The following is a 288,358-nucleotide window of genomic DNA, read 5'->3' on the forward strand; positions in this document are numbered from 1 at the left end:
AAATGTTTGTTCAGGTTTTTCTGTAAGATATTGTGGGAAAACCCAAATGAACTTTTTGGCCAACCCAGTACATACAACAGGTACTCTATATAGAGTACACATACATACATACACACACACACACATATATAGTATCTGTTGTATCTTCAGTGAGGGCAAATAGCTGACTCTAGAGAAACAAACATGGATCATCATCTTCAATCTTTATATGGTGCTGTGGAACCTAAACTGTTTCGGACTTCAGAATAGCATAAGATCAAAAAAGTAAGGGGCTTCCCTGGTGGTGCAGTGGTTAAGAATCCACCTGCCAATGGAGGGGACACGGGTTCGAGCCCTTGTCTGGGAAGATCCCACATGCTGTGGAGCACCTAAGCCCGTGCACCACAACTACTGAGCCTGTGCTGTAGAGCCTGTGCTCCGCAACAAGAGAAACCACCGCAATGAGAAGCTCCACAATGAAGAGTAGCCCCCACTCGCCACAACTAGAGAAAGCCCGCGCGCAGCAATGAGCACCCAACACAGCCAAAAATAAATAAAAAATAAATGTATTTTTTTAAAAAATGACATGAAAGGAATACCAGTCCTACAACTCCTGGAGTCTCCTCTCAAGTTACTGTGGCTCTTGGACTGTAAATTCAGACTCAAGATTCTTCAAAACTCCCATCATCTCACCAATCAACTCCCCGAACTCCCTGTAACAGCATTAATTTTCCTTCCTCTAAAGACACCTCTTAATACATACCTATTTGTAAAATCTAGTTATCTTTCTAGCTTTGTACCAGAGGAAATAGTACTTCAGATCTATCTGTCCTGGGTTAGTGTAACTGCATTCCTAAGAATATAAGAAAAATAAAGTTAAAGGAAGCCCGAAATCTCACCAAAAGGAAACCTGAGTTTTACATGAATCTTGAACCAATTTCCTAGAGGCCTCCTGTACCCTACCTAGATGACAGAGTGTGTCTCTGTATTTGGAAAGAAGATCTCCCAGGTAGCTGTGGGGCTCCACAAGGAATGGTTGTAAACTGCCCTTCCCTTTGCAGTTACCCCGTGCTGCCAGTCTTGTAATGGATATCATGGCATCCTAACAGGAAACATTCCGCTCTTTGTTCTGGTGTCTGTTGTACCAAGGTCTCTGGTGGCTCTGATAAGTCCTTGACTCTCCAAAATCACAAGTCAATAAAAGGTATTCAAAATCAAGCTCAACAATGGATAGGGATAGGCTGGGATAAGCTAGGGATAGCTTTTGATGTTAGAGGATAAATTTGAGGATGGAAGCATTGATGTTTATACATTTCTGCTTTTGTGACTTTTGAGTTCAGAATAGTTTTATGACACTTGAGCCGCAGGTTCTTGGCAATTTTGTTTAATTTTTGTCCTGGCTCACATTCAGATGAGTGTCACCTTTATTATTACTTCCTCTGGGAACCTTCCCTCATCTTTCTAGACCATGTTAAGGACTTCCAGTGATGGGCTTTATTACATCCTGAAATTTCTTCATCATAAAACTTATCAGTTCTTCATGCATTTGCTTCTTTGCTTCTCTCATGGAAAAATAAGCTCTATGAGGAAAGGATCCATAACTATGCTTTTGAGTAACTTGAAGTTAAAATTTTTAGAACATTGCCTGGCACATAATAAGTTACACAATAAGTATTGACTTTTATTATTGTTAGGGGTGATTTAAAAGTTGTATTCTGAATACCAGATTCTAATATTCTTGAAGCCAAAGTGATGCCTTACTTGTGTTTGGATACACTGCTGTACCTAGTTTAGTGTCTTGCACATAGTAGGCACTAAATACATAGTTGTTGAATGAATTTGTTGATTACCAAAGCTGAACTCCATATTGTAAATTATAAGAAGAGAAGGAAGTTACATTGGGACTCAGTTGTCCTATATCTGGCAGTGATCCAACATGACAATGTTAATAATTATTGCCAGTATAATCCTATTACATTAATGGTGTGCATTTTATCTCAACAAGCTCCTGGACCAGTTTTGTTAGATATCTACGAATCAAATTTAGGGCCAATGGTAAGGAAAACTTGCCCATTAAGCAGGCACTTAACACATTTTTGACCAGAGACTTATTATGGCCGTAGGCGTTAGTTTCTGCAAAAATTCCCCGGTCAATTTAACAATACTTCTCTGCACTGATCAGTACCACTCACAAGTCACAGTGTCACAGGATGCGTTTGGTGTAGACAACCAAAAGCCTGTTGAACAGAAGAAATACTTGAAGCAATCTCCAGAAAATGCTGCTTGTTAAAGACTATAACATCTTGAATCATGCTGAGAACTGGTCAGAGATGAGATGAATCATTTTGAGAAAATTCTACAGCTTAAGGAGCCAAGGGACTCCTTCTGTTGGTAACCCAGCAATTAGGAGCCCAACCAACACAAGACTCTTTTGTGTTCCACATGAAAAAGACAAATATGCTTATCATATTTGGATGCCCATTATTGTGAAAATTAATACAGGAATGATACTGCGGCCTGAAAGATAAACACATCTGCAGTGTTATTAAGAGAAGTGGCATCACCCAATTTCATGGATTAACTAAGTTACTGCTATTGCCACTTTTTACATTTGAAGTATTTGAAATACCTTTACATCTATATCCCTGATGTATGAAGAACTTAGCAAGTATGATAGAAGGCATAAGACAGCCCAAGTTATTCAACAATCTTAGGTTTAACTAAACAGTTTTTGATAGACAGGAAAAAATAGCATGCTACTTATAATGAATAAATTATAAATACATAAATAAAAATAAACAGCTAAGAAGACCAAATTACTTCTTTTTATTACTAACACAATTCATGCCTCCAGCTTCTTCATTGATTGGCCTGTACGTGTGTTCAGTTGTAACTTTTTTTCTGAACACAGTTCCATTATGTATATTAGAGTTGGCAGTTTGTCGTTTCAAAGTTATTTTAGCAAAATGTTATAATTTTCATGAGGTTTTCTCAACCTCATGAAGTAGTGTGGGGTCTGTCAGACTTTTCTTGGCTGAGGCTTAAAACCATTTTACATTCTGATGCAGCATACTCAGGAATATATAATTATATCTTTGTGAAATACATGTCTTAAAAGCAATATTTTATCTTGTTGAAATGTGCTGTGATCTCTTCTATTTTATCTCGTATGAAAGATGGAATAGGTGAGAATCATTAAAATGTATTTAATTACACACTAATGGGTTGCGATATGCAATTTAGAAAAAAGAAACACGTAGATCAATGATGCTTTAGAGCAGTGGTGAGTCCTGTGGGACTAAAGCCATAGGGGCTATATGAGTGGATGGGGGCTCAGAGTTTCTGTCATGGTCAGAAACGGGAGAGAGAATGTGTGTTCTTGGAGTGGATGGATTCCAGGTTCTCACTCCCACTTTTGCTACATTTTGCTCTATATACAGGTCTTCCATAGAAAATTTCATTTAAGGAAACATGTCATTGGGTAAAAAGTTTGACAACTGTCTCTGCACATAATCATTTCCTTAACTTATAGGTCAAATCCTGTTATGACAAAAACGACTACTTCTGAAATCACTATATAAACTAAAAACTTTCTTATATGACGTTCTGTGTATTTCAAGCAATACTTTAGGCACAAAGTTGCAGTAAAACTAAAGTATTTGTTCGGGTCCTTATATTTTCTTAGAATGCAGTTTTTCTTACATCTTTTAAAACTGGCATCAGAAGTTGGGAATTTATATTACGGGCTTGTGTTAATTTGGTTAGATAATTTACACGAATTTTAACCCCTTTGCTCAGAATTCAGTGCTAAGTTTTGAGGGATTGCTGTTTTTGTTTCTGGTAGGTGAAGACATTCTCTTCTTTAAGGGTCAAGATAGTTTATTTATTGCTTTACTCTTCGTGCCTGTTTAGATAAAGACCATTTCATTTCAGTCAAAAGAAAAAATAGAATATTTCTTTAGATTTTATCAGTCTGTCAGGAATGGGAACAGATTATTCTCAGAAAGGTAAGTGGTATTTCAAGCACAAAGGTGACATTCCCTAGTTTTAAACTAATTAAGAAGAATTAAAAATGGTTATTAGAACTTCCTAAAATCACATTTGTGTAAGATGGGGACACAAACCCAGTTTATAAAAATGACTCAAGATTGGGATGTGCATTGTGGAGGGGGAGAGAGGAATAGGAAGCAAAAGAAGGGAGAGAACTTGTGTTTATTGAATATTTGCTATGTGTGAAACATTAAGCTAAGTCTATTACACATATTCCTCCTTTTAATCCTCACAACAATCCATTGAGTAGACGTAATGATTCCCAATTTACTGATAAGAACCTGAAGGTTAAATAACATTTACAAGGTCAAGCAGTGATGGAGCTGGGGTTTGAAACTCGGTTTGTTAGATTTTGAATCCCTGCTCTTTCCCGGTGTTCCTTTGGCTCCCAAGACTGGTCTGTTTTGGCATGGTTCCTGTAAATTGCCCTTCTCACTCCTGCCCAAGCACCTGGTTCTCACTGATCAGGTCTGAATCCCCAGCCACATTCCATCCTGTTCTCCATCTCCTGAGTCCTCTAAAAGCCAACCCCTTTGCGGCTCCTCCTCCCATTTGGGGGCCCATCTCACCCTTCCGACGCAGCACTCTTTGCTCCACTTGTTCCTTGGCTTCCACTTGACCCCAGGTTAGCTTTAACTTTTAACTACGCAACATTAGGCTACCTTAGGTTAATAAGCCCCTTGGTTTAAAGCAATACCAGGGCCCCACTTTTCTTTCTTGCAAGAAAGGCACATCTCCTCAGCGTAGTATGTATTCCAAAAGTATAAGATTAACACGTATACAGACACTTTGCCTCACAGTAACTCAGGCTTTGGAGAGAAAGCCTTTAAGTTCAGGATCTGAGGGTCTATTTACATGAGAATTAGAGGAGCTGGAGAATTGAGAGGCCCAAAGGAGTAAACTATTGGAGGTCAGCAACTGGCTCCCAGATGAAGCCCTTGGAGGCAAGCAGAGCCAAGAGTCAACCCTTTCCCCAGCACAAACAGGTCATCAGATAAGGAAGAGGGTCACTCAGAGGGGAAGGCAGTTGAGGGTCATAAGCTTGAAGTAGAAAAGCAGTAGTGGTTGGGGACGAGAAGTGACCAGGTGCATGGAGGGCATAAAACTCAGAATGTTTTCTAGCCAAAGGCTGAACAAAAAGGCTGGAATTATGAGTAAGTCAAGCATGAAGCAGTGCCATCTGGTTTTGTAGAAGATGAACAGTAGAGAGACGTAGTTTTTTATTGTTTGTTTCTTTTTTGTTTTTGTTTTTGTGTGTGTGTGACATACCAACAGAATGTAGTGCTGTTGAGAAAAAGGGGATTTCTCCTTACTGTTAAGCCTGAGTAGTAGAAAACAATCAAGAGCTTTTTCTCAGGTGACTTATAGATCCTTAGGAATAGAGGTTTCTTGCACGTGAGATCCCATTGACAATCTGGAGAACTCTGGTGTAGAATTCACCAAAGACCCTCCTCTTTCGTAGGTCAGAGATGGACGTGGGAGAAGGATTGAATTTCCCCAGACAACACTAGACAGGCTTGAGGAACACTTTTTAAGTTTCTTTCCTTTTCCCCATGGTAAACCAGGCACCATGTGTCACACTTTTTTCATATCCTCCAGCTCCTGGCTCTGTACCTGGAACATAAACAGTGCTCCATTAATGCTCTTTAGGTGAATGAATGGGTTTGGCATCAAACGGGATGATATATGTAGAAGTACTGAAGAGGGTGGAAGGTGAAAAGAGTGGGTTTGTAGCTGGATTGTGTGGTTTCAAATCCATACAACCCAATTTACTAATTGTGTGACTTGGGGCAAGTCACTTAAGCTTTCTGTGCCTCAGTTTTTTGCCATCGATAAAGCAGAAATGATAGTATTACTATCTCTTAAGGATGTTGTGGGTCTTAAATAAGCATAAAGTATTTAGAACTGTGCCTGGTCCATAGTAAGAGTTCAGTAACTTAGCAACTTAGAAATTATAAACCATACCAGGTTTTTATTGTTTTTTAAATGACCAAGATTGGATAAAAGGCTAATGCAATGCAGTAAACCCATGGAATTCAAGTGTATAATATTTTAAGTTTGTTTATTCTCAGCCCTAATGGTTGTAACTTGGAGTAATTTGTAATTTTACTTATGCATGAATTTAAATTGTCAATACTGTTAGACTTGTATGCAAGATGAATCTTATCTCTGAAGAGTGTGCCCCAAAATATTGCACCTGACACTTCCTGTAATCACATATTCATTATCTATTTTCTTAATAAGCACTATGAGCACAAGGTCTATGCCTGTCTTATTTTCAGAGCCTAACACAATAATAAATATTGCTAACAAATATGGTACACTTACCATGTGCTAGCTACTAGGCTAAAAGCTGACATAACTTGCGTCAATTAATATCTCATTCAATACAACACTTTGAAATTGGCACAATCATTGTAATAGATTATTCAAATAGATTATTATTCATAAACATTCACCCTCCTACTGCCACTCCCCTACCTCTTGATTCTGGTTTCTGCCACCTGACTTGCTTGGGCCAATGGGACATAAGCAGATGTAGTGCAAGCCAAGGTGTAAGAAGTACATGCATGGATGGGCTTGCTTTCTTGCATCTCTGCCATCATCATGAAAAACACTGCCTGGGCTAGCCACTGGTTCCAGGAAAAGGATGAGAAACATGTGGAGCAGAGCTAAGCCCTTAGCCAAAACCAGTCAAGATCAGCCCACCACCAGCCAAATTCCAGACTCATGAGGAAGCCCGTCCAAAATCAGCAGAGCTTCCCAGCTCCTTCTAGGCACTGCTTCATCTGTATCCTACAGATATTAATAAGATGTATTTTTATTTTCATTTAATTGAAAATATTTTAAAATTTCACTTGAGACTTCTTTGACTGAAGTGTTGTTTAGAAGTGTGTTGTTTTTTTTTTTTTATTAAATTTTTTATTTTTTTTTTAATGCTATTCTTGTCTGCTTACATTATTTTTTTTTATTTATGTATGTATGTATGGCTGTGTTGGGTCTTCGTTTCTGTGCGAGGGCTTTCTCTAGTTGTGGCAAGCGGGGGCCACTCTTCATCGCGGTGCGCGGGCCTCTCACCATTGCGGCCTCTCGCTGCCGAGCACAGGCTCCAGACGCGCAGGCTCAGTAATTGTGGCTCACGGGCCGAGTTGCTCCGCGGCATGTGGGATCTTCCCAGACCAGGGCTCGAACCCGCGTTCCCTGCATTGGCAGGCAGATTCTCAACCACTGCGCCACCAGGGAAGCCCTAGAAGTGTGTTGTTTTATTACAAAATATTTGGGGATTTTTCCAGCTATTTTTCTGTTGTTGATTTCAAGTTTAATTCCACTGTGCTCTGAAATCAGACTTTCTATGATTTCTATTCTTTTAAATTTGTTGAGGCTTAAAATGTGGTCTATCTTGGTGAATGTTCCATGGGAGCTTCAGAATAATGTGTTTTCTGCCGTCACTGGATGGAGTATTCTATAAATGTCAATTAGGGCATGTTGATTTATAGCGCACTTCAGTTCAACTATATTTTTACTTATTTCCTGCCTTCTTGATCTATTAACTACAGAAGGAGAGGAGTTGAAGTCTCCAACTGTAATAATGGGTTTGTCTATTTCTCCTTTCACTTCTATCAGTTTTACCTCACTTTTTTTTTTTTTTTTTTTTTTAATGCTCTGTTACTAGGCACATACACATTTAGGACTGTCGTGTCTTCTTGGAGAATTTAACCCTATTCATTATGTAATGCCCCTCCTTATCCTTGGTAATTGTCCTTATTCAGAAGTATGTTCTTTTGGAAATCAAACAGCTCCTCCAGTTTTCTTTTCATTAGCATTAGCATGGTATGCCTTTCTCCATCCTTTTACTTCTAACTTTCTGAGTATTTGTATTTAAAGTGGGTTTCTTATGGGCATCATATAGTTGGGTCTTCTTATCTATGCCCTCTGACAATCTCTCTTTTAACTGCTATATTTAGAACAATTCTCATTTAAAGTGGTGTTTTTCATATAATTGGATTAATACCTACCGTATTTGTAACTGTTTCCTATTCATTGCATTTGTTCTTTGTTTCCATTTTTGGCTTCAACTATTTTTCTGCCTTCTCTGGTTTTAATTGATTGTTTTATATGATTTCCTTTCACCTCCCCTTTTAGTGTATCAATTATAATACTTTTTTAAAAGTTTTAATGCTTGCTCTAGAGTTTGAAGTACACATTTTAAACTAATCTAAAGCCATCTTCAAATAACATAATACTGCTTCATATGTAGGGCAAGTATCCTATAACAGGGTATTTCCAATTTTTTCCTCCCATCCCTTATCACATTTACAGTCATTTATTTCATTTATCCACATGTTACAATCATCCAATGCATTGCTATTACTGTTATTAATTTAAACAGCTATCTTTTAGGTCAGTTAACAAGAAAAATATTTTATTATTCCTTCAGTGCTTTTTCTCTTCTGTATGTAGACCCATGTTTTTGATTTATACTGTTTTCCTTCTTCTTGAAGAACTGCTTTTAACATTCTTTACAGGGCAAGTCTGCTGGCAATGACTTCTCTCAGTTTTTGTTTTTCTGAGAAGCCTTTATTTCTCTTTTATTTTTGAAGGATAATATTGCTTGATATAGAATTCTAGGTGGTCGTTTTTTCTTCCATCACTTTAATTATGTCACTCCATTCTATTATTTGCATGGTTTTGGATGTGAAGTTTACTATAATTCTTACCCTTTTTCTTCTACAAGAACATGCTTCTCCAGCTTCTTTCAAATTTTTCCCTTTGTCTTTGGTTTTCTGCAGTTTGAATGTAATTTGCCTAGTTGTAGATTTTTTGTTATTTATCCTGCTTAATATTCTCTGGCCTCCCAGAATCTGTGCTTTGGTGTCTATAATTAATTTCAGAAAATTCTCAGCCACTATCACTTCAAATATTTCTTCCATCCTATCCTCTTTCTTTTCCTTCTGGTATTCCAACTGTGTGTGTGTGTGTGTTACACCTTTAAAAATTTTTCCACATTCTCGGGTACATTGTTCTACTTTTGTAATCATTTTTCTCATTACATTTCAGTTTTGAAAAGTTTCAGTTGATTTATCTTCAAGTCCAGTGATTCATTCTTCAGCTGTGTCCCCTCTATTGTTGAGCCCGTCAAAAGCATTCTTCCCTTGTGTTACAGTATTATGATCTTTAGTATTCCCTTTGCTTCTTTCTTAGAATTTCCATCTCTATGTTTATATTACCCATCTGTTAAAAAAAAAAAATTCAACCAAGTAAATTTGAAGCTCTAATTGGCTTTAACCAATGATTCATGAACTGGGCAGCAACCCATCTAATAAATTAGAAGGGCACTCCAAGGAGTTGTACAAAAGGGAGGCTTTCAAAGACGGAAAGATGGTGGCCCAAGGAAGCTATTAGTAAAAGAAAAGAAAGGATTATTTCAGGCCAGGTCATTTCTTTTGGGGGGAGTGTGAGGGTCAATCATGCGAATTACCTCTTCTTCCTTTGGGGAATGGAGAGGACTCTCCTCTCTCAGGTGACAGACTACCTCATTGGTGCTGATCAGAAAATTCTAGATTGGCCAATTAAGATTACATTCCTGGGGAAGGTCAAAACTGCAATTAAGTCAAGTGTTAAATCTAAGTTTGGTATCATGGGCTTTAGCACACCTGACATTTTGTGCCTGTGGTTTTCTCTTTAACACATCTGTTCTTGTGTGTTGTCTACTTTTCCTATTAGTGTCCTAAATATATTAATCATAGTTATTTTTAATTCTTTATCTGATAATTCCAACATCTGTGTCCTATCTGAGTTCTGTCACTTGATATGTCTGTGTTTTTTCTTGCCTTTTAACATGTCTTGTGATTTTTGGTTGAAAACTGGACATGATGTATCAGGTAACAGAAACTGAGATAAATAGGCTTTTAGTGTGAGGTTTTATGTTAATCTGACTATGAGTTGGGCTGTATTCAATGTTTGCTGCAGTTGTAGGTGTGAGAGGCTTAAAATTCCTCTAGAGTCCTTGTTTTCAGTCTTCCCTCATTACTTAGGGCTTCTCTAAGTACTCCTCCTCAAAGAGTCTGTACATCTTACAGCTCTTTCAGCTAAAATCTACTCTTATTATACCAGACCCCCATGTCATGGTGATTAGGTGTGGGAAGGGAAGTGTTCTATAATCTTATGATTAAATCTGCCTTTTAATCAGTCTGTGTTCCAGGGATGTGAGCTTCGAAAGTGTGCCTTAGCTTGTTTTTGACTCCCTTATATGAACTAAGAAGAATAGAAGGGGCTGGAGTTGGATAAATGCCCTTCTCCTAGATGGGATAAGGCTCTGGTAAAGTATTTCCTATGGAGAATAGGCTTCTGTTATGGAGAATGCTCTGTGCATAGTTTATAGGGTTATGCTTCCCCTCCTCCTGCCTGAGCCAGGAGGTTCTTTTTCTTGGCTCTTCACCACGAGAAACTAATGGATTCCTGGAGATAAAACCCATTAAAGTATGGGGGACTCCCTAAGACGACAACCCCCAGGGGTTTCTTACTTCCATACTACTCCACATTCAGCCTCTAACAATTCATCAAAATTACCAGTTTATAGCTCTAGCGACTTCTGCATTAGATAAGCAGGTTTCAGCAGTGACTCTCTGAATTCATCTGTCCTCTAGATTTTTGGGTGACAGTTTGTCCTGTAACCTCAGTTCTCTGATAGGTACAAGGAAATCTGTTGATTTTCAGTTTGTCAGCTTTTTTTTTATTCTAAGTATGGGAGTGATATCTTCTAAGTTCTTTGCATGTCAGAACTGGAACTGGATAGCCATCAAATCATTTTGTTACATTTTGTTACCTAGTCCAAGGTCTCTCTGCTCTCCTTACAACAGGCCAGTAAATAGGAGAGGAGGTGTTGAGGCAAGGAACATGACTTTATTCGGAAAGCCAGCAGACCGAGAAGATGGCAGACTAGTGTCTCAAAATAACCGTCTTATCAGGGTCTGGAGCCAGTTTTTTTTATAGAATCAGAGAGGGAAGTAAAGTAATAAGGGCCATGGTTCTTGCAAAACATTTCCTGGAATGGCCAGCCTCTGGGAGGGGATGTGTTAATATCTTCTTTCTTGCAGCCATTCACAGGTGGGTAGGGTCCCCTGAGGCAGGCCATTATGTATGGTTATAATAACAAAAGCAATGAAAAGCAAAGGCTAAAGTCTAAGAAACAGATCCAACATGGAGTCAAAATTGGCTCTTCCCTGTTATAATTTTTTAAGTAGGAAAGATGTCAGTCAGAAATTACATTCTTACTTCGAATAGATTAACCTCATTCTTAACAGCATTTCTCAAATAAGATCAACATATGTATTTTCCAATTTGTAAAAAAAAGTCCATAAAAATTATCATGAGATGAAACAACTTTGCCATTGAAAAGCAGAGGTTTAGTCAACCTCTGTCTGTGAACTCATTTTCCCCTTGGAGTTTCTCTCATACCCAATACAGAACCTATGAATTTATTTGGCTTATAGAATTGTATGATAACATCAGAGACCTGATAAAGACAGTATCTAGCAAAGAGGTGCCTGTGAATCTACTGTTTGTAACTGGAAACAAAGACAACATTGGATACACAAAAGAACCTATGTGATAACTATTATTAGTATATTCATTTAAGAATGAGTAATAATTATGGCATAGATATGGTCATAGAAATGTACTGGTAAAAATATAGGTAAGACTCATTAGATTTCTTTTGTTTGTCTATTTGGGAAACTTGGAGGTATTTAAATTTATCCCATTATTCCTGTTGATCTCCTTGTTGAATATGCAGTCGTCCAGGTACTTAAGATCGCCCGGGTAAGCCCTAGGAGATCTAGCCCAATTTAGAGCCATTCCCATTTGAAATGAAAACATGGATTAGTGTTGGTGATTAGTCTGTTCATGTAAGTTACCAAATGGACTCCAGGAGTTTACATGAACTTGTGATTTGGTGGCAGGATTGCCCTGGGAACCCAGGGTGAAACATGAGAACAGACTCAGATCAGTGTCTATGCTGGAATCTCTGGGCTGAGCAGACAACTGAGAACAGCCACAGGAATGGGGTGTGTTGGGTAGAAAGAAAATCTTTCAGTTTTGAGTGGTGGTCAACAGACTTTCTCTCCTTTAGCTGAGACAGTGAAGCCGAATTCAGCCTCTGTACCCCGACACTGAATTAAATCTCAGAGACAGAGTTTTGGGTGAAGTAGAAAAGAATAGCTTTATTGCTTTGCCAGGCAAAGGGGGCCACAGTGGGCTAATGCCCTCAGAACTGTGTGTCCCAACCTGGAGGGGGTAGTGAGCAGTTTTACAGTGATGGTTCAAAGACGGTGTGATCAGCTCGTGGACATTCTTCTGATTGGTTGGTGGTGAGGTAAGCGGGAGTCAACATCATCAACCTTCTGGTTCCAACCCGCTGGGTTCCATTAATTTCTCCCACCTGCTGGGGGTTTCAGCATCTGCAAAACAGCTCAAAGACATTGTTGTGTATATGCCTTGAGGGGGAACCAGGACCCTGCCCTAAGGCTGCACTATTGTTTCTCTTGACTGTTCCTCCCTTGTCTCTGAATCCCCTCTGTTGCCAAACTAGCAACTGTTTGAACCTTCCCCTTGGAACTCAAGGAAGGTCCTGGAGGCTGAATGAAGCCTATTTCCTGTAATCAAGAAATGGGAGATACAGAAAGGTTTTTGTGCCCAGGAACCACATGGGTCCTGCGTGGTATCAACAGGACAAATCAGAATGTTCTTAAAGGATTAGAGGCTTCCAAGAGGTACTCTGGCAATTAAGACTAGCGACTGGAATGGACCACAAGGGATTGGTGTAGAGTCTTGTCCTTGAAGCTTTTAAGGGGGGGCAGCAGAGGTGGAGGGCAGACTGCTATCTATGTTTTAAGTGCAATTTTGTCCAAAGACAGGAGAATGGACTAAGTAACTCCATGGGGTAGTGACTCTGTTAATGATGATTTTCACTATTTTTAAACTTCATTCTTGAATCCCAGCTCCTACACTTATTAGCTTGAAGTGGTTTAGCAAGCTTGAATCACAGTTTTATCTGTTTTATCTGAGTATATCTTGACCAGAGTGACCTGGTACGATTTATATCAGAGAATGGTTTGCCTATGTTCTCTTCTAGCAGTTTTATGGTGTCATATGTTTAAGTCTTTAAGCCTTTTTGAGTTTATTTTTGTGTATGATGTAGGGGTGTGTTCTAAAGTCATTGGTTTACATGTGGCTGTCCAACTTTCCCAACACCACTTATAAATTATGACCAGAAAAAATGAGAAACGAGAAAGAGAAAGCATGGCACGTTTAGAACACTTACAAGAAAAATATTTCCACTGAGCAGATACAAACCATGATAGTACATTGCCATAAACTTGCATGGCTCAGAGTATTAATCAAAGTTCTCTTAGATATCATTGAAGATCTCAGGGCCTTGTGATGAGACAGTAGAATGACCAGAGGCACACATTGTCAGATCTCAAGAAAAATGTAGAAGAAAAGTAAAATTTTGTATAAATAAACACCTTTTTGAAATAGCAAAAGAAGACATTAGACATTGTTTAACACACAAGAGGGGACATAGAGGACAGAAGTGAGAAAAGCAAGTAAAATAATAGATATAAACAAAAGTAAAATATTTACTGTAGCCAAAAATAGTAGTTTTTTTAGGTTTTAGACTGATTATAAAAAATGGGGAGACTATGGTGTTTTGGATTAACCTTTCCACTGAGAATACCTAGAAAAGATGGAGCAAAGTAAAAGAAAGCGTTGATCTGAAGGCATCAGATAGGTAGCAGTAGGTATTGAGGGGTCCACATCTGGGCGAGAATGTGGTGAGCCCCACAATTTGGACTTTGGATGATTCTCAACAAAGAAAGTAGTGGATGACGGGCAGAAAAACTGAGCAGGGCTATTGACAGACTTACAAGGATGGGGACAAAAGTTAGAGTTTAAATCCTATCAAAAAGAGGGTCCTTCATGGAAAGCAAACTTACCAAAGGAGATAGCAGGGGTGGGGGGAGAGATAAATTAGGAGTTTGGGATTAACGGATACATTCTACTATATATAACAACAAGGACCTACGGTATAGCACAGGGAACTATATTCAATATCTCGTGATAACCTATGATGGAAAAGAATCTGAAAAATAAATCATATATATATATATATATATATATATATATATATATATATATATATATATATATGTATAACTGAATCATTGTGCTGTATACCTGAAACTAACACAACATTGTAAATGAACTATACTGCAATTTTTTAAAAAAGGGCAAAAAAAACCTTGCTGGCAAATAAAACATTATACAAGAATGTCATTCATTACCCTATGTTGAAGCAAACCAAAATGTAGGATGATGCTAAGCTTCAAATAAAGTGTAAGCTTTGATATCAAGGGCATAGTAGAAATGAAAATGTAATGGCTGGACAGTGAACAAAGTTTACATAGTTATTTTAACAAAAGGAGGGTCCTTGTTACCACATACTTAGGCTTTCATTTGGGACTTGAAGAGTTACATCCTAATAGTAAGAAAGAAGTAGACATACAGAGAGGTTGGATAGTTTGCCCAAAGTCATGTAGTCCCTAACAGCAGAGCTGATCTGAACCTGGCTAGTCTGGCTTAAGGGTTCATGCTTTTTATCGTCACAGTTCAGTATTCAGCCTCCATGATACTGACACCCAAATCCAACAAAGCACAAATAAAAACTTTAAAACAATTTCACATATTAATTTTGACATCATAATAATCTTGAAAAAAAAAAAGAGAAAATAAAATTCAGCAGCAAATTAAAAAAATAGAAAAAATAAGAGCAGGTGTGATTCATACCAACAGTGTAAAGAGGACTTACCATGAAGAAAATTATTAATTTAATTCAACATATTAAGAGAACAAGGGCAAATCATAACAATTTCCATAGATGATGAAATTCTTTTGATAAAATTCAATATCCATTCCTGACTTTAAAAATACTTTTACTAAAATATAGATAATAGGATTTATTTTTATTATACATGGATGGAGTCAAGAGTCCATATCATGTTAATGGAAAACACTAGATATATTCATAATAAAGCTGGGAATGAGATAAATTATTATTAACTAGGATAATTGTCAACATTAGATGAGAGAGAGAAAGAAGGGGCAAAAATATTTGAAGAGTAGGAGGTAAATTATCATTCTTAATAGAAGAAATGATTTTATATCTTTAAAACACAAGGGAATTACCTTATAAACTATTACAATCAAATAGATATTTCAGTAAGATGGCTGAAATATTTATATACAAAAATTGACAGCCTTCCTATATAGAATTAACCACCAGTTAGAATTTAAAGTAGAAGTTGATCCATCTTACCTTAGTACCAGAATGAATTTTAATAGCTATGAATAAATTTAACAAGAAATGTACAAGAGTTCTATGAGCAAAATATTAAAATGCTATTGTGAGAGATAAAAGAAGACGAATAAATACCCTAACCTTGGACAGAAACACTGAACATCATGATAATGTAAATTCTCTCTAAAGTAAGGGTATGTACTTATTATAATAATAACAAAATAACAGCATGTCAATTTTTGAAATAGACTAGGTAAATTGAAGAAACAAAACAGAGTCCAAACACAGCGAGCAATATGGGAGTAGTATATCATATTAAGGTAGTATTGCAGATCAGTGTGTAAGAACAGGTATTATTCAATAAATATTGTTGAAAAATTGTAATAGACATTTAAAAAATAAACAACTTTATTTGCTTACTCTTTACACTAAAACAAGTTTTAGATGGATCAAGCATGTACATTTTAAAATGAAGCTATAAAAGTATAAAAGTATTATGGAAAAAGAAACCATAAAATAAAAAGATGGATGTATTCAACTACATGAAATGTTGTAAGCATCAAAAAGCAGCATAAATAATTCAAAAGACAATATTTACAAAACATCTCTAAAGCAAAGAGCATTCTTTTCCTTATATAAATGGTGCCTTATATCTAACTAATGGCATGGGCCCTTGGGTTGATAAAGAAATGGAAATATTAACATTTTAAATACAGAAAAGAGATGTGTCTTTGAAACAGCAACCCCATGTTTAGGAACCAGCAGTCCCATTTCTAAAAACTTACCCTTATAGATATGTTTTCATATCTGCAACCTGATGTACATGTAACAGGATACTCCTGACAGTCCTGTTCGTTGTAATAAGAGACTGGAAGCAATGTAAATCTACCAAGTAAAGACCAATCAATTAATATGGTGCATGGAGCAAGGCAATACTATGCAAGTCTGAAATAAATGATGAAGCCTGGCTGCACTTGCATTAAAAAAACCTACAAAAATATAACATTAGGTAAAAAACAAAAGCTAGTGTATATAGTATGGTAAAGTTTTGGGGCAAACAAGCTTATAAATGATTATATTAGTTTATGTATAGAATATCTCTGAAGTGGTACAAAATAATTGTTACCTCTGAAAACTGTAAGTGGTGGTTGAGAAACAATAATGGAAAAAATAATTACTAGTCTCTGAATTTTTTTTAAATTCTCTATATTGTGTTTATATAAAACATATTAAAAGTTGTTTTTTCAAAAGCTTAATCTGGAGAAATAAGCAAGAATAGCCAATACAATTTTGAAAAATCAGCTTAATAATAAGGTTCTAACTTTACCTGATCTTTAAGCATATTATATAGCTACAATTATTAAATATATGTGTTATACTGGTGCTAGAAGAGGAAAAGAGATCAATGAAATAGAACTGTAGCTTGGAAATATAAATAAATATTAATTAAGTATATGTATATAATATATATAACTTTTGTATTATATACAATAACTTGATAAATGATGAAAGACTCATCACAAATTAGAAAAAGAACAACTAAGATTTTCAGCATTCTGTACAAAGAATCTCTAAAAATAAAAAGTTACTTCTTGTGTGAATGAGAAACTTTCTCAAGTGAAAACAACTTTAATGTAGAGAAGATCTTTAGATATGAAAATATCACTTTTCAAGTTCCGTATTTCAATGAGAAATATAGACAAAATAAAAATGGAAAACAACTTGGAATAAACGTTTGCAACCCAAATGATAAACGGTTAGTATTTGAACTTTTTTACATTTTCTATATGTCAATAAGAAACTGAAACAGCCTAATAAAAAAAAAATGGGTTATGAAGATGAATCGGAATTTCACAAAAGTAGAATTACAAATGATCAGTAAACATATAAAAATATTCAGTCTTACTCATAATGAAAAAAGCTAATTTTGTTCCAGCCTGAGATGGCAATTTCACTTCTTTTTTTCCAGTCTATAATCTTGCAATATAGATAATGAAGAAACAATTCCCATGAACGTTTCGATTTTATGACCAATATTTTTCGTGGTAAATTAGCTAGTTATTACGCCCAGTGCATGCCTTGATGTGAATCACTCCCTCTGAACCCATTTCCTCTCTGAACAGCTTGGGCTCAGGGCTGCTCTCAAGCAGTGAATTTATGTCACATATCAGCAATTTAGGGTAGGCAGGGAAAGGAACCTGGGCACATCCATGGTCACATAATCTGAGGAGGAAATTACTCAGATGGCTCAGGGTTTGCCTGCCCCAGTCCGGTTCCTGGTTTGGAATTGTTTATCTCTTCTTAGATATTGATTTTGGTTACCCAGCACATCACATATATAGCCTGGTATACCTCAGATTTAACCTTTCATACAACCTCTGACTGTAATGTCTTTCACAACTTTTTACCACTTGAGTAGACATAATGAGATTCTTACTTGCAAAACCACCACACCAGTTTTTGTGGGATTCTGTTTTTCCTGTGTGTTTTCTTTTATTACTTGTAACCTTTACCTCTCTGTCAGGGAAATTGGCTGATTATTTTAATGTATTCTTTACTTTACGGTAAAGTTCTCCTGTAATGGGGACTGAAATACTTTGAGTCTGCAGGATAAGTGTCTGAAGAGAGACAGAGCCCAGGGGTCCAAGTGAACTTGGCTACAACACTTACTAATTGTCCATTGTAGACAAATTACTTCACTTCTCTGGACCTCTAAGACCTCATCTTGTAAAATGGGGTAATAACTCATACTATTATTGTAAGAATTAAATGATTAATATATGTAAATCATTTAGAACAGAACCTAGCACAGATTGAATGCTCAATAAATATTATATGTTGTAATTTCGTGCAATATGCATTTTAGCAAGCATGTTCTACATCAAGTCTTTTTTTCCTACAGTTGCAATTGTACTCTATGAATGTCTTTCAGCAATAAGCTCACAACATGTCTGTCTCCAGGTATGAATGACTAAAATAATATACCACAAAATCTAACTTTAGATATGTTTTTCTATTTTTCAAAATTATTGATAAGTAGCAGTAAGAATATTGATTAAATATGAATTGTACCTGCATTCATAATAACACTAAGAAAAAGTACCTTTTTAATGTTTGAAAAAATATATATATATATAAATTCTTCTTAATTTTAATTTTTTTAGAGATTTATTATTATTTATTTATTTTATTTATTTTTGGCTGAGTCAGGTCTTAGTTGCGGCACGCGGGATCTTTGTTGAGACGCACAGGCTTCTCTCTAGTTGTGGCGTGCAGGTTTTTTCTCTTTAGTTCTGGTGCACAGGCTCCAGGGTGCATGGGCTCTGTAGTTTGCGGCACGTGGGCTCTAGTTAAGGCATGAGAGCTCAGTAGTTGTGGTGCACAGGCTTAGTTGCCCCACAGCATGTGGGATCTTAGTTCCCTGACCAGGGATCGAACCCGTGTCCTTTGCATTGTAAGGCAGATTCTTTACCACCAGGGAAGTCCCCTTAATTTTAATTAAAAATAATTTTAGCTTCATCTGACTCAGATACTCAACTACCTGAAATCTTTTCTGAAACAAGGTGCAATTTAAATAAATTATTAAAAACAAACTCTAGATTTCTTCAAGAAATAACAACCCTGTGATACTTTCTGATATTAAAAAGTAGCCCCTGATGATTTGTTTCAAGTTTTCCTTATAAAAATTTGAAAATTGTCTCCGTCAGAACTACGTTACTTATGCTATACTTGTAAAAGGGAAACAAATACGGTGCACTTGCTTTGAAGCCCTTGTTCATTCATTCCTTCATTTGCAAGTATTTATTGAGGTCCTACTATTTGTACCAGGCACTGTTCTAGGTGTTGAGAAGAATCAGTGAAAAAAATAGACAAAGAACAATACCCTCTGAATTTACAGTCTTGCAAAGGGAAAGATAAACAATAGACATCATAAACAATTAAATTGTATAGTATGTTTGAGTGTTATAAACACTATGGAAAAAGAAAAAATATGATACAGGGTAAGGGTGATAGAGGGTGAAGACATGGGTTGAATTTTACGAATTTGAAGTGTGTTTTTGCATAACTTCCTCTGGACGAAGTGGATGGCCTGATACTTTCATTCAATTTAAGAGCAAAAGTTTTAAGAGACAGGTAACTATAATTGGACATTCCTAGGTGATTATTCTCCATTTTGCAATATTCTCCTTACAACTGTTACTTAATTATGTTAATATATTTCTATTTTATTTAAAGATAATCTGCATTTTACTAGGCCTCAACATATTTTGGGCTATAGGGACAAGATTATCTCCTGTCTTTTGCTCCTTCTGCCTTGCCACCTGAAGTTTTCCTTTCCCATTTTTCCTACTTCTGTTTTCATTCTTTCTTCCTTCCTTTCTTTCTCCCTTCCCTCTTCCCTTCCTCCCTACAATTTTTTAAAATAAATCTTAAAAATTTATTTTTTTTCCATTTTTTTAAACATCTTTATTAGAGTATAATTGCTTTACAATGGTGTGTCAGTTTCTGCTTTATAAAAAAGTGAATCAGTTATACATATACATATGTCACCATATCTCTTCCCTCTTGCATCTCCCTCCCTCCCACCCTCCCTATCCCACCCCTGTAGGTGGTCACACAGCACCGAGCTGATCTCCCTGTGCTATGTGGCTGCCTCCCACTAGCTATCTATTTTACGTTTGGTAGCGTATATATGTCCATGCCACTCTCTCACTTCGTCCCAGCTTACCTTTCCCCCTCCACATATCCTCAAGTCCATTCTTTAGTAGGTCTGCATCTTTATTCCCATCTTGCCGCTAGGTTCTTCTGACCATTTTCTTTTTTTTTTTTTTTTTTTTTTTTTAGATTCCATATATATGTGTTAGCACACGGTATTTGTTTTTCTCTTTCTGACTTACTTCACTGTGTATGACAGCCTCTAACTCCGTCCACCTCACTACAAATAACTCAGTTTCGTTCCTTTTTATGGCTGAGTGATATTCCATTGTATATATGTGCCACATCTTCTATATCCATTCATCTGTTGATGGACACTTAGGTTGCTTCCGTGTCCTGGCTATTGTAAATAGAGCTGCAATGAAGATTTTGGTACATGACTCTTTTTGAATTATGGTTTTCTCAGGGTATATGCCCAGTAGTGGGATTGCGGGTCATATGGTAGTTCTATTTTTAGTTTTTTAAGGAACCTCCATACTGTTCTCCATAGTGGCTGTATCAACTTACATTCCCCCCAACAGTGCAAGAGTGTTCCCTTTTCTCCACACCCTCTCCAGCATTTATTCTGTGTAGATTTTTTGATGATGGCCATTTTGAACGGTGTGAGATGATATCTCTGTAGTTTTGATTTGCATTTCTCTAATGATTAATGATGTTGAGCATTCTTTAATGAGTTTGTTGGCAATCTGTATATCTTCTTTGGAGAAATGTCTATTTAGGTCTTCTGCCCATTTTTGGATTGGGTTGTTTGTTTTTTTGATATTGAGCTGCATGAGTTGCTTGTATGTTTTGGAGATTAATCCTTTGTCAGCTGCTTCATTTGCAAATACTTTCTCCCATTCTGAGGGTTGTCTTTTCGTCTTGTTTATGGTTTCCTTTGCTGTGCAAAAGCTTTTACGTTTCATTAGGTCCCATTTGTTTATTTTTATTTTTATTTCCATTTCTCTAGGAGGTGGGTCAAAAGGATATTGCTGTGATTTATGTCATAGAGTGTTCTGCCTATGTTTTCCTCTAAGAGTTTGATGGTGTCTGGCCTTACATTTAGGTCTTTAATCCATTTTGAGTTTATTTTTGTGTATGGTGTTAGGGAGTGTTCTAATTTCATTCTTTTACATGTAGCTGTCCAGTTTTCCCAGCACCACTTATTGAAGAGGCTGTCTTTTCTCCACTGTTTATTCTTACCTCCTTTATCAAAGATAAGGTGACCATATGTGCGTGGGTTTATCTCTGGGCTTTCTATCCTGTTCCATTGATCTATATTTCTGTTTTTGTGCCAGTACCCTACTGTCTTGATTACTGTAGCTTTGTAATATAGTCTGAAGTCAGGGAGCCTGATTCCTCCAGCTCCATTTTTCTATCTCAAGATTGCTTTGGCTATTTGGGGCCTTTTGTGTTTCCGTACAAACTGTGAAATTTTTTGTTCCAGTTCTGTGAAAAATGCCAGTGGTAGTTTGATAGGGATTGCATTGAATCTGTAGATTGCTTTGGGTAGTATAGTCATTTTCACAATGTTTATTCTTCCAATCCAACAACATGGTATATCTCTCCATCTATTTGAATCATCTTTAATTTAGTTCATCAATGTCTTATAATTTTCCGCATACAGGTCTTTTGTCTCCTTAGGTAGGTTTATTCCTAGATATTTTATTCTTTTGGTTGCAGTGGTAAATGGGAGTGTTTTCTTAATTTCACTTTCAGGTTTTTCATCATTAGTGTATAGGAATGCAAGAGATTTCTGTGCATTAATTTTGTATCCTGCTACTTTACCAAATTCATTGATTAGCTCTAGCAGTTTTCTGGTAGCATCTTTAGGATTCTCTATGTATAGTATCATGTCATCTGCAAACAGTGACAACTTTACTTCTTCTTTTCTGATTTGGATTCCTTTTATTTCTTTTTCTTCTCTGATTGCTGTGGCCAAAACTTCCAAAACTATGTTAGATAATAGTGGTGAGAGTGGGCAACCTTGTCTTTTTCCTGATCTTAGTGGAAATGGTTTCAGTTTTTCACCATTGAGGATGATGTTGGCTGTGGGTTTGTCATATACGGCCTTTATTATGTTGAGGAAAGTTCTCTCTATGCCTACTTTCTGGAGGGTTTTTATCATAAATGGGTGTTGAATTTTGTCAAAAGCTTTCTCTGTATCTATTGAGATGATCCTATGGTTTTTCTCCTTCAGTTTGTTAATATGGTGTATCACATTGATTGATTTGCATATATTGAAGAATCCTTGCGTTCCTGGGATAAACCCCACTTGATCATAATGTATGATTCTTTTAATATGCTGTCGGATTCTGTTTCCTAGTATTTTGTTGAGGATTTTTGCATCTATGTTCATCAGTGATATTGGCTTGTAGTTTTCTTGCTTTGTGACATCTTTGGTTTTGGTATCAGAGTGATGGTGGCCTCGTAGAATGAGTTTGGGAGTGTTCCTCCCTCTGCTATATTTTGGAAGAGTTTGAGAAGGATAGGTGTTAGCTCTTCTCTAAATGTTTGATAGAATTCGCCTGTGAAGCCATCTGGTCCTGGGCTTTTTTTATTGGAAGACTTTTAATCATAGTTTCAATTTCAGTGCTTGTGATTGGTCTTTTCATATTTTGTATTTCTTCCTGGTTCAGTCTCAGAAGGTTTGCATTTCTAAGAATGTGTCCATTTCTTCCAGGTTGTCCATTTTATTGGCATAGGGTTGCTTGTAGTAATCTCTCATGATCCTTTGTATTTCTGCAGTGTAAGTTGTTACTTCTCCTTTTTCATTTCTAATTCTATTGACTTGAGTCTTCTCCCTTTTTTTCTTGGTAAGTCAGACTAATGGTTTATCAATTTTTTTTGTCTTCTCAAAGAACCAACTTTTAGTTTTATTTATCTTTGCTATCGTTTCCTTCATTTCTTTTTCATTTATTTCTGATCTGATCTTTATGATTTCTTGCCTTCTGCTAACTTTGGGGTTTTTTTGTTCTTTCTCTGATTGCTTTAGGTGTAAGGTTAGGTTCTTTATTTGAGATGTTTCTTTTTACTTAAGGTAGGATTGTATTGGTATAAACTTCCCTCTTAGAACTGCTTTTGCTTCATCCCATAGGTTTTGGGTTGTTGTGTTTTCATTGTAATTTTTTTCTAGGTATTTTTTCATTTCCTCTTTGATTTCTTCAGTGATCTCTGGGTTATTAATTAGTGTGTTGTTTAGCCTCCATGTGTTTGTATTTATTACAGATTTTTTCCTGTAATTGATATCTAGTCTCATAGCGTTGTGGTCGGAAAAGATACTTGATATGATTTCAATTTTCTTAAATTTATGAAGGCTTGATTTGTGACCCAAGATATGATCTATCCTGGAGAATGTTCCATGAGCACTGGAGAAGAAAGTGTATTCTGTTGTTTTTGGATGGAATATCCTATGAATATCAATTAAGTCCATCTTGTTTAATGTATCATTTAAAGCTTGTGTTTCCTTTTTTATTTTCATTTTGGATAATCTGTCCCTTGGTGAAAGTGGGGTTTTAAAATTCCCCTACTATGATTGTGTTACTGTCGATTTCCCTTTTTATGGCTGTTAGTATTTGCCTTATGTATTGAGGTGCTGCTATGTTGGGTGCATAAATATTTACAGTTGTTATATCTTCTTCTTGGATTGATCCCTTGATCATTATGTAGTGTCTTTCTTTGTCTCTTGTAATAGTCTTTGTTTTAAAGTCTATTTGTCTGATATGAGAATTGCTACTCCAGCTTTCTTTTGATTTCCATTTGCATGGAATATCTTTTTCCATTTCCTCACTTTCAGTCTGCATGTGAACCTAGGTCTAAAGTGGGTCTCTTGTAGACAGCATATATATGGATCTTGTGTTTGTATCCATTCAGCCAGTCTCTTTTGGTTGGACCATTTAATCCATTTACATTTAAGGTAATTATGGATATGTATGTTCCTATTACCATTTTCTGAATTGTTTTGGGTTTATTATTGTAGGTCTTTTCCTTCTCTTGTGTTTTCTACCTAGAGAAGTTCCTTTAGCATTTGTTGTAAAGCTGGTTTGGTGGTGCTGAATTCTCTTAGCTTTTGCTTGTCTGTAAAGCTTTTTTTTTTTAAATTAATTAATTTATTTATGGCTGTGTTGGGTCTTCGTTTCTGTGCGAGGGCTTTCTCTCTAGTTGTGGCAAGTGGGGGCCACTCTTCATCGCGGTGCGCGGGCCTCTCATTATCGCGGCCTCTCCTGCTGCGGAGCACAGGCTCCAGGCGCGCAGGCTCAGCAATTGTGGCTCACGGACCCAGTTTCTCCGTGGCATGTGGGATCCTCCCAGATCAGGGCTCAAACCCATGTCCCCCGCATTAGCAGGCAGATTCCCAACCACTGCGCCACCACGGAAGCCCCTGTAAAGCTTTTAATTTCTCTGTGAAATCTGAGTGAGATCCTTGCTGGGTAGAATAATCTTGGTTGTAGGTTTTTCTTTTTCATCACTTTAAATATGTCCTGCCACTCCCTTCTGGCTTGCAGAGTTTCTGCTGAAAGATCAGCTGTTAACCTTATGGGGATTCCCTTATGTGTTACTTGTTGTTTTTCCCTTGCTGCTTTTAATATTTGTTCTTTGTATTTAATTTTTGATAGTTTGATTAATATGTGTCTTGGCGTGTTTCTCCTTGGATTTATCCTGTATGGGATTCTCTGTGCTTCCTGGACTTGATTAACTATTTCCTTTCCCACATTAGGGAAGTTTTCAACTATAATCTCTTCAAATATTTTCTCAGTCCATTTCTTTTTCTCTTCTTCTGCTGGGACCCCTATAATTTGAATGTTGGTGCATTTATTGTTGTCCCAGAAGTCTCTGAGACTGTCCTCTATTCTTTTCATTCTTTTTTCTTTATTCTGCTCTGCAGTAGCTATTTCCACTATTTTATCTTCCAGGTCACTTATCCGTTCTTCTGCCTCAGTTATTCTGCTATTGATCCCTTCTAGAGCATTTTTAATTTGATTTATTGTGTTGTTCATAATTGTTTGTTTGCTCTTTAGTTCTTCTAGGTCCTTGTGAAACGTTTTTTGAATTTTCTCCATTCTATTTCCAAGATTTTGTTTCATCTTTATTATCAATATTCTGAATTCTTTTTCAGGTAGACTGCCTATTTCCTCTTCATTTGTTTGGTCTGGTGGATTTTTGCCTTGCTCCTTCATCTGCTGTGTATTTCTCGGTCTTCTCATTTTGCTTAACTTACTGTGTTTGGGGTCTCCTTTTTGCAGGCTGCAGGTTTGTAGTTCCCATTGTTTTGGTGTCTGTCCCCAGTGGCTAAGGTTGGTTCAGTGGGTTGTGTAGGCTTCCTGGTGGAGGGGACTGGTGCCTGTGTTCTGGTGGATGAGGCTGGATCTTGTCTTTCTCGTGGGCATGTCCACATCTGGTGGTGTGTTTTGGGGTGTCTGTGGCCTTATTATGATTTTAGGCAACCTCTGTGCTAATGGGTGGGGTTGTGTTCCTGTCTTGCTAGTTGTTTGGCATAGGGTGTCCTGCACTGTAGCTTGTTGGTCATTCAGTGGAGCTGGGTCTTGGCATTGAGATGGAAATCTCTGAGAGATTTTTGCCATTTGATATCACGTGGAGCTGGGAGGTCTCTTGTGGACCAGTGTCCTGAACTTGGCTCTCCCACCTCAGTGGCACAGCCCTGATGCCTGGCTGGAGCACCAAGAGCCTGTCCTCCACATGGCTCAGAATAAAAGGGAGAAAAAAAAGAAAGAAAGAAAGAAGACAAAATAAAATAAAATAAAGTAAAATAAAATAAAATAACGTTATTAAAATAAAAAGTAATTATTGAGAAAAAAACGTTTTTTAAATAATAATAAAAAAAACAGCAGACAGATAGAACCCTAGGACACATGGTAAAAGCAAAGCTATGCTGACAAAATCACACACAGAAACATACACATGCACACTCACAAAAAGAAAAAAGGGAAAAAATATATATACCGTTGCTCCCAAAATCCACCTCCTCAATTTGGGATGATTCATTGTCTGTTCAGGTATTCCACAGATGTAGGGTACATCAAGTTGACTGTGGAGATTTAATCCGCTGCTCCTGAGGCTGCTGGGAGAAATTTCCCTTTCTCTTCTTTGCACAGCTCCCAGGGTTCAGCTTTGGATCTGGACCTGCCTCTGCGTGTAGGTCGCCTGAGGGCGTCTGTTCTTCGCTCAGACAGGACAGGGTTAAAGGAGCAGCTAATTGGGGGTCTCTGGCTCACTCAGGCCGGGGGGAGGGAGGGGTACAAATGGGGGACGAGCCTGTGGCAGCAGAGGCCGGTGTGACGTTGCACCAGCCAGAGGTGCGCCGTGTGTTCTTCTGGGGAAGTTGTCCCCGGATCACGGGACCCTGGCAGTGGCGGGCTGCACAGGCTCCCGGGTGGGGAGGTGTGGATAGTGACCTGTGCTCGCACACAGGCTTCTTGGTGGCGGCAGCAGCAGCCTTAGCATCCCATGCCCTTCGCTGGGGTCCGTGCTGGTAGCCGCGGCTCGCACCTGTCTCTGGAGCTCCTTTAAGTGGCGCTCTGAATCCCCTCTCCTCGCGCACCAGGAAACAAAGAGGCAAGAAAAAGTATTTTCCCTCTTCGGCAGCTCCAGACTTTTTCCCGGACTCCCTCTCGGCTAGCTGTGGCACACTAGCCCCTTCAGGCTGTGTTCATGCCACCAACCCCAGTCCTCTCCCTGGGATCCGACCTCCGAAGCCAGAGCCTCAGCTCCCAGCCCCCGCCCGCCCCGGCGGGTGAGCAGACAAGCCTCTCGGGCTGGTGAGTGCTGCTCGGCACCGATCCTCTGTGCGGGAATCTCTCTGCTTTGCTCCCCGCACCCTTGTTGCTGTGCTCTCCTCCGTGGCTCCGAAGCTCCCCCCCTCCTCCACCAGCAGTCTCCGCCTGCGAAGGGGCTTCCTAGTGTGTGGAAACCTTTCCTCTTTCACAGCTCCCTCCCATTGGTGCAGGTCCCATCCCTATTCTTTCTCTCTGATTTTTCTTTTTTCTTTTACCCTATCCAGGTACGTGGGGAGTTTCTTGCCTTTTGGGAGGTCTGAGGTCTTCTGCCAGCATTCAGTAGGTGTGCTGTAGGAGTTGTTCCACATGTAGATGTATTTCTGATGTATTTGTGAGGAGGAAGGTGATCTCCATGTCTTATTCTTCCACCATCTTGTAGCTCCTCAATCTTAAAAGTTTAGAATAGTCAAAGATTTATGTACTACATATTTATATACCCACCGTTTGGAATTGCACATTTTTTTTAATTTTTGAATTTTATTTATTTTTTTATACAGTAGGTTCTCATTAGTCATCAATTTTATACACATCAGTGTATACATGTCAATCCCAATCGCCCAATTCATCACACCACCATCCCCACCCCACCGCGGCTTTCCTCCCTTGGTGTCCATACATGTGTTCTCTACGTCTGTGTCGCAACTTCTGCCCTGCAAACCGGTTCACCTGTAACATTTTTCTAGGTTCCACATACATGGGTTACTATACGATATTTGTTCTTCTCTTTCTGACTTACTTCACTCTGTATGACAGTCTCTAGATGCATCCACGTCTCAACAAATGACCCATTTTCATTCCTTTTTATGGCTGAGTAGTATTCTATTGTATATATGTAACACAACTTCTTTATCCATTCGTCTATCGATGGGCATTTAGGTTGCTTCCATGACCTGGCTATTGTAAATAGTACTACAATGAACATTGCGGTGCATGTGTCTTTTTGAATTATGGTTTTCTTTGGGTATATGCCCAGTAGTGGGATTGCTGGATCATATGGTAATTCTATTTTTTGTTTTTTAAGGACCCTCCATACTGTTCTCCATAGTGGCTGTATCAATTTACATTCCCACCAACATTGCAAGAGGTTCCCCTTTTCTCCACACCCTCTCCAGCATTTGTTGTGTGTAGACTTTCTGATGATGCCCATTCTAACTGGTGTGAGGTGATACCTCATTGTAGTTTTGATTTGCATTTCTTTAATAATTAGAGATGTTGAGCAGCTTTTCATGTGCTTCTTGGCCATCTGTATGTCTTCTTTGGAGAAATGTCTATTTAGGTCTTCTGCCCATTTTTGGATTGGGTTGTTTGTTTCTTTAATATTGAGCTACATGAGCTGTTAATATATTTTGGAGATTAATCCTTTGCCCATTGATTCGTTTGCAAATATTTTCTCTCATTCTGAGGGTTGTCTTTTCATCTTGTTTATGGTTTCCTTTGCTGTGCAGAAGCTTTGAAGTTTCATTAGGTCCCATTTGTTTATTTTTGTTTTCATTTCCATTATTCTAGGAGGTGGATCAAAAAAGATCTTGCTGTGATTTATGTCAAAGAGTGTTCTTCGTATGTTTTCCTCTAAGAGTTTTATAGTGTCCGGTCTTACAATTAGATCTCGAATCCATTTTGAGTTTATTTTTGTGTATGGTGTTACGGAGTGTTCTAATTTCATTCTTTTACATATAGCTGTCCAGTTTTCCCAGCACCACTTATTGAAGAGACTGTCTTTTCTCCATTGTATATCCTTGCCTCCTTTGTCATAGATTAGTTGACCATAGGTGCGTGGGTTTATCTCTGGGCTTTCTATCTTGTTCCATTGATCTATGTTTCTGTTTTCGTGCCAGTACATATTGTCTTGATTACTGTAGCTTTGTAGTATAGTCTGAAGTCACAGAGTGTGATTCCTCCAGCTCCTTTTTTTTCCCTCAAGACTGCTTAGTATATTCGGGGTCTTTTGTGACTCCATACAAATTTTAAGATTTTTTGTTCTAGTTCGATAAAAAATGCCATTGGTAATTTGATAGGGATTGTATTGAATCTGTAGATGGCTTTGGGTAGTATAGTCATTTTCACAATATTGATTCTTCCAATCCAAGAACATGGTATATCTCTCCATCTGTTGGTATCATCTTTAATTTCTTTCATCAGTGTTTTATAGTTTTCTGCATACAGGTTTTTTGTCTCCCTAGGTAGTTTTATTCCTAGGTATTTTATTCTTTTTGTTGCAGTGGTAAATGGGGGTGTTTCCTTAATTTCTTTTTCAGATTTTTCATCATTAGTGTATAGGAATGCAAGAGATTTCTGTGCATTAATTTTGTATCCTGCCACTTTGCCAAATTCATTGATTAGCTCTTGTAATTTTCTGGTGGCATTTGTAGGATTCTCTATGTATAATATCGTGTCATCTGCAAACAGTGACAGTTTTACTTCTTCTTTTCCAGTTTGTATTCCTTTTATTTCTTTTTCTTCCCTGATTGCCGGGGCTAGGACCTCCAGAACTATGTTGAATAATAGTGGTGAGAGTGGACATCCTTGTCTTATTCCTGATCTTAGAGGAAATGCTTTCAGTTTTTCACCATTGAGAATGATGTTTGCTGTGGGTTTGTCGTATATGGCCTGTATCATATTGAGGTAGGTTCCCTCTATGCCCACTTACTGGAGAGTTTTTATCATAAATTGGTGTTGAATTTTGTCAAAAGCTTTTTCTGCATCTATTGAGATGATCATATGGTTTTTATTCTTCAATTTGTTAATATGGTGTATCACATTGATTTGCATATATTGAAGAATCCTTGCATCCCTGGGATTAATCCCACTTGATCATGGTGTATGATCCTTTTAATTTGTTGTTGGATTCTGTTTGCTAGTATTTTGTTTAGGATCTTTGAATCTATATTCATCAGTGATATTGGTCTGTAATTTTCTTTTTTTGTAGTATCTTTGTCTGGTTTTGGTATCATGGTGATGGTGGCCTCATAGAATGAGTTTGGGAGTGTTCCTTTCTTTGCAACTTTTTGGAAGAGTTTGAGAAGGATGGCTGTTAGCTCTTCTGTAAATGTTTGATAGAATTCACCTGTGATGCCATCTGGTCCTGGACTTTTGTTTGTTGGAAGATTTTTAATCACAGTTTCAATTTCATTACTTGTGATTGGTCTTTTCATATTTTCTATTTCTTCCTGGTTCACTCTTGGAAGGTTATACCTTTCTAAGAATTTGTCCATTTCTTCCAGGTTGTCCATTTTATTGGCATAGGGTTGCTTTTAGTAGTGTCTTAAGATGCTTTGTATTTCTGCGGTGTCTGTTGTAACTTCTCCTTTTTGATTTGTAATTTTATTGGTTTGAGTCCTCTCCCTCTTTTTCTTGATGAGTCTGGCTAATGGTTTACCAATTTTGTTTATCTTCTCAAAGAATCAGCTTTTAGTTTTATTGATCTTTGCTATAGTTTTCTTTGTTTGTAGTTCAGTTATTTCTGCTCTGATCTTTATGATTTCTTTCCTTCTGCTAACTTTGGGTTTTGTTTGCTCTTCTTTCTCTAGTTCCTTTAGCTGTAAGGTTAGATTGTTTATTTGAGATTTTTCTTGTTTCTTGAGGTAGGCTTGTATAGCTGTAAACTTCCCTCTTAGGACTGCTTTTGCTGCATCCCTTAGGTTTTGGATCGTCGTGCTTTCATTGTCATTTGTCTCTAGGTATTTTTTTATTTCCTCTTTGATTTTTTCAGTGATCTCTTGGTTATTTAGTAACGTATTGTTTAGCCTCCATGTGTTTGTGGTTTTTATAGTTTTTTCCCCATAATTCATTTCTAATCTCATAGCATTGTGGTCAGAAAAGATGCTTGATATGATTTCAATTTTCTTAAATTTACTGAGGCTTGATTTGTGACCCAAGATGTGATCTATCCTGGAGAATGTTCCGTGTGCACTTGAGAAGAAAGTGTAATCTACTGGTTTTGGATTGAATGTCCTATAAATATCAATAAAATCTATCTGGTCTATTGTGTCATTTACAGCTTCTGTTTCCTTATTTATTTTATTTTGTATGATGTGTCCATTGGTGTAAGTGAGGTTTTAAAGTCCCCCACTATTATTGTGTTACTGTTGATTTTCTCTTTTAGAGCTGTTAGCAGGTGCCTTACGTATTGAGGTGCTCCTATGTTGGGTGCATATATATTTATAATTGTCATATCTTCTTCTTGGGTTGATCCTTTGATTATTATGTAGTGTCCTTCCTTGTCTGCTGTACCATTCTTTATTTGAAAGTCTATTTTATCTTATATGAGTATTGCTACTCCAGCTTTCTTTTGATTTCCATTTGCATGGAATATCTTTTTCCATCCCCTCACTTTCAGTCTGTATGTGTCCCTAGGTCTGAAGTGGGTCTCTTGCAGTCAACATATATGGGTCTTGTTTTTGTATCCATTCAGCAAGTCTGTGTCTTTTGGTTGGAGCATTTAATCCATTCACGTTTAAGGTAATTATTGATATGTATGTTTCTATGACCATTTTCTTAATTGTTTTGGGTGTGTTTTTGTAGGTCCTTTTCTTCTCTTGTGTTTCCCACTTAGAGAAGTTCCTTTAGCATTTGTTGTAGAGCTGGTTTGGTGGTGCTGAATTCTCTTAGCTTTTGCTTGTCTGTAAAGCTTTTGATTTCTCCATCGAATGTGAATGAGATCCTTGCCGGGTAGAGTAATATTGGTTGTAGGTTCTTCCCTTTCATCACTTTAAGTATATCACGCCACTCCCTTCTGACTTGTAGAGTTTCTGCTGAGAAATCAGCTGTTAACCTTATGGGAGTTCCCTTGTATTTTGTTTGTCATTTTTCCCTTGCTGCTTTTAATAAATTTTTTTTGTCTTTAATTTTTGCCTATTTGATTACTATGTGTCTTGGTGTGTTTCTTCTTGGGTTTATCCTGTATGGGACTCTCTGTGCTTCCTTGACTTGGATGCCTATTTCCTTTCGCATGTTAGGGAAGTTTTCGACTATAACCTCTTCAAATATTTTCTTGGGTCCTTTCTCTCTCTCTTCTCCTTCTGGGACCCCTATAATCCGAATGTTGTTGCATTTAATGTTGTCCCAGAGGTCTCTTAGGCTGTCTTCATTTCTTTTCATTCTTTTTTCTTTATTCTGTTCCACAGCAGTGAATTCCACCATTCTGTCTTCTAGGTCACTTAGGTGTTCTTCTGCCTCAGTTATTCTGTTATTGATTCCTTCTAGTGTAGTTTTCATTTCAGTTATTGTATTGTTTATCTCTGTTTGTTCTTTAATTCCTCTAGGTCTTTGTCAAACATTTCTTGCATCTTCTCCATCTTTGCCTCCATTCTTTTTCCGAGGTCCTGGATCATCTTCACTATTGTTATTCTGAATTCTTTTTCTGGAAGGTTGCCTATCTCCACTTCATTTAGTTGTTTTTCTGGGGTTTTATCTTGTTCCTTCATCTGGTACATAGCCCTCTGTCTTTTCATCTTGTCTATCTTTCTGTGAATGTGGTTTTTGTTCCACAGGCTGCAGGATTGTAGTTCTTGCTTCTGCTGTCTGCCCTCTTGTCTGGAGTTGCACATTTTTAATATTTGCTACCAACTCTTCTTACTAAAATAAATAAGATATGATAGATAAAAATAGCTGACCTTGTATAGTATTTCTTTTGTGTTAGTTGCTGTTCAGTGTGCTTTCTGTATATTAACTCAGAATTTCCTATGTTAACTAATATATGAACTCATCTGTTAACTAATCCTCAGAAGAATCCTATGAGTTAGCTTTTAATATTACTGCTATTTTACAGATGTAGAAACTGAAGTGTAGAGAGATTAAGTAGCCTGCCTAAGGTTACATAGCTGGTTAGCTAAGAAACCCAGGCTGCCTGGCACTGGGGTTCATGCTCTTACCCCCAAAGCCATATGCTTTGTGTCATTGTCAGTTTTGCTGTTAATTTCTCATTCATTGCTTTTTAATCAAAGAACATTTGTATAATTTCCCTTTTAAGATTCTCATTGAGGAGTCCTGTTGTGGTGGACTCTTATAAACTTTCCTCATGCGTTTGAAGAGAATGTCTGTACCTTCTTTATGGGATAGTGTGTGTGCATATCTTTTACATTGAATTTATTAATTGTGCTATTCAACTCTTCTTATTCATATTAAGCTTTCATTTGCTTATACAAGCAGTTCTTTAGAGACATTTAAAATTATCCACCTATGATCATATATTTGTCCATTTCTCCTAGTAATTCTGCCAACTTTTGTTTTATAGTTTTCAGGTTATTATGTAGATACCTGTGCAGGATTGTTACAGCTTTAAATGCATCATTATTTGTATCTATATCTCAATTCAAGCTTTTTGCCTTAAATTCTGTTCCAATTAATATTTTATGTCAGCTCTCTTTTCATGATCATTTGATATCTAGGCTTCTGTCATTTGGTTTTATGTGTATCTTTTGTAAATAACTGAATGCCTGCATTTCATTTTTTATCCCAGTTTCAAAATCTCCAACTGTTTACAATTATTATAATTCATAATATATTCCACCTTATCATTACTATCTCCGTTTTTCTATTTAATAGGATTTTTTCCATCTTTTACTTTTCCCTTTGTGACTTTTATTGGTGAAAGTTTTCTCTGGTATATTTTTATTTATTCTCCTATTTTAAGAGTAATACATAGTGTTCATCCTTAAGCTATAAATATTTAATATTATTAATGGTTTACCATATTCTTTTCCACTCATTTTTTTTGGATAGTATAATGATTCCATATATACCCATATATATATGATTCCATATATACCCATCATTCAGCTATGAAAATTACCACCATTATCAACATTTTGCCAGTACTGTTTTATCCATCCCCCCTGCTATTTGCACTGAATTGTTTTATTTTTTTCCTTTTTTTTTGAATTTCATTTTATTTTTTCCACTCATTCTTAATTTTTATAATTTTATAACATAGTCTCTTTTTAGTCAATATCCTTGTTTGAACAGACGAGGACCTTAGTACAGTTTAACTTCTTTCTAAATTCCTTCTCCAATATCCTTGTTGTGCTCTAGTGTTTAAGTTTTACATCATTTTCTAACTGTTCTCCCAGGTTAATTGTAACCAGAACTCAAAATTTATCTCTGTTTACCAAATCATATCTCTGATTTTCTTGCTCATCATTGCTACTTGCCTGACATTTTTTCCTCTGCGATCTTTTTTCATCTTGTTAAAACATATTCATTGGCAGTTCTTTCAGTGATAATTTAGAGATTGGAAACTCTTAGTCTTTTGCAGAAATAAAAAATTCTAAGCCCAATTTCTTTAATTTAGATTTTCCTAAAAAGAATGGTCATAGGTTTTAAGCCTTTATTGAGTTTAATTAGAAATTTTGAGAATGAGAAGATAGTTACCATGGTCTTTGGAATGGTAGATCTCTGATCAAATCATAGATCACAGAAATAACAGGTTAGCAAATTTTAACTGGTGAGTTACTACAAAATTGCATTAAATTTTTTAGTTTTTTAATCTTATCATCATAAAGTTGAGTATCTTTAAGTTTGTTTGCTAAAGACAAAGAAACTTGGCAGCTTGACTTGTAACCTAGAGACCAAACATGTTTGTTTTAAAAAACTGTATTTGTTAAAATATTTGCTTCATCAAACTGTTCACCTGAAGTTGTAAACTATGTTTGTAATAGGAAAAAAATGTGAAATGAAACCATTATGTAGGATTTCACTGAATTTTTGTAATCTCAATTATATATCAGTGGTTTGAGTACTTCTGTTGGAAAGTATTAATATCCTTTTTGGCTGAATGTCTTTATTTTGTTTTGCTCTTAAATGGGGGTAGAATTCTATAGTAACATTAACTTTACCTAAATATTTTGAAAATTATTTGTTTGTATAATAATAATCTTTTTTTGCTGAGAGGAAATATGCCATCATTCTAACTGATTTTTTTAGAAGATATATCTTTTTTTCTTGACAAATCTTAAACGTTTTTAATCCTTCATGTTCTTCAGTGTCATTGTGATTTATTTAGGTGTAGACTTCTTTTCACTCTCTTTCTCAAGACTAAGTATATATCTTCAATTTGAAGATTCATGTCTTACTTCAGTTCCAAAAGTTCTTAGTTATTATTTCTTGAATATTTCCTCTAACCTATTCTTTCCTTCTGGAACTCATATTAGACTTATTTTGGAAGTCTTCATGCCTTACATCTCTTTATTTCTCTGAGCTACATTCTAGATGATTTCTTCAGATCTTCCTTTCATTTCTCTAATTCTCTCTTTGTTGTGCCTAAGCTACTGTTTAATCTATCTAGAGGATTTATTTTATCCTAAAGCCTGTCTATTTTCCAATTCACTGCTCTTATTTTGTGATTCCTTCTCTTATCACTTTGAACATTTTAAGTGTTAAAAAGTGTTTTAGATCACATTTCCTCTAATTACTTAGGTGTCAATTCCACATTTCTTGCGTCTGTGGACTCTCTCCTATCTGAAATTCTTTATTTGTTTTATAATTTTTGTTTATGAGACCATCTTCAGTGGGAAATATGTTCTCTGGAAAGCTATCACATGCCATTGGTTATGGAGACCTCTCTATAAGGTGTTATGATGAACTCTGCTTATGTGCAATGAGGGCCATAGGTTCTGAATCTTTCTTTTGTCTTACACTCAATTTGCCAGCTTGAGATGCTTATGCAATATGAATAATGTGATTTCAGGCCCCTACATTTTTGCTTGGTATATCTTCAAGCTCTGCTTTCTTGAAGTTGATTCTGTTTCTATTCACAGCCTGGGGTGGGTATTTTTCCATCTACTGAGATCTTGACTATCTGGTGGAGATTTTCTAGTCCTTGTGCATAAATAGAGTAGAGCTTTCCTAGTTCAGGGCTGTAAACATGTCCCCATGAGATCTTAACATCCTAAGCCCTAAGACATACATCTATTACACATCCAACCACCTATCCCTTTCTTCTCATTATAGCTTCACCTTCTGCTCTGTTACTCTGAGATCGCTCTTTTTGATAGCTGGTGAGATCCATTTCTTTCTTCTGAGTTTAGTCATGCAGTAGCAATTTGTGACACAAAAATCATTTTCCAAGTTAAATTGTACACATTAAATGATGCAATTATGATGACATCAGAAACCATAGGAAAAGAACTTTGCAAAGCTGTTTTGAACCCCAATGATGGCATCTGATTCTGCTGCTGTGCTAAGCAAATCTATAGTACCTAGTTTTTCTGTGACAGAGTTGTGTTAGTGGTAAGTGAACATTCTCACTGACGTGATATAATTGAAGTTCCACCTGTCTCACTTTGAAATTCAAAGTTTTCAAAGTATTTCAAAATAGAACTGATAGTTGAATAGTCATCTGTACTATTGAAAATATAGCTTGGATAGCATGATAGGCAATGAAAGGCAAATTACAGAAATAACTGTGTTGAAAAGGTACTAATGCAGCATGAATGAAAGTGTAGAACATTCCTAGTGCCAACACAACAGGATTTGGCATCAATTGACATGTCAAAACATTTTAGACCTATACTGAAACGGACTTTTTTTCCCTCATTTATTCTGGTGAGAATGACTCTAATCACATTTTTACTTTTGCCTGACAGTTTCACATTAACAAGAATTAACATATGAAAAACTTTACATGGATGACAGATAAGAAAAGCCATGACACATGATTTAGCAGCAATTAGATTTGTGTTTCCTGTTTTATTCATGCTGCTGCTCAACAAGCTAGAACAAATGTACTCACATAATTTTGAAGCCAAAAAAAATCTTGTGGCTAAATTCTACATCAACATCTCTATCCATGTACTCTAAATAAGAGGTTTTAAAAGCAATCTGTTTGAATATCTCTGGTGCTGAATATTTCAGGGTTTTTTTCCCATCTTTTAAAAACATAAAGAAAAAAACAAAAACAAAAAAAACAGCAGAGTTAGGAGCAATATTCTCCTTGCAAAGAAAATTATTGTATTGCTTACTTTATATCTCTGCCAACAAAGATCTCCAGTGGTGTGTTTCTATGACTTTGGGATTGGAGGAGGTGTATATTACTATTTAAAATATCAATTCCTATGCACTGACTCCTGGAATTCTGATTCTCTTGACCTGTATTGGAGTCCAGTAATCTGCATTTTAATAACACCCCCTCCACATGATTCCTATGCATACTAAAATTTGAGAACCATTGATACAGAGGCTAAATTAAGAGCACGGTAGTAAATACACCAAGAAAGGTATTCAGAGTAATGGATTTCTGTGGAAGTTGGTCATTTTCTTTGATTACTGCCAGGCCATGCTAATTTATAGAAGAACTACTGATACTAACAACTCTGTAAACAGTTCATCCAAGCTACATATAGCAAAGGCAAGTGGAATTGAAAATATATCATCCTGCGGTTTGGAATTCATACACTAGATCTGCTGGATTAAATTAAGAAAAGACCAAGAAGAGTTTTCAAAAAGAAATGGCACCAGAGAAGTGATTAAAATGTGAACAAATATAAAGAAGAATTTTCAACCCATAACGATTTCGATAATGGAGCAACTCTAATATATCTGATGGGAATAGCTTACAATTTTCTGATGGATTAGGTAAGAAATACACAAACTACTAGAATTTGTAATTCAAGTAAACTGATCACTAGAATATCATTGGTAGAAATAAACCATAAAATAAATGGCTAAAATTACACAAAATCAAATTTATTATTCATGGCAGCATTTATATTAGTTGGTTGAGCAGTCTTAAAAATATAACTTGTTAAGTAAGCCAACTTTTCAACTTTATGTTATTAAGATAAACCATGGACTCATTTTCACTTTTTAATTGAAAAAAATCAATGTTGCAATATTATTACTTTTTAGTATCTTTTTTTTTTAAATACGTGCAGTTATTTATTTATTTATTTATTTATTTATTTATTTATTTATTTTATTTTTGGCTGTGTTGGGTCTTCGTTTCTGTGCGAGGGCTTTCTCCAGTTGCAGCAAGCGGGGGCCACTCTTCATCGTGGTGCACGGGCCTCTCACTATCGCGGCCTCTCTTGTTGCAGAGCACAGGCTCCAGACGCGCAGGCTCAGTAGTTGTGGCTCACGGGCCCAGTTGCTCCGCAGCACGTGGGATCCTCCCAGACCAGGGCTCGAACCCACGTCCCCTGCATTGGCAGGCAGACTCTCAACCACTGCGCCACCAGGGAAGCCCTATTACTTTTTAATAATTATTTTTCATATAGAAAACAGTTATCCAGTTCTCGGTTTGAAGCTTGATGAGCACCTATGCTTCTCTGTACTACCATATCAGTAAAACAAGTTTTTAAAGTCTTCTTATTTTTTTACTTCTTAATTACTTGTTATTTTATCACATATTTGTCTAAAACAAAACATTTCAGACTACTGTAATTTTTATTTTGTTTTCTTTTAATAAATGTTAACATTTGTGCCAACCCATATGACAGACTGAGAAAATCATGAAGCAAATTTTTGAGGTAAGGAGAACCCAAATATAGTGCACAGTAGCTCTGATGTGGGCTATGCCCATCAGAAATTTTGTGTCATAAATTTTACACATATAGGTAAACATTGCACTTTAAAAAAATCAGTACCAAGGATACCAAAAACTCTTTAAAATGTCTTCAGTCGTTTTATCGTAAAGCAGTTCACAAATTTATGTTGTCACAAACATTGTCCATAAACTCAATAAAAACAGAATATTCAACAACAAAATTCTCTGCTTTCATCCAATTTTAAGGTTAAACAAAATTGAGTTGCGTTCAATCTTTCAATCATTTGTTTAATATTAAAATGTAACTTGTTTTATAAAGACACCTACTTCAGCTTGGCTTCAGCTTTTGGTTGCATGAACAATTCAGGGCTTCATAAAATATTCTCTAGTTATATCCAGTTTACCCTCTAAGATGATTCTAAAATTGACTTTGAAGGAAACTTTGAACAATTTTAATTTGGTCCTGTGATTGGGTTCTCCATTCTACCTACTTAAGACATCTCTCTTTGAAGTTGCAAAATAGACTGATGATTTTCTTTCAAATGTGTAAGATAGTTTTTAAATATACTTTAACACTGATGATTTCACGCTTTATATCTTGGGGGTTTCTCACCAATGAAACACCACTATTTTGGATCACTTGCAGCTTCACAACAATAAACTGATCTTTAATTAAGCATCTAATTATCTCTGAAAATTTGTAGATCTGCTGCTCCTGTTTGCCACTACTGGTCCATTATGTGTGGTTGAGAGCCTGCTCTCAGCTGCTTTGCTTTCAAGTTCAGTTCAGGCGACCTAAAGGACAATTACTTTATTTCAACACGCTTCATGATTTTAGGTTGTTCTGAATTTATCTCACCATGAACATTTTCTCTATAAGCATATGAGTAAGATTTCTTATTTTAAGTAAATGAAGAACAATGTTTTAAAAAATGGAATTTTCAGTTATTTGTGTTATTTGGGAACTTATTACAGAACAATGGAGCTGTGTATATAGAATAGGAGAAAACATTTGGTATAGCTCAACTCTGGCAGACAGTGAAACTGATTTATGGAAGCCAGTGGTTTATGTAATCAAAAGATTTAAATTGCCACAAATTTATGAAGTTATAAACTAATTTTTCAGAAAAGCTCTCTGTGCAGGACTCCTGAATACATCTAGGAAACACACTTTCCAGCATAGCCATATGGGTTACTGGCTGTAATGTTAAAATCCAGATCCTCCCAAGCTTTAAAAAAAAGTGTCATATTTTTCTGTCGCTCTCTGCATGTGCAAATTTTTGTCTTTGAACTTTCATTTCTTAAAGAATGAGTTGTACTGTATGGAAAAGTGAGACAACATAATGTCTTATAAAAACTCTAAAGGAGAAAAAATTCAGAACTTTCTACTTTAATCTTGGAGTAAATTTCATAGTTTAGGAAGATGGTCAATAATGCTTAAGCTAACAATGACATGTATTGATTAGCTTTATTTTAAAAAGTCTAGGGACAGAGTTGGAACTCCAAACATGACTCAAATCAGGGCCTCAAAAACTCAACAGGAGTTAGAATCTCTTCCATGCTTCTCATTTCTTCTCTCTGTTGTAATTTCATTCTCAGGCAGGCTATTGTCTTGTGGTGGCATTGATGACCCTTAGAAAAATCTAAGATTTCATTCTGCTAATTTAGCAATGCAATCTGAAAAAGAGAACTTTTCCTCCCAGACAATTCCCGTAAAAATCCCAGGGCTGATTTTTATTGGTCTGGATTAGATAGCATGCCTGCCTCTCAGTTAATAGCTAGTATTGGATGATGGAATGCTCTGATTGCCCCTGGGGTTAGAGGTGAGGTAAGTACACCTAAACCAGGCACGATGAAGGTGAAGGAGGATGATATTCCAAAGCAAAATTGAGGTGCTGTTTTCAGAAGGGGCATGGATGATGGCAAGGCAAACAGATGAATTGTTACTGCATTTTACTACGTACCATATATTTCCCTAGCCATGCAAACACAAACCGTCTGAAGGATAAATCAATTTTGATCAAGTGTGAGAAGCACCTGAACGTGTGCTCACTCAGAGAAGGCTGCTTAGTCCCTCAAGCAAATGGACTTCAATCTATCCAAGGCACCAATCTGTAGACACATGTTTTTATCCAGTCCACCTAGACAGGCCTGAACCCTGATGGTAACATGTGTTAGGCTCAAGCTGGGGACCCTAGTATATACCAAGTTTGACTCATCTTTCTTATTGACTTTCTTTTGCTTGATGGGCCCTTTTTTTCTATTAAATGCTTTGTTAATTCCTAAGTAAGTTCTTGCTGCTCAAAGGTCTGCAGTTTGGCATAATTTATTGCCTAATACAGACTGCTGAAGGAAGCCAAACTTTTTTTCTGCTGTGCCACTTAAAGACTCTTGACCCTCAGAGAGTAAAAATAAGAGGAGGGGAATAAATCATAATGAATGAAAGAAGAATTGGGACTCTTCACATTAAGACGGTAAGTCGATACTATTTGGAAGAAATCCATCTTAGAGTGATTATGATTTTAGGAAGGAAAATATAATCATGAGGTTTTCTGTCCATTTATAGTTTGATAAAGAAAAGAACAAACACGATGATAACAAGTCTGTCTGAGAGAACTCGAAAGTCCAGTATCGTGGGTCCTTGGAAATATGTCCTTGACACCCCTGTTAAAATTTAGACTGAGAAATAAGGGTCATCATAACCCCCAGCCCTCAAGGTCTTGAGTGTCTAATATAATCAGAATACTTCAAGTGCCTAATAATAATAATTAAGGTTTAGGTTGAGATACAAGGGTTATGATCATTTCAAGACAAGTCAGTTTTATTTGAATGCTTGTTTTGAAAATGTGCATTTATTCCAACATAAAGGAACAGTTTGAGCATAATAGGAGTTCTGTGTTTGCTTACACATGATTTCACTTGAGAGAAGCACTAGATGAATGCACAAAGCTGTTGAGCTGAGCTTAGTAGACTACACCAAACACACACACATGCCCAAATCGCAAGTGTATGCCAGCTACCTTGGTTCAGGTTGGTGTTAAGAGCATCTGCTGTTACAACTTTCTATCCAGTTTCTATAATCCTTCCCCTATCATTTCACAAGCAAACTTCAGGTATTTTTTGAGATAAAGTACCCTACATACTGAACTATTTACATATTTTATTATTTCTTTGTGTATTTTTAATCATTTAAAATGTACAATAAGGCTATGCTACTGTTTTTATTGTTTCTTTTTTATTGAAGTATAATTAACTTAGAATATTATATTGGCTTCAGGTGTGCAACACAGTGATTTGATATTTTTGTACATTATGAAATGATCACTGTGATAAGTCTACTTACCATTTGTCACCATAAAAAGTAATTACAATATGATTAACTATATTCCCTATGCACATTACATCCCTGTGACATTTATTTTGTAACTGGAGGTTTGTACCTCTTAGTTCCCTTCCCCCCACAATGCCCATTCCCCCACCCGCCTCCCCTCTGGCAACCACTCATTTGTTCTCTGTATCTATGAGTCTGTTTCTGTTTTGTTATGTTTGTTGATTTGTTTTGTTTTTAAGATTCCACATAAAAGTGAAATCATATGATATTTGTCTTTCTCTATCTGACTTATTTCACTTAGCATAATACCCTCTAGGTCCATTCATGTTGTCACAGATGGCAAAATTTCATTCTTATTTATGGCTGAGTAATATTCCATTGTATATATATATACCACATCTTCTTTATCCATTCATCTATCCATGATCACTTAGGTTACTTCCATATCTTGGCTCTTGTACATAATGCTGCAGTGAACGTCAGAATTCATATATGATTTCCAATTAGTGTTTTCATTTTCTTTGGATAAATACCCAGAAGTGGAATTTCTGGATCCTATTGTAGTTCTACTGTAAAATTTTGAGGAACCTCTCTACTGTTTTCAATAGTGGCTGCACCAATTTACATTCCCACCAACAGTGCACAAGGGTACGCTTTTCTCCACTTCCTCACCAACACTTGTTATTTGTTTTCTTTTTGATGGTAGCTATTCTGACAGGTGTGAGGTGATATCTCATTGTGGTTTTGATTTGCTTTTCCCTGAAGATTAATGATGTTGAGCATCTTTTCATGTGCCTGTTTGGCCATCTGTGTGTCTTCTTTGGAAAAATGCCTATTTAGGTCCTCTGCCCATTTTTAATCTAATTCTTTTTTTTTTTTGCTATTGAGTTGTATGTATTCTTTATATATGTTGGATATCAACCCCTTATCAGACATATCATTTACAAGTATCTTCTCCCATTCAGTAGATTACCTTTTTGTTTTGTTAATGGTTTCCTTCCCTGTGCAAAAACCTTTTAGTTTGATGTAGTCCCATTTGTTTATTTTTTCTTTTGTTGCTTTGCCTGAAGAGACAGATCCCCCCCCCAAAAAAAATACTGCCAAGATTGATGTCAAAGAGTATGCTGCCTATATTTTCTTCTAGGAGTTTTATGATTTTAGGTCTTACATTAAAGCATTTAATCCATTTTTAGTTTATTTTTGTTTATGGTGTAAGAAAAATCATTTCATTCTTTTTCAGGTAATGGTCTAGTTTTCTCAACACCATTTATTGAAGAGACTGTCTTTTCCCCATAGTGTACTCTTGCCTCCTTTGTCATAGATTAACTGACCACATAAATGTAGGTTTATTTCTGGGTGCTCTATTTTGTTCCATTGATCTATGTGTCTGTTTTTGTGCCAGTACTATACTATTTTGATCACTATAGCTTTGTAGTATAGTTTGAAACTAGAGAATGTGATGCTTCAAGTCTTGTTCTTTCTCAAGAACACTTTGGCTATTTGGGGTCTTTTGTGGTTCATACAAATTTTAGGATTATTTGTTCTAGTTCTGTGAAAAATGCCATGGGTATTTTTTTTTTTTTTTTTTTTTTTTTGGCTGTGTTGGGTCTTCGTTTCTGTGCGAGGGCTTTCTCTAGTTGCGGCAAGTGGGGGCCACTCTTCATTGCGGTGCGCTGGCCTCTCACTATCGCAGCCTCTCTTATTGCGAAGCACAGGCTCCAGACGCGCAGGCTCAGTAGTTGTGGCTCACGGGCCTAGTTGCTCCATGGCATGTGGGATCTTCCCAGACCAGGGCTCGAACCCGTGTCCCCTGCATTGGCAGGCAGATTCTCAACCACTGCGCCACCAGGGAAGCCCGCCATGGGTATTTTGATAGGGATTGCATTGAATCTGTAAATTGCTTTGGGTAGTATGGACATTTTAACAATAATTCTTCCAACCAATGAGCAAAAAATATCTTTCCATTTGTTTGTATCTTATTCAATTTTTTTTCATTAGTGTCTTATAGTTTTCAGAGTACAAGTCTTTCAACTCCTTGGTTAAATTTCTTCCTAGGTATGTTGTTCTCCTTGAGGCAATTGTAAGTAGGATTGTTTTCCTAATTTCTCTTTCTGATAATTTGTTATTAGTGTATAGAAATACAACAGATTTCTTCATATTAATTTTGTATCCTACAACTTTAATGAATTCATTTATTAGTTCTAATTGTTTTTTGGTGAAGTTTTTAGGTTTTTCTATATAGAATATCATGCCATCTGCAAATAGTGACAGTTTTACTTCTTTCCTTCCATTTCAGATGGATTTATTTCTTTTTCTTGTCTGATTATTATGGCTAGGACATCCAGTACCACGTGAATAAAAGTGGTGAGAGTGGGCATTCTTGTCTTGTTCCTGATCTCAGAGGAAAAGTTTTCAGCATTTCACCGTTGAGTATGATGTTAGTTGTGGGCTTGTCATATACAGTCTTTATTATGTTTAGTTGTGTTCCCTCTATACCAACTTTGTTGAGAGTTTTTATCACATCTGATGTTGACTTTCATCAAATGTTTTTTCTGCATCTATGGACATGATCATATGATTTTTATCCTTTGTTTTGTTAATGTGGTGTTTCACAATAACTGATATAGATATTGAATCATCCTTGCATCCCTGGAATAAATTCCACTTGATCATGGTGTATGATCCTTTTTATATATTGTTGAATTTGGTTTGCTGATATTTTGTTGAGGGTTTTTGCATCTATATTCACCAGGGATATTGGCCTGTAATTTTTCTTTTGAATTTTATTTATTTATTTTTTATACAGCAGGTTCTTATTAGTTATCTATTTTATATATATTAATGTATATATGTCAATCCCAATCTCCCAGTTCATCCCACCACCACCACCCCGCCAGCCTGTAATGTTCTTTCTTTCTCTTTTTCTTTCTTTCTTTCTTTCTTCCTTTCTTTCTGTCTTTCCTTCTTTCTTTCTTTCTTCCTTCCTTTCTTTCTTTTTCTTTTTCTTTCTTTCTTTCTTTCTTTCTTTCTTTCTTTCTTTCTGTCTTTCTTTCTTTCTTCCTTCCTTCCTTCTTTCCTTCCTTCCTTCCTTCCTTTCCTTCCTTCCTTCCTTTCTTCCTCTTTCTTTCTTTCTTTCTTTCTTTTTTGTGTGTCTTTGTCTGATTTTTGTATCAGGGTAATTCTGGCCTCATAGATTGAGTTTGAAAGCACTCCCTCCTCTACAATTTTTTGGAATAGTTGTAGAAGGGTTGTATTAACTCTTCTTTAAATGTTTGGTAGAATTTTCCTGTGAATCTATCTGATCCTAGACTTTTGTTGGGAGGTTTTGATTACTGATTCAGTATCATTACTACTAATCGTCTGTTCATATTTTCTATTTCTTCCTGATTTAATCTTTGAAAACTGTATGTTTCTAGGAATTTATTCATTTCTTCTAGCCTGTCCAATTTGTTGCTGTATAGTTGTTTGTAGTAGTCTCTTGTGATTGTTTATATTTTTGTGGTATAAGTTGTAACTTTTCTTTCATTTTTGATTTTATTTGTTTGGGCTCTTTTTTTTTCTTGATGAGTCTGGCTAAAGGTTTACCAATTTTGTTTATCTTTTCAAAAAACCAGCCCTTAATTTCATTGATCTTTTCTATTGTTTTTTTTGTCTATTTCTATTATTTTCACTTTGATCTTTATTATTCCATTCCTTATGCTAACTTTGGGCTTTGCTTGTTCTTCATTTTCTAGTTCCTTTAGGTGTAAAGTTAGATGCTTGTTTGAAATTTTTCTTGTTTCTTGAGTAAACCTGTATTGCTCTGATATTGCCTCTTATAATTGCTTTTGCTGCATCCTGTAGATTTTGCAAAGTTGTATTTCCATTTTCATTTGTCTCAAAGTAGTTTTTAAATTTCTTATTTGGTTTCTTTGTTGACCCATTGGTTGTTTAGTAACATGTGGTTTAATCTCCATGTGTTTGTTCCAGTTTTTTCTTGTAATTGATTTCTAGTTTCATAATGTTTTGATTGGAAAAGAAGCTTGATATGATATTAATCTTCTTAAATTTATTGAGATTTGTTTTGTGGCCTAACATGTGATCTATCCTGGAGAATGTTCCATGTGCACTTGAAAAGAAAGTGTATTCTGCAGTTTGGGGATGCAGTGTTCTGTATGCATCTGTTAATCTCGTCTGCTGTAATGTGTCATTTAAGGCCAATGTTTCCTCATAGATTTTTTTTGTCTGGTTGATCTATCCTTTGATGTAAGTGGGGGCGTTAAAGTCCTTACTATCATTGTGTTACTGTTGATTTTTCCTTTATATCTGTTAATATTTGCTTTATATATTTACGTGCTCCTATGTTGGATGCATAATTATTTACAAATGTTACATCCTCTTCTTGGATTGATCCCTTTATGATTATGTAATGCCCTTCTTTGTCTTTTGCTGCAGCTTTTTTTTTTTAAACTTTATTTTATCATATATGAGATTGCTGCCCCCAGCTCTCTTTTTGTTTTAATTTGCATGGAATATCTTTTTTTCATCCCTTAACTTTAAGTCTGTGTGTGTTTAGATCTTGTAGGCAGCATATAGGTAGGTCTTGTTTTTTTATACATTCAGCCACTTTAAGTTTTTTGATTGGAGAATTTAGTACATTTATATTTAAAGTGATCATTAATAGGTATGTTCTTATTGCCATTTTGTTAATTGCTTTCTGACTGTTTTATAGCTTTTCTCTATTCCTTCTTCTTCTTTTTGTCTCTTCCCTTGTGGCTTGATGATTTTCTTTAGTGTTTCTTTTTTTTAATGCGTCACTGACAAAGTTTTTGAATATTATACCCTTAGCCTTAGTTATCCCATAAGACTTGTGATTTTTATTGCTTAAATTTGCAGTGTGATAACTTTTTTAGGAAGGCGTATGTCATGTTATAAAAAAGAAAACTGATTGTATTAAGTATCGATAAGAATTTCAACAGGATTTTCAAATGTTTAATAATTGTAAGTAAAATTTATTGAATGAGTACTGTGTTCTAAATATTTTACATACTTAGCCATCAAATTTAACTTAATCCTAAAATGACCATATGGGTTAGGTGTAATTATTATCCCCATTTTATAAGGGAGGCAACTGAGATTTAGAGGGGTTAAATATTTTATGCTCCATCACATAGCTAACAAACAGTTGGGACTCAAAACCCAGCCCTCCGAGATTTCAGATCCTGCTTTAGACAACATTAACCAAGTGACAGCCATGGTCAAAGTACTGTGCTAAGTGAAGTAGGCCTCAGAACTGGACAGCCTTGTGGTAAAATCCAGGTTCCACCACCTACTAGCTGCATATCACTGAACAAGTTACTTAAACTTTCTAAGTTTCACTTTCCTGATCTGAAAAATGGAAGACAATCATAAAATAGCTAATATTCATTGAACACTCACTATTACCCTCCAAACAACTCTAGCAGATAAATATTATCCTTTTTCTACAAATGACAAAACTCAGGCTTAGGAAAGTTAAGAAACTTGGTCAAGGCAGCACAGCTGGTAGGGGATGGAGCTGGGATTTAAGCCACAGACATTTCAGCTCCAAAGACTGGTATTTTTAACTGCTGTTCATCACAGTTCCCAATAAAACCTTCCTCCAGGCTGTCTTTGAGGACTGAAAGAGATGCTGTATAGAAATAACTTAGCACTGTGCCCAGTCTATGGTATGAACTTAATGAATGAAGTCTATTATTATTATTATTATTGTTATTACCACCACTGGAACTTAGCCAAGAACAAAAATCATTATAACACAAGGCAGGATGTAAGCACTATTTGAGAGGTTAAAGAAAATAATAATCAAGGAGTTCAAAGGAAAGGAGAGGTGATATTTGTAAATAACATAATCCTTCAAGGAGAAGGCAGGATTTGAAAAAAATTGCATAGGATCTTGGCAGACAGAGATGGAGGAGGGTAATACATGTGGAGGGAAAAGCAGAGACCCTAACACAGAGATAGGAATTGTGAGGTCTGTTCAGAGAGCAGAGGGCAGCTGGCGGCTGCAGCTGATGGTCTGAGTAGGGAGCCCTTGGAGGGTAGATGAGAAAGAGAGACCACCAGAGCCTCCCTGTGGAAGGCCTCACACTACTGGGAGGGGAGCCTTTGTTAAACATGGTGTGCAATGGGGAGTCAGTTTTGTTTTTGAGCAGGGAGTTAACATAAGCAGGATTGAACACTGAGAAAACAAATCTGACAAAGATTGTAGCAGAGAGTGACTGAGGGCATGGGCAGGGCAGAGAGTCTGAGTCATTGGATGCTGCCCCTGCCAGCTTCCAGGTGAGTGTGGGTTCTCCTAAAGAATCTGAGATTCTTTTATGGCTTGAGTGGTTTGCTGTACAACAAGGCCCTCTGCCGGTACTCTGATGACTAGACTCAGAGGAATTTAGATGAGGCAGGATCTTAGAATTAATCCAATCAAAGAACCATGGAGGCAGACTTTAAGGCCTATAGGAACCCTGAATGGGAAGCACAGTGACAGAAGCAGTCTGGGTGTCAAGGGAGCACTCCTTCTGATCAAAGCTATGTAAGAATACAGGGTCAGAGCTCTGTATCTCCTATTTTTCTAGGATATCCCCTATATCTCCTATTTTTCTAGAATCTAGAAAAGCTGGGTTTTTATACTAAAACATCTTGATTTCTAAATATGGGCTTGATTTAAAACAAACATCATGAAAGCCAAAGGAAATATGCCTGTGGACTGGATCTGCCTTTTAGGCTGCACATTTTCAACATACGACTTTCGACCAGGAAGGGAGTGTGGAGGTCATCTCTAGAGTATAACTTCTTCACTTAACAGACAAGGATAGCCTGTCCAAAGGGCCCCAGCAAAGTTAGATAATCATACAGCCAGATTAGATCACAGTCCTTGAAGTGTCCATCCATTGCAGATTTTTTTTAATGTTGCTTCCAGTTTTTGCCCCAAGCTGGACCACTACCATTGACTTTTTCTCTAAGGTATATTTGGCACTAGGGTAGGATTGAGAGTGATGTGTTGGAAGGAGGTTGATGAGATTTTCCTATAGATGTGAACACCACTCACTCCTCATCTCATTACCAAACTGAACCAAGAGTGTCCCAGTTAGGATAACACTGGTGCCAGCAAACCCTTGTCCACAAACAGGGATCAAGTGTTCCCAAATGACCACCTCATTCTCTATGTCCTGAGGATAAACCAGGGTTCATTTACAGTCTAAAGTCTCTCCCCAGACTGTACATTCAACTGTCAACAGGCACTTGAAGCTTGTTCTGGCCCCACCCTAAGGAAGATATGCATATTTTAATAATCTGCAGATGACAGAAGGGAATTTTTGTGGTTGATCCATGACAAAGGTCATTATTTTATATATTTTAAAGAAAAGAACTTTTTTTAATTTGTATGCAAGTCTCTTGGGTATATCTCCAAGCTCATCAAGAAACCAACTCCCAACACTAATATTTCTCATAAAATATTGGGAAGCATTATCATCTAGGGTTTAGATGAGGGACTTTGGCATTAGATCTATCTGGTTCATGTCTAGGCTCCGCCACTTAAAGGCTATGTGACCTTGAAAAAGTGAATTGCCTTCTCTAAGCCTCAATTACATATAGGTATAGATTAATTAAAACAAAGCTAACAATGCTTTTCAAATATTATAAGTGCTTATAAATGATACTGTATTACACTATTACTTCAACTTGCTTTGTGAAGGGACTTAATATTGAATCAATATTTTTGTGCAATTTAAAAAATCTATATATGCCATTTTTTTCCAGAAAGATGGGAAGCCTAATTAACATTCTTTTAACACTGCTAGTTTGATACCTGCTTGGCTATGGTCTTAACGGAATTTCAATCTAAGTGACTTTTGCTCCAATATTATCTGAGACATAAAAATTACAAAGAAAGGCCATGAAGTATAGAGATAAGACCCGATTAAACAATTCAGTTCTTGTTACCATATCATCGCATTCCTAATCTTTAGGAGATGCTTCTCAGGAAGCTGTGGGTATTGTCCAAATCTATAACAGCCCTCATGTTTAGCTTTGGCAGAGGAGTGAAATGTCCAGATGGGACACATTTATTCATGTGGGTATTCTCAAGGAGTCTAGCCTTTGAATTCTTAGAATATTAACTACTTAAGCCCTTGTACTCTGAGTTGTGCATTCATTGAACATCTCACAGAAATTTGGAGCTGAATTTGGAAGATATGCTTCTGAATATGCTACTGACTAGAGCTGTGCCAAAAGGTTGGACAGAAATGTGGACTCATGCAGATCAGCAGTGCCAGGTTCACAAATTAAATTTCAACACTTCCAGCTCATCTTGGCAACTACTAATATCCTGATGTCATGCAGTCATGATGTAAGCCAGAAAGAGTGGTATTTTGCAACAGAGAGATTCTGGTAACCCTTCCCATGAGTATGAGTTGTAGGATATCAATATTTATATCATACCACAGAATGTGTTACAGTTTGTAAGACAGAGAAGTTAAGTGGTTTACTTATGTCCTCTGTGGCGAATCATCCTAAGTTCAACATCAAAAGGTTAAATTACTCATGTTTGCCTTGTTATTTCCTTCAGACATTTTTTTTTTCAATTACATATAATGAATAGAAATCTTCTTGACGTCACCGAAATAGATGTTTCAAAATTAAGGGTTGTATTGTGCCAGGAAACACTAAAAGATGGACTGTGTTATGATTTCATCTACTTTCCAACATTATAAAAACATAATTATACAGAAAAGTAATTTGGAGAAAGAAGATACAATAACAAGCAGTTATAATTCCCTTTTTGTAAATTTACTCACTCAAGCGTGACTGAAGTTATAGTGTTTGCTCCCACCGCCATTATGCTCCAAAAGGCTAACTAATGACTCACTCATGAATATTGATGACCTAAGAATGTGTTCTCAAGAACTGAAGGGCAGACACAGGAAGGAGACAAAATGGGGAATAAAAGAAATTGATGAACCCCTTGGACCGTTTGATTTAGTCAAAGATGCCAGAAACATGTTCTCATTTCTTTCCTAAATGACCCACCTCACCTAATAGCTGAAAATGTAGTTCTGATGCCAGGGCTTCACTGGTAGGCTTTTTTCAGGGTCTTATTGCATATAGGAAAAAATAGAAAATGAAAAATTTGCAGAACATCTTATACTTACGCATTTTCCTACTTAAGGCCTGCTTACATATGTAAATATTGCCATAGGAATGCCAGGGATTCCTTCCCGGAAAATGAACTCTAGGAGTTTATCACAAGATTCTTTTGTATGATGGACCATAAACAGATGGCTTCTCATGAGCTACACTCTAAATTTCCATATACATAGGGACTTCCCTGGTGGCGCAGTGGTTAAGAATTTGCCTGCCAATGCAGGGGATGCTGGTTCGAGCCCTGGCCCGGGAAGATCCCACATGCCGTGGATCAACTAAACCCCTGAGCCACAACTACTGAGCCTACGCTCTAGAGCCCACGAGCCACAACTACTGAGCCCACATGCCACAACTACTGAAGCCCGCACGCCTAGACCCTGTGCTCCGCAACAAGAGAAGCCACTGCAATGAGAAGCCCGTGCACCGCAATGAAGAGTAGCCCCCACTCGCCACAACTGGAGAAAGCCCATGGGCAGCAACGAAGATCCAACGCAGCCAAAAATAAATAAATAAATAAATTTATAAAAATAAATAGATAAATAAATAAATTTCCATATATGTAGTCTCACTGGGTGGATTTTATAATGTTAATATATACTCTTCCACAGGTGAAAAAAATTGAATTTCTATTGGTTTTATGTTTTGGTTTACTTTTTGGTTTGGCATTCTGGGAATTTTAATTTGTTGATTAATATCAATTCAATTATGTTTACATTTTAGAAATATTTATAGACAGCGAATATTTATAACTTTTTAGGTTATCACCTCCCCAGACTCTACCCTTACTTCCTCTTCTTTTCATTGGGAGGCAGTCCTTAATTAAGCTTTAGTGTTTCTTCCTGGACCCTACCCAGCTTTTTAACACCTTTTTGAAATGCTCAGGAAAAGCCTAGCTTTCTAGGTGCGGTCACTGGAGTCACTGGGAGGAACCTTCATCTCCCCACTCCTTGGTATGATGTAACCTCTGCATACTTTGTGAGGTCATGCAGAAAGTGCTGACCTGCAATTCATCTGCATTAAATTCCTTCTGAAGGAAAAACAAAGCAAGTGAAATGCCTTCTATTCAAAGGAAAGCAGAATGTAGTTTTGTTTAGAAGTGAATGAAAAGTCACAACTTAATATAAGAGAAAGGCTTGCTACTGGGCTACCACTGTAAGAATATTCATGTTTGATCTTTTTTTAACCCATCTCATGATCAAAATTATTTTGCTTATCTACACCACAATAGAAAAAAGTCCACAGTCTTAGATTGAATCTAAAAGAAAAATGGTAGATATAATAACTTTTAATTTCATGTTTTACTTCCTTTAAAAACAAATTCTTAAATTATTATTTTACAAACCAAATAATAAAATATACACCTAAGATGATATCCAGTGGGGTGAGAGGTGAGGTCGGGGACAGAGATGGAGTTGAGAGGTGGAAAATTTTCTCTCTTCTGTCACAATCAAATTTTAGAGCTAGAAGGACCTTGTAGAAACTGATCAAAGCCCAAAGAAATTAAGGGACCTGAACAAGACTATTCAAATTAGGTGGAAGAAATATGATTAGAGAGGAAGGACCCTAATTCTCAAATAGTTATTTCTACCAATATTCCGTTTTCTCTCCCTCTGTGCAAATATTCTCTCCGGTATCCAGAAATGGTAAAGAAAATTTCCACCCACTGTTGGCTGGTGGAAAATTCCTATGTCATGTTCTTCAGTTTCTATTTCAGAGCCAATTGTAGAATTTTATTTGTTAGTAGAATTTTAGAATTTCAGTCCAAGTAGATAATCGCCAGGTAATTCCACTAACAATAGGAGAAAGTGATGAACATAAGCATTCGGGGACCAGTGAGTCCAACACAAAATTTTATAATCCGTGCAGAAACAAAAACGTTTTGCCTCCTCAGGGCTCAGTATCCAGATAGCTTTCAGTCATCAGAAACTCTTTAGCTTATTCCATATTTCACAGTGTTGTCACAAGTTGGGTATGATTATGTTTGCCTCGGACATTCCATTTCTTTTCTCTAGCTTAGACTTCAGTCATAAGTTTGGTTCACTGGAGGTGCCATGATAGTAATCTCATCTGAATAGCACATTCTTTTAGACACCATGAAAGCATCATGTTTGGGATTTGGTCCGTAGAGCAGTGATCCAGAATCCTGGTAGCAAACAAGCATAGTGAAGAATCCAAGCTTGGCATTGCTTTGGCTGGCTGCAAGGTTGATAATTATTCCCATGAAAATTCACATCTGACATAGTCAGAAGCATAAAACTCAGTCTCTCTGCAGTGAGAACAATAATCACACAGCAGCAACAAACCCAGAGTAGAACTGTGAACTTGACTTCTGTCACTGTACCTTGTTCCCTTGGCTCCCATGGCACTTTAAAAATAGCAAAGTCTAAGGACCAATGTTGAAATTTATTCTCTTGTTTCATCATGATCCCAACTTTCTAGTCAGCTTAGGAAGTTTTGTTGTTTCACTTGAAAATTTCAGTTTTGGGCCCACTGATTTTCACCAATGACTCATGAAAATTTCTTCCAAAGGCCTCATAGTGGTCTTCCTCCGGAACAGACGTTGTAAGGTGATTTCAGTTTTAGACACCTAAAACAGAGTATTGGTTTTCATATGAATTTGACTGCTGTTTGTATAGCTTTTTGAGGATTATATAAATGCTCTGGTGTAGCAATTGCTCTTGGTATCCCACCCATATCCTCTTTACCCACTGGTATACCCATCCCCCAGCAGTTGTGGGTGTTAATAGGGCTCATAGCACCATCCTTCTCTAGAAGATTGTCCTCAGCCAAGAGAGGACTTTGCCTGAAGATTCCTAGGAGATTCCAAGCCCCTGCCCCTTACGCTGCCAGGAGCACTCTGACACCCATGCCTGGTGACGCTGGGTACTACAACCAAGATCCCTCACCTTCTTGGGATGGGTCAGCGATGCCAGTCATGTTCTAGGTCTCCCTTTGGAATCAGGTTGAGGATAGACTTCAGCTAAACTACATCTTTGCTTACCTTCTTCCTCTGTTCTAGCTTTCCTACTTCATTACAGATTTCACCTTTGAGCATTCTCGCGACCAGTCATCACTCAGTCAGGAATCTCTATCTCAGGTTCAGCTTCTAGGGAACCTGATCCCAGACAGCTGTCTTGTTAATATTAAAAGGTCTTACTTCCTTTTTTATTTCCTTTCTTAGTCTCTTAGGCAACTGATATAACAGATTTTATATCAATTGAGCCACAATTGATATAACAGATTTTATTCTAAGATGCAATTATTAAGCAAACAATTTTTTTTAATGTTGTACAGTAATTTTTGGTCATTTTAAAAGTGACAACTTAGTTAATAGAGTACAGCAAGGGAAACGTATTTATACCTTTTCTTTAATGTATATCACATTATTTCTTGACTTTTCCCTATACATGGATTAAAGGAAAAATTACCAGTGTGGAAAAGCCAGAAATAATGATTAATAATTAATGCATGAGTAATTTATACTTAGTGGATCAAATTTATCTTGTTTAGCTTTTAGCAGTAGACAGTATCTCCCGAATATACCCTCAACTAATGTCTGGGAAGAAAATGGCCCACATTTATCACACATTTTCATTCATTTAATACTCATATTTTGATTTGTCCATTCAACAAATGTCTACTGAGCGTCTATGGTGTGCCAGACATGATATTTGACACTTCATATAATTGTGCACAAAACACATTAATCTTTACCCTTGTGGGCCGACTGTCCTACACATTTATAACTTTGATGTAGCAGACAGAGTTGGGGATGAAGGGAAACTGTAAATTGGAACTATCCTATTGCAACTGTGGGTAAATTTTTACCTCTTGTCTGGGTTTATGAGAAAAGACATCAAAACAAGTATGCAGGAACTTGCCAGATTTACAGCCATATTTTCACTAAAAAATTATATATGTCAGTGCCTGGTACATTGTAGGGGCTTAGTGAAAATTTGTCAAATGAATGAGTATCTAGTGACTTCATAATTTGTTTTTTTTCATACCTCTTTCTTAGGTAGCAGTAAAAAATAACAAGAAAAGCACTTAATAATAATCCAACGCCAATCCCAATTGCAATGTATTTTTCATAAGAATCCACAGCATATGAAGTTAAGGTCAAGTGCTCACACCTTTCTCCAGTATAACCAGTAAAACACCTTTAAAAAAAGAAAAGAATGTATAATTTTTAAAACTCATTATGATAGAAACACAAATGACAAATTTCAAAGAATGAAAAAAATTTAATAAAAAGTGATTTAAATTAAAGAGGCCAATACCAAATGAAAGCCAATCTATTAAATGTATTGAAGAAGCCATGTATTTTACAATAATCATTTGATTAAGACCCCATATTAATGCAACTTCCCTTATTGGTAGGAGGGAAAGGTAGGACCCTTGCATGAGTTGATCTAGAAAATTGTTAACCTACTCTTTCATAGGAGGATGCTGAGCAAATCAATGATCATAAAAATGGTATCTCAGTTGATCTAGAACTTTATATTCCTGAAGTGTTTTTGCCATAGTCTGTTTCATTTTATCCTATAATCTATCCGTAAAAACTTGGAAACATCTTTGCATGTTGTTAAAAGTTGATTTGGATTCAGTAGTTTTGAAGTACGGTGTGAGCTTCTTCATTTTCAACAAGCTCCCAGGTTATACAGATGCTGCTAATCTAGGAACCATATTTTTGAGTAATGAGAACTAGGTAGGTTAGAAAAAGACTCCTTAGATATTCAAATACAAAGAGAATTGGTGAATCACATTCAGATCATGTACCTTTTTTACTAGATAAGATGGAGGCGTGTGGAAATGTTGTGAAACACCATGTGAAAGGAGGCATACATTCTCCTTCTCCCATCTCTAGGGCTTGGGAAGTTCTTTGCAATTACCTGCAGATGGCTTTCTCCAGCTCATGGTGGAATGCACAAACACCATTGATGCAGTAACTATTGTGGTCCTCCAGGCAAGGATGTGAGAGCCTCAACGCTATGGGTCCTTCTGTGTAGCCTGCTAGAAAAAGGAGATACAGTATTAACAGATGAGGTGGGTCACACTTCCACGGTAGATTTGTAACACATATACAAAAAGACCTTTAATTTTAAGAATATTCTTTGAGTGCTCTGTCATTTGAACTATTGATTGATTCCTTTGACAGGTTATATTTACAAAGGTTGGGTTAATATCATCTAAGACATATTAATGAATTAGGGGCTGGAGGTGGATTGATGATCATTCCATTCTTTGGAAACTATGTAATAAGATAGAGATACAAGTTTGCCAAAAGGTGGCAGCATTGATTCTAGTCTTAGCATGCTGTCCTGAGCAAGGCTTCCCAAATATATGCCTGGATACAAATGAAATAATACAATTTTTTTCATTCTCCCCTTTACACCTGAGAAGTAGCACTCAGGAAGATTTGGATTTATGGTTGGGAGATAATGAACTTGATTTCTTTTCATTCCCCAGAGAAGAGTGAGATGAGAATCCCCCCTTCTTCTTATGCAGACTACCTTAAGTAGCTAATGGAAAAGGGATTGTTTTCCCTAACTGATTTCAGAAGAGGTATTGTTATGACCTATAGGTGAAGCCAGAAACAACTTATGGCTCAGGCTTAACATAGCTAAGACAATACCTTCAGATGTTAATTAGAAAATTTACTCAGTTAAGAGGCATTATGATATTGTGGGAAAAGCTATGGAGTTGGAATTAGAAAACCTGGGTTCTGATTTCTAGCTTTAACACTATGCAAATGACCACACTTGGCGAAACCTTTGTGGTCAAGTGTCCAGAAGCCTCTTTATTGGAAACTTCCCTTTGGGAAGCTGTACTGTGGCAAAATACATAGATTTCAGGATGCTCATCCTTCATTCCTTGATGTACTAAAGACATATACCTATACTATCCTTGAGGTTTATGCAGTGGGAATGACAAAACAGCATAAATGAGTCCTTTTTAGTATACTTTAATTACTGATTCTTAAATTCTTCACAAGAAGAATTAGTGGCATTTTATTTTTGTCACTGTTATGAATAAACATGTCTCCTCAACCTTAGTTATCATGTTATATTATATTCACCTTGCTAAGTAGATTAAGAGAATCATACTTATTTGTTTTCAGGAGAAAAAGATCTAAAAAGGCATACTTATTTATATTGAAAATACTAAATCTTTAGGTACTAAGTCACCAACAAGATACTGTTATAGAACTTCATTTTGGTTGAGAACACACAACATTACCTTAAAATTCATATTCATTTTGTTAAATGTGGTATAGTAAATCTAATTTCTCATCTTAATAATAAATAATAAATTCTAAGGCAGTGGGAATTTCTCATTATAAACTGTGCTAGGTTCTTCCTACTTCAAGATTAAATAAGTTCAATTAACCAAGCCTGAACCAGGACTTACTAGAAAATGTGAGAATTGAGAGAAGACATTTACAAAGAAAGAATATACTAGAGACTCATCTTTCCTCTAAGGAGAAGAATATTAGTTATAACTTCATGAAACTTTCCTGAGATACTGGATTCAGATTTTTAAGTTAAATGAAAAGCAGGGAACTAAAATTCACCCATCAAGAAAGCAAAGAAAAACTACTGAAGTGATATATTCAATCCCTTTTGTCCATAATTATTACCTGTAACTTGGAGAATTTGACTTGCAGTTCACTATTAGGGAAGAAAACAGGTGGTGATGGGCACACTGTTATGTCACTGAGAGGAAACTGAACTTCTTTAATTCTCTACAGTATTCTCTCTCAACAAAGATGTTTTCTCTTTGTTTAAAGGCTCAAAAGACATGAAGAATTTGGCTAAAAGTTATTCTAAAAGCCACACTAATTTTAATTTGCAAATTGATATATATTCAAAAACTCAAATGAGCAAACTATTTTAAGCAAATTTTTTAAATTTAAAATTATTGGTGAAATGAAGAATACTTAACTGTTACTATCTTTCATATTCAGAAACAAAATATTTAACTTGATCTTCTTTTACTTGCCTGCCTCTGAGAGCAAGATATGGTGTTTCTTTGGTCCTAAGTCACGAAGCCCATCTTCACATCAGGGGGTGGCATGTGATTTGTGTGAGAATCACAACCACCTGATACACAGGTCTTGGCAGGTAACAAGTTTCCCAAGTTCACCTCTAAGAGTTCAAAGAGTTTGGAAAAATGCTGATGCTCAACAGTGGCCAGAAGCTATTTTAATAACAATAATAAAATATATCATCACCATCAACAACAAAAATTGGATACAAGTGGTTGGGAGGTATAGCATATACGAAAGCAACAATAAAAGCCCCCAAAGACAAGAAAAAAGATCTTTCCAAAGATGGGGGAAAGTGGATTAAGGCTTCATCTGGTAGCCATAAATTTATTTGGCTGCAAAGCTCACAATCACAGATCAAAATATAAAGTCACTCATCAAGAATGCCAAAATAGGGACAAACTGCTTCTAGAAGCACATGGGTTATTGGGAACCCAGCAGGAATCAAGCAGAAAGTGTGGCATGTTTCACATCCAGGGCAGTAACTGAAAACAACTTTTTCTCATTTGCTTCACTTCCTCCTTTTAAAAAGACAATTCTCTGCTGACACATTTACCTGTCACTTCCATTTAACAGCATCCTGATAAAAGATTGTCTAATAATAAAATATATATTTAAAAATTTCCAGTGTTGCTTTTATCACAATCCAAATTTCTCTCAAACATTAAAAAAAAAAGTCACTTGAAATACAAAAGTGTGAAGAAAATACCTTCTGTTTTGTTAACGGTCCAGTTACTTTGCTGGGTTGTGACTGGGGGTGTTACAGTCCCGGCTGCGTCTTCAGTCAATGCTGTCACAGCTGTGTGAAAGGGGGTGGGGGGGGAGGGAAGGCATCTTTAGCAGGTGACCCTCCTTCTACATACAAGCAACAGATCAAAAGTTATTCTATCTAGTCCCACATCTGTTCTATTTTTAATTCATTTACATTTGAAATCCATGACCTGACAAGGGCAGTTTCCTGATAGTTTCTCATGCATATCAATTCCACTCACTACATTATAGTTAGAGAAAGTAGAAACACATTAATTATTAAGAGGAAAGAAATACATTTTATAAACTCATTCAGTCACAAGGATGCTATCATATCATATGTATCAACTACTCTTCAATTGTATAGAACAAACAACATAAAGATCTCAGAAAAAGAGGTGTCAAAATATGTTAAAAGAGGAACATACATTACATAAGAAACTAAATTAATTCACAAATTCCTTGCTTGGATCTTTGTCATGAAGAATAACTGCTAAAAGCCAACTCCTCACTAATTCACATAAATCCTATTCACATTTTACAATGACACAAAATTAACACAACAAAAAGAAATGACATACCATTGAATAAGAAATAGACTGATATTGAAACTCCGAAAGCCATTTCCTGCACTTGTTAACAGTATCTTGCTCTTATCCTCCTACAATGACGGGTGGAAGGTTTTTATTGAGCTCTCGGAGGCTTTCTTGCATTTATATTTCATGAAGCGTCATCTGGCAGTTCTTACCAATCAAAAAAATATGTCTTTCTGGCAGCAGCTTGAAGCCTTGAGGCGTTCGTATACTTGTTTAGGATACCTGTGTTATCTAGCAGTGTGAATCAAATTTTCTTTTGAAACACTGGTTTCCTGTTACCTGTAGGCATAATAGTGTCTGTAAACATACTTAAAACAACAAAAAAGAATCTGAATTCAGGAAAAGCCCCCTTGGTGTGAACAGAATTATCCCAGCTCCAGAGTCGATAGTGACCTATAAAAGATTCCAAGAAAGGGGAGTTTTGATATTTCCAAACTAGGAAACATCTTAACCTGTTCATAAAAGAAATATCTCTGAAGCTGCAGTCAGTTACACTACTTTTCAGTACAGATTGGGTTCCACTGCAAATCAAGATATTTTGTAATTTATGGGCAGGAGAGAACAATTAAATGTGTGTAAAAATAAAGATTTAATATTCCATTTTGGTTTTTGCTACTTAGTTTTACTATTTCAATTTCTGTAAAAATAATTGTTTTTAAGAGCATAAGATGTACATTTATGTCATTCTGCCATTTATTTTTCTGAGTAAATGGAATAGGCTACCGAGTTTTAGGAACTACAGTTCTTAAGTATGTGCTCCAATGATTAGGCTCTAGTAAAGCACTAAAATAATGATGATGATGATGATGATAATAATAGTAATAATAATAATAATGTCATCTCCATTAAGGTAAAATTAAAATATTTAAAATATTTATGTTTGGTACATCTAATGAATAGAAATCTTTTAGTTTAATACAACATTCAAATTTTTCTTACTATTAATCTACTTATGATTATTAGACTACCACTTTTAAGGCCCAAATATGTAATTATTGCTATTACTTTTTGTGACTATAGGAACTTCCATAAATTTTTCACTTGCCCCAAATTATTATAAATAATTTATAAATATGTTTTGCTGAGGTATTTCACCTTTCTACCAGGAATTTCAGTTGCTCATATTTTCTGTACCTTAAAAACCTGTTTAAGTCAAGATAGGTTGTCATTTGCATTACGTCCACCCAGCAAATTCAGTTTACCGGAAAGGATCCCTTTCACTATTCAAATATGAATTTGGCTTTAGAAATCACACAAGAATGAGCTTGTTGAACTCATTATACCTTGGGCAATCGCTTGCCACAGAGTCATCCTTTTAAAGTTAAAAGAGTATACTTGGCTTGCTTTAAATGTGCCTACAGTTCATATTCCTACTTTCGTGGAGTTTTAAAAAACTGTTTATTATTAAGACAAGTTCTGGATACAGTTTTTCCCAAGCAAATCATATTTGAATTATAAGTCAAATAATCATCTCTGTATCACTGGTAAGAATTTAAGGAAAAAATCATTTACAAAGGATTAAATAAACCACAACCAATTGCAGTTTCAGGAGGAAGATGCTAGGTCTAATGTTAAATATATTTATTTCTGAGACTGGGACATAGTACCACAACCATCTTTATAGTAACTGTTAACTGGCACTTGACAGTGCTTTGCATTTTGCAGAAGGTTTTCACACATATCTCAATTCTGTCTTCAGTAATCCCGGCCCCAACAAATCCAGTGCCTAATATATAGTGTAGAGTATACTCAATCAATCTGTCTTGAGTGAATAAAGAAATAAACAACAGGCCTTATTCTTATTCCCATATGACAAAGAATGAAGACTCAAAAGAATTAAGTGACTTGCCAAAGGACACACCCTAGAGTCAGGACTTGAGCCCATGTTCAGATTCCAGATCATACGCCCTCTCCAGTTCCCCAGCTGTGTCCTCTGGTAGGAGTCAGTATACTGACCTTAGAGAAATTCAGATTGTCTCCTAAGATCAAGATTTAAGTAAATTACCTTACCATAAGAATCTAAACAAATGAATTATGGCTTTTACACATGTTTGGGCTGAGAGAAGTGGACCACTGTCTCTCTAGATGTTTCTCCACTCTGGTGAATTAAGCCATATAATATAGAAACTCATCTACCACTTGAGCTTAAGAAAATAGCTCCAAGTCATCCCATATGTTTCTTTTCCTCTGGGACTCATCATGATGGATCCCACTTACACTCTCTATAGGAAAATCTCCTATCTTCACATCTTCAATCCTCTCATCAGGGAGTCCTTCCGCAATCCTGAAGAATGGGAGAGGTGGGTACTGTAACGTGGCCTCACGGATATTTGTATTCATTCTTGATACATGTTAGAGTGAGAAAGAAGGCTAAGAGCTGCAGCACCCCACTATCATTTTTCCCTCTGACCATTTTTTGTCTTTTTAGTTTATTCATCTCTCTCTAGTCATAAGCATCTCTGGAAGTGTCTTCTCTTCTCTTCCCTTCCCTTGCCATTAAGTTTATTTTTTCCTTCCCTTCTCCTACTTTCCCTTTCTTTCCCCTCCTTTCCTTTCTTCATCTCTCTTTTCCTTCCTTCTTTATTCTTTCTTTCTTTTTTTTTTAACTTATTTATTTAATTAACTTATTTTATTTTTGGCTGCATTGGGTCTTTGTTGCTATGCACAGGCTTTCTCTAGTTTCAGCGAGCGGGGGCTACTCTTCCTTGTGCACAGGCTTCTCATTGCGGTGGCTTCTCTTGTTACGGAGCATGGGCTCTAGGGCACGTGGGCTTCAGTAGTTGTGGCTCATGGGCTCTAGAGTGCAGGCTCAGTAGTTGTGACGCACAGGGTTAGCTGCTCTGCCGCACGTGGGATCTTCCCGGACCAGGGCTTGAACCCGTGTCCCCTGCATTGGCAGGCGGATTCTTAACCACTGCGCCACCAGGGAAGTCCCCTTTTTCTTTCTTGCTCTTTCACTAACAGCCAAAATTTGTTGCTGGACATTGGCAGGAAATGGTCATCAGCCCATTGCTTATCTCTCTCTAAACTTATTCTGTAATTCTCAGGAATTCAGTTGCCATTCATCCATTCATAAACCATTTTATGCCTGTAACATGTAATGTTTGTAAGACAAATAGAAAAATCCTGCATGGACTCTGACCTCAAAGAACTAGAGGGGGCTAAGGAAAGTACATACATAACTACAGTGCTGGGTAGAGACAGATGACTGCCATGAATGTGTACATAAATGTGTATAAGAGTTCAGCGGTGGGACTTGGTCAAACTCTCACAGCATTTCTCATGGATGAGTTTCGTTTGAAGTGAATCTCAATTAGCAAATAGAATTTAGACATATAGTGATAAGAGAAATAATTCTAGGTGGCAGGGGAGGTGGGCACTGAGGGGAGGTAGAGTGATAGAATGAAAAGAGAGTGGGTTCTGGCTCACGTCATCCTAACAGACCTTTCTTTGAATTCCAGTTCTACCTTTGCTATCCATTTGGCCTTTGCTGAGACTTTTTAATAACCTCAAGCATTGATTTCCTCATATATCAAATGTGGATTGTCAGTAACAACAATAACAAAAAAGTAAAGCATTTAGCACATGATAGGTGCTCAATTAAAGACAGCTGTTACTATCAAACAAGTGTAGAAAGATGCAGGGTGTGTATAGTGGTCAATCAAGGTTAGGAATTTAGTGGTTAACACATGTTGATGCATCTTAAGTTTTCATCACTAGCCATGAATTATTCTCATACCAGACTGATACTATGTCAGGACTTTTATTTATATATTATGTCATCACCTCAAACTCAACATGTCAAACTGAACATATTATCTCTTCTCCAAAATAAGCTCCTCTTTACAACTTCCTCATGATAATCAGTGATAACGTCTTCTAGGCTTTAACTACAACTCTCATCACTGACTAAATAGAGTCTAAATTCTGATTTATCCAGGCTTTCTCTAATCTATTTCTGCTGTTATCCAGCTGTATTTCCACCACTCTGCAACACACTTTTCATTTCAGTCTGACTGTAGCCCTTGCTTTCATATATATATGCTAAGCTCATTCTCACCTCCATGTCCTCATGTTATTGTTCAATCCTCATTAATTCTTCAGGGTCCTTTTTACAGATACGTGTAGGAGAAGAGAACTTACTTCTCCAAACCTCCTCCACAAGACAATCATATGTCTTTTATAGACCCCAAATATGCACAAGTAAAGTCATGATACCAATGAACCAACTTTTTTTCCTTTATGTGTTGACAAAGGCTTCCTTCTTGACCAAACTTTAGACTCCTCCTAGTCCTTTTCTCAACTAGGCATCAACTTAGCCTGTTGAGCCCAGTTTTAGCAAAGAAATCTGCTAACTTAGTTTATGGAGAATCCCCCTGCCCTGCTCCTTGCACCCTTGTCCCTGCCATATCTGATCAAGTTCCCTATCTCCCACCCTTGATATCTGGCCTAACTTTAACAAGAATCCTGGTAAGCTAGTTTAACAAGAATCCCTCTAGCCTTGTTATCTAATCAAGTTCCTCTTAGTAATTTTCCATCTACTGATCCCCTCACTCTCTTCATTGCCTATAAATCCATTGCTGTCGCAGCTATATTTGGAGTTTTCAATCTCTTCTATTGTGATAGTCTCGACCCCATTGCAATAGTCCTGAATAAAGTTGTCCTTATATTTTTAACAAATGTTAGAATAATTTTTCCTTTATAGTGGTTTAATTGGTCTCTGGAAAGGCTCACTCCTGAATTTTAGCCTCACCAAAGGGGAAAAATATTTCTAAAAAATAACTCCTGCATTTGGGGTGGGGGAGGAGGAAGCTCAAAATTACAGACTTCACCTTTTCCATGTAAATGTATTTTGGGTCATTATGTTTGTTTTGGGAACTTGGGGCACTTAAATATTAAAAAGAGGGTCTTTCTGAAATGTTAGCTTGGGAGCTTTGAACTTAAACTTTTATCAGGGTTATTAGACAAAGATTGGTCTGGAATGGGCTATAGAACCTTTTCTTTCATGTTTGAGGAACTTGTACATTTCCCCAGCATGCTCTGAAGAAATAGATAACAAAAATATGAACAAAGAAACTTATAGATAGCTTAAAGAAAAAGAAGACAGGTATTCCTTTCCAAATTGGTTTTATTATACAGTTGAAATATTAATTATAAACATCTAGTCTATTTTCACACAAATGATCAAGAGTATACACTAATAAAGACATGCATTGGGTAAGAATCATTACTGGTACATAAACAGACTGGGATTTGGGCCTGAAAGCAATACAATTATATGCCCAGGGTAGTCTCAAAATAGCCTTCAACCGACAGTCACATGTTTTTTCTAATTTAAATTGTGTTAGAAACATGGCATCTACTTTGAGAACCAAATGCTATAAGAGAAGAGGGAAGAACTGTGAGTAACAAAGCAGTAGATTTTTAGTCATATCCTAAGGCTTAGCTTGGGCACGTTGTGTGATATTTTTCTATTAGATTTCTAGATTTGTGAACAAACATAACTTCTATTCTTTAATGAAGTCCTCATTCATACTATATTGTATTTTCCTGATATTTGTGGGAAAATACAACCTTAGTTTTGTTCTGTATATTTGTTTGGTTTTGGAGTTTCCATTATTCTTCAAGGAAGGTATTGTCCAAATATTTTTCTAGAAGAACAAAGAAATTACATGTAAACCTAACACATTCTTATTGCATTTTTACTTGGCAATTAGTAATTCACCACTTGAAATAATCAGTACCTTTCCAAGTAGCACTGCATTTTTTGCCTTCCTTGCATGTTTTTCTTTCCTTGAATGGAGCATCATTTCTCATTAGTATGCCTCGTAGGATGCATTTGGGAAGTATATGAGATCAAAAGTTTATTTTTAATATTTTATCTTTCCTTTAGCAAATAAACTCTTTTTCATCATATGATATAGTACGTAAAATATATAAAAATTGGGCATGATTATGGCAAAACCTAAATTACATTTTACAAGGGAGCTTATTTGTCTGACAAAATGTTTGTTGAAAACACACTATTTGTGATATTTGTGTCAAAAATATATGCACTTATTATGAGCCCTGTATTAGTTTTAACATTATGAACAAATATTAGTCACAAAATAAACAATTGTTACCAAAGTTTTCATTGCAGTTGTTTTGTTTTTTTTTTCCTAAAACTCAATATCCACTCAAAATATTCAGTAATTATTAGCAGGAAATGCATAAGATTGTGTGAATCATCTGATCCACAGTGATTCCATCTGTGAAAAAATAAATACAATGTAGAAATAGCTTTGTAGTAAAATATAAAGGTTTTTGCCTTTTGTCAAATAGATACGTAGCATGACTTCAGTTTGCTTTATTCTTTCATGTGATCTAGTAAATGATTTTTTTAGCTGCCAGAAGGGTGTTCTTGAGAAGCATTGCCACTGTCATGGGTCCCACGCCTCCTGGAACTGGAGTGATAAAGCTAGCCTTCTTCTTAACAGCTGATGGAGGAAACAGAAAGGATTCTTTATTTTTTATTTTTTCTGAGAATTTCATATTTTTAAACATACTGAACTGTTAAAACTGAAGCATTTTAAAAATTTAAGAGTTTATTTGAGCAAAAATGGAGTCTAATCGGGCAGTGCCAAACCTGAAGTATAGCTAGGAAAGCTTCCACCAACAGGAGAGACTTACAGAGAAAAGGTGGAAGCAAAGCAAGGAAATCATTGATTGGTTATAGCTTTAAGCCTAGTTGGCTGTTTGTGATTGGTTGTCCTTGGGTTTTGATTTTGTAACCTTGAGGCAAAATCTACAAGCCTAGATTTTGGTTTGCTTACATAGGCAGCCAGGGCATTAGAGCCATCTCAGTCTAATGGCTCCCTTGTTTAATTAACAGAATACAGTGGATTTTTCTGCATTACACATATAACCCTAACATCCTCAAATCATTTTTAGAATGAAGTAGACTATAACACACACACACACACACACACACACACACACACACACACTTCTGTGTATGATATCTAATGTGTATAGAAAGAACACAATGAGGCCAACACTGTAGGATGAATCTCTACGCAGCTCAGTTAGTTTTACATAATGAAAATCTATAACCCATGATTGTTCCAACTACATGTAATTCCAGTTAACTACTTCTAAAATACATGATATTGGTCACAAAGGGGATACAGGGTACAGATAGTCCAGCACACATCATCCGTTAAATTAGAATAGTCCTGTTATAAAAACAGCATCACGTATATGTGGATAATACATTCCAGTGCAAGTCTAATAAAAATCATTAAACACATTAAAATTAACTGAGCAAATACACATAGTCCTGTTCTAAGGTATGAATGAAGACTTTTTATTCAGTGAATATACTCAAAGAAAATGGCAGAGAATTTTCATCAAGTTTTATTTAAGAATGTTCTCACACCCACAATATTACAGGTGAATGGTTTCATGAATTGACCTACTGGTTTAGTGTTTCACCATGTGAATAAGAACAATGAACTTTTCCCAGATAACTCTTTTAGTACAAAGTTAGCATAGACAATACTTCTTTAATGCATACTCTGACCTTATCAATCACATGCTAGTTAGATGTATTGCCTTTACAAGTTTGCTCGTTTATTCTTCTACATAAACGAAATCAGTAGATGTTTCCTAAATCTTAATTAAGCATTACTTTTGTACAATTTATATTGCCTTCTTGAAATATGGTTTGTAAAATTTATATTTACCTTATTTTAAGTGTATTAGTATAATGCAATATTTTTTAATAATAGGAAAAGCAAAGGAATAATATTCTTTTACTTGAAGAAAAGTCCAGATAAGCTTGAAGGCATCACACACACACAAAATCCAGCTAGTGTATATCACGAATCTTCTCATGGCATATAACAAAGAAAAGATAAGAATGCTGTGATTTAGAAGGTAATATTTTAGTTTTCCAAAACGTGTCTCTATACATGAAGCATGTCCTTTTCCAGCCATACTTCTATCCAATGTACTCTATGCTGTAGAAACACTAGGCTAGGTCAACAGCTATTTTCATAAATAGCTACAAATTATCATTCCTTTTCTTCCTTTGCTCTCGTTATTCCTACCACCTGGAATACGCTGCTACCTTACCCAAATAAGAAATTCCTTATTATTCTTTAAAAGCCAATAAAATGTTACCTGTCCATCATTTTTCTCAAAAATTCACCCCTCCAGCATTGAATTAAAAGCGCCATTATCTATGTTTCCAGTCACTTTGTACCAAACTCTGTTATGGAATTTACCACACTGTGCTGTTCCTTTCATTAGACACCGGCACCAAGAAGGCAGAAACTAAGTCTCGTGGTGATTATTGTTGTCATTTTTAATCTGAGAACTTCTCCATACACAGGTGAGGCATTCAGTAAATTATGATAATGTGAACTAAATAGCCCTTGAAATTTAAAATCTAAAATCAATTTGCAAGAATGTGTCAGTGCTTTTGACTAGATACAAACAACATCAAAACAATTTAGTTCAAGTTAATTTACTGAAATTCTCAAACTACATATTTTGCATGATGGTGACAAACTGCATTTTTCATTTTCCAATAAGCTGACTTGATGGCATGAACAATGCCTTCCAGAACCTTTTCTATAGGATTAGAGAAGTAATGCCTTTAAAAATTTCAGCAGATCTCTAGAAGAAATGTACTATACTACTATTATTTACACTGATAGTATGTAAAATCATATATTTGTAGAGCACTAACTTTGAAATATTAATAGATAAAAATAGAATACTACTGAATAATATGGCAAATTAAGAATCAAGTACAAACTAAATCTTCAATGGAAAATAAAATGGTTTATTTCACAATCAAAAGTTAGATAAAATTGGGAATCCATTCTGGGTATACAATAATTTTTTATATAATTTGGCTTTCAACTTTGAAAAATGAAGTGGCTTGGAATTATGTATATATGGAAAAATAGTAATAACCACAGCCACTATCAGTTGACTACTTACTACTTGCCAAGAACTTTATACACATCATTTTAATAATTAATATTAATTATTATTTCATTTTAATAGCTGAAGAAAGTGTGGCTCACTGAAGTTAAAGTGACTTACCATTTTCTAATATGGTAGAGACATTATTCACAGCTAGGTTTGAATCATTCTATGATTCCATAATTCTATCTCATCCCAATGCAACTGTATTACCATGACCTGAACAAGTTGAAAAGCCCCAAGAAGGGCTCATGTGCCCCAAATTAACTCAGTTTTCTCAAAGGGTTAAGAGGATATTTTGAAAAAAGAAACAAAGGGGGGGAAAGTTCTAATATAGTAATTTTCCTACAATTTTACTGTGAGTACTCTTAGTTCATCATCTTTGACTTATATCCAGCACTTCAAATTTCAGCTGGCTTAGCAGTTTGAGTTGCTTTCTTTCTTGGGTGAGATTCAGATCAGATAAACCACTGATCTGGTATTATACCCTCCTCTTTCAAATTATGTTTTTCACAAAATGCTTACTATTGCATTCTTTTGCTCAAAAAGTGAGGTTTGAGGTGGAGGAATAGGGAATGAGAATAAGCTGTTGCATGAAATAATACCTGCCCGAAATTTGTAGCTCTGTGTCTGTAGTTTTGCACACTTTACTGTGGAAACTAACACACATTTATCCTGTCCTGTCTATCACTTCATAGAATTAGACTATGTGATAGGTAATGGGTCTTTACCTGACCTGGGCGAGGACTTCTCTGGACATTCATAAGCATTTAGTTGCATCAACAGAGCCCTGTAAATTACTCACTAGGCAGAAGTTTATTACATCACTGTGAACACACCTGGTTATACAAATACTTGTTTCAAATATTTTTATCTTTGAAATAAACTGGGCAGATGTGAAGATGAAGTTTGTACACAGTCATGAGAGGCAGACTGTGATGAATCTGATTTAAAAAATATAAGATCTCTATTCCGTTTAATTTGATTTTCATTAGGTTCTACATCTGAGAAAGAAATGTTAAATTTTTCTGCTGCTGGCTAGTGTTAATGTATTCTTTGTCTATTTACATAAGGACCAAGATATGGAAGTGACTTCTCAAGAGAGATAAGAAATTATCATTGGCCCATACCAACGGGTACAGATGCCAATGCTTAAAAGAAATTCTCTAGTCTAATGATTTTGCATAACTATTTCAAGGCTGTCCTAAGCGACATGTTTATGAAGTACCAGAAGTGGCATATGAGCTAAACTCAGTCATGTGAGAAAGAGTTAAATTCAATTCATGTTTGATGCTCTGAAGAGCATCTTCCCCAATCATGTCCGAGAGATAGTTAAGTTAACAAGCATTACATCACCAGAATAACTTCTCATTGGCTGGTCTTTCCCGAGGGCAGACAAGGGTTTGCACCTGTTTGTAGAAGATGATGCTATTAAAGATTAAACCTATTATGTGTGAGGAAAAAGTATACTACATGCTCCATTGAAAACAATTACAGAAGAATTTTTAGGTAATAGTTTCATTCAAAAACTTATTTACTGTGAGGGAGTATGTGCGGGTTTTAAGGAAAATACTAACAATTCTGTACATATGAGAATCAGGTATTAGATCTTGATTGATATCAATGCTTTCAAGAGAGGCTCATGAACAGGTATCTCAAAACCAGAGTTAGATTAAATTTCATAAAGTCAACATGATTTTAGAGTTACTGAAACTGACAATGGAGGCAAGTAGAATAATCACGAAATCCTACTGTTACCTGTGTGGAACTTACTCTAGGGAATGAGATTTAGATGGAAATGACTTGATAATGTTTAAAGCAGTTACCTGAAAATAAGAATATTTTGAGGAAAGGTGACAATTATGATAATTTATCTGAATGACCTCTCTGTAAATTCTTGACCCTGCAAAGTATATTCTATAGATTTCCTTAAAAATAATGCTCTACCAGCCAGATTTAGACATTAGAGAGTGTATGTTCAGTTGTATAGAAAGGAAAGAAATTACCATTTAAAATCAGTCATTTTGGACACAAGATTTGCCTTTGTACATACTGTTTTCTTTGACATATACTTCCTGCACTTCTCCATCTGATGAATACTTATTCTTCCTTTTCAGATCTGGCTAAATGTCACTTTCTTAGTGGTACTTGTTAACTCCCCAGGCTGCGTTAACTGTTCATTCATTGATCCATGAATCTTAGTAGAGTGATTTTCAGTTTGTAGTCATAGAGTATGTTGGAATCTCCTGAGAACTGTAGTCAAACTAGATATGCCCCCTCCCACCACATGATTCCAGTACACATCACTGAGAATCACTGCTGAAATGAGAGATGTTTCTAACTGGTGGGGGTAGGGGGGAGTATTATACATATAAACAGTGTAGAGTAGATTTAAAACAAGGTTAAAATTCATTGCCTCAGTGAAGGCTACTTCACATGGTGGCCTCAGGTTTCCCAGTCAGGTCCCAGGCAAACCCCAGTGTGCAATACTTGAATGCCCCATTGGTCAAAGCAAGTCACATGGTCAAGCTCAAATTTAAAGGCCTGGAATAGGAAGAATGGCAAAGTCACATTGCCAAGAGGATGTGCTTATGAGGACAGAAGATAGTATAGTCATTTTTTATAATCTACTATAATCGTCTCTTGGATTTCAGTCTCTACCTTATTAGCCATATAACCTACTGCCAGATTTATTCTTTAAAACACAGATTAGATCATTTCAGCTTATAAACATTTGATGAATCTTGACTGTCTCTAGGATGAAATATAAATTCTTTGTCATGGCAATTAGGATCTTTTATGATATGGCCCTACATCCATGTTTGCATTATTTCCTAACCCTGGCATATTCTCCTAACCTCATTATTCACTGTTCACACACATGCTAAAAACTGCCCCGGATAAATTTACAGCAAAAGTTTCATGAGAAAGACAGCCACAGTCACTGCCCCTTGGAACTTACAGTCTAGTTGGGGGCTATATATTACAAATATAATTACCTAAGTAGTAACTGAGCTAAGGCTATGAAATATCCTACAAACAAAATGCTTACTGCACTGTGAACATGCTGGGAGGACCTAACTGAGCCTGAGCACATGTGGTGTATCTCTGCCCAGTCCAGAAATCAGAGGATGAACCAAACTTTTCCACGTGAAATGGAGAGGTGAGTAGACAGTGTTCTTGGTCAGGGAACAGTGTTTGTGATGAGGTGGAAATAACCTTTCCCCAAGGCAGAAAATGGCGTGAACTCCTGGAAACACTGCAAGAAGGCCAGCAGGGCTGACATGCACAAGTGAAGAGTGCAGAAGATGACGTGAAAGAGTCTAGCTCATGTAGGGCCCAGCAGACAATGCTAAAAATCTGGGGCATTAGCCTAAGAGCAATGGTTAAAGTATTTTTATTTTTATTTATTGAAGTATAGTTGATTTACAATGTTGTATTAACTACTGCTATACAGCAATACAAAAGTGATTCAGTTATACATATATACATACTTTTAAAAAATATATTCTTTTCTATTATGGTTTATCATAGGATATTGAATATCGTTCTCTGTGCTTTCCAGTAGGACCTTGTTGTTTATAAAATTTGGAAAAAAAATATTCTGAGGCAGGATAAGTCAAATGGGGAAACTACCTGTTCTGTGTACATTTTTCTAATGAGATCAGTTTATCATCTGGGGCAGAGAAGGGAGAACACAAAAGTATCAATAGCAACATGAAGTGAGATGTGCTAAGATGGGAACAAATTCTGGTTCCTGTGGGAGCACCCCAAATCAAATGGGGGTCAGAGAAATATTTGTAAAGTGGCAGAAAATCTTCAAGATTTTATGGATGTCTGAGGGGGTAAGAAAGAAGGAGAGAATGCAATGCAAACATCGGGAATAATAAAAGCAAAGGAACTTTGGACTTGACAATGAAGCTGATGAAATGGAGGAGCTCAGAGAAGTTCATTATGACCGAAGCACATGGTGGAAACAAGAGAGTAGAAAGAGATGAGGCTGGGAAGGTGGTCAGGGGCTGCATGACCCCGAAGTGAGGGGTCAGGAAACTTAGATTGGGTGATGGCAGCTGTAGTTACTGTGTTCTGGGTGAATGAGCTTTTAAAAAAATATCTTTTGTGAATGAACCTAGGCATTTATATATTTAAGAATAACCAGTTTTGCAAGATGAGAAATTGGAGAGAAAAATGTATGCTACTAAATAATTTTGAGAAGAAAATTTAAAGGAGAAATTCATGTTGTATTTTCATAAAGTTTCAGGTTCTTGAATGCTATTAAATTATCATTCAAGAAATCCTTTTTCAGCCTGGAATATATATCTAATCTGCTGTGCTCCCTTTTCTCCACTATAGAGACATCTACTTTTTATCATGTTATTGGCTTCAGATTTCTAAAGGGAAGAATTAACACAGGTTTTGCTTGACGTAATTTCCAACATTTCTTACTTGAAGTCAACCATCTTTCAATGTCATGATAAGAAGAATAGGTATGGAGCAGAAGATATTCATGTTTAAAATTTGAGGTGATGAGAGGGATGATGAAAGAAACTAGGTGTTCAGTTTATGTGTGTGCCTCAAAAAAATCCAGGGGTGACACAAGGTGTGGAAATATTACTAATGAAGGATACTTATAACAACATAAGGGACATTAAAATGCCTTTTAACAATTAAGGTAGGAATAAAGGAAGAAGTATGTGATCATTAACCTTTTGGCACCAGCAACCCATGCTTCACCACAGGGTGTCTCTGGCTTGCATGTTCTGTGTCATTATTTCCTCTGGAAAATTTACGTTCCCATGTTCCCAGGGCCTGAGCTTAATAACTCTCATCTAAAATACTTTGTTAGGAAGACTCACTAATTCTTAGGCAGATAGTGAATTTCTGCTACAGTACATGATATACTAGTCCAAAGTTCCCAAATAATGGAATCTCCATATGTACCTAAACAGAATTTAATTTTGCTAATACAGTTTGGAAATTGTATATTCTGGCAAAGTCAAAGAATATATTTGTGCTTTATAAATCTATTTTTGGGTGGAAGAGGAGGAATTGATATCTCAAGTTCCTGTAGCATTGTTTTATTTCCCTTTATATTTTGTCCAATTCTCTGTCTCTTTCAACGAAGTACTCTATAGCCCATGTCAGATTTCCAACAATGCTACAACTAATTTTTAAAACCAACCCCCTTCTCCAAAAGGAAAAAGGGATGATTCCTTATCTGTGGCAATGAGCAGCAGAAGAAAAACTCCTCATTCCTTTCATGTGAATTTCAGCCTCCTCCTATACATGTGCAATTGCCTAAATTAAATGCTTGGAGATTTCCCCTTGCTTCTAAATGCAGTCCATTTAGGCATGACGTCTCAAATATATCCACTGTAATGAAGGGGAGACACGCTTCAGGAAAATGAAGTGCATGAATAACAACCAGAAAAACCTGACTGGCATAAGACTGGAGAAATAGTATGACTCAGGAGATAGTATGGAAAACACTGTACTTTCTCATATGGTTGATTAAAAAAATGGCACTTGAGAGCATGATGAGCCAGACAGAGTAAAGGGCTCCTTGAGAAGTGAATGGCTCGCCACTGAATTCTTGCAAGGCAGCAAGGAATCAGGTGCCCCAGAGACAATTTACTATGCTTTCTCTTGCATTTACCTAGCTGCCTGATTCCTGGGGTTTCTACAAGGTTTTTTTTAATATATATATTAAGATATTCATTATCATGGCACCCAGTGGGGTATTAATGGGACAGACAGGATTAATGCCCTACTGGGGACAAGAATATGAGACTCTGGTCACATTTCTATAAGTTGTACTTACAAAGACTTCCTTCACCTGTTTACTGTATTACCTGAATGGGTAAGATGGCTAAGCCTTTTCGTTCTTTTTTTTTTTTTTTTGCTTTAGTTACTTTTCTCCTTATGTTAAATCAAATCTACGTATATCCAGCTACTGTATCATAGATATGAATATCTAAAACTGCCACTCATACAACTCGGAAGGCTTTCAATGGAGCCAAATAGCAAATCAATCACCCAATGAAATTTTGAAATTGTTTTCTACAAACTCTGTCTATGACCCACCAGAGGAACCTCCTTTCTGACCATGAATGGTATCAGCCATCATTGCCAGTTTCTATTTTGGTGGGCAGGAGTAGGGAATCACTGCTAGGATATTTCTAGTACTCTATCAACATGACTAAAAATATCTTCCTTTCATGACTTCCTTTACAAAAAATTATCATTTACTCCTGTCATTCTCCCCAGTCCTTTTACTTTCCTACCCAATCCTTTTCCTCAAGCTTCTGAACATTCGTACAATAGATTGGCAAATCTGTAAACTAGATAGGGTGTTTGGAGTCTTCTCAAAATCTCTTGGCGGGGTCTTGATCCCAGTAGTCTGTCATAATCAACCCAAGACACTAGGAGATAAAATTTCCCTTCCATAGATATTTTTATTTTTAAAAGGTCCTGAGAAACAACTACAAAAAACAAACAAACAAACAAAAAAAACCTCTCATCCTTCAGTATAAAAGAAGAAAGATTTGCAGAGGCATCAGGCACTTCTCCTGTTCTGGTAGACGGCCTTTTTGTGCTTCAACTTCCACTCTGCTCTATAAAGATAGATCATTCAATGTCAAATACGTTCTACTAAAAAGAATGTCTCTAAAGGTTGACCTGATTTCGAAGACCTAGACTTCACAGTAAGCATCTTGTCCATGTTGTAAGTAACAAGGTGGCAATTGGCTCACTGGTAGGGATTTCATAGTGACCATCAGTGGTTCTGCCTGCTTTCTGAAATGACATATGTAGCACTATGACCACAGTATTAGTAACAGTCTCTCTAACCGAGGCTTTTACCAATTTCTATCAGCTTTTTAAAAAATGACTGGAAGAGATCACCTCTGGGCTACAGTGTTAGATCTTCTTTTATACTAAAGCTGAACTTTTGAGCTACCTTGTAATCATTTACCACAAAGAGCTGATATTTTGAGTTGGACTGATCAACCATGTTGTTTTTGACTGAATATCTGTATTCCTCAAAATTCATATGTTGAAATCCTACCCTCCAGTGTGATGGTATTAGGAGGCGGGGCCTTTGGGAGATGATTAGGGGTCATGAGGGTTCCAACCTCATGAATGGAATTAATACTCTTTAAAAAAAAAAGACCCCAGAGAACTCTCGCTTTTTGTGCCATGTGAAGATACAATGAGAAATTAGCTGTCTGTAACTCAGAAGGGTTCTCACCAGAACCTGACTATGACGGCACTCTGATCTTGGACTTCCAGTGTCCAGAAGTGTAAGAAGTAAATGCTTGTTGGTTATGCCACCCAGTCTATGGTAATTTGTTATAGCAACCCAAACTGACTAAGACACATATCATCAAATTAAAATGATTAACACGGAAGCTGAGTTGGTAGAGAGCCAGTCTAATTCTGGTTCTTTACAATGTCATCACGGATTAATAGTTCTCTAAAAGTGATATCATTCCAAAATAGTCTTATTTCCGTAGAAACTGGTAACGTGCTCTTACTTTCCCATCTTGTAGAACAGTGGTCCCCCGGTCCCCAATCTTTTTGGTTTTGTGGAAGACAACTTTTCCAGGGACGAGGTGGTGGTGGGGGCAGGGGCGGGGGGAGGGGGAGATGGTTCAGGTGGTAATGTGAGCCATGGGGAGCGGCAGATGAAGCTTCGCTCCCCCGCCCACCGCTTACCTCCTGGTTCTGAACAGGCCGGAGGACTGCTAGCAGTCCACAGCCCAGGGGTTGGGACCCCTGTTGTAGAACACACATTTGGAATAAGTAGTACCAAAACCACTTCCAAAAGAAGCTTACTTTGACATATAATCTAGAGAATATAAGTTCCGTGAGAGCAGGGACTTTGTCTGTCTGTGCATGGCCATATCCCTAGTACCCGGAAGGTGTGTTGAGTGAGAAATATGTGCTGAGCAAATCAATGTATGACTCAGTGGATGTATCACTACTGAATCTGGGTTTCTGTAGATTAATAATGTGTTGGATGCCATCTTGAGTGGGAGATTTTGTTCCCATTAGGGCAACTATAAGGAATGGCTTCTGTAATGTAAGAGTGACACAAGAGATTTATAAGTATCGAGGATGATCATACAAATGACCAGTGATATGACTAAGAAGGCTGAGACCTGGTATGGGATGGAGAGACAAAAGAAATGTAGGACAAGAAGCTTACGTTACAGAAGCATACAATTTAGTAGGGAACAACTAAATAAAAGTGCAAGGTAGTATAGGATTAAGAGCAAAAAGAATAGAGGCAGACTGAGATCTACTACAGGAGTTTGGAGAAGATGGGGATAATCATGAGCGCTTTAAAGTTATTCATATGACTGTTGGGTGAAAACATACCTGATCAGAAGAGAGCTGAGGCCAGAAAAGTAATGAGGAGCTGGCTGGTAATTGAAATGTGAAGTTACATATTTCCGGATTAGTACTCCAGTGAAGGGGTCCCCAGTCCCTGGGCTGCAGACCAGTCTGTGGCCTGGTAGGAACCAGGCTGCACAGCAGGAGGTGAGTGGTGGGCGAGTGAGCGAAGCTTCATCTGCCGCTCCCCATCACTCCCCATTGCTCGAGTTACCGCCTGAACCATCTTCCTCCCTTGTCCATGGAAAAACTGTCTTCCACGAAACTGGAACTGGTCCCTGGTGCCAAAAAAGTTGGGGACTGCTGCTCTAGTGGGAATGGAGAGAAAGGCTGAACAATGTGCATGTACACAAACACAAACATACACTGTTTTCTGCCAGGTGTTATGCTCAGCAAGTCACATACATTAGCTCAGGTGAGGTGATTATTTCATTTAATCTTCATAACAACTCTATAAGATAGGTATTATTTATCTCAGTTTTTCAGATGATAAAATCAAGTCTCAGAGAGGTGAAGTGATTTGCCAAGATCATAATTGTTTTAAGCAACAGAGCTAGAATTCAAACCTAAATCACCCTAACTCCAAATCATAATCTTTTATGAAAGGTTGTACATAATATAAAACAGCATGGAGTAAAAGGTAACTCTCAGGTTTTGAATGTACAGTACTATGCATAAATAAGACATCTGCAAGCAACTGTAGTAAAAGAAGAGAAAATACAGACGAAAAGCTGCTTTAAAAGCACTCTGGGAGTTTTATACTAGTTTCCTTTATAGTAGTTTCTCAGAAGAATGGTACCTTCTATGTAATTCTAGACACTCTTCTGTTCTCATATTTTGACTATTGGGTTGGAATTTTGAGGAATAATTCTGACCAGATGGAGTCCCAAATTATAGGGTTCTTTTTGCTCTAGGAGAGATTTGTCCAGTGGAGATTCTTTTGAAGAAATCATGGTAAAGCTACAGCTATTTGGGGCCAAATCACGATTATTTAGAATATCATACTTTCCTCATTCAACAATGTTGGACCTATTATTGAGTACATAAGGCCTTTTGTAATTTTTCCTCCTTGCCTTTGATCTGCTGTTCCCTTCACATGGAAAGAGCCCCTTTTTCCTCTCCCATTTTCTGCCCTATATAGACATAAATAGATGAAATTCATTGATCCTTTCAGACTCATCTCAAAAGGATTCTAGAACAGGTACCTTCACTCTTGCCTATTTGAAAACTCTTAGAGTCATAAATAATTCTCCTCTTCCTTTTATATCTAATCATTTAGCCAACCATTCTAACTCTCCTTTTAAACTTTATCTACCATCTAACTACCTCTTAATACTTTCACCCATTACCACCCTGGGCCACACCCCATCTTGGATAATTTCTTACCTGGATAATTACAGTGGGCTCTTAACAGGCACCCAATTTATATCCTCAACTCTCTAAGGTCTATTTGCCATTCAGAAAACCAGGGTTATCCTGTGAAAATGCAAAAATATCATGTCTTTGGCCCAAATCCTCCAATGGCTTTCCATTGCACTTAGAGTAAAATTCAAATTCCTTTCCATGGTCTGTAAGGCCAGTCACGATGTGGCACCCCTACTGCTACCTCGTTGAGTTTACAGCCGAGCATTCTTCCCCCTGTTTGTTCTGTCCCAGTTACAGCGGCCTTCTTCAGCTTATCCATACCAGCAGCCACGCTGCACCTCAGGGTTTCTACACGTGCTGTTCCATGTGTCTGGACTGTTCCTCCCCCATATATCCACATGGCTCTCTCCCTCACTTTGTTCAGGTCAGCAGTTAGCTTTCTCTGACCACCCTTTCTAAGCAACCTCACTCCATAAATCTGTAGCCCCCCTTTTCTTGTTTTATTTTTGTAACATTAAATACTGCCTAATATAGCATATGTATGTATTTATTTATTATCTGTCTTCTCCAACCAGAATGTAAGCTACTTTTGGGGAAGGACTTGGCCTATTTCTGTCACTGTTGCATCCCAAGTGCCTATGACAATGCCAGAAACATAGCGTCTCCCACCCCCTCCTGCATCCCATCCCGCAGTTCCTCTCTGGCCTCCAGGAATTCCTGAGAGGACCCCGAGCAGCCCCTCCTCTTCCCACTGTCCTCCTCAGCATTTTTTAGAAAGGGTTATTGTGAGGGGCCAGAGAACCCCTAGGCTTCTACTGTGCAGGGAATTGTGGGCCAGAGAGAAATCACTGCCAGGGGTGGGCTCAGCTGTTGTCTCCCCTCCAAGGCTGGACGTGTCTCGTTCCTGGGGCAGTTTAAGAAACGAGTGGGTTATAGGCCTGGAGTGGCTGGACAGACCAGCTCAAGGTTTGGCCTTCTCTTTCTTCTTACTTTCCCAGGGTGGCTGGGCTAGATGCCCCCTTTTCCCTCCCTCTCTAGGACCAACCACTCCTCATCCACAAATCCCTCCCTGAGTTCAAGCACAGACTCCATCATGAAAACTGTTTTCCTCGGTAGCTTAGTGAGCTGGTGCTGGTCCCGCCTCCCTGTGAAGCTAACCCAGCTGCAGGAGGGCACTCGGCCCCACTGCCTTCCCAGACTGTCCACAGGAGGGTGCCCAGCAGGGCAGCACACAGGGCCCCAAAGGAGGATCCGAAGGGCAAGCAGGGCACTGAGGAGCAGAAACCCAGGTGTGAGTCCCGGTCCCCATCCCTGCCCGCAGTGTCTCAGGCCGATCCTAACATCCTGCATGCTGTGTTCTTTTTTTAAAAAATGTATTGAGATATAATTGACATTGTGTAAGTTTAATGTGTACAAACCTGTTAATTTGACACATTTATATATTGCAATATGATTACCACTGTAAGTTTAGTTAACAGCTTTATCACGTCACAGAATAATAATTTCTTTTTTGTGGTGAGAACAACTGGTCTTTTAGCAAGTTTGAAGTGTATAATATAGTATTGTTGACTATATCATTATGCTGTGCATTAGATCTTCAGAACTTATTTATCTTCTAGTTGCAAGTTTGTATCCTTTAACATCTCCCCAGTTCTCCCACCCAGCCCCTAGTAACCACCATCCAACTCTGTTTCTATGAGTTCAGCTTTTTTAGATTCCACATATAAGTGAGAGCATAGAGTATTTTTCTTTCTCGGTCTGGCTTATCTCACTAAGCATAATGCCTTCAAGATCTATCCATGTTGTTGCAAATGGCAGGATTTCCTTCTTTCTCATGGTTATATAATATTCCATTGTATATATATCACATCTTCTTTATCCATTCATCTATTAAGGGACACAGGTTATTTCCATATCTTTTGTGAATAAAACTGCAATAAACATGACATATATTTTTGAAATCCTATTTTCATTTCCTTTGGATATATACCAGAAGTGGGATTGCTCATAAAATCAACATACAGAAATCAGTTACGTTCCCATACACTAACAATGAAATATCTTAAAATGAAATAATGAAACTATCCTGCTCACAATAGCTTCATAAAACAATAAAATACTTAGGAATAAACTTAACCAAGGAAATGAAAGACCTGTACAATGAAAACTGCAAGACTTTGAGGAAAGAAATTGAAGAAGACACAAATAAACAGAAAGATATTCCATGTTCATGGGTTGGAGGAGTTAATATTTTTTAATTGTCCATACTACCCAAAGCCATTTATATATTTGGTTCAATCTCTACCAAAATTTCAATGGCATTTTTCACAGAAATAGAAAAAAAAAATCCTAAAATTTGTATGAAAACACAGAAGACCGTGAATAGCTAAAGCAGTGCTGAGAACAAAGATGGGGGCATCACACTCCCTGACTTCTCACTATATTACAAAGCTACAGTAATGAAAGCAGTACCATACCGGCATAAAAATAGACACACAGACCAATGGAAGAGAATTGAGAACTCGGAAATAAGCCCCACATACAGGGTCAACTAATATTTGACAAGGGAGACAAGAATACTCAATGGGAAAAGGATAGTGTCTTTAACAAACAATGCTAGGAAAACGGGATAACCACATGAAGAAAAATGAAATTGGGGCCCTTTCTCACAGCACTCACAAAAATTAACTTGAAATGGATTAAAGTCTATGTAAGACCTGATACCATAAAACTCCCAGAAGAAAACATAGGGAAGAAGCTCCTTAACATTGGTCTTAGCAACAATTTTTTGGATATGACACCAAAGCACAAGCAACAAAAGTAAAAATCAACAAGTGGGACAACATTAAACTAAAAACCTCCAGTACAGAAAAAGTAACAACAAAATGAAAAGGCAACTTACAGAATAGGAGAAAATATTTGCAAACCACATATTGGATACGGGATTAATAACCAAAATATATAAAGAACCCATACAACTCAATAGCAAAAGAAACCCCAAACAACCCAATTAAAACAATGGGCCAAGGAACTGAATGGATATTTTCCCAAAGACAACATACAAGTGGCCAATGGTACATGAAATATTGCTGAACATCACTAATTATCAGTGAAATGCAAATCAAAACCACAGTGAGATACCACCTCACACTTGTTAGAATGGCTACTATCAAAAAGACAAGAAATAAGTTTTAGCAAAGGTGTGTAGAAAAGGGAACACGTGCACTGTTAGTGAGAATGTAAATTGGTACAACCACTGTTGAAAACAGGATGGATTTCCTCAAAAAATTAAAAATAGATCCAGCAATCCCACTTCTGGGTGTATATGCACAGGCTGTGTTCTAACAGCAGGTATCTCACCTTGCCTGGCTGGGCATATGCAAAAAATCTTAACGCTTGAACCAGGAGAAACATGGGTCTTTGGGACCCTATGCAGCCCTGGGCCCCAGGAACAGTAGCCAAGAGCTTTCTCATAGGCTTGTCCCCAGTTCCTACAAGTATGACCCAGGCCTTCTCGACTCGGGCTGCCTTAAAGTACCATTGCCCCCACGACTGGGGTCTCTGTAGGCTGTGCCCAGGCCTGACCCTTGGTCTTCAGAAGAGCCTCGTGGCAATGGCAATAGCTCCATCTCCCGAGGCCGGGGGCCCTGAGTCTGAGTCAGACCCCTACACTGTGGCCCCCTGCCCACCTCTTGGCTAACATGGCCCAATTCAGCCTTGGCAAACCTACTCTCTGTTGCTATCCCATTTATCTGGTGTCCCAGCTTTACCCTTAACCTGGCCTGGAACACTCTGGGAGCCCTTTCTCAGTTTGTGTGCCACTGTGAGACCAGCAGGGGCAGAGGGAAGCTTGTGGACCTGAGCCAGCTGGCTTTCCTCCCAGCATACCACCCTGAAGCCCTCCTGCTCTCCTGCCACATCTCACTTTGTAGGTTTCTCTTTCTCACCAGTCAAAATAAGTGGTAAGTCATGGGCCTTTCCTTCTCAGGACATGTTGCAGATGGTCCCTGGGCCAAGGAGTGTCTCCTGACCTGCTCCCTTTGTTATTTTTCCAACTTCTGGACATATTGCATGACATACACTTCAATAAAAAGTATAGCCTAGTGAATTAGAAGGGCTACTGAAAACATCAGTAATAATCAAGAGCCTGAAAATAAGGTCAGTAAAGGTGGAGTTATGAAAAATGGAAGCCCCAAAAGGTCTTGATATAATTTTTGACATTGCATGAAGTAGTCAAAAAGTGTCTAGTCTCTACCAATGATTGAATAATAAAAATGAATGTAGTTAGAACCAGATAGTTTGATGAGGCTATAAAGACTATGCAAATTCTATTGGAAATCTACATATCCTTTACCTACAGAGAGATCAGAGTTAATACTGTAACAACTGAGTCAAGACATAACTTCCCTGACACTAGGCATCCACTAACCCCCTAGGGAAAAACAAAGCAGCTCATGCTTTGAAACTGACTAAAAAGCAAGCAGACAATGATGAGATTGTCCCTGAGGTTTTCATAACAGAATGAATTTAGGACAGACTGAATGGTATGTGGATGCTGGATGAAGAAATCTCTTTTTTTTTCCCAAGTAAGAGGTTGGTCTTCAAGTTCTTATATACAGAATGGATTGCTATTCACCCAAGTATGGTGCCCATCTAGAGACTATAAATTCCACATCTTTTTTACTCCCACATAGGAGCAGCCATGTGACTATGTTCAGGTCAGTAGGATGCTACCAGAAATGATACATGCATCTTCCAGTTCAATTTTCTCAAAAGTGAAGTCACTTGCCTTCATCTCTCTTTCACCTCCATGGAAGGAACCATGGATGAGGAGGCAATTCAACTGTGTAGATAACAATGCTCAAGTGGAATAGCGTTACAGGCTGAATTGTGTCCTCCCCAAAATTCATACGTTGAAGTCAACCTCAGTACCTCAGAATGTCGCTGTATTTGGAGAGAGGGTCTTTCAAGAGGTAATTAAGTTAAAACAAGGCCATTGGTGTAGGCCTTCATCCAATATGACTGGTGTCCTTATAGGAAAGGAAATTTGGACACAGGTATGTACAGAAGGAAGATGATGTGAAGATACAGGGAGAAGACGACCACCTATAAGCCAAGGAGAGAGGCATTAGAAGAAATAACCCTGGCCACACCTTGATTTCTGACTTCTAGCCTCCAGAATTATGTGAAATAAATTTCTGTTGTTTAAGCCACCCAGTCTGTGGTACTTAGTTACGGCAGTTCTGTCAAACTAATATAAAAGGTAAGATGGATGAAACCAGTATCCCTGAATGAAGCAGAGCTGATTGTCTGCCTAACTCTGGACTTTTATGGGAGTGAACTAAACTATTCTGTTGAATTCATGTATTTTGGTGTCCCTTTGCTATAGCAGCTTAACCTATACTCTAGTATAATACTTAGAGGGGGGAAAAAAGGGAAACAAGCATTTAAGAACAGAGAAGGAGCGAGGCAAACCATGATATAGTCACTGAACATAACCATGAACTAGGACCTCAGCATGGAAAATGACTGATAAAAATTTAAGTGCATAAGTCATATATTTCTCAAAGTATGTAAAATATGCATATACAAAATGTCTAGAAGCAACTGTAGTTTAAAAAAAAAACTATTGGTTGTGTTAGAGGATTCAACACATAAAATGTGGCTTCTTTATTTTGATAATTTAAATCAGTTCCATTAACAATATATGTACCTTTAGACTTACCTCTATAATTTCTATTTACTATCCTATAAGTTTAAGTCAGCAAAGAGAATCATGTTTAGACATTAACCCCACCTATTCTGATTCTGAGAAAAGTGCTACACACTGTTCCTCCTTCCTATCTCTTTGCTTTCTTCTCACCAGTTCTTCCCAGCATTGTCTTACTCCCTGCTTTCTTACAGACCAGTAAGTGGAGCAGAGCGGTCAGGGATGGAAGAATTGAAGACAAGGAGGAGAGATGGGAGGAAATACAGAGCAGACACTTCAGTTCCTTTCATTCCACCTCAATCCCTGCAGAATTCATCACAAAACTGAAGCAAAGCTATTGAAGCTTCCAAAAATTATAGACACATCTGTGTGTTATCTACGAGGTGTAAATGAGGCATATGAATGTTCACCAATGTGAACAAGCTTAGCTGAAGTAACAGCATAGGAAGTCATTAATTAGATTGTTCAGCTGACCAAATCCATTCAGTGAATGGCTGTTACAAAAGCATCGTAATTATGAGCTTCTGAGTCCTGGCCCATAGACTGTTTCCCAGCTCATTATTCAGAAGAAGCAGTTTATAACTCATACCATATCATCTCTTATTTCTGTTTCATGAGAATACAGCCTTCTTTGTTAGGAATGTATGAATTTCCTTTCAAAGCTACCAATAGAAAATGATTAAAAGAAATTCCAAGTGAAAGTGGGTATGCCTCATTGTTTTGTTTTGTTTTAAATCTATATTAGCAAATGTAAGGTTTTCATAAGATTATTTATTTTATGATTGTTTGTAATGAAAAACAATTTTTCGACATACACAGTAATTTTATCACTGATGTTTTAAAATACCATTTCTTCTTGTAATGTCTTAAATTGAAGGGGGGGGGCATGTTCAAGTAATTGAAAGGTAGCAGTAAGCACCTGTCAGATGCTGGAAACAATGATGAGCTATCTTGAGTTCCATAACTGAGGATCAATAGAAAACAAAATAGCACTTTAGTAATAGCTTTAAGGCTTTATTAATTCCTCAAAGCACCCAGAGGGGAATGGTGTTGCACAGAGGCCTAACTTGGATCTATTTTGAGCAAAAGCACCAGTGTGGATTTCCTAGAAAAGGTGCTAAGCAAACAATGCCTCCAACACTGCATAACCTCCATGGGCAGTAATACTGAGAAATTGTAATCAAACACAATTGCATAATCATGTAGTAGAGGTGATTATGACAGTGGATATGAATTTGAACTATATGACCACTAATTTCATGAATTTTATTGAACATAGAGATAAATGCAGGAAGGGCTCACTTTTTACAGTAATGTAAGATCATAAAAATGACTATGCAAGCTGAAACAGTGCAAAGTAATCTTAATAATCAATGGGGGGAAATTACATTTGCTCAACGACCTTTAAAAATTTTTTGTCAAAACACTAAAAACTCTCTTACTGTGATTTATAAATGTACAGAGAATTGAAAATAATAGTAAAACTAGTATTTATTTATTATACCGTAATTTAAACATTAGAAACATTGAGAATCAAAGTGTTTTCTTTATTTGTAAAAATCTTATTGAAGAGTAGTTTGAATACTGCTTTTCTTCCCCTGGTCGTATACCTTATAACACAAAGCTAGTATCTCTTTTATGACTTGATGACTTGTCAGATTCCTTTCTAAGTTTGGATCCACTTCCAACATTTTGTCTTTGCCCTTTCTTATGTCATGAACTATCTCTGAGAGTTCCTTTAATGTAGAGTTTTATGCCAGTGTCACTTCCCCTGGGACACTGTCATCCTTTCAGTAACAACCACTTTCCTCATTTATGTCGATAAGTTCGCCTTCACTAAGTTCGTCTGGCTGTATATCTAGAGTCTCAAATGGCAAACAGTGGCACTGTCAACAACCCATGGTCAGCTATTTCAAATTTCACTTTCAGCATTATCACTTTTCATTTCTTTGCTGGCAATTCTCTCTTTGCATGATGTATTTTTGCAAAATGTTACGCGGTTTATCACTGAGAAACAAAGAGTCAACAGGACGACACACTTTGCTGTCTGAACTGAGTAACAGATGTGCCATGACCCGTCGCCCACAGACTTTGAAAGAAGCGGTATGATTGGTCACAGATCACGATGCACATTTGTTACTGACATCACGATCTGTGCCCCGAACAGCTAGCAGATAAGTTTGCACTGGATGCAATTACTAACTGAAATTCAAATCACTCTACTGGGGGACTGGCGTTACTTAGCTAATCCGTGGTAATTGAAATTTGTGTATATCAGAACCATGCGAAGTGAGGACTGTTGTACACCAATACTGTTGTTTAGGCACTTTAAAACCTGCTATTATACCTAAGGTGGGCGGCGGATAAAAGAAATAACTCAACATCCTAAAAGGAAAGTATTAACCAAGTGAAATATAGGATAGTCGAGATAATGAAGGGTAAAAATGATAAGTGCCTGCAAACCCACGGTGCCCCCCATGCTATGTCCTCTCAGGCAAGATGCCCAGGCTTTGTGTGCCTCCGTAAAATGCAGCATAATAACTGTCAACTGAAAAAAAATAAACAACGTGAGAGTTGGGAGTTAAGTTTTATTTGGTGCAAAATGAGGACTATAGCCCGGGAGACAGAATTTCAGAAAGCTCTGAGAAACTGATCTAAAGAGGTAGGAGGGAAGGTCAGTGATTCTGGTGAAGGGGGAGTACATGCAATCAAGTACATAGTTTTTGCAGAAGGTTGCTGCTAGTCTCGTGAAGGTTACTGCTAGTCACGAGGAACAGGCATCACCATGAAGGATTTTAGTGCTTCTCTAGATACGAGGAGATGCAAGAATTGGGCTCATAAAATCTTCTCCTGAAAATCTCTATCTGAAGACCTGTTTTGCCAGTTTTTCCCAGAGCCCAGAGTGCCTCCTTCCTGACCTCCACCCTGAACTCCTCTCAGGGGGTGTTGAAGGTCAGCAGCTGCAGCAGCTCTTGATTCAATCCTTGTAGAGGCAGATGGCAAGTGCCAATTTGTAGTTGGCATAACAATACCTACCTTATAGGGGTATCATAATAACTGAATCAAAATTAAACAATATCTACTTATAGGGTTATCATATGTAAAAGCCTGAGAACAATACCTAGCACACTGTAAGCACTACACAAACACTGGCTATGAGAGCACGAAATAAGAGCAGGAAACCCTAGTAGATGAAGGAAGATGTGGTCTAGAGGGAATTATATCTAAACCAAAACAGAAAACCTGACCTTAAAGTCAAAAGGAAATATTTAAGGTGTTTTTATATTTCCTTTTGTCAAGAACTATAGTAAGGGTGATGCAATCTTCATGTTGTATTTGATATAAAATATCACTCTTCTTAGAGAGAAGCCTGATTTAAAATTGAAGCTAAAATATCTAATAGTGAAGAAGAATACAAGTAGGCATCTATATTTTCTTAGAAATAAAATAGATTAAATGACTCCTGGTTTTATAATCATTGAATTTGTAAAATAATTTGCAGTTATTTACATATTTCCAATAGTGCCCAAGTGAGGTCGTGGATGAAATTTTTCTTTAAAAATCATTCCCATCAAAGTAATCTACTTGAAATAGGCCATGTTGTTTCCTTTACTAGTGAGCTAAAGACTTCTGCAAGGACAATTTACTTCAGCACTGGATTTTACCTGTGTCTGTTTTATCTATCTTGGCTATGGTTATAGTGAAACTTTCACTGATACTCACAAAGCAGCCACACTCCCTGTGGCAATTTACAGCCAAACACTACCTGTAAGTTTTGCTTCAGAACCCACGTGAAAGCTCCTCCCTCTCAGCTGCAGGATCATCCCTCACCTCAAGTTAAGTCCTGATCAACAAACTGAAGAGCAGCATGTCAAAACCTATCACTTGCGTGCTCCTCTGGGTGGCTGAGTCATGGCCTCACCGACAAGGCTTTCTTTACCAAGTCCAGGTCTTCCTTAGGGCTCTGGTTCCATGAACCAGCAGGGCAACAAGAGTAATATTATCAGTCACATGGGCGTAATTTATGATAGGGTCAGAAAAACCTGACTTTCCGAAAGTTTCTGTGTTTTTACACAATCATGTGGTAGCACTCAGCTGAATGTCCAAGATGCACCAAGTGTTAGAGCTGGAAGGAGCCGTTGCCAACATTGTTATCATTTAAGCGATAACAACACTGATGGCCAGAAAGGTTGCAAAGTTATCAGGTTGCCATACTAGGTCTAAGAGCATCTCTTCAGTCTCCCAGCCCAATGCTCTTTCCTGCTCATCTTATATCTTTGTCTCTCATGGTCATTTCTTTTTTTGTTTCATTATATACTTAGATACACATAACTGCAATTTAATTGAATAGATACTACCAAGAGATTGCATATCCATGTGTGGCTTAGCATATGCACCCACCCCAAAATGCTCATTTTTTAATGTTTTCATAATACCCTTACAAGCAAAAAAAAATTCTTAGCTAAACATAAGAATGCATGGAAATGATCTGAGACCAATGAAATATCATATAAGAGAAGGGTCTTATATAAAACATTGCCAACTGCTGAGTAAGCTTGCCCCACAAGCACAGTCAAGGTTGTGAGCTGTTAACATCCCTGCTTTTCTTGCCTCGAGCTGGTTATTATGTGCTGTCTGTGCCATCTGGGTGCATCGTAAGTGTGTGGCGATTTTGCAATAAACCTGGTAACTAAAATGTAATCATGAAGCAGAATGACAGTGCAAAAGAATAAGAAATAAGGTCAGAAATAAAATACATTTTAAAATGAAATGTACCCTTACTCTTTCAAGTTGAGAAATTCAAATATATAATTGATATCTGACATTAGTGATTGAACATGAAAAATGAAATAAAAAAGGTCATTTCCTGAAGAGGTCAACATGTACACGTAACACACACACACACATACAGACACACATGTTCACTTGGAGAGCCACCCTGCTAGGCTGGCAGGGCCCTGTGAATGACAGCCTATGAGGGCAGTAGGTGATAAGGTCCATCTGTACTTTGCTCTCTTCACCATTCTGTCCCCAGAGTATTTTGTTCTCAGGTTTTCTTTTTTTTTTTCTTTTCTTTTTAGCACCAGGCTCACCTTGCCTACCTGGACCTGGTCCCTGATGCACCCTGGAATCTCACATACATGGGGCCAATACCTCACTCAGAAGGACACTTCTGAGTCCCTGCATATTCATTTGTATTCCACACCATGCTAGGACTCGGGCAAACCATCAGCTGATGACTAGATTCCAAGAGAAAATGTAAAATTTGAATTATTTTAGAAAGAGCACCATCTTTCCTTTCAATTTGTCTGTAAAGACACACCTATAACTTAAGGAAGTTCTTGCATGGCCCTGATTTTTGGCCAGAATGATCAATCGAATATATAAAATATTTCTAATATGAAATATGTCCACTTTATTATATGCCTGTAGTATTAGTCATCTAAGATTCCTAGACTATACTGAAAACCTGAATGCAGGTAAGTATCTGACAAAGATATTGGAAGTAAAATTGGATTGGGGGTCAGGCATCTAAAAATATATCTATCTTGCGGTTGGTTTCCTCATCTGTAGAGATACGGCATTGTGTTGGAAATTTTTTTATTACTACACAATGGGTGCTTTATCTCCTTCATTGGCCATGGAAATGTTAGCCTAGCTCCTTTTTCTCATCCTCTTTAAAACACAAGTGAAGAATGTTGACTTGAATTATCCAGTTAACTGTCTAGATCTGAAATATAGAGTTAGCAAACACACCCTAAGATGTCTTCTTGCTCCGAGAGTGAATGGCTGAGTATGGAGCATGGATGATGGAGTATAGAGACACACTCCCAAAAGTCAAAATAATGCTCACTATAAAAGGCCGGCTGAATTCTTTCATTAAAAAAATTCACTATAAGGAATTTCATCTTAAAGCTAAATAATAATGGTACAATTATATTTTTCTCCCAAGGAGGGAAAGATGGAGGAAAGGAAGGATAGAAGGAAGGGCTGAAAGAAAGGGGGAAGGAAGATAGGAAGAAAGGAGTGAAGGAAGGAAGTCAGGCAGAAGGAAGGAAGGAAATATGTAATTGTCATTAAACTCTTTTCCCTCAGAGGAAAGATTAATGTAATGGTTGATAATAATGCCCAATCAAATAGAAAGTTTCTCTTTCTACTATCAAAACATGCAACATAGAATCTTTTTTTTTCCTTCACGTATCAAAAGAGATATAGTTTACTACCTTCAAAGTCCACGTCTCCAACTAATTTTGTCTTTCCGGTCATTGGGTCATGGACATAGTTGATACCCACATCAATTACAGCAGCACCTTCTTTAACCATATCAGATGTAATCAACTTTGGAATACCTGAAAGCAAAACAGAGTTGTAAAACACTGGAAAATACTTAAGCTTTGTCCTTGAGTAGAACAAAGTTTATATATTAGTTTTTTATTGTCATGGAAAGGTAGCACATGGGGGCCCCTCTGGGTGAAATCCTGCCAGGATTTACCCTTTCACCTTAGAGATTGCTTACCAAAGCAATTTCTTACCAAAGCATTTCTCCAAATGGACACCCACTTGAGCAGCATCCTTTTGTATTTCATGTACTATAAATAGCATGGGAAGATTATGGAGATAAAACAGGCTCCTGCTGAGGGTGAGTGGAGTGAAAACAACTTGGAAGATGGAGGTGGAGAGAAGGAAGAGAGGGAGGGAGGGAGGAAGGATACAAAGAAAAAAAGTGAAAATGGTAATAATTCATATTCCTCAGGGTTGTGGTAAACTGTAAAGTGCTGAATACAAAGTATTATCTCATCCACTCCAAACATGAAAGGCTATCTTGAGCTTTATATTTATTTTTCCTTGGTTTCTTTGATTCATTATGTCTGTATATGACTTGGAATGGTGTAAGAAACAGTTAGTTCTACTCACTATTTCTCCATTCAAGTTTGAAAGATAGCTCTACAGAGATGTTTTGTCACCATCTATATTTTATAACTCTTTTCAAATTTTATTTCCGGTACAACAGTACCAGCTAACAATGGCTAGTGTTCCACTTTTTTTGTTATAAATTAAAAAACCATTCCCAAACTTAGTGTCTTAAAACAACTAATTATTATGTTCCACAGTTGTGTGAGTTGACTGAGCTCAGCTGGATGGATCTTCTTGGGGATCTTTCACATAAATGGAGTCCGATAGTGGCTGCGGCTGGAGTCATCTAAAGCTATGATGCAGCTGGTCGTCCGAGGTGGCGCACTCACAGGGCTACAGTTGATGCTCATGGTGGCTGAGCGCAGCTGGGGCCGTCAAATGGAGCACATAGGTGTGGCCTCTCCACGCGGCTTGGGCTTCTCACAACCTGGCAGCTGGCTTCCAAGAGTGAGTGTTCCAAGTGATAGGAAATAGAAGGCGCCCGTCACTTAAGACTGGAACCTGGAAACTGGCACAGTGTCACTTCTGTCATATTCTATTGGGCAGGCAGTGACAGAATCCACTTAGATTTAAAAGGAGGGATGGAGATGCCATTTCATTCTTGCCACAAATCAAAGAATTTGTGTCCATCTTTACTCCACCAGAATGCCTCTGGTGGACACTGTGTCTGGTAGGTGATTTACTCACTTTCACTTGCTACATCCCTTGCTGGAAAAGGGTTACCTGTTGTTGTGTCAGCAGACACTTTCTTCTAGCGTCTGAATATTCATTTACACATTCCAGATGGTTTAAATGTCACCTTGTGGCATATGATTTTTACTGCTAGTAAGAATTGAAAGGCTATAAAGAAACAGTGCCAAAATAGATGTAGCTAGCTGATAGGTTCCTCAGCCACGTAATGATACAACCAAGAAGGCATCAGTGTTTGAGATATATTTTTTCTCTTGCTTTCCTATCCTATCCCATAGAACTTCTTCCTTTTTACCAGTTCTAGCATCGATATTGAGTATTGCTCTAAAGATAGTCATAAAATCCTGTTTCTTCTTGGCATTCAATAGAAAAAGAAACCATAATTGATTATAACTGCAGGAAATATTTTTAAGATCAAAATGTTGACGAAATAGTTATTAAAATCCAGCTACTGTGCTTTTGAGAAAGATCCAAATCTCCCTCCTAATTAGAATTGTTAAATACAATATCTCAGAAAATATCAACTGGGAATGGTCAAATGCACAATTTTCAGAAAAGAGGGAAATGTGAGCTTGATTTTAATTCCCAGGAAAATTACAAAATGGAAAAAAACTGAATGCATTTTTTTCTGATGATTATGTTACATATGTCCATTGCAGAAAATCTGAAAAATATTTAAAAGTTTAAGAGTGAAACAAAAATCACTATAATCTTGCCATCCAAAGATAAGAAGTATATTTTTATTGTAGTTCTTTCTAGGATTTCAAAATATTTCTACATTAGATATAAAAGCCTGTAATTTGGTTTGCACCATGCTTCACTGTATATCTTACCACTTTGCATTAAAATTAAATTGTGAGCTTTTTCCTATTTTATCAATTATTTGAAATTTAAAAATTACATGAAATAATTTATTATATAAATTACCATAAGTCATTCATTCCTGCACTCTTTCCAATATTTTGCTATTATAAATAATGCAGTGATGATCATTTATGTTCAGAAAACTATGATGATTTCTGAATTGCAGCATCACATTTGACAGAATTTTTCACTGAACCCCTATTAACATGGAAAAATGTGGGCTGTATAAAAGCTCTCATTGGTACAGTCATGACTGTTTAAATCACATATTCTGAAATGGTTTATCAATGCATCCGTTAAAAAGGTCTATTGAGGTCTTCCATGAAAAGTATTTTTCAGTGCCATTTTCAAATTTTGTATGAAGAACTTCGAAGAACACACTGGCATTATAATGTTTGCTTTATCTTTGTCTTCCTCCAGGTCCATTTTCCACCTTTCCCTGCTCTACTTTACGGCAGAGATGGGACTGATCCTTACAGAGGTCTTGTGTGCTTCCTGTTTTTTTTGGAACCCTGTCACAGCCATGAGAACAAGTACAAGCTAGCCAACTGGCAGGTTCAAATCCTGTGAAGAGAGCTGAGTTGTTTCAGTGGAGGCCATTTTCGACCAGTCAACTAGCCAACCACCAGCTGAAGGCAGATGCTTGAACAAGCCAAGTCAAGGTCAGAAGAAATGAGCCAAGGTCACCATAATTGACCAGCTGAACCAGATTCATGAGAAATTTTTTTAAAAAGGCAGTTGTTTAAAGTGACTGAGTTTGGTTTTTTTGTTTTTGTTTTTTACACAGCTAAAGCTGCATAGCCCATATTAGCAAATGACACAAAATTGGATAGAATAGCTAGTAGGTAGCCACTTTGGAATATGGACGATAAACAGCAATAAGAATTAGAAAGGGGTTACATGTATAATTCTGATCAGTTGCTTTACTTGATTGAAAACTCATTAAAAACTATTAGGCTATGCTAAGACAAATAGTGTCCAGATACAGGGATGTAATGTTTTCCACTATATTTTCAGCAGATTCTCTCTGGAAATGTTGGTTGTATTCTAGAGGCTGATCTAGAGAAGAACGATTAGAATGGATCTAGAAATCATGTCATATGGAGCCAGTGCTATCAAACTAACTGGTTCAACTGTTTACCATCAGTCTTCGATAAGATGAAAAAGCTTGTGCCACAATGTAAAGCAACTATATCACTAAACAAGCTGTTGAATTCAGCTAGCTTTATTTTTTCATAGCAAGACTTTTTCAATGAAGACAGCAGTATGTTGACTTATATTCTGCCACAGATCCTTATCTTGTTGTGGACCTATAATTATAGTTCCCAGAGGGTAAGAAACAGTCATGGGTCAGTACTGGTCCACACGCCGAATATCTCTGAAATAGAGGAATGGCTGAATAAACTCAGGCTGCCTATCTCAGGGGAAAAAAACCCAAAAAAACTAAAAACAATCAAAACCCAGTAATTGCGGCAGTGTCTCCAGTATGTTAAACTGAATAGGGAGTAGATTTACTTTATATATTTTCAGAAGGAAGAATGAAGGGACAAAGGAAGGGAATAGATTTTAGCTCAATATAGAGAATTTTAAGAGTAATAAAATAGGCCACAAAGAGAAATACTGTCCTTATTCCTCATTAGAAATATTCACAATAGGGTAAGGAAGAGATTGAATCCCTCATTTTATCCCTAAAAATTCACAAGGAGAAATTTCTCACAGTGTTAAAGGACAACCTTTTGCATGACCTGGGCACTACTTTATTAGTCTTAAACTTTGTTATTTAATTCAACATTTCCCTTGGAGTAAACAAACCACTTGAGTAGTGAGTATCTAAGAATCGTCAGACATCCCGCACGTCCTGTCCCAGAGCAGAGGTGCAATATTGCCTCCTCTGTGACCCCACATTGTTAACTTGATAGGGGGAGATGTACACTGAAAATGGAATAATCAGCAGATTAAATGATTTCTTGATGGTCTCTTTCCTGAAAATCCCCGAGGACTCCCTATTCATAATGAGGTCACAGCTAATTTGAATACTGACTTAGATTTACTGTGTCTAAATCAAGCCCAAATTGAAGATCTCAAAGAGGTGTCAGAGTTTTTGTGGGTAACACTTCTATGATATCGGCAGCATTAATAGGGCTGAACCTCTATCTAAACATACATAATACTCTCCTAAAGCACAAGCTAAAGATAGACTAAAACTAATACGAAATGGACTAGTTCTTAAAACTTTTGTCCTCCTAGTTAAAAACACCAATGCATTGAGGATATAGACTCATTCAGAATTTTAGAGCCATAAATAGAATATTCATTCCCTGGTTCCCTGTAGTAGCAACCTCAAATTCTATTTTATCTTTGTGCCTCCTGAGACAATGTGTTTCAGCTTTAAATCTGTATTTTGTTTTCTTTAGTGTCCCTTTAGATCATAATAATCAATACTTATTTGCCATCTGTAAATATCAATAATATACATACCTGGGCTGTTATACCCAGGAGTTTACTAAGACACCTTCATACTTTTTCCAAATCCTCTGCCAGGACCTAAAGAATCTGAAATTTCCCTGTAATTATATTCTTATAATTCAGATGAAGATTTGGGGCAGAACACATATTTCAGAAGATGTGAATCAAAACTGAATTTGAGGGCTTCCCTGGTGGCGCAGTGGTTGAGAATCTGCCTGCCAATGCAGGGGACACGGGTTCGAGCCCTGGTCTGGGAAGATCCCACATGCTGCGGAGCAACTGGGCCCGTGAGCCACAATTACTGAGCCTGCGCATCTGGAGCCTGTGCTCCGCAACAAGGGAGGCCGCGAGAGTGAGAGGCCCGCGCACCGCGATGAAGAGTGGCCCCCCGCTTGCTGCAACTAGAGAAAGCCCTTGCACAGAAACGACCCAACACAGCCATAAATAAATAAATAAATAATCTTAAAAAAAAAAAAAACTGAATTTGAAGTTTCTAACAGTTCAAAGTAATTTTATGTTATGCTGGTCCATCAGCAGATATAGTCCTCAAGTACATAGGTAATAAAAAACATTACAAGTACAATAAAATAGCTATTAGATTTTATAGAAACATTTGCTGTTGCAAACTCCCACCTTGATATTTAGTAATTTTCAAAACTCTATATTCTAGAATATTCAGTAACATATGAAATTTAGTTGTCACACTTGTAATATCATCATTAAAAATTTCTAGCTTTACCTCAAATAGCAAAAACAATCTTGAGAAAGAACAGAGCTGGAGGAATCACCTTCCCAGATTTCAGACTACACTACAAAGCTACAGTAATCAAAACAGCATAGTGTTGGCACAAAAACAGACACATAGATCAATGAACAGAATAGACAGCCCAGAAATAAACCCATGCATTTATGGTTAATTAATCTATGACAAAGGAGGCAAGAATGTACAATGGAGAAGACAGTCTCTTCAATAAGTGATGCTGGAAAAACTGGACAGCTACATGTAAAACAATGAAATTAGAACATTCTCTAACATTGTATACAAAAATAAACTCAAAATGGATTAAAGACTTCAATTAAAAAATGGACTAAAGATCTAAATGTAAGATCAGAAACCATAAAACTCCTAGAGGACATAGGCAGAACACTCTTTGACATAAATCATAGCAATATTTTTTTGATCTGTCTCCTAAAGCAAAGAAAATATAAGCAAAAATTTAAAAATGGGACCTAATTTTAAACTTAAAAACTTTTGCACAGTATAGGAAACCACTGACAAAACAAAAGACAACCTACTGAATGGGAGAAAATGATATGACTGATAAGGGGTTAATATCCAACACACATAAACAGTTCGTACAACTCAACATCAAAAACAAACAAACAAACAAACCCAGTTAAAAAAATGGGCAGAAGACCTGAATATACATTTTTCCAAAAAGGACATGTAGATGGCCAACAGACATATGAAAAGATGCTCAACATCAGTAAACATCAGGGAAATGCAAATCAAAACCACAGTGAGATATCACCTCACACCTGTCAGAATGGCTGTCATCAAAAAGAACACAAATAACAAATGTTGGTGAGGATGTGGAGAAAAGGGAATGCTTGTACACTGTTGGTGGGAATGTAAATTGGTGCAGCCACTGTGAAAAACATAATGGAAGTTTCTCAAAAAGCTAAAAATAGAAATACCATATGACTCAGTAATTTCACCCCAGGGCATATATCCAATAAAACCCAAAACACCAATTTGAAAAGATACACAAACCCCAATGTTCATAGCAGCATCGTTTACAATTGTCAAGATATGAAGGCAACGTAAGTGTCCATCAACAGATGAATGGGTAAAGAAGATGTGAGAGATATATATATACACACACACACACATATACATACAATGGAATAATACTCAGCCATAAAAAAGAATGAAATTTTGCCATCTGCAGCAATATGGATGGACTTGGCAGGTATTATGCTAAGTGAAATATGTCAAGAGAGGAAGGCAAATTCTGTATGATACTGTATTTATATGTGGAATCTAAAAAGGACAACAAACTAGCGAATATAACAGAAAAGAAGCAGAGTCACAGATGTAGAGAACAAACCAGTGGTTACCAGTGGGGACAGGGAAGGGGGGAGTGGCAATATAAGGATAGGGGATTAAGAGGTACAAACTATTACGTAGAAAACAAACTACAAGGATACTGTACAACACAGGGAATATAGCCAATATTTTACAATAACAATAAATGGAGTATAACCTTTAAAAATAATTTTTAAAAATTTCTAGCTTACAAATAAAATTATATACTAAAGCCCAAGGCAGGTTTATGGAGGTAGCTTGTGGTTTTTTCCCCCAAGCCAATTAATCCATCTATGAAGTTATTTCTAGCAGAAGAAAAAGGTCTTTATTAATGCAGCTTTTCAAAAATAATTGCGATAACTATTTTAGAGCGAAATATTCTCATCAGAAAATTTAGTAAGAAGATTTATGATTCATCTAAGATTTCTCTGTTGTGGGTGAAATCTCTTTGACTGATAAGTAAACTAACCAATGGATGATCTACACAGAATCACATTACTTCAAAGGTTATGACTTTCTTATTAAGTGAATGCAAATCTGTTATTTTGTGATTCCTTATATGACAAAAATGAAATAAAGCACCAATGTTGTCTTAGCAAAATATACTGAATAAACATAACATTTAAAAAACAATATCAATACTTAAAGTACAAACAGGACATTATTCTAGACCTTAGGAACTAAGTTTTCTTTTATATGAAGGTATAACCAATACCCCTTGAGCACATAGAGGCTATATCCTTATTCTTATCAATTAGAATGCCAACTAGGTATTTTCATATGCTTCTTTGACAATCTCAGAACTCAGTTCACATGAATTTTTTTTTAAAGTAGTCCTTTCCCTATGAGTCCTATCGTAGTCATCTTTCTTTATGAAATGGCTCAGTCAAGGCATCCTGATAAAAGGAAGCACCATATTTACACAACAATTTAATTAGTAGAGTTCAAAGGGCTGTGCAAACATTATCTAATTAAACTTCACAACAATTCAGTGAAGCAAGAGAAGGTTTACCCATTATCCTCGTTCACAGAAGGGAGATTCTGAGGTACTGAGAGGCTAAACGATTTCTTGGTTTCACAATGATGAGTCAGAGGTGAGGCTGGGAACAAAACCAGAACTCTTGCTCAGATATAAAAGTAACACCATGGAAATGCTCTTTCAGGTGGATCACTCCTTCAGCTGGAAGTTGTCCTACTACATAAATAACAAGAGTAACTGCAATGGAATTTGTATGAATGTATATGTTTCTGTCTAGATTAGAAAAACTTTCTTCAACACTATTTACTTTGGAGACAGTCATATGATGGCTAAATGCATCCTAGCTAAATAGAACCAACATTAGTAGTAATAGTACTTCAGTGTCTTCCCCAAAGTGTCCTCCTGTTACTTCTAGGAATCCTGAAGAAATGTGTATAAACCAGTGAGTCAGTGGCAATGACCACAGAACATACCCTCTTTTTTCTCTGGCTTCCTTGATTCCTATCTGATACGTGTTTGACTATGATGCCTGTCATGAGAGTAATGTCTATACCTAGGACAATCTCTAGCTGCTTCCAAAGCTTCTAATCCTTGGGGTGCCAGGCCAGTACTAAGTTCCTTACAGAGCTGAGGGCCAACAGGGCCCTGCTCTGTGCCCTACTTGATCATTTAGGGGTATGGAATCCTTTGTTTTCAGAAATTCCTAGGATCACTCTTGAGTAGTTCTTTCAGCTTCTGCCTTGAACCTTTTCTCTGCAAAGTCCAGTGGACCTTTGGGGCAAGATGCATGTTTCTCTTTTCTTCCTCCCATTAACAAAACTATGTTCCCTTCAAATAGACACTGGTGCATTTGGGGCATTGGTGGAGGTTGGAGGCCAGTGGGGGCAATAGGTAAGGGTCTACATTATCAATCACCAGGTATATTGAGCATATATATACAGCATACAAATGGACTGGGATTCAAACCTTTTTTCACCCTTTCTTTAAAGGAAAAACGTTTACCAAGCTCAGTATGTAAAATGATCAAAGCAAGGACGGATGTACTAGTTGAAAAGAGAAGGTAGGGTTGGGCGAGCTCTGCAGGCAGTCAACAGCTCCTTAGGTTCCCAAGAGTCCAGTTTGAAAACTAGTGAGTCCAATTCCTTTTGCTTAAAAATATAGCTCCTGAAGGCCAGAGAGTCTAAATAATGTATGCAAATAAGGCCGATATTTAGGAAATACAAACTATTTTTTCATAATTCTCTTATTTCCTTTGTACTTAGTCTTAGACCTTCTCTTCTTCCACCTTGTTGCCTGCTGGTCTCAGCCTATTAATAACCAGTGTTGTGGCTGGACCTGCCCTGGTGGTTCTTATTATGATTGCAAGATGCTCTCAGCAATAACCATCAAGAAACTTAAAAAAAAAAAAAAATCCTTATTGATTACAGGACCTGGAAATTCCATGGCACACCTGGGACCACAGAGCAAGGTCACAGGTAAAGAGAGAGAGAGTGAGAGAGCGTGGGACTGGGGTTCTGCTTTTTATTGGGGTTGAGGCGTATCTAGTGTTTCAAAGGCTCACTCCTTACTGGTGAATTTAAAACATAAGAATGGGAATTAACAGCACAGGAAGAGAGAAAACAAGCAGCCCAAATCATCAGTTATCAAAATCAACCAAGATCTCTAAAACAGAGAAGTCTGTTTAGACATCTCTGAGGTCTAAAGAGGGGATGGGTAGCCCAGGTCTTTATCTACTGGCTGACAATGTGTTTATTCAAGATAGCCACCTTTGAAGTGGATGGTTCCACAATTTAGGCACTTGCATTATAAAAAGAAAAGCCAACTGTCAGGGCTTGCACTATGCACCTCCTTTAAGTATTCAAGCATCAGCTAAGACAACCTGTGTTTATTGACTCAGAGAAGTGACACAGACAAGAAAGAGAAGCCAAGAAGAAAGAATTTGCTCCCTGGCTCCTGGATTTCAAAAGACTAGCACTTTAGAAGTGGTGGGGAGGAAGAAATTTTCCTTTACCCTTCTAAGTTCTTCTGGCTGGTCTAAGAATTAAATTTACATGAGACAGATTAGCAGAAGTAAATCACACGAAAGTTGAATAACTTGTATACATGGGAGAGACCCAGGAAAACTGAGTAACTCACCAAAATGGCAAAACCCCTCACTTAAATACCATCTTCAGCTAAAGACAAAAGTGGATGCTGGGAGTTTGGGACTTCAAAGAAAAGAAAGGCAATTCACATGGAGATGGAAAAACAAATGTTTGGTAAACAAATGTTTGCTGGGCCATGCACAGATGATGGGACAGATTGGACTCTGATCTCTAGGCCCTGCCAAGTTTCCCCCATCACACCTAGCCCATTATTTTTTGCTGGTGATAGCTCTATTCTGGGAACAGGCCCTTCAGCTAAATTCTTTTAGGCAGTTAAATAGGAGGCAACAAAAAAAACTTCTTGAATCTTCTGTTTCTTAAAAATAATCAACCTAAATTAATCCTCATGCCAAAGAAACACATTTTGGGGTGGCAAATTTTGCTCCCCTGCGGAAGAGTAGAGAGACTCAAACTAGAAAATGGGAGTGCTAAATATGAAGAGTCAGGAAATTTGGAAGAAGTGATGAGAGCTTAGACTTAAGAGGTTCCCAAGGACAGGTTGCTAGTCAAATTGCCTAGAGCTGTGTCTTGGAGAACTGGCAAAAAATCCAGCATTAGTTTGGGATATCCAAAAACAAAGGGACATTTTCCTCATAGCCTGTGTAGAAGTTGAGGAGGTGTCATGGCTCCAAATAATTAAATGGATGCAAGGAGGGCCTAGGAAGATGCTTTAGACACTTTTTTAGAGTTTCCTGTAGCAGAGTGATAAAGCCACTAGAAAGAAATTGACCAGTGTCTGTGCAGATAGTTGGCAAGGACCAAATAAGGTGAAGGACATCTTATTGGATACCAATTTAGAAACATATTAGTGAGAACTAAATACCTCCACCATGCCTTGGTACTTACATGGCAACCTCAGGAAAGAGGGAAGTGTTTAATAGATGCTTAAGTATACAGTGGTTTGGATAACTGGCCACCAAATAACAGAAATGTTTTTAGAATTAAATCAGATCTACAAATACCAGAATCGCAAGCATAAATAACTGACTTTAATCTAACATGTTTAAGTACTTTGGAAGGACAATTTAACAGCGCTTTGCTTGCTAAAAAAAACAAATAATGAAGGCTCCATATGTGCAAATTAGGCAAACTGTATTTCTTCATCTACCACAGAACGTATTGCTCTAGAAATCTTGCTGTACAAATCTGGATATAGAGAACATTAAACTTAGCAGATTGTATGATACATCAACTTACTATTTTACTAACTTATATATTTAGAATTATCCATAACAAAAATACTAGCCATGGCAAATTTTAAGTGCTTGTCTAGCGTCCTCTGTTCCCTGGCCAATATCTAAGACTCGGATTCAGACTCAGGCTTTATAGTTTAGTGCCTGGGTTACCTTGAAGAATTACCTGCCTAAGCCTTAGCTTTCTTACCTATATATTTAGAATAATTATAATAGTTACTTCATAAGAATGGCTAGAGAGGTGAACAAAATAATGTATATAAAGTGCTTAGCACATTGCCTGCTGCATAGAAAATATCCAATACATACTGAGGATATGCCAGTTATTCATATATTATCCTGGACAAAACATCTGGAAAAAGAGAAAGTTACTGTACATGCATATATTATGTTATAATCTACTATTTTTCAAACTGTATGGGTTTGAAACAATCCAGTGGCAATCAGCATTTTTTTCAAAGGAATAGCACAGCATAACGTCCATGGCATAAAGCAAAGAGCAAGACATATGGTAAAGGTAAGTATTCTTCTGTAAAAATTTGTCCTAATTAAACTCAAAAGCTTTTGCACAGCAAAGGAAACCATAAACAAAATGAAAAGACAGGGAGTTCCCTGGTGGTCTACTGGTTAGGATTCAGTGCTTCCACTGCCGTGGCCTGTGTTCAATCCCTGGTCGGAGAACTGAAATCCCTCAAGCTATATGGCATGGCCAAAATAAAAAACAAACAAACAAACAAAACTAAAAGCCCACAGAATGGGAGAAAATATTTGCAAACGATGCAACCGACAAGGGACTAATCTCCAAAGTTTACAAACAGCTCATGCAGCTTAATATCAAAAAAACAAACAACCCAATCAAAAAATGGGCAGAAGACCTAAACAGACATTTCTCCAAAGAAGACAAAGAGGTAGCCAAGAGGCAAACATGAAAAGATGCTCAACAGCGCTAATTATTAGAGAAATGCAAATCAAACCTACAATGAGGTATCTCCTCACACCAATCAGAATGGCCATCATCAGAAAGTCTACAAAAAATAAATGCTGGACAGGGTGTGGAGAAAAGGGAACCCTCCTACTGTGTTGGTGGGAATATAAATTGTTACAGCCACTATGGAGATTCCTTAAAAAACTAAAAATAGAGCTATTATATGATCCAGCAATCCCACTCATGGGCATGTATCTGGAGAAAAACATGGTTCAAAAGGATACATGCACCCCAATGTTCACTGCAGTGCTGTTTACAATAGCCAAGACATGGAAGCAATCTAAATGTCTATCGACAGATGAAAGGATAAAGAAAATGTGGTACATCTATACAATGGAATATTACTCAGCCATTAAAAAGAATGAAATAATTCCATTTGCAGTAACATGGATGGACCTGGAGATTATCATACTGAGTGAAGTAAGTCTGACAGAGAAAGACAAATATTGTATGATATCCTCATATGTGGAATCTAAAAAAAATTATAAAATGAACTTATTTACAAAACAGAAACAGACTCACAGACTTAGAAAACAAACTTATGGTTACCAAAGAGGAAAGGTGGGGGGAAGGAATAAATTAGGAGTTTGGTATTGACATATACACTATTATATTTAAAAGAGATAACTAACAAGGACCTACTATATAGCACAGGGAACTCTGCTCAGTATTCTGTAATAACCTAAATGGGAAAAGACCTTGAGAAAGAATAGATATAAGTATATGAATAACTGAATCACTTTGTGGTACAACTGAAACTAACACAATACTGTAAGTCAACTATAGTCCAATATAAAATAATTTTTTTAAATTTTGTCTTATTTTATGAACATATATGTAAGTATATATAGCATTATGAAATATGTTATATAATGCATTAAAGGCTAATTTTTATCCCCATTCCCCTATATTCAAACTGCTTACCATGTGACCATAAAAAATTAATAAACAGAAACATTAAATAAATAGAGTCAGGAGACCAGAAAGGAGAGTTCCCATGCCCTATGCTGATAGCAGAGCCCAACAGGAAGAAGAAAGACCTCCTCTTCTTTCCTGGAAAGAGCTCAGCCAATGAGAGACTGTCACACTCAGTCAATATAAAGCCATGGATGCTTTGTTTACTAGTCTTCCCAACTTCCTTTTCCCCTCTATAAAAGAGTTCTCCTCTCTATTTTTTTGCTGGGGATTTGCACATGGCTCACCATGGTTGCAGACCCTGAACTGCAATTCTTTGCTGACCTGGAATAAATCCTTTTTTTTTTTTTAATATTTTAATTAATTAATTAATTTATTTATTTATTTTTGGCTGTGTTGGGTCTTCATTTCTGTGCGAGGGCTTTCTCTAGTTGCGGCAAGCGGGGGCCACTCTTCATCGCGGTGCGCAGGCCTCTCACTATTGTGGCCTCACTTGTTACAGAGCACAGGCTCCAGACGCACAGGCTCAGTAGTTGTGGCTCACGGGCCTAGTTGCTCCATGGCATGTGGGATCTTCCCAGACCAGGGCTCGAACCCGTGTTCCCTGCATTAGCAGGCAGATTCTCAACCACTGTGCCACCAGGGAAGCCTGGTGGAGAAATAACTGTCAGTTTATTTGTTTTAGGTCAACATGACCTTGTAGTTCCTTTATTTAAGAGGTGGAATCTTTTTTACAGTGCTTTGAATCTGAGCCTGGCCATGGAAATCAATCTAACCAGTAGAATAGGGCAAAAATGACAGAGTGCCAGGAAAAACAGCAGAAATAGTTGTTTTCTATGTTTCATCCTTAAATTAAAGGGAATAATTCTAATATTTAAAAATTGATTATATTTTTTCTATTTATTTTCAATTGATAACTTTCATTAGATTAAGAAAATTTCCTTTATTCCTAGCTTTTAGGATTATTCCTGATTTTTTAGAAATTTGTTTCTTTGTTGTTGTTTTATTAAATCATGAATAGGTGTTGACTACTATAAATTGCTTTCTCTGCATCCACTGAGGTTATAAGAGTAATAGTTATACAGTTTTAAAAATTTGAATTCTTGTCTTGTCTTCTTTTAATACTGTTGTTTTTAATTTACTAATATTCAGAAATAAGACTAGGCTGAAGGCTTTTTATTCCCCTGTCACCTTTGTCTTGTTTTGATATCATTATTATCATCTTATAAATTAAATTGGGTAATGTTTCTTCTCCCTTTCTGTCACCCTTCCCCTACCTATCCCCCTCCTTGCCATCCCATAACTAAGTTTGTATAAAGCATAATTATTTATTTTTTAAAGAATTAATAGAAATTATCTCCAAATCATCTATTACTTATGTCTTTTAATATGAAGAACTCTGTTTACCATTTCAATTTATTTTATACTTAGTAGCTTAATCAGATTTTCTACATCTTGGGCCAATTTTGGTCATTTTTTCCCTCTGGGTTTTAAAATGTTATCCAGGTTTTAAGTTTCAATCTAGGTTTTAAAATTTAATGGCATAAAATTATTTATATAATTTTAAAGTGTTCTACTGTCTCAGTTATATTTTCTGATTTTACTTTTTGTGCCACTCTTTTTCCTTTTTTCCCCTAATTTTGATCCTAATGACTACATACATCCATGAAAATTTTGGTGTATTCTAATACCAACTATGAATTTATCCTATTGAAAATATGAACTCCATCAAATGATTCATACCATTAACTGAGATATTCCAAATTTTAATTATAGAATTTAAAAATTAGATGTGTATACAGCTTTTTTTTTTTTAAAGATTTATTGATTGATTGATTGATTGATTGCTATGTTGGGTCTTCGTTTCTGTGCTAGGGCTTTCTCTAGTTGCGGCAAGTGGGGGCCACTCTTCATCGCAGTGCGCGGGCCTCTCACTATCGTGGCCTCTCTTGTTGCGGAGCACAGGCTCCAGACGTGCAGGCTCAGTAGTTGTGGCTCACAGGCCTAGTTGCTCCGTGGCATGTGGGATCTTCCCAGACCAGGGCTCGAACCCGTGTCCCCTGCATTGGCAGGCAGATTCTCAACCACTGCGCCACCAGGGAAGCCCCTGTATACAGCTTTTGATAGTTCACATTTAATTTTTTCTATTTATTCTTTGAGTCATAAATTAAGGTTTGTAATAAATTCAAATAAGTGCAATAAAACCTGCAGAGTCTTGGTATTACATTCATTGAATACTTAGATTTGAAATTTCCAATTGATTTTGAATAAAATGCAAATAAAATTTAGATGATTCATTTATAAAATTTCAACTCCACTCTAGTACACTTAGTTTGATTGACTAAAATATTATTTAAACGTTCAAAATTTCTATAATATCAATGATGAGCAGAAAAGAAATACATACACATATATGTATACATATGTGTATGCATATTTTTAAAAATTGCAAATTTTGACAACGACTGCTTCTGCTTCAATTGATACAATATCTCATCTCATTTGGAAGAAAGTCTGAATTATGTGTGTACCACAATTAATCCCAAGTCATTTCTGTCCATAGCATTTTTTTTCTTAGCAGCTTTATTGATATATAATTCACCCATTTAAAATCTACAATTCAGTGGCTTTCAGTATTCATCACCACAATCACAAAGTTGTGCATTTATCACCACAATCAATTTTTTACTATTTTCATCATCCTCAAAAGAAACCTCTTATCCATTAGCACTCCCCATTTCTCTCTTCCCCTAGTCCCAATCACTAATCTATACTTCTATATTTATGGATTTGTCAAGTCTGGTCATTTTATATAAATGGAATCATACTATGGTGCTATATTTGTGTACTAGCTTTGTGTGGGGTTACGTGTTCTTTTTCTTAGGGTATATACCTAGGAATGGAATTATTGAGTCATATGGTAACTCCACGTTTACCATCCTGAACTGCCAAATAATTTTCTGAAGAAGCTGAACCATTTTATACTTCCATCAGAAATGTATGAAGATTCCAATTTTTCCACCTCCTTGCAAACACTTGATATTATTTGCAGTTTTGATTACAGCCATCCTAGTGGGTGTGAAGTGGTATCGTATTTGGTTTTGGTTTGCATTTCCCTAATGATAATGATGGTGAGAATCTTTTCATGTGATTTTATTGACTATTTGCATAACTTCTTAGAGGAACTTCTGTTCAAATCATTTGTCCATGTTTTAATTAGGTTATTTGTTTTTTCACTGCTGAACTGTAAGAGTTTTTTTGTGTATTCTCGATAAAAATCCCTTATCAGATATTTGATTTGCAAATATTTTCTCACATTCTTTGGGTTGTCTTTTTACTATCTTGATGATATATCCTTTGAAGCACAGCGTTTTTAAAAATTTTTATGACCTTCAATTTATCTATTCTTTTCTTTTGTTGATTGTGCTTTTGGTGTCATAGTTAAGAAGGTTTTGCCTAGCCCAAGGTTATGAAGATTTACTGCTATATTTTCTTCAAAGAGCTTTATAACTTTAGTTCTTATGTTTGGTCTATGATCCATCTTGAGTTAAATTTTGTGTGTGGTATGAGGAAGCAGTCCAACTTCATTCTTTTGCATATGTGGATATCCAGTTGTTCCAGAGCTATTGATTTAAAAAGACTTAATATCATTGAGATGGCAATACTCCTCACATGTTCTACAGATTCAGTGAAATTCTTGTCAAAACCCTAGCAGACTTCCTTCAGAAATTGACAACTTAATCCTAAAAATCATATGGAAAACTATGAACATGGGATGAATGAATATGGGACATCTTTCTTTTTATTTATGTTGTCTTTAATTTTCTTCGAAAATGTTTTGTTGTTTTTCAGAGTAGGATATTTTCTATTCTTTTTGTTAAATTTATTCCTGAGTATTTTATTATTTTTGGAATTGTTTCTTAATTGTGTTTTCAGATTATTCATTGCTAATGTATAGAAATACAATTGATTTTTATATATTGATCTTGTATCCTGAAACATTGCTAAACTCATTTATTAGTTCTAATAATTTTTAGATTCTTTAGGATTTTGTATATACAAGATAATGTCATCTGCAAATAGAGATCATTTTACTTTTTCCTTTCCATTATGAATGCTTTTTATTATTTCTTCTTGCCCTGGCTAGAACCTCCAGTATAATATTGCATAAAAGTGGTGAGAATGGTCATCTTTGTCTTGTTCTTCATCTTAGGGAAAAACATTAACTCTTTCACCAATAAGTATGATTTTAGCCATGGACTTTTAAAAAATGCCTATTATCAAACTGAGAAAGTTTCTTCTAGTCCTAGTTTGTTGAGTGTTTTTATCTTGAAGGAATGTTGCATTTTGTTGAATGCGTCTTCTACGTCTAATGAGATGATCACATAGCTTTTGCCCTTTATTCTCTTGATGGTGTGTATTACATTAATTGATTTTGTATGTTAAAGCAACCATATATTTCTAGTATAAATCCCACTTGGTCTTGGTATGTTATCCTTTTTACTTATAGATGGATTAAGCTTGCTAGTATTTTATTGAGGATTTTTGGATCTATATTTATAAGGAATATTGGTCTGTACTTTTCCTTTGTCTGTTTCAATATCAGAATAATATTGGCCTCGTAGAATGAGTAGGGAAATGCCCCCATCTCTCCTATTTTTGGAAAAGTTTCTGAGGAAGTGGTATGAATTTGCCTCTAAATATTTGGTAGAATTCATTAGTGAAGTTGTTTGGGCTTGGGCTTTTCTTTGTGAGAGGAAGCTTTTAAATTACTGATTCAATCTCCTTACTTGTTAAATGTCTACTCAGATTTTCTATTTCTTCTTGCGTCAGTTGTGGTAGTCTGTGTCTTTCTAGGAATTTGCCCATTATAGTTTTTATAGTATTCCCTTACAATTTCTTTTTATTTTGGTAAGGTTGGTAATCATGTCCTCTCTTTCATTCCTGATTTTAGTAATTTGATGTTTCCCCCCCCTTTTTTTTTTCCTGGTCATTCTAGGTAAAGTTTTATCAATTTTGTTGATCTTTTCAAAAAAACAAATTTTGGTGTTGTTTATAATCTTTATTGTTTTGTATTCTCTATTACTTTCATTTATGCTGGAAACTTTATTATTTCCTTCCTTCTGCTTCCTTTGAGTACAGCCAGCTCTTCTGTTTCTAGTGTTCCAAGTTGGAAGGCTAATATGTTGATTTGATACATTTTTTCTTTTTTAAATACAGACATTTGCAGCTATACATTTCTCTCTAAGCACTGCTTTAACTGCATTCCATAAGTTTTGCTGTGTTATGTTTTCATTTCCATTCAGTTTAAAGTAATTGCTAATTTTCCTTGTGATTTCTTTTTTGACCGATTAGTCATTGAGTGTGCTGCTTAATTTCCACACATATGTGAATTTCCCAAATTCCTTTCCATTATTGCTTTCTAATTTCATTCCATTGAGGTTGGAGAACATACTTTATGTAATCTCAGTCCTTTAAAATGTATTGAGGCTTGCTCTAAATCCTAGCATATAGCTTATCCTAGAGAATTTTCCATGTGTTCTTGAGAAGAATGTGTATTCTGTTGTTGAGTGGAGTGCTCTAAAGATGTCTGTTAAGTGTAACTAGTGTGTAGTGTTGTTCAAGTCTTATATTTTCTTGTTGCTCTTCTGACTAGTTCTGCTATCCATTGTTGAAAGTGGGATATTGAAGTCTTCAACTATTGTTGTTGAATTGTCTATTTCTCATTACAATTCTATCTGGTTTTGCTTTATAGATTTTGGGGTTCTGTTTTTAGGTACATAAATGTTTATAATTGCTATATCTTCTAGATAGGTTGACACTTTTTTCATTATAAAATGTCCCTCTTTATCTCTAGTAACTTTTTTGTTTCTTAGTTTTAAAGTCTATTTTGTCTATTAGTATAGCCACTCTTGTTTTTTTATGGTTGCTTTTTGCATAATGTATCTTTTTGCATCCTTTTTACTTTTTAAACTGTTTGTATTTTTGAATCTAAAGTGTGTCTCCTATAGACAACATATAGTTAAATCTTGCTTTTATACCAGTCTGACAATCCCTGCCTTTTGACTGGATTGCTTAATCAATTCATATGTAGTGTTATATTGGTAGGGCTGGATTTATGTTTGTCATTTTACATTAATTTTTGTATGTAGTTCATGTATTTTGTCTTCCTCTGTTTCTCCTTTACTGCTTTACTTTTTTTTTCCTGCATTTGTTTATTTTTTATTTTTTATTTTTTTCCCACACACACACACTGTATTTTATTTTTACAAGAGATAAATAGACTGACACCAAGCATTGTACATGGATGACCACAACAAAAGCAACAATGATTGCAATTACCAAACATGAAACACACTCATACTATGTCATAATATTGACATTCAGTCCAGTAATCCTCCACTGTAACCGCTCCTTTACTTTGCAGTGAAAATTGATTTGTATATTCTTTGCCTCTGAGTCCTTGTGGGATTTTTTTTTTTTAATTCAGACAGAAAGTCACAAAAATTATACTCATCCTCATCAGTTCACTCAGTCCCATGTAATTAATTTTTTTTTATCTTGATCTTTTGTTAGCACTTTTATGAGTTCATCAGTTTTTCATTAGAGTTCTGAAAATGCTTATTCATTCAGTTCAGCAGTACAGTCAGTTACCAGAAACCTGTACTTGTCAGAGTCTTTTCCATGAATTTCTTGAAGATGAAACCCTTTTATAGGAACATATTTGCAAAATCATCAGAGTACACCCAGAACTGTCTGTAAATGACAAAAGACTTAAAAATGACCATGGTTAAAGATTTGATGAAAGTTCATAATAATGCAGTTGACAAGAAAATTAGTTATTTCTGAGATATACATTTTAAAGTAATAACTAGGATTATTACTTATAACATTATACCAGAACATATAAGATTTTTAGACGTTTCCTGTAATGTCTGAAACATTTATATTAACATATTTCCATACATATTTCCATACAAATACAAATATAAGATTTTTAGAAATTTCATGTAATGTCTGAAACATTTATGTTAACATATTTCCATACAAATAACCCAATGAAAGTTTAGTATTAGTTGTTTTGTTTGCTTTTTTATACTGCAGGTTCTTATTAGGCATCAGTTTTATACACATCAGTTTATACATGTCAATCCCAATCGCCCAATTCAGCACACCACCATCCCCACCTCACCGCAGTTTTCCCCCCTTGATGTCCATATGTCCATTCTCTACATCTGTGTCTCAACTTCTGCCCTGCAAACTGGCTCATCTGTACCATTTTTCTAGGTTCCACATACATGCATTAATATACGATATTTGTTTTTTTCTTTCTGACTTACTTCACTCTGTATGACAGTCTCTAGATCCATCCACTTCTCAACAAATGACTCAATTTCGTTCCTTTTTATGGCTGAGTAATATTCCATTGTATATATGTACCACATCCTCTTTATCCATTCGTCTGTTGATGGGCATTTAGGTTGCTTCCATGACCTGGCTATTGTAAATAGTGCTGCAATGAACATTCGGGTGCATGTGTCTTTTTGAATTACGGTTTTCTCTGGGTATATGCCCAGTAGTGGGATTGCTAGGTCATATGGTAATTCTATTTCTAGTTTTTTAAGGAACCTCCATATTGTTCTCCATAGTGGCTGTATCAATTTACATTCCCACCAACAGTGCAAGAGGGTTCCCTTTTCTCCACACCCTCTCCAGCATTTGTTGTTTGTAGATTTTCTGATGATGCCCATTCTAACAGGAGTGAGGTGATACCTCATTGTAGTTTTGATTTGCATTTCTCTAATAATTAGTGATGTTGAGCATCTTTTCATGTGCTTCGTGGCCGTCTGTATGTCTTCTTTGGAGAAATGTCTATTTAGGTCTTCTGCCCATTTTTGGATTGGGGTGTTTGTTTCTTTGATATTGAGCTGAATGAGCTGTTTATATATTTTGGAGATTAATCCTTTGTCCGTTGATTCATTTGCAAATATTTTCTCCCATTCTGAGGGTTGTCTTTTCGTCTTGTTTATGGTTTCCTTTGCTGTGCAAAAGCTTTGAAGTTTCATTAGGTCCCACTTGTTTATTTTTGTTTTTATTTCCATTACTCTAGGAGGTGGATCAAAAAAGATCTTGCTGTGATTTATGTCAAAGAGTGTTCTTCCTATGTTTTCCTCTAAGAGTTTTATAGTGTCCAGTCTTATATTTAGGTCTCTAATCCATTTTGAGTTTATTTTTGTGTATGGTGTTAGGGAGTATTCTAATTTCATTCTTTTACATGTAGCTGTCCAGTTTTCCCAGCACCACTTACTGAAGAGACTGTCTTTTCTCCATTGTATATCTTTGCCTCCTTTGTCATAGATTAGTTGACCATAGGTGCGTCGGTTAATCTCTGGGCTTTCTATCTTGTTCCATTGATCTATGTTTCTGTTTTTGTGCCAGTACCAATATTGTCTTGATTACTGTAGCTTTGTAGTATAGTCTGAAGTCAGGGAGTCTGATTCCTCCAGCTCCATTTTTTTCCCTCAAGACTGCTTTGGCTATTCGGGGTCTTTTGTGTCTCCATACAAATTTTAAGATGATTTGTTCTAGCTCCGTAAAAAATGCCATTGGTAATTTGATAGGGATTGCATTGAATCTGTAGATTGCTTTGGGTAGTATACTCATTTTCACAATGTTGATTCTTCCAATCCAAGAACATGGTATATCTCTCCATCTGTTGGTATCATCTTTAATTTCTTTCATCAGTGTCTTATAGTTTTCTGCATACAGGTCTTTTGTCTCCCTAGGTAGGTTTATTCCTAGGTATTTTATTCTTTTTGTTCTTTTTTAATTAAGAGAATATTTTCTAGTGTAACATTTTAATTTCTCTAATTTTTTTCACTTTATTCTTTATTTATTTTCTTAGTGGTTGCCCTAAAGTTTACAGTATACATACTAACTTATCAGAATTGACTCTAGATTTATCTTAATTTAGTGCCAATGAGATATAGAAATATTAATCCTAGTATCTCTATTCCTTCCTCCCTTTTTAAATTTATTATTATTATACATATTATATCTTATTACATCTTTATATGTTACAAACTCAACAATATATTGTCATAAATATTATTTTATATAACTTTATGTCTTTTAGAATATATGAGAGAATATATTAGAGCAAGAACTAAATGTCACTTCTGTTTCTATTCATTTGTTCCTGTGGATTAAACTTACCACCTGGGGTCATTTCACTACAGTTTTGATCTCATCTGCCTCCTTTGTATGCTATTATCAAATATATTACATTTGTATATGTTATAAGCCCATCAGTACAATTATATACATGTTTTGTATGTATTTACTATTTAAATAAGAGAAGAAAAAAGAAATATACAGTTATATGTCTTTTATAATTACCTATATAATTACCTTATTGGAGCTCTTTGGTTTTTTTGGCATGTGTGCATTTGAATTATTATCTGGGGTCATTTGCTTTCAACCTAAAGAGGCTTCTTTAGTATTTCCTGTAAGGCAGGTCAGCTGGCAATTCTCTTAGTTTTTATTTATCTAGAACTGTTTTTTGCCTTCATTTTTGAGAGATAGTTTTACTAAATGTAAGATCCTTGTTTGACAGTTCTCCTTTCAGCACTGTAAATATGTTATCTCACTGTCATCTGGCCTCCATTGTTTCTGATGATAAATGAACTGTTAATTTTATTGAGGTTCCCTGATATGTGGTGAGTCATTTTTCTCTTGCTGTAAGGTTTTTTCTTTGCTTTTCAACATTTTAAGTATGATATGTTTGAGGGTGTATCTATTTGGGTTTATCCTAGTTGGAGCTTGGTGAACTTCTTGCATTTGTACATCAATGTTTTTCATCAAATTTGAGAAGTTTTCAGCCATTATTTCTTCAAACAATTTTTTCTGCTCATTTCTTTCTCTCCTCTCGTTCTGGTAACTCCATCGCACATATGTTGGTGTGCTTGATAGTTTTCCACATTGCTCTGAGGCCCTTTCATTTTTCTTTATTCTTTTTATTATCTATTCTTCAGATGGCACAACTTTATTGATCTGTTTTCAAGTTCCCTAATTGTTTCTTCTAACAGTTCAAATCTACTATTGAACCTCTCTGGAAAATTTTTTCATTTAGTTATTTCACTTTTCAACTTCAGAATTTTCATTTGGTTCTTCTAAATAATTTCTATCTCTTTACTGATATTCTTTTTTACTAAGACATTGTTATCATGGCTTCCTTTACTTCTCTAAGCATGGTTTCCTTTACTTCTTTGAATATACTTACAATTGCTCCTTTGAAGTCTTGTTTGCTAAATTTGACATCTGGGTCCTCTCAAAGGCATTTTCTTTTGCCTGCTTTTTTTCTCCCTCTATATATACTGCTCTCACACTTTACTGTTTCTTTGCATGTCTCAATATTTTGTTGAAAACTAGACATTTAAATAACATATTATAGCAACCCTGGATATTGATCTATCCTACTTGAATTTCTTTTGTTGTTTTTATTCTTTATTTGTTTAGTGACTTGGCTATACTACTTCAGTGAAATCTATTTTACCTGTAGTGTGCATCCTTTGATATCACTCCTCAAAGAGCACAGCCTTGGGCATAAACAGTCACCATGGGATGACAGTGGTTTTAACAAAGTTCTCTTTAACTATATCTTTCTCTGATCCCTCTGGTAAGCTAGTCTCTCTCTTTTAGCTAGTCTTCCTCTATTGGTATCACACCCAGCTTTTAGACTCCACTAATTGTCTATTGATTGCTGTATTATTTCAACAATACCTTGGGGAATAGACTGTTCTACAGTCTGATTCAGTTAGAGTCAAGCTTCTTTACAGGGGTAGTTTTCGAGGCCAGTCTTTTGTTCCAACCACACGAGGTGTTTTCTTAGCTTTATCTTTCCTTGTTTCTCTCTGTTAAACATATAGCTGATCTGTGATTTAGCTTGTAGCTTTCATGGACTACCACCTCTTCTTAATTGTCTGCCACCAAAATCTTCATTGTATTTGACAGTGCCGTTAGGCTCGAACTTCCCTATACTCTCTCCAAATAAAATCATTTCCCTTAGGAAGAGTTATGGAGCTTTCTATTCTTGCAGCCTGCCTGTCCCCCTGGGTAAGAACTCTGAGCAACCTCTCCAGATCATTATTCTGCACTGATATTTATGTTCATATTATCATCACAAAAACTATTTCATTTCAATGATGAACTTTTAAACCAAATTTACTATAATATTCACTATAATGTCAGATGTTTAATATTTTACAGAATAAAACTCTAAAAGCTTTACATTGATTCCATGAATTCAATAAAAAAAACAAACCATTATTAAAATTAATTGAGTTTCTCTGCAGTGTCTGATATTTTTAAGCACACTTTATTTTACTCAGCAGGTACCATGCATGCTGTTCAAAGGGAGGTGTCTTTGTGTCAGGAAAGAAGAGGGAAAGAAAGATGGCTTATCTCTGTCTTTCAAATTTAATCACGAATTAAAATAACAACTCTTTTCACTGCAAAGATGTGTCACATTATGCTAGATGAGATGATGGTAAAGTCTGGAATTACAATATGGAAGTCACCACGTCCATTCTGGATTTTCAATACAATAATAACAATGCATACTACTACTACTAAAAATAATAATATACATTATATATATAACATTGTATATATAATGATTTATATATATATATATATATATATATACACATACATACACATATATATGTGTGTGTGTGTGTGTGTGTGCGTGTGTGTGTGTGCGTGTGTGTCTGTATTCCAACACTAAACTAAATGGAATTCCAGATATGGAATAAGCTGGAACTATTCTGGGAAAACTGGAACATACAGACAATACTCTCCATGTACTGATTTGATTAAAAAGTGACGTATTCACATGGTATCTTTCTCTTTTTATTTGGGTCCTCTTTAATGAGTTTCAGAGAAGAGCCAGAACTCCTGAAAATTTCAAATGATGAGGTTTTCTTTGTCCCACACTTTTACTCACTCTCCAAGGTCTTCCTCCCCACAAATCCAATATTATTATTGACTGGAAATTTTATTCCCAACTTATCAAACATGTTAAATTGAATTATTAATATTTTATATAGTCAGTGCTTAGATGACGTATAATTTTTTTGGCGGGGGGACTTACCTTTACATCTTGTCTTCTACTTCTGTTTTTGGGACTCATTTTAAAGGAGATAAACTTTCTGAGTCCTTATGTATCTGGAAATTTCTTTGTTTCATCATCACTTCTGAGTGATAGTTCAGCTATCACTCAGGTACAAATTTCTAAATTAGGTACAAATTTCTAAATTAAAATGTTTTTGCCTCAAAATTTTGATGATATGACTCCATTGTCTTCTGGCACCCAAACCACTGATAAGTAATTAATCTTCACTGCAGATTCTTATTTGTGTGTAGATACTCTCTTTTTCCATTGTATATTTTAGGATTGTCAAAGTCCTGAAGTTTTCATCTTATGTACCTAAGTATAATTATTTTATTGTAATATTTCTCAGCACGTGGTAAATTTTTTCAAACTCAGGACTCATATCTCTCTTTAGCTTCATAAAATTATCAGTGATCTTCCCTTAAAATGTTTTGTTTACATTTATCTTTAATATCTCCTTCTGGAGAAATATCTTAATTTATCATCCATATCTCAAGCCATATATTCTAGCACTTTATCTCTTTGTGTTTAATTCTGGGATGAGTTCATTGTATTATTCCAGTGGATTTACTTTTCCTCTGTGTTCACTGTATTCAGCCTGCTTTAAAGTTTTATTTTTTTTATTTCAATAACAATTCTTCATCTACAATGTTTCTAATTAATTATTTTTCATAATTATCTGTTCTTGCTGCATAACCCCCTTTTTCTTGTTTTAAAATTTCATTCTTCTCTCATGGTTGTAATCCCTTCTTCATCTTGCTAATGAAATCAAAATAACTTTTTTAAAAGTCCTTTCTGGTTGTACTAGTATGCTTATTTTCCTTAGTCAGCTTTTCTGTTTACCAAGTTTGTTGTTTGTCTTTTGTTATCTTTGTTAAGTGCTTGTATAGCCATTTTCCACAAGATATCTCCTCCTAGGGCATCCTGGTCTCTTACAGCAAGTTTGTGGTGGCCTCAACACAGGCTCTGCTGGTGGTCTGGCTCCAGAGCAGGCCTGGCACTCAGGGTTGCAACTCTTCACAGATCCACTTCCAGGTTTGTTCCTGCTAAGGCACAGATCCAGACTCCCATAACTGTACCAGCTGTGCTGCAGGAGCCCCAAGCTATATGGCAGGAGGTACTGCTGTTCTAAGCTCAGCCAAGAGAGTAGAAAGCAGGTGGCACCTTTCCCAGAACCCAGTGTCACTCAAGCTGTGCAGATGTGGTCCTGAGGTATGTGCACAACTTGTGTGGGCATAAAGATGCCAGCACTTTTTTTCAAGCATTCACCTGAGTCTCAGCCCTCTCCTACCCGTGGGCTAACTTCACAGCTTCAGACTTCTGAATTTTATTTGTTCCTCATTGCTTTTTTCTTTTAGTGGAATATCCTTATTCTACTCTACAGAGACCTACCTTTCTTATTTTCTAGAATAACTATGTTTATTAATTTAAAAAATGTTTTGCCATATAGTCAAATGATATACAAAATATTTTATTTCCCACTAGTCACTTAGGAAAAGAGAAAGGCTGATTCAATTTCAATTGATCAACATTCCAGTTCAGGTGTATCCTGAATTTTGAAACTTGGTTTCTCCACTGAAAAGGTCAGAAACATCTAGTTTTATATTACATTCAATTCTTGGAAAAACTATGGCTGGCTGTACCCAATGATGTGGAGGGATAGGCATGAAAGAAGTACCTGTGGGGAGGACAGATCTTCCAAATGTCATGACATATCATTTTACAGTATTAAAAAATCCTATTCATTAATATCACCACTGCTCTCATGAGAAAAATCATTAAGTATTTGGAAACTGTCAAGCTCACAGTGGGGACACTGCTTTTGCAAAATTCTAAGTTTGCTTGAAATCAAACTATAGCCTAGCTCACACAGCTAGTACAAGTCCACCACAACTCGCCTGGGTGCCTTTTGTACCTGCTACCAGTCTTTGCTTTCATATCTTCCTTCCCACTGACAAAAACAGACCAGTGGGCACTCTGATCCATTTCCTTCAAGCCCAATAGAAGGATCTGTCTTTAGCGCCAAACAAAGATTTCCCCACCCCATTCACCTTCCTGATCTGAGGGTCATGCCACTTTCCACACATTGGAAAGATTGTGGTGATGAATATAATGAATGATTTCATTCTTCACTTGAGACCCCACCCTCCACAAACAGAGTGTCACAACCTTAGCATATAATCATCCCATAACAACAGCTGGGACAAATAGTAACAAGAGGATTGTTCTGTCACACCTATCAACAAACTGAAACGGTGTTAGTTCTAAGCTTGGTCCTCCATAAAGCATAACAACAATGTTATTAAACAATGTTTGGAGCCAAACCTTACAGAGTCCACTACCATAGATGGGGTCAGCATGCAAGCCAAAGTCAGGAAAGAATGGGCACCTTGAAAGAACAAAAAAGACTCTCTGTTCTCTTAGGGATTTAATGGGTGGGTCTGTTACCTTGCCTACAAGCTTTGTTTTGGGAGAATAACTAGTTGCTTATATCATTCTCTGTGATGCAAGGACCACAAAATTGAGGGCAACACATTCATATTCATTTGGAAACATTAAAACTATCCAGAGCATGGAACTCTGAAGAGGCTTGAGATGAAAGGCGGGAAATCAAGGGAATAATTTTTTGAGGTTAAAAAAAAAGCGCTTATTAAAAACAAACAAATGAAACTAAATAATAAAACTAAATACCAAAAAAAAAAAAAATCCAATGCTTGTTTTAAAAAATGAAGAAAATCCACACTGAGGGATTTGAGAAAGCTTCTCCATTAGGAACTAGTAGTTACCCAGTAGGGTAATCAGGTTTGTCACTTGGTCTGCACAAGCATGCAGTCTGAGTCATTGGAAAGAACCTGGGCTTTGGAGGCAAACAGATCTCCACCTTGACAATTACAAATTGTGCGTTCTTACACTAATGGTAAGATTATATTCCACATTTATAAAAATATACACAATGACACTTCCCGAAGCCCTAAATTTCTTGTAAAAATAAAATTAGGTAGATGAAAGCTCAGAGCACGGTGCTTGGCATACAGTAGCATTTGATGAATGACAATTGCCTTTGGTTTCTTAGTTTTCTAACTGAAATCTCAAACACAATATAAATATTGTGTTGTATATAACTTTAATGACATTAAGTTACCGTAAGTGACCTTATTCCTAGGTAATTAAAATGTCTTTCTTTATATAAGTTGCTTTCTTTATAAGTTGCTTCAAACTTTTTTTTTCAAAAAAGTCAAGGTATAATTAAATATCTTTAAATAAATGTCATTGTTAACTTCCTTTCGGCAATTTTAGCAATTCAAGTTATTTTGTGAATATCCCTAGTTGTTTGTTTAGGGTAAAAAACAAATATGGCTTAAAGGACCACATAAAAATAAACCAAAATTGCCCCAGTTTTACCTGTTTTAGCCACTATGGTTATGGGACTATGATCTCCAGCTGATTCCAGGAAAGCAATGTCATAATCAGTGAGCCATTATTTTTGTCTCTTTGGTCAGGGGAGGGGAGGGGAGCCTTTCCCTTCCATAACTATTCTAGGATTAGTGGTGCACCAACCATTTTCCATCTAGAGTTTACAGGCCAGAATCCCTAATGAGGCACATTGGATGATGAGAGAACATTTGATGAATATATAAGAATAAACAATAGGTAAAAAAAGATTTTGATTTGAGTTCTAAATTAATTCTTTGGCCATGAAAACACACAAAAAATGTACAAGGAGTTAAAACTTCTCCAGTTGGAGCACGTATTTTGCTAGAAACAAATATGGGTCTATGACAGAAACGGAGATGAAGGGATAATTTTTGCCCCTTTCAACAGATTATTGATTCCTAAAGCATGTCAACCTCACTCTGTGAGATTATGCTCTTTAGCACTGCCATGCATTATGAATGGGACACATATGGCAGGCTGTTTTGTAAAAGCAGAACTGGAATAAAGATGTAGCAATACTCTACTCAAATAAGGAAAATGCTGTTTTTTGCTATTTGAATATATGAATGTGAAATGTTCTTAACTGGCAGAGAGTTACAGAAGTGTAGATATAACTCTGGAAGCTTTGCAAATTTAAACTCATGCTTGTTTTTTGTCTTCCTTAAATATGCCCCTTGGGTTCTATTTAAAAGTGTTACTAATAAAATGTGGAGCGTGACCAACATAGCTATAAATTCTTGAGAAACAGTTATGCATGCTTGATGCCTGCTCCTTCAATTATTATAACACTGGCACTTAAGGAAAAACAAATAAACAAGGAAAATAAAAGCACATCCCCACTTTCCAAAATTATGGCAACAATAGCCAAAAGCAGAATGAAGAATCAAGATCAGGGGCTTTAGAATAAGACAGGATTCCAAGTGCTGGTTCAGCTACTTCATTATATGACCATGGCAAATCAATTCACTATAAGCCTCAACTTTTTGCATCTATAATATAAGGATAATAAACTTACTAACCTCATAAGGGTGTTGTGAGATTTAAATAAGATGATGTTTCAGAAATGCTCAACAAATATTAGCCCTTATTACCATAATAGATAAACATTATGAACACTAATATTTAAATAAAATGATGAAAATCCTATACTGAAACTCTCTATTCAAAGATTATTTTCAAATCTGCTTGATAACAACCACTGTGTTTAAAAAAATAATGTCCCATAAAACCGCGGTGGGGTGGGGATGGTGGTGTGCTGAATTGGGCGATTGGGATTGACATGTATACACTGATGTGTGTAAAACTGATGACTGATAAGAACCTGCAGTACAAAAAAACAAACAAACAAACAAAAAAACAACTAATACTAAACTTTCTTTGGGTTATTTGTATGGAAATATGTTAATATAAATGTTTCAGACATTACATGAAATTTCTAAAAATCTTCTATGTTCTGGTATAATGTTATAAGTCATAATTCTAGTTATTACTTTAAAATATATCTCTCAGAAATAACTAAATTTCCTTGTCAATTGCATTATTATGAACTTTCATCAAATCTTTAACCGTGGTCATTTTTAAGTCTTTTGTCATTTACAGACAGTTCTGGGTGTACTCTGATGCTTTTGCAAAAATGTTCCTATAAAAGGGTTTCATCTTCAAGGAATTCATGGAAAAGACTCTGACAAGTACAGGTTTCTGGTAACTGATGATACTGCTGAACTGAATGAAGAAGCATTTTCAGAACTCTAATGAAAAACTGATGAATTCATAAAAGTGCTAACAAAAGATCAAGATGAAAAAAAAATTAATTACATGGGACTGAGTGAACTGATGAGGATGATTATAATTTTTGTGACTTTCTGTTTGAATAAAAAAAAAATCCCACAAGGACTCAGAGGCAAAAAATATACAAATCAATTTTCACTGCAAAGTAAAGAAGCTGTTACAGTGGAGGATTACTGGACTGAATGTCAATATTATGACATCGTATGAGTGTGTTTCGTGTTTGGTAATTGCAACCATTGTTGCTTTTGTTGTGGTCATCCATTTACAATGCTTGGTGTCAGTTTATTTACCTCTTGAAAAGTAAAATACAGTGTGTGTGTGTGAAAAAATAAAAATAAAATAAAATGGTAAAAAAAAAATAATGTCCCATGATACTCAAATATAAGAAGGTAATAATTATTTAATACCTCTCTTTTCTTCTAAGAGTTATTGTTTCAGCTAATACATTTAATGCATTTTAATTTAGTTTTTCTATATGATGTGAGGAAGGGATCCAATTTTAATTACTTGTATGTGGATATCTGCTTGTCCAAGTAAAATTTTTCAAAAACACTGTTCTTTCCCTATTGAATTATCTTAGTACATTTCTTCAAAATCAATTGACTATAAATGTAAGGGCTCATTTCTAAACTCTCAATTCTATTCCACTGAGGGAAATACACACACACACATACACACACACACCTATCTTTATGCTTGTACCACATAAACTATAGTACTATGGATACCATAGTTCTGTAGTAAGTTTTGAAATCATGAGTTGTAAGTCCTCCAACTTTCTTTTTGTTCTAAGATAGTTTTGGCAATTCTGGGTTTGCTGCATTTCTGTATGAATTTTAAGATAAACTTGTCAAGGTCTACAAAAAAGGCAACTGCAATATTGATAAGAATTGCATTGAATCTGTATAACAATTTGGATAGTGTTTCCATCTTAACAATGTTAAGTCTTCTGATTTATGACTATAGGATATTTTCCCATTTATGTTGGTCTTCTTTAATTTAATACAAGTTATATCATTATTTTGTTAGATTTATTCATAAGCATTTTATTCTTTGTTGGTATTACTGGAAATGAAATTGCTTCCTGATTTTATTTCAGATTGTCCATGCTAATACATAGAAATAAAATTGGTAATGTATATTGATTTTTGTATTCTGCAAAAAAAATATAATAATAATAATGTCCCATGATACTCAAATATAAGAAGGTATTAATTATTTAATCACATAGAAAAAAACTTAATGTCCCTATACATGCTTTTTCAGAAATGTCAAGGACTAGCTAGTCCTGGAGATGAATCAGATAAATTTGAAACTAAATAGGTTTTTCTAAGGTTTAAAATAATTAACACAGGGGCAAAAAAATGACTGTGCCTCTATTTACAAAGCTTGCTTCAGTTAAAATCTGGATTTGTCTGCAACTGACTATAGTAGAATGAGGTATTAATGACATCTGGATAGCTCTAGGGGCTTGAGGCAAGAGGAAAGACCTTCAGCAGCAAGGAACATTCAAGACAGAATGGCAAAGGTAGAAAAAAGGAACCCAAATGAGAGGAGGTACAGGTTTTCCTTTCCTATCTCTTTCCCTCATATTCTTGCCCCACTCCTTTCTCTTAGTGCTAATTGAAAACTAGATGACTTCTTTCTACTAAATTAATTTAAAAGCCAAAATTACCCTCAATTTCAGCATCCCTAGGCCTTTCAGTTTCCCATCTGTTTTTATAAGCTTTATTGAGATATAATTTATATCCCATATAGTTTATCCATTTAATTCACATGTCTTTTCATTTCTTCTTTTCTCCCAAGAAGAGTCATTTAATTAGCACGCTTGGTGCTTTGCAGGAGACAAGCCATTTCAGCTTAGTACACCACTCCCACACTCCTCTACGTTAAAAGGTTTACAGTCCCAGAAGACAACATGGACCACAGGCAGAATCTTGCCACAGACTGGGACTGGATCATCTTAATATTTTTTATTTCATTTTATAATTTTGAAATCAGTACATCTTGAAGAATTGACTTGGAGAAATCAGAGAAAGATAAAGAATCAATATTTATTTGTCACCTATTAGCTGTTAGCCTGAGGTAACAACTCTTCTCAAGTTGTATTTTTTCATCTTTATTTTCTGTTGTCAGTGTGTGTGTGTGTGTGTGTGTGTGTGTGTGTGTGTGTGGTTTTATTTAGATTTCTGGCATGTCTATAACCTAATATAATTATTTTTCAAAATGTAATTGGTCGTAAGAATTCCTTCTTATAGCTACACCATCATTCATTAAATATTCCCATGTTGTTGGATGTTTAGGCTGTTTCCAACTTTTTGCTATGATAAATAAATCTGTGATGGATATCTTTGAATATTTCTCTGAAAGCCTCCTTGTATTGCTCTTTAGGATAAACTCCTGGATGTAGTATTTTGAGACCTAAGATAATGTCTGTTCACAAGCTTATATCTGAAACAAGTTTTAAAGTCTATTTATTTGTGTTTGAAGAAATTTACTCAGGTTTACGATCTCATCTAATGCCCACAGTAAACTAATGCCATTTTCTAAGTTCTTTTCAAGCCATACAGAGCTTCCACTAAAAAGTCAGAAAATTTGTCATAAAGTAGAGGAGGGGGAAACTCCTTCAAGTAGTTTTTTATTCAAAAAAAAGTAAATTTGGGGTGACATCTTAATGACCTAAAAGAACTTATATTACTCTTAATGTACAAAGAGGAATTCTCATTCATTCTGACATGGTGTATCACATATTTTTGACTATCCTAAGTGTCCTGTGAAAGATGTATGTTATGTGTCCTTTGTTTTGTGTGTGTGTGTGTTTTACAGAGACAAGGAATCTTCTTGCCTATCTTTAAAATAAGTGTAAGTATGAATTATGAGACACATACAACAGAAACATGATGGAAATACAACTGCCCTTGTTTTGCAATGTAATATGTGATCCCTGATACTGATTTCTATCTTGATTGAAAGGGCACACATTAGGAAGATACTAAGGCAGATTGGCTGCAATCTGCACACTCAGAGAAGAACTATGACTTATTTAAACTTGTTCCAACCACAGTCATAAAGCCCAGACCCATGCATAGTTACTCATTAATGTTCAAGTTTTGTAACAAAGGTAAGTCATTGTAAAATAATCAATTATTAAGTAACCAAATCGGAAATAAATTAGGGAGGAAATGGAGGAAACGCACTTAGGTGAAAGATGGAGAGCCAGAGCCAGAAACATTTCTCTGAATATAAACATGGGTGAGAGGAAAGGACTTTCATAGAAACCTGCCTGAGGAGATCTATGGCAACACAGTGATTCCTTCCTTCTCGTTGCTCTCCTTCAGAACCAAAGCCACACCTAAAGCAGGTAGCTAGGTGCACAGTCAGATTCTCCATAGCCTATTTCAAACACCACCTCTGTATAGATTATTACACAAGCGTTGATGTGTGATACTTCATCCTTGATTTTTTTAAAAAAAAAATAGCTTCCTATATTTTAATTAGATGTGCGGTGTTATTGCAAAGCCACAACTAGTAATGACTGACTCTAGATCTAATGAAATCATTTCACTTTCTGCCAGTCAACACACATTTGGGAGAGACATTCAGCAATACCACAAATCCGAATGTACCGCAGGAATGATGATTTCACCAAAGAAGGGCTCATACTGCTACCCACACGAGAAAGTAAAGCAATGGTATTTTCTCGTTCTTTCACTGAGGACAGTCATCACCTCTCAGCCGTTTCTCTGCCTTCTCCCTACCTTACCTTTGAATTCTGCACCTGTAAGCTCTGAGTCAATGGTGTTGATGCAATGCTATATTAAGCTTTCAGGAAGTGGAACAGCCCTAAACAAGGTGTTAAGGAGAATCTAAGTTTGAATGGATCCTGAAGAGATCATCTGCCCCGATGAAGGCTTTTTTCAAGTTTTAGGAAAAAACCTTAAACCAAGATAAGCACCTGACTTCTAAAGAAGGAACTTTATTCATTTAACAGTGAGTTTTCTAGTTTCCAATGTAAGGTTCTTCATGAGGTACAAGAAATACAACGATAAATAAGACATGGTCCTGGCCACTGGAGGTCACAATGCAGTAGGAGTAACATCAATACTACCCCCTAATGTGGTCACCTTCAGTGCTGTCCCACTTGTAATCCGTACTGTTCTTTACTCATCACGTATCTCATCTAGGTCCTCTGTAGTGCCATTCTCCTTCTCCTCTGTCACTATCTTGTTACACTTCAAAATTTGCGATGTGATGCTTGAAAGAAGACTTTTCTACTTTAAATAAAGGCACCCACTGTCACCCCATGTTAGCATCATGTATTTAAATTTTACATAATATTAAGGCATATTTTATGCCTTACATGGGTCTTGTTAAACAGCTTTGTTTCAGCTATAAACAATGACTTGATACAGCCTCATATAAAGTAAGGGCTACTAAAAAATTAATAAACTAGAAAGAGGTAAGTCCATTGAAGGCATGGTAAAAAGAAAATGCCTTAAACCTCCTCTTCAGTGTAGTCCAGATAGCATTTATTGGAGCCACTTGTTGAAGTGAGTCATAATACGCAAGGGACATATTCAAAAGGGCACAGAAGCTGTAGAGTAGATTTTAAATCATCTACTGATAACCAGGGAAAATATCATGGCTTCAGGCACCACTCTTTATTCAATATGGATTAGATACCCTAGAACCTATTGGTTTTTAATGCAGGGAGAAAAATTTGGTAACAGAGGGGTAGAAGGCTTTTAATCCCTACTAGCATGTAGACATGGGGAATGTCATACCCATGTCTGCCTTGACCAGACCCTCCAGAGAGTTGAATAGACAGCATAGGGGTGTAATAATAAATAGAAAAAAATAGACTGGATGACCAGGAAAAAATAGCCTAAATAGCCAGGAAAAACTATAGAGCATATCCAAAGTATGTAGAACTTTTGTCTCAGGTCCTAGTTTTTAAAAAATAAGAATGAATTTAAGTCAATAGATGGTTCAAGCAAAAATTAAGCAGCCCAGCCTCAGAAATCAGATGATCAGACCATAAAGAACTGAAAAAATAATTTGTTCTTGTTTTACAAAGCATTAAAATAATTAAATAATAAGCATGAGAAATACATGGTTACTGAAACCAGGCTCTCTGGTGAAAAAAATTATATGAAGATGCAATAGTCTGTGAGAATTGAGGCTGGAAAAAGCAAGTCAACTGGGAAACCTAGCCAAGCCATATAATGGAAATCAAATGCATTGAAGGATAAAGGATGATCATGGCAAGTCCACTAGGCACATACCAGAAACACAAGCTCAAACAGAAAATACAAGCTGTGAGAAACATTTATTAATGATGCTTAAGTTTATATGTGGAAAAATTCAACATTTATGAAGTTAAGACAATCATTCTATTTTTAGAACATAATTTTGCCTCTACTATATGGTGTATTTTGTTTTCCCAAAGATGTTTTCTCATGTTACTCAAAAAGTACTTTCAAAGATGACAAAGAGTGGAGTTACAAGGGAACAACAAGTATGAAACAGCAAAGCTTCAGAAAAAAAAAACACAATATTTTTCTTACACAATTATTCAAAATGAATGCTGCAGCAAGAATAGGCCATCCTTCATTAGCACTGGTTATGCAGAGGCAAAAAGGAAACATATGGAACTTATACCAACCAATAAGCGTCAGACATGACAGGACTGCTCAATCCACACAGCTTCGTTCTTAAAAAAGCTATTTAGGGCTTCCCTGTGGCGCAGTGGTTGAGAATCTGCCTGCCAATGCAGGGGACAAGGGTTCGAGCCCTGGTCTGGGAAGATCCCACATGCCACAGAGCAAGTAGGCCCGTAAGCCACGACTACTGAGCCTGCGCGTCTGGAGACTGTGCTCCGCAACAGGAGAGGCCGCGATAGTGAGAGGCCCGCGCACTGCGATGAAGAGTGGCCCCCACTTGCCGCAACTAGAGAAAGCCCTCGCACGGAAGCGAAGACCCAACACAGCCAAAAATATAAATAAATAAATAAATAAATTTTTAAAAAATCTATTTAACAACACGCATGTAAGGCATAAAATATACCTTAATATTATGTAAAATTTAAGTACATCATGCTTACATGGGACAATATTGGGTATCTTTACTTAAAGTAGAAAAGTCCTCTCAAGTACCACATTGTGAATTTTGAAGTGTAACAAAATAATAAAAGAGGAGGCGAGTGGCACTGATTGTATAAACAATTGTTTTGTATAAACAAACTCACTCTCATGGTTTTATCCATGCCTCAGTGTCCGGTACCATTGATGCTAATGACTTCCAAACCTATCACTCCAGATTAGAGCTTTCTCCCTCACCCCAAATCCACATATCTCAATCCTCTACTGGACTTCTCCACCTGAATATACCATGAGTGTTTCAAATTTAACAAGTTCAGATGGGATTCATCATCACCTCCCACCCTCTCATCTTCTTCCCCCACCCCCAAACCTTGCTTCCTTTCTGTATGCTCTTCCTTGTTACTGGTAACACCATATGCCCAGGATCCAAAGCCAGAAAGTCTTTCTAGTCTACTTTCTGTTTCTCTGTTTGATTTTCAACTATTCCTGTATTAGTTTAGAACCACATCAATGCTACTTCCAGTCTCATCCTTGCCCAAGGGCTACCAGAGTAACCGTTCTAAAATTTAAATTTATTCCAAGCATGTTATTCCAATGCTTACAACTATTTAAAGGTTACCCATAACCTACAGGATAAAATCCAAATCTTTTCATTTATTTTGCTGTCTGGTCCTTCCCAGATGCTCAATTTCATTTTTCACCACTCGCAGACAGGCATCTATCATTTTGAAATAGTTAAAATTTATTTGATATATGCATAGTGTTTTATAGCTTTAATCTACCAAAAGTCCTCTTCCCTTTCATTCTTCCCAGGGAGTTTCTGTTCATTCTGTGGGATGGGACCCACTCAATCATTTCATCTTCAAAGTCAGTAAAACACAGCTGTCACTCCTCCTCAGTGGCTCTTTCTCTCTGTCTCTCTCTTTGTCTCTGTCTGTCTCTGTCTTTCTGTCTCTGTGTGTCTCTGTCTCTCTTGGACTTTGTCTCTCTCTCTCTTCTCTCTGTATTGTCTCTCTTTCTCTCTGTTTCTCTCTTCCTAGATGATAGATAGCCAGACATATACATATCTACACACACATACCTCTAATACTATGTCAGTGAACTGTATTACCCTAATTTGTTTGTACTCCTTTCTCCTCTGCTAGGCTCTGAATTTCCCAAGAGCTGAAACTATAATTTATGTATCTTTGTTTTCCAGAACCTGATGTAGGCCCTAATATATGTAGTGGCAAAATTAGTATCTGTTCAAAAAATGAATGAACCCAAGGAAATGTGTACAGACTTCTACACTACAGCACTGTTTATAATAGCAACAAATTGGAAATAACATTCATATCCATCAACAGAAAATGGATACTTAGTCAACTGAGTATTATACAACTAGTGTTCCGTGTATTTACATGAGCAAATCTCCAAAACGTAATGATAATCAGAACAAGTTGCAGAAATGTACAGCATGTAGAATTGAAAACATACATAATATTCAGATCTAACAAATCTGGTTGATGGTTGTATAGGTGTTAACATTGTTTTCTTGCTATTTTTGTGCATATTTTAAATATTTCACAATATAAATTTCTTAAAGACTTGGCCATAAAAACATAACAGAGTAATAATAACAATGGCCAGAGACATTTCTTGAAAGGGCCTTTCGCCTTTGTGATATACATATTATGTAACCAAGTAAAATTAAGTATAAACAACACATCATTTAACAATATAAAACATGGTTCAAAGGAAATCTGTATTTTTTCATAATAAAGAAAGGTCTTTGATTTAATTGCTCTTTAACGAAGAAGTTCTTTTGGATACTGCTATGGACACTTGCTTTATTCATGAAAATTAGGAAGTATATATATGTGTAAGAAAAGAATCTCCAAAGAAAAAAAATCAGTCTCTGCTTATCATGTACTGATACCATCAAATGAAAACACTTGGAGTTGAAAGATTGCCTAAGTCCATGCAATTATAACAAGCTGAAATATATATATATATATGGGTCTCAAGTAAATGAAGAAAAAGAAATTAAGCCTTGGGATGCTTCCAGATGCTCATTCTGGGGGGAATGTTTTTGCTTAGGATAACATGGGTCAAGGAAAAATATAAGAGTAAAAGTTTATATACACCTTTCACAGCATATATATCAAGGTACCAGCAACTTAACTAAGCCCTTTAGTGCTAGATGATAAATTTTTGTATATTTTCATTTAAAGCATACTGTAGTATTAGTCATAGAGTCATAACATGACAAAGTGAAGGGAAGAGAAACTACATTCATTTAGTACCAATCATGTGCTAGACACTTAATTCTTATAGCAGACTGTACCACTAGTATTATTAGCTCCATTTTATAATAGTTGAAAATGAAGTCCAGAGAGTTAAATCTGATTTTTAAGGTTAAAACTGAAATTGAACCCAGATCCTCCTTACTTTAAAGGCAAGCTTCTTCTACTACAATACCCTGCCTCATATTCTAGTCCCTTTCTCTTTACCCCACAGAATACCATCTTCTTGTATGTGTATCCCTAAAGCCTCATAGTGTACCTATTTGTAATAATAACAGGCCTAGAGAATGGGTTACAAGTGATACTCATATATCAACTTTGTATATGTTAAAACTGTTTAATTATACACATGTAAGGCATGAAATATTATATATACATATATGAATACTATATACACATATACAGCTTTTGTTATACACAAAGGTTTAAATGTTAATTTTGGTTTTGAGAATACAAGTAACCATTCATAAGCAAAGAAAAAACTTAACACCAATATAATAAATATTAAAGGTCCCTTTTGCAAATAATCTTAGGTATTTACAAAGATGATTACAGTTGTTTAGTGCAATATTCATAATAGTAAAAAACTTGGAACAATCTAGAAGTCCAACGATCAGGAACTGAATAAATAAATTACAGTATGCTCATCATATAGAATACTATGGAGTCATTAGAAATCATGTTTTGGGGACTTCCCTGGTGGTGCAGTGGTTAAGAATCTGCCTGCCAATGCAGGGGACATGGGTTTGAGCCCTCGTCCAGGAAGATCCCACATGCCAAGGAGCAGCTAAGCCCGTGCGCCACAACTACTGAGCCTGCGCTCTAGAGCCCGTGAGCCACAACTACTGAGCCTGTGCTCTAGAGCCTGTGAGCCACAACTACTGAGCCCACGTGCCTAGAGCCCATGCTCCACAACAAGACAAGCCACCACAATGAGAAGTCAGCGCACCACAATGAAGAGTAGCCTCTGCTCGCTGCAATTAGAGAAAACCCGTTTGCAGCAAAGAAGACCCAACGCAGCCAAAAAGAAAGAAAGAAAGAAAGAAATCATGTTTTAGAATAATGCATTTTATGAGAAACACAGTGTAGAGACCTAAAATACAAACTATACACACCAGGTGAAAGAACTATTGTAAATATTTAGATTTCCATACAAATACAAAATAGCGGAAGGCCAAACAGCAAATTGTTAGCTGTGGTTGGCTTTGGCTGGGATTATGGGTCTTTCCCCTCTTATTGTCCATGTTTCCTAGGTTTTTACCTTAGGGATATATTACTGACATCAAGGGAAAAAAATCAATAAGCAAGCGCCCTCTTATACATTGATGAAGCTTACTCATTGTAGACCAGGGAGGCTTTGCCTAAGGCTTCGCCTTCCTCATTTGGGGATGGATTGTGGGGACTGGAGTGGGGACAGGGAGGAGGTAGAAAGAGAGAGAGGGAGACTGGGAGGGTGGGTAAAGGCCTGAGATAACAAATCCCTTAGCCGAAGTGCCTCCACCTCCCCCAGCTCCTTGCAAAGTCAGACTTCCAAAAGAGAGAGAGGCAACAAGGGACTCATCCAGGGACAACAGAGTACACAGCTATGAGCAAAGGCTCATGGCATCATGAGAAGCCACAAATCTTAACTGAAAATAAAGCTTTTATGAAGTTGTTCTCATGCATAAGTCACATCTTAGATTAATTTATTTACATTTATGATGACTAGTAAACTTTGATACTACATTAGTATCAAAAGTAACCAAAAAGTATATTGATTTAGTTATATAAAAGTTACAGCTTAATAATCAACTGATTTATTATTTCTAAATTATTGTTCAGATATATATATGTAATGGCCTGAGAAGGACTAGCATATAAAAATTAGCATATAACGTTTATTGAGTATTTGTAATTTGCGAGTCACTGTGCTATGTTCTTTACACAGACTGGCTGGCTTAACAACACTATTGTTAGAGGTTATCATATTTTTCACACTGAAGAGATTGAGGCTCAGAGAGATGGGATAACTTGACAAGGTTATACGATTAGCAAGTGGCAAAACTGGGAGTTAAATTCTGGAATTCTTACTCTAGCAAGGCCTGTGCTTTCATACTACTCTATACCATTGAAAATAATTGACAAAACTAAGATAAACGACAAATTTGGGAAGGCAGGAAGGAATTCTAAATGGAGAAGCAGAGGCTAAAGGTGAGAAGATGGAGAATGAGAAATAGGATATGGGAGGAACAATAGCTTTAGTGAGACCATGAAGTGTGCTGGCATCTACTCAGGAAGCACCCAGGGCTGTCAGTGAGCAAGTTCCACTTCCGAGTTGCATGAGCTGCCTATGGTGGAGTTGAGTATTTCCACGCCCCACCCCTTGGAACTTCTCAGTGTCATGGCATCCTGAAAATTACTAACCTGGCTCCAAGAGGAGGAAATTTAACAGAGGGAAAACTCCGAGTAGGATGATGTGTAATGGGAGTGTGTCTAAAACTTGATAATATGATGGGAGAAGCAGTGAAAAGAAGTTGGTTGGTCACCTTGCATTTTATGACGAGTAAGTATGAATATTCCAAATTACTGAATTACCCATTTATCCTGTTTTATATTACAATGTCTATTATTAAAAGTGTTGCAATAGAGACGCTTCAGTTACGATTGTGAAGGTTCATTCATCATGCTGGTGGGGAGAGCTTAGTGGACAAAACATCAGCTATCACTAACTATGACATTCTGCATTCAGAAGTTAATATGCTAGTGGCATTGACTCAGCAGCTTATCTTCTGAATGAAGCCAATTCCACAGAGTTTACTCAGATGAGTGGAGGGTCCTTTGGACAATGTCTGGGAAAAAAGTGCCTATCCTGCCTGGATAATCAAGATTCCTAGAAGTTTTACAAACTGAAGATTTCCCCCCAGTTTCCTGGAAGCATGAGATATAGGCCAACCAAAGGTCTTCTACCACACTCTCAGAATTGGTGCCTTATGCTGGCTAGTTTCCCCTGCTTTATCACTAGCCTTACACAAAGCCAATTTAGCCTTCCCCTAAACTACGTCCATTCAACTGTTTAATACTCTTACTATATTTTATTTCATTTAAAAAATTTTTATTTTATATTGGAGTATAGTTGATTTACAATGTTGTGTTAGTTCCAGGTGTACAGCAAAGTGATTCAGTTATATATATATATATTCTTTTTCAGATTCTTTTCCCATATAGGTTATTACAGAGTACTGAGTAGAGTTCTCTGTGCTATACAGTAGGTCCTTGTTGATTACCTATTTTATATATAGTAGTGTGTATATGTTAATTCCAACCTCCTAATTTATCCCTCCCCCCCACCTTTCCCCTTTCTTACTATATTTTAGATGTCTATAATAGTCTCTTTACTTTCTTCATCCTGCTCATAATTTCTTAATCTTAATCTTTCAAATCAAATCAGCCCATTCATCCACTTAATGATAAGAACTATTCGTTTATAAATAAATCTTTCACTTTTATGGCTTTATCAATTTACTTTACAATGACAAAGTAGGTATGCTTAGTAGTCATAAAAATAACGCTGTCACTAAGTGAATCAACCAATATCTCAGACGAATGATTCCATCTTTATAAAATTATTCTTAAAAATTTATCATCTAAGTTTATATCAATTTGAAGAAGTCCTTGCTCCAGCTGTAATCTCAAAATGAATACAGCACACATTTATTGAGTACCCACTGTGTGTCAGATATTGTTCTAAGCACTTGGCTTAGAAAAAAAGCTAAAACAAAACAAAACAAAACAAACAGTCCTATTCCTGCTATAATCTAGTGAAGGTGACCAACAACCATAAACAGGTGTTAAGTGCTATAACCACGATACAGGAAAATGTCCTAGAAACAGATTCATGCTCTCTGTGAACTCAGAGGTAGCTATAAGTAGAGACTTGAAGCTCCTTATTTCTAAATACAGTTTGACAATCTGATTTTCAGATTCAAGCTTCTAAATTAGCCCAATTTTTGATTTTTGAAAGTAGATGCTTAAAAAGTAAGTGATACACAGTTAAATCTATAAGCATAGGACTACGGGAATTTGAGAAACTGAAGGGGTGAGATTAATATTAATATAAGTTAATTTTATTAATGCCCCAGGATCTTCACACAATGATTTACTCTTTTACATTTTTCTTTTTCAAGCCCATTCTGAGATTTCGTCATTACATTCTGTACTGTCATCTATCAGATATCATTAATCTTTCTGATACATTACGCACTGCTCCGCCTTCTACTCTTCCTGACTTCTAGATGGGACTGCTTCCTTATATGCTGACATCCTAGTTATGACAATGATCTAGCCCTCCCTGTTCCAGCTACCTCTGTCATTAGATCGCTATCTCCTTCTTTAATACCCACTGCTAATTGTATTTGTTATTTCCCACACATAATGCACGATGTGATCATTTTAGTAATATTTCATTCCTATTGTCCGGTTATATAGAATTTCTTTTTTACATTAACTCCTGCTTTCTATATAATTTCACTGTAATTTACCTTTACGTATTTTACCCTTAAATTCTCCAGGTGATTACTAAGGAAGTGGAAATGTAGCAATCTTTAGTTATTTCTTATAAATTCTCAATTTTCTACCCTGAAATTTCCCATTATCCAAATATGTATTTCTTCAGCATGACTGCAGGGCTTTGTGCAGGGCCATCTTCCAGCATTCAGAATACCTTTGTATCTAGTTAGAGGCATTAGAGCTAGAATACAAGATGGGAGTAAGACCTGTTTGCACTGCTTTCGTTCAAAATGTCTTCCAGGTCAGGATTAGGATGGTGTGCGGCCAACTGGCTGTCTGAAGTAGCTACACACCTGACTGGCGCACTCTGGTGGTAACAGGATACTCTGAGCAGGATGGCTGCTGTACACAGCCTTCATGCTGTCTCTACCCCTAGGGGCCTGAGTACCTCCTGACTCATTTTCTGTTCATTTTATATAGGCTGGGTCCTTCCTTTCCCTTCTCGTCCTTTATTTTCCTTTTTCTTTCCCTGTCTTATTTTTAACACCTTGTACTCAGTGCTGATTTAGGCCTTTACAAAGGAGCATACAGTGAGTCTATAGGAGGAACTCAAGGATGATGATAGTATTCGCATGCATACTAGGGACCTAAGGTTTGGTTTAGTCACAAAAAAATGTCATTGGTTCTTGAAAGAGGATTTTAATCACCCATTTGTCATTTCTTGTCAAAGAAAATAACATGAGCATGAATGTACACTGAGGGATTTTTCCCCACTAAAAGAAAATATTCATTCAATGTTATAATTGATAAATGGGAACTAAGGTCAATTGTGAAATCGTCTTTACAAGTTGGTAACACTGATGTCACGTAGCACCTTTTAAAGACAGTGTAAATTTCATTCTGTCTAAAGTTAGAGAAAAACAAGGATGACCACTCAAATTCCTCTCTACTCACCAAATCCTGAGACTGGTGTGTGAATCCAAGTGTTTCTAAAAAGAAGTCAGCAGAGGGCAGACAGCAGAAGCAAGAAGAATTACAATCCTGCAGCTTGTGGAACAAAAACCACATTCACAGAAAGATAGACAAGATGAAAAGGCAGAGGGCTATGTATCAGATGAAGGAACAAGATAAAACCCCAGAAAAACAACTAAATGAAATGGACATAGGCAATCTTCCAGAAAAAGAATTCAGAATAACGATAGTGAAGATGAACCAGCAGTTCAGAAAAAGAATGGAGGCAAAGATCGAGAAGATGCAAGAAATGTTTAAAAAAGATCTAGAAGAACTAAAGAACAAACAGAGATGAACAATGCAATAACTGAAATGAAAACTACACTAGAAGGAATCAATAGCAGAATAACTGAGGCAGAAGAATGGATAAGTGACCTGGAAGACAGAATGGCAGAATTCTCTGCTGAGGAACGGAATAAAGAAAAAAGAATGAAAAGAAATGAAGACAGCATAAGAGACCTCTGGGACAACATTAAATGCAACAACATTTGCATTATAGGGGTCCCAGAAGGAGAAGAGACAGAGGAAGGACCCGAGAAAATATTTGAAGAGATTATACTAAAAAAACTTCCCTAATATGGGAAAGGAAAGAGCCACCCAAGTCCAGGAAGCACAGAGAGTCCCATACAGGATAAACCCAAGGAGAAACATGCTGAGACACATAGTAATCAAATTGGCAAAAATTAAAGACAAAGAAAAATTATTGAAAGCAGCAAGGGAAAAATGACAAATAACATATAAGGGAACTCCCATAAGGTTAACAGCTGATTTCTCAGAAGAAACTCTACAAGCCAGAAGGGAGTGGCATGATATACTTAAAGTGATGAAAGGGAAGAACCTACAACCAAGATTACTCTACCCAGCAAGGATCTCATTCCCATTCGATGGAGAAGTCAAAAGCTTTAGAGACAAGCAAAAGCTAAGAGAATACAGCACCACCAAACCAGCTCTACAACAAATACTAAAGGAACTTCTCTAAGTGGGAAACACAAGAGAAGAAAAGGACCTACAAAAACAAACCCAAAACAATTAAGAAAATGGTCATAGGAACATACATATAGATAATTACCTTAAACGTGAATGGATTAAATGCTGCAACCAAAAGACACAGGCTCGCTGAATGGATACAAAACCAAGACCCATATATATGTTGTCTACAAGAGACCCACTTCAGACCTAGGGACACATACAGACTGAAAGTGAGGGGATGGAAAAAGATATTCCATGCAAATGGAAATCAAAAGAAAGCTGGAGTAGCAATACTCATATCAGATAAAATAGACTTTCAGATAAAGAATGTTACAAGAGACAAGGAAGGACACTACATAATGATCAAGGGATCAATCCAAGAAGAAGATATAACAATTATAAATATATATGCACAGAACATAGGAGCACTTCAACACATAAGGCAACTGCTAACAGCTCTAAAAGAGGAAATCAACAGTAACACAATAATAGTGGGGGACTTTAACACCTCACTTACACCAATGGACAGATCATCCAAACAGAAAATTAATAAGGAAACACAAGCTTTAAATGACACAATAGACCAGATAGATTTAATTGATATTTATAGGACATTCCATCCAAAAACAGCAGATTACACTTTCTCTCAAGTGCACACGGAATATTCTCCAGGATAGATCACATCTTGGGTCACAAATCAAGCCTCAGTAAATTTAAGAAAATTGAAATCATATCAAGCATCTTTTCTGACCACTACGCTATGAGATTAGAAATGAATTACGTGGAAAAAAACATAAAAAACACAAACACATGGAGGCTAAACAATACGTTACTAAATAACCAAGAGATCACTAAAGAAATCAAACAGGAAATCAAAAAATACCTAGAGACAAATGACAATGAAAACACAATGATCCAAAACCTATGGGATGCAGCAAAAGCAGTTCTAAGAGGGAAGTTTATAACTATACAAGCCTACCTCAAGAACAAGAAAAATCTCAATAAACAATCTAACGTTACACCTAAAGGATCTAGAGAAAGAAGAACAAACAAAATCCAAAGTTAGTAGAAGGAAAGAAATCATAAAGATCAGAGCAGAAATAAATGAACTACATACAAAGGGAACAATAGCAAAGATCAATAAAACTAAAAGCTGGTTCTTTGAGAAGATAAACAAAATTGATAAACCATTAGCCAGACTCATCAAGAAAAAGAGGGAGAGGACTCAAATCAATAAAATTAGAAATGAAAAAGGAGAAGTTACAACAGACACCGCAGAAATACAAAGCATCCTAAGAGACTACTACAAGCACTCTATGGAAATAAAATGGACAACCTGGAAGAAATGGACAAATTCTTAGAATGGTATAATCTTCCAAGACTGAACCAGGAAGAAATAGAAAATATGAACAGACCAATCACAAGTAAGGAAATTGAAACTGTGATTAAAAATCTTCCAACAAAGAAAAGTCCAGGACCAGATGGCTACACAGGTGAATTCTATCAGAAATGTAGAGAAGAGCTAACACCCATCCTTCTCAAACTCTTCCAAACAATTGCAGAGGAAGGAACACTCCCAAACTCATTCTATGAGGCCACCATCACCCTGATACCAAAACCAGAGAAAGATACTACAAAAAAAGAAAATTACAGACCAATATCACTGATGAATATAGATGCAAAAATCCTCAACAAAATGCTAGCAAACAGAATCCAACAACAAATTAAAAGGATCATACACCATGATCAAGTGGGATTTATCCCAGGGATGCAAGGATTCTTCAATATATGCAAATCAATCAATGTGATACACCATATTAACAAATTGAAGGAGAAAAACCATAGGATCATCTCAATAGATGCAGAAAAAGCTTTTGATAAAATTCAACACCCATTTATGATAAAAACTCTCCAGAAAGTGGGCATAGAGGGAACCTACCTCAACATAATAAAGGCCATATACGACAAGCCCACAGCAAACATCATTCTCAATGGTGAAAAACTGAAAGCATTTTCTCTAAGATCAGGAAGAAGACAAGGATGTCCACTCTCACCACTATTATTCAACATAGTTTTGGAAGTCCTAGCCACAGCAATCAGAGAAGGAAAAGAAATAAAAGGAATAGAAATTGGAAAAGAAGAAGTAAAACTGTCACTGGTTGTAGATGACATGATACTATACATAGAAATCCTAAAAATACCACCAGAAAACTACTAGAGCTAATTAATGAATTTGGTAAAGTTGCAGGATACAAAATTAATGCACAGAAATCTCTTGCATTCCTATACACTAATGATGAAAAATCTGAAAGCGGAATTAAGGAAACACTCTCATTTACCATTGCAACAAAAAAAAATAAAATACGTAGGAATAAACCTACCTAGGGAGACAAAAGACCTGTATGCAGAAAACTATAAGAAACTGATGAAAGAAATTAAAGATGATACAAACAGATGGAGAGATATATAACATGTTCTTAGATTGGAAGAATTAATATTGTGAAAATGACTATACTACCCAAAGCAATCTACGATTCAATGCAATCACTATCAAATTGTCAATGGCATTTTTTACGGAACTAGAACAAAAAATCTTAAAATTTGTATGGAGACACAAAAGACCCCGAATATCCAAAGCAGTCTTGAGGGAAAAAAACGGAGCTGGAGGAATCAGACTCCCTGACTTCAGACTATACTACAAAGCTACAGTAATCAAGACAATATGGTACTGGCACAAAAACAGAAACATACATCAATGGAACAAGATAGAAAGCCCAGAGATAAACCCATGCACTTATGGTCAACTAATCTATGACAAAGGAGGCAAGGATATACAATGGAGAAAAGACAGTCTCTTCAATAAGTGGTGCAGGGAAAACTGGATGGCTACATGTAAAAGAATGAAATTAGAACACTCCCTAACACCACACATAAAAATAAACTCAAAATGGATTCAAGACCTAAATGTAAGACTGGACACTGTAAAACTCTTAGAGGAAAACATAGGAAGAACACTCTTTGACATAAATCACAGCAAGATCTTTTTTGATCCACCTCCTAGAGTAATGGAAATAAAAACAAAAATAAACAAATGGGACCTAATGAAACTTCAAAGCTTCTGCACAGCAAAGGAAACCATAAACAAGACGAAAAGACAACCCTCTGAATGGGAGAAAATATTTGCAAATGAATCATCGGACAAAGGATTAATCTCCAAAATATATAAACAGCTCATGCAGCTCAATATTAAAAAAACAAACAACCCAATCCAAAAAAGGGCAGAAGACCTAAATAGACATTTCTCCAAAGAAGATGTACAGATGCCCAAGAAGCACATGAAAAGCTGCTCAACATCACTAATTATTAGAGAAATGCAAATCAAAACTACAGTGAGGTATCACCTCACACCAGTTAGAAAAGGCATCATCAGAAAGTCTACAAACAACAAATGCTGGGGAGGGTGTGGAGAAAAGGGAACCCTCCTGCACTGTTGGTGGGAATGTAGATTGATACAGCCACTATGGAGAACAGTATGGAGGTTCCTTAAAGAACTAAAAATAGAACTACTGTATGACCCAGCAATCCCACTACTGGGCATACACCCAGAGAAAACCATAATTCAAAAAGACACATGCACCCCAATGTTCATTGCAGCACTATTTACAATAGCCTGGTCATGGAAGCAACCTAAATGCCCATCAAGAGACGAATGGATGAAGAAGATGTGGTATATATATACAATGGAATATTACTCTGCCCTAAAAAGGAACGAAGTCAGGTCATTTGTAGAGACGTGGATGCATCTAGAGACTGTCATACAGAGTGAAGTAATTCAGAAAGGGAAAAAGAAATACCGTATATTAACACATATATGTGGAACCTAGAAAATGGTAAAGATGAACTGGTTTGCAGGGCAGAAATTGAGATACAGATGTAGAGAACAAACGTATGGACACCAAGGGGGGAAAGCGGCAGGGGGGTGGGGGTGGTGGTGTGATGAATTGGGCGATTGGGATTGACATGTATACACTGATGTGTATAAAATGGATGACCAATAAGAAAATAAATAAAGAAATAAACATTAAAAAAATAATAATACAATAATAATAAATAAATAAATAAATAAAAAGAAGTCAACATAACATTGGGCTTGCCAAAAGTTCGTTAGGCTTTGCCGTAATGAACTTTCTGGCCAACCCAATATTTGTCTTCTGTGAATATATCAGCTGCTGCAGCAGTATTTTACTTAGTGTTGACCTGTGGTCTGAAAAACTGTATTGCCTGTCTAAACATCTGATGTCTTACTTATGTCAACCCAGTTCAAAAATTTGCACTTGATATCCTCTGAATATAACTTCTCAGAAAAATGGGAAATGTGCTTAGCTTTACCAGTTTACTGGTGACTTCTTGAAAAGGGAATATTTCTATTTTTACTCTATGAAGAGGCAAGTTACTCCACCTGGAATCATCACATATATATTCTGACTTTCAGAGAAGGGTCTATATTATAATAAAAAGTGAATTAAACTTGGTTGAAACTAATTTAAACTATTATTATTCTCTTCATCAAACTCAATTTCTTCTGGAACTTTTACCCTCCCTTCATAGTTTGTAAATACTCAGCAAATCAAGTGTAAAGCTTAGAAATTACCAATAACATCTAATTGATAAACAAAATAAAAAATGCTCCCATTCAAGTCTTGGATAAAACAAGAAGAGTCACAAATGTCTGCAATGTAGAAATGCTATGTGGCAAGAGTAAAGATAGAAATGACGGGTAGAATTACTTTGTATGTTTGATTATAAAACAAGTTAAGGAAAAACCTAGATCCATTAAATAGAAGTGCAATAACTGTTCTCTCTGTTTCTACTCCTGCTCTTCTAGACTCAATTCCCCTTGACACAGTATGAATAATATTTTAAAAACATAAGACAGATCATGTCAATCTCCTGCTCACAGCCACCTTTGGCTTATATGAAAGTCCTTACAGAGTCTACAAGGTCCTATGTGAGCTAGCCCTGGCTACTCTTTCAACAGCATTTCCTATCAGTCTCCCCATAACTTATTCATGTTTAGAACCAATCATGTCTGTCAAAGTAATTGTCAAAGTACACATTTATTCTTGTGCTTAATCTGTCATTCCAAAGGCTGTTTTGGTTTTCCACAATGAAGTGATGAATGCTAACATAGGCATAATGGACCAATATGATGATTGCCAAGAGACAGAATGGAAGTCAGTCCTACATATACCTAAGTCTCCCAAGAAGCTGTTCTTATAGACATGTCAGCAATTAGGGCAGGAATTAGTCTGCTGATGACATTTCACCAAATAACAGCCACTAAAGACTTACCTGCAGCTACTACGATAACATCTGCCAGCAGAGTATGGATCTTCAGTTGTTCTTTGGGAGTATATCTGTGAGCTATTGTCACAGTTGCATCACCTGGAATGCAGAATAACTTCCGTTAATGATTACTGAGGTTTGTTTTTGTTTTTTTTTTTTTAATTTGTGAATGCTCCAATTCTAGAGGAGTTCCAGTTACATTCTAAGAATAGGAAAATTGCTTTGAAATTATCAAATCACTTAGCAAGCAAAAACTAGATAAGGAAACCTAGATGACTCAAAATACTGTACCCCTCAATTGAACAGTGGAAAATCAAATGAGATAAATGAAGGTATGTGCTGACCATCATAGGAGAGTTGTAAGTAGAGTCCTAGAAACCCAGGATTTGAAAGTTCTGTATTGACAGGTCAATACATAGATGCAGGGGATACTCACTGGCTTGATAATATGTAAATATTGAAAACAACAAAATAAGTGCACTAAAAATGGCACAATGTACTGTGGAAGCACAGGTGAGAAATTAATTCTGCCTCATCCTGAGGAGGTGTCAAGGAAGGTTTCCTGAAGGAGTTAACATACATTTTTAGGTCATAAAGTATGAACAAGAGTATACTAATCAGGGAAAGAATAAAAGAGCATTCCAAGCCAAAAGGATAGCAGGAAAAAATGGACCAACTGAAATTATATGTTTAGAAAATGATGACGAGGTCTAGGATATAACAGGAAGTATTCATACATGCTTTAATTAAGAGATGTAGGAATAAGAGAGGTTAGCAGTATGAGGGATTCCAGTGCTTAATGTGTGAGCCAAGGAAGGGGAATGAGGGAAAGGCAGTGATGAGGGAAGTCAAAGGAAGGACTTCCAGTAAGAACAGGGCCGTGTGAGACAGTATTGTCTCTCTTCTCCTCCCAGATAACATGCAAATGCTACACAGTTAATGACAACAATAAAAACTGCACAATTTTTAGCAAAACTAGAAGACATGTTGTACACAGACTTCAAAAACATGGAAGAGTTACCCAGGATCAGCAGAGTTAGTAGATACCACACAGGGAGAAAGGCAGAAAGAAGTTCAGAGAATAACAAGATGGCCAGCAGTGGCAGATGTCTGGAAATGACTACAAAAATATACTTCCTGAAGGTGAAGGGGTCACATAAAATGCAATATATATCTCTCTTATTTGTAGCAGAAAATGTGGGAATAAGGGCAGAAGAAGCCCTCTTGGACCTAGCATAGTTCACAGTGGGTAGTAACACAAAGACTCAGAGGAGCCATTCAAACAGGAAGTAGTTTGACTCTGTGAAAGTGGTGAAGGAAGAATCTGAAGGCTGCTCAGCATGTCCTCCCCAAACCCTAACAGAAGCACCCTGCAAAGAGAAGATCCAAGAAAACCCAGCTCACTCCATGATAAGTAATTTTAAAAAGGATTTTACACAGCATCAATAAAAGGATACTATATAAGAATCAGCCCACGGGAATTTTGATTCTAGTGGTAGTTACATGACTGTATGCATTTGTCTAAAGTCATGGAACTATACACCAAAAAAGAGTAAATTTTACTATATGCAAAATTTTAAGTACATAAAAGGATACATTTTAAAAGTGGCAGACCCAAGGGAAAAAAAACAAAGAAAATTTTTAATTTAACAACAAAGTAATAAACTCAACAGAAAAATGTTGTTATGGAAAAGTTGAACATTATGACCAAACACTATGCCAAACACTTTAAAAATAAGAACTTAGAGTCATACAAAATGGGGAAAAAAGACTTGAGTCCATACAAATTGACCTATAATAGTCAACAGTGAGACATATATCAGTAAAGTTGCTGGATTTTAAAGACTAAAAAAAGAATCCTATGAGCAACCAGGCAAAATTTCAGATTTTTACATTCAATTCCAGAAAACAGCAGAGCAATACCTACAAGAAACCCATGTAAAGAAACTGGGAGCAAGGATTTCATATCCAGTCAAATTGTCTTCCAAGATTAAAGTTTGCAAACAATTTTGAAATTGTAAGAACACAGGAAATATTGTTCCCATGAGTTTTTCCAGAGGAATGTGCTAAAAGATGAACTTTAATGAATCAAAATATATCTGAGGAAACTGGCAAAAGGACTATTGGAGTGTTTTGAATATATTTAATAACAAAATTAAGGCAAAAAAGTGCGAGGATTGGCGTGATAGACAAAATGTTAAATGTTATTTGCTCTGATTAGGTAGAATTGGTGCAACTAACAAAATTAGAATAGGAAGGACAAAAATGAGAAAGTTTGCTGATTGCCTTTTATTTAATGACTAGAATGAACAGATATAATTTAAAGCTGACCAATCAAATAATAGAAATATGAGAATATTTTAAAGTATAAGGTAAACACACTACAAAGATAATTTTTATTGGCAAATATCAGGTAGGAGACAAAAGAAATGGAATCACAGAAGGAAAAGGAAACATTTTATCATTTCTTCTAAGAGAGTATCAATAGATACCACATAAAGAAATAGAGAACTAAGAGTACTGTATAAAGTTATAATTATTAACTTCCTAAATCTTCCTAAATAATAAAACAACTATATACAAAAAAGAAAAAATATAAAAAGAAAACAAAAACCGTAAAAATAACAGAACAGAAGATAATATGACATTTCAGACTGTATATATTTACCATAATAATAAATATAAATTTTTCTGTTATCTATTAAAAGAATAATATATTAAAATTGACTCACAAAGTAAAGTCTAGTTCTATACTTTATATAAAACACATCTGAAACAAAGCTGTTCAGAAATGTTGAAAATAAAAGGTGGGAAAACATATAACAGGAAAATGACTAATCAAAAAAAAATGATGCTCTTATTATCAAATAAGGAGAAATACAGCAACTTTATCAAATAGGATAAAAAGGTACACATTATAATGCAAAGGTGTGATTTAAATGAAGACACGACAGTCTATCTATCTCTTGTAAAAATAAAATACAGTGTGTGTGTGTGGAAAAAAAAAAAATGAAGACACGAAAATGATAAATATATAAGTAACAAATAAAAAAGAAATCAGTTCATAAAGCAGAAATTACAGGAGATACACGGAGAAATAGAAACACATTGAATTTGTTGAATTCAATTAACCTTTCTCAATCCATTACAGATCAAAGGTATAGAAAATATAAGCAACATAATTAATGATATATATCTGACTACAATACATTAAACTCTGAAAGTAGATCATATATTTTCCTTTCAGGTGCCCAAAGAGTATATTTTTAATTATATGACTTTGGCAACAACAATAAAAGTAATTAATACCAAAAAGTAGATAGCTGGATAAACTATAGATATTTTCTCTGATCACAAATCAATAAAGTTATAAGTATTGACAAAATCAGAAACTGAGAAACCCTTCCATTGGAAAAAAATTTTAATACTATTTTGAACAATCCTTGGGTCAAAAGGAAAACACAAAACAACATTGCAGAATTTCTAGAAACATTTATAATAAAAGTACTACAGATTAGATCCTATCAGATATAAATAAAGCAAAGCTTAGAGGAAAATTCACAGACTTAAATTATTACATAAATAAAATAGAAATTAAAAAATGAGTGAATCAATCATTTAACTTAAAATGTTAGATAAAGAACAATAAAATAAACAAAAGATATTAGAAAAAAATTAATAAACATAAATGTTAAAATGTTTATAATAACTAAGCCTAAAAACTAACATTATAAGCAAGGAGAGAATTCAAAAAATTAGCCAAGTAAAAATGAATATATAGAAATAAATGTGAAAATTAAAGAAAACCTCAACTAAAATTAGAGTTGAGAGGGCCTGTAGAAGGTGCTCTCACTACTATCACTTTCCATCGTTTGCATGCACTCGCCTCTATTTTCATGCCCCGTGGGAAGAACTGTACCTTGCTTTACCAAACAAGAGGAAGTCTTCTATTTCAGGAAGGAAGATTTTCCTTGCCCAGCAACAGCCCAGCCAATGAGAAGCCATTGCCACCCTGAACTCTTACTTTCCTCCAGTAAACTTTTGTTTAGAACAGTCCCTCCAAACTATCCCCTTTTCTCTATAAAAGTAACCTCCCCTCCTTTGTTCTCTGGATTTGCCTACGGTCCACCATAGCTTGCATTTCCCAAATTGTAATTCGTCTGGCTATTCCCAAATAAACTCATCTTGTGGGTATGGTAACTGGCTATTTTATTTTTAAAGTTGATATAAATACTATCATATACAACAACATGTAAGAAGATATAATGAAAGAAAAGACCCCATTATAATAGCAAGACAAAAATAAAATACTCAGAAGTAAACTTAACAAAAAATGTGTAAAATCTATATGGTAAAAGAAAATCTCTAGAACAACACCAAAAGATTTAAGTAAGACTGAGGAACTAGTCATGGTTTTAAGACAAACCATATTCTTGAGTAGGATTCAACATCATAAAGATGACAGTTCCCCCTATATTCATTACACATTTAATACAACTACAATAAAAAATGGTATTTTGCTTTTTTGTAGATGAATATAATTTTATTCTAAAGTTAATATGGAAAAATAAAAGAGAAAACCAGGAAATCTTTGAATAGGAAGAACAATGAGAGGGAACTCTTTGTACTTGATACAGCAGTCGTTTTCATTTCTGGTAATGGTACCACCTTCTGCCCAGTTACTTAGAGTAAAAGTCTATGAGTTCCCCTTGTTTTTTCTCTTTCTTTCACTTGCTATAAACAATCGACAAATGTAGAGTATATGTTTAGAACCATCCCAAGCCACCAAAATTATGAAGCATCCTCCCATCTCTATCTTAATACAGTTCTCCTATATTTAGAAGGTTCCCCTTACACATTCATTAGCAGCCCACTCAAGCATTCTCTTGTTCCAAATGAGAGCCTCCCAAATCCCTGCAAAAACCAAAATTAAAACCAAAACCTCCCACTTCATCATTACTGATGACTTCATCAAGGAACTGAGCGATACATAATCCAGTGAGTTATATACACATATAATTAACAATCTGTAAAGCTTCAAGCAAAAGAAAAAATATTGAGATGAATTTCAATCAGCATGGAAAGATCCTTTAGATAACTCCACTTCTTCAATAATAATATCTAGTTAAATTGTTTTTACTCCTAAGTGAGTTTGGCTAGGAATACCCATGGCAATATCAAAGTCTTATTTAGACTTGATTGATCAGTTTCTGACTATTGTGCTATCAAACAATGGGAAGGTTTTTAGCCTGCTATTCATTAAACTGGATGATGATAGCAAAAGAGAGTTGAACCAAGGGAGTTAAGAGCAAATGTGTTCAAATAATGCCTCAGACACTTCTGCCTTTGCCCCTTGATACCTGTTCCTGGTTCTGAGAACTAGATATCCTAACTATACTCTTATTTAACCTGTCTTACTTGGCGTTGTGAAAATTCTTGTCATTTCTCTTTTCAATTCTGGTTACAATTACTTTTGTTCAATGAATCCTATGGCTTGCTGCACCTAGTCATTTCTAGCGTCTCAAATTTTTCCCTAGGGTAATCAGAACCAACAGGTTACAGCAGCTACTCCATAAAATGATGCATATCTCTGACCCTCAGATGACTTTTTCCCTCACTCAGTTTTATCCTCATATTGTGAGTATGATAAGAGCCTGGGCTCAGGCTTAGTTTTTCTATCACACAAACCCAGATAAAAATGCTTTGTGACCACCTACAGGGGTGGGATAGGGAGGATGGGAGGGAGACACAAGAGGAAGGAGATATGGGGATATATGTATATGTATAGCTGATTCACTTTGTTATAAAGCAGAAACTAACACAGCATTGTAAAGCAATTATACTCTGATAAAGATGTTAAAAAAAATGTTTTATAAGAAGTATTAAGCAACTTCATTGTGCCCAGTGCTTTACATCATGTTTGTAAGATATAATAAGAATAAAAGACTTAGAACCTATCTCCCAGAATCATAGAGTTCTGTTAGAACTTAATAATAAGCTGCTGGGCAAGATATGCTTCTCACTATATAAAAGTCCACAGTCAATCAAGACTTGTTCACTGGGAGCCACCTGCGCAGTTTTCTAGGCTATCATTACCTCTGTAATTTATGCAAAATTGCAGATTGTAGCAAACAGTTGTTGGCAATTAAAATTTGAGGAAATTAATATTTTCTATTTAAAAATGCTAAGACAAACAACACAATATGATTCATTTTAGAGTATCATATTTTTGTTAACATTACCTAAATGAGGAATTTACTTTTGTCAGACATTTCCAGCCATTCCCTACATTCATTTATTCGACAATCAAGAAATAATCCCAGGACCATGCCAAGTGATGGAGATACACAATTCTCTCATACGGAAAACAGATCTGTGAATCAGAATTATAATACAGTGTGATAATTCCACACTAAAAGGAGGTATAAGTTACAGTGTTGGCACAGAGAACCACTGTCTACTTTAGCTAAGAACAGCACAGGGGCACTTAAAGGTCTAAGAGAGATTCTTGATGTGAGTAGGAATTTGGTTTGCTTCTGCTTCAATTCCCTTATGCTTTTCCTATCCTTTCCAACTGATAAATCATTTTCTATAAAAATAATTATAGGCATATTATTTCGCCCAAACTGTTAGAAAGTTCTTTCTTACAAGAGCTAAAGTCTCCCTTTTTGAAAATTTTACCAGGATCCTAGATCTATCTTCCACAGCAACGCAGGACAAGTCTCATCTTCCTTTTCCATGAGGCAAATCTTCAAATACATACTTGCTTGTGCCTGTATCAGCAGATGAAGCCAAATGGCAAATCCAACAGGAGCTAGAATCTCACATGTAGGGTTTTGCTTTGTCACTTTTTAAGGGAAAAATGACTCATTCCCAATATATTAACTCATACCATGGTCTGTTTTAAAGGGAAAATCACCAGGGAAATCGTAAGAAGGAAAACTCAGTATTTGTCAACAGAATAGCACTAGATGGATAAGAGAGGCCTGAGTTCTGTTTTTGGACAAATGCCTCCAGAGGCCTAAAGATTCTGAATTTGAACATGTATTTCTTTCTCTCTCCATAAGCTGCAATTACATCTTTAAGCATAAAACAGACAAACAAAAAACAAAATGCACAGAGCCAAAACATATGTGATGAAAATAGCTCTTATATAAGAATTTACTACACGTCTAGCACTGTTCTAGTACTTTACACGTATTAACTCATACAGTCTTCACCAAACACTGTAAGCATATTTTTATGAGGTAGAAACTAATATTATTTACATTTTTATAAATGAGAAAACCGAGAAAATACAAAAAGCCCATTAATTTGTCCAAGGTCATAAAACTATATGAGTCAGAATTCAAATTTATTTAGTTCAGCTCTAGTGGCCAAGCTCCTAGTCACTTCACTACACAGCCTCCGCCCTGAGCAGAAAGGAAAGGAACCACTGGAGTTCACAGTTGTAAAATCAGAGCTGAGAAACACTATGTTTTCACTTTGGTCAGCAGAATAGCATTTCTGGGATTATCATCCTGACTCTTTCAGGAGGCCAGTGTGGGATCTTGGATGACACTTCTTTTTCCTTAGGGATAAAGTCTGCCTATAGATCTCACCTGGAACACACTGGTAGTACTAATAAGACAGCATCTGACAGAAAACACATGTGTCTCTAACACAAAAAGGACATTTTCAGCTTTAAGTTTTACCTCTTGTAAAATAATCAAGAGCTAATTTCCCCAGATCTTAAAACAATACTGTACTCTCTTGGCTCCTGAATTCCATCTACTATAAGTTTTCTGTTTCAACTTCAGCGTTTTTTTCTTTGTTTAAATAACTTTAGATATAGTTACAGAGTACTCAGATCTAAGCCTTCTTTTCATGCTTTAAATGGGCCAGACTTTAATCTGGTATCTGGTCAAGACCTGGCTGGTTTGATTTGCTGTTTATCAGTCCTTCAGTTACCTTCCAAACATCTTGGGTCACTAGGTGGATGACAACTAGGAAGGAATACGGTTTCACGTTTAGTTACTCAAATACCGTTTCAATTTCACTCCTTTTAAACATCTCAATCTATCTCTTTTGTGAGAAAGAGTATTAGGAAGGACTTACTGAATCTTGACCACCATTGTCTCTAGATAGTTAAAAGATCTGCCCCTGGTTTCAGCCAAAAATTATTGAACTGAAATCATGGATTCATTCATTTAACATAGACAATATATAAATGAGCAAATACATATATAATAAAAAGTTTGCATAGAAATAAGTGCTATGAAGAAAAAAGCACAGAGTAAGTAAAAAGAGTAATAGCATAGGTGCTACTTTGTTAAGGTGGTCAGGGACAGCCTGGGGAGGTAACATTTGAACAGAAACCAGAAGGAAGTGAGGAAATAATTATGTAAATAACTTCCAAAAAGAGCATTCTAGGCCGAAGGGAAACCAAGGGCAAAGATCCTGACACGTGAGCATGTATGACGTGTTCTAGGAAAGCAAAATGCAGGTGTGGCTTGGAGGGCAGCGATGAAGGTAAGAATGGTAAACAATGAGAAAGGAGAGGCAGCCCAGATAGGATCACGGAAGATCTTGCATATCGTAGTAAGGAATTTGGATGTTACTCCGGTGTTTTATTGTTTTGAGTGTTATCGGAAGCCATAGATGACTGAGACACACCAGTTAGAAAACAGACTGCACTCGGGAGATGGGACAAGGGTGGAGGCAGGGAACTGTTTTGGAAATTTTATAGTGTGAGATAACGGGTGTCTGAACTAAGGTCTTATTAGTGAAGATGGTGAGATCATGGGTATATTTGACACAGACTGTTAATGGATAAGACATGGGGTGTGAGAGAGAGAAGTCAAGGATGGCCTGAGCAACTGGGTGAATTGATGACACCATTTACTAAGACAGGGAAGACTAAGGGAGTAAAATTAAGAGTGAAGGTTTGTGTATGGTAATTTTGAGATGCCTACTGACCATCCAAGTGGAGTTGTCAAGTGGACAGTGGTTATATGGGTCCAGAGTAAGAGGTGACACAGGCGGTATTTAAAGCTATGAGGCTGGAAAAGATTGACTAGGGAATGACTCTGGAACAGGAAGTGAAGCCCTGGGCTCATTCCCATGCTTCGAGTAGTCTTCCTCAGTTACCCTCACTGCATTACATTCTTCTATGGAGCTTCCTAAAAAATACTGATACCCAGATCCAACTCATGAAGACTCTGATATGATTGTTCTGTGTTGGGCTTAGGTGGTTACATTTTTTTAAAGCCCCCAGATGATTACAGTGGACAGCTAAATTTGAGAAACACTGGTTTAGAATTTGGGAAGAAGAGAATGACTCAAAAACTGAGAATGAGAAGAAACGTCCAAGTGACATCAGAGAAATGCATGTCAATGGGAGCTTTGATCTATGCTAAACAATAAGAGAAACAACCCTATAAAATATGGCCATTTCATTAAATTAAAAAGCATGTTATAAATATTACTCAGTCCATTACATAGTTCCCTGCTTATAAGTAATTTTAGGAGAAAATATTTTTTGGTCTTAATATCAGAAAATGTTTTATTTATCCTGAGCATGTGTTTCTTTTTTTTAAATCTTTATTGGAGTGTAGTTGATTTACAAAGTTGTAGTTATAGTTTCAGGTGTACAGCAAAGTGAATCAATTATACATATACATATACCTACTCTTTTTTTTTAGATTCTTTTCCCATATAGGCCATTATAGACTACTGAGTAGAGTTCCCTGTGCTAGCAGGTTCTTACTAGTTATCTATTTTATACATAGTAGTGTGTATATGTCAGTCCCAATCTCCCAATTTATCCCTCCCCACCTTATCCCCTGGTAACCATAAGTTTGTTTTCTACATCCGTGACTCTATTTCTGTTTTGTAGCATGTGTTTATTTTTAATTCTAAAGATACTTAACTTGGGTAACTAGTCATCTTTTTTTCCTGCCTAAAAGCTCACAGGATGAAATTAGTAACCCTAGCACAGGAAGTATAGCTTAGACTCAATTAAATAAATGCACCAAACACATACTCAGTGCTCTTGGCAGGGGAAAATGTCCATGAAGATTTAATGATATGCCTGTTTTTAATAGTAGCTTTATTCTTGGCTCCATTTTAGTTCCAGGCCTTGCTTCCCCTTTTTCTTAACTATTGCTCATTTACATTGTGCTTCATATATTGTTGTGGACCACCTTAAATACTTTTTAGAATAAATGCACTATAATAGCTTATATGAACTGAACACTGAGTTCTAGGGAAATGCAGGAACAGAGTGTGCACTCGGGCAATATGATAGAGAGCCTATTCTCATTAACACTAGGCTCTCCTGCTCCAGCAGTCAATCTTCACCCATCAAGACTGCAACTATGGTGTGAACAAGTTGCCAGTTATAAATGAAAATATTGTCTTTGGAGTCTTATATTTCTAGGATTATTCTCCTATTAATAGGGATAAAATGTGTTAAATCATCCACATGAATCAATTCCCAGGTGACCAAATTCCTCACGGTACCAAACTGCCAGGTCAGGGTTGATGGTAGTATTCCTGACTGTGAAACAGATTTTATGTGTATATATATATATATATATATATATATATATATATATATATATATACACACATACATACACATAACGAACTAAATTTTAAAGCAATCAGACCCTCCCAAATCTTAGCCAAAATGAGGTAGTCAGCTCAGTCATGGGATAAGGGGCATGAGCCAAAGTATTGCCCTTTCCTTTCTAGTTGTTTTGGCTGGGAGATGTATGTATGAGGTCTATTTGTTAAAGCTTTATATAATTTGTACATTTATTTTCTTCTTTCCAAGATTAACAGATGAAAAGAAACTCAGGAATCTTATTACAAAGTCTTATTCTGCAAACTTGCTTAAAAGACCATAGACTAAGGCTAAATAAGTATTCTCAAGGTTCTGAATTCATTCTCTGTGTGGAAAAAGGCTAGACCTCTGGGGTATATTAGTACAAATTCAGCAAATATATAGATACAAATATGACAACTATAAATACAAATATATATATACACACACACACATATATATATATGTGTGTGTGTGTGTGTGTGTGTGTGTATATATATATATATATATATATATATATATATATATATGTAATAGTTTTAGGGGGGATAAAAACAACTTCCAGGGTCAAATACTAAAGACTTTTACTCAGAGATTCACAGTACTTACTATATTAAAGGTTATATTATATTACTATATTCACAGTCAAGATATACGTTTGATTTTGTTTAACCCAGATTTCCCAGACTTATTTGACTAATTTTTGTCCCTTAAAAACAAAACTACACCCATTTAGAGAAACACACTCCGCAGGGTGTGGGCCATCTCAGGAGGTGAGAGGCCCCGAAATAGGGGGTGGTTAGTTTTTATGGCCCGGGTAATTTCATAGGCTAATGAGTGGGAGGATTATTCCAACTATTTCAGGGAAGGAGTGGAGATTTCCAGAATTTGGGCCACCTCCCACTTTTTGGCCTTTTTGGCTGGCCTCAGAACCATTTAAAATCTTGTGGTACATCCATGCTCCTAAGAATACAGCTTATGAATAGCTGTATTAAAACTTTCATGAGGGCTTCCTGGTGGTGCAGTGGTTGAGAATCTGCCTGCCAATGCAGGGCACACAGGTTCGAGCCCTCGTCTGGGAAGATCCCACATGCCACGGAGCAACTAGGCCCGTGAGCCACAACTACTGAGCGTACGTGTCTGGAGCCTGTGCTCCGCAATAAGAGAGGCCATGATAGTGAGAAGCCCGCGCACCGCGATGAAGAGTGGCCCCCGCTTGCCGCAACTAGAGAAAACCCTCTCACAGAAACAAAGACCCAACACAGCCAAAAATAAAAATTAATTAATTAATTAATTTAAAAAAATTTTCATGATACTCTTGGTCTACAAATAAAGAGAATTTATTCATTCATTTATTGAACAAAGACTTTTTGGAGAGCTATTATGTTAGATGCTGGAAATAAAATGGGAAGATAAAGAGATATGGTTTTCGCTCTTGTGGAGTTAATCGTGAGCATGATGAAAACTAATCAGATAATGACACAAATAAATGACAATCACAAACTGATAAATGTTGTGAAGGAAAAGGTCTTCAATGTGTCTATGGTGGTGTGTGTGAGGGGGTGGGAGAGATTTTAAGAGACGCCTACTTGAGGAAGTTCTATCTGATGTACTTACTACATATGTATAATAATACTGCTTGGCACTGACTTGATTTTTTTTAAATCATCAAATCATCATTTACCATTATGGTATGAATTATTTATTTTGTAAAGAGTGAACTTTTTTCTTCTAGAGATTTTAGAAATTTTTAATAACTTCAAGTAGAATATATTTTTATTTTTGTCTGTGAGGTGGGATTTTTTTAGTTTGAAGTGAAGAGTAGTGACAGAAGGTAGACAATAAAAACATTCCATTGCAATAGTACAAAAGATAGGCATAAAAAGGTATAACATTGATGTATAACTGTAGTTAGAAATCATCCATTCCTTCCTACAACCAAGCTTTTTATTATAGAAAGCTCTCCTCCTTTGCAGCATTTTGCACAATTATAATGATTAATCATTCATACCTAATTGTTTGATGACTGTCTTTCCTACTAAACTGTAAGCTCAAGAGGACAGGGCAATATCTGATTTATTCACCATCATATTCCCATGCTTAGTGACAAAGAAATCAGCTCCTCTGTAAGAAGGCAGCACTACATGTCAGCAGCTCTAGAAAAAAAAAAAAAAGTCTAAACAAAATGATAGATTTTAAATGTTTTACTGGAAAAATGCTGTGACCTCTTTCAATTAATGCTGTCAGCAATAACTTTCCTTCCCTTCCCAGTATCCTTAGGTCTCCTCTCCCCTTCCTGATGGTCACGAGGCATTCTCCTCTCCTGTGATCTGATTCTTGGGTGAAGGGGAGTCATAAGTTATACTTTTATATAAATGCCTATAATGTTAAAATATGAAGGAGTTAGTTTATAGTAAGTACCTAGCTACTTCTGTTCCCTCCTCCCCACTATATAGGAATTTTTTTTTCCATAAATGGCAGTATTTTATTTTAAATCCCTAGCCTGCAGTCTTATTTTCTACAATACAGGCACACAGGAAACACTAAATAAACTGTCATTGATTCACTGACTAGTTGCATTATTACATGCCAAGCCCTGTGCTAAATTTCAGAGATACAAAAAGCCTAAGACAAAATATTTGTCATTGAGCAGTTCATATTTACTATGTGTGTATAGAAAAGGGGACCAGGTAGACAATCAATATGCAACAGGATTAGTATTGTGATGGCAGCACATATAACATGTAAAAGTTAGATTTGGTGCACATCTTGAAAGATGGGCTGGAGGTGAGAGGAAAGCAGGCGAGTGATGGGAAACAGCATTCCCTGCAGAGGGAACAGGGTATGTAATGGAAAGGAGGCCTGGAAGAGATGGTGTGTTTGGGGAACAATGTGCAGTTCTATGAAGCTTCAGCATAAGGTACCAGGGGGAACTCGATGGGATGAATGGCTGAAAAGGCTGGTGGAGCAGAAATGAATATCCTTACAAGTGATGCTTTGAATAATCGGGCTTATAGACATCAGAAAAGGGATGCTTTGTGCTGATAATTATGGAAAAAAAAAACAAAAACATGGTACTTTGAGGTCATGAGGAAAGAGGGAAAATGAAAGGGAAAATAAAAAGATTTGGACTTCACTTTATATTTTAAATAGTGTTTAATGTTATTTTCAACAGGGCAACTAATAGTTCCAGCTGCCTGATGGGAGAATATGTGACATTTTTCCAAGTACAGTGCTTTCCAGATACTAGCTGGCTGAATTTCAGAGATGTGGAAAATGAAACAGTACTCCTACTATTCAACTTAGAAAATGAGACTACAACAAGCATTTGTTCTTTTCTATTGCTTTCCACTATGCAAACTCAAAGCTGTAATTCAGTAAAGTTTAGTCAACACAGAGGCGTCATAAAACATAATATCCCCAATATCTTACCACGAGTACTTCTACCTTAGGAGTAGTGGAATGGGAGGAGCAAAGACTATAAATGCCTGCCGTCCCCCTGCCCCCGTTTGACAATGGTTCATTCCACAGCGGCAGCAAAAGTCCCACTCCATTCCACTGGCAACAAGACTAAGACTCTCCGTCCGGGAGGCGTGATTGCTTTGCGAGACTCCTCTCTCCAGGGTGTTCCTTTCTGGCTCCTCTCTTTGAAACTTGAGAGCACCTGGTCCAACCTGGCACTGGGTTGAGCTTAATCACACATAACCACTCATATCACACTGCACCGCCTGGGACATCCATTCCTGTGTTCCTACCTGAAGGCCCCTCCTGTAGGTGAGAGAGAATGCTCCCAGGCTGGCAAAAATGTTCATTTTCACAACTGGAGCCAATTTTCACAAAGGAAAGGCATCACACTGACAAAATATCTTGTGGTTTTCCATTTAGATAGGATGTCCCCTTGAATGAAAAATACCTGATATATAGAAGTTGCAGCAGGTGGGCAGCTTGAGTGCAAAAGCTGAACACCAATGCGGAAGCTGTGCTTTGAGAAACACAGTGTCCTGAAGATGCAGTCTGTCATCTTCTGGAAACAGGGGGGCAAGTCTTTTTCACCCCTGTACCACACCCCCACCCCAGTGTGTCACAGAGGATACGTACTGAATGCCTATTACCTGAATGAAGTCAAGAGTATCCCAAAGGACTCTAAGCAAAATCAGCTAGCTGCTGACTCTTCCAAAATGCTCTTTTAAAAAGTCCCAGCAACCAATGCCACTGCAATAGTACCCCAACCTTTTAGCTAAAAGGAGAAGCATGTTGTGGCCATTTAGGGGGATCTATTTAGATGACATGCCCTATGTAAGAATATAAAATAGGCAGAAAGGAATTTACTGTAAAAGAATTAGAAATAAAATCAGACTATATATTCCTTTGGTTATAATTAATACACATAATGCCTGGTCATTATGGCACTTTGTTATCTTAAAGGAAAAAAAAAAAAAAAAACTGTTTCAGAGGGGCTTCCCTGGTGGCGCAGTGGTTAAGAATCTGCCTGCCAATGCAGGGGACACGGGTTCGAGCCCTGGTCTGGGAGGATCCCACATGCCGCGGAGCAACTAGGCCCGTGAGCCACAATTACTGAGCCTGCGCGTCTGGAGCCTGTGCTCCGCAACAAGGGAGGCCGCGACAGTGAGAGGCCCGCGCACCGCGATGAAGAGTGGCCCCCGCTCGCCGCAACTAGAGAAAGCCCTCACACAGAAACGAAGACCCAACACAACCAAAAATAAAAATAAATTAATTTAAAAAAAAAAAAAACTGTTTCAGAGAAATTGGAGAACTCTGTTTTATTCCATCAGGGTAAGCTAAACATAAAGACATTTTGCTAAAGCCAGTAGTATTCAGTTTTCATTCTGAATACTGGAAGGTTAATTTACCTGGGTAGGTTACTACATACAAAGACGTTAAAAGAATACCAGTGAATTATAGGTGATCACAATGATATTCAAACATCCTAACAAGTAGTGGGGCTCATGAGAAGAGACTCCACTGTCAATCTCTTTATGTTTCCTCAGTTAACCAAGGGCTTCCCTTAGCAAATTGAATGCTTTCTTAGGGATGCTGAATTTTATTTTGTGCCACTAAATATTTATCATTTCAATCACCCATACTTGCATATCATGCCCCCTCTGTACCCTGTCCCCCCACCCTACCACCACCAAGACTATAAGCTCTTGGAAGACAGGAACTATCTCTCACTCTCTATAAAGTACATAGTGGCTTGAATGTCATGTCATCTTTAAAGCCTCCTGTGATGACATGTCCTCAGCAGAAGGTTATCTCTCTGCAGCATCCTGCTGTGTTGAGTATCAGCACTAATTCTTTACCTCGAGATTTTAGCACATTCTCAGTCCTCTAAATATTTCAAGCCCTTGAAGAATTAAAAGAAGCTCTTTCTCACAAAACAGCCGGGATCCATGTCCTAAATAATCAAGACTAAAAGCCAGCCCTGTGTAGACACATATTAATCAAGCTAAATTACAGTATCGCCATTTTTCTTCTAGTGCAATTATCTTTGGCTTTAAGACACAAATGAATCATTAGGGCTCTGAGTCTTTTCTGGCAAAGAAGTACCATGTGAGCCGAACGCTCAACATTCTCAGTGTCATCAGAACAAGTTCTCTAGATATGAATTTGCCCAGTTAATCCTCCTTCATTATCTCCGTTAGCTAACAATGCACATGTAGTCACTGCACATCGTTACTGCTCTAGCAGACACGGACATTTGAAATATTAACTTTCCCACAGACTGCAAACCTTCAGTAAGCAGCTCTCAACAATTCATTATATTAATCATATATGTCACCATACTCCTATTAAATATGCATGAGATTAATAAACACCACCCATGTTGCGAACTATCCAACATCATTTTTAATACAATTTATTACCTTTTGGATACCGTAATTGTAATGGCACCTGGATGCCACTATAATAACTAAATTTAACCACCTGGCGTTAAAGTAACCAGTACTATATCTAATTCCAATTTTATTCAATTTCTAACATGCATTCAAGTGAAAATATTTTGTAACACAAAGTATAAAATATTTATAAAGTAAATGTGTTTTATGACATAGGAATATCTAATTTAAAATTGCATAAATAAATAAGAGGTAAATTAACTTTCTTAGACTTAGGTATTTTATAGACAAATAATTCAAAATTGAAATTTATCAAGAAATTAGCATACAATATATTAATATTCACAAGAAAAAGTGCAATGTAAAGTATAATTTGGAATATTACGATGTCATATTTATAATCTAATATTTTATTAACTTTATAAATTCTATGTTTATGCAAATCATTACAACAAAGACTAGATTTGATCCAAATAAAAGCAAATATAAAACCTACCAGAAAAAGAAAATAAAATTTCAAATGAAGGTGAAAAATACATCATTGACCTTGGATTATGTTATTCTAAACGTTTTAGTTAGTATGGCCATAGATTATTAATTTAAGCATAATAATGGAAATAACAGTAATGGTCACAGTTCACACGTACCAAGGGCTTACTTAACTTACTGTGTCAGGCACTGTGAAGACTGCTTTACATTCAAGTCTCATTCAATTTTCATAATAACCCAATGAAGGAGATATTAATATTATCTGCACTTTACAAATGAGGGAAGTGGAGACTTACACAGATTAAATGACTTATCCAAGGATACCGGGCTTGGCAGGGGAGGGGTCTGACTTCAAGTCTATCCTCCTAACCAGACAGTCAGCACCCAGCTCCAGGCTTTGTACACCACTTCCTTGAATGGCCTTGGGTAAGTCACTGAAGTCTCTAAAGCTCATTTCCTTTAGCTGCAAAATGTGAATATGAATATATTCCAGAATTATTGAGAACGAAATAAGATAGTTCATGAGAAAGTGATGTGCAATTAATAGAGCTGCATAATGCTGCTTGTTATGTTATTGATGAGATAAGAAAATAATATGTCGAAAATGAAGAAAAAACTGCCTATTTTGGCTCTTGGTCAAAATCTTCCAACAAAAATGGTACACCTAGGTAAACTTTCCTGGTTGTTTTACCTTGCTTAACAGAAACTCTTAAATAAAGGTAAATATGAATCAATATCTTTGTTATACCCTAAGAGATAGATGAGCATTAACAGATTAAGTTAGAAGTGAATAGTTAAGCTAGAGATGCAACTTTGTAGATGGTTACCATGAAAACTATGTTGATACTACCAGATTTGGCCTTTCAAAGAGCTCTTCAAAACTAAGGCTTTTTAAAGTTACTTTGAGTCACTATCAGGCCCTAGTTTACTATGATCCACATATACATTTTGATTTGTTGCAATATTTAAGTCCTTAAGTCCAGGCAGGAAAAAACAATTCAAACTCTAATAATTTATCTTTTTAGATAAGTGATATGTTATCATTGGGCTTCTTTTTCCTTAGGGCTTTGTGGCTTAAAAAAATATTTCATATGCATTACATCAACCAAGATCATAAAATTAGTACAGTTGACCCTTGAACAACACGGAGATTTGGGACACCCACCCTCTGCACAGTCGAAAATCCACCTGTAACTTTACAGTCAGCCCCTGGATTTATGATTCCACATCCATTCATTCAACTAACCACATATTATATAGTACTGTAGTATGTATTTAGTGAAAAAAAAATCTATGTATATGTGGACTTGCGCAGTTCAAATCCGTGTTGCTCAACAGTCAACTGTATTTGAAAATTTAAGATCAGGAAACTGGAGTTCACCAAGGTTAATAATGGTAAAAAAAACCACCCAAACTTATATCTGTACATTGGTGGTGTTTTAGGGGCATGGTGTGTATGGGTATACAGATATCTATCAACTTGTGATTTTTATGCATCTAGTATGTATCTAGCCTTTCTACCCTTCTTAATGACTATATCTTTAATGATATAAAGGAAGTATATATAGCCAAAGGAAAAAGTAGGAACAAAGGGGACACATTTTTCCAGTAATTCTTTTATTCATTGTCAAGGTGCTCATGTCATTAGATAGGGAATAAAGGGAAACCTTTATTTGCAGAAGCCCACAAATATTCTATGTCACATTTTCAAACACATTTATTTGATGATTGTAAGAAGTGAGAAAATTGTAAGAGTACATAGACTCTCCAGGTTGCCCTTACCTCCTGGCCGTTCGTGCTCTCCATCAGTGTGCAAAAGCATGGCGATGGGCATCCCTGCATTCTTGGATCTTCCAGCCACAACCACATTTTTTCCAAATGTTTCAATTCCTTAAAACACAGAGTTTGATTTAAATGAAGAATAAGCAACAAGAAGCAAAGTAAACATCTCAACAGCCAACTGCAATATTCTTTAAAAACTTCTAATTAAATTTGAATTATTTTGTGGCTTGTCTATAATGTTCCCACATTCTCTATTTATAAATATTTCTTTTTATAATTCTTGGATCCGTCATGTTCCCTCTCATTATGGCCTCATTAAAAAACCACAGACATTTTCAAGCTTCCATTAAATTAGTTTTAAACATTAAAATTTATATGATGAGTTAGAAGTGTGGAGACAATTATTAACTACTAATCACAAAGCAAGCAAAGTGCAAGGTCAAGATTAATTGGCAATCAAACTTTGAGCAAATCTAGGACAAAATGAAGTGGGGGAAAAAAAGTATTTTTCACAAAACTCATGCATTTTATTCTATAGGAGAGAAGCACTAAATTTATGGACTTAGAAAGGTCTGAAAGATAAAGCTTACAGATTTAACACACTTAACCTCTTTGGGGCATAGTATCTTCATAAGTAAAATGAAAAATTTAGAATTAAGGTTTTTCTAAGTACTAACATTCTAAGAGTATAATTCTAGGATCTGCTTTCCCTTGGAAGTTCTCTCCCTCAGTTAGAAAAGAGAAGATTAGCAGGAGGAGATGCTGCCAAAAATGTAAGAGACAGTGATGAAGGCAGGAGAACTATCGAGGGTCTTTGAGAGCATTATTGTATTTAGAGCACAATTCAAGGGCAAGTGTTTATAATGAAAACCTAGGTCATTAGAGATGGTGCAAAATGTTCGGCACATTTTTTTTTTTAATAAATTTATTTTATTTATTTATTTTTGGCTGCATTGGGTCTTTGTTGCGGTGCAGGGGCTTCTCATTGCGATGGCTTCTCTTGTTGCAGAGCACGGGCTCCAAGAATGTGGGCTTCAGTAATTGTGGCTCGCGGGCTATAGAGTGCAGGCTCAGTAGTTGTGGTGCACGGGCTTAGTTACTTTGCGGCATGTGGGATCTTCCCGGACCAGGGCTCGAAGCCGAGTCGCCTGCATTGGCAGGCGGATTCTTAACCATTGCACCACCAGGGAAGCCCAGCACATTTTGTTTTTAAAGGTAAGGAGAAACATAATACATTTTGAAAAATGTACATCAAAATACCTTCAGCTTATAGTTTTAGAGTAGGGAGATAAACTTTCTATTTGGAAAATTCATTCCCTGAAAGGTGAAACAGCAGTTTCTTGTAACCTGGCATGTGTTCTTCATTTTATCTTATTTCAGATTATTCTTTGACTTCTGTAACTTTATATATTCCTGTAGATTGAAGTTTAATGCTTATTTTCTTTCACTCTCTGTCAAGGCAATGTGCAAATGCTCATTTTGGCACTTAGCACCCATGTCCCATAGACCAACCTGTTCGTTGGATAATTTCCCAAACAGCACTAGCAGTGGCAGGTATGAGAGAATGCTGGTCCAGGCATAGTCTTCCAATGTTAATAATATGAAATCCATCTACGTCTTTTTCCGGGGCAATTCCATTACATACTGTCCTCTCATCCACATGGTCTGAAAAGTAAATAACATTGATTTAATTTTACAATTGTTATCTATTTGCAAGTCTGGAAAGTTAAATCGGAGGGCCTACAGCCAGATCACTTATGGTTCAGCTTTAGTTAAGATATAAAATCATTACTCTATTCCTTTTATTGCCATGAAAATAGTAAGCCAAACTGCTCTTGACCAATGGCTGTAATTAACTGCTGTAAGAGTATATGCAAGTACAGGGCCAGAAGTGGCTGGCCTGGTAAAAGGGAAAAATCTGTGAAATCAAACAATACCAATGAGATCTGGGAACAGTCAGATGATAAGGCTTTGCCTCTATAAGTTTACATATTTAAATGTATGTTTTTCCTATACAAGATAGTTCCATGAATAGGCTTCTGTTGAATATTGTTAGCATTACAGATTAAAAGGTCTTTGTTAGTGTTAAAAATAGCCATGACATCATTAATGCCTAGCTTCCTACCAAATGACATAATAGAAAAGCAAACACACACACACACACACACACACACACACACATCATTCCCCTGAAGCATTATTACATTGAAATCCAAAATATCATTATGGTTTCCTTTATGAAAGGAAAAGAACATAACTTGAGTAATGAACTAATCAAATGAGATATGAGATGCCAATCGTCTCATTTTGAAAAGTAATAAGTATAGAAATATAAAATAGGCTCTTAATACTACTCTATGCAGAGTAGCTTAGGTTACCCTAAACCCAACAATTAACCCACATTCCTAAAATATTAGAATAAAGGTATATTTGCTATAGAAAAGTTTCCTTATGCATTACACAATGAATGCCATTTAGAAATAATTTTTTAAAACATTATCAATACCCAAGTTCAAACAGTTTTCAAAGAGACATGCCTTATGTCTCAGATCTTTTATATGCTAAACGTGACACTACTGCCATCTTACTTTAAATAGATCCAATTTGCCATTACTAGGCTACCAAATCATTTACATATATAAACGTCATAATATGAATCATATTCAATTAGAAATTGGGTCTTTGGAATATCTCTCCAATGATTAGTTTGTCACTTTCAATAATTGTATTCATTCTATAATGTCCTAGCAGAGTAAGCCTCCATCTGTTTTCTCTGAAGACAGAAGATGATTATACAAGTTCTAGCAAAAATTTTTTTTTAGAATTACATATTTAACTTACTATTTGAGGACAAAAATAGTGGTTCCTTTTTAAATCTGGTTGATTATGATGATGATGATGATGATGATGGTGATGATTCAGTTTTTAGACACCTACAACTCATGCAGAAGCTTCATGCCATGGATATTTCTTACAACAAAATCAAAAGCTTTGTAAATAAAAAAAGAAATAACTGTAATTGAACCCTCCATTATTGAGTTCTGGCTTAAATTAGTTCATTTCTAAATTCAAAATTGGCTACTGTATGTATGGGCCAATAATGTATTGAAAGAATTCAACAAAGGTTCTTTTGTAGATTTTGAGAGCCATCCTCTTACCAAATATGTCTGAACTATACTGAATTTCGCAGTCTACTGGTCTGTGCTGTTTTACTCACTAAAAATAACATTAACTTGTAATGAACAATTCATCTCACACAATAGCTGAAATACTCAGGAAGAAATGTAAGCATCTGAAAATTTGGGGGCAAGCACTAGAAACTGGCAACTATAGACCTGTCCTCTAACGTAATTCTTAAAACTTCAACTCAGATCTTCTTTTCAGAACAATTTTATCTTAATTAAGTAATTTTTGTTTAAAAGACAGATGTGTGGACATATAAAAGGTGTGATGTAGTGAACACATAAAAACTGATTATTAATGTGCTTACTATTTAACCTAAAAGGAAAAAACCTATATGAGTAGATTAAAAATGTTAAGATCATAAAAATCAAGGACACCAATTCATACATCATTTTTATGTAACTCTGTGTTATCTCAGGAGTGGATTAAATCTCACATACATCCTTTGCCAGGAAAGATGTACCTTTCATTATGTAATCTACTGTGTATGGAAATAGTATGAGTTAGTATATCTTACACTCAAACAGTGCTTTATAATGTTCATGTTACCATCACATAGGTTTCCCCTTTGGTCTTCATAGTTACTGAGGGCTAAGATAGAAAAGGTATTATCTTCATTTTAAAGATGAAGCTCAAAGATTTTGAGACTCAGCCAATCTCAAACTACTACTAAGAAGAGGGGTCCAGAATTAAAATCCACATCTGTTTGCCCTAAAACCAGTTTTTCTTTCTGTGTTATACAGAAATCATAAATATTAATCAATCTTAAATACCACTCAACAATTAATATCAGCAAGGGCCCCTGTCCCTTCTAATCAAGACATTTTGATAATCCTAAAATATCCCAAGGAATGCACTGTTTCTTCTAGACCTCCAAAAACAACAGTATTTTTGGATTAACTAACATGTATCTAAATACATGCAAAAAAGCATCAAACATTTTATAGCACCTTTTGTTAAATGAGTAAGAGAAATAAATACATTTCATGCTTTTAACTGACAGCTACTGAAAGTCCCCTGATGTCTCATCCCTGGGGCCCATGACTTGAAAAGAAGAAACAATCATGAGCCTCAATAGCATTAATTTTTTCACAATGGTTATAAAACATTTTTCATTCATAGAATACATTGGCAAACAACTAACCACTTAATATCTTACCCAAATGAACAGGGAAAATTGGCATTATTCACTTTGTGAGTGTGTGTTTTTCCCATCTATTTAATATTATGAGAAGTCATTAAATCATGCCAGGAAAAAAAAGTCATCAAATTGAATTCATAATACCGCAATAGAACAGCTCAGGGAATGTCTTTAGGGGCCACACTTTAGAACTACAACATTGAATATATATTTCTGTGATTTATTTATAACATGTTTCATTGTCTTTGGACAAGTAACAACAACAACAACAAAAAGACAACAAACAAATTACTGGTTTATTTTCCATCCAAGGATTTTCAGGTTACTGTTCAAAAGTACCTCTTTCCACTTCCCCAATGCCTGTTGGATAAGGGCAAGCTCATGAGCAGAGTAAATATGTTCTTTAGCTTGATTATATCTTTTGTCCTATACTTCCCTCCCTCCAAGTGCCCCATCCCTTTTCCTACCATCATTATGACACATCCTTACCTCAAGTCACACCAATCTGTGTCCCATTCCCCAAGCCCTTAACATTAATTTTTGCATTTCCACATTCTTTCTCATGATTATTTTTCCATTACTAATTCCTTCCTCTCTGTTGTTTCACATCCTATTTATTCTTCAATATATTGATCCCTTCTCAGCTGTTCCCTCATCACAAAGTGAAATGATACTTTTTATCTCTTCTGGTCCCCAAAGAACTACTATAAAAAGCACTTACCACATTACTTCAGTTAGTTGAGCACGTTAGTTATTTAAGTATCTCTCTTACTTATGAGTGTGAGCCTTTTAGGGAACAGACTTTGTCTTATTAAACTGATTCACCCATAGCCTTCTCCAACTCAGTTGATGGAAATTCCATCCTTCTGTGTTATATAGAAATCATCCTTACTTGCCAGAAAAACCTGGAGACATTCTGAACACCTCACTTTCTTTCACACGCAACATCCAATCAATTAAAAAATCTGTTGGTTCTTCCCTCATAAACATATCTAGCCCTTCACTAGCCTCACCATGTCAACTCTGGTTTGAGTGGCCATTATCTCTCCTGTGAACTCTTGCAACAACTAATTCTCCTAGCTAATTATTTGCTTCTATATTTGCATCCATATAATCTATTCACAAAATAGCAGAGGTTATTTTTTTTCCACATCTTTATTGGAGTATAATTGCTTTACAATGTTGTGTTAGTTTCTGCTGTACAACAAAGTGAATCAGCTATATGTATACACATATCCCCATATCTCCTCCCTCTTGAGCCTCCCTCCCACCCTCCCTATTCCATCCCTCTGGGTCGTCACAAAGCATCGAGTTGATCTCCCTGTGCTCTGCAGCAGCTTCCCACTAGCCATCCATTTTATAGCTGGTAGTGTATATATGTCCATGCCACTCTCTCACTTCATCCCAGCCTCCCCTTCCCCCCACCCCCGCCCCTGTCTTCAAGTCTGTGTTCTCTACGTCTGCGTCTTTATTCCTGTCCTGCCACTAGGTTCATCAGTAACACTTTTTTAGATTCCATATATATGCATTAGCATATGGTATTTGTTTTTCTCTTTCTGACTTACTTCACTCTGTATGACATAATCTAGGCCCATCCAACTCACTACAAATAACTCAATTTCGTTCCTTTTTATGGCTGAGTAATATTCCATTGAATATGTGTACCACATCTTCTTTATCCATACATCTGTTGATGGACATTCAGGTTGATTCCATGTCCTGGCTATTGTAAATAGAGCTGCAGTGAACATTGGGGTACATGTCTCTTTTTGAATTATGGTTTTCTCAGGGTATATGCCCAGTAGTGGGATTGCTGGGTCATATGGTAGTTCTATTTTTAGTTTTTTAAGGAACCTCCACACTGTTCTCAAATGCATGTCTGCTTACACCACTCTTTTCCTCAAAACCCTGCTCTTCTTGCTATTCCTCTAACATATCAGGTATTTCCCACCTTGGTTACTGCTCTTGTGTCTGCCTGGAGGCTTTCCAAAAAAACCTGTCACTTTGGCTAAATCCCTCTCTTCTTTCAAATCTTTGCTTAATTTCCACATTCTCTGTAAGGACTATTTCAACCACATTATTTTAAAATGTAAGTTCCATGTCTGATAATGTTGAAGTTGTTTACATTAGACTAAACTTCTCACAGGAAACAACTGTAAACATTGGAAAAATTATATTAAAATAGAAGTATCAAGGATGTATCATACAATACAGAGAATATAGCCAATATTTTGTAATAACTGTAAATGGAATGTAAAATGTAAAATTTTTAAATTAAAAATAAAAAAACACAGCTATCTGACTCTGGAGAGTTACTAGAAGCAGACAGATTTGGAAGAGAATGGACATCTGAAAGGAATATCACTGAAAGTGTTTCCATTTTGGAGGTTTTTCTAGACAAAGGACAGTTCGAATTTGGATAGAAATCTGCAGTCTTACTTGCTTGAGGAATCAAAGGACAAAGTTTGGGGTTACTACAGAAACTGGAAATTGAAGGGATATACCCAGGAAAAGAGAAAACCACAGAGGGGAGACTCAACTTGTGTCTATAAATTCTTCCCAAATCTCTGACTGACCCCTGAAGAACACACACAAGAGGCGAACTCCAAGCAGCCCATCTAACACTAAGAGAACTAAACAGAATGCAGCTGTGGCTCACCAAGGGCAAAGCAAAGCTTGAAGTCCTCAATATGACAGGCATTCCCAAAAAAAAAAAAAAATTACAGTTAACATTATACTTAATAATGGAATACTGAACCTTTCCCCCAAGATCAGAAGGTGGCAAGGGTGTCCACCCCCACCATTTCTATTCAGCATTTTATTGGAGATCCTAGCTGGCGTAATAAGATAAGGAAAATAAAAAAGAGTTCTAAAGATCAAAAAGGAAGAAGTAAAACTCTCTAGCCACTCTAATGGTTGTTTATGCAGAATATTCTAAAGAATATACAAAACAACAAAACAAAAAATAAATAAAGTGAATTTAGCAAGATCACAGAATACCAAGTCAATATACAAAAAAAAATCAATTGTATTTCTGTATAGAAGCAGCAACTACTAAAAAATGAAATTTAAATAATTCTGTTTACAAAAACTCACAGATCAGAAAATTCTTAGGAGTAAATTTTAAAATTGGGGGCATGATTTTTATAATGAAAACTACAAAATGTTTCTGACAGATGACCTAAATAAATGGAGGGTGTACCATATTCATGTATTGGAAGACTCAATAATATTAAGATGTCAATTCTTCCAATTTGATCTATAGATTCAATGTAATCTCAATCACAATCCTATGAGGGTTTTTTTGGTAGAAGTTGACAAACTGATTCTAAAATTTATATGGCTATGCAAAGGACTTAGAATATCCAAAGAAATCTTGAAAATGAGCAAAAAGGACTTACAATACCTGACTTCAAGACTTGCTACAAAGCTACAGTAATCAAGACAGTGTGGTGCTAGTGTAGGGATAGACAAATAGATCAATGGAACAGAATAGAAAGCCCAACTTTAGACTAACACTTATACAGTTATTTGACTTTTTACAAAGTTGCCAAAAGCAATTCAATGGGAAAAAGAAAGTCTTTTCAACAAATAATACTTGAAGAATTTGATAGCCATATAGAAAAAAAACAAACTGAGCCACAATCCCTACTTCATACTGTGAAGGAGAAAATTTGCCACACCAAAATGTGTCTCTTTGGCATGAGGATTTCATTTTACCTCCCCCTTAACTGCCTAAAGAATTTAGATAAAAGACCTGTTCCCAGAATAGGGGTATCACCAGAGATCACCTGCAAAGAATATGGGCTAGGTTGCTGGGGGAAACTCTAGGCAGGACCTAGAAATCAGAATCCACTCTGTGCCCCACTATCTCTTCACGGCCCAGCAAATATTTGTCTACTAAACATTTGCTTTTCCACCTCCAGGTGAATTGCCTGCCTCCCCTTTAAGTCCGAAGCCTAGCTGCTAAGAGAAGATGGGGAATGTAAGGAAAAATGTGCATGTTTGGAGTACTTTATTTGTCTGCCACAGAAAAAAGCAGATCTAAAATAGGGATTAACAGAATTTTAAAAATTTCAGAAGGGCTGGGAAGGGCTCTCTGAGCCAGTGGCATTTAAGCTAAGACCTGAAGGTTGGGAAGAAGTCAGCCCCCGTATGTTTGAAAGATAACCAATGTAGTTAAGAGGTCAAAGGCTAAACTCTATTCAAGTAATAAAATGTGCATTTTTCTAGCATGTCCTTTGTATAATAAATACTATAAAATAAAAATATAACATTCCTGAACATCCCCCGAACATCCCAATCCTCTTTACCATGCTCTACTTTTTCTTTCTTCCCATAGCATATCAACTTCTAATAGATATACAGTAATTACTTATTTATTGTGTTTATTTTTTGTTGTCTGTCTCTCCTACTACTCAGCAAGGGCAGAACTTTCTGTCTTCTTTTTTTTTTCATTGATGTATTCCTAGCACAAAGCACAGTGCTTGGAAATTTGTTGAATAAATGACTACAATTACCCTTGATTTATAAATGAAGAAGCTGAGACAAATGAGTGGAAACCTGCAGACAATTAGAATAGACTAACATAAGGAAAAGATGTCTGATCCTTCTACAACCTCTGACATCCATCTTTTTCAAATACAATGAAAAACCAAAATGCTTTCATTAAAATTTTGATTTGTCAATAGCTGCATCTACATTATTAGATATTTGGCACTTTTATATCCTCTGATATAAATTTAATGTAAAAGATTCATGTCTGTTTGTTTTTCATTTATTTCTTCCTTTCAGGACTTGAAAAATAAGAAACCTCAGGCAAAGCTTTATGCTGATACATTAAAGTCCACACTCGGAACAAGTGTAGACAAGGCCTCTAAAAATTCACTCATTTATTCACTCAATAAATATTTATGTATTTATAATATTTAAATATTTATTGTCTACCATGTGCCTGGCACTGTTCTAAGGGTTTAGGATATATAAGCTAACCAAACAAACAAAACTCTTAACCTCTGGAGCTTACATTCTAAAGGAATAAAGATCTGCCTAATCAAATTATTTAGCTGCAGCCTCTTAATGAGTTAATTATTTTCTAGGAGTAAATGAGAGATATACTTTTGGAAGCTGGGTTCACTGTTCTCAACCCAATATATAAGTTACACCCTCTGGGTTCTACATCAATGTTTCAAGACAGAAAATACTTATCAGTTCTTACCACTTACCCAATATCATTTTAGAACTGTTTCATCATCAAGGGGTAAGAGAACAAAAAGGGAATGGGAAGTGACTATTATCTCACTGTATTACTCTCCCCCCAAATCTGAGAAAACAATAGAGCTTGGAGGTGGAGCGGGAGGTGTTCTCTAGGTCAGAAAGGGGTGGATCTGGCCCTTTACCCTTCCTTAGGCTCTTTCTCCTATAGCCACAAAACTACAAGGACATCCTTAGGCAGGCTTACTTCATAGGCTATTAAAAAAAGTTAATGAAGTGGGAACCTACACATCACGCGATGGTTGCTACCTTTGACCCTTAGAGTTTCTTGAGTCATATGAAGAGTAGATGGAGATCCAAAAATTGCCTTATTTTTCAGAAGTAGTGTTGAAGACACCCTGGTCTATTAAGCCCTTGGATTCCTAGACACTATACATGGTGACTTCTGTCAAATACATTGTACTAAACTTGAAGCAGTGTCTATTCCATAGAGGAAACAGTTGGATAAGTAAGCATGTCTATTCTGATGAGCTTCTTTTACACAAAAGGGAAAAGAAGAGATGCTGTGTTTTAGGGACTTGCTTGCAAACTTCTCAAGGACAGTGAGTCTCAAATTGTTTTCTAACTACCCCTTTCCCCTAGTGACTATCACAGACACATATATATGAATAGATTGGATTCTAGGTAAATATTTTTTGAACTGGTAAATGAACAAAGAGCGTCAGAGAGCAATCATACAAATACTTCTCTTGAAAGACTTTCTACAAAGAAATACCCAGATGTTTCAAAGGGCCCTTTGATTTTGGTAAATTCTTTATCAAAGCTAAACGCGCTCAAAAATACATGAGGATATCATGATAAAGAAAAGAGAAAAATATGAAAAAGAAAAGAAGTAACTATTGTTGATCCAAGAAATTCCAGATTTTGAAGATACTTTGAAAAGTAAATAATCTCAAGTTACATGATATAGTATGTTTATGATAGCAACTGCTCAAAAAGACGTAATTATATAGATCTGAGTGACTAAAATAACTCTTGGGATGGTTTCCATCTGGAAATGAATAGGAAGACACACATATGGCTACAGGGACCTACCAATCCCACTGATAGGTAAATCATATCAAAATGATTTACTCAGCTTTCAGTATAAACCATTAAACTTTTTTTTTTTTTTTAAACCACTGCTTGCCTGATGCTGCCATCATGTGGTTTTCATAAACCACAGCAGGAGAATTTTCCACTTTGTTCCCCCACATCCCCACATAAATTCTCTGATAGAAATGTTACCTATGAGAAAATTTTTTTAAGTAGATAAATGATATTGTGGGGATGCCTTTGTTTCTATATTAACACTAAAATCATGTTAGAAAGGATTTGAATAAAATATTGTTTAAAATCTGGACCTTTTTCTCTGCATAAACCTTAAATGCATAAATTGGTTGAATGGCTTGTGACACGATCTCAATATTGGTCCAAGCACAATCGAATTTTAAATTATTAATTAGTTATTTTTCATAATAAGCTAGATATATGCAAATCCACCACCCCAAACAAAAGTTATGGACTTGACAATAGTCTATATTTAATCATATATTTCGCCCATGAACCCACCTCATTTCCTGCTCCAGCCTTAGGTAAACTTCATCCTGCATCCTGTGCTTATCATTCCCTTGACTTCCTTTCCATATAGTTTTATTGCATTTATTTGTATTCCTAATAGATTTTTTTAAACAGCTTTATTTAAGAATATTTGAATATAATAGACTGCACATATTTAAAGTGTACAATTTGATAGGCTTTGACGTATGTATATACTTGTGAAACCATCACCACAATCAAGGTAATGAACATATACACCACCCTGAAAAGTTTCCACAGGCCCCTTTTCCTCATCCCTTCCTCCTTCCCTTTCCTGTCCCCTCACCTCCAACTACTTGTAACCACTTGCTATGGGCTGAATTGTGTCCCCCCAAAATTCATATGTTGAATCCCCCAACCCCTAATGTAATGATATGTAATTAGGTTTACATGAAGTCATCAGGGTGGGGCCCTCATGATGGGATTAGCGCCCTTATAAGAAGAGACACCAGAGAGCTTGCTCTCTTTGCTATGTGCAGACACAGAAAGAAGGGGTTGTCTGTCTGAAAGCCAGGAAGAGAGCTCTCACTAACCCAACCATGCTGGCACCCTGATCTCAGACAGGCTCCAGAACTGTGAGAAAATAAATTTTTGTTATTTAAGGCACCCAGTCTATGATATTTTGGTATAGCAGACCAAGCAGACTAATAACCACTGATCTGCTTTCTGTCACTATATATCAGTTTGTATTACATAAAATTTTATATAAATAGAACCACAGAGTATGTACTCTTATTTGTATGGATAATTTCACTCAGCATAATTATCTTGATATTCACCCAAGCTGGAGTGTGCATCAATATTTCATTCCTTTATTTACTGCTGGGTAATAGTCCATTGTATAGATAAACCATAGTTAATATCTATTCACCTGTTAATGCATATTTGAGTTGTTTATAGCTTTTGGCTATTGCAAATCATACTTCTATGAATATGCATATACAAGTCTTTATATTGACACATATATCTCTTTCTTTAAGTAAATACATAGACATGGAATGGATGGACCATATAATAAATATATATATGTAAATTTTTAGGACACTGCCAAACTATTTTTCAAAGTGTACCATTTTGCATTCCACCGGCAACACATCCTCACTAATATATGGTATTGTCAGTTGTAGTTCTAATAACAACCATTCTAATAGGTGTGTAGTAGTATCTTATTATAGTTTCCATTCGAGTTTCTCTAATGACTACAGATGTTGAGTATCTACTTATGTCCTTATTTATCATTTGTATTTCTTCTTTGGTGAAGTATCTGTTCAAATCTTTTGATGATTTTTAGTATTTATCCTGTTTGGTGTTCTTTATGGTTTGGTGTCTGTTATTAATTTTGAAAAGTTTTAGCCATTATTACTTCAAATATCTCTTCTGCCCTGTTCTCTCTTCTCCTGGTATTCCAACTGTGTGTATGTTATACCTTTTGAAAATGTCCTATAGTTCTTGAATGTTTTCTTCTGTCTTTTTTGTTTTCCTCTCTGCATTTCAATTTGAGAAGTTTCTACTTATATATTCTGAAGCTTACTGATTCTTTTCTTGGCCATGTCCAGTCTACAGTTGAGACCATCAATGCGTTTTCCATTTTTGTTAAAGTGTTTTTGATTTCAGCATTTCTTTTTGAATCTTTCTTAGAGTTGCCATCTCTCTGCTTTCATTACCCATCTGTTCTTGCATATTGTCTACTTTTTCCACCAGAGCCCCTAATATATTAATCATAGTTATCTTAAATTTCCTAATAACTCCAAAATCTGTGTCAGATGTGAATCTTGTTCTGATGCTTTTTGGGTTCTTCAGACTGTTTTTCTTTGTCTTTTGGCATGTCTTGTCATTTTTTTGTTGAAAGCTACATCCAAGACTAGGGCCCCCAGGAGTTTCTCATTCTTATGCTAGTACACACTTTACTTCCAGAAATTCATCAAAATTCCCAATTACATTGTTTCCATCAGTTTATGGTTCCAGTAGCTTCTGTACAGGTAAATAGATCTTGGTTGCAACTTTCTGGATTTTCTTATCTCTCCAGATTTTGGGATGGTGGTTTGCCTTGCAACCTCAGTTCTCTGATGGGTCAAGAAAAGTATTGATTTTCAGTTTGTTCAGTTTTTTCTTGTTTTAGGGACAAGAGGATTTATGTTATTCCGGCTAGAGTTGGGCTTTGTTTAATTGGGTTGTTTTCATTTTCCTGATATTGATTTTTGAGAGCACTTCATATATTCCACATATACATATGTTATCAAATATGTGCTCTGCAAATATTTTCTTCTCATCTGCCTTATCTTCTCATTCTTTTAATAGTATCTTTTGAAAAGCAGTAGTTTTAAATTTTGATGAAATCTAATTTATCAAGTTCTTGTTTCATATTCATACGCAATCCAATTGTTCCAGCACCATTATTGAAAAGCACATCTTTTCTGCACTAATTTGTCTTTCCAACTTTGTCAAAAATTAGTTGTTAATATAGATGTGGATCTATTTGTGGAATTCTAATTTTTGCCCATTGATGTTTCTCTATCCTGATTCCAATACCACTCTGTCTTGATTACTGTAGCTTTATAATTAGTCTATTTAATAAATTTTAATTGAGGTATAAATGACATATAACATTATATTAGTTTCAGATGTACAACATAATGATTCAATATTTACATATATTACAAAATAATCACCACAGTAAGTCTAGTTAACATCCCTCACCACATATAGTCACAATATTTTTTTCTTATGATGACTTTTAAGACGTACTTTCTTAAGAACTTTCAAATATGCCATACAGTATTATTAATCTTAGTCACTGTGCTGTGCATTACATCCCCATGACTTATTTGATAACTGAAAGTTTGTATCCTTTGATTTTAAGACGTTTGATTAGTCTTAAAATCAGGAAGTATTACTCTTTCAACAATATAACTCATTTTCAAAGCTGTTTTAACTATTCTAGGTACTTTGCATTTCTATATGAATTTGACAATCAGTTTATCAACTGCTACAAAAAAGTATGCTGGGATTTTAATTGGGACTGCCTTGAATCCACAAATTAATTTGAAGATAACTGACATCTTAACAATATTTAGTCTTCCAACCCATGAACATAATATATTGATTTATTTAGGTCTTCTTTAATTTCTCTCAGGAATGTTCTGTAGTTTTCAATGCACAGGTTCTCACATCTTTTGTCAAATTTATGCCTGAAGATTTCACATTTTTGATCCTATTTTAAATGTCTCTTTTCATCTCAGTATCTGATATTTGATGCTAATACATAGGATGGAGATTGATATTTGCATATTAATCTTGTATCTTCCAATCTTGTTAAACTCATTTATTAGTATTAGTAGCTTTTTTTTTTCTAGATTCCATTGGATTTTCTACATAGACAATCATGTTATCTGCTTTTTATTTTCTTTCCCTTGCCTTGCCTTCTGTGTCAGTTAGAATCTCCATGAATAGACATGATAAGAATGGACATTCTTGATTTCTTCCTGATCATAAGAGGAAAATACTGTCTTTCATAATGAACTATGATGTTAGCTGTGAATTTTTTATATGTGTCCTTTATCAGCTTGAGGAAGTTCCCTTTTATTATTATTAGTTATATGACAGCTTTTTATCAGGAATCAATGAATTTTACCAAAAAGTTAATCTATTTATTGAGATAATCATATGATTTTCCATTTTTAGTTTGTTAATGTGGTGAAATACATTGTTTGATTTTCTAATGTTAAACCAATGTTGCATTCCTGTAATAAAAGTCATGATGAATTTTGGTCATGATGAATGATACTTTTTATATATTGTTGGATTTTATTTGTTAAATTTTGCTAATCCTTTTTCATTTATGTTCATGAAAGATACTGTTCTGTGGTTTTCCTTTCTTCTAATGCCTTTGCCTGTTTTTTGGTATCAGAGTAATGGTGGACTCATATAATGACTTAGGAAGTATTTCCGCCTCTTCAATATTATTTTTTCTTTAAATATTTGGTAGACTTCACCAGTAAAGCCATCTGAACATGGAGCTTTCTTTGTGGAATGGATTTTCACTACAAAGTCGATTTTTTAATAAGAGTTATTCAGGTTATCTATTTATTTTTGCGTGCACTTTGGCAGTGTGTATCTTTCAAGAAAGTAGTCCATTTCCTCTAATTTGCCAAATTAACTGGGATAAAGTTGTCTAACATATTCCCTTTTATCTTTTTAATATCTGTAAAATCTATAGTGATCTTTCTCATTTCTGATATTGGTAATTTGTATCTTCCTTTTTCCCTGATAGTCTAGCTTTCATTTCATTATTTTCTTCATTATTATTTTGTTTTCTAATTCATTAATTTCTGCCCTGATCTTTATTACTTCCTTTCTTGTCCTTACTTTGTCTTTAACTTGCTCTTCTTTTTCTAGTATCTTAAGGTGGGAGCTGAGGTTATTGATGTGGGACCTTTCTTCTTTTCTAAGATAGGTGTTTAGTGCTATATATTTCCTCCTAAGTAATTTTTTAGCAGCATACCATAAATTTTGATATATTGTATTTTCATTGAAATGTTAAAAGTGATTTCTAACTTCCCTTTTATTTTCTTACTTGACACATGGGTTATTTAGATGTTATTTATTTTCCAAATATTGGGAAATTTTCCAGATATTTTTCTGCTAGTGATTTTTAATCTAACTCCATTGTGGTGAGGGAAAATGCTTTAGGTAATGTAAATCCTTCTATATTTGAGATTTGTTTTATAGCCTAGAATATGTTATCTCTTGGTAAATGTTCTATGTGAACTTGAAAAAAAATGTGTATTCTGTTGTTTGCAGGGAGAGTGTTCTGTAAATGTCAATTAGATCAAATTGGATGATATTCTACTTCAAATCTTTGTTCTTACTGATTTTCTCTCCACTTGTTCTCTCAGTTATTGAGAGAGGGGTACTAAAATCTATGATTATAATTTTGGATTTGTCTATTTTCCTTACAATTCTATTAGTTTTTGTTAATGCTTTCTTCTTAGGTATATAAACAATTGAGGTTGGTATTTCTGTTTGATAAACTGACTCCTTTATTACTGTGGAATGACCTTCTTTATTCATGGTAGTATCCATTGCTCTGAAATATACTTTGCCTGCTATTAACATAACCACTCCAGCTTTCTTTTGATTTATGTTAATATAGTGTGTCTTTTACATCCTTTTTCTTTTAACCTCTCTGGATCCTTATACTTAAAATGTATTTCCTGTAGGCACCATATAGTTGGGTCTTGTTTTTTATTCAATCTGACAACCTCTGACATTTAACTGGATTATATACATTACATTTATGTGATTAAATCTATTGTTCCCCCATTTTCTTTCTTCCTTTAGAATAATTTGAACATTTTTAACTATTGGATGTTATCTCTTTTACTGGCTTATTAGCTATAACTCTTTGCTGTGTGGGGTTTTTTTTAGCAGCTGCTTGTGATTTTTTTTTTTAACATCTTTATTGGAGTATAATTGCTTTACAATGGTGTGTTAGTTTCTGCTTTATAACAAAGTGAATCAGTTATACATATACATATGTTCCCATATCTCTTCCCTCTTGCATCTCCCTCCCTCCCACCCTCCCTATCCCACCCCTCTAGGTGGTCACAAAGCACAGAGCTGATCTCCCTGTGCTATGCAGTTGCTTCCCACTAGCTATCTATTTTGCGTTTGGTAGCGTATATATGTCCATGCCACTCTCTCACTTTGTCACATCTTACCCTTCCACCTCCCCATATCCTCAAGTCCATTCTCTAGTAGGTCCGTGTCTTTATTCCCGTCTTGCCACTAGGTTCTTCATGACCCTTTTTTTTTTTTTTCCCTTAGATTCTATATATATGTGTTAGCATACGGTATTTGTTTTTCTCTTTCTGACTTACTTCACTCTGTATGACAGACCCTAACTCCATCCACTTCACTACAAATAACTCCATTTCATTTCTTTTTATGGCTGAGTAATATTCCATTGTATATAAGTGCCACATCTTCTTTATCCATTCATCTGATGATGGACATTTAGGTTGCTTCCATGTCCTGGCTATTGTAAATAGAGCTGCAATTAACATTTTGGTACATGACTCTTTTTTTTTTTTTTTTTTATGGCTGTATTGGGTCTTCATTTCTGTGTGAGGGCTGTCTCTAGTTGTGGCAAGCGGGGGCCACTCTTCATCACGGTGCACGGGCCTCTCACTATCGCGGCCTCTCTTGTTGCAGAGCACAGGCTCCAGACGCGCAGGCTCAGTAATTGTGGCTCACGGGCCCAGTTGCTCCGTGGCATGTGGGATCCTCCCAGACCAGGGCTCGAACACGTGTCCCCTGCATTGGCAGGCAGATTCTCAACCACTGCGCCACCAGGGAAGCCCAGTACATGACTCTTTTTGAATTATGGTTTTCTCAGGGTATATGCCCAGTAGTGGGATTGCTGGGTCATATGGTAGTTCTATTTTTTAGTTTTTTAAGGAACCTCCATACTGTTCTCCATAGTGGCTGTATCTGCTTGTGATTTTATAGTATGCAGCTTTAACTTATTTCAGTCTACCCTCAAGTGATATATCACTTCACATATAGAATAAAAATCTTACAATAATATCCTTTCTTCCTTTCTGACTTTTGTGCTATTGTTGTACATGCTACAAACCACACATTAAATTGTTTTTATTTTGGGATAAATACCAATTATATTCTAAAATTATTTGACTAATAAGAAAAATATCAGATATACTTACTCATGTAGCTACAATTTCCATTGTTCTTCATTCCTTTGGCTAGATACATATTTTCATTTGGTATCATTTCTTTCTGCCTGAAGGACTTCCATTTTTTATAGTGTGGGTGTGCTGTTGATTGTTTTCAGCTCTGTCTGGATTCTACTCTTCCTAAATGTGTAAAAAATGCTTTTTTGCCTTTAGGTTTTAAAGATATTTTCACTGAGTATAGAATTCATGATCAATAGTTTTTTTTTCTTTCAGTACTTTAAAAATCAAGATGTTCTACTCACTGTCTTCTTGCTTACATTGTTTTTGACAAGAAATCTGCTAATTCCTTCTTTTTGTTTCTCTGTATATAATGTGACATTTCCCCCCCTCTTGCTGCTTTCAACATTTTTTCTATCACACTGCATTTGAACAATTTGATTTTTGTGTTTTTGGTATAGTTTTTTCATATTTTATGGGCTTGGAGTTTGTTGAGCTTCTTAGATCTGTGTGTTTATAGTTTTCATCACATTTGTGTGTGTGTGTGTGTGTGTGTGTGTGTGTGTGTGTGTGTGTGTTTTAATCTGAAATCCCAATCATTTATGAAAGGATACTTATTTCTTACTCACGTAAGCCTCTGTTAAGAATCCCACTTCCTGGGGCTTCCCTGGTGGTGCAGTGGTTGAGAATCTGCCTGCCAATGCAGGGGACACGGGTTCGAGCCCTGGTCTGGGAAGATCCCACATGCCAAGGAGCAACTAGGCCCCTGAGCCACAGTTACTGAGCCTGCGCGTCTGGAGCCTGTGCTCCACAACAAGAGAGGCCGCGATAATGAGAGGCCCACGCACCATGATGAAGAGTGGCCCCCACTTGCCACAACTAGAGAAAGCCCTCACACAGAAACGAAGACCCAACACAGCCATAAATAAATAAATAAATAAATAAATAAATAAATAAATAAATAAATCCGAAGTTTAAAAAAAAAAAAAGAATCCCACTTCCTTTCTTCTCATAACTGGCAATCATCTACAACACGTAGCTTTCATGAAAACTGCAACAAAAGGGGGAGACGGGATGGGGGCCACATAGCTTTTAACCATCTCAGTCCAGAAGTGGCTCAAAAAAGTCACTTTCGGGCTTCCCTGGTGGCGCAGTGGTTGAGAGTCTGCCTGCTAATGCAGGAGACACGGGTTCGAGCCCTGGTCTGGGAGGATCCCACATGCCGCGGAGCGGCTGGGCCCGTGAGCCACGGCTGCTGAGCCTGCGCTTCTGGAGCCTGTGCCCCGCGACGGGAGGGGCCGCGATAGTGAAAGGCCCGCGCACTGCGATGAAGAGCGGTCCCCGCACCGCGATGAAGAGTGGCCCCCGCTTGCCGCAACTGGAGAAAGCCCTCGCACGAACCAAAGACCCAGCACAGCCAAAAATAAATAAATAAATAAATAAATAAAATTAAAAAAAAAAAAAAAATCTGAGACTCAAATTTCAACAAAAAAAAAAAAAAAAAAAAAAGTCACTTTCTCTCACAGTCCAGTAACCAGAAGTCACATGGCCCCAACCTAGGAGAAGTTGGGAAATGTAAGGGAACATGTGGATATTTGGAGTACTTTATTTGTCTGCCATAGAAAAAAGCAGATCTAACATAGGAATTGACAGAATTAAAGTAATTTTAGAAGGTATGGGCTGGGAAAGGCTCCCTGAGCCAGTGGCATTTAAGCTAAGGCCTAAAAGTTGGAAAGGTAAGTCCCAGTATGTTTGAAAGATAATCAATGTAGTTAAGAGGTCAGAGGCTAAAGTCCTATTCAAGTAATAAAATGTACATTTTCCTAGCATGTCCTTTGTATAATAAATACTATCACTTAGGAAGCCTTCAAGGGTATGGGGGTATAAGATCCTCACCAAATCTTGATCAGTGACAGAACTTACACACTACTCTCTTAGATGTAGCAGAATAGGTAGAAGGATGAACCTTCAATGACACACATACACACAAAGCAATAGCTGTGAAACTACAGGGTTCATTCATTCCAGCAATAACATTCACTAAGAGTCTACCATGATGCAAGGTGGAATAAAAATGCTGACTCCAATTCCCCCTGCTTTGATGGAACTAATAGTCTAGTGGAAGAAACATATTACTAAAAAGCAATGAAATACTCTATGTGGAATCATTTTTCTCCATAAAGAAAGGGGGGGAGCTATAACAAAGGTCAAGTCTAATTTAGAAATTATTTAGAAATAAACAGAAAAGAAGCTCTACAAAAACTGAGGAGTCCAGAGTGATGAAAATTTCCCACTCTGGTCAAGAACATTAAATATAGAGTAAAAAGTATTCTGCATACATAAATTCCATAAGCTCTCAAGAAGAGCAATTATAGCAAGACCTTTTTTCTCCAAATGAAGAATCAAGTTTTAGACAAATATACATATCTTCATGCATTAATTAGGTCAATATCCACATTTTTATGCCTACTAAATTCTAGAAATTTTGTCTTTGTTATATCTACACCATGAATTCTCACTTTTCTTACTCGCCCTCTCCATATTTAATCCTTTAATCCTGTAATTCATTCTGATTTCTCTGTTCAATCCTCTTACATAAATTGGAAGACGTTAAACCTCAAAGGCTTCAAACTAGATAAATGAAGGGAAATATTTGAAAAACTATTTTAGAAAAAGATAGATAAGATAGAATAAGTTTTCCCATTCTACCTAATAATTTTCTTCCCAGAAATAGATGAGAGGTAGATTTCTTAGAAAGCAAGAAAATACAAAAAGGTGAGTAAGCACCTCTCTTGGTGCTTGACTTGCAGTCTCAGTTGTGGGACTGTGATTATGATTGAAAGAATACTATAATTGGGTCTCCTGGTACTTCTCTGCTACTCACTTGTTGTGACCTTACACAAGTTTCTCAGTTCAGTTTCCTCGACTATAAACCACAGATCAAAAAAAATGTACCTACTGTTAAGGGTTGTTGGAGTGTTAAATGATTTCTTGTATATAAAGCACTTTATAACAATGTCTGGCAATAATAAATGATAAAAATTGCCATTACTAATACTAGTAATAGTTATCATGGAGCAGTAGTTGTAAAAAACCACATTAAAATTTAATTGAGTGATTGCTGTTTTCTAGAGTTACATCTGAATGCTTTCATATAATTCATATAATTTAAACCCTTTTAAACCAAATTCACCCTGTACCAAACACCACCCTACAACAAACATTTAGAGCAAATTTCCAGTGTGCTTCAAGCTTGTGGACATTATCATTTCCCTTTCATTGCTTTAGTCGAAAAAGAATGTCACTGGTTCCCAATTTTTAAAGACCATTATTCCACCTTATTTTTAACACTACAAACTGACACATACTTGTGGAAAGGGAATGTTGCCTGCCATTCCAGTCAACAACAAATGTTGTCCATCATCAAGCTATCAACCACTGTAGTCACCCCACCCCCTGCCTAACAGTGCACCCTGAGGGTAATTCAGGATGGAGAAAAACAGGAAACATTCTGTGTTCTGGATACTGACCCTAGATAGTTAAGATGCATATCTAAGGAATAATTTCAATGAGCCCAGACTTTTGCATCTTCCCATACATAGAAAATCACTAAAATCATTAACTTGAGATGTCTGTTTTTTGTGATTAGCAGTAATCTTTTGATGTTCAACTACCTTTTTTTTTTTTTGCCAGCAAAAACTCCTAGATATCCTAGCTCCTTCCTTACTTCTTTGGAGTAGTTTCTCAGAGCTACCTGAGAGGCTGTCTCCCAGGCTACAGTCCTCAGTAATGTCCCCAAATAAAACTTAACTCTCAACTTTTAGGGTGTGCATTTTTCTTCAGTTGACATACTCTACAAATGATATAACTTTTAATACAAGTTTAATAGATGTAACTCAATAAAAGCTAAAAGCAAATAATACGTAATTAGGAGAAAAATATATACAACACGAATAGCAGACATCATTCTGGCCTTGACAAAATGATCACTTATTGATACTGACAGAATCTATGCACAGTTAGGAAAGGAGCAGGGAAGCATTCACATATGATTGTTTCATCTCTCCCTAGGTGTAGGACCAGCTACAGGACAAACAGCCAGACCATGTGACTGTGGACACACAATTTTATCCTGAGTACTTTCAATCTGGACCAAAGTCACACAGCTCCTGAACAAAAGCATGAGCTTAAGCCTGTGATAGATTCATTACCATCAAATAGGACAGAATTCTCTCTCATTTCTTTGCTTTCTTACCCAAATGAGATGCATGAAAACTGCTTGCACATTCTGTTTAATCCTTATGCAAGCTTGTATCCCAACACCAGAATTATAATTCTAATTTAGAATTTCTGTTGCTCAAGATATTGTCCTAATTGTGAAAAATAATTTCTGACTTCTAATCATGAAATAACTTGGAATCCAGATTATTAACAAAATGATGGAAAATTGGAGATGTAATTGACTAGAATCATTTCATTTGTTCATTTGCTTATTGTTTCATTGGTTCGTTATAACAATCTTATAAGACATGTACCAGAGAGAGGCTATTTCAATCTACTTGCACATAGCCAACTGTTGGGGCTCAGGGCAGGCCATCCCAAAATACGCCTCAATGGCATATTAATTATTTTGAATTAGTTACTTAAGAAAGAGCCATTGTAAGAGGGACACTCTGACCCTCCTCTCTGTCTCCTTGAAAGTAGGAAATCAATCTCTCATGAAAGGTGCACTCCTTGCATCTGAAGGTAGAAGGACACCCTGATTTCCAGAGATAGGGAATTTGGGGCAGGAAACTTATATAAACAAAACTTGTTACTCCTTTAGTTTACCATCCCAAACTCAAACTCTGCTTAGATTCTTCACTAATTAAGCACCCAAAGCCTAATTTTCTTTGTCCTGTGAATTCGTCACAAATTTATTGTTTGTTTGTCTAAAAAGTATAAAAGCTGCCTGCTTTGGCCACTTCCTAGGTCACATGACTGTGGGACCTCCATGTGCATAAGTTAAATTTTGTTTCTTTTTCTCCTTTTAATCTGTCTTGTGTAGTAGTCCAGCCACAGAACTCAAGAGAGATAGAGGGGAAATTTGCCCTTCCCCAACACAACCTATCAAAATGACTAATGAGTTCCACATCTTCTTAAAGCATGCAGGTTGATGCCCAGGGCTTGCTGAAAGAATATCAGAATGTAATTAATAAACTACTCCTGCACCTACCAGTAGAGTTTCATGATAATCAAGAGACAAATATGTGTATTTCTCAACCTGTTTTTGCCAGTTCTTTCACAGTAAATTATGTGATTTAATTAAAACAGTACAAACAGTTGTTACATCTATGAAGACTAAGTTGAATGTTCTCAAAAGACTCGAGAATTAAAAAGAATTAGTAATGACTTAGATAAGGACAAGACAACCATGAACACTGGGAGACACTTTAAAAATATAGATGAATTTTCACTTAGTTTTATCTCAAACTGAAAATTATAGGCAGTGATTCATAGGTATTATTAATGCCAGAAGATAACACAAAATTCCAAACAGTAGGTTCCATAGAGACTTGGATCTTGTAGGGAAGCACAATTTGCCACCCCAAAATGTCTCTTTGGCATGAGGATTATTTTAGGCTGATTATTTTTAAGAAACAGAAGACTCAGTAAGTCTGTGTTTTTACCTCCCCACTAGCTGTCTAAAGAATTTAGATAAAGGACCTATTCCCAGAATAGAGGTATCTCCAGAAATATCTGCAAAGAAAATGGACTAGTTGTGTTGGGGGAAACTCAGCAGCGCCTAGACATCAAAGTCCACTCTGTGTCCCATTGCCCCTGCATGGCCAAGCAAACATCTGCTTTTGCATCTCCAGGTGAATTGCTTTCCTCCCCTTTGAAGTCCCAAACCACTACACCCAACATCTTCTTTTGTCTTTAGCTGAAGATCGTATTTAAGGTGAAAGCTTCAGCCATTTTGGCGAGTTACTCAGTTTTCCTGGGTCTCTCCCAAGTACACATGTTATTAAACTTTTGTTTGTTTTTCTCCTGTGAATCTATCTCAGGTCACCAGCCAGAAGAACCTAGAAGGGAAGAGGAAACTTTCCTCCCCAACAACCTACATCAAAAGATTGATGGAGAGATTAACCAAGATGGCGGAGTAGAAGGACGTGCTCTCACTCCCTCTTGCGAGAGCACCAGAATCACAACTGGCTGCTGGACAATCATTGACAGGAAGACCCTGGACTTCACCAAGGAGGACACCCCACGTCCAAGGACAGAGGAGAAGCCACAGTGAGACGGTAGGAGGGGCGCAATCAGAGTAAAATCAAATCCCATAACTGCTGGGTGGGTGACTCACAGACTGGCGAACACTTATACCACAGAAGTCCACCCACTGGAGTGAAGGTTCTGAGCCCCACCTCAGGCTTCCCAACCTGGGGGTCCGGCAAAGGGAGGAGGAATTCCTAGAGAATCAGACTTTGAAGTCTAGTGGGAATTGATTGCAGGACTGTGACAGGACTGGGGGAAACAGAGACCCCACTCTTGGAGGGCACACACAAAGTAATGTGTGCATCGGGACCCAGGGGAAGGAGCAGTGACCCTGGGGGAGACTGAACCAGACGTACCTGCTGGTGTTGGGGGGTCTCCTGCAGAGGCGAGTGGTGGCTCTGTTTCACCGTGGGGATAAGGACACTGGCAGCAGAGGTCCTGGGAAGTTCTCCTTGGCGTGAGCCCTCCCAGAGTCTGCCATTAACCCCACCAAAGAGCACGGGTAGGCTCCAGTGTTGGGTTGCCTCAGGCAAAACAACCAACAGGGAGGGAACCCAGCCCCACCCATCAACAGTCAAGTGGATTAAGGTTTTACTGGGCTCTGATCGCCACAGCAACAGGGAGGGAACCCAGCCCCACCCATCAACAGTCAAGTGGATTAAGGTTTTACTGAGCTCTGACCGCCACAGCAACAGTCAGCTCTACCCACCACCAGAGCCTCCCATCAAGCCTCTTAGATAGCCTCAACCACCAGAGGGCAGACAACAGAAGCAAGAAAAACTACAATCCTGCAGCCTGTGGACCAAAAACCACAGTTACAGAAAGACAGAGAAGATGAAAAGGCAGAGGGCTATGTACCAGATGAAGGAACAAGAAAAAACCCCAGAAAAACAACTAAATGAAGTGGAGATAGGCAACCTTCCAGAAAAAGAATTCAGAATAATGATAGTGAAGATGATCCAGGACCTCGGAATAAGAATGGAGGCAAAGATTGAGAAGATGCAAGAAATGATTAACAAAGACCTAGAAGAATTAAAGAACAAACAAACAGAGATGACCAATACAATAACTGAAATGAAAACTACACTAGAAGGAATCAATAGCAGAATAACTGAGGCAGAAGAACGGATAAGTGACCTGGAAGACAGAATGGTGGAATTCACTGCTGCGGAACAGACTAAAGAAAAAAGAATAAAAAGAAATGAAGACAGCCTAAGAGACCTCTGGGACAACATTAAACGCAACAACATTCGCATTATAGGGGTCCCAGAAGGAGAAGAGAGAGAGAAAGGACCAGAGAAAATATTTGAAGAGATTATAGTCGAAAACTTCCCTAACATGGGAAAGGAAATAGCCACCCAAGTCCAGGAAGCGCAGAGAGTCCCATACAGAATAAACCCAAGGAGAAACACGCCAAGACACATAGTAATCAAAGTGGCAAAAATTAAAGACAAAGAAAAATTATTGAAAGCAGCAAGGGAAAAACGACAAATAACATACAAGGGAACCCCCATAAGGTTAACAGCTGATTTCTCAGCAGAAACTCTGCAAGCCAGAAGGGAGTGGCATGAAATACTTAAAGTGATGAAAGGGAAGAACCTACAACCAAGATTACTCTACCCAGCAAGGATCTCATTTAGATTTGATGGAGAAATCAAAAGCTTTACAGACAAGCAAAAGCTAAGAGAATTCAGCACCACCAAACCAGCTCTACAACAAATGCTAAAGGAACTTCTCTAAGTGGGAAACACAAGAGAAGAAAAGGACCTACAAAAACAAACCCAAAACAATTAAGAAAATGGTCATAGGAACATACATATCGATAATTACCTTAAACGTGAATGGATTAAATGCCCCAACCAAAAGACATAGACTGGCTGAATGGATACAAAAACAAGACCCATATATATGCTGTCTACAAGAGACCCACTTCAGACCTAGGGACACATACAGACTGAAAGTGAGGGGATGGAAAAAGATATTCCATGCAAATGGAAATCAAAAGAAAGCTGGAGTAGCTATACTCATATCAGATAAAATAGACTTTAAAATAAAGAATGTTACAAGAGACAAGGAAGGACACTACATAATGATCCAGGGATCAATCCAAGAAGAAGATATAACAATTATAAATATATATGCACCCAACATAGGAGCACCTCAATACATAAGGCAACTGCTAACAGCTATAAAAGAGGAAATCGACAGTAACACAATAATAGTGGGGGACTTTAACACCTCACTTACACCAATGGACAGATCATCCAAAATGAAAATAAATAAGGAAACAGAAGCTTTAAATGACACAATAGACCAGATAGATTTAATTGATATATATAGGACATTCCATCCAAAAACGGCAGATTACACGTTCTTCTCAAGTGCACACGGAACATTCTCCAGGATAGATCACATCTTGGGTCACAAATCAAGCCTCAGTAAATTTAAGAAAATTGAAATCATATCAAGCATCTTTTCTGACCACAACGCTATGAGATTAGAAATGAATTACAGGGAAAAAAACGTAAAAAAGACAAACACATGGAGGCTAAACAATACGTTACTAAATAACCAAGAGATCACTGAAGAAATCAAACAGGAAATAAAAACATACCTAGAGACAAATGACAATGAAAACACGACGACCCAAAACCTATGGGATGCAGCAAAAGCGGTTCTAAGAGGGAAGTTTATAGCTATACAAGCCTACCTAAAGAAACAAGAAAAATCTCAAGTAAACAATCTAACTTTACACCTAAAGAAACTAGAGAAAGAAGAACAAACAAAACCCAAAGTTAGCAGAAGGAAAGAAATCATAAAGATCAGAGCAGAAATAAATGAAATAGAAACAAAGAAAACAATAGCAAAGATCAATAAAACTAAAAGTTGGTTCTTTGAGAAGATAAACAAAATTGATAAGCCATTAGCCAGACTCATCAAGAAAAAGAGGGAGAGGACTCAAATCAATAAAATCAGAAATGAAAAAGGAGAACTTACAACAGACACCGCAGAAATACAAAACATCCTAAGAGACTACTACAAGCAACTTTATGCCAATAAAATGGACAACCTGGAAGAAATGGACAAATTCTTAGAAAGGTATAACCTTCCAAGACTGAACCAGGAAGAAACAGAAAATATCAACAGACCAATCACAAGTAATGAAATTGAAACTGTGATTAAAAATCTTCCAACAAACAAAAGTCCAGGACCAGATGGCTTCACAGGTGAATTCTATCAAACATTTAGAGAAGAGCTAACACCCATCCTTCTCAAACTCTTCCAAAAAATTGCAGAGGAAGGAACTCTCCCAAACTCATTCTATGAGGCCACCATCACCCTGATACCAAAACCAGACAAAGACACTACAAAAAAAGAAAATTACAGACCAATATCACTGATGAATATAGATGCAAAAATCCTCAACAAAATACTAGCAAACAGAATCCAACAACACATTAAAAGGATCATACACCACGATCAAGTGGGATTTATCCCAGGGATGCAAGGATTCTTCAATATACGCAAATCAATCAATGTGATACACCATATGAACAAATTGAAGAATAAAAACCATATGATCATCTCAATAGATGCAGAAAAAGCTTTTGACAAAATTCAACACCCATTTATGATAAAAACTCTCCAGAAAGTGGGCATAGAGGGAACCTACCTCAACATAATAAAGGCCATATATGACAAACCCACAGCAAACATCATTCTCAATGGTGAAAAACTGAAAGCATTTCCTCTAAGATCAGGAACGAGACAAGGATGTCCACTCTCACCACTATTATTCAACATAGTTCTGGAAGTCCTAGCCACGGCAATCAGAGAAGAAAAAGAAATAAAAGGAATACAAATTGGAAAAGAAGAAGTAAAACTGTCACTGTTTGCGGATGACATGATACTATACATAGAGAATCCTAAAACTGCCACCAGAAAACTGCTAGAGCTAATTAATGAATATGGTAAAGTTGCAGGTTACAAAATTAATGCACAGAAATCTCTTGCATTCCTATACACTAATGATGAAAAATCTGAAAGAGAAATTATGGAAACACTCCCATTTACCATTGCAACAAAAAGAATAAAATACCTAGGAATAAACCTACCTAGGGAGACAAAAGACCTGTATGCAGAAAACTATAAGACACTGATGAAAGAAATTAAAGATGATACCAACAGATGGAGAGATATACCATGTTCTTGGATTGGAAGAATCAACATTGTGAAAATGAGTATACTACCCAAAGCAATCTACAGATTCAATGCAATCCCTATCAAATTACCAAGGGCATTTTTTACGGAGCTAGAACAAATCATCTTAAAATTTGTATGGAGACACAAAAGACCCCGAATAGCCAAAGCAGTCTTGAGGCAAAAAAATGGAGCTGGAGGAATCAGACTCCCTGACTTCAGACTATACTACAAAGCTACAGTAATCAAGACAATATGGTACTGGCACAAAAACAGAAACATAGATCAATGGAACAAGATAGAAAGCCCAGAGATTAACCCACGCACCTATGGTCAACTAATCTATGACAAAGGAGGCAAAGATATACAATGGAGAAAAGACAGTCTCTTCAATAAGTGGTGCTGGGAAAACTGGACAGCCACATGTAAAAGAATGAAATTAGAATACTCCCTAACACCATACACAAAAATAAACTCAAAATGGATTAGAGACCTAAATATAAGACTGGACACTATAAAACTCTTAGAGGAAAACATAGGAAGAACACTCTTTGACATAAATCACAGCAAGATCTTTTTCGATCCACCTCCTAGAGTAATGGAAATAAAAACAAAAATAAACAAGTGGGACCTAATGAAACTTCAAAGCTTTTGCACAGCAAAGGAAACCATAAACAAGACGAAAAGACAACCCTCAGAATGGGAGAAAATATTTGCAAATGAATCAACGGACAAAGGATTAATCTCCAAAATATATAAACAGCTCATTCAGCTCAATATCAAAGAAACAAACACCCCAATCCAAAAATGGGCAGAAGACCTAAATAGACATTTCTCCAAAGAAGACATACAGACGGCCACGAAGCACATGAAAAGATGCTCAACATCACTAATTATTAGAGAAATGCAAATCAAAACTACAATGAGGTATCACCTCACTCCTGTTAGAATGGGCATCATCAGAAAATCTACAAACAACAAATGCTGGAGAGGGTGTGGAGAAAAGGGAACCCTCTTGCACTGTTGGTGGGAATGTAAATTGATACAGCCACTATGGAGAACAATATGGAGGTTCCTTAAAAAACTAAAAATAGAATTACCATATGACCCAGCAATCCCACTACTGGGCATATACCCAGAGAAAACCGTAAATCAAAAAGACACGTGCACCCGAATGTTCATTGCAGCACTATTTACAATAGCCAGGTCATGGAAGCAACCTAAATGCCCATCAACAGACGAATGGATAAAGAAGTTGTGGTACATATATACGATGGAATATTATTCAGCCATAAAAAGGAACGAAATTGAGTCATTTGTTGAGAAGTGGATGGATCTAGAGACTGTCATACAGAGTGAAGTAAGTCAGAAAGAAAAAAACAAATATCGTATGTTAATGCATGTATGTGGAACGTAGAAAAATGGTACAGATGAGCCAGTTTGCAGGGCAGAAGTTGAGACACAGATGTAGAGAATGGACATATGGACACCAAGGGGGGAAAACTGCGATGAGGTGGGGATGGTGATGTGCTGAATTGGGCGATTGGGATTGACATGTATACACGGATGTGTATAAAACTGATGCCTAATAAGAACCTGCAGTATAAAAAAACAAACAAAACAACTAATACTAAACTTTCATTGGGTTATTTGTATGGAAATATGTTAATATAAATGTTTCAGACATTACATGAAATTTCTAAAAATCTTATATTTGTATTTGTATGGAAATATGTATGGAAATATGTTAATATAAATGTTTCAGACAGTACATGAAATTTCTAAAAATCTTATATTTGTATTTGTATGGAAATATGTATGGAAATATGTTAATATAAATGTTTCAGACATTACATGAAATTTCTAAAAATCTTATATTTGTATTTGTATGGAAATATGTATGGAAATATGTTAATATAAATGTTTCAGACATTACATGAAATTTCTAAAAATCTTATATTTGTATTTGTATGGAAATATGTATGGAAATATGTTAATATAAATGTTTCAGACATTACATGAAATTTCTAAAAATCTTATATTTGTATTTGTATGGAAATATGTATGGAAATATGTTAATATAAATGTTTCAGACATTACAGGAAACGTCTAAAAATCTTATATGTTCTGGTATAATGTTATAAGTAATAATCCTAGTTATTACTTTAAAATGTATATCTCAGAAATAACTAATTTTCTTGTCAACTGCATTATTATGAACTTTCATCAAATCTTTAACCATGGTCATTTTTAAGTCTTTTGTCATTTACAGACAGTTCTGGGTGTACTCTGATGATTTTGCAAATATGTTCCTATAAAAGAGTTTCATCTTCAAGAAATTCATGGAAAAGACTCTGACAAGTACAGGTTTCTGGTAACTGACTGTACTGCTGAACTGAATGAATAAGCATTTTCAGAACTCTAATGAAAAACTGATGAACTCATAAAAGTGCTAACAAAAGATCAAGATGAAAAAAAAGAAATTAATTACATGGGACTGAGTGAACTGATGAGGATGAGTATAATTTTTGTGACTTTCTGTCTGAATTAAAAAAAAAAAAAAATCCCACAAGGACTCAGAGGAAAAGAATATACAAATCAATTTTCACTGCAAAGTAAAGGAGCTGTTACAGTGGAGGATTACTGGACTGAATGTCAATGTTATGACATAGTATAAGTGTGTTTCATGTTTGGTAATTGCAATCATTGTTGCTTTTGTTGTGGTCATCCATGTACAATGCTTGGTGTCAGTCTATCTATCTCTTGTAAAAATAAAATACAGTGTGTGTGTGTGGAAAAAAAAAAAAAAAAAAAAAAAGATTGCACTGATAGCTTTAATCTGAATCAAGAACCCCATACCACTTTTTGATAATTCTATACTTTAGTTTCCTTGTGTGTAAAATGAGTTTATCGAATTAGACCATTCCTAAAGTATAGTGAGTTTACCTAAGAGTGATTATGTACTTTATTCAGAATTCCCCATGGGCAATTTTGATTTGATCACTTAAGATTAAATATCAAAATGTAAACAGAATAACTACTAACTAACATGAAATCATTCAAATGTATAACAAATGTTGAAGGCTAAAAGCAAAAGTATCTTCTGTAGTAGAAAAAAAGCTGTTTGTTTTTAATTTAATAAAAGTAATGGAATACTTTTAAAAAAAAAAAAAAAAAAAAAAAAAAAGATTGATGAATTAATATATAAATACTTTATGTCATAATACAATGTTTAAGGTAAAATGCATTGTTTTATGATTTCCTACTTCATCCAACTTTTTCTAGTAACCAACAAACTATATGTCCCAGTATAATGTAGGTTAAGTAATATAGAGTCTCCTGATCTGTAAAATGAAGAAGGTAATTCTACTCATAAGGCTGTTTTGAGGATTAAATAAAATCATCCATATAAAAGAATATCTGTCACCTAGTAAGCACACATTACTCACTAGCTAACACGGCATGCTGGTGAGGGTGGTAACATAACGGTAATGGCATGAGGGACCAGTCTGCCTGGATTCACATCCCAGCTCAATTACCAGCTTGTGATCTTAGGGGAAGTTACCTAACCTCTCTGTACCTTAAATCCATCATCAGTAAAATGTACATAATAATAGCTCCACCACCATTGGGTTATTGTGAGGATCCAATGAATCAATAAATGTGAAGTGCCTAAGACATAATAACATGCTTAACGTAACACATTTTAGTCACTGTTATTTTGTATATTATTGGCTTTTCAGCTAGATAGAAAATTGCCCTTTCTCAAAGCATCCAAATATTTGTTATCATCCCTTTGGCTCTAGGCTTCTCACCTTCTAAAATGAACACAGGACTCAATGGATTTTAGTACAGACAGATCACTAGTGCCATCTAGTGGCAAACTGCTAATAAATTTAACCAAAAGGAATATTGCCCATAAAGGGGTAAAATTTCTACAGACAAGAATTTAATTTTTGAAGACAAACTAGATATTTGGAAATGTGATATGTTTTCTATAATGATTTGAATGTAATACAAATATAAGTGGGGGAAATTTAAAAACTGCAAACCACAAGAAGATTGCTTGGCAAACACAGTACAAAAACAAAAAAAAGGGCTTCCCTGGTGGTGCAGTGGTTGAGAGTCTGCCTGCTAATGCAGGGGACACGGGTCCGAGCTCTGGTCTGGGAGGATCCCACATGCCGCGGAGCAGCTGGGCCCGTGAGCCACAACTACTGAGCCTGCGCGTCTGGAGCCTGTGCTCCGTAACAAGAGAGGCCACAATGGTGAGAGGTCCGCGCACCGCGATGAAGAGTGGCCCCCCGCTTGCTGCAGCTAGGGGAAGCCCTCGCACAGAAACGAAGACCCAACACAGCCAAATAAATAAATAAATAATAATTAAAGGTGCTAATAATTAAAAAAAAAAAAAAAAAGATTCTTGCTTTGCATGAGCCAAACAACTGGGTTTAAACCCAATGTCAAAAATTTTTGGACAGATTTGTGATGTTAATATACGCCTGATAGGGCTTCCCTGGTGGCGCAGTGGTTGAGAATCCGCCTGCCAACGCAGGGGACACGGGTTCGAGCCCTGGTCTGGGAAGATCCCACGTGCCGCGGAGCAACTAGGCCCGTGAGCCACAATTACTGAGCCTGCGCGTCTGGAGCCTGTGCTCCGCAATAAGAGAGGCCGCGATAGTGAGAGGCCCGCGCACCGCGATGAAGAGTGGCCCCCACTTGCCGCAACTAGAGAAAGCCCTCGCTCAGAAACGAAGACCCAATACAGCCATAAATTAATTAATTTTAAAAATGTATATATATATGCCTGATATTTTCTAGACCTTAATTTCCTATGAAATCAAATGAGCGTGCTATATGTGTTGAATTCGTTTTGTAGTTATAAAAGTAAGGGATAAATCACTATGCTAATTTTAACATGATGAATCTATAGTATTATCTGTCAGAAGCATTTTGGGGGGAACCTTGATAACTTCTAACATCCTTTCCAACTTTCTGATTTTTTTAAATGCAGCCATATTGGAGGAAAATAATTAGAAATGTGAATTTTGGGTGTAATTTAAACAGCATAAATGTTATAACATATACTAAGATATTAAGTTATATCATTGGATAAATTAAAAATTAATACTATACAAAGATCCCAGGTGATAGCATCATACAGCTTTACTTTCTGCAAGTCAGAACTTACAGAAGGACTCAAAACTGTACAAAACTACTGTAATCTATAATATTCAGGCAGTCCTTGCCTTGCTCATTGAAATATGTACAAATTTCAGAGCCACAATTTAGTCAAATAACAGCAGCCTTCCAACAACACAGTTCAAATTTCAGTTATCACGGCATATTAACTGTGACTAATTATATAAGAGCTGCTAGCTCTTTGGTCCAAAAATCACTATGTAAATAACAGATGAGCATCATGATCAGTGACTAACATGTCACTTCTTTCAAAGTCTGTCAGTGCTTGGTCACTGCACATCTGTTATTCAGTTCAAACATAGACAGCAAATCATGTTGCTTCCTTGTGTTCCAGTGATAAACTCACTTGACATTTCACAAAAGTGAGTAATCAAAAGAGTATATTAGCCCATAAAGATGAAAGTGCAACAAAGAAATAAAACGTGATGATGTTGGAAATGAAATTGGATGTGCATAGAAGATCTGAAGATGGTGACAGCAAAGCAAGGATAGAAGAGACCTAGGCCAGCAAGAAGGTAAGAGCCATGAATGTAAAAAACAAGATAAAGTCGCTTCAACAGGATTCTAACTGAATGTAAATGGGTTGTACGAGAAATAGGGGATGACCCTGGAATGTTGACACTGTGCCCTTTGGAGCAATGTAGCTATGCAGCCATAAGAACTTAGTGATGGCAAACTGATCAAAATAAATGAGGAACGTGATTGTGACAAAAAGGATGACAACGCCCCAGAGGAAGTGACACCAGAACAAAACTTCACATTAAAGAAACTCTCAGAGATATCTCATGACTTTGAAAGGACAAAGGACAAAATGGAAGTTGATCCAAACTTAAAAAGAATTTGACAGTTCAATTCACCAAGGCATAGAAAAGATGCTTGCTCCATATTATAAGTCGTATGATGAGAAGAAGGCAAATAACCGTTCAAACTCCTCTTGACAAGATTTTGGCAATGAAATAAAATGCTTTAATTCTCAATGTTTCTAATGTTTTAAATTACAGTGTACTGAATAAATATTAATTTTACTATTTTTCATTTCCTTATACATTTATAAACCACAGTAAGAGAGTTTTTAGTGTTTTGAGAAAACATCTTAAAGGTCACAGAACAATTGTTATTCTCCTATTGATTTACTAAGATTGCTTTGTCCAGTTTCAACTTAATCATTTTCATGGTTTTGCACTATTGTGCAAAACAAGAACTGGATGTATTGCCAAAGCCTAAATTTTTCTTTCACAATTTTCAGTCATTATAAACGTCATTCAGAAATTGCCACCTATTGTATGCTAATATAATAGCTAGTCCCCTTCTGAACGTACTTTATAAATTATTTGCAGTGTCATGATATAATGTTGAAAGATGTCCTTGCTCCTAACCAAACCAGACATATAGAAGAGCGTTATGTACCTGGCAGTGGCAACTGAATTAATATACCACTGACTCTTGGGTCCATGTTCAATTGATCGGTTATATCCAAAAGTTCTTCCTGAGAAACATCCTTCGGTTTTAGAATGATCTCACTACAGATACCTGGAAGAAAAACAAGTACAGAAAGTCACTTTAACAAAAAGATGTGTTTTCTCATTGATGGCGTCTTACACGGTGCGTGATTGGTTCCCTCTGCTCCTATCCCACTGGAAGAAAAGGCCCTTCTACAAAAATCATGTTCAAAGCACCATCAGGAGGGAATTTTCAAATAGTACAGATCCTTTCTCGTGATTCACAGGCATTCTTTGGCCCAGTAACCCATTTAGCAAATCGCGCTCATCTGTGATAAGCTACTGTCAGTGGATTTGAAGAGAGAAAGAATACCAATACCACCACCACCACGATTAGGCCAAGTTCGACAGAGTGAACTAGCCAGGTTTATCATGTGATTAAAGCAAAAAAACAGGCCCTTTAAATGTAACATGTTGCTCTCACATCTCACCATAGGATCTGAAATCACACTGAATTGATTCAATAAGAAACTTGAAGAAAAAGAGTAAGAAATGAATATAAACTTCGGTAACTAAATAATCTATAATAATAATAAATAATAATAATACTACATGTCATTCAAATAGCACTTAGTTGACAATTATCATTCATAATTATCACACTTTGAAGTAAAACCAGAAAACATGTAGTAACAAGTACAACTAAAACACATCCCCACCTACAGCAGCAGCGGCTTTGACCTTCTTCCTGACGTATGTGTGGCTTGCTGGGTTATCACCCACTAAAATGATACTGAGGTGAGGTCTTCCATTCCCAAGGGAAATCCAAGATTCCACACCTCGCTGTATTTCTTTCTGGATTTGTTTGGCCATTTCAGTTCCTGAGATAATAATTGCGTCATGCCTGTGGAAAACAAAGGAATAAACGTAGTACTAAAAAGGCAATAAGGAATATTCAACCACATAAATTTAAGGTACAAGAGTGAACAAAACATTTATGATTCCCCAAGTGAGCAACCAAAATTTGATTTCTTTCAGGTATATTTGACACTCATTCTTCAGGTTCAAAAATATATTTATAATTTTTTTAAAGGAGTCCAACTCTGCTTTTTAGTTCTGCATTACAATCTATCTATAGTATACATAACTTTCACATATATATATTTCAATTATCAAACCACATACTAAAGATCTAGAATATTGGCTCTAGAATATTGGCTGTATTAAAAGCTCTGCTATTTTTTTCAGAAGAGACAGATCAGCACAGTCTAGTTAAAACTGGCAACCATCTTCAAAGCTCCAGGCCATGGTGTATATACGTGGCCCCATAGCCTTTTGACCCAAAGGCAAAGTCAGTTCACTCTTAATAGAATATCCTGTACAAGACCCTGAAGCCATGAGCTCCGTACTACACAACTCTTCTCACTTACTCAAGGAAAAATTTTATCCCACAGCTCCAGGACAAGGACAACTGTGACAACAGCTGCCAGACTTGCCATGCTTGTCATTGATTACTGTGGGGACCAGGCCAGTAAGGCTCAGTTGCCCCCCTACCCAAACACCCGCACCATGGCATCATTTCTAATAGAAAAACTGCACAAAACATTACTTCCTGGCAGTTTTTAAGTGCTTAAGTAGGTAAGAAATACTATACTTTGATAGATGACATAAATCTATCTCTGGAAAGGCACAAAAAATGCCTTATGGGAAGGTTTTCCTGCTCTCCATGATCTCAAACTTAAAAGTGGTGAATTAATGTTGCTCCTACTGCATGCTTAGTTTTTAAAGGTACCCGATAAAGTAAAAGATGGTTCCTTCTTCTTGGGGCCCCTGTCCTTTCACTATTGAAAGGCCTCGTGAAAGCATGATCTATAGCGCATGAATATTACACAAAATATCAAAAGCAGGTCAATGAATATTGTGAAGGAGAAGAAAAGGAGGAAAGAAAAACCTTATAGCAACTTAATTTTTTCAAGCACCTGTACATTTTCTATGTTCTACTGAGAGCCGTCATCATGAATATCAGCCAGCACAAACAAAATGCAAACTTGCTGCCCCTTCCAAATAAGTCAACCCCCCTCTCTAATAGGTTGATGTACACATACATAGACCAGATCAAGAATATTCCATATCAACCTGGCACCAGTGGTCCACAGAGTTCATTCAGATTCAAACAATTTTGATGTAAACAATGTTCTGCTAAGAAGTGATTCTGAAATATGGTCTATGGATACATACGTCAAAATTGCCTGGGAACCTTACTGAACTTGCATATTCCTAGACCCCATGACCACACCCATGATTTGGAATCCCTGGGAGAGGGGAGAGAGCCTGGGAATCTGCACATCTAACAGGTCCCCACAGGTATTCTTGTGCGTGATCGTGTTTGAAAACCACTTCTTCAGTTCAACACAAAAGTATATTTCAATAATAATCATAACCATGGGTAAACAATTAACTGAGCAAATATACATTGGTTAGACAATACAATTATAAGTAAACTCTACTTTTGATTCTAATTTTGTCTACTTTCCACTTTCAAGACATGGAAGGTCATGGTAAATGCAGTGTATCAATCTTGACCATTGTCTGAATTTTGTCATAGTTTTATTACAGTATAATTGATATACAATGAACTGCATATATTTAAAGCGTAAAGTTTGATGTTTCAGTATATGTGTGTATCTGAGAAACCATCACCACAATCAAGAAAATGAACATATCCATCACCCTCAAAAGTTTCCTGGTAACCCTTTGTAATCTCACCATTCTATCTGTCCCTGTCATGCCTCCAGACAACACTGATCTGCTTTCTGTCACTATAGTTTGTATTATCACGAGTTTTATAAAAATGGAATCACGCACTACATGCTCCTTTTCATCTAGCTACTTTCACTTAGCGTAATTAAAATTCGTTCATGTTGTTGTATGTATCGATAGTGCATCTCTTTTTATTGCTGAGAAGTTTTCCATTGTAAGGATATATCAAATTGTGTATATCCATTTAATTGTTGATGGATATACGTGTGCTGTTTCCAGTTTTTAGTCATGACAGATAAAGCTGCTACAATCATTCATGTACAAGTCATTGTATGCACATATACTTTCATGTCTCCAGCAAATATCTAGGACTAGAATGGCTGGATCATATGGTATATGTTTAAATATGTTAAGAAACTGTCAATCTGCTTTCCAAAGTGGTTGTACCATTCTACATTTCTGCAAGAAGTATATGTGAGTTCCAGTTGTTCCACATACTTGCTATCACTTGATATGGTCGGTCTTTTAAATTTGAGATATTCTAGTGGACATATGATAGTATCTGACTGTGCTTTTAATTTGCATTCCCCTAATGAATGATGATGTTGAGCATTTTTTTTTCATGTGCATATTTTTTTCATATGCCTATCTTCTTTGGTGAATTGTGTAATTTAAATTTTTGCCCTTTGTTTAATAGGTCGTTTCCTTATTGAGTTTCGAGAGTTCTTCATACATCCTAGATTCAAGTCCTTTATCAGATATATAATTTGAAATACTTTCTCCAAGTCTATGCTTTGCCTTTTCATTCTCTTAATTGTGTCTTTGTATAATAAGTTCTCAATTTTGATGTATTTTAATCAATTTTCCTTTTATGGATCATGCTTGTGGTATTGTGCATAAGAAATCTTTGCTTAACTCAAGGTCACAAAGGTTTTCTCCCATGTTTCCTTCTAGGAGTTTTATGGGTTTAGGTTACGCATTTAGTTTTATGACTTAGTTCTATCTTAGTCTGAATAGACTTTATATCAGGATACTGCTGAATGCTCTTTCTGTGTCTATTGAGATGATCATATGATCAAATGGTTTTTTTGGTTTTAGTCTCTTAATATGGTAAATAACATTAATTTTCAAATGTTAAACCAACCTTGCATTCCTGGGATAAACCTCCCACATATCCTTTCCAGATATTGTGGATTTCATCAATTTTTTAAAAAAAATTTTGCAGCTATGTATATGGCAGATATTTGTAGTTTTCTTTTCTTGTACTGTCTTTGTATGGTTTTGGTATCAGGGTGATACTGCGCTCACAGAATGAGTTAGGAAGTATCCCATCCTCTTCACATTTCCAGAAGAGTTTGTGTAGAATCGGTATTATTTCTTCCTTAGATGTTTGGTGGAATTCACTTGTGAAGCCATCTGGTCCTGGAGCTTTCTTTGTGGTGAGGTTTAAAACTAAAAATTAAAATTTTTTAATACAGAGAGCTCTTCAGGTTATCTATCATTTCTTTTTTTTTTTTTTTTTTTTTAATATAGCTACTTTATTTATTTATTTATTTATTTATTTTTGGCTGTGTTGGGTCTTCGGTTCGTGCAAGGGCTTTCTCTAGTTGCGGCAAGCGGGGGCCACCCTTCATCGCGGTGCGGGGACCGCTCTTCATCGCGGTGCGCGGGCCTTTCACTATCGCGGCCCCTCCCGCTACGGGGCACAGGCTCCAGACGCGCAGGCTCAGTAGTTGTGGCTCACGGGCCCAGCTGCTCCGTGGCATGTGGGATCTTCCCAGACCAGGGCTCGAACCCGTGTCCCCTGCACTAGCAGGCAGATTCTCAACCACTGCGCCACCAGGGAAGCCCTCTATCATTTCTTGAGTGAGCTTTTGTAATTTGTGTCTTTGTACATTCTAATAATTAGTACATAATTATTAGACTAAATCAAGTTAAGATAAAATACATTCACTTTTGAGTTTAAATTTTATTTTTCAGGATTAAGTAATGAACTTTTTTCACTATCTACTTTGAATTCCTGTTGCTCATTTGTTATTGATTCATTTAAGTGGACTTTTAATACTAAGAAAACAAGGACCTCCTATGTTAACAAGTACTAAGGGCTGCAGATATGGCAAACAATTTCAGGTAGTTAAAAAAAAATACTTTCCAAAAATTAAATTGTGCCAGCAATATTCAGATAGGTAAAATACGCTGCTATAGAAGCAAATTTATCTGCTAATAGACTAGAAGTCACTCTTATAGTAAAGAACATACATTTGCATTTTAAAATGTAAAATCATCTGAGCTCCATGTTGCATTCTATAGCATATGAATAGCAATGCAGCTGCTTACATGTTTTATTAGTTGATTCTCTGTTAAACACAATGATTTAGTCATAGGTTAGTGTGAAACTGGCAACAACTGAACATAATCCAGGATAATTATGGCCTAGACACTACAAAGCTGTGTGACCCTGAGAATGTCAGATGACAATGGCATAAACTGATTCCTGACTTCCAAAAAGACAATCTACCTACAGATTAAACCTGACTGCACATTTTTTGTTGGGGTCTGAGGTGACAGGGCTTGCTTTACATTATAGTACCAATGTGCTAATTCAGCTTGCTAATTATAGCTGACATGATATGGCCTGGCCTAGTTGGTGTTTATGGGTAAACACCCAAAAGACTGCCACCCAATTATGAATAGGGACTTAAAGCATTTTCAGTAGCAGCTGGCCCATCCCACTGATTCCCTCAGTCGCTGCAGAGCCTCAGCAAGCCTGGCTCTATGGGAGACACAATATAAGGATAAATGACGCAACCCGGACTTAGTGGAGGCTCAATGGGAGAATGCCTGTATCTGTCCATATGCTGGAAGAAATGGTAAACACACACATTAATAGCTCATATAGACTTTAGTGCATAAAGAAACGAGGTTTTTTTCAACATGCACATTGTTGAAAAATGTTACATATCAGCAACAACTCAAATGTTCAGCCATAGAAACACACAACTCCTAAGAATTCACCCTGGCTCAAGTCTTGATCTCTCTGCCAGTCCATTTCCCACACTGCAGCCAGAGTGATTTTCCAAATGGAATCATATCCGTTCCCTTGTTAAAACTGCACTACATGTCCAGTTTTTATTAATTTAATAAATACATATTGAAAACCATGTATGTGCCAGGCACTATTCTAGGCACCAGGAATATAAATAATAATGCACAAAACAAATTGCTCACTTTCATGGAAACTATATTCTAGTTGAAGAAGACATGAGCAAATTTTTTTTAAAAACAAATATTTAACATATCATGTGTGAAACATGGGGGAAAAAAAAGGCACATCTGGAGGCCAGAGTTACCATTTTACAGAGGTTGGTTAAGGTGTCACTTCTCTGATTAATCGGGTAACATCTGAGTATAAATGAAGGAAATGAAGGAATATGTTATGTGGTCATCTGGAGAAAAGAATTTAGGCTAAGGAAAATACACCGCAAGTACAAAGGATGTTAGGCAAGAATGTGCCTGGTATGTTTGATGAATAGAAAGAAGGCCAGTGGCTACAGTAGAAAGAACAAATGGACCAGAACAGGACATGAAGTCAGAGAAGTAGTGTGACATCAGATCACATAGGGTCCTACAGGCATTCAGAAGGACGTTGGCTTTTATTATGAGAAAGAACGCCATTTAGAAATTTTGACCTGATTTTCATGACCTAATTTTCATTATTCAGTGATAACTGGTTAAAATGTGGAGGAAAGACTCTACGGGAGGAAGGGGCAAGTGGGGACACCAGTTAAGAGGCTAGTGGTATCCCAGGCAAGAGATGAGGGTGGCTTGGGCAAGGTGGGTAGCAGTGGAGATGCTAAGTATTCTGATTCTGAATCTATTTGGAGGGTGGAGCCACTGGAATTTACTGAGATTGGGTATAGGGTGTGAGAAAAAGAAGTCAAATATGACTCCAAAATTTTTGACATGAAAAACTGAGGAAAGGAAGTTTTAACTCAAATCCAAACATCCCGTAGCTTACACGCCCCTGCATGAGCTTTCTTTAGCTTCCCTGTGCTCACCAAGTCCCACACTACACATAGCTGCATTTATCACCTGTGCTAGGTTCTCACTTCTGGGCCTTCACATACACTATTCCCTCGACCTGAAACACTCTTCATCCTCCTTCTCACTTCTCTGACATCCCCACCAAATCTGTTCCTCCTTCCCTCCCACACAGTCCTCAAGTCTCAGCTTGGAAAGCACTCTGGGAAATGGTCTCTGACCGCTTCAACCTGGGGATCTGCCTCTTATATGAGTGCCCACAGCACCCAGCTTTTACCCTCAGGTAGTATCTTAAGTCCTTGTTAAAATTACTGTCTCCCCCACTATACTCTAAGCTGTGTAGGACAGGAAGCTTATATTTACTATGACATCCTTAATACCTAAGAGTATTTTGCACATTGTGTTTATCAAATATTTGTGGAATTATCGGAGTTAAATTGTTTATTGTATTATAATTTGTTGGAGCTACTATGCAGCCACTGAAAATAATAATTATAAAAACAGCAATATGTGAAAATGCTCATTGCATAAAATTAAGTGAAGAAATTAAATGAAAAATTGTAGGTACATAATTATAACTTAAAATGTGCATGCATATGGCTAAAGATTAAAAAGAAATATGCAAAATAAAATGGTGAGATAGGCAGTATTCTGGATATGTCTTTCTATCTTAGAATATTTTAAAGTGCTATCAAAACAGATCTTGAATTACATTAAAAGTGAGTAGATGCAAAATATCTATAAAACACATGAAAAGAAAATATAATGGTAAAATTAACAAACTTACCACCCAGTTTAAGAAAGATATTACCATTGTCATTGAAATTGTCTTTGTAATCCTCCTCTACCAAAACCTGATCCTCTCCCATAGAGTTAAACACAATCCTGAAATTTGGGTCTATAATTGCATTGCTTTCCTTTCCATTCCTTTCTTTTATCATTTAACCTAATGTTTATATCTATAAATATTAAAAATATAATAATATACATTATTTATAATATAATAATATACATCATATGTATACTATATATGATAATGTATAATATAGATGATATATATGATATATATCACATTTACATGATATAAATATAAAATAACATGGAATATTATAATATTTCTCTAAGGTTACACCCAGGGATGGAATTGCTATATTATAAGATACATTTATGTGTGTTCAATTTATGTCAACCTGTTTCCAAAGTGGTTGCACTAATTTATAAGTCCACCAGTAGTGTTTAAGAATTTCTATTGCTCTACTTCCTTGATATTGTCAAAGTTTTTAAATTAACCAATTAGCTAAACGGCATTTTGTTGTGGTTTTACTATGCATTTCCCTAATTACTAGAGGTTGGATGTCTTATAGGTTTATTGGCCATTTGGAGTTCCTCTTCTATGGGATGCCTGTTCCTCCTCATTGACCATTTTTCTAATGGATTATTAACTTGTGCCTAATTTGTAGTAGTTATTTATGCATTCTGAACACTAATCTTGTATCAAGTATACCTATGTATCAAGTATCACCTGTATGTGGCTTGTGTTTTCACTTATTATATGGTTACTTTTGATGAAAAGTTCTTAATTCTAATGTGAAAACCATCTTTGCCTCTAGAGTTTGTACTTTTGTCTCTTAAGAAAACTTTCTTCATCTCTGACAAAATTTCTTTTACAGAACACAACAGTACTCACAGTTGATGAGACAGACTGGCTAAGGAATTGCCAGGAACTTTTTGAGGCTCTCTACAGGCTAGATCTAAAAATCTCACAGGGTTTAACAAAAACATCTAGAAAGTGGTTCTGCTAAGCCTCAGTTAAGAACGACTGATTTATGCCCCCATCATTCTCAAAGCAGAAATCCCCACTCTAGTATTCTAGATAGGTGGTCAGCTACTTTCAATACAAAGAAACCTATGAAGCATATGTGCTTGAAACTGGTCATGGAGCAAGATATCCATAATTGTATGAAACAAGCTATAATCTACCAACTAAAGTATAAATTGATAAATTAACAAATATTGTACACATAAACTCACTTATTGTAACTAAATTACAAAGCTATTGTGAAGTTTATATTGAATACAAAAACTGGAATGTACTCTCTCTTCATTGCCTACAACAGATTTTAGAAATAAGTGTTTAAAAATCTATTTTGTAAATGAGCCAAAAAGACCTAAAAGTGTTGCATTTTGTTCAAAATCTGTTGGAAATTGTTAACATATTCAAAAAATAGGCCAAGACACGGGGGAAGGCTTCAGATTTGAAACTTTTAGTGAATTGCAAATACCGAAACCAAAGCTTACAAACAGAAATGTACCCCTTCAAAAGCAAGGGAAGTACTGAGCTAATTAAACAATGATGCCTCAAACAATATACAAGCAATTTTGAAATTCTATTGTTGTGGGTTGAATTGTGTCCCCAAAAAGTTATGTTCAAATCCTAATCCCTGGTACCTGTGGCTGTGACCTTATTTGGAAATAAGGTATTTGCAGATGTAATTATGGTGTAGGATGAAGTCATACTGGAGTGGAGTGGACCATAAATCCAATACGACTGCTGTCCTTATAAGAAGAGAAGACAGAACTCCACGTGAAGACACAGAGGCAAGATGGCCATATGACCACAGAGGCAGAGTTGGGGTTATGCAGCTATAAGCCAAGGAAAACCAAGGATTGCCAGCAACGAGAGGCCAGGAGAGCATGGCTCTGTAGATTCCTTGATTTCAGACTTCTAGCCTCCACAGGTGTGAGGTTAAGTTTCTGTTGCTTTAAACTGATGGGGTCACGAGTCACAACTACTGAGCCCACATGCCACAACTACTGAGCCCGCGGCGCCTAGAACCCGTGCTCCACAACAAGAGAAGCCACAATGAGAAGCCCACACACCGCAATGAAGACCCAATGCAGCCAAATAAATAAATAAATAAATAAATAAATAAATAAAATAAACTGATGGGGTTCAGGGCAGGCCGCCCCAAGTTGTGCCACTCTGGCATGCAGATTATTTCCAGCTGAAAATAACCAAGGCTTAATAGACTCCAGAAGAAACCTCTGAACTTCCCCCTAAATGCCTAAAAGAACTTAAGATAGAAGGCTGGTTCCAGGAAGGAGCTATCACAACAGATAACCATTCTAAAGTATGAACTAGGTGTGGTAGACAAGCAGGAACCTAGCAAGGCCTGTTTTTGATCAAAGTCCTCTCTGTGTCCCACTGTCTCTAGATGGCCCAGCAAACATTTGTTCACCAAACATTAACTCTTTTCATCTTCCTGTGAATTACCTTACTTTTCTTTTAAGTCCCAGACCCTTACCTTCTTCTCCTTAGTCCAGAATAACATATATACCTCATCTTGCCTTACTATCTTTGGAATTCTTCATGTTTATGTGAATTCCCTTATGTACTGAATAAATTTGGTTTTCTCTGGTTAATCTGCTTATGTCATTTTAATTGCCAGCTAAAAGAACTAAGAGGAAAAAAAGGGGAGTAGCCCCTCCTCCACAAAGCCATCTAGTTTGTGGTACTTTGTTTATGACAGACTTAGTAAACAAATACATCTATAATCCCAATTTAAAATATCCCAATTTGTGGGAAGAACTTTTGATGACGTTCCTATTTTTCATTGAATAAATTTATATTTTGTAATGTAATGGAACGTAATTGAGAAGACCTATCATTTTACTGCATCTAAATATGGCAAAATATTTTAAAAATCATAAATAGATACAACTTATTTGATGACTTTTATCTTAAATACTTGTCAAAGAAAGGTACTTTGAAATGAGACATGAAAATAGCACTTGTGAAAATATTTAGGCTGAAACATCTTCATGAAAAAAACTAGAACTGAGACTATGTTCAATTTAGAAGAGTTTGCTCTGAGTTTACCAGGTGCTTTAGCATCTGTAGAGAAAGTATTTTTAAAACTAAAAATACTACTGTCTAAAGAAAAGAGTAATTTGCAACTTATAAGAAAACACAGCAAATTTAATTTTTAAATTAAGCATTTTTTTTTTCCAGAAAATTATCAGTATCAAGGCATTAAATGAAGATATGGCTAAGAAACTGATTCAAGTTCAGTTGCCCTTGAACAACATGGGTTTGAACTGCATGGGTCCACTTATACATAGATTTTTCTTATTAACTAGGTACCGTAGTACAACACGATTCTCAGTTGGTTGAAACTGAGAAGGCAGAACTGCAAATACAGAGGGCCACCTGTGAAGATTTTTGACTCTCTGGAGGGTCAGCATCCCGAACCCCTGCATTGTTCAAGGGTCAACTGTATGTATATGTACCAAGAATGTGTCATACGTTAAAAGTTAACAGTCACATAATTAACATAAAAATGTAAATGTGCTAACATAAAATTAATATTAAAAATTTAAATTGTTTTAATGTATAAGGGTATAAATTATATTTTAAAATGTTAATTTTGAAAATAGTTTTCAGTAGAACTCTTATAGGTCGACTAATATAAGTCAATAAATATTCTAAATATGTAATTTTCATTACTTTAATGGGGTTTTTCTACTCTTAAAAATGTGGTTTCGTCAAAAAATTATATACTGACATTGCCATTAATACACATCAAAAGTGAAGTCAATTTGACCCCTTAGATATCTTTCACACAATGCACCCTGTCATTACTTGCTCAGGTGACATCTCCTGCAAAGGCAGAAATGTTGCAAGTCACCCCCAAAGAAGGCAGAACAAGGAGCTCTCCCTTTCAGCACTTTATTCTCCCCTCCATTTCTAGGCTAGCACTAAATATGGCTTCATTAGGAAAGAATAAATCATAATGAAGGGGCTAGGGAGGAGAGTTAGCAGTAGGGCAGCACAATGCAGTACAAATTACTCACCCAAAGCCAGCAGTACCGAGTGTCAGCCCTGGTTCATCCTTAGTAGCTATAATGAAGTTGGACAAGTCACGTAACTGCTTTCAAAGGCATGCAATTTCCTCATCTATATAATGGGAATGGTCTCCATTGACCTTACATAAGAGGATTTGGCTAAGAGTTGATTGGCTGGTTTGTAAAAATGGCTCTCCTAGTTTCTGTTAAGTAACAGATGGAGATGTATTCAGAGAACCAGAAGTAATATGCAACTAAAAAGCCACCAACATTTAGTGTTGTTTCTATGAGCTTATTTACCTATTTACTTTCCAGAAAATAAACTGCAACCATCTTAATCTACAGTTTCCAGAATTAAATTAAATTTATAGTTCCTAGAATTAAATGAAGTTAATTTAGTTTAACTAACTAAAACAAAGTAGTAAACAGGAGGAAAAAAATCACTACTTTTCTTGTGTATCTAAATACTCCTTCACAAAACAGTAAAATAACAAAATCTGCTCAAGATCAACAGTGTATTTAATTTGTATACTTCACATCTTGCTTCTGCATCTATGTTTCAATCTCATTTTCAACCACAACTTTAGAGATGCAATAAACTGTTTTATGATCTATAAAGATGAAAAAGCCAAATATGGTAATTAGCAATTCAAATATCTCTGCAAGTCCTTAGCATAGTTTAATCGCTTTGTATCTTAGAGCATAATTTGAAGATTTTGAGTTCAAATTAACTATACAATAGAAATGAAACAAACTCAAGGGAACCAGGGCAAAATTACATGTGGAATAAAACCAACCAATCAGTAGTACTAGGGAGCTATTCGAAGTAAGTGAATGTTTTTTTAAAGTAAATTAATACTTAGAAATGTTAAAGTTTGTGGCCTTTTAAAAACATTTCATTTCACATCCTAGATACTATCTTACACCGTGAAGTAATTTTATCAGAAATTATACTTTATAAGTCAAAAAAAGTAAAGCAAGTTCTTTTCATGATGTGTGATTCTGTTATTCAATTTTGTAACTTAACTCTTTCAGGACCCTAACCTGTAACTTAGAACATCAGTAGCAACCTAAACATCCATAATTTTTGCAGAAAAAATCTTAGATGCTAAAGTTTATACCATGAGGACCCTTGGGCAGTCTGTTGAATCCGATGTACATCTTCTCAGAACAATCTTTTTAAAATGTTTAACATAAAATACACAGGTTTACAAGGAAACCAATTTTATTGAAATATTGTTATCACTTTTTTTTTAAAAGCGTTAAATAAAAGGATCTAGTGGCAAGTCTAATTACTACCATAATATCAAAGTAGTGGTGAGTGTATATCATGTTTTGAGATCTCTGCATCAACTGTTATTAAAATATCTATGTTTTCACTGGCAATATCATAAGTACTACTAATATTACTGTGGTTTGAGGCCAACATTCAACACTGAAGAAAATGTTAAGTTTATTAGAGGTTAGTGACCTCCCATCTAAGTTTAGGGATCCCCTAAATTCTATCCATTAAGTCCCAGGCTAAGAGACACCCTGTATTAAGGAAATCTAACTAGACAATTTTTAAGATTTATATGCAAAATCAGTTTTCTTGATTCACAAAAGTTCTACAGGATTTAATTAGAGTTTTCAGAAAGAGGAAAAGCAAGAGGGAGATATGTCAACAATTATAAATTGCTTGTAGAGTAAAGCACTGGATAGATCATGCAGGTTCAAATCCTGACTTCACCATTTATTAATTGTGTTATCTTGGACAAGTTTTTTAATGTTCCCTTAAATATTAATAAGAATTTATTTTTCAACAATACAACTGGATTATTCAAAGGCAAGATGATATTCATTGCAGAGTTAATGATAAATAGCTGAAGTGGGAAGAGGAAACATATATTTTAAACTATAATATGCCCTCACTTTAGAATTACGAATCTTTGAATAGTCTCTTGGCTCTAGGCACATTCTTTAATGAAAGTAATTATAGAAACTCAAGTAGAGTTCAGATCATTAAGTGAACAAACCTGGCTGGTATGATGTTGACAAGAACATGACCTGAATCTGAGAGTAAATTATTTCATGTTTCAAGGACTAGACATTGAACAATAGCAAGATGGTTAGGTAAGTTAATGGCCACTTGACTTAATATGATGCAGTCAATAAAATGTTAACAAAAACAATGGAAACAAAGAAAATGCATATGATGCAATATTAAGTGGAAGAGCTGGATAAGCCTTCTTGGATACTATCCAACCCTGGGTTCTCCTTTGATGCTAATTTAGGTTTGGATTATATTCCATACACAAATTAGGTGGGTTTTTTTCTGGTCCAAATTGCACTTCTTAATAGTAAATCTCTTGGGTTCAGATTTCACCCAAGCTCCTATGTTTTTAAGCATCCTTTCACAACTTAATCACCCCTAAGCCAAACTATTTTAAAAAATCTTCATTGAGCTCCATTGAATTCCATGAAGAGTATGTAACCATAGAAGATAATCTGGTGGGTTTCTTTCCTGCTATTTTTATCATCCCATCAGGGTATTAACAGGAAAGGATAATATAACTTCAAAACATCTGAAAAACAAGGATATGGGGCTTCCCTGGTGGCACAGTGGTTGAGAGTCTGCCTGCCAATGCAGGGGGCATGGGTTCGAGCCCTGGTCTGGGAAGATCCCACATGCCGCGGAGCAACTAGGCCTGTGAGCCACAATTACTGAGCCTGCGCGTCTGGAGCCTGTGCTCCGCAACAAGAGAGGCCGCGATGGTGAGAGGCCCGCGCACCGCGATGAGGAGTGGCCCCCGCTTGCCACAACTAGAGAAAGCCCTCGCACAGAAATGAAGACCCAACACAGCCATAAATAAATAAATCAATAAAAATAAATAAATAAATAAAATAAACCATAGCAATTCTCAACACTGTTTAAAAAAAAAAAAAAAGATATGGGTCATTAAAGAAACAGCTAGATCATTACTAAAACCAAGACTGAGTAACAAGATTTGAGATTAGTATTAGTCTCCTTTGTTCATCTATTGATCCTTTTTTTTTTTAAGTAAGTCTTTTTTTTTTTTTTTTTTAAGTATTTTTATTTATTTATTTATGGCTGCCTTGGGTCTTCGTTTCTGTGCGAGGGCTTTCTCTAGTTGTGGCAAGCGGGGGCCACTCTTCATCGCGGTGCGCGGGCCTCTCACTATTGCGGCCTCTCTTGTTGCGGAGCACAGGCTCCAGACGCACAGGCTCAGTAATTGTGGCTCACGGGCCCAGCCGCTCCGCGGCACGTGGGATCTTCCTAGACCAGGGCTCTAACCTGTGTCCCCTGCATTGGCAGGCAGATTCTCAACCACTGCGCCACCAGGGAAGCCCTATTGATCCTTTTTAATCAGAAAACTTGATTTTGGAGACATTACATTAGAACACATTATCTCTGAACAGCTGGGACACAGACATAAAACTAATATATAAATCACTAAACGGTGAAACTTTTAGTTCTAAATTTAAAATGACAAAAGAACTGCTTAGAAATAAAAACTATCATACCTCATTTTTATTAGATTAGGTAAGGCATTAAGATAGGAAAATCACACTAGATTTGCCAGCAAAATAAAATATGCCTTTGAGAAACTGCCTTTGCTAGTCACTGGGACTAACTCTATCTTCGTTGATATAATGCTATAGAAAATCAGCTTTACTAATGGTCCTAACTGGAGTCTGGGTCCTTCAAGCTTCACATGAGGATAAAAGGATCTTTAAATCAAATAATTCTATAGCAGAGAGAGAAACTGAGTAAGTATTAGAGGAGAGAGTCTGAAGAAAAATGAACAGCCTTATAAATAAAATTTGTCTTTTTAAAATTATTAAACTATCCGCTCTACAAGACATTATTATTTAAATAACATAAACCGCTTATCTCTTACTAGCTCCAAAAATGTAGTTTTTTTAAAATGCTGGCCTAGCTGCAAAAATGATAAAGCCATTGGCAGTGAGACACAAAGAAAAGGTGAGGCTTCCAAAAACAGCTGTAGGTCAGTACACAAAATTTTGCAAATGCTGAAAGGAATCAAAGTAAGACAGGGAAAAAAGGGGAAATCTGCCAAGTTAATTTTTTTTGGACTACTGAACAATAGCATAAATATGGAACAAATGCTTGGGATATCCATTTAGTTACTAAAAATGAGTTCAGGCAATAAAGCAGCGTTTAGGGAAGTCCCCGCTGTAGAACACCTGCAAATCTGATTTGAGCACGGCATTAATGTACAAAGTCTGTTAACCTTGCCTCCGAACGGGATAGACTGCTGCCCAGCTCCAAACCCTGAAAAACACTGGGCCGGACTCATGCGATGTCTACAACCCAAGTACATTTTGATTTGTAAACTCCTCACACAGTGAGGCAAAATTGGAAAATTTAATCACCAAGAATTTTTTATTTGTAACTTTTTGGCTGTTTAGGTAATTCATTTTAAGAAATAATAAGCTGCAACAAATAGAAGGGCTATTTATTTATTTCTTTGGCATTAAATATATTTTCTTCCAATTAATAAATCTATTTTTTCATGAGTAAACGGGAAAAAAAACTCACGGCAAATTTTAAAGGGAAACCATTGAGATATAAATATTAAATGATATCTCAAGGTTTTGTAACTTTCAAATTCTGTCAAACATTATTTCTTGAAATTCTGCTTATTTAAAAAAAAATTCTCCACTAAAAAAGTATTTATATATTCCATTACTACAGGTATCTAATTAGCCAAAAATATAAAAAAATAATCAAAAATACTTTTTTATTTTTCATTTAAGGCTCTGTACCAGAAACTGGTAATAAATCTGTTAATTGAGAACAGTCAATATCATTGTGGAAAGAGTTTATCAAACTCAAAGACACTTTTCAGAAAGAGTAACACTAAGGCTCAAATTTTAAGTCAATAGGATGATGTCAGACTTAAACCACATTCACTATGAAGAACTAGACAACTAATGAGTCACTACATATTAAAAGAGATGACTGAGGATGGGGACAAGTGGGGAGGCAGACAGTGGCGACCTCTGGAAGATGGAATCTCTTCTCTCTGCTGGTCCTAGAAGAGAAAAGAGACACCAATGAGCATCGACACGCTGTCTGCATTCCTCCCCACCCGAGCCCCACCAGTCCACAGGTGTTTCTCAACCTTACAGCCAACCTCACCTTCATATATGGTACTCAGTGCCAAGAGGATGTCAAAAACACCACCCTATCCTAACCTAATTAGTACTGCCTTGAAAAAATTAAAACCTATCAAAGGTATTATTTATTTTTATACAGATATAATCTGCATCAAATGGAGCTGAAAGCAGCTGGGTTGAAAGCAATGCTTCTTTGTATTAAAATAGCTTTCCAAAATTACTGCACTCAATTACTTTAAATTATAGAGGTCATTAATTCACTTTAAAAAGATCTCAATTATCCGTATGGGTGGCGCATGTGTGTAGCAAGTGGCTTCAATGAGATGCTGGGGTTTTAACTGTCGTGGCTCTCATTCAATGTCCTTGGAGAAGATAGGGTGATGAGGTTGTCTATTTACATCAGCTGACAAAGGGAAATTAACCAACCTATACAATTTGAAAAAGGTTACCTTCACTCTGGAAAGAAGCCGTAAAATAACTGAAATTCCAAAAATAATTATCTAAAAAAGGCGACTAGAGCGCATAATTCCTTCAAACCTGTAATCCAAATAGAATTCTACAGAATCTGCTTTTCCTAGGTTGTAGAGTCGATAATTCCAAACCAACTGGCAAATTTTTTCAGACACCATGAGAGCTTCCACAATCAGAACTCTGAGTCACTGTTATTTTTTCACATATCCTCGTGGAGGACAAGTAGTCCATAGAAACCTCGTCCAAAGTAAACCCGATAGGGAATATTTGTTTTTAATTTCAGTCACTCAAGACTAAGGTCCAAATATATACAATGAAGAGTTAATCAATTTAAGTTAAAACAGCAGTAGCTATGTTTCCACATTGCCGATCTTTACTTTCTTCCAGGTACAGTGCTGGGCATTGGGGATACAAAAAGACGAGTAAGACACAATCTCTGGTCACATGAAACCGCAGTGAAAGCACGTTACTGGAAGCCCTTAAAGTCTGAAAACAGAATCTCTTCTGGACTCACTGGCTCTGGGTCAAGGGAATATATTTTTAGCTTCTTAGATTTGAGCTTGCAGCTACAAGTAGATGACGGACGGGTGAAGTGCTCCTGGGCACTATTTGTGCAGAACAGTTAAAACCATACTCACAATCTGCCAGCCAGCAACAAGGTCCAAAGAGATGCAGTGAATCTAAGACTGAGCACGTCAATCTAAGACTACAGAGATTCGAGAAGCGCCATACAGAAAAAGACTGAGAAGTCAAGATGAATGCCTTATTTTGTGAAATCATTCAGAATTTTAGAGCTGGAAAAGACCTCAGTATTACCACCAACAAAGAAAGTCAGAAACTCAAACACTACTAAACCATCTGGCTGTCGCCCACTCCTTTGTTTACGAAACACAACAATAACCCAAACCAAAACAAATGCTTCAAACAAGCAGACCACGTGTTTTTAGGGCCTCTCTCCTCTGGGCCTTAAAGATCTTCCTCAGTCATTCAACCGCACCTGCTGTAGTTCCCGGGAGCGCAGAGCGCGGCCAAGGTGCCTGACTCGAGGCCGACGCTACCCGCCCGGCCGGACCTCAAGGCCAAGTAGGGGGCCAAGGACGGCCTAGCCCCCAGCCCCGCCGCACGGCTGCCCGGAGCCCCCGGCCTCACGCGTTAGGGCCTCGCCCGCGCCAGCGGCCGCCGCCCCTCCCACAGCCAGCGGCTTCGCACCCGGGAGCGCCCTGACCCGAGGAGGTCGAGCGTCCGGGAGCGCTCCGTACCTCAAGCCGCTGCTCCGAAAGCCCCGCAACGCGCGCCCGGCCGTTCCCGGCGCCGCCAAGAGCGACACCGCGCTCCGGCCCAGCGCCGACACTCGGCCCAGGCGGCCGCGGAGCAGCCAGAAGGCGCGGGCCGACACTGTCATGGCCGCGAATCCCGGCTCCAGGCCAGAGGCGCCACCTCCCGCCGCTCCGGTCCTCGCAGCTGCAGGCCGGGCTCTGCCCCGACCGGGCTCGGCGGGAGAGCGAGTCCCTCCAGCCGAGGGTTCCCGAGGGCACCACGCACGGGTGGGGCCAGGAGCCGAGTGAGGGCCGGAGGCGGGGCCGAAGGAACCCCTGGACCGTCAGGGGGCGGGGCCGGGACCCAAATCCTAAGCTGGGAAGAGTACTGGCAGGTGCGTCTAGAGACTGTTGGTTTGCGATGTGGCCCGGCGGCGACTTGGCTTCTCACCCACTGGGCACGCTGCTGATGTGCCCATAGCGAGGACACAAGGAAAGCGTCTAATCAGTTCAAGCAGCACGCCCCCTTTCTCCCAAACCAGAGCTCCGCCCCACAATAGGCTACCTGGAATTTCATTAAAAGCAAGAAGGGTGTTACAGGTTCTCTGTTTCCCTTAGTGAGACCTTGGGATACCTAGAGAGCAGGAGAACGAAAGAAAAGTGTGTGTGGAGGGAGGAGGAGGACCTGGCTGAGCAAGGCCTGCCCCTAAGGATTTCTATAGCGCTACCTTATCATCTCCACTTTGGAGGGGAAAAATTGGCCAATGTCTATTATTTTCTAGAGTCTATGATTAAGGTTACACAACCTAGGAACCTGTGTTATGTGGTGAATTTGTAGTGAGAAAACAAAACATCAGCTCCCTTTGAAAAAGTAAAAATCAGAATGGCCATTCATTATGCTGGGATATGTTAAGAGATGAAGTGAGGCATGCTTTTAAATTTTAAGAGTTTATTTGAGCAAAAATCAATTTGAATCAGGCAGCATCCAACCTAGCAGATAGAAAGGAGCTCTAAGGAGCATGTCTTTCACAAAATGAAAGGCTTGTAGGCAGAAGGGAGCAGGAACAAGGAAGTTATACTAGACAAATAAGCGGTTTGGTCATTGCAAGGTTACTATCCTTTATGGGATGGCAGGGGTCAATCAGACATCTTATCTAACTAGTGATAATAATGAAGAAGGAAACAGACAGAAGTATCTTTATGCCTTTGAATTAAGTATTTTTTAAAAATTTTTCCTGTAGTCCAGCCTAAAGGGATAATGGAAAATATAGAAAAAGGTGTGCACAAAACGAAAAATACATAATTGAGAAAATTAAAAATAATTTACATGTTAAAAATAGAGGATTATTGGGACTTCCCTGGCGGTCCAGTGGTTAAGACTTTGCTTTCCAGTGCAGGGGGTGTGGGTTCGATCCCGAGTCAGGGAGCTAAGATCCCACATGCCTCGCAGCCAAAACACCAAAACATAAAACAGAAGCAATATTGTAACAAATTCAATAAAGACTCTAAAAATGGTCCCCATCAAAAAAATCTTTAAAAAAAATACAGGATTATTTTTGTGAACTGTTCTATTCATTAAATTAAAAGTCATAAAAATATCAATAGTAATAGCTAGCAGTTTCTGTAGACTTATTCTGTTGGCACTCTTCTATGTCCTTTACATAGATTGCTTCATTTAATCTTCACAATAGTTCTGGGAGGTAGAGTCTCTTATTATTCCCATTTTACATATTATATATTTGCACTTCAAAGAAATTAAGGAACTGGCACAAAGCTACAAGTCTAGTAAGTGGTACATCCAGGAATCAAAGAAAATCACTTTGATTCTGTAGGTAAAAAAATAACAAACTTCTAATAATCCATGGGACAAAGAAAACATGAAAAGGAAAATGAAAAGAGAATGTATCAAAATTGAGCAATGCAGCTAAAGCAGTACTTTTGGAGAAATTGGAAGCCTTAAATGCTTATTTTAGAAAAGAGTAAAGGTCAAAAATCAATGGTCTAATAATCTCTAGGTCCATCCATGTTGCTGCAGATGGCATTATTTCATTCTTTTTTTATGGCTGAGTAATATTCCATTGTATATATGTACCACATCTTCTTTATCCATTCACCTGTCGATGGACATTTAGGTTGCTTCCATGTCTTGGCTATTGTAAACAACGCTGCAATGAACGTTGGGGTGCATGTATCTTTTCCAATTATGGTTTTCTCTGGATATATGTCCAGGAGTGGGATTGCTGGATCATATGGTAGTCCTACTTCTGGTTTTTTAAGGAACGTGTTCTCCACAGGGGTTGTACCAATCTACATTCCCACCAACAGTGTAGGAGGGTTCCATTTTCTCCACTCCCTCTCCAGCATTAATTGTTTGTAGACTTTTTGTTGATGGCCATTCTGACTGGTGTGAGGAGATACCTAGACTCACAGACTCCAAAAACAAACTTATGGTTACCAAAGGGGGAAGACAAATTAGGAGTTTGGGATTAATATATAAACACTTCTATATATAAAATAGATAATCAACAAGGACCTATGTATAGCACAGGGAACTCTACTCAATATTCTGTAATAATCTATATGGAAAAGAATCTGAAAAAGAATGGATATATGTATAACTGAATCACTTTGCTGTACACCTGAAACTAACACAATATTGTAAATCAACTATATGCCAATATAAAATAAAAATTACATTAAAAATAAAATCAATGGCCTAAGCTTCTATCTTAACAAATTAGAAAAATAGTAGTTGAGCTAAAGATAAGAGCTAAATTATAGGAAACAGAAAAACAGCAGAGGAAGTTAATGAAATAAAAAGCAAATTTTTGTAAAAGATCAATACAATTGATAAACTTTCAGGTAGACTAATTAGAGAAAAAGAGGACTGTAAGGAGGCAGTGCATTCCTACATGTATTCGCATTCCTACTTGTCTTGCCGAGTGTTAAGACTAGACCCTGACCACTTTTTACCTGGGCCATTTCTCAGGGGTCTTCAAGGTAATTCTGAGAGATGAGGTAAATTCTCCCTGTGTACAAAGAGGATACTTGCTTACTGCTTGCCAAAAAAAGTGATGGGCTCCTTAAGCTCAGAGTTCCTCTTCTGTGGTGCAACCCACTACACATGCAGGCTTCATCTGGTCTTCCACATCACCCTGTGGTATGTGGGGCCTGGGAAAATGGAACGATGACGTTAATACTCCAGCAACTACGGTTTTTGGTCTATATCATTTGATCACACATGTAAGGGTTTGTTCCTGAGCTCTCTATTCTATTCCATTGTTCTATATGTCTGCTTTTTGCCAGCACCACATCTTTTGATACATGTGGCTCTGTAATAAATTTTTAAATCAGAGAGTGTGAGACCTCCAACTTTGTTCTCCTTTTTCAAGATTGTTTTGGGTATTCAAGGCCCCTTAAGATTCCATATGAATTTTAGAATGGATTTTTCTACTTCTTCCAAAAACGGCATTGGGACTTTGATAGGTATTTCATTAAATCTGTAGATTGCTTTGAGTTATATTGGCATTTTAGCAATAATAAGTCTTCCAATCCATGATCACAGAATATCTTTCCATCTATTTATGTCTCCTCTGATTTCTTTCAACAATATTTTTCAATTTTCAGTGTAAAAGGCCTCCTTGGTTAGGTTTATTTTTAAGTATTTTATACTTTTTGGTGCTATTGTAAATGGAAATATTTTCTTCATTTTCTTTTTGGATTGGTCATTTTTGGCAACTACTTTTGCTGTAACAAATTTCTTTGTCTCCATCCAGCAGTCTCATGTCTTCTGTAAGTCTTCATAAAACTGTAGAGGGCTAACTTATTAGACTGTAGATAAGGCACAGTTAATTCCCTCATAAAGGCACAAATTATCAACATAGGGAATGAAAGAGGAGATATCACTACAGACATAAATGCATTAAAATGTTAATAAAGTAATAATATAAAAATATTTAATGAGACGGTGGTGTGGGAAGACACGGAGTTAGTGTCTCCCCACAACTAGGGCACCTGCCGGCCGCCGGTGGGGAACTCTGACTCCCAAGGAGAAGGGAGAAACTCCAGAGAGAGCCAGTGGGATGTAGGGGGAGCGAGGGGGTAAGAGAAGTGGAGGCCAGACAAGATCAGCTCCCCTGAGGCGGGGAGATCAGGAGAGACAGGTGGGAGGGACTCTCTGGGAAGAGCGGGAGAGGAGTGACGGGCGATCACCTGGCCCACTTGGGCTGGGGAGCCTGCTGAGCTCCCGGGTGGGTCCTCTGCCCTCCAAGCCCCCCTTCCTCTCCTCTGCCCACATTGGTCCTGGGGGCCTAGGAGGGAGGCCGGGGAGATCAGGAGAGGCAGGTGGAAGGGGCCCTCCCAGACCCCAGAAGCAGGAGAGGAGAGGAGGGCGTTTGCCCCACCCACTCGAGCCCAGGAAGCCTGCTGGGCTCCCAGGTGAGGTCCCCTGCCTTCTGAGACCAAGGGTGGGGGGAACGCCTGGGCCCCTTCTGTTCCTTGAGCCTAAGCCACACCCCCCACAGCCCCCAGGGCCTTTTCCAGCCCTGTGGGTCTTGAGCATTGGTCCCGCCCACCACCCAAACCTCACCCTTGCTTAGGCCCCACTATCCACAGCCAAGACCTTCCCCCCCACCACCTTTTTTTTTTCTCTTCCCTCCACTTTTTTTACTATTGTGGTACTGATGTACCTTCCGGTTGTTGATTCATCTATATTTTTATTTTTACACTCTTTCTAACATATCTGTTAGTTTCCTAGTCTAATTTTATTTTTTACTTTGTTATTGTCCTTTCTTTTTTTTTTCTTTCTGCCCCCAGCAGCTTACAGGATCTTAATTCGTGAGCCCAGGGGCAGGCGGAAGCTCCTGTGGTGAGATAAGGAAGGACACTGCATAGTGATCAAAGGATCAATCCAAGAAGATGTAACAATTATAAATGTTTATGCACACAACATAGGAGCACCTCAATACATAAGGCAAATGCTAACAACCATGAAAGGAGAAATCGACAATAACACAATAATAGTAGGGGACTTTAACACCCCACTTACACCAATGGACAGATCATCCAAACAGAAAGTAAATAAGGAAACACAAGCTTTAAATGACACAATAGACCAGATAGATCTAATTGATATTTATAGAACATTCCACCCGAAAGTGGCAGAATACACTTTCTTCTCAAGTGCACATGGAACATTCTCCAGGATAGATCACATCTTGGGTCACAAATCAAGCCTTGGAAAATTTAAGAAAATTGAAATTGTATCAGGCATCTTTTCTGACCACAGTGCTATGAGACTGGAAATCAATTACAGGAAAAAAACTGTAAAAAACACAAATACATGGAGACTAAACAGTGTGCTACTAAATAACCAAGATATCACTGAAGAAATCAAAGAAGAAATAAAAAATTACATAGAAATAAATGACAACAAAAACACGACGACCACCCAAAACCTATGGTACACAGCAAAAGCAGTTCTAAGAGGGAAGTTTATAGCAATTCAATCTCACCTCAAGAAACAAGAAAAATCTCAAATATACAATCTAACCCTATACTTAAAACAACTAGAGAAAGAAGAACAAAGAAAACCCAAAGTCAGTAGAAGGAAAGAAATCATAAATATCAGAGCAGAAATAAATGAAATAGAAACAAAGAAAACAATAGCAAAGATCAATAAAACTAAAAGCTGGTTCTTTGAGAAGTTAAACAAAATTGATAAACTCTTAGTCACACTCATCAAGAAAAAAAGGGAGAGGATGCAAATCAATACAATTAGAAATGAAAAAGGAGAAATCACAACTGACACCACAGAAATACAAAGGATTATAAGAGACTACTACAAACAACTATATACCAATAAAATGGACAACCGTGAAGAAATGGACAAATTTTTGGAAAGGTACAATTTTCCAAGATTGACCAGGAAGAATTAGAAAATATAAATAGACCTATCACAAGTAATGAAGTTGAAACCATAATCAAAAATCTTCCAACAAACAAAAGTCCAGGACCAGATGGCTTCACAGGCGAATTCTATCAAACATTTAGAGAAGAGCTAACACTGATCCTTCTCAAACTCTTCCAAAAAGTTGCGAGGGAGAAACACTCCCAAATTCATTCTATGAAGCCACCATCATCCTGATACCAAAACCAGAAAAAGATATCACAAAAAAAGAATATTATAGACCAATATCACTGATCAACATAGATGCAAAAATCCTGAACAAAATACTAGCAAACAGAATCCAACAGCACATTAAAAGGATCATACACCATGATCAAGTGGGATTTATCCCAGGGATGCAAGGATTCTTCAATATATGCAAATCAATCAGTGTGATACACCACATTAACAAATTAAGGAGTAAAAACCATATGATCATCTCAATAGATGCAGAAAAAGCTTTCAACAAAATTCAACACCAATTTTATGATAAAAACTCTCCAGAAAATAGGCATAGATGGAACCTTCCTCAATATAAATAAAGGCCATATATGACAAACCCACAGCAAGCATCATACTCACTGGTGAAAAACTGAAAGCATTTCCACCAGGGTCAGGAACAAGACAAAGATGTCCACTCTCACCACTCTTACTCAACAGAGTTTTGGAAGTCCTAGCCATAGCAATAGGAGAAGAAAAAGAAATAAAAGGAATACAAATTGGAAAAGAAGAAGTAAAACTGTCACTATTTGCTGATGACATGATATTATATATAGAAAACCCTAAAGATGCCACCAGAAAACTACTAGAACTAATCAATGAATTTGGTAAGGTTGCAGGATACAAAATTAATGCACAGAAATCTCTGGCATTCCTAGACACCGACAACAAAAAATCAGAAAGAAATTAAGGAAACACTCCCATTTACCACTGCAACAAAAAGAATAAAATACCTAGAAATCAACCTGCCTAAGGAGGCAAAAGACTTGTACTCAGAAAACTATAAAACACTGATGAATGAAATCAAAGACGACATAAACAGATGGAGAAATATACTAAGTTCTTGGAATGGAATAATCAATATTGTGAAAATGACTATACTACCCAAAGCAATCTACAGATTCAGTGCAATCCCTTTCAAACTACCAATGGCATTCTTCACAGAATTAGAACAAAAAATCCTACAATTTGTATGGAAACACAAAAGACCCCGAATAGCCAAAGCAATCTTGAGAAAGAAAAACGGAGTTGGAGGAACAGGCTCCCTGACTTCAAACTATACCACGAATCTACAGTAATCAAGACAGTATGGTACTGACACAAAAACAGAAATATAGATCAATGGTACAGGATAGAATGTCCAGGGTAAGACCCACACACATATGGGCACCTACTTTATGACAAAGGAGGCAAGAACAAGAACATACAATGGAGAAAAGACAGCCCCTTCAACAAGTGGTACTAGGAAAACTGGACAGCTACATGTAAAAGAATGAAATCAGAACACTCCCTAACACCATACACAGAAATAAACTCCAAATGGATTATAGACTTAAATGTAAGACCAGACTCTATAAAACTTTTAGAGGAAAATATAGGAAAAACACTCTTTGACATAAACCACAGCAAGATCTTTTTTGACCCACCTCCTAGAGTAACAGAAAAAAAAAAAAAACAAATGGGACTTAAAAGCTTTTTCACAGCAAAGGAAACCATAAACAAGACAAAAAGACAACCCTCAGAATGGGAGAAAATATTTACCAACGAAACAACAGACAAAGGATCAATCTCCAAAATATACAAACAGCTCATGGAGCTCATATCATAAAAACAAACAATCCAGTTAAAAATGGGCAGAAAACCTAAATAGACATTTCACCAAGGAAGACATACAGATGGCCAAGAGGCACATGAAAAGATGCTCAACATCATTAAGTATTAGAGAAATGCAAATCAAAACTACAATGAGGTATCACCTCACGCTGGTCAGAATGGCCATTATCAAAAAAGCTAGAAACAATAAATGCTAGAAAGGGTGTGGTGAAAAGGGAACCCTCCTACACTGTTGGTGTGAATGTAAATTGATACAAGCACTATGGAAAAAAGTATGGAGGTTCCTTAAAAAACTAAAAATAGAATTACCATATGACCCAGCAATCCCACTACTGCGCATATACCCTGAGAAAACAATAATTCAAAAAGAGACATGCACCACAATGTTCATTGCAGCACTATTTACAATAGCCAGCACATGGAACCAACCTAAGTGTCCATTGACAGATGAATGTATAAAGAAGATGTGGCAAGTATATACAGTGGAATATTACTCAGTGGAATATTACTCAATTAAACGAAATTGAGTTATTTAAAGTAAGGTGGATGGACCTAGAGTCTGTCATACAGAGTGAGGTAAGTCAGAAGGAGAAAAACAAATACCGTATGCTAACGCATATATATGGAATCTTAAAAAAAAAATGGTACTGATGAACCTAGTTGCAGGGCAGGAATAAAGAGATAGGCATAGAGAATGGACTTGATGACATGGGGTGGGAGGGAGAAGCTGGGATGAAGTGAGAGTAGCATCAACATATATACACTACCGAATGTAAAATAGTTGGCTGGTGGGAAGCAGCAGCATGGCACAGGGAGATCAGATTGGTGCTTTCCGATGTCCTAGAGGGGTGGGATAGTGAGGATAGGAGGAATGCTCAAGAGAGAGGGGATATAGGGACATGTGTATGCATATGGCTGATTCACTTTTTTATGCAACAGAAACTAACACAATATTGTGAAGTAATTATACTCCAATAAAGATCTATTAAAAAAAAAAAAAAGGTGGGATGGAGACATGGGCCAGCCATGTGCCCAGGGCAGCCATCAGCCAGCCTCCACCAGGGGCACGCACCCCACATGAGGTGAGCAGGGCTGTAGTACAGGAACACTGTTCAAGAGGAAGCAGGTAGCCTTTTGAGTAGAAAGCCTGGAAACTCGAAAAGCATGTCAAGTATTGTAACGAGGAGAAAGGGATGTGTCACTCTGGGGAGAACATGTTTTAGTTCTTGCTGCCCTTTGCACTTATAGGCTTTGTCACCCACTAGTTAGTTCATTTTAAAACAATGTAGTGGGAGGGGGTGGGAGGCACAAACTATTAAGATAGGCTCAGAGATGTATTGCACAACACAGGGAATGTAGCCAATATTTTGTAATAACTGTAACTGGAAAGTAACTTTTAAATACTGTATAAAAATTAAACAAAAAAATTAAATTTAAAAAATAAAAAATGAAACAGTACAGTGACATAAAAATTTAATAAAATATATTTGGCAAACTAAATAAAACAGACAAATTTATTTAAAAACACAAATCATCAAAAGTTGACCCAAAAAGAAATTTAAAAATTGAATAATTCCATGAAAGTTTTAAAAATCAAATTACTAATTAATTATCTTCTGACAAAGAATCTCCAGGCTTAGTGGGCTTCACAGATGATTTCTCTCAAACATTTAATAAAACAATAGTAACAATATTATGTGAATTTCTCAGAAAATAGAAGAGGCAGGAACCTTCCCAACTCATTTATAAGGCCACTGTTGCCCTGATACAAAAGCATTACAAGAAAAGATACTATAGACCAATATCCCTCAACAACATAGTAACAGAAATCTTCAAAAAAACTAGCAAATTTAATAAAACAATATATAAAAAGGGAAATATATCATGATCAACTGAGGTTTATCCTGGGAATGTAAATCTGGTTCAACATTCAAAAATCAATCAATGTGGGGCTTCCCTGGTGGCGCAGTGGTTGAGAATCTGCCTGCCAATGCAGGGGACACGGGTTCGAGCCCTGGTCTGGGAAGATCCCACATGCCGCGGAGCAACTAGGCCCGTGAGCCACAATTACTGAGCCTGCGCGTCTGGAGCCTGTGCTCCGCAACAAGAGAGGCCGCAATAATGAAAGGCCCGCGCACCGCGATGAAGAGTGGCCCCCACTTGCTGCAACTAGAGAAAGCCCTCGCACAGAAACGAAGACCCAACACAGCCATAAATAAATAAATAAATAAATAAAAATTGTATAACTTAAAAAAAAAATCAATCAATGTAATTCACCATAGCAAGAGATCAAAGACGAAAAAAACAATGATGATCTCAATAGATGTAGAAAAAGTATTTGACATAATTCAACATTCATCCATGAAAAAAATTTAAAACTTGCAGAAAACTATAAATACAGGAATATTCATTAAGCTTATAAAGGACGTCTATGAAAACCCACAGCTAACGATGTGTTCACTTCGTGGTGAAAGATACCTAAGATTAACAGAAGACAAGGATGTCTGTTTCCACCATTACTATTCCATACTGCTTGTCTGGGGCTGACTCCAAAAGGGTACAAAAGAACTTTTGGGGGTGATGAAAATTTTCTATGTTTTGCTTGTGGTATTGTACATGGTCTATACATTTGTCAAAACTCAACAAGTTACACACTTAGAACGGAAAATTTTATTGCATGTAAATTTTACCTCAATTAAAATTGATTAAATACATGGATTAAGCATTTGTTGATTCTCCTTAGAAGTAATCCACACATGTAAGGGTTTATATATCTTTTCTAGATATCTAGAAAAGAGGCCTCAATAAGAAGCCTCTCTTCTAGATAGCTAGCTAGCTAGATATGGATAGATAGATAGATAGATCTACTAGATAGATCCATAGTATAGCCTATCTATATCTGTCTGTCTGTCTATCTATCTATCTATCTATCTATCTATCTATATCTATCATCTATCTATCCATCCATCTCACGTTGATTTTCCGTAATTAATTTGGCCACTAGAGGGAGCCCATATCTCATGAGCACAAAAGTTTGGCAATGATTTTAAAAAGCACTGGATGTAAATGCATAGAAAAGAACAATGACTATAAAAAGTTTTCATGAGCATATTTGTAAGAAATTTTAATAAAACTTGGTAAAACCTTTTCTGGCCATAATAATAAGGAAAATTAAAATGTTACTTGTGGAAGAGATGAACCTTCTTTCACTAGTATGTTTAAATAGTAGACCTGATCTTGACTTTCATCTAGACGTTATGGGTCGTTTAAACATAACCTTGGAATTTTTTTTTAAATGAAGGTTATGAGGTTATACGTGTTCATTACAGAAAATTTGAAAGTTACAGAAAATCTGAATGAAAGAAGAGAAAGAGGAAGAGAAAAATCAGAAGTACAGTTGTCACTATAGTCACAGTCTGAAAATAAGAATGCTATCAAAATTTGAGTGTATTGCCCCAGAGATTTTAGTGTACATATTATTTTCACTTGATTGTAATCACAAATAACACAAAGTTAAAATTTAACCACTATTTGGTATCTTAACCGTGAAAATGAAGTATAAATGAAATAATTGTACAGAATGTAGAATGCTCATAATTACATTAACTAATGCTCTTTGAAGTGTTTTTAAACAGTACTCATTTCAAAAAGTCATAATAAAGGCTTATTAATACTTAGTAGTCACATTAAAATGTCCTTTGGTTGCTCTAACTTTCTTATGCAGGAAATCTGAGTCATTACAACGGGAAAGGGGCAGGGAGTGGATGACAAAATCCTTATTCCTTATCCTAAATAATCTCCACTTAACTTGTTAGAGGAAAAAGTTGTAATTTATGAGCAAGAAAAAGTCTCAGATAAAAACCACATTTTTTGACTTATTTACATACTGGTCATATGGTGCATTTCCAAAGAAAAGGAAACTGTACATGCATTCCAACTCAGCTTTACCTTGCCAAGTAACAATAATTTATTCATGCTTAAGTAGAGGGGACAATGAAATGGATGATAAACAATAGGTTTTGAGCTTTGTTGGAACTACCTGTAATTTCATTAAGATGCATTTGTCACGAAAGAGTTATATGTAGATTTTAATGATGGAGGGGATAAAGGGAAGAAAGTTAATATGAATGTCAACAATTATATTAAAATAAACAGTATCTACTAATGTTTATTGTAAACTTAATATATTCCTGGTATGTTAGGTACTGTGTTACATGCATTACCTTTTCTTCTTTATTTAATACTTACAACAGCTCTATAAGGGTTTAAGTGGAACTCCTATTTTCCTTCTCATTTTACAAATATAGAATCTGAGGTTCTGAGAGGGTAAGTAACTTTTTCAAAGTCACAACTAGTATGTGCTAAAGTTGGGGTTCACACATAAGTCAGGTCTAGCTATGACAGAAATACCTTTAACCTACACATTCCTATTTCTAGGAACTTTACACATAAAACCCTTTCAAAACAGAACTTTTTGCCACTTTAATGTGTATCACCATCAACATGTTGCATTCAAAGAAACCTAAAGAAATAATTTAAAATAATTGATATTTACTTCAGTCCCTGAAAACAAACCCAAAGTACAATTTCTTTCCTAACACAAAAGAAAGATGGGGGTCTTGGTTTAAATCTACTACTTTATCAAATATCAATATAGGGAATGATTTACTCTTGTAATTATGATTGTTATTGTCTCCATTGTCCAGAGGCTATTATATTTTGGTAGCTATAACATTATTTATATGTGCAGATAATTGTAGTATATTAATTTGTTCTATAAGACACCTTTCTGGTACCATATCTGAGTGGAAATAAAACTCTTTCTTAGCCTCTAAAATTAGAACAGAATAAAACACATCCCCATGGTGTTCTTTATTGATGGTTTTTAACTGATATGGTGTGAAAAGGAGTAAATTTAGGAATCATACCTTAAAGCACAAAACTGTGAAGGCTGTGTTGTATTTATTTATGAATACACAAATACAGTGATTTAAAAATTTTATTTAATAAGTATTCAGCACATACTATGTGCCTATATTAATAAACTGACAATAGGTTAAATTATCTGTAGTTATTGCTAAAGATGGATTAAACACCCATTCTAGATTTTTAAAGCTCTTAAAAAAATACGATTGCACATTTACAATCATATTTTTGGGGTGTCTAAAGAGCTCAAGAAACCATCTCAGCACTAAAAATATGCAAAAAAAAAGTCAAATGAAAGACAAATGGAATAAAATCAGTATTTAATATTGATTAAAAAAACATTGGAAGACAGCTTAGTATGTGTCAAATAGGCTGCCAACTGAATACTACAAATAAGGAGACAGCCATCAAGTCATTGCAAATGCTGAACAAGAGGGAGCTCATCCACATGGAGGGTCTGCTTCCAAGAGTAAAATGGGAAGTACGGAACTGAGCATTACCAATTCATTCTTTCCAAATAAGGCAAGTTATTTCTCCACTGAACAGAATCAAAAGGAATGAGTAGAGAATAGGAATGTTATGCAAATTGAACTACTTCAATTTAAAAAGAAACATGAAGGGTGGAAAAGTGTTCCAACAGATATTTCTAAAATATTAAAAATAACAATAGTAACAACCTATATGTATAACAGGAGTCAAAATCAGCATCTAGTCTAATGGTGGAAAAATAGAAGGAATAGCTTGAAAGGCTGAACTTGAGACAAGGATGTCTGGAACCACCATTATTATATAACAGAGTTTGGGAAGTAGACAATGCAATTAGGCAAGGGAAAGAAATTACATACTGTAATTAGAGCAAAAGACGCAAAAGACTAGAGGAAACTTAGCTATATCTATATAGAACTTCTTAACTAAATAATGATACATTCCAACAATAAAATACTATGCCTCACATCTCTCTACCTCTAAGGAAACATTTGAAAATACTTTCTGAAATTGAACAGTCACCAAAACATATTTTTGCACAAAGCAAGCAAGGTGCAGAACAGCATGCATGGTATCTCCCCATGTGTACCGTAAAAAGAAACATGAACAGACACAGTGCATAAACATATGTGCTAATTTATGTATAGAATATTTTTTCCAAGATACCTACACATAGAAAATTAATAATCCTAACATTTTCTGGGAAAGAGAAACAAAGATCTTGAATGAGAGGGACAGATTTGGGTGTTTTGTTGTTGTTGTTTTTTTACTGTATAACCTTTTTTACCATTTAAATTTTTATGAAGTACACATATTTTTTTCTTCAGTAAATAAATATAACCAGTTTACCTAGTCAATGGTACAAGTTTTAGATTCTGAATGATCAACAGCATGTTGAGTAAAGTGTTATGGAATGATCATAAAGATAGTTAGGAATTTGGATCTCTTTCTGTTAGAGGGATATTAAATTTTGAAAGGCTCAAAGAAGACTGAGTCAGTTCTTGGGCCAACTAATAGAGTTTTGTATGTTTTGAGGCTTATCATGTGGGCAAATAATAAGAATTTTTATAAAGAATAAGATGAGTAAGCCACTTATTTATATACAGAAGTTGTCCCCCCTAAAATTCAGATGTTGAAATCCTAATCCTCATTACCTCAGAATGTGACCTTATTTGAAGATAGCCTATTTTAAAAGGTAATTAAGAAAAAATGAGGTCATTAGGGTGGGCCTTGATCCACTGTGACTGGTGTTCTTATAAGAAAAGGAGATTAGGACACAGATGCATACAGAGAGAAGACCATGTGAACATACAAGGAGAATATGAGAGTCTGCAAGCCAAGGAGAAAGGCTTTAGAGGAAACCATTCCTAATGACACTTTGATCTTGGACTTCTAGCCTCCAGAACTATGAGAAAATACATTTCTGTTGTTTAAGCCACTCAGTCTATGGTATGGTACTTTGTTATGGCAGCCTGAGGAAATTAATACACAACTGAGCCCAGTGATATTGGCTGCAGGTGATAGACAGCCACTGAAGAATTTCAGATAAAAGAATGACCAGAAGAGACCTGCTCTTTTGAACAATCACTTTGCAGTCAATAAGACTGATTGGACAGGCCAGCCTGGGAGACCAGTTAGGAAGTTACATCAATGGTCCAGTGAAAACGGATGAAAGGCATAATTAAGGCAATTTTACAAGGAAGGGAGAGGAGGAGTTTCATATAAGAGTTGTTAAGGGGATGGAAATGGCAGGACCTAGATCCCAGTCAGATGCAAAGCAAAAGCAGAGAGTCAGTCTGTGATGAAACCAGGGCCCCTGGTTTCGACAACTGAGTGAATTGTTTATAAAGCAAAATGGACAAACAGAGGAGCAGCGGGTTCCCCATGTAAAATCTCAGAAGAGCTAAGTAAATTGCCGTGGTTACATGTTAACACTGACAGCAAGGAGAAAATGCAGGAGATAGGCCTCAGTCCAGATTAAGATCATAGCACCTGATGATCCAGTGAAGGGAGGCTGGTAGAGCTGGCAAGGAGTAGCAGTCATGATGTCTTAGATGGTCTGATGAATTACCATCTCATGGGAAAGAAATGTGCCTCACCCAGAAATACACAGAGGGTCTCTTTCTGGAAGTTCTTTCTCAGCATTCCATAGTATCTGGGTGCAACCATGGTGAAGCTGGCCTCCCTAAGGCAGAAGTAATGAAAGTAAAGGGAGATAATGATCCTGGCATCATGTTTTGGCTCTGCCCTTAACAGGTTTGATAACCTTGAGCAAGTCAGTTGACTTCCCTTTGCCTCACTTCCTTTCACTAGCAAATCAGGGTGAAAATAAAATGATTGGCAACTTCACTAGCTAATTAACACTTGAAGGGCTCAGGAAGAGCCTCCTCCAGAAGGTGATTTATAAACTAAGAGCTGAAAAATAAGTAAAAATTAACCAGATGAACGAGCTAGGAGGTGGGGAGGAGATGAAAGATGTTTCAGTTAGAGAGAACAGCATTTGTAAGACCCTGAGCGCAAACAGAAATGGTGTTTTCAGAGAACCAAGAAGTGATCTGACACACTAGAGCATAGAGTTTCAAAGGGATGAAGTGAGAAAGCCTAAACTGTAAGCAGTTAATAATTTGCTCAAGGTCACATAGCTAGTTAAGAGTCTGATCTCTGAATTGAGCATGTCTGCACCAGGACTTGCATTTAAACTATGAATCGTGTACAACCTCCCTACAGCACCATACAAACAGGAGAAGACTGCGACTGAGGGTAATACAGGCTTAATATTTCCCAGTGTGTCTAAGAGATTATAGAGTGAATAGTCACATGAGATTAAATAGAAAAATAAAGGTGAGAATGTTAGAATGAGAGTCATTAAGTATATAGAATTTAGGTCACAAAAGTAAGGAAGTAAAACTTAGTCAAATAATTCAACAGATAAACCTACTAATCTTTGTATCCACTCTAGTCCTCTGGAAATAGAGAAACCATCTCAAAGCGAATTTTGTGACTAACAAAAATTGAAATTTTATTTTTATTTTATTTTATTTTATTTATTTTTAATTTTTGATTTACAATGTTGTGTTAATTTCTGCTGTACAGCAAAGTGATTCAGTTATATACATATACATTCTTTTAAAAATTCTTTTGTATTATGGTTAATCACAGGATATTGAATATAGTTCCCTGTGCTATACAGTACAACCTTGTTGTTTATCCATTCTATATATAATGGTTTGCATCTGCTAATCCCAAACTCCCAATCCATCCCTCCCCAACAAAAAAATTTTCATAATTAGTTTTCTATTGTAAACTTGCTTACCACTCACTAAAGATTCACTAAACTGTGAAAATCCATGGTAATTGCATTTATTTTACAAACAAAACAAAACCCAGATCCAGATCAATTCAGTTTCATATGGATTTAGCAGCAGGGTGAACTGTGTTATATACTACCCAGAAACTGGATAACCTGGTCTGTCTATGCCTCTTCCCTGGAGCACTGACCCATGGAAGATTACACTGATTTATTATAAAATCTTCTTTTTGTCCTCTGTGTTCTTTTGTTTTACTGTGAGGTGACAAGGTGTGGAATTATTTCTGTTCATCCTGTATGTAGTTTGTTGGGTTCCTGAATCTGAGACTTGTTGTCTCTGATGGCCATGGAGGTACGTCACTCGGATCCTCCTCCAATAGAACCTGCTGCAGAAGCTCAGCTGATGTCCCGGTGTGACAGCTGGCTTAACACTGCCCCCTTTACTGGTGTTGCTCCCATTTGGATATTGTTTCTGTACACTTCTCTGCTGGCCTTCCCTGCACCTCCCCAATGCATACTTGCTCTTCAATCCTTGTCTCAAAATTTGTTCTCATTATTCCATTTCTACCCAGTGATTTGTCAAATGTGCTGGCAGTTGAACCTTTAGCAACACTGTGTTGGAGTTCAAGGATTTCCTCCAAAGGAAGAAGAGAAGGGAGGAAGTTTTGCTCAAAATTCTTCCTAGTCAATATACCTATGTTTTGATCTGCATAAGACAACTTATAGCCATTGTAATTACTTAGCAGGGATAACAGGTCCCACACTCCATAAAAGGTAGAGTTGTAATTCAAATCTATAGCAGAACTTTTGTTTAAATATCAATCTATTTAAGAAGAAAAAATTTTGCCTCAAGACACCTTGGCATGTACTGTACCTGTCTTTCTCTATTTGATAATGATCATCACCCATACACCCTCAGGAGCCAAGCAAATTTTCTATCTTTCACTGTGACTCTAAAAGGAGACTATTTGGATTACTAAAACTGGGAGTACTGCTTTTAAAAAATGGTTTATTTAAAATTCTAAGGTATATTAATGTTATTTATTGAGCTTTCAAAAACAACTACAAAATACATGTATTTCAAAGCAAATTTGTCTCAGATATCACACTAACCACATATTTAGGGTACAGTGTTCTGTATGTACTACCACAGTTTTCTACCACTGACTAGAAATAATGTCAGTCAAAATGTAATGTAGACTTTTTCAACAACAAGCAAGTCAGAAAGCATTTATTATTATGTAGGTAATATGTACATAATACAAGTAATTCTATGTACAAGGTTCTGTGTTAGGTTTGGTAATCTACACATATATCTTCCAAGCTGCCACCATAGAATATTTGCCATATATAATTTAGCATTGTATTTCTGGCAGCCTCTCTGGTCTATTTTTGTTTGTTTGTTTGTTCTGCTTTTAAATCTAAGATCTCGCTTATTATTGGGAAGAGAGAGTATACGTTGCCCAAATCACAAGAAAGTATTCTGTCCTATTTAAGTTCCCATTAAATTAATTCTGAAGTTGTCAACTGCTGCTCATAGACCACAGGTCTCTACCTGCATCTCTAGGTGTCCTCAGAGTTCATTAGGTTCAGATGTGACCATGTCACCATAGTTTGAACTCAGAGTGGAAATTCCAGGATTTAAAAATAATATAAAAATAATATAATTCAATATTAACTTGTGATTTAAAAATAAACTCTTAAGAAATCATTAATAGCAGGTTACTTCCTTAACCTCATAAAGCTATAAAACATCTATAATAAATATTATATTTAGTGATGTAAGAGGTTTACTGAGAACGAAACATGAGAACCTGCTATAATCACTTACATTCAAGCTTGTGTGGAAATTTTTAACCTGTGAAGGAAGGCTAGAAAAAGACAAAACTGCTATTAGTAGCAGATGACATAATTGTCTATGTAGAAAATGCAAAATAATTTACAGATACGTAAGTAGAAGGCTGATGGATACAAAAATAATAAACAAACATCAGCAAATGCAGTTTTAAAGACACCATTTACAATAGCACCTAGATAAAAAAAAGTCTCTAGAAAGAAGTTTAACAAATGATGTGCAAGAAGAAAAAAATTTAAATGTTATTTAAAAACCTTATTTTATGGACCACATTAAAGTCACAAAACGTAAGATTTACTGTTTTAAATATGCATCAATTACCCCTACCCAAACTGATCTATGAATTCAATGCACTTTTATTCAAAATTCCCATATTGACAAGCTGACTCTAAGATGTATATGAAAGAACTAAGAGGAGCTAAGACATTCCTAAAGAAGAAGAACAATAATGTTGGGGGCTTGCCTTTCCACTTATCAAGAATTTTTATAATGCTATAGTCATTACAATGGTATGGCACTTGTGTACGTATAAACATATTGACCCATGAGGAAAACATCAGGATCTAGAAACAAACCCTTACATGTACTTATCTTGATTTATGACAGAGACTGGAAAATGGTGGACTTTTCTATAAATGATGCTGGGACAATTGGTTATCTATATGTGAAAAATAAAATTGAATTTCTACTTCACATTGTAGAGGATAATCAATTCTGAGTTCTAAATATAAAAGACAAAACTACCCAATTTTTAGAAGGTAACACAAAAGAATATTTTTTTGATTTTAAGAAGAGACTAGCCATAAGAAAAAAAGTTACATTATAAAAAAATTATTTAAAAAAAAACACAGATACACCTTTTTGCCACACATGTGAGGGACAAATGGTTAGTATACAAAATGTATGTTTTTTCAAAATGTTGTATGAAATAGCAAAGGGAATAACAGAAAAAATGGGCAAAAGAAATAAAATTTCACAGAGGATCAAATGCAAATAGCTTGTAAACATGCGAAAAGATATTCAATTTCATTTGTAATAAGAAAAATGCAAATTAAAACCACAATAAGATACAATTATATAATAATTTGATTGTCAGTAGTTTAAGAAGTCTGACAATTCCAAGCGCTGGCCAGTAGGTGGAGGAAGAGGAACTTTCATGAATTGCTTGTGGGTGGAATAAATCAGCACAACCATTAGGAAAAATGGTTTTGGGTTTGGCCAAAAAGTCCGTTTGGGTTTTTCTGTAACATCCTACAGAAAAACCCGAACGAACTTTTTGGCCAACCCAATAGTATTATTTGGTGAAGCTGAAGATGTGTATACTTTCTGGGCCAGTAATCCCCCTCCTACATATATATCCTAGAGTATCTCTTATACATGTGTAGCTAGAGACCAGCACAAAAATGTTGAGAGCTGCATTGTTCATAATAGCAAAACTGTAAGCAACCCAAATTTGGTATTGTCATGAAATGCAACAGCAGTCATCTGTAAAAATAAGTTAGCCTGGATTAAACTCACAAACATGTTGCCGAGTGAGAGAATTAAGTCATATTTACACATTATCTCATTTATTCAAAGTTCAAAAACCAACAAATCTAAAGAATTGTTTAGGATTTCACTCATACGTGGTAAACTTATAAAAATAAGTGACGAATTACTGACGCTGAGTTCAAGATGAGGGTTACGGTGTGTGTGAGGGGCAGAGCAAACACAGAGGGAGAGGGATGAGATTTGAGATGGGTATACAGAGGGCTTCCAGTATCCTGGTAATGTTTCATGTCTTGGACTTGGAAATGAGCACAGTTGTTCATTTTGTTACTCTTCCTAAAGCTGTACACGTATGTATGTATACACATACACACTTATACACATGCATACACATATATTATTTTATATAATCTTTTATACTGTATATATAAAAATGTATAGATATGCTTTATAAAATGTTTTTATACAATCTTTTATATCTACAATATATTGTACAATTAAAAAAAACTTTTAAAACCTGTTAAGTCATATTGCATCTTTTGAATGTCCAAGTATGTAAGGCACTTCCAAATTATCTAGAATTATCTATGTATCCTTACTACTAACCATGTATCTTTGCTTAATGAGGATATTCTTCCTTTTCAAAATTAAATCTACACACCCCAGTTCATAACTTACTCATGTTCCCATGTTAGATATTTGGGGTTTTTTGGAGAAGGTACATGGCAATTTCTAGAATGGGACCTTAAAGACTGAGCAGTTTCTTCCTGCACCTTATATGGATAATGCCCAAAGCTTTGATCACCTATATTCTCAGTCTAGCTCATTTTGTAAGCATTTCAGCTCTGAAAATCCCACTCTCAGAGGTTCTTATTTTCCCCCTCATGATTCCTACTTACATGATTTCTTTTCAGCTACAGCAAGAAGCTTCAGGTATTAACTGGACATGTTCAACAACTTCAGGAGAAATTCCTGAATGTCAATATATGACATTGCAACTTGGCTGTCATAGGCATTAGCTATGTGAGATAAGTATAGCAAAACTCTGAGTGAAGATAAAGGCAGTCATGCTTCTTAACTCTTGGTTTAATATTTTAAATCAATGTAGCAGGCCACAATATTGGATTAACAATTCAACATTGATAGAAATAATTACGGAGAAATTTAAAAAAACCAATCATTTGCCGATATCATAATAAACATTGCATTATTGAGCAGCTACTATGGAACTGTGTTAGGCAGAATAGATCAAAATTCCATTCCTTAGGCCTTTATTGTCATCACGATAACCAATATAAGCAGAAAATATTTTCACTCAATGAAAATTTATTAATGTGATAATTAGATGTGAGATAGTTGAATGTAATAACTCCATTTGCTAACCAACATTAAAATAAACATCCTAGATTGATTTGCAGTAATATTACTACTATCACTCCTTATAAGAGAAGTACAGACCATTGTAGTCAGTATGTTGAGGTAATTAACAGATTTTGTTCTGCCTCTACATGGATTTCTTTGACATGACAACCTGCATGTACGTCTAGTTTAATTTTAGATATGTCACAGTTTTTGTTTTGCTGAAAGCCAAAAGAAAAATCTCTTTAGATCTAGTTTCTCTTTTGCGAAACTTTCCAATGGATAAAAGGAAAAGATAAAAATGTTTATGCGATCACAGTAGACACCTCTGATTTCAGACCTTGGTGGACTTAACATTATAGTGTTCTTTATGCACCACAGTCTTGAGATTAAGTTTTATTGCTTTCTCTCTCCTTGTTGAAGAATGAAAGGAGAAGCTTATCAAAGGGGTATTTGTCAGTTACAAGCCAATATGGAAGTGAAATTTATTTTTCCAGTTTATTTTATTTGGGAGGGATGGGGAGTTCAGAATATAGTAGATTTGTTAAAAAAGATATGAACTTTTTGCCTTGTTATTTCCTGGAGGTGGAACTATGCTACTTTGAAGGATCCAATGCCGTTTTCGTTTAATGATGATTTAAAGAATATTGTCATGAGAAAATCTGTGCATCTTTTTAAAAACCATGTTTGTACAAAGCGTAAAATTAAAATGTTTTAATGTGTCTTTGCCTTTTATGTCTGTGTGCATGATCATATTTAAAGTCTTAATTAAATCTGTCATCTATTGATAAATTAATAATTTTTGTGCTGTCAAGAGTATGCTAAGGCTCAAAGCTCCAAAAACTGAATTACTAACAGTGAATTACGAGCTCAAGTTCTGTTAACTGTTCTATTAAATGGCCTTGGTTATATCATATTTAACACATTTTTCTGCATCAATAAATCAAACCATTTAACTATGAATAATTAATATAATTATTGATACACTGCCACTTTACACATGACCTCAATAGAATATCTCATTTGCCTTCACCAGGGGAGAAATCGTTGAATTGTGTCTATAAAGATGAATAAAAGCTCAGCATACAGATAAAGCACTGATAAATATTGTAGACAGAATCATGCTCCAAGAGGCACAGCCTTGTGACAAGGAATTAAGTTCCACATGCAAGAATATTGAATGACTTTGTAACATTCAACTGATTGATGGGTTCTTGGCCTTCACGCCAGGCAAAAAGCTTCCACAATGAATCAGAAACCCTATTCAGACACAATCTTAAATTCCTTGGGCCTCAATTCTCTATGTTCCAAGTGGAGGTGATCAAACTATGTATTATCAGTGTTTGTAGCCAACGATGATAATAAAGAAATACATATACAAACATAAGATTAAAATGTTTGAAGAATCAAAATAAAGGAGCAGCTTCTAACTTGGAATTACAGTTTAGGATTTAATGGAATTTAAATTAGTTATTATGGAATTTGTCAAAGCAATTGTGTTTAGGTCTTCAGGGAGCTTCACTTTCAAATATGGGTCTGTAATTTGAGAGCTTTGACTCAATGCCAGATTGATAGCATATTTAATTTGTAGTAATTTCTAAATTCTTAATATTCTAAGATGATCAAATTCTCAGGTTTCTAAGATAATCTATTATAATACCATGATCTTCCAGCTGCTCTGAGGGCTGTATGTATAAATTTGTAAGTCACATTAAATACTCCAACTTGAACTGTGTCCTGTATTTCTCTCCTCAAAAATAATTGTTTATCCTGACACAGATACCATATACTGTACTAAAAATAACAACCATTAGTTGAGTATTGCTTTATGCCAGTACTACTCTACATGCTTTTGGTGTATGTTCTTGAAAGCTTACAACGATGTTACAAGGCTTGTTCTTATTTTATGGATGAGGAAATTGAAACTCAGAGAAGGTAAGTAATTTGGCAAGGTCACAAAAAGAGGAAGATAATTTTTTTTCTTTCAAGTGTGTTTGGCCACAATGCCCATAACTTTCTTTTGGTCTACCCTGCGGTGGCTCATAGTCAGGGTCTGAGAAGAAGCTTGAGAAGCAGAGGGAAAAGGTGGTCCCACAACTGGTTCCAGACAATGCTAGGGTCAGAGGTCAAACCACAGGCCTTTGAAGGTGTGTGAACTGGGCTAACGTTCAAAAGCCTTGGTTCTCTCTCTTGTTCTGTGTTTAGGCAGCTCTATGAGGGCACTGGCTGGGTGGTTCTATGCACTCCTTGCAGGTTTTGTGGCCCATTGAGCAGATTTCTCTGAGCTCTAACCCACTGCTACGGGTGCAGGCCCACTTCATCTGTTCACAATTGCCCAGACCATCTCATTTTCTTTTCACAGGACTGCTAAAAGTAAAAGGCACAATTCAAGAGTCCTGCTGCTATCACTCTGAAAGCAGAGGATAAAATGTTTCCACGGGGTCCCACACACATAGATGAAGATTAGTCCCAAATGTGAGCTGGTGGACTTAACAAGGCACTAGCACAAGGGCCTTTACCTCCGACTGCTTTATGGGAAACCTAGAATAAAACAAGACCCTTACCTTCTAATTTTCCTGTTGCAGCATAGAAAACATTGTCGCATCTTGCTATTACAAAAGCTCTTTCTCTCCTGTCTCTCACATCCTGTCAATTTTTGAAAGTCTCCTGAGGATATCTCAAGAGAACTCTCAAATAAGTAGTCATAATCAGTGAGTGGGATCACCCATCATTCCTCTTCTTCTGCTCTGGCTTCTTTGCCCAGGAAACCTCAGGCAGTGCTGCCATTACTGTTTCCTGGTGGCTTCTCAAGGTTATATGGTCCTACCGTGTCATACTGTTCTAAGACTGATACGCTCATGCCGCGAACATTTCTTTCCTGAGCTCATCAATCTTTGACCATCCTCTCAAATACCCCTGTCCTCCACTTCCTACCTTGATGTTCCCAGTGGAGGGCTGCCCTGTACTCCAAACTCTCCCAGACAATTTAATGGGATACCCACTCTTGCCATATCTGCTTGCTCTAGGATATGTGTTGATATCTGTGAGAGCAAGCCAGAAGACCAATGATACATGTAGACCCAGAATTTCCTCCTGCTCCTCCAGTTATTCACATCTTCTCTCCAGATATATGATAAATATATTTTGGTTCACTCTGAAGCTTTCCAGTAGCAGCCTGGAGAAAATACCTACATCTGCTTCTCCTTAACTTATAGACATTAACAGTAGTTGCATTTATTGAACATTAACCAGTGCTGATACCATTCTAGTCTCTCCCACAATCTCCAACACCCCTCCTATAATATGTATCAATATATTTTATTAAACAAATCAAAAATACTTTTAACACTGAAATTCAAGCACCCTGAATTCAGAAGGCTGAATAATAACTCCCCAAAGATATCCTTGTCCTAATGCGCAGAACCTGTGAATATGTTACCTTACATTGTTAAAGCAACTTTGCAGATGGGATTAAATTAAGGATCTTGCAATGGAAAGATGATCTTGTATTATCCTGGGTGGCCTGATAAAATCACAAAGATGCTTATAAAAAGGATGTAGGAAGAGTCAGAATCAGACAGAAGATAATGTGACAGAGCAGACGGACAGAAAGAAAATGTCAGGGAGGAAGAAATTTTCCTCTGCCCTTCTAAATTCTTCTGGCTGGTCTAATAATTAAATTGACGTGAGATAGATTAACAGGAGAAAGTCAAACAAAAGTTTAATGGCATGTCAACATGGGAGAGACCCAGGAAAACTGAATACTTCACCAAAATAGCCAAAGCCCTCACCTTAAATACCACCTTCAGCTAAAGACAAGAGAGGATGTTGGGGGTAATGGTAATGGGACTTCAAAGGGGAGGAAAGCAATTTACCTGGAGATGGAAAAGCAAATGTTTGGTAAACAATATTTGCTGGGCCAGGCAGAGACAATGGGGCACAAAGTAGACTCTGATTTTTAGGCCCTGCTTAAAGAGTTTCCCTCACCACCCCTGGCTCACATTGTTTATAGATATCTCTGGTATACCTCTATTCTAGGAGCAGGTCCTTTATCTAAATTCTTTTAGGCAGTTAAGAGGGAGGTTACAAGAAAAACTTTTTGAATCTTCTGTTTATTAAAAATAATCAACAAAGAGACACATTTGTTGGGGTAGGAACAAAATTTGCTGCCCTAGAAAGAGATCTGAAGAGGTTAGGTTGATGGCTTTGCTATGTTGATGGCTTTGAAGACACAGGAAGATGGCCATGAGCTATGATATACAGATGCCCTCCAGAAGCTAAAAGGATAAAGGCAATGGCTTCTCCATTGCCTCCAGAAGGACCTCCTAGGGCGTCCAGAAGGAGACAGCCCTGCGGACACCTTGACCTTAGTCCAGTGGAACTAATTTTGGTCTTCTGACTTCCAGAACTGTGAGAGAATAAGTTCGTATGCTTTTAAATTACTGAATTTGTAATCATTTGTTACAGCAGCAATAGAAAATCCAAGTGCTGGGTACGCAGGAGGGGAAAAAAAAGGTCAAGAAGTACAAAAGAAACCTAAGCAAGAAATTTTTGTAAAGGGCTTTATTTTCATGTTATTTATAAAAATACATCAATAAATATTTAAACTTCTCTATTCCAAGACAGAGAAAAATACTGCATAATTAACATGAAACAAGGCATTATGCCTAACAAGGAAGACATAAAATGTCCAAGGGATATTTAGAACATTGTCATTTTTAAAGTTTCAGCATCAGAAATGTTGACCACAGATGGTGAAACTATTTCCATAAATAGATCGTCAGCAACTGATGATCTTCTCATCAGTACACAATGTAAATGTACACTTACATTCCCCTACCTTAACAGTGATCTATGTGTTTGGATCTCCCGCTATTGTCTCCAGCTTTTTCACGGTGGATGGTACAGTGTGGTATCCGGCCAAAAATAAACCACAATAGTTTTATGAATGAAAAACATTTAAAACACATCACCTTCAAATAAATAATAGTCAGCACTGAACTAACTTTGATTTAATGTAAAAATGACCTTTTAAAGTAACAGTACAGAGAATTGCCAAACACATTCATACCTTTAAATATTAGATAGAATAGTAATATACAGGCTTTGAAAAATAAATAAATAAATAAATACATATGTAAGTAAATAGAAGAGCTCTCATAAGAAACAGGCAAAAACATTAGACACAGTCCAGGTGGCCCCAGGAGCCATTTGTTTCTCTTCTTTCACTTTGATTCCACTAAGGCTGCAGTAGTAGCCAGTAAGCTCTCTCCAGCTCTCTAGATCAGTTGGCACTGTCCCTGTGATGAGAAAATGGGTAGTTAGTAGGACCCAAAACGTTGACCTCACAGCCCTGCACCAAGTGGTTGCTACCTAAACCACTGCTGCCCTGTGTGGCAGAAAATGCCAGGCTCTTAGATGTTGTTTAATTAGAAATAAGGAGCCTGTGGTCACAATCTTATTATTATCTTCAAAAAGCCACAACATAATGCCACATTGGGCTGAAAAAAGTACATGCATGACATCACTTAAGCCTCATAGCAAACTCCATGAAGTAGCTATTATTATTTTCCCCATGTTATAGAGACTTAAAGAGATTAAGTACTTTCCCTGGGGTTATAGGAATATAAAGGGTGGAATCTAGACTCCATTGGGGTGGAAGGGGTTGGTCTCATTGCAAATTCCCTGCTCTTCACCACTAAGCCTCAGAGGCCCATATTGTCCAAAACCAAGGGTTCTATTCTCAGGGCTGAAGTCCATGAGAGACTGAGGTAAACAATACCTGTTCCTTAATGGGTAGGAAGCTTTTTCGCATCGTTGGCTAAATCTACTTCATCTTTTAGGAACATACATTTACCCACACTCATGAGAGGTGGATGAGGATGGAAGGCACTAGAAATATCCTTCTGACACCAGAGCAGATTAATGACCTTAACAGCAAATTTAATGGTGAAATTATAATGACTTTCAGTCCTGCAGCTAAACCGTGGGTTTCTCTGATAAAAAAAAAAAAAAAAAAGGCAGATGCCTGAGTCTAGTCACACGTGTGAATAAAAACCGTAACGTACTTGTTTAGCATCTTATTGATGATTTTTTTAACCATGGGAGCTTCAGGGTTGAGACAAACTTCCTGACCAGTCTTGAGAGTGGCTCTGCAGAGACAAGGGAGAATCCACGTGAGGTCGGGCGGGGGGTCGGGGTGGGAGCGTCGGGACGGCGAGGGTGACAAGCACAGCAACAGCGGCGGCACTTACACGACTTCCGTTTGGCCGCAGTGGGGTCCCGGGGGCGTCACCTCCACGCTCTGGATGTTCTTGAAATGAATCCCCTGCAAGGTCTGCAGGCACCGGCAGCGCAGTTCGGTGACCACAGGCGCCCCTGCGGGGAGGGCAGACTCGGTTAGGGGGCTGTCCCGGGATGGGCACCCACCCGCCCCCCGTCCCGCCCTGGGGATGCCGGGCGCCGGGTCGCACCTGCTGCGCGCCGGCCGGCGGCCACCAGGAGCAGGAACAGCAGCGCGGCGCGGAGGAGCCGGGCGGCGGCGGGGGTCGCGGCGCGGGCCATGGGGTTCAGCTCGGAGGGTCGCTGCGTGCGGCGGGAAGGCGGGCTGGAGGGCTGGCGGAGCGGGCTCTGTGGCTCCCCGAGCCGGGCGAAGCCCTTTTATCCCGATCGGACAGGAGCCGGCAGCCCAGGATCGGGGAAACTCCCCGACGCACGTGCAGTTCCCGGTCCGGAAGGAGGGCGCGGCCCCGCGGGCCTGCCGCGTAATCCGCGCCTTTGGGGATGGGGTAGGGTGTCGTCTCTGCGCCGAAATCCCCGCAAGGGGAGTGAGTCGCCTTGCAGGAGGTGGTGTCACATCTTAGAGGAGAACAGGCATCGTGACGAACGGTAGTTAAGACTGAGGGAATTAAGGCGAGGGAGGAGGGAGGCAGAGAGAACTGATTTTTTTTTCTTTTTTCTTTTTTTTTTAGTTATTTCTGAGATATACATTTTAAAGTAACTGATTTTTCATGTGTTACGCATACGTATCTTGGGGCTTTATGATTTTATTTACGTCTGCATAAATACACTCTGTTAAAACACGTCATCTCAAATTATGCATAAGAATGTTCCCTTATTTCCTGGTATTTTGCAAGCACAAATCAATCATACTTGGTGTCATATCATCCCGCAGTGATGAGGGGATGACCAGGATCAAAAGTTTAATTCAGTGTTTAAATTAGAACAAAGTGTCACAATGCTACAAAGCTGCTTTCCCCTATGAAATTCTGGAACTTCCAGAGCTCGAGTAAATCCATGATATACCACCTTCTTTTGTGTAGAGGGTGTTGATTAATCCATGAAATAAGGAGCGGGTGGTCATTTGGAGCTGTTGCAGGGGGGGAAAGCTGTGTTGGGCTCACAGGTACACAGTTTCTAGTTTTATCCAAGAACAAAATAGGTCATAGGAATCAGGAGGGGATGCCGAGTGTGAGTAGCACGCTTTGCTCATCTAAGCACCAAAAAACATGTGTTCCTGTGAAGTATCTAAGAGCTAGATCGTGAATTTAATACCATTTGCTTGTTTTATGATCACAAATCTCATTTCATTTCCATGTTATGTGGACTTCTCTGCTTCCAGCGATTTGATTTCCCTCTAGAGAAGTAATTGCTGTCATATTTTATTTTTTTCTAATTTCTAATAAGACATTTCAACCTGTTAACTGGAGACTTTATTATTGTGTAGTTTATTTTTCACCCTTAGTTTTAATGTCCTTTGTTGGATTATACTTAGGTATGTTTCAGATGGTTTAGGTGTGATTCTGGATGCAGATCTGTGAGAGGTGTGGGGATACCCAGTGGCAAGCAAGAGCAGGGAGGGGATACTCCAGGGGTGGGTAGAGGCACAGAGCAGAACTCTGCTCCAGACTGCCTGGTGCATGACATTTAACCTGTCTGTGCCTCAGTTTCTCATCTGTAAAATGGGGATTAAGGGTAGTATCTTCTTCAGCAGGTTGTTATGATGAATAAATGTGTTAGCATTTGAACACACACCAGTACATATTAAATGCTATAAATAATTTTTAAATAAATAAAATAGAAATTGCTTTTTCTGTATTACTAAGCTGAAACTAACCCGGGGATAAAATCTTTGTACAAAGAGAAAAGAATTATTGAAAAAAACAAAACAAAACAAAAACTCCTCCAATATAAAAGTTTGTTTATTTGTTTTTGTTTTTCTTAAGAGAAAACTTAGAATGAATTTTTTTGTGTCGTCTAGTTTAATTGCTGGGTAATTTTATAATTCTAGTTTTAGTAATTTCAACTACAAAATGTGAATAAAAGTAAAGATGTCCTATCTTGATTATTAGAAAAGAATATGAATGACTAGATTATAAATAAAGATTTGTCTTTACATTTATTTTTTGCCAGTAATCGTCTGCACAGTCCTGAGAAAAAGGACAGGAAATTAAAAAAAAATTTTTTTTAAAGAGTAGGGAATGAAAGATGATCTAAAGTTTATAAAATATGAGTAACTCAACAATAATTGAGAATTTGTTTAGATATAATTGTTATTTTTTATTTTTCTGGGATTCTTAATTGGAGATACAGTTGACGCTTGAACAACATGGGCTTGAACTGCACAGGTCCACTTATATGCGGATTTTTTTCAATAAATATATTGGAAACATTTTTGGAGATTTGTGACAATTTGAAAAAAACTTGCAGGCTAACCGTGTAGCCCAGAAATGTCAAAAAAATTAAGAAAAAGTTTTGTATGTCAAGAATGTATAGAATATATGTACATGTTAGTCTGCTCTTACATAGGCATAAGGTGAGTGATATTTAATATAAAGTTAATGTGTTAGTTTTCTTCCTGTTTTATAACTTTGCTTTCGTTACATTAACTTCATTGCATTACCATACAGTATGTCTTTCTCTTTCGTAATTGGGGAAACCGTGTATAAGGCTATCATCACAGGTAAATTTTTTTTTTAATTTAACAATATTTATAATACTATGTTATGAATATGACTGTAATACTGTAGGCCGTAAGATTGTTATAATGGTTCATTCATTACTGTATAGGCTAGGCTACTGTGAAGCAGTTGTAACAATTACACTAGGCTACCACAAAGCAATCATATTGCTTCTTCATTATCAGTGAATTAATTATTATATCTGAAATAAATATGAATTTCTTTTTTACATTATCTTTCATTTTTGATGAATCATGTTAGTAATACGTATAACATCTATAGTGTTTTGTATTAAATAAGACAATATTGATGGAGGTACTGACAGATGATTCATCTTATAAACAGACGACTTAATCTTACAGTATCAATAAATACAGTACAATAATGTAAATGTATTTTCTCTTCATTACGATTTTCCTAGTAATATTTTCTTTACTGTAGCTTACTTTATTTTAAGAATACAGTATATAATACATATACAAAATATGTGTTAATTGACTGTTACACACTTTCCACACTTTCACTGCCAAGGGCGCGGGTTTGATCTCTGGTTGGGGAATTAAGATCCCACAAGCAGCAGGGTGTGGCCAAAACAAAATAAAATTTAAAAATTAAAAAATAAAAAGCAATAGTGTTCTGAAACCTACTAAAATAATCCAGTTCTTTCTTGTTTTAACAAGTATCTTCCCTAACTACTCGTTTTATAAGCTGAATGGCAGATGGATATGCCCAAACTTTCAACTAATACAATCACCAATTTAAAAAATATAGAGCCAACCCTAAAATAAAAACATAGGTCGCTAAATTTTATTTTGAGCTACCGTATTTACCGCATCTTGCAGATTTGATTGACAGTATATAATCTGCCTTTAAAATCCAGAGTTGCTGCTGTATCCCGAGATGACGGAGCAGCAGGAATGGGCAGTACCGTCCTGCTCTCCCCACGCTGGCCTTGGGAAGTTGTGCCTACAACTGCTAACCCTATTTTGTCACAATTACTACTTTGAGTAGAATGAGTCTGGCTCCGAGGGGAGAAGAAGGAAGATGTTGGAAGCATTAAATCCCTGGATCCATTCACTTCTTCAGTCCAGAGCGTTTCATCCAATGTCAATGTCATCCACCTGGTCCAGTCTCTAGTGCATTTGTCACTTCTGCCTGCCTTGAGCCCCTTCCTCCTGCTCCTGGTTACAAAACCTTGGTTTTCCTGTGGGAACCATCTTTTCTTCCTCCCAATCTGGGTAGCTCAGGTAGGGTGACCCTGCTCCAAAGCTCCAGAAGTGAGCTGATGACCGAAAGTAGTATTGGTCAGTCCTTCCAGTCTGGGTCCAACCCCCAGCCACTCTACAGGTGCAGGGGTGGGTGAGTGACCTAAGCCTGGCCAAGTCAGAAAAATCCCTGGGGGACTTCCCTGGTGACGCAGTGGTTAAGAATCTGCCTGCCAAAGCAGGGGACACGTGTTCGAGCCCTGGTCTGGAAAGATCCCACATGCCACAGAGCAACTAAGCCCGTGCACCACAACTACTGAGCCTGCGCTCTAGAGCCTGCGAGCTACAACTACTTCAGCCCGTGCGCCTAGAGCCCGTGCTCCGCAACAAAGAGAAGCCCACGCAATGAGAAGCCCGCGTACCACAACGAAGAGTAGCCCCTGCTCTCTGCAACTAGAGGAAGCCCGTGTGCAGCAACGAAAACTCAACGCAGCCAAAAATAAATAAATTAGAAAAATCCCTGGGGTCCTTTTTGTCAAGAAATGGTTAAAAAAAAAAAAAAAAAAAGCCCTTGCTTCCTGTTGGGTTATATCTGGTAGAACAGAAGCTTAAAGTTTTGCCAGTGCTTGAGAACAGGTTGCCTATAATGAAGCCAGCATAGAGAAAAGCAGCCTGATCTGGAGTGAGATTGTTACTGAAGAGAATTTTTGAACTGCAACACCAAGCTTTATCGCATCTACTCATCAATCTTTTAGTTTCATAGGTCAAATGCTTCTCTTCATTAAGCTAATTTGAGTTAGGTTTTTGTTACTCCACTTATGCTGGTTATCTTATCTCACACCTAGGAGGGTGTTTCAACTCACATTTAATGTCTTTCTTTCTCCATTTGTTTCAGCATTTTCAATGAGAATTTTTTCAGCATTTATAAGGTGGGAATGAAGTTTGGTGCTGGGGATATAAAGAGGAATAGAAGACTCTGCCACCCTCTAACTCTCAATGCAATAAGGCAAATGAATGTACAAATAGAATTTTTTTTTTTTTTTTTTTTTTTGCCCCGCAGCTTAGTTCCCCCGGCCAGGGATTGAATCCGTGCCCCCTGCGGTGGAAGTGCAGAGTCCTAACCACTGGACTGCCAGGGAAGTCCCAACAGATAGAAAACTTTTAGGAAAGCTTGGTAAACACCATGGCAAACCATTCCCAAGGTATTAGGAGTGAGGAGGGACCCCCAGTGCAACTCTTATATAGAGTGGCTTTATGAGAGATGTCAGACAGTTTTCCTGAAAGCAGTGCTCACTCACGTTAGTCTTAAGGATAAGGAGTTTTCCAGGTAGAGGGGGAACACTGAGGGGTGGAAAACATTCCAGGAGAGGGCCAAATGGGCAAAGGCATGGCTATTAAAAAGAGCATGGGAATACTGGGAGAGCAAGCGGCGCGTGCAGCTGGAGCTCACTGCGAGCAAGGAGAGGCGAGAGACTGCGGCAGGAGCAGGTGGGAGGGCTCAGACACTGGAGGCCATGTGCCCATAGGATCCTGCTTGTCCATCAAGACTCAGTGTGGGTGTTGCCTCCATTGGGAAGTCTCTACATGCACCTCAAGGTGTTTCCATAGCCCTCTTGCACGCACTACACCATGACCTTTATCAGCTATCTACCACGGGGAGGGGGAAAGGCTAGGGTAACCTAAAGCTTCACGGAGTGTGCGGAAAATGGGGGGTGGTAGCTAATGTAAAAAAGTAATAAGCAGAAACCTCAGTTAAATAGAGTTGAGAGACCAGAAGGGGGAGCTCTCACACCCTGGGACAAGAGCAGAGCCCAAGAGGAAGAAGAAAGACTCCTTTCCTGGCAAGGACATGATCAATGACAATCCACGGATTCTTTGTTTACCATAGCCCCCAACTTCCTTCTCCTATCTACAAAAGTGTTCTTCTTTTGCCACGTGGGGACTTGCACGCAGCTTGCCGTGGTTACAGATCCCCAAATTGCAGTTCTCTGCTAATCTCAAGTAAACCCATCTTAGCTGAAGAAATATCTGACAGTCTATATGTTTGACGTCAAAAATATTAAATCAAAAGACATTTATGAAGCACACACAATATACAGGAGACTGTGGTCAGTTTTGCAAAAGACATGTAGTGGGTAAAGCTGAAATATGAAGTTCTTCTTCACGCATACTTTCTTCTGCAATAGAGCTAGTCTTACCTTCTGTTCCTATAGTAAAGACAGCCTGGTGGTTTCAAAGTCTATGATTATTTAAATTCATTTCAACTAGCTCTGAATACCAACTAATATATTAGATTTGGGCATAATTCCAAGGCTTCTAAAGAATAAATTTCAATATAAGCTTTGTATTTCCATTTTCTTAGGATTGTTTTTTAAACTTTTACAGAAGTAATTAAATTACATTACATATAGTGTAAGCCAAAGAAAAACAGAAATGCCAAAATTACCAAAGAATATGTCAAGAAATAGATATAGGAAATGAGGAAATGTCTCTGTGGAAATGTTTTTTATCACACTTGGCTGTGATGGGCATGAAAACAGCATGATGACCCTGCTTTGATGCTTCCTGTTTGTGGAAGCAAAATTTAGGAAGTTGAGAAATTAGTTATAAACCACAGCACACACATCAAGTACAGTGATATGTTACATATTTCCGCTAGGAAAGTTACAATCTTCATAAAAATCCTGATGATCAGAGAATATCTTCTGTAACCTTTCAGAATTTAAAAATCTGTTGATACATTCTTTATGGCTCATATATGCTTTCTTTTAGAAAATGTTATCTGTGTGTTGGAAAAACAAATGTGATTTATGCAATTGTTAGGTGAAGCATTCCTATGTGTTTTCTTCAGGCCAAATTGGTTGGTCATGTTGTTTAACTCTTCTATACTGTTACTGATTCTTTACTGCTTTGTCTATTAAGCATTGACAGAGGTTTGTTAGAATTTTTAACTATGACTGTGGTTTCGTCTATTGCTTCTTTTAGTGTTTCTCCATTTTGCTTTATATATTTTGATAATATGTTATTAAGTTCATAAAATTTTAGAATTATTTTTGTCCCTTGTAAAATTGCCACCTTTTTATTTTATATTTTTGGCCATGCCACAAGGCATGTGGGATCTTACTTCCCCAACCAGAGATCAAACCTGCATCCCCTGCTTTGGAAGCCCACAGTCTTAACCACTGGACCACCAGAGAATTCCCACCATCTTTTTATTTTAAATCAGCCTTCTTTGTCTCTGACTACTTCTTTCCTTAAGTCTTACCGTATTAATTTGGTCTTAAGTAATATATCAATCATTAACAAATATATCAATAATTTATATTAATAATAAATTAATAATTATTAATAAGTAATTAATATATCAATGTATTTATTCATGCCAAGTTTCTTTCAGTTGGTTTTTACATGATATAATACTTTCAATTCTTTTCATTTCAAGCAATCTGGGTCTTGATATTTAAAGTGTGCCTCTTTTAAGCAACATAGATTTTTTTGTCTTAATTACACAGCCTGGTAATTTTTGACTTTTAATTGGAGTGTTTATGCCATTTAAATTTACTATAATTCTTAATATAGTTGGATTTAAGTCTACTATCTTGCTATTCTAGTTGTCCTATCTTTTTAAAACGAAACTTTCAATTTGGAATAATTTTAGATTTACAAAATATTTGTATAGATAGTACAAGGAGTTCCTGTGGACCTTTTGCCCAGTATTTCCTAATGTTGATACCTTACATGATTATAGTACACTTGTCAAAACTAAGAAATTAACGTTGGTACATTACTGTTCACTAAACTCCAGTCTTCCTTCAAATCTCATCAATTTCCATTAGTGTCTTTTTTCTATTCCTGGATCCAATCCAGCACACCACATTGCATTTAGTCATCATGTCTCTTTTTTCTCCTCTGACCTGTGGCAGATTCTCAGTCTTGTCTTGTCTTTCATGACTTTGAAGGTTTTGAAGAATACTCATTATTTTGTAGAATGTTCCTCAATTTGGGTTTTTAGGATGATTTTTTCATGATTATACTGGGGTTGTGGGTTTGGGGTGAGAATATCATGGAGATGAAGTGCCCTTCTCATCAAATCATATAGGGGAGGGGTAACATGATATTCACATGACATAAGCGGTCATAATAACCTTGAGCTCTTGGTTAAGGTGTATCTGCCAGATTCTCCACTGAAAGGTTATTGTTTTTCCTTTTTCCTTATCTCTTTTTTGGAGGCAAGTCACAAAGTCCAGCCCAAAGTCACGTTGGGAGGGGAATTAAACCCCACCTTCAAGAGGCTTTATTTATATTATTAGGCATTCTTCTGAAAGGAAGCCATCTGTCCCTGTGCCATCTGTTGTTTTGTTCCTTTATTCCTTAATTTTTGTCTACTTTTGTATTATTCAGGTATTTTCTTTTATTCCATTTTATCCCCTTTTCAGATTTTTAATCCAAAATTTTGCATTTCCTTTTTAATGGTTGCCCTAAAAATTACTATATGCTTGCCACAGTATAATTTTCCTTAATACTTTCTCTAACAATTGAAGAGATGTATCATATTCTAAATCCATTTATCTCCCTACCTATCATTTGTTATTTTTGTCATGTATTTTACTGTACAGTACGTATTTATCTCCATTGGTCATTATTATTGTTAAATAGCACAAATTGTTTGAGTTCTTAGGAAGAATCCACTTTTCTATCCTTTGCTCCCAGCTTCATTAAAAGGAAAAGAATTGCATAATTGTTTGAAAAACCACTTACCAAAACCATTTAATAGGAGCTCTTGTTGAAATATTGATAAAAATTCAACAGTTTATGAAGAACTAGTTTTGAATAACAGATTGGTCAGTGTGAAAAACAGCAATATTTTATATAAAACTAAGATTCTCAAGGTGGTTGGGGAGGGTAGAGTGCCAAATACTCTTTTTTGAGTAACAGAAAAGTAAGGGAAGTAACAGCCAGAAGCAGGCATAAAGTTAGGTACAGCCTAAGTCTAACTGTATAATACTTTGGGGGGCACCCAGGAGGAACCAAAGATCAAGATGAATAAAACAAAATCTAAGCATGTTATTTTTTTTGCAAAACCTTTATTTTCATGTCATTTTAAAAAATGTAACAATAGTTTTAACTTCTCTGTTCCAAAACAAAGAGAAACACTACCTAATGAGCATTAAACAAGGCATTATGCCCTACAAGCAAGACATAAAATGTCCAAGGGAAGCTTCAACATAAAAATGTTGACCACATAAAGTGAGATAATTTCAATAAATAATAACTGACATTGTTTTAAACAAGTACAAACATAGACGTGCACACACTTTCCCTGATTCTAACAGTGATCTCACTGTCCAATTGCACGGATCCCCTCTCCCACCCACGCCCTCCACCTCTATCACAGTGCCTGGCACTTTATGGTCTCCCAATAAATATCAGTTTAATGAGACATTTAGAACCCATCATTCTCATATTAAATAACTATCAGGGCTGAGTTAAGTTTGATGAAACACATTGACATCTTTAAATACTAACATGTAAAATATTAAAATATGAGTTATGAAAAATAAATAAATACATGTATAAATAAATAGAACTCATAATAAATAGTCCAGCACATCAAGTCCTTTCTAGGTGTCCCCAGAAGCCAGCTGTTCTCTTCTTCATTTTCCGTTCCTACAAGAGCAGAGACCACTCTTCAGGAAATGCCGTATGAGCTTCTTACTTCTCTCTAGGTCAGTTGGTGCTGCCCCTGTGATGAGAAAAGGGTTAGTGTTACAGGTGCTAAAGAAAGCTGCTTTTCTCTTTCAGGCCCTTGACGCTGGAGGGACTTCTGCATGTAGACCCTGGCCCAGCTCTGCACTCAGAAAAGGTTCCTGCTCAAAGGGATTAAAAACCTTTCACAGGTATCCTGGACTTGACCTCAGGGAGGTCTCACTGAAAAGTCCCTGCTCTTCACTACTAAGCTTCAGAGGCCCATGTAGCCCAAAACCAGGGGTTCCACATTTCAGGTAGAAACCATTGAGGAATGGAGGTAAACAATGTTTGTTCCTTAATGGGTCACAAGCATTTTACCATCCCTGGCTAAATCTACTTTATCTTTTAGGAACATAGCCACACTCATTTGAATAGGGATGGAGAGGGGGATCAGGACAGAGGGCCCTGGAAATACCCTTCTGACACAGAGCAGATCGAATTTAATGGGGAAATAATAATGATTTTCAGTCCTGCAACTAAACCATAGGTTTCTCGAATAATATTTTCAGGAGGTAGATGCCAGTATTTGTGACCAATGGCTCTAGTTGCAAGTGGGAATAAAATCCATGACTTACTTGTTTAGCATCTTATTGATGATTTTTTTAACCATGGGAGCTTCAGGGTTGAGACAAACTTCCTGACCAGTCTTGAGAGTGGCTCTGCAGAGACAAGGGAGAATCCACGTGAGGTCGGGCGGGGGGTCGGGGTGGGAGCGTCGGGACGGCGGGGGTGACAAGCACAGCAACAGCGGCGGCACTTACACGACTTCCGTTTGGCCGCAGTGGGGTCCCGGGGGCGTCACCTCCACGCTCTGGATGTTCTTGAAGTGAATCCCCTGCAAGGTCTGCAGGCATCGGCAGCGCAGTTCGGTGACCACAGGCGCCCCTGCGGGGAGGAGAGACTCGGTTAGGGGGCTGTCCCGGGATGGGCACCCACCCGCCCCCCGTCCCGCCCTGGGGATGCCGGGCGCCGGGTCGCACCTGCTGCGCGCCGGCCGGCGGCCACCAGGAGCAGGAACAGCAGCGCGGCGCGGAGGAGCCGGGCGGCGGCGGGGGTCGCGGCGCGGGCCATGGGGTTCAGTTCGGAGGGTCTCTGCCTGCGATGGGAAGCCGAGCTGGAGGACTGGCGGAGCGGATTCTGTGGCTCCCTGAGCCGGGCGAAGCCCTTTTATCCCTGGTCGGGGCGGAAGCTGGCAGCCTAGGGCCCGGGAAATTCCCCGAAGCACGCGTCGTTCCCGGGTCCGGAAGGAGGGCGCGGCCCCGCGTGCCTCCCGCGTAATCCGCGCCCTCGGGGAGGGAGTGGGGGTGTCGTCTCTGCGCCGAAATGCCCGCAAGGGGAGTGAGTCGCCGCCACGCCGGGGCTACCGCCTGCGAGGGCGGCCGTGGGCGCCTGGCCACCCCTGGTCGCGGGCGGTGAGTGTCAGACTGGTTAGACCAATATAGGGACTGCACCACAACTTTAGGGCGAGAGTTAACTTATTCTTTTTTTAAATAAATTTATTTATTTATTTTTTGGCTATGTTGGGTCTTGGTTGCTGTGCACGGGCTTTCTCTAGTTGGGGCGAGCAGGGGCTACTCTTTGTTGCGGTGCGTGGGTTTCTCATTGCGGTGGCTTCTTGTTGAGGAGCACGGGCTCTAGGCACGTGGGCTTCAGTAGTTGTGGCATGTGGGCTCAGTAGTTGTGGCTCATGGGCTCTAGAGCGCAGGCTCAATAGTTGTGGCACACAGGCTTAGTTGCGCCACGGCATGTGAGATCTTCCAGGACCAGGGCTCAAACCTTTGGCCCCTGCATTCGCGGGCAGATTCTTAACCACTGTGCCACCAGGGAAGTCCGAGAGTTAACTTCTTCTAAAGACACTTCTGTTTTGGAGATTGGAAGAGTTGAGGCTGGAATGGCAGCCTTTTTTTGTCTGTCTCTCTTCTTTCTCTTTAAGTTGGGTTTTGTAGATTTTATTTATCCCTGGAATAAACGCACTCTTTAAAATTACATCTGTCATCTCAGTTTGTGTGTAAGAACGTTTGTCAAATTCTCGGTGTTTTAGGATCTCAAATAAATCACACTTACTGCCATTGTTTTTCCGAGGAGGGGCCTGGGGGTAGGCCATTGAACAGGTTAATTCACTGTTTATTTTAAGATACAGTGTTGTAATTTCTTATCTGCCCTCTCTTTGAATTTCTGGAATTTAGTCATTACAGGAGCACCACTTTTTGTTGTATAGGAGGCTGTGTTTTCACTCATGACAGTTACTCGGGTGTTGAAAGGGGCCGTGCTGGCCTCAGGAGGTCCATTCCCCTTTTCTAGGCTTGTCCGTGGACAGAAAAGATCATAAACATCAGAAAGCTAGTACCTAGTGATTCCTGACTTTACTATTGATATAAGCAGCAAACAGATATGGTTTTCGACATACATAAACACTAGCTTACTAGTATATTTCACTCCAGGTTGTCTGAATTTGCCTGTTTCCTGGGATTGATTCTCTCTTGAGTATCAGCTATCAATGTACTTACATTTCAGATTCTATGTAACTGAGGCCTTCTCACTTTCACCATCAGTTCCAATATCCCTTTTGGATTAAACAGCAGATGGTTTAAGTTGATCCTCCTGGATCAATGAGGACCTCAGGGATGTGTGTGATATTCTGTGGATGCTGTGAGAAGGATTGGGGAGCTGAGGGAGTGGGTCTACCTCAGGGACAGCTGAGAGTTTGTCAGGCAGTCAGAGCTGAAGTCTCAGCTGCACACTTACTTGCCACATGGCCATGGGACCACAGGGAATTATTTAATCTCTCTCTGCTCTCGCTTTCCCTCTGTTTAAGAGAGCTAATGATAGTGCCTGCCTCACAGAGTTGTTATGAGTATTAAATGTGTTAACATTTGTAGAAGAGTAGCACATACTAAATGCTGTATAAATATTTATTAAATAAACAAAATAGAAGTGTTTTACAACCTTAATGTTATAGACTAGGCGTTTGGGTCCTCCAAAATTCATATGCTGAAGCACTATATTTCATTGTGATGGTACAAGAAGATGGGGCCTTTGGGAGGTAATTCAGTTTATATGAGGCCATCAGGGTGGGGTTCTCATGATGGGATTAGTGCCTTTATAAGACAAGACACCCGGAGAGCTTATCCTCTCTCTCTCTCTGCAGTGTGAGGATACAGCAAGAAGGCAACTCTCACTATCTGCAAACCAGGAAGAGGATTCTCACCAGATACTGAATCTGCAGACACTTTGATCCCACTTCCCAGCCTCCAGAACTGTGAGAAATAAGTGCTTGTTATTTCAGTCACCTAGTGTATGATATTTTGTTATAGCACCCGACCTGATTAAGATACTTACATGAACAGCAACAGTCTATAGTGAATCCTTATGTAAACAGAAAAAAAAATTTTTTTTTCAAAGAAACATCTGTTAATTTATCTTTAAAATTTTTCAGCATTAGAAATTTTGTAAGAGGGATGCATCTGTATTCTTTGGGAATCTTGGAATAGATTTTTAAAATCCATTGTTTGAAATTTTGTTTTCAATCACTTCCCACATAGAATAGGAATAAGAGTAAAATTCTTCCTAATTCACTTATGGGAAAATATTTAAGAAATGACTCTCTGCCTTGGGCATTAATAGCTAGCTGCTCAAACAATGAAAAGTATTAGCTGTAATGATTCCCAGACCCAACCCAAAGACGTGAGTAAACACCCAGGAGGAGTAGAATTTCAGCTTATTTACAGTAGCAGCCAAAATGATGAGATACTTCAAGAATCAACTCATTATCTGTAGAATTATCTGTAATGTGACTCCTAGAACTTGTTAAATTAAAATCATTTGCTTTCAGGAAGGAATAAGAAAGACTTTTTTTTTCTTTTATAATGTACCTCTTTCCATTATTTAATTCATGACAGCCCCATAGTAAGTTTCAGAAAATGTTAAGAGCACCAGTGTTATGAAGTCTATCATGATAAGCAAATTTCTTCTTGTGTTAACATGTCCTGAATGCCTCTTTTATAGGTACAAGCTGTAAACCAATGCAATCACTAACTCAATGAAGTCATCTCTAAAATAGGAGCTCAGCTTCCTAAATTCCATTCTACCCTGTAATTTTTATTGTATCTTTGAGATCTGACTAATACAATGTACTATGCCTGCAAAATCTGGGGTCGTTGTTCCATGCTGAAAACTGACCTTGCTAATTGGCCAGCAAGAATGAGTGGTGTGGCTCTGCTTTATCCTAGCTTGCCTTGAGAGCTTTGCCATTGACACTGCCACCCCTCCCATTTCCTAACAGCTATAGTTTGTGTATAACGTTTCTGGTTCTACACTGAAGGGAGAAAATGAAGATGACTGAACATGCTACTATTGACAGATCCCAAGATTTCCCATTCCTCTAAGAGCACTCAGTTGAACATCGTTGTTAACCTCCCCTTCCAAGCTCTACTACATTTGCTGTTTCTATCTGTCTCCTGCCTGGCACCGACCTCCCTTTTTTTTTTTTTTTTTTTTTTTGGTCGCGCCAGAACAGTGTGTATCTTAGTTCACTGACCAAGGGTCCAACCGGCACCCTAGGGAGTGAAAGCGTAGTCCTAATCACTGGACCGCCAGGGAATTCGCCTTGCTTGTTCTTAAAACAGAGCCCTGGTTTTCCTTTGGAAATCCTCACCTCTGCCCTTGTCAGTCCATGTGATTAAGGTGCGGTGACTTCAGTTCTGAGCTGAAGACGGGGAGCTTGTGACCCTACGGCAGTGCTGTTCCCTGCTTCCTACCTATGCCCTTGCCCAAGCCAATATGGGTTCACAGTGGAGCCAATGAGTTAAGATTGACCAATGAGACAATGCCCGGTGTGCAGGAACAAAGGGAACTGAGGTGCTCTTGCTTCTTGCTGGGATTGCTAAACTGGTAAAATGGAAACCCAAGGTCTTGCCATGACTTGGGGAAAGCTTGCCTGAGAGAAGACTGCCACAGAGGAAAGCACAGACCTGGCCTGCACAGACAAGATTATTGAAGATGCATGAGCACCTGAGTGTAGCATTGTCCTGTCTAATCCTTTGACTTTCACTGTTATATAGCAATAGATTCTCTTCTCTTGTTCAGCCAGTTTGAGTTGTGATTCCATCACTCGCAGTGAAAGAGTTCAGAAAAATACCTCCGTCTTTCATATTGCTTCTAAAGTTATCTTTCTAACAGACTGATTTCTTCACTAGTTAAATCCTTCCGTCCCTTCTTTTCTCCATCTGTTCATTTTAAAGTTAGCATTTATGAGTTTGGAAACATGCTGTGTTCAAGGAATACAAAAAGTTTAAGATTCATTCCATTATCACAAAACATTCAGTCTAACAGGAGAAGCAGACATACATACAGAAAATTATGAAGCAGCCTGGTAAATCCCATGAGGAGTATGCCCAGGATATGATAGGAGCATAGTGGTGGGACACCTAACCTTATTTCTGAAGGGGGTGGGCCAAACTCTCAGAGAAGAACTTCAGAGAAGCTTCTCTGGAGGGAAGGTGCCTCTTGAGTGAGTCTTAAAGGATGGATGAATTTTTCCCAGGTGAACTGGGAGATCAAAGGATAGAGGATACATTCCAGAAGGAGATGACCAGATGAACAAAGGCATCAAGGCTAGAATGAGTATCATGTCTACTGGGAGCAGCCAGCAATTCATGTATCTGGAGCTAAACCTGTGAGGCAGGGAGAGGGGGGAGAGATGGAGGCAAGACCTGGTCACTGAAGGCTATGTGTAGCCCCTATCTGTTGTTGAGAAACCAGTTCAGATGTTACCTCCATTAGAATGCTCTTAAATCCATCTCAAGGTGTTTCCATGACCTATGTGCACAAATTCACCAAGTACTAAGTGGTGTGTGGGAGGGTCAGAGTAAATAAAAGGTTCAGGATAAGACAGAAAATGAGGAGATAGTGGATATTCAGTTCAATAGACCTTTATTAACCACCGACTGTCTATAAGGTGCTAGGACAGGATTGATAAGAGATGCAAAATTGGATAGACTCCAAACTCTTAACTTGACATTCATTAATACCTATCCAATGTACTCCCCTCTGAATGTTAGGTAACTTCTGTTGTTGTTATATCTATAGTAAAGGTTTGGATGATTTGAGCCATTTGCAACAATTTAAAATCATTTCAAGTTACACTAAGTACCCTTCAAAAATATCGGCTTTGGGCAATTTTTTAAATATTTTAAAAAATTGCTTCAAATTAGGTTTTCATCTTTATTTTCTTAAAATTGTTTCCTAAATGTTTATGGAAGCAGTCCTGATTAAATAAATGCTACCATGTTCAGATAACGTAACATGAAGAAATGGTGCTATGACAACTTTAAAAAAGGGAACTCAGCACAGAGAAAAGGGAAACTTCTCCATGGAAATATGTAGTTTATGTTATAAGATGTTTTTGGAGAATAAAATCATGATGACTGTGGTTTTATGGAAGCAAAATTTAGGAAATCAATAGATGAGTGTATAAATCACAAATAAAAGTATCACACATGTGGTGTCACAATATGGGTTTTAGCTAGAAGAATTATGAATAAAGAATCAAAAACTTGATTTTTAAATGTTGCCAATAGTATATTTTCCAATGATTTTTTTTACTACATTCCACATATTTTTTTCATCAGAAATACTTTTATTTTTGTTTTTACTCTTCTTGACTTTGTCCATTTGTACATGCATTCTTTTTAAAGAGACACACAGAACATATGTCACAAGTAACTGAAGTCTTATCAAACAAACATAAGCAAAATAAAAGCTCTGTGTGAGGGAATGGCAATGGTATTAGCATTTATTTGGTACTTGCAGAAGCCCAGGAAAGAAGTCAGTACATGGCCAGGGCAGGAAATAGCAACACTTATTACTTGGGGCTGGAATGGATAAATAGAAAATCAGGAATAGAGCTTATTCTCTGTTTTTCCTGTACCATGTGATCTCTTGTTACAGCTTTTCTCATTGTATCTGCTTCATTTTTATCCATTTTGCATTGCACCAGCTTATAGCCAACCTAAACATTTTTACTTCTTTTAAAGTCCTGAAAACAGTCTTCATATGATTATTATGAAAATCACGTAAGTTCACATTAGCAAAATGTGCTTGAAAGTAAATTCTATATAAAATATTGTTAAATAAAGGAAAATAATAAAATAACAAAAATTAAGAATAGCTTTTAAAAGCAAAAGGAAAATAAGTCATGCAGAATTTGTACTTCCATAGTTGAGGTTAAGTAACCAGTTTTATTGATTGCTTAAATTTAGCAAATGGGATCAGGCTGGGGTAATTATTTCTCAATATCAACAAAGTAAAAGGAGAAAAAGGGGAGGATACAGAGGTTTTAAGGATGAAGGGAGATGAGTTTAGGTGTCATCACAGTAAAGTAGGAGGACAGAGCAGGCTGAGTGATCAGGGCTAACAACAGAGCAGGTGTTTGAGGGAAATTGTGAGGATTTGGAACAACAGTTTCTGAAAGTGCAAAGGTAGTTGATCTTTTAATTTTTTTTCATTTTTGACCACCATTTTATGTTTGTTTGTTTTTTCTTTAACATCTTTATTGGAGCATAATTGCTTTACAATGGTGTGTTAGTTTCTGCTTTATAACAAAGTGAATCAGCTATACATATACATATATCCCCATATCTCCTCCCTCTTGCGTCTCCCTCCCACCCTCCCTATCCCACCCCTTTGGTGGTCACAAAACACGGAGCTGATCTCCCTGTGCTATGCAGCTGCTTCCCACTAGCTATCTATTTTACATTTGATAGTGTATATATGTCCATGCCACTCTCTCACTTCGTCCCAGTTTACCCCTCCCCCTCCCCGTGTCCTCAAGCCCATTTTCTACGTCTGCGTCTTTATTCCTGTCCTGCCCCTAGGTTCTTCAGAACCCTTTTTTTTTTTTTTTTTTTTTAGATTCCATATATATGTGTTAGCATACGGTATTTGTTTTTCTCTTTCTCACTTACTTCACTCTGTATGACAGACTCTAGGTCCATCCACATCAGTACAAATAACTCAGTTTTGTTTCTTTTTATGGCTGAGTAATATTCCATTGTATATATGTGCCACATCTTCTTTATCCATTCATCTGTCGATGGACACTCAGGTTGCTTCCATGTCCTGGCTATTGTAAATAGAGTTGCAAAGAACATTGTGGGAAATGCAAAGAACATGACACTTTTTGAATTATGGTTTTCTCAGGGTATATGCCCAGTAGTGGGATTGCTGGGTCGTATGGTAGTTTTATTTTTAGTTTTTTAAGGAACCTCCATACTGTTCTCCATAGTGGCTGTATCAATTTACATTCCCACCAACAGTGCAAGAGGGTTCCCTATTCTCCACACCCTCTCCAGCATTTATTGTTTGTAGATTTTTTTATGATGGCCATTCTGACTGGTGTGAGGTGATACCTCATCGTAGTTTTGATTTTCATTTCTCTAATGATTAGTGATGTTGAGCATCCTTTCATGTGTTTGTTGGCAATCTGTATATCTTCTTTGGAGAAACGTCTATTTAGGTTTTCTGCCCATTTTTGGATTGGGTTGTTTGTTTTTTTGATATTGAGCTGCATGAGTTGCTTGTAAATTTTGGAGATTAATCCTTTCTCAGTTGCTTCATTTGCAAATATTTTCTCCCATTCTGAGGGTTGTCTTTTCATCTTGTTTATGTTTTCCTTTGCTGTGCAAAAGCTTTTAAGTTTCATTAGGTCCCATTTGTTTATTTTTGTTTTCATTTCCATTTCTGTAGGAGGTGGGTCAAAAAGGATCTTGCTGTGACTTATGTCATAGAGTGTTCTGCCTATGTTTTCCTCTAAGAGTTTTATAGTGTCTGAGTTTGAGAAGGATAAGTGTTAGCTCTTCTTTAATGTTTGATAGAATTTGCCTGTGAAGCCATCTGGTCCTGGGCTTTTGTTTGTTGGAAGATTTTTAATCACAGTCTCAATTTCAGTGCTTGTGATTGGTCTGTTCATATTTTCTATTTCTTCCTGGTTCAGTCTTGGAAGGTTGTGCTTTTCTAAGAATTTGTCCATCTCTTCCAGGTTGTCCATTTTATTGGCTTATAGTTGTTTGTAGTAATCTCTCATGATCCTTTGTATTTCTGCAGTGTCAGTTGTTACTTCTCCTTTTTCATTTCTAATCCTATTGATATGAGTCTTCTCCCTTTTTTTCTTGAAGAATCTGGCTAATGGTTTATCAATTTTGTTTATCTTCTCAAAGAACCAGCTTTTAGTTTTATTGATCTTTGCTATCATTTCCTTCATTTCTTTTTCATTTATTTCTGATCTGATCTTTATGATTTCTTTCCTTCTGCTAACTTTGGGGTCTTTTGTTCTTTCTCCAGTTCCTTTAGGTGTAAGGTTAGGTTGTTTATTTGAGATGTTTCTTGTTTCTTGTGGTAGGATTGTATTGCTATAAACTTCACTCTTAGAACTGCTTTTGCTGCATCCCATAGGTTTTGGGTCGTCGTGTTTTCATTGTCATTTGTTTCTAGATATTTTTTTATTTCCTCTTTGATTTCTTCGATGATCTCTTGGTTATTTAGTACTGTATTGTTTAGCCTCCATGTGTTTGTATTTTTTACAGATTTTTTCCTGTAATTAATACCTAGTCTCATAGCGTTGTGGTCAGAAAAGATACTTGATATGATTTCAATTTTCCTAAGTTTACCAAGGCTTGATTTATGACCCAAGATATGATCTATCCTGGAAAACATTCCATGAGCACTCGAAAAGAAAGTGTATTCTGTTGTTTTTGGATGGAATGTCCTATAAATATCAATTAAGTCCATCTTGTTTAACATATCATTTAAAGCTTGTGTTTCCTTATTTATTTTCATTTTGGATGATGTGTACATTGGTGAAAGTGGGGTGTTAACATCCCTTACTATGATTGTGTTACTGTCGATTTCCCCTTTTATGGCTGTTAGCATTTGCCTTATGTATTAAGATGCTCCTATGTTGGGTGCATAAATATTTACAATTGTTATATCTTCTTCTTGGATTGATTCCTTGATCATTATGTAGTGTCCTTCTTTGTCTCTTGTAATAGTCTTTATTTTAAAGCTATTTTTTGTGATATGAGAATTGCTACTCTAGCTTTCTTTTGATTTCCATTTGCATGGAGTATCTTTTTCCATCCCCTTATTTTCAGTCTGTATGTGTCCCTAGGTCTGAAGTGGGTCTCTTGTAGACAGCATATATATGGGTCTTGTTTTTGTATCCATTCATCCAGTCTATGTCTTTTGGTTGGAGCATTTTATCCATTTACATTTAAGGTAGTTATCGATATGTATGTTCCTATTACCATTTTCTTAATTGTTTTAGGTTTGTTATTGTAGGTCTTTTCCGTCTCTTGTGTTTCCTACCTAGAGAAGTTCCTTTAGCATTTGTTGTAAAGCTGGTTTGATGGTGCTGAATTCTCTTAGCTTTTGCTTGTCTGTAAAGATTTTGATTTCTCCGTCAAATCTGAATGATATCCTTGATGGGTAGAGTAATCTTGGTTGTAGGTTCTCCTCTTTCATCACTTTAAATATGTTCTGCTACTCCTTCTGGCTTGCAGAGTTTCTGCTGAAAGATCAGCTGTTAACCTTATGGGGATTCCCTTGTATGTTATTTGTTGTTTTTCCCTTGCTGCTTTTAATATTTTTTCTTTGTATTTAATTTTTGATAGTTTGATTAATATGTGTCTTGGAGTGTTTCTCCTTGGATTTATCCTGCGTGGAACTCTCTGTGCTTCCTGGACTTGATTGACTATTTTCTTTCCCTTATTAAGGAAGTTTTCAACTATAATCTCTTCAAATATTTTCTCAGACCCTTTCTTTTTCTCTTCTTCTTCTGGGATCCCTATAATTTGAATGGTGGTACGTTTAATGTTGTCCCAGAGGTCTCTGAGACTGTCCTCAATTCTTTTCATTCTTTTTCTTTATTCTGCTTTGCAGTAATTATTTCCACTATTTTATCTTCCTGGTCACTTATCCGTTCTTCTGCCTCAGTTATTCTACTATTGATTCCTTGTAGAGAATTTTTAATTTCATTTATTGTGTTGTTCATCATTGTTTGTTTGCTCTTTAGTTCTTCTAGGTCCTTGGTAAACATTTCTTGAATTTTCTCCATTCTATTTCCAAGATTTTGGATCATCTTGACTATCATTACTCTGAATTCTTTTTCAGAAAGACTGCCTATTTCCTCTTCATTTGTTTGGTCTGATGGGTTTTTACCTTGCTCCTTCATCTGCTGTGTTTCTCTGTCTCTCATTTTGTTGAACTTACTGTTTGGGATCTCCTTTTCACAGGCTGCAAGTTCGTAGTTCCTGTTGTTTTTGGTGTCTGCCCCCAGTGGCTAAGGTTGGTTCAGTGGATTGTGTAAGCTTCCTGGTGGAGGGGACTGGTGCCTGTGTTCTGGTGGATGAGGCTTGGTCTTGTCTTTCTGGTGGGCAGGACCGCGTCCAGTGGTGTGTTTTGGGGTGTCTGTGACCTTATTATGATTTTAGGCAGCCTCTCTGCTAATGGGTGGGGTTGTATTCCTGTCTTGCTAGTTGTTTGTCGTAGAGTGTCCAGCACTGTAGCTTGCTGGTCGTTGAGTGGAGCTGGTTCTTAACGTTGAGATGGAGATCTCTGGGGGAGCTTTCGCCGTTTGATGTTACATGGAGCCAGGAGGTCTCTGGTGTACCAATGTCCTGAATTCGGCTCTCCCACCTCAGAGGTACAGGCCTGAAACCCGGCCGGACCACCAAGACCCTGTCAGCTACACGGCTCAGAAGAAAAGGGAGAAAAAAAAATAAGTAAGTAAATAAATAAATAAAATAAAGTAAAGTTATTAAAATAAAAAATAAAAAATTATTAAAAATAAAAAAAATTTTAAGTAATTAAAAAAAAAAAGATAGGAAGAAAGAAGAGAGCGACCAAACCAAAAAACAAATCCACCAATGATAACAAGCGCTAAAAAACTCCACTAAAAACAAGAACAAAAACAAAACAAAACAAAAAACAAACAGACATAACCCTAGGACAAATGGTAAAAGCAAAGTTATACAGACAAAATCACACATAGTCCACCACCTCAATTTTGGGATGATTCGTTGTCTATTCAGTTATTCCAGAGATGCAGGGTACATCAAGTTGACTGTGGAGATTTAATCTGCTGCTCCTGAGGCTGCTGGGAGAGATTTCCCTTTCTCTTCTTTGTTTGCACAGCTCCCGGGGTTCAGCTTTGGATTTGGACCTGCCTCTGCATGTAGGCCACCTGAAGGTGTCTGTTCTTCCCTCAGACAGGACGGGGTTAAAGTAGCAGCTGATTAGGGGGCTGTGGCTCACTCAGGCTGGGGGGAGGGAGGGGTACGGATGCGGGGCGAGCCTGCGGCGGCAGAGGCCGGCGTGACATTGCACCAGCCTGAGGCGCGCTGTGTGTTCTCCCGGGGAAGTTGTCCCTGGATCACAGCACCCTGGCAGTGGCGGGCTGCACAGGCTCCCGGGAGGGGAGGTGCGGAGAGTGACCTGTGCGTGCACACAGGCTTCTTGGTGGCGGCAGCAGCAGCCTTAGCGTCTCATGCCCGTCTCTGGGGTCCGCGCTGATAGCCGCGGCTTGCGCTCATCTCTGGAGCTCGTTTAGGCAGTGCTCTTAATCCCCTGTCCTCATGCACCCAGAAACAGCGGTCTCTTGCCTCTTAGGCAGTCCCAGACTTTCCCGGACTCCCTCCCGGCTAGCTGTGGTGCACTAGCCCCCTTCAGGCTGTGTTCATGCCACCAACCCCAGTCCTCTCCCTGCGACCAAAGCCCAAGCCTCAGCTCCCAGCCCCCGCCCTCCCCGGCGGGTGAGCAGACAAGCCTCTCGGGCTGGTGAGTGCTGGTCGGCACCGCTCCTCTGTGTGGGAATCTCTCCACTTTGCCCTCCGCACCCCTGTGGCTGTGCTCTCCTCTGTGGCTCCGAAGCTTCCCCCCGCCACCCACAGTCTCTGCCAGTGAAGGGGCTTCCTAGTGTGCGGAAACCTTTGCTCCTTCACAGCCCTCTCCTAGAGGTACAGGTCCCGTCCCTATTCTTTTGCCTCTGTTTTTTCTTTTGCCCTACCCAGGTATGCGGGGAGTTTCTTGCCTTTTGGGAAGTCTGAGGTCTTCTGCCAGCATTCAGTAGGTGTTCTGTAGGAGTTGTTCCACATGTAGATGTATTTCTGATGTATTTGTTGGGAGGAAGGTGATCTCCACGTCTTACTCCTCTGCCCTCTTGAAGGTCTCTAAGGTAGTTGATCTTAATGAACAAAAGGATTGTAAAATATCAGGAAAAGGTCACCTAGGACTAGAAAGCATTAAAGTACACTGATACCAATTCACATGATTTCATTTCTTCAGCAATGTTTTATAGCTCAAGGGCAAAAACAAAGAAAGACAGTGAGAGTGAACAAGACCATGGGATTAGCCTGGTGTAAATCATAAAGACCATAATTTGCAGAAATGACTAAGCACAGAGTCCAGGCTGAGGTGGAAGTTGCAGAAAGCAGGATAAGGTATGATAAACTGAAAAAGTGGTGGTGGGGGTATCTTTGAGGGGCTTTCAGGTCCCAATAGGATGTTGGGTATGTTCAGCGTAAGTTTGAGAGTAGAAGAGTTAGGACAAAAAGTTATAGTTTTGGATAGGCCTTTCAGAGTCTTTACTCTTGAGCACCATTCTGAAGATAATGATGTCAAAGGTGAGGTTCTGCTTGTGGGTGACTGAGCTAGTGTGTCATTTGAAGGTTCTGAAGTAGAGGAGGTTAAAGAACCATGAGATCCAGTTAGGACAGGTGGGTGGAAAATATGGAGGAAAAGGGAGGGAGGATGACTTGGTTATGTATCACATATGATACAGTCCACCTTAAATATATATATATACAATTAAATATTATTTACTGAGAACATTTTGTGATATTGTGTGATTGTGGTTGGAGGGTGTGGATGGACAGATGAGGGGAAATGTTGGCATGACCCTGAAAGTTCTCAGATGTACTTCGTACTGAAAAAAGACTAGAAACACTGCTGATGGTAATGACTTGGTGGGGGATTATCATATCTGTAAAGTATTTTATGACAGTTGAAAACTAGATTAGGTAATTATTGGCATTATTCTTCTTAATTAATTCTTGCTTAGTTGAGTTACTTATCCCAGCAACTTACCAAAAATATTAACCACATTTTTAAGTATCTATTGTGGTTGGCATTTCCTTGGAATGTAGATATACTAGGAAGGATAAAGTTTGCTCCTCTAGAGGAAGACATCAGAAGGACAAAGAAATAATGACAATAGATTTTAGATTGACATCTGATGGAGGTCGGGATACCATGCTTTAAAATTACAGCGTAGAAGATAGAGTAGCTGATGCTGTTGGTAATTAAGATTTGAGAGTCCTTACTCTGTTTATGCTTGGTGACCCCTTTGTTTTCAAACTTTGCTGTCCCCCATACAAAACTGGACACTGGGGCTTCCCTGGTGGCACAGTGGTTGAGAATCTGCCTGCCAATGCAGGGGACACGGGTTCGAGCCCTGGTCTGGGAAGATCCCACATGCCAAGGAGCAACTAGGCCCATGAGCCACAACTACTGAGCCTGCGCGTCTGGAGCCTGTGCTCCGCAAGAAGAGAGGCCGCGATAGTGAGAGGCCCACGCACCGCGATGAAGAGTGGCCCCCGCTTGCCTCAACTAGAGAAAGCCCTCGCACAGAAACGAAGACCCAACACAGTCATAAATAAATAAATAAAAATAAATTAAAAAAAAAAAACAAAACACAGTTCAACTACTTTTAAAAAAAAAAAACAAAAAACTGGACACTGGTACAATCTCTTTGTTGTGTCTGACTCAGAGAAGAAATAATTGACATGGTTACATAGTATGCTTATTTCTTCTTATTTTTTTCACTGAAGAGAAAGTTAAGATAGCCTCTCAATTACCATAGTCTTATAAACATGGTGGTTGACTGGCTTTACAGGCTTTTTAATTTGATTTTGGGGGGAATGTAGTTTATATTCATTGTGCTAAATTTTTCTTAATTGACTGTAACACCCCAGCTTTGGGTTCTGGTTCTGCCAAAGAAAAATTTTTGATTATCTGTGGTGTCCTTAGTGGGTTGCTTGTTAGCTCAGGGATTGTGCCCACTGCTGTTTGGAAACAATATGTGTTCTGGGGGTAAAGAATCAAGGGAAGGGGAGGAGAGTAATATTTGTTAGGTCCCAACTCTAGGTCAGATGCAGTGCCAGAGTTTTTCATAATAATCATGTTAATAATTTCAAGAATACTATGAAGTTGATATCATTATTCTCATTTTATGGATGAGAAAAGTGGGATAGAGAATCCTAAAGGTAGAGTTAAAATTCAAACCCAAGAATGTCTAATTCAGAAGCCCATTGGCTCAAAGCCAGTCTTTCTCTGGACAAGGAAAGAAAGATGGGGAAGAAAGACACCATGTATAACTTAAGCCTACTGGGAGCATTTCATTTTTCTAAGCCCTCCTAGGAAACAATGCATTATTTAAAATCTTCAATCTAGTTTGTCCTAGGAATCAAATGAAAATATATGAGAAATGATGACAGGTACTAGCCCCCAGAGTGTCAATAGCCCAGAGATCCTCCTACTTGTGCCAGCTCAGCTCCAAACACTTCATGCCATGGAATTCTCAGAGACTTCCAACAATAGGTCAGGATCTGATAATCAGCTTGAAGGTGGATGATAGGCAGGGTGTGTGAAGGACCTAGCTGGTCTAAACATTCTACCTCTATCAACTCTCCAAGTACCTTGGAAGGCAATAATAAGGACATAGACTCTACCATGGACTGTCAAAGCTTGGCTCTGTCATGAGAGACTAGAGCAATGCTTTTAGACTACAAGTTGTGATGCATGCGTAGGTCATAACATCAATTTTGTGGCTTGTAACTATTATTTTATTATATAACAGAATAGAATACAATAGGATAGAATAAAAAAAAAGGAAAATACTATAATACATCACATATAATTAGTTATCTTGTGAAAAAAATTTTCTTATATACATGAGTAACTGTGTGAAATTAAGCCCTTGAGGCACAAAATGTAGAAAATGAATTTCCATCTGCAAAAATATTCTTTCAATGATTTTGTTTCATTGATCAAAGTTGTGACTATAAGTTCCTGGTTTGTAGACATTACCTGCTGAGAATTTCCAGTCAGAAAAAAAAAACTTGGAGTAATGCCATTTCAATTTCGTCACTCCCTGAAACTTTGCACAACAGGTAACCACAGTAAATTACCATACAACCTGTGCTTTTCCTGACAGGAATGCCGGCTTCTAATGCTCTTGCAGATAAGGGTGACAACTTAGTTAATGTTCTCAGCGAAGTTAATCTAAAATAAAGGTTAACATGGAGCAAAATTTGTTTTGGTTCTTTGGCCTGTTGGGTCATATTTGCTAATTATTATATCCAACTAAGGAAATTGTTTGTGGCTGGCATAAAAAGGGAAATAAAGAAAAAAGTAAAACCATAAGATCTTACCACCTACACTCCACTTCCTAATGTGTTAATTTTTCAAAAAATCAATTGAAGTACTTGTATTTCAGTTTCAACATTCTTTATTTTCACCAAAACATCTCTGCTACATGTCTGATTTGACTCACTATACTATGATAGCACAAGGAATAGCAATAATAATAATAATAGTTATTATTAATAATCACTAACATTTAGTAAAAACATACCATTATATATGTTATAAAAAACAGGGCTGAGACTGTATGTGTGTGTGTGTATAAAATCTCCTTATAGTAACTGAAGAAATAGATATTCAAAATATACCCATTTCAAAGATTAGAAAAACAAGGCACATGTGCCATCAGTGCTAAGAAATATGGACCTTAAGCTGGAGAAAAAAAGAGAAACCTTGAATGTTTATACATAGATGAGTGACATCATTCTATTTTAGCAGGATAATTCTTCTGGCATTGAAGGTGAAATATGAGGGAGAAATTCAAAAAGGGAGCAAAACTCTTTGAGAAATGACTATCTACTCTCTGTCCCATGTATCCCTGCCCCACCCTTCTGTATTCTACTTGTTTAGAACAATAAACTCTTCTCTAAACGTGCAATGATCATTCAGGTTTTAATGTTTTTGTACCCATTTTTCCTTCTTTTTTCAGTTTAGTTCTTCCCTTGACCATTAGTAAATTCTAACTCTTTTTTATTTTTCAAGATCAAGCTCATCTATTGGTACCTACAGGAAGCAATTACTTACATGTTATTTCCCTTTGCAAATAGCATGATATGGTAGAAAAATCAAGGGGTTGGGAATCAGCCAGGTTTTGTCTGCCTCTTAACCTTGAGCAAGTTCCTTAAGGTTTTTGAGATTGTTTCAGTTGTCAAATGGGAATATTACCTGCCTTGAAGAGCTATTGGGAGGATTAGAAATGATCCTTGACATTTAATAGGGACCTATGAGATGGTACCGTTTATAATTATGTTTTTTCCACAGTCCCCCAGACATTCTTTTCTACATCTTCTTATGGCACTTCATTTAATCTGCATAAACATTTGCTACATTACATTGGAATTATCTTAGTTTGTGAGCAAGGGCAGAGAATCATTTTTGAATCCCAACAAATAACACAATTTCTGGCCCAAAGCAAGATGCCCTTCATAGGATATTTGTTGACATGAATGATGTGGGCCTATCCTGGGGGTAATGATAGAGAGAATATGTATCTGAAAGTTATACAGGGAGAACTATGGGAGTTGATGAATGCACCGCTCATTATCTAATCAGCAGTAGTAGTCTGATGCTCAGAATGAAAATCAAACTGATGAGACACACTACTGAGGTGGAGTGACTATATTTAGTAATTTTTGATTGGATGTCAAATATTGTGAATTTTATGTTGGTTATAAATGTAATTATATATTTTATATCACTTTAAGTATTTTTTCATTTCGTTCTGGAATACAGTTAGGTTATTTGGAATCAATTTGACTTTCGAGGCTTGATTTTAAACTTTCTTAGTGTGCGTTCAAAATACCCTTTAGGGGAATTCTCTGGCGGTCCAGTGGTTAGGACTCTGCTTTCACTGCAGCGGGCCTGGGTTCAATCCCTGGTAGGGGAACTAAGACCCGGCAAGCCGTGCAGTTCAGCCAGAAACAAACAAACAAAAAACAAAAACACAAAAAACAAAATCCCCTTTAGGCAAGGATTAATTTGACCCCACTACTGAGGCAATACCCTTCTGAGAATTCTACCTTTTAGCTTGAAGTGTGCTTTGAATCAGGACAATTTTCAATCCCTTAACAGATTGATGATACTCTTTATTTTTGTAATAGAATTTGGTTAAATCCAATATAATTATACATTAGCTGGTCATTAAACAAATTGAAAAATCTTTAAATTGCAAAGAAATTTGTATAGTAATATGTTTATCTAGGGTATAATCTTTTTGTCACATCTTTATAACCTTTTTTCTCTATCTTGCATAAATATCCATTATAAAAATAGATAAAAATAGGCAGAGCTTTATGAAAGAGGCAGTCAGCTCTGTTGTATGCCGTCTCATAGTTACAGTTAAAACAAAAGCAAAGTCAGGGGCTATATTTTAAATTCTGAGCTTTCAACCTGCCCTTATGAAAGCTCCATCTCTACCGTCCTCCAAATCACTTGTTTGAGTCTTCAAACATTGGGTGGTGAGTCTGAATTTGCTCCATAATCTTGAGTGTGCAGGAAATTTAAAATTTCTCTGTTTTCTTTAAAACATATTAAAGTTTGATCCTATTCCACCAAAAAGAAAATTATTCAATCTCAGTCATTATTATGGTTCCCTGATCACACCCTTTGGTACTGCAAAGGTCCCAAGCGATTTATGCAGAGCGAAACATCCAGGAAGTCCATCCCTCTGGACTTTGGCTTAAGCTTGTTTTCCTTAAAAGGATAAACATTGGCACGGTCATTTGAAGTGCAGCACTGTGCAGATTTTCCCATTCTGTAGCACAGAAATCATTTCTATGGTTGGTAATACCAGTGCTTATGAGTCTTCTAAGTACAGAATGCAGGCTTTCTTCCATAGTCATGTTACTTCCCTGGAAGGAGAGAGCTGAGGAAAAAAACAAAATTGTTCATCTTGGCAGTATGTATAACTCTGTGACAGCCCCCCTTTCCCTTCCTACTCTTCCATCTCTGTGGTATCCAGCAGGGAACTAGGTGAAGATAAAGGGTTGATCATGAGTTCAAAAAAAAAAAGGGGAGACCAAGAGAGCCGTGCGAAAATGGGAATGAAAGAATGAAAGATCCTTGAGAGAGGGAAAGGAGAAGTAAGTCCAAGGGATATGAAGTTCTTTAGTCAACCTTGAGGCTTTGGCCAACTGGTGGTCCAAGATTCAGGAATCTTTGAAACAGAAAGTAAAATTAAGGGTAGCCGAAAGGACATAATGGAGACAGGAGCCACTTCTGTGTTCTAATGCCATTCTTGTTCTATTATTTTCTTCTTGCTTCTTTTGGATGTTTACCAAACTAAAATTAGGACCATGTGGGACATGGATTACACCGTTTCTTCTTTTCCACAGTAGGAGTAGAGTTCTAAGGATACACATACATTAACCAATGAACTCATTGATTAAACAATGACCATGCTTCCAAGATTGGGCGAGGCACTGAGATCCACAAACCAAAATATCTATTCCTTCCTCCACAGGAGTCACAATTTGGTTGAGCAGACAGGGTTGTCAACAGCTAATCCTAACACAGTATTTATGCCAGACTTTATCTATGTAAGGAACTTGGAATAAAAATAGCAAAATAGTGTGCTTGTTCTTGCAGGGCTTAAATTCTAAAAGATAGAATAGACAAATAGGGGGGGGAAAAAAGTGTATCGTGTTATGGCCAATTTCACATGGGGTCCAGTACTGACCTTAGGCTCAGAAAAGAATGGCCCCCTGTTCTTAACCAAAGGCTCAGAAGGCCTTCCTCTCAGAAACAGGAAAAAGCAACGTACCATAGAACACACGGGCAACTCTGCCACATAAGGAACCAGAGCCCAGCGTGGGCATTGAATCACCTTTAACATCCTAAAAATCCTTAACCTTAAATGTCCACTCTTTTGACTAACAGAGTTCAGTCCCAAGGCTGTGTTATCCCAGGATAACACAGTGGGGAAGCTAATGAATAATAAAGGTGAGGGCCGGACTCCCTTCCATTTTCTTCTGCCCTGGAATGCCCATGAAGAGCTGGAGGTAACGTTTGAAAAGACAGAATTTTCACAGAGGACTTGACCTAAAAATCTTGGGGGAACTCAAAAGGGCCACGTACCCTTATGACCAACAATTTCCCCATACTCTCAATAAACACAACCTGAAGCAATCTGTTCATTGTGTGTTTTCTCATTTATTCTGGAAGCTCAGTGTCTAGGTAATTTATTGTAAGCAACCCATTACAATGTGTGAACATGATATAAAATTCATGGTTCATTTTTGAATCCAAGTAATACTTTAGAAATCTAATTGACCATTCAAGTCACTACATTAGCAGAGTGAAACCTCTAATTAAAATTAATAACAAAGCTATCTAAGGATTATTAATTCAAGTAACATCTAATTTGGCATGACTGTCTGGGAACACAAACTATGTGAAAATTTCAATTATAAAAACTTAAGAATTAATTTTGCTGAAATGTAGCCAAGAAAAATAAATTTTAAACCATTAATATAGCATAACTCATAAATTATGTATCTCTTTACTTTGCACGCATCCAAACATGGCTGCACAACAACAGAACACACAGATTTGTGAAATAATTAAATCTGTTATCTTTGCTATTTTACTGACTCTCATCATGTAAAATCCATAAGCTTTATTTATTTTAAAAATGTTTTTGATATATATTTGTCAAAGTATATTTGTCAAGGTAGGAGGATAGAACTATTTCATTTAACATTCTGTTAGCTTGTTTAGAAAGTTTCAAATATTTAGGCAGGGGAATGTGGACCTCTCTTTGAACCTTCCCCCAAGACCCCACCATTATTAGAGATGGGCCTGAGGGCATAGATATTGGAGAAGTGTATTTGAGGAAGGATTTCAGGAAAGCATCCTAGGACAGATGACTGAGGAGATGAATTTTGGAAAAAAGTTGAGTAATATAATAATGTATTTAAATTTCTGCTCATTTTGATACCCCCTCAGAGAACATATTGCTTTTTGGAAACAATAATTATTTATTTTCTACTTATGTTTTTATCTACACACAGGGTTCATTTTACAGTGCTTGGAATGCAACAGTGCTTAATGACTTGAAATACGATGTTCTTGGGAAGAAAGAGGAATGGAGCGTAGATAATAAGTTTTAATGGTTAAGACCTTAGATAGGAAAGCTATACTAAAGGATATAATAAGTGTTTTTCTTTCAAGTATAGTTTCTTGGCCAATTAGCAAATGCTATTTTAACTATAATCAATTCTTGATAACATAATGCAATACGGCATTATTAGGAAAAACAGAATTATTGTCTAACTTTCAACGATTCCTCAAAGTATCCTTGAAAATTTGTGCAACGGGAGACAGGCCTATTTTTTAGTGGTTTAGAATCTAACCTACTCTACACACTTATTCTAAGTTAATCTGGTCTGGTTTTAAGCAAATTCTTTCATAATTAAATTTAACATGCTAATTTGTTCCATTTATTGAAGTACTCCAAGATGTAGAAATTTCAACCGCAGGAAGGAAGTTTATTTCTCAACTTGCACTTATTACACAAGAGGCAACAAATTGGTCATGAATTAACAGCAGGACAGCAATTGTCATTTCCTGGTGTGAGACTATCACAGTTAAGGCAGAAGTCTGACCCGGTCATCATATGTCTTGGGATATGTTCTCAGATGGCTAAGCCTCATGTTCAGTTTATACAAACAATGTGACTGTATTAAATAGAGGGGAATCCAGATCTTAGAGCAAGAATGGTAAAGTCAGACGGCCTTGCCAAGTTCATCTTTGGAGCTTAACCTTTGACTACAGCTTCTCACTGACTGGCATTTCCACAGGAAATGCTGCTTTGTGGTTCAAAGAACTTGTTGGACTCATGGCTCAACAAACTAAAATATCAGCAAAATGAAATAGTATTGTGCAATATGCATTACTTAGAGCACACAACATTGGGGGGAAAAAATCAGCAGGACTCAGTCTGCAGCCTCAGATCTGCCAAACTTGAGTCCACTAAAAGGAGAAGAAATGAAAGAAGAGGAGGAACAGTCTGATCTTGGTGGGAAAGGCAACAGGATGCCACCAGACTCAAGGTCTTGTTGTTTTCCCTCTTCTATTGTAATGGTGAAACCAAGCATGACCCTGTGGGGCCCCTGAGCCTGGAAGCCTTTCTGTGTCCCCCCTCGGAGGCTGAAATAGACTTCAGCCTCCATGACCTTCCCTGAATTCCAAAAGGCAGGTTCAAACAGTTGCTAATCAGGGAAGGCAGGAGATGCAGAGATAAGGGAGAAGCAGTCAAGAAACAATAGAATAGAATTCCCTAGAGGTCCAGCAGTTAGAACTCTGTGCTTTCACTGCGGAGAGCCTGGGTTCAATCCCTGGTCAGGGAACTAAGATCCCACAAGCTATGAGGTGTGGCCAGAAAAAACAAACAAAAAAAACATTAGTGCAGCCTTGGGACAGGATCCTGGTTCTGCTTCAAGAGATACACATAACAATAACAATATGATTTAGCATAATTCTGAAGGACTGTAGGATTTTTGAAATAGTACATGAGCATTGGCTTCAACTTAAAGTCACCAGCTGGGGCTTCCCTGGTGGCGCAGTGGTTGAGAGTCTGCCTGCCAATGCAGGGGACACGGGTTCGAGCCCTGGTCTGGGAGGATCCCACATGCCGTGGAGCAACTGGGCCCGTGAGCCACAACTACTGAGCCTGCGCGTCTGGAGCCTGTGCCCCTCAACAAGAGAGGCCACGACAGTGAGAGGCCCACGCACCGCGATGAAGAGTGGCCCCCGCTCGCCACAACCAAAGAAAGCCCTCGCACAGAAACGAAGACCCAACACAGCCAAAAATAAATAAATAAATAAATTAAAAAAATAAAATAAAAAAAAAAAAATAAAGTCACCAGCTGCATTAGCCCCTAACAAGTCAGCCTGTCCTTTGAAGCTCTGAAGCCAGGCATTGACTTCTCCTCTCTAGTTAACAAAGTCCTAGGTGGTATCTTCTTCCAATACATGGTTGTTTTATCTACATTGAAAATCTATTGCTTTGTGTAGCCACCTTCATTAATTATCTTAGCTAGAGCTTCTAGATAGCTTGCTGACATTTCTGCATTAGCACTTAATGCTTCACCTTGCACTTTTATATTGTGAAGACAGCTTCTTCCTAAAACCTCATGAACCAACCTCTGTTAGCTTCAAACTTTTCTTATGCTGCTTCCTCACCTCTCTCAGCCTTCACAGAATGGAAGAGAGTTAGGGCCTTGCTCTGGATTAGGCCTTGGCTTAAGGGAATGTTGTGGCTGATTTGATCTTCTATCCAGACCACTAAAACTTTCTCCATATCAGCAATAAGCCTGTTATGCTTTCTTATCATGTGCATGTTCACTGGAGTAGCGCTTTTAATTTCCTTCAATAACTTTTTCTTTACATTCACTACTTGGCTAACTGGTCCAAAAGGCCTAGCTTTCAGCTTTTCTCAGCTTTAGACATGCCTTCCTCACTAAGCTTAATCAGTTATAGTTTTTGACAAAGTGAGAGCCTCTTTCTTTCACTTAAACTTTTAAAGACCACTGTATGGTTATTAACTGCCCTAATTTCAATATTGTTGCATCTCAGGGAATAGGGAGGTCTGAGGAGAGGGAAAGAGACGGAGAACAGCTGGTCAGTGGGGCAGTCAGGACACACATAACATTTATTGATTAAATTTACTGTCTTATATGAGGGCAGTTCAGGGCACACCAAAACAATTGCGACAGTAACATCAAAGATCACTGATCACAGATTACAAATATATTAATAATAATAATGAAAAAGTTTGAAATCTTGTGAGAGTTATCAAAATGTGACACAGAGACAGGAAGTGAGCAAATGCTGTTGGAAAATTGGCACTGATAAACTTGGTCTACGCAGTTACCAAAAACCTTCAATTTGTAAAAAATGTAGCATAATAAAATGTAGCAAAGTACAATAAAATAAAGTGCAGTAAAATGAGGTACACCTGTACTTTTAATTTTGTGAATATTACTGCTATGTTATTTGATCATAACTGTAATTCTGCATTTTGGATTGTACACATTTTCTTTTAGAGCATGCTTCTTCATGTAGTTCATCCTTCTTAATGTGTGTACTTCAATTAAAAATGGTTATGGCAAAAAAAAACAAAACCAAAAACATTAGTGCAGCCTTGGGACAGGATCCTGGTTCTGCTTCAAGAGATACACATAACAATATCTCTGAGCTCTTCTGCAAAACTAAAACCCCCAACAAATGGAAGATGTTAACTACTTGATAAAGCATTCTTCATTCCAGAGAGAAGGTCACAATTTGATAACCTCAAGAACCACAGAAGTTCATCAGGAGACCACCTGAGGCCAGATTAAAGGAATGCAGGCCCTGCACACACCCTAATCTTATCAGAAGCCCCGCCCTTGAACCATTGCTACAAAACTCCTCACCAAATCCCCCCTGGGTTGGACACACAGTTTTTTTTTTTTTTTTTTTTTTTCTCCCAGCTCAGTCATTTTTTTAATTTTAATTTATTTATTTAATATATTTATTTTTGGCTGCGTTGGGTCTTCGTTGCTGCGTGTGGGCTTTTCTCCAGTTGTGGCGAGTTGGGGCCACTCTTCGTTGCGCATGGGCTTCTCACTGCGGCGGCCTCTCCCGCTGCAGAGCATGGGCTCTAGTTGTCCGGGCTTCAGTAGTTGTGGCACTCAGGCTCAGTAGTTGTGGCTCACAGGCTCTAGAGCTCAGGCTCAGTAGTTGTGGCGCACGGGCCCAGCTGCTCCGCGGCATGCGGGATCCTCCAGGACCAGGGGTCGAACCCGTGTTCCCTGCACTGGCAGGCGGATTCCCAACCACTGCGCCACCAGGGAAGTCCCGGACACACAGTTTTGAGGGCATTAGCCCACTGTGTCCCGCTTTGCCTGGCAAAGCAATAAAGCTATTTTTTCTACTCTGTCTCCAAGATTCAGTTTGGCACTGGTGCACAGAGGCTGAGTTTCGGCATCAATAACAGGCCCATGACAAATGTATGCAAATGTAACATGGAAGATAATTTCTCGAAGATGACTTCTTTGTGCCAAATGTTTCCCTGGTTTTCTTTGACCTAGACTATGGATGATAATTAGCTTATTTTAGAGTTTAGCCCTTCCAGTTTTCCTCCAAGCTAAGGCCAAGGGTGTTTATCTCACAGAAAGATCAGGGCCTTACATGCAGGGCTAGGAGTGAGAGAGGCCAGAGGGCAGGGTGAGAACACAGGGCCGTGTCCCTAATACTCCATTCCTTTCTCCCACTCCTCCTACCATCTCAGAGTGGCTAGAGTTCACTCAAGGAATAGTGATTGTCATCTAAACTGGGGAGCAGAGATGCCTGTCATTTGAGGTGTAAAACCACTTTATATAAGTCCCTGCTCAAAAATCTCCTCTTGAAGAACAGGATATGCACACTGACCCCCTAGAGTAAAATATGGTCATAGTTTCATTAAAAGAAAAACTCAGAAGAAGTAAGTTTTTTGTAACTGGAAAGTTATCATCCCAAGGAGACCGTAGGAGCTTATCCTTCGGTCAGTGAGTTTTTCCTGGCATTGCTTACAGTCATTGCTGGGCTCAGGCCAGCTCATCCCACTGCAAGAGCTGAGTGGTAGGTTAATAATTCTGGCAGCCAGTTATTAATTCTCGGCAGCATAAATTTGGCCATGGGGAGAATGCTTATACCATTGAAATCAGCAAATGCTATAAATCTGGGCTTTTTTTTTTTTTTTTCTTGAGAGTTGCTTTACCAACATGCTACTACATACATATAATGCCTCTCAGATCTGCATGAACATGATCCCTTATTCCCTCTCCCTTCTATAGCCTCCGTCCTCTGCCCCACTGTCCTCTGCTCAGGAACTTTGGACATTTTTTATTTCGCTTAGCTGTCCTTTTCTCTTTCATTTTTTATTTTTTTCCTGGGGTTTATCGTTCAGGCAGCTTTCATGCATGGCAGATGCTTGGGACTTTGTTCTCCTTGGACTGATCAGAGAAAACAACTTTTTTTGAGGTGGGGGGGGTGGGTCGGTGGGCACAAGCAAAACTCTAGAAATGAAATTCTAGAAGATGAAGGATTTATTCCACTGAGATCATAAACCCGGGCACCCCTGCCTACATGTCCTGGGGCTGGTGAGGCATTCTGTTATCCCCAAATTACTGTTAATAGACACCAAGTGGCAATTCTCAATGACTAGCTCCCCTAATCAGCCTCAATCCCAGAACATACTGTTTTTTTCTAAGCAACAACTGAAGTCTGTATGCCCTAGGAATAAAGTGTGTATTTGTGGGTGGTTTAAATATTCCTAAAAGAATGTGGAAAGAGATAGTGTTTTAGAACTGAAGGAACCTTAGAAATAATCTTGTCCAGCTTGCTTTTTAATCTGGTGAGTAAACAGAGGCACAGAGAGATGGTGGTAGAGATAGTGGTGGAACCAAGACTGGGATTCAGAACCCTGACTCCTACTTCTGGGAACTTTCAAATTTGCAACAATGTCTATTTTTTTAAAAAATATTGTAACTGGGGCCAAGATAATGTTCATTCAAATCAACAAATACTTTTTTTGACTATCAGATTTATATCTACGTGCACTTATTTATGCTAGGCACTGTACTAGGAGTTGAGGCTATAGATAAGTTCCCCACTTTCCTAGTGCTTTCGTTTGAGAACAAAGATTATTTGTGTTAGCATGACTTAATTACTCTGTGTTCCAGGAAATTCTTACCTAGAAAATAAAACTGTCATCCAACTGAGAACTTTATTGTTTGCTTCAGGAAATGTTTATAAGTCAGTTTATCTGGACCAGCAATCTGATCATCTTGGCTAACAGCCCTTGTATTAGACAGTAGGCTGCTTATCAAGGTTCCCGTCCAGACACTTGTCATTCATCACCTCACTTGTCGACCAACCCGAAATTATCATGTCAGCTAACTTTACCAAATTCCAGGCAATTTCCTGCCATGAATGTCCTGTTTTAAATTTTTGATCCCAGCCCCCCTAATACCCTCTCTTCTGAGAAACTACGATTCTGTCAAAAATACTCTTCGCCATGTTAAATAAATCTAACACCTACCTTCTGATCAAAAGGTTTATGTTGTTGGTATTTCTGAAGAGGTAACAGTGGATACATTCTACTTGAGAACTGGATGTTAGAATGAGGAATAGATATTTATCATGACCTGTCTGGGTATAGTAGGACCTTCACTTGCCACATTCTGTAGTGAGGTAATTTGCCCTGGAAATGTCTGGCTGCATGTTGCTTTACACACTTGGTAAGTACACAGAGGTTTTCTGTGAAATTCCAATTTAAAAAGTTCTCCTCTTCAGTGCATACTTAGGATTGGAAATTCTGCTCTCTGATTCTGGAAGTTGGGTGCCAAAATTCATAGGAGAATGCAGGAGTGGGTGACTGAATACAAGTAAAAGAAAGGCAGTCATGAGAGGAGCAACTCCAGGAAGCCACAGAACATTATCCCAAACTAGATGGGAAAGTTTTTGATTTAATGTAATTTTAAACATTATTGTTTTTATTTATTTTGCTTAGGGTTTAAGTCACTGTTTTCTCTAATTAGCCTTTTGTGTAAAATTCTACGCCCCTCCCCCCATTGGAAATACTATATAGCATGAAATACAGGAAGCACAAGCACCTAAATGACAAGGGCGGGACTGGGGGGACCCTGAACTGGTCACAAGGAGGTGATCTCTGGGAGGCCTCATCGTGGCCTGGACAGCACAGGCCTCATAGCTACCTCCTTTGCCTTTAATCCCATCCAATCTTTGATTATTCAGGCATTTAGCAGAAAGAACCTTCTGGTTAGAGGATAGCAACATACAGGTTAGGTTAAGACTAGGATTACAATTTGTAGAAATATCAATTTCTCAAAGAAGAATTATTTATTTGTTTGCTTATTTATTTATTATGCACCTGCTGAGATTTATCACTGTGCTATGTACTCTTGTCCTCAGACACAAGGTCCAACTATTGTTCCAGAAGACTTTACAGTGTAGGTGGGAGACCACCTGACACCTCACCTGACACCTGACAGCAGTTCCAGGTAAACTGTCCTAAGTGCTTTAAGAATTCAGACTAAGGGCCACCTTACAGCTGCCCAAAATTCCCTTGTGAGGTCAGAAGTCAGAATCTCATTCTTGTTGAGTAGAACTCACTCATTTAACAAATATATATTGAGCACCTACTATGTTCCAGGTAGTATTATAGGAAGTTTGGACCCATGAGTGAATAAAATGGACAAAAATCCCTGCCCTCATGGAGCTTTCATTCTGGTAGGCGCTTGGTGTATCTGCTTCGGTACTGGGTTTGTTTTCGCATGCATGACCATGTCCCATGATGCTTTGCAGCACTCAAAATAAGCAGGATGGTTGAAGTTAACAAGATGAGTCACCAGAACCCATTCTGAGAAAGTAAGGAACAGAACAAGGAAGCAGAAATGACTTCCTCTTGTAATTTTAAACCTTGCCTTAAGCATGTCCTTGAAAATTTCCAGTCCAAAGTACTAATTCATGGACCCAGCACACTTTCCCTTTCTATAAAGTCCTGCCTATTGGACGTACCAGCCTGAAATCTGTGTAAGACCCTCTGTGGGGAGAGTGGAGAATGAGGGGTTCTGCTGGACCTGGAGTCTGGAAAACTGGTTCCACAGTCTCCGCTCTGTAACTAACTAGCTGTGTAACCACAGGAAGTGGGTTATCGTCTCTGTTACCCATGACAGATCATTCTGAAAACTCCAAAGTATTTCACAAATGCACGAGCTCATTAGTAGACATGTTAATGTCTAGGTTTATGGGGTTTGAGGCTATCGTAGAGGTCACAATAAAGAACAACAGCTGGGCAACGCTGCCAAGAGAGCGAGGATTAAAATATATGTTAAGTATCTGCTCAAAACAGTGTACCCCAGGGTGCTGATTTAGTCGGTGGATTAGTTTGATTCTCACACCAGCCTTGAAGCCGAATTGGCCTCTCTACCCCAACACCGAATTAAATCTTGGAGACAGAGTTTTGGGTGAAGTAGAAAAGAATAGCCTTATTGCTTTGCCAGGCAAAGGGGGTCACAGCAGGATAATGCCCTCAAGACTGTGTGACCCAACCTGGAGGGGGTAGTGAGGAGTTTTATAATAATGGTTCAAAGGGGGTGTGATCAGCTCGTGAAAATTCTTCAGTTGGTTGGTGGAGAGGTAAGTGGGAGGCAGCATCAACAACCTTCTGGTTCCAGCAGGTCTGGGGTCTATGTGTTTGTGGGTAGCATACCGTTAACTTCTCCCACCTGCTGGGGGTTTCAGCATCTGCAAAACAGCTCAAAGACATTGCTGTGTATATGCCTTGAGGGGGAACCAGGACCCTGCCCCAAGGCTGCACTATTGTTTCTCTTGACTGGCCCTCCCTTGTCTGGGCATACCCTCCCTTCCCTAATTAGCAACTGTTTGATCCCTTCCCTTGGAACTCAAGGAAGGTCCTGGAGGCTGAATGAAGCCTATTCCTGTAATCAAGAAATGGGGGGCACAGAAAGGTTTTTGTGCCCAGGAGCCCCTCCTGCTTGGCATTAGCCTCACCAGGAAGGATTATCAGCCCTTCACCCACGAGTTGACTGGAACTCAGAGAGGTTGTCCTCAGTCACACAGGCAGCAAGTGGGAGAGCTGGGATTCTAGGTTAGAGCAATATGACTGTACCAGGCAGCTGCCTTTTCCCAGTAAGTGGTACTATCACCATGTTTGATTAAAATACCGTTTCCCTGAAACAAAGAAATAATGGCTTTAAAATTGTTTTTTGGGGCTTCCCTGGTGGCGCAGTGGTTGAGAATCTGCCTGCTAATGCAGGAGACACGGGTTCGAGCCCTGGTCTGGGAAGATCCCACATGCCACGGAGCAGCTGGGCCCGTGAGCCACAGCTGCTGAGCCTGCGCGTCTGGAGCCTGTGCCCCGCAGCGGGAGGGGCCGCGATGGTGAGAGGCCCGCGCACCGCGATGAAGAGCGGTCCCCGCACCGCGATGAGGAGTGGCCCCCACTTGCCGCAACTAGAGAAAGCCCTCGCACGAACCGAAGACCCAGCACAGCCAAAAATAAAAAATAAATAAATAAATAAAATAAATAAATTAAAAAAAAATTGTATAAAATTGTTTTTTGGCCAGGGAAGACATTTTGTGCATATTTAAATATATGAGGACCATATCTTTTCTTTAAAAAAATTTTAAAACAATTTATTGGATTATGAGTATAATGACTTTTTTGCTTGTTTTTTCAGCTTTATTGAGGTATAATTGGCAAATAAAATTGTAAGATATTTAAAGTATACATGGTGATGATTTGATATATGTATACATTGTGAAAGGATTCCTCCCATCTAGTTAATTAACACATCCATAACCTTACACACTTTTCCCCCTTTTTTTTTTTTTTTTTTTTTTGTGAGAACATTTAAGTTCTACTCCTAGCAAATTTCAGTTACACAAAACAGTATTTTCAACTACAGTCACCACATTATACATTAGATTCTCTGGACCATTTTTTTCTTTAAATATGTATCTGGTATGAAATGTCTGATATTTATCTGGTTCAGTTAGTTGACTTATTTTCTAACATTAAGAGAGACTACAGTAGCAATTTCATTAGTGGATTTGAGATTGAGTTTAGAGTATTACTTTAAATAGATCTAAGTCTTTCAAAAATAATAAATAACTCATGTAAGAAATATAATTGAATTTCTGTGACACCTTGATAATGATACCTATCACTTATTGAGTATATATTCTGCGTTAGACACTGGTTGACAAAAATGTACCTTAATTGGCCCTCACCCCCTTCTGAGTTCCTTGGATCACCCTTGTATTAGAGGTAAGGAAATGGAGACTGAGAGAGAGAGAGCAGCAAAGTCACACAGCGAGTAAGTAAATTGTAGTGGTGGATTCAAACCCAGGGTGGACCGCCTTTTACAGCTACTGCTCTTGAATGCCATGTGAATCCAAGTGAGGGGACAAAGGCCCCTCTGCTGAAGACACCAACAGAGCAGTATACACATGAAACTTTAAAAAAATCTTAAGTTATGCATACCCTGGTTTTGTAGGGTCATACAATTCTGGGGCCACTCTAAACGAAAGAATACAAATTACAATGAAAAAATGAACATTAATTTTAAATAAGAAAAAATTTATAGCAAATTACAAATTCATAAAGCTGAAAAACACCATAAACAGAAAAAAATAGTATGTGCTTATTAAATAACTGTTTGCAATATCTCTAAAATACTCTTACTCTTTGGTTTTGGTTACATACTGTTGATCTCTTCATATAACAATGATTTTTTAAGATGATCTTCTATGCATAGAAAGATAGCTTATTCTTTCTGTTAGGATGGTTGATCAAAATTTGTTTTTATTATAGATAGCTGGATGCATAAAGCATGAAATTTCATATACAGATGTACTTATTTGTTGTGCTATTGCAGGTGCACACTCCACAAACATAGGATTCCAGTCAAATAGGAAAAAACAGTATGAAACAATTGTAATTGTATTCCCTGAATTACTAACTATATTCCTGAAATGAGAGGGTTTGTTTTGTTGAGGGTTGATGTGAACTGAATCCTCTGCTCTTGACTTTACATTTTGATAACTGGAAGAGTTTTCCCCAGACTAGCTTCTGGCTCTGTGTATTTCAATCTTGTTTCTCCCATACCTACATCATTTTATTGTTGTGCACCTTAAGACCCATTCTAATCCTCATATCAGGAAGGTGGGTGAGTTGGCACAGTAAGTAGAGGGATATTCCTAGCAGCTAGTCTCACACCAGGATGGCTACTAAAAACAGAACCATTCCTAACATGACTGTGAACCAGTAAAATATATATCATTAAATCTACGTTTAAACATCTTCAACTCAACTTCTCCTCAGCCAGATCTCAAAAGCACAGCTAGATCGACATCATCCAGTATAAGCAGAAGTGTAAAGAAGGAAAGTGAGAGTGAGAAAAATAAGCAGTATAACAAATTTGGTTAAAATATGTGGCTTCAGTAAATTTTATAAAAATATATGACTCTTGTTAGTAAACTAGTGAGGGTCCTGGAGCTTAAACTAATTAGCTTCGTGATACATCCACCTATGGCTGTGATGAAGTTCTCATCTATCTGAGTGGCATCATTGCTTAAAACATGGAAAAATGTTCTTCCTTATGTTTAGGTTAGTAAATCTGACCCTAGTAACTGGTAACAGTGACAAATATGAGAGGATTCTGTTGTATGGTCAAAACGGTGAATCAGATCTGGGTCACTGAAATACTTTCATGAAAAACTTACATTAGGATAGGCTCAAAGAGATTTTTCTTTCCTTGGTTTACTATTTTGAATTAGCCACAAAGATTTCTTTCTGCTTTTCTGATGTCCACCCAAACCACTGTCACATCTGCTATATTAAAATTTGCACGTTAAATTTTAATTTATCAAATTTATAAACTAACTTTCACGTGGTTTCCTCTTCTGTAATTCCTAAAAGCAAAGTTAATGTGGGAGATTTTTTCAGTGGTTGATTTATCCTCAGGGTAACAATGCCCTGTTACTCTTTTTCTCTGGAGGCACCTATGATAGAAATGTTGGGGGAAAGGGACTTTAGAGGGAGATTCTGAAATCGTTGGGAAATTCCATAACTGTTCTTCATAGCCATGTCAACAAATGATCTCATCCAGGATCCATGATTCATGCGTCAGGCAGGCCGATGTTGGAATAGAGTCAACAGAAGGAAGCTGGCCTCAGACACAGGGACTCACAGCTGCTGAGCCAGAATAACTTTGAAAGATGTCTTTTTTTTAGCAGATTTTTCTGGAATGTTCACTCTGTGTGATGTGCTAGGGATTCAAATTCAACTCCTGTTTAAAGGGAAAAGAAACCAAGAAGTCACTTAGGAAAAGGTACAGTGGGCTATAGGAAGGCTCACAGACAGGAGAGGGCAAACCTTGAGATCCTCACTCGTATGGTGAGGTGGAGGCTGAAAGAATGAACTTTCAGGAAGGGCCCACACCGTGTTGCGACCTGGGTTCAATTTTAAAAGTTGCATTGGTTTTGTCATGTAAAAAAGGGGAAAGATAACTCCAGACAGAGAAAATAGTATGAGCAAAAATTCAGAGGTGCAAGAATGTAAAAGACTAAAGCTGAGGGTGGGAGGAGAGAGACATCTAGAGAGGAGGTTAGAGAGAACAGAAGGGGCCAAGCAGAGAAAAACTTTTATCAGGGCAAGAATGTAAACTATCCTGAAGACCATGGCAAGGGGGGAGACACTGATGATTAAGCCTGGGAAAAGACATGGGCAGATTCCTATTCTAGAGAGTTCACTTGGCAGAAGTGAGTGAACGGTGGAGGGCGAAAGCTTGGGGTTAGACCATTTAGGAGATATTCTGTGGTGGTCTGGGGGAGAGAAAGGGGGGCTCAGTCCAGTGTAGTGGAGCTAGGAAGGGAGAAGAAATTCACTAAGAAATTATTTAAAAATTTTAAAAGACTAGGTAGTGTTACATGTTGGAATACTTCACAGATGCAAGTAGAAGTAGAAATACTGCCCAGACAGTTGTGAAATAGAAGTACTGATTGATATTAAGAAATGCTAACAACACAATAGCAGGTGAAATAACCAAGACCTAAAGTTGTGGCATACATACAACACACAAGATTGAAATGAAATATATCAAAACCTTAATAGCCATAATCTCTGGATAGTGAGATGACAGATAACTTTTATTTTCTTTTTTATACTTTTATATACTCAGAATGAATCATATTTGTAATGCAGAACTATGACAAAAGTTAAGGAGAAAAGAAGGATGAAAAGAAGTGAAAAAAAGGAGGAAGGCAGAAAGGAGACATTTCAGAGATGTTAAGGAGATACGCTCAGTGGTGTATGGGAAGTGGAAATGGTTTCATAAACAGAGAGAGACTTATGATTCCTACAGAGGCCTCTTTAACTTAACCTATTCTAGAAGTTTCTACAAAGCAAGCGTTATAGGCTATAGGACCCAGGTTGGATATATAGTAGGTTGGGGAGTAAACATGAGATTGGAGCCAGGGTGGGAAATTACACTTAAGTTGTGTTCTTCTGACTGTCCATTAGTTTAGCTATGGCTGCTGAGGTAACTGGAGGGGAATGTGTAAAGTGTTTTGTAGTAAAGCAGCAGACTTTGATTCTGGTTTCTTGGATAGAGGCTGCCCTGCTGAAGTCGGATCCCTGACTGGCTATGCAACTCTGCCCCGTCCCTGTCCAGCCCTAGGCTCTACTTTCCTGACTCAGAGCATTCGATGCCTTGGTTGTTCGTATATATTGAGAATTTGAATGTGTTGGAACAGAATATTGTGGTAAATACCCAGACGTTATCTGCCCTGGCAGCTGCTTTTTCTTTTCTGAGCCCTTGGAAAATGAACCATAATACTCATAACTATATTAATAACAATAGTCACAATGATGACTAAAAAATAGGGACAATACAATATATTTGCCATAAGAGTTAGGAATAATATCAGCAGCTTCACTGAGTGTTCTAAGATTCAAATTTGGGGGGGGGTCATTTTTTTTCCAAGAGTCAGCAAGTGGCCTGAAATTCTGTGCAATATCTTCCCTTATTAGAGCTGTCTCTATGAGCAAGCTCAGTGTCTCTGAAGGAGAGACCGTGTGGATGTAGGTGCTCTTTTCTCCCTAGGAGTGCCACGTCTCTCTCTGCGTACCACCTTTGCCTTAAGAACTCTATGCTCAAACGCAGAGTTCAGTTCATAAATACATTCCCCCAACATGACTAAAAGGTCCTATCCATGTGCTCCCATGGCTTCTGCACTTATCTATATTATGACACTCCACCCATTGCATTTTACTTGCCTGTCTGTACTCTCACTAGATTTTAACATCTGTAAAGAAATTATATCTTATTCACTGTTGTAGTCACAGCACCCACCACAAAGCCTGGCACATACATGCTGAAGAGATTTTGCTAAATAATTAATAACACAGATTTTGTTAAGTGACATTGTTAAATTAATAAAGGATTAAGTTCAGAAAAAATACAAAAGTTAAAAACAAGAAGATCCAAATACTTCTAACATTTGCTCCCCTTCAATAGCGAGCACTTTAATGTAGATTTCTCCCCTCCCTCCCCCAAGACACACACATATGCCTTACTGTTGCATTAAGCTCCTGAAAAGAGGAAAGGTGCTAGATCAAGATATTCACTAATTGTAACTACTGCAAGACTCTTGGACAGTGCTCATTATACCCAGAAACTGAAACTATTCTTACAAAACAAGAGGAAGAATAGTGGGAACAGAGCAAGGGAGTTTCACTAAGCAAGTCTTTTTTCTAAGGCACAAACTGATACTTTATAAATTTATTTATTTATTTATATTTATTTTTGGCTGTGTTGGGTCTTCGTTTCTGTGTGAGGGCTTTCTCTAGTTGTGGCAAGCGGGGGCCACTCTTCATCGTGGTGTGCGGGCCTCTCACTATCGCGGCCCCTCCCGTTGCGGGGCACAGGCTCCAGATGCGCAGGCTCAGTAGTTGTGGCTCACGGGCTTAGTCGCTCCGCGGCATGTGGGATCTTCCCAGACCAGGGCTCGAACCCGTGTCCCCTGCATTGGCAGGCAGATTCTTAACCACTGCGCCACCAGGGAAGCCCCAAACTGATACTTTAATGTCTACTTTGAGGGGGTGCAAAATTATTTTAACTATTATTTGTGCATATGGAAATAAGGATATATATCCTTATATGAGGCAGCGAGAAGTACAAAACATTACCTTGGATATTGCTGCCCCAAATGAATCTAATCATGAAGAAATATGAGCCAAATCCAAGTTGAGGAAATTTTGTTTCAGAATAAAGAAAACTAAAGACATGTGACAACTAAATGCAATAGGTAATCCTAGATTTGGATCCTAGAATAGTTGTATCTTTCTCTGTCTCTATCCACCAATCCATTCATCATTCATCTATCTATCCATCCATGTATCCATCTATCTATCCAACTATTCATCTATGTAAAGAATATCATTGGGACAATTGTCATAAATTGGATAAAGTTTTCAGATTAAATAATAGTATTGTATCACCCTTAATTTCCTAGTTTTGATCATTGTAACGGGTTAGAGGAGAATTTTCTTGTTCTTAGGAAATACTGGGAAATCTGAGTGAAGTGTATTCTAGAATTCTTTATACTCTTCTTACAACTTTTCTGTAAGTTTAAAGTTATTTCATATATAAAATAGATAACCAACAAGGACCTACTGTGTAGCACAGGGAACTATATTCAGTATTTTGTAATAACCTATATGGGAAAAGAATCTGAAAAAGAATACACACACACACACTCATATAGATATGTAAAACCGAATCACTTTGCTGTACACCTGAAACTAACACAACATTGTAAATCAACTATACTTCAATTAAAAAATAAATGAATTAATTAAAAAAAAAATCCTGCGTGGGTTCCACGAGCTGCAGCATTTGATTAATGTGTGAACATATTTCTAAAAAGAAACTTGAATGAAATTTTCAAGACTGTGAAAAAGTTTTCAAGAATGGAAAAAGAAATTAAAAAAACAACAAAACAAGTGGTAATTTCCTAAAATTTGTGCCTAAATAAACCATATAAATAAATTTTTCATACTCTGTTCCATTAAAAAAAGTTATTTCAAAATAAAAATATTATAAAAATTAGGGTTATAAATACAAATAATCAGATTGAGAGATACGTACTGTGATGGACTGAATGCTTGTGTTCCCCCCCCCAAATTCATATGCTGAAATCTAATCCCCAATGTAATGGTATTTGGAAGTGGGGCCTTTGGGAGGTGATTGGGTCATGAGGGTGGAGCCTTCATGAATGGGATTACAGGCATACCTTGGAGATATGTGAGTTCTGTTCTAGAAACCCCCAATAAAGTGAATATCTCAACAAAGCAAGTCACACACTATTTTTGGTTTCCTAGTGCATATAAAAAGTATGTTCACACTGTACTGTAGTCTATTAAGTGTGCAACAGCATTATGTCTAAAAAAACAATGTACATACCTTATATTAAAAACACTTTATTGCTAAAAAATGCTTAAAATGCTAATCTGAGCCCTCAGTGAGTCCTAATCTTTTTGCTGGTGGAGGGTCTTGCCTCGATGCTGACGGCTGCTGACTGATGAGGGTGGTGGTTGCTGAAGGTTGGGGTGACGGTGACAACTTCATAAAATAACAATGAAGTCTGCATCATGAATTGACTCTTCCTTTAACAAACAATTTCTCTGTAGCATACAATGCTAGTTGACAGCATTTTACCCACAGTAGAACTTCTTTTCAAAATAGAAGTCAGTCTTTTCAAACCCTGCCGCTGCTTTATCAACTGAGTTTACATAATATTCTAAATCCTTAGTTGTCATTTCAACAATTTTCAGTGAATCTTCACCAGGAGTAGATTCCATCTCAAGAAGCCATTTTCTTTGTTCATTCATAAGAAGCAACTCCTCATTCATTAAAATTTTATCATGCAGTTGCAGCGATTTAGTCACATCTTCAGGCTTTGCTTCTTATTCTAGTTCTCTTGCTATTTCCACCACATCTCCACTGAAGTCTTGAGCTCCTCGAAGTCATCCATGAAGGTTGGAATCAACTTCTTCTAAACTCCTGTTAATGTTGATAGTTTGATCTCTTCCCATGAATCGTGAAAATTCTTAATGGCATCTAGAATGGTGAATTTTTTCCAGAAGGTTTTCAATTGACTTTGCCCAAATCAACCAGAGGAATCACTGTCTATGACAGCTGTAGCCTTATGAAATATATTTCTTATAGAATAAGACTTGAAAGTTGAAATAACTCCTTGATCCATGGGCTGCAGAATGTATATTGTGTAAGCAGGCATGAAAAACAACATTAATCATAATCGTACATGTCCATCAGAGCCCTCAGGTGACTGGGTACATTGTCGATGAGCATTAATATTTTGAAAAGAATCTTTTTTCCTGAGCAGTGGGTCTCAACGGTGGGCTTAAAATATTCAGTAAACCATGTTGGGAAACGGATGAGTTGTCATCCAGGCTTTCTTGTTCCATTTATAGAGCACAGGCAGAGTAGATTTAGCATAATTCTTAAGGGCCCTAGGATTTTCAGGATGGTACATGAGCATTGGCTTCAACTTAGAGTCACCAGCTGATTAGCCGTGAGAGTCAAAAGAGTCAGTCTGTCCTTTGAAACTCTGAAGCCAGGCATTGACTTCTCTCTAGCTGTAAAGGTCTTAGATGGCATCTTCTTCCAATAGAAGGCTGTCTCATCTACTTTGAAAAATCTGTTGTTTAGTGTAACCACCTTCATTAATTA

General features: G+C 37.0%; 4 protein-coding genes across 10 annotated transcripts; all 4 read right to left on the minus strand.

The window, feature by feature from the left end:
- Nucleotides 1-52,153: 52,153 nt before the first annotated feature.
- Nucleotides 52,154-59,409, minus strand: EPGN (epithelial mitogen). 5 transcript variants are annotated; one of them, XM_057546873.1, is made up of 5 exons: nucleotides 59,226-59,409; nucleotides 58,631-58,693; nucleotides 55,739-55,859; nucleotides 54,980-55,006; nucleotides 52,154-53,433 (listed from the first exon to the last, which is right to left on the minus strand). In XM_057546873.1, exons 1-5 carry the CDS (start codon nucleotides 59,266-59,268, stop codon nucleotides 53,379-53,381), a joined length of 309 nt encoding a protein of 102 aa, XP_057402856.1. In that variant the 5' UTR covers nucleotides 59,269-59,409; the 3' UTR covers nucleotides 52,154-53,378. The 5 variants fall into 5 exon arrangements, with proteins under 5 accessions (XP_057402856.1, XP_057402854.1, XP_057402853.1 ...); XM_057546871.1 differs by having other exon boundaries at nucleotides 58,604-58,693; XM_057546870.1 differs by having other exon boundaries at nucleotides 54,854-55,006; nucleotides 58,604-58,693.
- Nucleotides 59,410-64,350: 4,941 nt separating this feature from the next.
- MTHFD2L (methylenetetrahydrofolate dehydrogenase (NADP+ dependent) 2 like) lies at nucleotides 64,351-213,039 on the minus strand. Of its 3 annotated transcripts, XM_007179833.2 has the most exons (9): nucleotides 212,726-212,807; nucleotides 210,877-210,910; nucleotides 194,924-195,108; nucleotides 194,173-194,295; nucleotides 160,756-160,908; nucleotides 159,244-159,351; nucleotides 140,533-140,625; nucleotides 89,916-90,041; nucleotides 64,351-65,719 (listed from the first exon to the last, which is right to left on the minus strand). In XM_007179833.2, exons 3-9 carry the CDS (start codon nucleotides 195,075-195,077, stop codon nucleotides 65,607-65,609), a joined length of 870 nt encoding a protein of 289 aa, XP_007179895.2. In that variant the 5' UTR covers nucleotides 195,078-195,108; nucleotides 210,877-210,910; nucleotides 212,726-212,807; the 3' UTR covers nucleotides 64,351-65,606. The 3 variants fall into 3 exon arrangements, with proteins under 3 accessions (XP_007179895.2, XP_007179894.2, XP_028021695.2); XM_007179832.3 differs by lacking the exon at nucleotides 210,877-210,910 and having other exon boundaries at nucleotides 212,726-213,039; XM_028165894.2 differs by lacking the exons at nucleotides 64,351-65,719; nucleotides 89,916-90,041; nucleotides 140,533-140,625; ... (2 more) ...; nucleotides 194,173-194,295; nucleotides 194,924-195,108 and having other exon boundaries at nucleotides 210,322-210,910; nucleotides 212,726-213,037.
- A 25,457-nt stretch (nucleotides 213,040-238,496) lies between these two features.
- LOC103005920 (growth-regulated protein homolog alpha-like) lies at nucleotides 238,497-240,639 on the minus strand. The gene is made up of 4 exons (XM_007179835.2): nucleotides 240,397-240,639; nucleotides 240,178-240,301; nucleotides 239,992-240,075; nucleotides 238,497-239,223 (listed from the first exon to the last, which is right to left on the minus strand). The coding sequence occupies exons 1-4, from the start codon at nucleotides 240,485-240,487 to the stop codon at nucleotides 239,208-239,210; spliced, it is 315 nt and encodes a 104-aa protein (XP_007179897.1). The 5' UTR covers nucleotides 240,488-240,639; the 3' UTR covers nucleotides 238,497-239,207.
- Nucleotides 240,640-249,162: 8,523 nt separating this feature from the next.
- Nucleotides 249,163-251,003, minus strand: LOC103005635 (growth-regulated protein homolog alpha). The gene is made up of 4 exons (XM_007179834.3): nucleotides 250,817-251,003; nucleotides 250,598-250,721; nucleotides 250,412-250,495; nucleotides 249,163-249,831 (listed from the first exon to the last, which is right to left on the minus strand). The coding sequence occupies exons 1-4, from the start codon at nucleotides 250,905-250,907 to the stop codon at nucleotides 249,816-249,818; spliced, it is 315 nt and encodes a 104-aa protein (XP_007179896.2). The 5' UTR covers nucleotides 250,908-251,003; the 3' UTR covers nucleotides 249,163-249,815.
- Nucleotides 251,004-288,358: the final 37,355 nt, after the last annotated feature.

Source organism: Balaenoptera acutorostrata, chromosome 5 (assembly GCF_949987535.1).
Source record: "Balaenoptera acutorostrata chromosome 5, mBalAcu1.1, whole genome shotgun sequence".
In the NCBI taxonomy this organism is placed as follows: Eukaryota; Metazoa; Chordata; class Mammalia; order Artiodactyla; family Balaenopteridae; genus Balaenoptera; species Balaenoptera acutorostrata.

Excerpts from the sequence above, each read along its gene's own strand:
- EPGN (XM_057546870.1), bottom strand. The coding sequence starts at position 59,268 with ATGGCTTTCGGAGTTTCAATATCAGTCTATTTCTTATTCAATG. Across the intron at positions 55,007-55,738 it reads CTGGAGAAAGCCATCTGCAG|GTGTTTTACTGGTTATACTG; the intron begins GTAATTGCAAAG and ends CTTTTTTTAAAG. Across the intron at positions 53,434-54,853 it reads TACTGCTACCTAAGAAAGAG|GTGTCTAAAACTGAAATCAC; the intron begins GTATGAAAAAAA and ends ACTCTGTTTTAG.
- MTHFD2L (XM_007179832.3), bottom strand. The coding sequence starts at position 212,868 with ATGACAGTGTCGGCCCGCGCCTTCTGGCTGCTCCGCGGCCGCCTGGGC. Across the intron at positions 195,109-212,725 it reads TTTCGGAGCAGCGGCTTGAG|GCATGACGCAATTATTATCT; the intron begins GTACGGAGCGCT and ends TGTTTTCCACAG. Across the intron at positions 65,720-89,915 it reads TGGAGACGTGGACTTTGAAG|CTGTTAAGAAGAAGGCTAGC; the intron begins GTAGTAAACTAT and ends TTCCTCCATCAG.
- LOC103005920 (XM_007179835.2), bottom strand. The coding sequence starts at position 240,487 with ATGGCCCGCGCCGCGACCCCCGCCGCCGCCCGGCTCCTCCGCGCCGCG. Across the intron at positions 240,302-240,396 it reads CGCCGGCCGGCGCGCAGCAG|GGGCGCCTGTGGTCACCGAA; the intron begins GTGCGACCCGGC and ends CCCTCCCCGCAG. Across the intron at positions 240,076-240,177 it reads TGCGGCCAAACGGAAGTCGT|AGCCACTCTCAAGACTGGTC; the intron begins GTAAGTGCCGCC and ends TTGTCTCTGCAG.
- LOC103005635 (XM_007179834.3), bottom strand. The coding sequence starts at position 250,907 with ATGGCCCGCGCCGCGACCCCCGCCGCCGCCCGGCTCCTCCGCGCCGCG. Across the intron at positions 250,722-250,816 it reads CGCCGGCCGGCGCGCAGCAG|GGGCGCCTGTGGTCACCGAA; the intron begins GTGCGACCCGGC and ends TCCTCCCCGCAG. Across the intron at positions 250,496-250,597 it reads TGCGGCCAAACGGAAGTCGT|AGCCACTCTCAAGACTGGTC; the intron begins GTAAGTGCCGCC and ends TTGTCTCTGCAG.